Source organism: Macaca thibetana, chromosome 9, assembly GCF_024542745.1.
Source record: "Macaca thibetana thibetana isolate TM-01 chromosome 9, ASM2454274v1, whole genome shotgun sequence".
Lineage (NCBI taxonomy): Eukaryota > Metazoa > Chordata > Mammalia > Primates > Cercopithecidae > Macaca > Macaca thibetana.
Window position 1 is genome coordinate 72,565,180 of NC_065586.1, and position 288,358 is coordinate 72,853,537.

Sequence of the window (288,358 nt, forward strand, 5' to 3'; positions counted from 1 at the left end):
CCTTTCAGCTGAGCTGATGGTGAATAATTACATCCTGTCTATACTTCTGCTCAAATTAGATGGTTTTTAAAATATTATGCTGACAGTCAGGTTTCATAGCAATCATAATTCAATATTTTGATGAAGAATTTTGTCTGAACATCATGGCCACTGCACTGGCCTGTCTTTCTTATGTCGCATGGAATTGAAGGGAACTAATGTGGAAGTGAGTTTTTTGACCTACCAGGTGAGCATATAAAGAATACCTTTGCAGGGTCAATCATAAAAGTAAGGTGTTTCTTTTTTTTTTTTTTTCTTACCTTCCAGTTCTTAAATAAAGTGAGGGGCCTCTCAAAGAGGCAAATGGACTGAGACTGCCTGCTGTTTGGAGAATGAAGGCAAGGTAGTGAAAGAAGCTAGAGATCCTGTAGTCCTAGATCTTGATTTGAATCCTGACTCTATCATTGAACTAGCATTGATGTTCTTGGCAAAGTGACTTTTCTGGGCTTCTGTTTTCCGTCCTGCTTAACAAGTAAAGTTTTTTCTATTTCATAGGGTTTTGTGAAGAGTCTAAATCTAAACATATTTGAGTGTGGCTTTCATTGTCTCCAGAAGGTTTACCTGGGGATCACATGGCCAAGCCTGCAACATACATCATATGAAAACTGTGCCTATCAGTTCCAATATCAATGCTGAAATATGAAGAGATTGCTTTATAAATCATTCGTTTTTCTAAGCATTTGTTCACTTAATTTTTAAAATTCCATCTTATAATTCCTACAACTTGTAATGCTAAAATGTTCTTCCTTATTTTAAAAATAATATAGTGCATACAACCTGTGTAAAATACTCTATGCATATCTGAGGTCTCATAAGAAGAGACACTTCACAAAATCTACTTGTACCTTATAAAACTTCATTTGTGCAGGCAACTAACTACTGCTCTCTCTAGATTATGATCACTGGATTTGTTAAGTAATGCATCTGACAGAATAAGATTGTTCACTGGATATACAATGATTTATATTAATAAATAATATATAGCATTAATATGTAGTTAAAAATTATTAAGATATATTGGAAAGGCATATGTCATACTAAATACTTAGTAATACATGTAAAGTATCTAGTACAGTGCTGGCATAAAGTGAACACTTAGAAAATGATAGCTGACATCAATGAGTATCCTGTAGAAATTAATAGTCAAAACAAAGTGCTAGTCTGCTCACTTGGAACATGCTTTGCCTTTTGTAAATAGCAGCAGTCTACCTCCTGAAAGAAATGATCTTATCTTAATGTGAGAGTATTTAATTTTTAAACGGTTATTAGAGGATCCACTATATTCATTGTGCACATTTTGGGGTCCCTAATTATCTTTTTAGGGAACTTTGATGTTTCTCAGTATTTCAAAGTCCCAGTCAGTATATACTAGTGCATTTTCTTTGTCTTGTAATATATTAAAAATACCATAATCTGTTACTTTGTTATTTAAAACATCACTTTACCTCTGATCACCTATTTTTGCTATGCAACATACCTCATAATTGTCAGCTATTGCTTTTCTAAATGCATCAATTGAATAGAATTTGTGACTGTGAATGTCTAAATCACAATCCACCACCTTTCAAAAGCAACAAATCTCTTGTCACTCTCAATCAAAAGGTATATCCTCCTTCCTCTTCTAGGGTAATACTTGGTAGCCTGATGCTATATGAAACCTACGTATCTATTAACTCTTGTATGGTATGCGTCTTGCTAGGATATTGATAGCCTTTAATTCTTCTGAACTTACAGTCCAGAAAATTTCTTAGACAAAATTGTAGCAGGGGCTTATATCTCAATATGAGATCAGCGTTTATCTCCTCTCTCTTTTGGGACACCGTCATACTTGATACTAAAGGAACAGATAGATATAACCCCACAGCAACAAAGAGAATGAGAGTGGAATCATCTGTAATCAGGAAATTTCATAAAAATTTTATAAGACAGACAGATGAGTCTGAAGACTGTTGGAGAAAGGCGGAGAAGGCCATAACCAAGGATACTGATTAAGTGGATTGCAAGCTGTAAGAGAACAAATATGAAGGAGGACAGATTCAACGCATAGGCTTGAAAAGAGAAGGGTTAATTGGAAGCCTATAGATGAAATAGTCAACACTCTTTCTCTCATCTACCCATGCAGAGCACTCTAAAGTGAGATATACGTATCCTTTCCCCTGGGAGTTGGGAAAGGAGTGTCCTCTGGATATGTTGAATAAATTATCTGTGAAGAGGTAGGGCAGTCAGTGAAGGAATGATCACCACGGAGCAAATCTCTCATCATTCTGCTATTTAGGAGTCCCAGTGCGTAATCTCTGGTTTCCTATCATCTCTTCCATAATCGATTCCTTCCCCTTCAACAAGTCATATTCACATACACAGGGCTTATGGTCAGTTTTTTAATGCCACCGACGATGAGATTTGAGAAAAAGCTGAAACATGCACAATAAAGGTAATAGACAAAAGTGACTAAAGATAAAATAGAAGTAAAGAGGGGAGAGTGAGAATAAGAGAGAGAGAACAAAAGTACTTCTAATTGCTCTCCAAAGAGAAGATTGAGAAGATATTGCAACCATAAGCCAAAAAGAGGGTACCATGAAAAAAGTACAAAGACAAAAGAAGACTCTTAAAATCCAAAATCTCTCAAATTTTGAAAAATTAATAGACATAACAGTAAATTAAGCAAATCTCCCAAGTACAACAAAGACATTGAGATGGAAAATACTGTTATATCCTGTCTAAGTAATATAAATTATCCTTATTTTCAATTTTTAGAATCAACTTGTAGGCAAAGTACAAAGCACTTTACTGTAATTACTGAACAGAATGTACACATTTTCAACCTTACCAAGAATAGAATAGATGAAGGGAGGATGAATGTGGAAGAAGTGTAGGAACATGGATGCCATTATCTTCAGAGTAAGAAATCAATAGATACTGTCTATTATGATGGAACAAGAAATGATGACATAATATTGTTGAGTGGTGCAAAAATGACCTGTGAAGGAACTACGAGTACCTTTGGACAGAGGTGAGGATGAGAGACTATAAAGGTCAGTATTATTAAGCTAAATAAATCCTTATCTACTGTTAGTAGACAGAATAGTGATAAAGTAAAAAAAAAATAAATTTAGAAACAGCAATATGAAAATTTTTACATGAAGAAATGGAAAAAAACACATGAATAGACAAAAGCAGAGATAATGATAAGTAGTTATCTCTGAGAAGTGGAAATGGAGTAAGGAAATTACCAGAAGGCAAGAATTACTGCTTTTCCTTCTATGTGTTTCTATACTATTTGCTCTTTTAAACCACGAACATTAAATAAAATGTATACTTTTATTTAATTTTAATGCAAATGTTAAGAAACCAAATAGCCTCCATAGGCCTTGATCTCAAACCATTTGAGAGGCTATCTCTGTGCTTTTGTATTTTTTTGGTGGCTGTTCAATAGCCTCAGCATTTTAACATCATGGGAGTCACCTTTCAGCCATTCCAAATCTCCTTAGCAACCATCTTCTACCTATTTCACAGAGTGATATATTTCCAAATTAAAAATAAAGTGGTAGAGAGAAATGAGAGGAAATAATCTCATTTTACCTGCAGAATCAGATATGCTCAGGAAGTATGTTAGTACTTCGCCTTTGAAAATATGCTTAGTTTATTACAAATGAAGTAAACTCTTGACTACTTAGAATTCAGTGTTGTAGAACTCTTGTAAACTAACCAGAATTGTTGCTGCTGCTGCTGCTGCTGTTGTTGTTTTGTTGCATTTTACCCCTAAGAAGAAAGGAAATATGCATGTACACATCTCACTCCACTTCCAATCTAGTGGAAATACTAAGTTCCTGAGCATAGCAGTATCATTTCATTTCAACCTTCCTTGACTCACTGTGGTGTAAAAAGGTGACTCTGTAGAACTGAGGGACTTTTTTCTGCTTCTTTGTATCTTTTAATATTTTTCTGATTGTGTATAATATAGACATATTATCTTCAGCATATGAAAAGAAATAAAAGTTGTCAGGAAAAAAACCCAATGAAAACTTGGGAGATCTCAATTATGAAAGGAAGAGGGATGCATTTTAGTTATATAGAATGCATTTATAAGACAAGAAAGGAAGTGCCTACATTTTGAATTTGACTCACATGGTTGGACAGCTTTCCAAAAGAAGTTCTAATCAAGGAGCCCAACATCAACCTCACTCTTTGTGCTTGGAAACTGCAAAACACTCTCTCACCATAATTTTGTTCTTCATTTTCATGCAGTTCCTTGTCAGAAAATTTCTTTCTTCCTGTATTGTATGTATTGAGTTGGCTTCTTTACATATGACAAAAGTAATACATGCTCAATGCAGAAATACTGGAAAATACTGAAAAGTAAAAAGTGAAAATGACTCATTATTCTACTACCTGGAGACTACCATTTGTAAGTTTGGTGAATATCTTCCAAGTTCTTTTAATATGTATATAATTTTATACAAAAAAATGCATATATTGCACATGTAATTTGGTAGCCTGCTTAGCAAATTATTGTAAACACTCTAAATATATTTCTCCAATATATATTTTAAGACATGAGATCTCACTCTGTCACCAAGGTTGGAATGCAGTGGCACAATCACAGGTCACTGCAGTCTCAAACTCCTAGACTCAAGGAATCATCCCATCTCAGCCTCCAAAGTAACTGGGAATATAAGTATATGCCACAGAAGTCTGTTAACTTTTAAAATTTTTTGTGGAGGTAGTGTCTTGCTATTTTGCCCAGGCTGGTTCTCAAAAAATTTTTTATTTTTCACAAAATATTCCATCTGGTGTCTGTTTTACACTTTTCTCAACCAATCCTTTATTGTTGGATGTTTCAGATGTTTCTAGTTTCTGACCATGATCATGAATACATTCATAAATGTATTCATACATACATCATTGTACACATCTCTGAGAATTTCTTCTGTATTAATCATTAAATAAGAAATTGCAGGATCAAAGATGGTGCATATTTTTAAGTCTTTCTTAAAATATATTACTTACGGCCGGGTGCAGTGGCTCAAGCCTGTAATCCCAGCACTTTGGGAGGCCGAGACGGGTGGATCACGAGGTCAGGAGTTCAAGACCATCCTGGCTAACACGGTGAAACCCTGTCTCTACTAAAAAATACAAAAAACTAGCCGGGCGAGGTGGCGGGCGCCTGTAGTCCCGGCTACTCGGGAGGCTGAGGCAGGAGAATGGCGTAAAAACCCGGGAGGCAGAGCTTGCAGTGAGCTGAGATCCGGCCACTGCACTCCAGCCTGGGCGACACAGCAAGACTCCGTCTCAAAAAAAAAAAAAAAATATATATATATATATATATATATATATATATATAACTTACATTACACAATTGGACATAAAACACTCCTCAGCAAATGCAAAAGAATAGAAATTTACCAAACAAGCTCTCAGGCCACAGTGCAATAAAAATAGAAATCAAGACTAAAAAAGACTAAAAAAAAATCACTCAAAGCCATGTGTTTATATAGCTTTGGGGTAAATAATAAAATTAATGCAGAAACAAAAAAGTTCTTTGGAACTAATGAGAACAAGGATACAACATACCAGACTCTTTGGGTCACAGCTAAGGCAATGTTAAGGGGAAAATTTATAACAAATGCTTACATCAAAAAGTTAGAATGATCTCAAATTAGCAACCTAACATCACAACTAAAAAAATAGGGAAGCCAGAGCAAACCAACCCTGAAACTAGCAGAAAACAAGAAATAATAAAAATCACAGTTGAACTGAAAAAGATTGAGACATGAAAAGCTATTCAAAAGATCAATGTGTGGCTTTTTGAAAAAAAAAATAAGATCAATAGGTCACTAACTAGACTAATAAAGAAGAAAAGAAAGAAGATTGAGATAAACACAATTAAAAATGACAAAGGAAATGTTACCACTAACCCCACAAAAATACAAATACCCATCAGAGACTACTACAAACACCTTTAGGCACACAAACTAGAAAACATAGAAGAGATGGATAAATTCCTGGACACATACACTCTCCCAAGACTGAACCAGGAAGAAACTGAATCCCTGAATAGACCAATAACACACTCCAAAATTGAATCAGTAATGAAGAGTCTACTAACCAAAAAAAGCCCAGGACCAGATGGATTCATCATCGAATTCTACCAGATGTACAAAGAAGAGCTGGTACTATTCCTACAGAAACTATTCCAAAAAATTGGGGAGGAGGGACTTCTCAGCTCATTCTATGTGCAACATCATCTTGATACCAAAACATGGCAGAGACACAATGAAAAACAAAACTTAAGGCCAATATCCTTGATGAACATTATTGCAAAGCTCCTCAACAAAATATCTGCAAACGGAATCCAGCAGCACACCAAAAAGCTAATCCACCATGATCAAGTAGGCTTTATCCCTGGAATGCAAGGTTGGTTCAACATACACAAATCAATTAATGTGATTCATCACAGAAACAGAACTAAAGACAAAAATCACATGATTATTTCAATAGATGCAGAAAAGGCTTTCAATAAAATTCAACACCCTTTTATGTTAAAAGTTCTCAATAAACTAGGTATTGAAGAAACATATCTCAAAATAATAAGAGCCATCTATGACAAACCCACAGTCCACATGGTACTGAATGGGCAAAAGCTGGAAGCATTCCCCCTCAAAAACTGGTATAAGGCAAAGAAGCTCTCTCGCACCACTCCTATTTAACATAGTAGTGGAAGTTCTGGGCAGATAAATCAGGAAAAAGAAAGAAATAAATGGCATCCAAATGGGAAGGGAGAATGTCAAATTATCCCTGCTTGCAGATGACATGATTCTATAACTAGAAAACCCCATAGTGTTAGCCCAAAGCCTCCTTCAATTGATAAACAACTTCAGCAAAGTTTCAGGATACAAAATTAATGTACAAAAGTCACTAGCATTCCAATGCACCACCAACAGTCAAGCTGAGAGCCAAATCAGAAAAGCTCCCCATTCATAATTGCCACAAAGAGAATAAAATACCTCAGAATACGGCTAACCAGGGTGGTGAAAGGTCTCTACAATGAGAATTACAAAACACTGCTCAAAGAAATCAGAGATGACACAAACAAATGAAAAAAAAAATTCCATGCTCATTGACAGAAAGAATCAATATCATTAAAATGGCCGTATTGACCAAAGCAATTTACAGATTCAATGCTTTTCCTGTAAAACTACCAATGACATTCTTTACAGAACTGGAAAAAACTATTTTAAAATTCATATGGAATAGCTAAGGCAATCCTAAGCAAAAAGAACAAAGCTGGAGGCATCATACTACTTGACCTCAAGCTATATTACAGGGCTACAGTTACCAAAACAGCATGGTATGGTATAAAAGCAGACACATAGACCAATGGAAAAAACAGAGAGCCCAGAAATAGGACTGTACACCTACAACCATCTGATCTTTGATAAAGGTGACAAAAACAAGCAATGGGGGAAGTACTCTCTATTCAATAAATGGTACTGAGATAATTGGCTAGCCTTATGCAGAAGATTGAAGCTGGACCCCTTCCTTACACCATATACAAAAATCAACTCAAGATGGATTAAAGACTTAAATGTGAAGCCCCAAATTATAAAAACTCTGGAAGGCAACCTAGGCAATTCCCTTCTGGACATAGGAATTGGCAAAGATTTCATGACGAAGACATCAAAAGCAATCACAACAGAAGCAAAAATTGACAAGTGGGACCAAATTAAACTTAAGAGCTTCTGCACAGAAAAGGAAACTATCAACAGAATAATAAACAAAATGGGAGAAAGATTTGCAAAATATGCATCTGACAAAGGTCTAATATCCCACATCTCTAAGGAACTTAAACAAATTTACAAGAAAAAAAAATCTCATTAGGAAGTGGGAAAAGAACATGAACAAACACTTGTTAAAAGAAGACACATGTGTATCCAAAAAATGTATGAAAAAAGCTCAACATCACTAATCATTAGAGAAATGTAATCAAAATCACAATGAGATATCATATCTCACCAGTCAGAAGGGCTATTATTAAAAAGTCAAAAAATAACAAATGCTTGGCAAGGTTGCAGAGAAAAGGGAACACTTATACACTGTTGGTGGGAGTGTAAGCTTCAACCATGTAGAAAGAAGCATGGTGATTCCTCAAAGAGCTAAAGAAAAGAAATACCATTTGACCTAGCAATCCCATCAGTGGGTATATACCCTAAGGAATAAATATCATTCTACCATAAAGACACATGCACACACATGTTCATTGCAGCTCTATTCACAATAGCAAAGACATGGAATCAATCTAAATACTCATCAGTGGAAGGCAGGATTTAAAAAATGTGGTACCTATACACCATGGAATACTATGCAGCCATAAAAAAAAAGAGTAAGATTATATCTTTTTCCAGAACATGGATGGAGCTGGAGGCCATCACCCTTAGCAAACTAATGCAGGAACAGAAAACCAAATACTGCATATTCTCCCACTCATAAATGGCAGCTAAGTGATGAGAATACATGGACACAAAGAGGGGAACAACAGATACTGGGGCCTACTTCAGGGTAGAAGGTGGGAGGAGGGAGAGGATCAGAAAAAAATAATTATTGAGTACTGGGCTTAGTACCTGGATGACAAAATAATCTGTACAACTATCCACCACGACATGAGTTTACCTATGTAACAAACCTGTTCATGTACCCCTGAGCCTAAAATAAAAGTTAAAAAAAAAAAGAAAAGAAAATCTGTGGGGATAAGACTAAGTAAAGAAATAGAGGAATTGGTATTGAAGAAGTGGAGTAATATTTTGTCTTCTGAAATGAAAAGCAAAAAGATTAAACATTGCTATTGGGCAGATTTGTAGAGACAGGAAGTTGATGAGTTTTTTAATCAATAATCAACTAAAATTTTCCATTAAAATGTAAAGTAAAGTTTTTGTTGGAAGAAAATAAAAGATTTGCTCTTGTAGCATTTTGAGATCTGTAGAATAAAAGACTGGTAGTAAGTATATCAAAATATTTGCACTGGACTTTGGGTAATGAGATTACAAGAGATTTTGTTGTTTAGCCTTTGAAGAATTTCCCAGACTTTCATCAATAATCACATATTATTTCTTAACTTAAATTTGTCGACATTTAAAATAAAAAATATCAGCATTGTATGTAGAGTATATACAATGCCAGCCAGTCTATATCCACATTTAACTTTCCCTTTTGTCTTAATCTAACCTGCCAATGAATCTTTGATTACATTACATTCTGCCTCAACCTAACTCAGTCTCTGTCCAGCCATTGCTAGTTGGACCAGCAAACAGCTGTTTACCCAGGGGAACCAATTCATAGTCTTAGCTCAGCCAATCTAGTTCTCTAGAATGAGATATAGAGACTGCCATTCATAGTTGGTAGGTTCTGGAGCTAAAAAGTCATGTATGTGGAGCAGCATTACCTAGAAAAAGAGGAAGCCAGTCCGCAGGGAGAAATGGAGAGGTGTTTCTGGAAAGGCAGAAACATAGGACCATGTGGCTTCAGAAAGACACAGAGACAAATACTACAATTCCCAATTTCTGGTTCCCAGGCCTGTCCCCATGAGCTCTGGGGATAATTTCTTTCCAGTCATACATAATGTTTATGAGACAGCCAGTTGTATACTTACTTTCACCCCCCAAAATTTTATATATATATACACACACACACACACACACACACATATATACTACACTATATATGCTTGAATTTTTGTTCTTTGGGACCACAAACTACTACAATTCCCAATTTCTGGTTCCCAGTCCTGTCCCCATGAGCCCTGGGGATAATTTCTTTCCAGTCATACATAAGGTTTATGAGACAGCCAGTTGTATACTTACTTTCCCCCCCCAAAATTTTATATATACACACACACATACACACACACACACATATACATACACTATATATGCTTGAGTTTTTGTTCTTTGGGACCACAAACTGCCCACTTGAACAATATGTGACCATGGACTTCATAAGAAGTTTGGTGTAATACTGACATTCTAAACCCAAAAGTGCAAACCTCCATCATTTTCTGCTGGGCCATATCATGTTTTTATGAATCTGGACAAACATTTACATATGAGGAGATTTTACATAAGATCTGGATGTTCATCTTTTTTGAAAGTATTTCCTAGATGGAGCATCATTGAGCCCACATTTCTGCATGGCCTAAATCGGGCTCTTTCTGAGCAGTTGCTGACCCTTTGGGGTATAACCTGCCATCTGCAGTTCACATCCTGTACCACTCAGGTGGGACTTGCTTAGTTATTTTCCCTGCCCAGCTGTGTTCCTGTCCTTTACCTTTTAGGCCTCCATAGGAGTTATGTTCCCCACGCTCTCTTCCAAAAGATCTACTCTGAATTTTTTCCCTCTCCTTTGCATGCTTCTAAAGGTCAGATTCCTGGGTTCTTCATAAGAGATTACAGGCAATCTTGCTCCATCCCCTGCATTTTCGCCAGAGCATCATTTTTTTAACTGAAGTTAATTGCTTGTCATTAAAGGGTGATGTTGGTGCACCTGAGGAACAAGGCATTTCATCTGCCTCAGCAGTATATCCATGGCAAAAGATAAAAGCTAGAAAAATCAAACACTTCCTCATTTCTCCGGAAAAGCTTTCTTTTACTAAATTAAAAATACCTCCTTTGGAATATCTTTTATTTTTTCTGCACAGTGAATCTTTGTCACCACATTGTTATCCCAAATCCCAAACACAAGCCATGAGGTTGGAGGTTCTGATGAAGGATCTGATCTGAACATTAAAATTATTAAACCTCAATTATGAAATTGCGTGGCTTAAAGAACTAATGAGATATGCATTTTTTTTGACCCTGAGAACCTGTTTTGAAGAAGCAAACAATGTGTCATGATTTTCCCTGCATCAGATGGGAGCAGTGCATGCTGGCCTTGAGTATTAGCTGGCCCGAAGCCTTCTTCATGCTTTAACATCCTTGGAATAAACCAAGGGCAATATGGATTAATGAGGGGAACTCACAGGAGATCTTAATCTCCAACGTCTTGAAAATCTGAAGTCTTGGCATCTATTAAACCACAGAGGAAAATTTTTTGGTAAGAAAGGATACTTTTTGAAAACTATGTGTAAAGAAACAGATTATTTCTTTTACTCAAGTTTTTGAAAGCTTTTGATCTGAACCATTAACATCTACATAAGGAGCCCAATCCTTTGCCAACTAGCACATTTAGGAGGATAGTCTTTGCTCTTAATATCTGAGTGAACTTCAGCTTACCACTTGAGAGCAGGAGATCAAACTCAGAATTGAACAAAGTTTAGGCTAGTGAAGAATGTCCCACCTTCTGCCGGTTGCAGTAGCTCACGCCTGTAATCCCACCACTTTGGGAGGCCGAGGTGGGCGGATCACAAAGTCAGGAGATTAAGACCATCATGGCTGACACGGTGAAACTCCATCTCTACTAAAACTGCAAAAAAAAAAAAATTAGCCGGGCATGGTGGCATATGCCTGTGGTCCCAGCTACTCGGGAGGCTGAGGCAGGAGAATTGCTTGAACCTGGGAGGCAGAGGTTGCAGTGAGCCGAGATTGTACCACTGCACTGCAGCCTGGGCAACAGAGTGACACTCAATCTCAAAAAAAAAAAAGAAAGAAAAAAGAATGTCCCACCTTCTATCTATAAAGCCACACCTCTATGAGGCAGGAGGAAAAGGTGTCCACTATGCCACTGCCTTCCATTAGTCAAGGTAACGTATTTCTTGGCAGAAATATTCATAGTTGTGGATTTCAAACACAGTCAAAGTAGAGGTTCAGCCTAGGCTTACCTATAGTCAATATTACCCATCCTGTATTCAGGTTATTTTAATATTTTGTTAACAATAAAAAATAACATGGATTGTGTATATTTATCCAGTTCACCATTTTGAGTCTCAAGTGGACACAAGGAAAGATTGGTGAACTGATCCAGCAAAGTACAGTCATCCTCAACAAGGATATTAGATGTTAACATACCTGACTTGAAGCTATAATTAAATGTACATCTGAAGCCACTGCAGAAGAATCTGGAGGGAATCAGACCCTTTCATTCTTTACTGACACCTTAACATTCTACACTGAATATGGAATATCTCTGCTTGTATTCATCACTATCGAGATTTGCACAGAGCTTTAAATTATAACTTCATTTGCATAACCATAGGCTTGTTGCTAGGTATTTGTCTCATTTTTAGCAAAGTGAGGAATTAGGAACTCCAGCAGATAAAGAAGAAATAGCCAAGAGCCCCCTAGGATATAGCCCTGTGATTTCTGCCAGGTGACAACTATAGAAACCCAAGAATACTGGCTACAGCTTAGGTCTCCACTGAAGTTCAAACCCCAGAATTCCAGCTTCACCCCACAAAGAAAGAAGTTTCCATTTTTAGGGGAGGAACTTTTATAATGAAACGTGAAGCATGTTTTATTAGCAGTAAAGACCTCAGTGATAAGTAGTTGATTAAGCCAGTTTCTGATTTGCTGCTTTACTGGAAAACAATGTTAACGAACAAAATAGAAAAAAGGCATTTAAAAAATACACATGTACCACTGTTTCTTCCCTGGGCATACTCCTTCCTTCATGAAACATTGGATATCAGGGGAGATTAAATCATAAAATGCCATAATCTCTCACTTAACAGAAACAGAGAATAGTAAGTTATAGGTAAATGAATTTTCAAAATAACTGAAATTTACTGCATTAAGCATCAACTTCTTAAAAATACATCAAATAGAGAAAAAAAATTTAAATTATATGTAATACAAAAATATAAATTACAACTTTATAAGGTTAATACATATTATATAATTATATACATACAAATTACAAATATATGACTTATCTTTTGCCATTTAAAGCAGAAGGTATTGACCGTGGCTGCTTCTTGATAACACAGGCTCCCTCATCAGGAACATGTATCTCTGCGGCACTCTCAGTATCCTAATATTTTCATGCATTCATTTTGATTTGGCTTTTTATAGTTCTTTACTTTCCTTTTTATTTTCAGCTGTTCAGCATCATTTCAGTCTGATGGTTCTAAGACTCTTTCTCAGCCACCCCAAATGCTCTTGTTCTGAATCCTTAGTTTTGAATCTGTTCTGAATCCCTAGTTCTATCTAATCTGCTACGTACAAGTAGAGTAAATGTTAGGGAGTATGTGAGTGTGTGTGAGTGTGTGTGTGTGTGTGTGTGTGAGACAGGATTGTAAATCAGCCTTTAAGGACTCTTTCAAGAGTAAATGCAGGAGTTTTAGTGACTGGGCATGATAGCTACACTTTTAATGGCTCAGATTCCCTTTCCTTCCCCTGGCTCTTAGTTAAGCTACCAATAGTCGATGTGGCTGATTAAGTGGCATTCTGATAAATGAGGTATCAATGGGCTGTGATAGTATATAAATTCTTTTCATCTGAAGCTTTAAGTACACAACTCAACTTTCAAGACCAACTTATTTCCATCCCTACGTTGTGCAACCTTGATGTGCAATGTGAATAAAATATTATTGAGCATAAACATCATTTAACACATAAAGAGCAAAGTATTAATTTTGGGATCATAAATGTTTGGAAAGAGAAATAAAAGGCGGCATATTAGCAAACACTCTTCTGATGAATCCTCAAAGAATTGTGCCAGTCGCGTGCTTCAGAGTCCCAGGTGGAGCTTGCTGGCTTGTTCATGAGTGTCTCTGGGCCCCAGCTAGAGACTGCTTCTGAAGGTCAAGGAGAAGCAGTGCTTCCCTGAGTTTTTTAATTTTCACAGTTAATTCTGACTGTTGTAAACCACAAGACATGAACCCTCCACATTCTTACCCCTGGGTACTCCTCGTCTCTCTGTACGCTATTATTTTTCTCCTTTCTCTCCTCTTCATCTCCAACTCTGTTGTCCATTTCATCCCCTTTCTATTATATTTCTTGTTCCTTCTGCCCTTGCAGACAGCAGAGGCTCCCATGCTCTCTTCAAGAACTGTGAGATCTGGTTTACTAAGGCGCTGATCTATGTTCTAAATTTTCTTTGCTCAAAATTAATATATTCCAACATTCCTTGCTTTCCCCACTCACATTGCTCTTTAGTAATTATTTCCTCCTGCTTTTTGTTACAATGAATGATTTTTTTCCTGTCAATATCCCAGCTACATTAAAATTCATTGAGAACAAGCATTATTTCTTACTCACATTGATATCTTCCATAATACCTACTAAACAGTAGTCATTAGATCTATATACATATACATGTAAATATAAACTTATATGTTTAAATTGATGCTATTAATATATAGTAATAATAATTATATTAATATACTACATTCATGTGTTGTTTCCAAAGCACTTCAATATTCATTATCTTAATTTAAGTATATAGCAAGCCAATGGTTTTAATAGAACCAAGATGGGCATTTATTATTTTGCTTGCCCAGCATTCATTTACTTTTCTTCTGACACCAATACTCTGATTTTCTCTGAAAAATAATCTCTACCCTACTTTTATTCCAAGTTTTAGATGTGGCACTAACTCCTGCCCTGAATCTAGAAACAGTCAAGTGATGGATGTCTGACCTATCAGAGCACTGTATTCCCTGGACTGTAGTGATTGTTTCAGGGATGAACATCAGGTCCAAAAAAGAAACAAAGGGATTAAATTCTGAGACTTTTGTAATATTGTCAGTCACACACAATAGCTCATTTCTAATGGTGTTACTGTGATTTTTAGAATGTAAGCCAACTTGGCAATGTAAGGGAAGAACCAACAGGGAGAACAGCAGAACTGAGGGAAGGAGAAAATATAATTGACTCTTGATAACATCATTTGAACCCCATGATCCAGCCATACCTAAAGCCTACATAGAACATTCATTGTTCTATGAAAACCAATACATTTCCTTTCACCATGAAGCCTTTGAACAGGTTTTCTCCACTTAGAAAAGGACTCCTGACCAATCCAAAGACTAATATCCCTGAAGATTAAAATGGTGCCAAGATCCATCTAAAATCATGTGATTAGTCCTCTCAGGATCAGAATCAGCTCTTAACTAGTGTTTTTTCTAATACCCTTCTCTCACTCATGGACTTTAAACTACAAAAGGTTCTGAGGAACATGCTAGATTTTTCCTCTCCTCCAATGCACCCCATACTATTACTTCTCTTTGACATAGTGTTATAAAATACCAATGTCCCTTGGCAACATTCAAGGAGAGTCAGAAAACAACTTTCAAAATCGGTTGTCAGTGGAGTTTTTAAAAAGTCAATTTCTTTGTATATAACCAGACGTGAGACTGCTAGATTGTATGGTAGTTCTTTATCTGCATTCCCATGTTTATTGCAGGAATATTTATGATGGCCAAGAAACGGACTCAACCTATGTGTCCATCAACAGATGAATAAAGAAAATGTGTCATATATACACAATGAAATATTGTTCAACCATAAAAAAGAATGCAATCCTGTAATTCACAGCAACATAGGGGAGCCTGGGAACATTATGTTAAGTGAAATAAGCCAGACACAGAAAGATAAATACCATATGTTCTCACTCATATGTGAAAGCTAAAAAAGTTGATCTCATAGAAGTAGAGAATAGAATAGTGATTACTAGAGGCTGAGAAGGGTAGGAGGAAGTGAGCATAGGAAAGTGTTGGTTAACGGATACAGAATTACAGCTAGATAGGGGGAAGAAGTGCTAGGGTTCTATGGCACTACAGGGTGACTATAGTTAACAATAACTTAACTGTATGTTTTCATATAGCTAGAAGAGAGGATTTTGAATATTTCCAACACAAAGAAATGATAAATGTTTGAGACAATGGTGATGCTAATGATCTTGATCTGATCATTACACATTGTATACATGTATTGAAATACCACACTGTACCCCATAAATATGAAAAATTATTACGTGTCAATTAAAAATAAATTTTAGGCCAGATGAAGCAACTCATGCCTATAATCCCAGGACTTTGGGAGGCCAAGGCAGGAGGATCGCTTGAGGCCAGGAGTTCAAGACTAGCCTGGGCAACACAGTGAGACTGACTCCCCGCCCAACTATACAAAAAATAAAAAATAAAATAATAATTTTTTTAAAGTCCACTGTTGCCACAAATTTATTTTACACAGTTAAAATGAGTCTACCAAATATTGACAGCTTTCACAATTTACTTATCCATAGTATGGGTGAATATAATTAGCCATGTTTCTTTCTATAGTTTCCTCCTGATCCCACAAGTTAACACATGATTTGGTCTTTCCCCCCAGATCCAAGTAAGTCACTGTACCATGTGACAAGAATAGAAATTATTCAAGCAGAGTAGATTTTTTTAAATGTCATGAACTGGGACAAAGAAATGAAACTGATCAAACCCTGCCTATGTGGTATTACTAAATAATTCAACAGCAGATGGTTCTGGCAATTCAGGCAGCTCATAGTAGTTAGAGTTTAAGATCTCTGCCCCAGGCAGAAAGAAGCTTACTTCAGCTGTTTCAACAATGCCTACCTGATATCAGCCCAAAATATTGGTCACTGTGTACTCACCTGTCCTCTTTCATAAAACAGAACCCACTGAAACAGGGAGAAAGGAAAACAAACCTGGAGGTTCATGTGACATGTTGGCTGCCATAGCTGATAGGAATAGGATCTGTCCTTCCACTGGCAAAAGGTCAAGGTCAGGCTTGTCAGTTTTTATGCACCTGTGAAGCTGAAGAGGTAATCAATCTCGGGGGATTACCTTTGTTTGCTGTTTGCCCATAGTACACACACACACACACACACACACACACACACAGATACACACACAGAAAATCCTCATTATTGGTGGATTTACAGATTCTGTATTTGCAAATTTGCTGACTTGATAAAATTTGTCACTCCAAAATCAATACCTGTGATGTTTTCATACACATACTCAGAATGACAAAAAAATTGTAGTTGCCTATGCAGTCCCAACCGAGGTGAACAAGGCCACAATACTTTGCCTTCTTGTTTCAGCTCTCATACTGCTACCAAGCGTCCTTTCCACAGTCTATTCAGTGCCATGGTTTTCTCATTTTTTGTACTTTTTGGTGGTGATTTCACTGTTTAAAATGGCCCCCAACTGTAGTGCTGAAGTGTCTACTGTTCCTGAGTGCAAGGAGGCTGTGATGTTCCTGACACAGAAAACATGTGTGTTAGATAAACTTCCTTTAAACATGAGTTATAGTGCTGTTGGCTACGAGTTCAAGGCATATGAATCAAAATATATATGAAATAAATAACCACATAAAACAAGGTTATGTATTGAGCAGTTGATAAGAATGAATATCGTGAGCCCACAGGGAATCTAACTATATACCTTTCCTAGAAGTAATGGTTCAGTATTTGATACTGAGTCTTCACAGTGACCATACAGAATGTAACGACTTTGAATAAAGAGACTTGACTGTACAAACATGTATAATACATATATGTGAATGTACACATTATTTCTTTTCTTATATATTTATTTACTTGACAGATAAAAATGGTTTATAATTGGCTGCACACAGTAGCTCATGCTCATAATCCCAGCACTTTGGAAGGCCAAGGCAGGAGGATCCCTTGAGGCCAGTAGTTAGAGACCAACCTGGACAACATAGTGAGACACTCTCTCTACTGAAAAAAAAATTAGCCAGGCATGGTGGTGTGCGTTTGTAGTCCCAGGTACGCAGAAGGCTGAGGTGGGAGGACCACCTGAGCCCAGTAGGTCAAGGCTGCAGTGAGCCGTGATCATGTCACTGCTCTCCAGCTTGGGTGGCAGAGCAAGAGCCTGTCTCATAAAGTAAAAGAGAGATTTTGAAAAATTGTATGTAATTATCATGTAAAACTGTTGTTTTGAAATGTGCATACATTGTGGAATGGCTAAATTGAGCTAATTAACATATGCATTACCTCACACACCCATTATTTTATATGGTGAAAACACTTAAAATCTATCTTCAAGATTACAGTAAATTATTATTATCTATAGTCACCATATATACATAGATCTTTAATTGGCATCATGTACAGGCAGACTTTCATTCAAATTGCCATTTCTTAGGAGAAAAGCTACACTGTCCTTTCTGTATTTAACATGACATTCCAAAAATACAGCTGTGGTCAGAAAACTCAGCGTCTACTCCATCCAGTGCCAGCAGATAAGAGGTTATAAAATACTTAGTGTGGGACAATCTTGACGAGGTATGAAAAATGAAAGATCTGACTTTGAGCCAGTCAATCACTGCTTCTGTTATTTGTCCCAGTAACGATATTCACTGGGGAACCATGGAAACTGTTTACCTGAGAAATAACAAGAAGGTACAAGTACTACCATGCTCCCTTTCTCTGGACCTGATCCTAACCTCTGAATCTCCTTCACCACATGTGGCAATTACAGTGGGATCTTGTTGCCTGCTCCTTACCTCCGACGTTTAAGTGAGGCATTGATTTTTCTATCAAAATCTGAGATTATAGTCATATTGACCAGAGTTTTATTGTCAGCATCATAACCACAAACCCATACGGCACACCTGCTAGGGAAAGCGTGGTGCGAGGCAGTTTGAGGCAATACAGAGAAGTTCAACATAGAGTTAGTATTTTCCGAAATCATACAATGATCACAGGAAAAAAGCTGAGATAAAATTCCAATTTTAAACTTTTGAGGACCTTAATTAATTTGATGTTTATGTGAGCTAATTCAGAGTTTCCATTAAAATAATGGAAAGAGTAGTAGCAGGTCCAATGTCATGACTCAGGCAGAAAGTAGAGTCATGCGCTGATTAGCAATGTTTTGGTTAATGACAGACTGTGTATTCAATGACGGTTCCATAAGATTACAATGGAGCTGAAATATTCGTACTGTCTAGCGATATCATAGTCATCCTCATATCATCATAGAGCAACAAATTACTCATGCATTTGTGGTGCTGCTGGTGTGAATAAAACTGCAATGCCAGTCCTGTACAAGTCTACATACATACAATTATTTTTTATTTTATTCTACTTGAAGTTCTGGGATACAAGTGCAGCAAAACGTGTAGGTTTGTTACATAGGTATACGTGTGCCATGGTGGTTTTCTGCACCTATGAACTCATCATCTAGGTTTTAAGCCTAGATGTAGGTTTTAGTGCTCTCCCTCCCCTTGACTCCCACCCCTCAACAGGCCCCGGTGTGTGATGTTCCCCTCCCTGTGTCCATGTGTTGTCATTGTTCAGCTCCCACTTATGAGTGAGAACATGCAGTGTTCAGTTTTCTGTTCCTGTGTTAGTTTCGTACATACGATTATGTATAGTACATAATAATTGATAATGATAACAAACAACTATATTACTGGTTTATGTATTTGCTATACTTTTTAATCATTATCTTAGAGTGTCCTCCTTCTACTTAAAAAAAAAATGTTAACTGTAAACCAGCCTCAGGCAGGTCCTCGAGGAGATACTGCAGAAGAAGGCGTTGTTATCATAGGAGATGACAACTCCATGTGTGTTATTGTCCCTGAAGACCTTCCAGTGGGACAAGATGTGGAGGTGGAAGACAGTGATATGGATAATCCTGACCTGGGTAGCCCTAGGCTAACATGTGAATTTGTGTCTTAGTTTTTAACAAAAACGTTTAAAAAGTTAAAACATAAATAAATAATTTTTAAAATAGAGTAAAGCTCATAGCATGAGGACATAAAAAAAACTTTTTGTGCAGCTGTACAGTGTGTTTGTGGGGTTTTTGTTTTGTTTTGTTTTGATATGGAGTCTCGCGCTGTCGCCAGGTTGGAGTGCAGTGGTGCGATCTTGGCTCACTGCAATCTCCCAGGTGGGAGTGCAGGTGTGCACCACCATGCCCAGCTAATTTTTGTATTTTTAGTAGAGACAGGGTTTCACCACGTTGACCAGGATGGAATCGATCTCTTGACCTCATGATCCTCCTACCTTGGGCTCCCAAAGTGCTGAGATTACAGGTCAAAAAGTTTAACAAAATTTAAAAGCTTATAAAGTGAAAAAAGTTACAGTAACTAAGATTAACTTATGATTGAAGAAAGAAAAGATTTTATAAATTTAGTGTAGACTAAGTATGCAGTGGTTAGAAAGCCTACAGTAGTGAATAGTAATGTCCTAAGCCTTCATTTTCACTCACCAGTCACTCACTCACTGACCCAGAGCAACTTCCAGCCCTGCAAACTCCATTCTAGGTATGTATCCTGTGTAGGTGTACCTTTTTTTTTTTATTAATCTTTTGTATCATGTTTTTACCATACCTTTTCTTTGTTTTGATGTGTTCAGATACACAAATATTTACCACTGTGTTACAATTATCTGTAATATTCAGTACAGTAACATGCTGTATGGTGTTATAGTCTAGGATAAATAGGCTACACTATATAGCCTAGGTGAGTAGTAGACTACACCTCTCTAGGTTTGTGTAAGTACTCTCTATGATGTCCACATAATGGTGAAATTGCCTAAGGATGCATTTACCTGAATGTAATCTCATCATTAAGTGATACATGACTATATTAGCATGTAAGCCTTGTGAGACAGAGTGTACTATTTTATTTTTCATTTGTTTACTTTTCTTTCAGTGGTAATTATGTGGAATGCTAAGAACGGGAGCTCAATACATTGTTGTCGAATTAAATGGAGGGTACCTGATATTTGGTGATATCATCCTAACTGGCCTTAGACAAACCTTGACAGTTATAAATCAATTTTTTTTTTCTTTTTTTTTTTTTGAGACAGAGTCGCACTCCCTTTCCCAGGCTGGAGTGCAGTGGCGCAGTCTCGGCTCACTGCAACCTCTGCCTCCCAGATTCAAGCTGTTCTCCTGTCTCAGCCTCCTGAGTAGCTGGGTTTGCAGGCGCCCGTTGCCATGCCCAGCTAATTTTTTTTGTATTTTAGTAGAGTCGGGGTTTCACCATGTTCCCCAGGCTGGTCAAACTCCTGACCTCAGGCAATCCACCTGCCTCGGCCTCCCAAAGTGCTAGAATTACAGGCGTGAGCCACCACGCCCAGCCTTAAATCTAATTTTTTAAACTGTATTCCATACTGCTTTTTTCCAAATTGCTTGAAATGCTAAAGAAAAACAAATATACCGAACAAGTGTCCCCTGAACATGATATGAATATGGTAGAAGGAATGGCGCCGGGCGCGGTGGCTCAAGCCTGTAATCCCGGCACTTTGGGAGGCCGAGACGGGCGGATCACGAGGTCAGGAGATCGAGATCATCCTGGCTAACACGGTGAAACCCCGTCTCTACTAAAAAAATACAAAAAACTAGCCGGGCGAGGTGGCAGGCGCCTGTAGTCCCAGCTACTCGGGAGGCTGAGGCAGGAGAATGGCATGAACCCGGGAGGCGGAGCCTGCAGTGAGCTGAGATCCGGCCACTGCACTCCAGCCTGGGCGGCAGAGCGAGACTCCGTCTCAAAAAAAAAAAAAAAAAAAAAAAAAAAAAAAAAAAAAAAAAAAAAAAAAAAAGAAGGAATGAACACAGATAGATAAGGAAGGAGAGAGAGATAGGATGTTGGTAAAGGGAGGCAAGTTGGAAGAGAAGCACCAAAGCTTTATTAGGCTCTAGTAATGTTGCAGCTAGTTTAGAATATACCAGTCAGAACATCCAGCTAAACATTATGGATTGAACAAGTGCATTTCCTTTCATTTTTCTCCCCAAATCTATTACAAGGAATTATAGACACACGAACCTAGCAGTTCACAAGTTTTTCATCCTTGCTCATAAACTTTAAAACCTTTTTTTAGTTCCTCATTCCTTATCAGTAAGAGAAAAATTAGAATTACCAAGTAAATAAGAAAATTCTCTAACATAAAAAGAGGGTGGAAAATACATTAAAAATGACCGTCAAAGATGAAAAGATACAAAAATATGATCATAAGAAAACTTAGAAAATTATCATTATAGCATTAGAGATAAGAGTAGATATTGAAAATGAAAGAAAGGAAAGACCACAGGAAAAAAAACAGAGGGCAGAAAATTATCAAATTAATAATTTACACCAAATTCCTAGAATGGAAAGACAAAGGTTTCCAGATTTATTGGACTAACTTAGTACCCAGTATAATGAAAAAGACCGATTGAAGACCCATCACCAGTATACAAGCAATAAAAACTGCTAGAATGAAAAACTGTCATATAGAAGGAATCAGGAGACAAATTGGTATCAGACATCTTAATGCCAACACTAGAAGCTAAAACCCAAAGACACAATGTCTTCAAAATTCAGAGAGAGGAGTGATTTCCAAAATTTTGTACTGCTATAGTTTGGATATGATGTGTTTTCCTCCACTACGTCTCATGTTGAAATTTGATCCCCAATGTTGGAGATGGAGCCTAATGGGAGGTGTGTGGGGTCATGCAGGAGGATACCTCATGAATGTCCTGGTGCCACTCTTGCTGTAATGGGTGTGTTCTCACCCTATTAGTACCCAGGAGAGCTGCTTGTTAAAAAGAGCCTGGCATGTCCTCCATTCTTTTCCTTCCATTCTTGTCATGTGATCTCTGCACACACCTACCATGAGTGGAAGCAGCCTGAGTACCTCACTAGAAGCAGATGCTGGCACTGAACTTCTGTACAGTCTGCAGAACCATGAGCCAAATTAACTTCTTTTCTTTATAAATTACTCCACCTCAGGTATGCCTTTATAGCAACACAAATGGACTAAAACATTGCCATGGTTTTGCTGTGTCCCCACCCAAATCTCATCTTGAATTGCAGCTTCCATAATTCCCATGTGTCATGGGGGAGACCTGGTAATTGAATCACGGAGGTAGGTTTTTATCATGCTGTTCTTGTGATAGCGAATACATCTCATGAAATCTGATGGTTTTATAAAGGGGGGTTCCTTACACAAGCTCTCTCTTGCCTGCTAGTTTGTAACATGTGCCATTCGCCTTCCTCCATGATTGTGAGGCCTCCCCGGCCATGTGGAACTGTGAGTTAATTAAATCTCTTTTCTTTATAAATTACCCAGTCTTGGATTTGTCTTTATTAGCAGCATGAGGGCAGACTAATACAGACATATATCTAGTCGAGTTATCAATAAGTGTGGAGATAAAGACTTTTTAAACTTGGGAGACCTCAAAACCTTTATCATCTATGCCCCGATACACTAAAAGATGCAGGATAATGTGTTCTCCACCAAAAGGAATATATAAACCAAAAAAGAGAAAGACATAGAAACAAGGAAACTCAAGATCCCACATAAGAGAGAGGCAAAGCGAGTCCTAGGATGGTAATGAAGTCCCAGGGTGACCCCTGTGCCCAGTCTCAGAAAGCACGAATCCAGACTGGAGCATGAGCAAAGAAGGCTCCCCAGAAGTTCCCTCTCCAAAAAAATAAATTAAAACAGATATATCACCTCATATGTTCCAATGTATTCAGAGTTATTTAAATATGACAGAGACTGGAATACATTTTTTCGTCCATAAAATTAAGGATTGGACTAGCAGATCTCTAAGTCTTTTTCACCTCAAACAACCCATGATCTATAACCCGTGACCCTACATTCTTGCAAGATAAAAATTCATATTTTAGAGCCAAGGTCAAAGATGTATGGTTCATGCACTTACCCGGGAAAATAGCCAAACAATAATATTAAGAAACACATTTTATTTATATCAGGATTTTAAAAGTGAGCTATTTAGCCATATAAGCTCTGCTTCCTCCAGTCATACCACAGCCCATTTCCCCACCTTCTTTCATGCACAGATTCCTTTTCAAGCAGTTTTATCATGTGTACTAATCAGGGTTCCCAGAAAGAGGGCTGTAAATAGGCGACAAGAACTACCTTTGCTAATATTGGCATTTCCCATGGACAGACACACTGGTCTGCAGACTAAGAGAATTTAAGGATTAAGAAGCCACTTAAGTGTAAGACTCTCATTAGCCAATTTATCCTTGCACTTGCTAATGACCAAAAATAAAACTTTAAATATGTGTGAAGGGTTCTAAGTAACTGGAAATACAAGTCTGTTTCCTTAGAAATCATTTTTTTCTCTTCAGCCTCCATACAATCCCAGGTATGAAGATTGGTTCACCCATTTCATATCTAGTAGAAATGAATGCCTGGCCTTAGCAGTAAGTATACAAACAGACAAGAAAACTCTTCTTTCTTTTCACTTTCCACTCATTTCTAGCTTTACTTCCACTCTAGTTGTTGTCCTTAGCTGTACCTTTCCTGTAGCGCCCCTGGCCTGATCCTACTTGTCACACTTTCTCTAACCTCCCCACTATCTTTAGTCTGTCTTTGTCCTCAGATCCCTTCTCCTTCTGGGATGATCTCCAACCCTGATGCTCCTTATGCCAAACCACTGGGGAAGCACCATCAAAAAGTCTTAGTAACAAGGACATTGGTCAAGGGCAACCTGTTCAGATGTTTCAGGAAATCAGGACAAAAACCGAGTTAATTCTGGGGTTCTCTCCATACTTCAATACCGTCACCAAGAAAACACAATGCAAATTGCATGTAATCTGAAGAATCAGGAAACCCAGGAATGCGCAGGGCACTCAAAAGGTAAATGACCACATATGCCTTGGGTTTAGGAAGATATTGATCTGAAGATGTATTTGCAAGATGGCACGTCTACGTTAAAGCTGTAAATTCTTAAATCTGTAAATTCTTAAATCTGTCTAAACTGGGATTCTTAATGTGAGGGGGAGGCAACTTCTGCTTTGAGTGTTTGCAGTAGGTTAAGGTACAACACAACAGCCTGAAAGTGTTGATGCAGACAGCAGAAGGAACAACTCATTACACTGGAAGAACCTAATCCTTCTAGATAAATACATCTTTGTATACAAAACTTACATTTAAAAAAACAAAAAGTTACAGTCCATGAGAGGAACTGCAAATTCACCTGCTTATAGGTAATTTGTCAGAAGGTAACAGAAATGACTGGCTATGGGCACGTGTTATGGATGGGAATGGGGGAACCATAGGGTATCAGAGGGGAAAGATCCTATATAACAGCAGTTGCTGCTTAGCTCCAGCCATTTGCTGTCATGCAATAATATAAGCTAGTATCAACCTCTGTTTCACTCTTTAATTGTAAAATTTCCCAGATTTTAAAATGCTACAAAGGAAAAAAAAATCTGTAAGCTTACACCAATCTAACCTATTATATTATAGAGAGTCATGCAAATTTTCATATTTCCCAACCAAATGGCTCAACAAATGAGCGCCATCAGTAAGGTTTAGATAACCCTCTTGGCAACATTTTCAAATTTCAAATACTTCAAATGTGACCTCTGGCTCTTTACACATGCCCTTATTTCTCATCGACGTCAGCAGGAGTTAAGAATGTATCAGATCAATTATATGAAGATTTTCAAATGCCAGATCTTCTTTTCATCTACCCTATAGCAAACACATTTATTTCATAATCCTTTGAAATATGGGATTTCAGCCTAAACAAAGAACATTGAATTATTTCTATTTAAGACAATATTTGTATTAATCGGAGGCCAAAAGAGACTTATGTGAGTTGACAAAAGATCAGTTCTCTGTGAGTTGCATTAAAAACGTTCGACATCAAATTAGGTAAAAGTGTCAGGAAGTGTTCTTAAAGCTTGGCTGCTCAGGAAGGATTTAGGGATGTGAGTGTTCAGCTGAGCATTAGGACATTATTGGTGTTTTTCCCCAGCAAGTGTTTGGCAGATACTGTTTCCTCAGGATACGACTGTCCAATTCCTTCTTTAAAATTAAACTATATTTTTATTAGGGCACATGGATTAGAGAAGATCCATGTGCTGTAATAAAAAGAGAAATTGCTTGGCAAAAGATAAAATTCAAACACTAAGCAACATCTTAAATTGAATTGCCTTGAAATAACCTCACAACAAGGTTATAAAAGTTTAAAACATTTTAAGGGTCAAAAGCTCTGAATCCCACAGCATTTCTAATTAGCAAAATTCAGTTCATAGAGGGGAGCTAAGCTCTCAAAATTAAATCCAGCTGACACTCTCAATGCTCCTAACTAGTACACCTGACTGAGCCATGGTCTCCATTTTCTCTATAAGACATTTGACTGATGTTACAATGAACAATTACGGTTAGTAGGTTATTTTCTAGAATGTCTACACACAGGTTTTATGCTTACAATGAGTTGCTTACATTTTTCTCAAGTCAGTTTATGCCAGTTTACTTACTATTAGAATTACACAATTAAATACACACAAACTGAGGCAATATGAATTTGGAAAGAGAGATTTTGGTTTCTATTAAAAAACTGGTTGAGTACTTTAGAAAGAGTTCATAAAAGCAAGTTTGAAAGCAAATTAATAAGATGTGGGTGAGATATCCATGAAAGAGTAGGAAACATTTGTAAAAATTTAGACAGATTCTGCTTTCAGACAGCTTCAAAATGGTCTTTTAACTTCTAGCTCTGCTTTTAATAAATGGAAACTAGTAGAGACAGTAGACAATGTATTGTGGGTATAATTTATACAAGAAAGATGAGTGAGTATTCCAATCAGTGCACCTACACTCAAAGGAAAGACACTGGCTTTTCATCAAAAAAAAATTGACAACATAAATACTTAAAATATGTGTATATTATTTTCACGAATCTCTTTTCAATTTACTGACGAATTTATCCACCAATGGCAATCACGTTAGATAATATACCCGCTACTATGGACGTTTCAAATAAACCTTATGTTTAATCTAAACAAGGTAATATTTCTACAAAATGTATGACGTTTTAAACCCTTGTCAACATAGAAATTATCTCCTCCACATACAATCATGTCAACATACTATGAAGTTTACATTGCAGTGGACTAAAATCAAGGTAAAGCCTATGGAAAATTCATTGTGAGGTAGCATTTTACTCCATGATCTCATGAAAAGTTTTATGTTTATAACTAATATAAATTGATTAAATGACTTTATATTTCTAAAATAACTCCCGTTACAGAAATCTCTGAAATACTAATAATGAGGGCAAAATTTCAAGATGTGGTCGTCATTAGTAATATAATGTATCAGACACTTTGCTAAACACTATCCATGTTTGTACGTTTATTTTGCACAGCGCTTATTTTATACAGGAGAAAATTAAGTTCCAGAGAGAATAAACAGTTGTTCATGATCACTATGTGTGACGTATGGGGCGGAGGCAGAGCTTGGCCTCCAGTCTCTTGAGCTCTAAAGCTGCGCTTATTATCGTTATGATGTTATCAGGAGTTCCACAGAATAAGCCTCTTTGATGTTACTCAACTAACGGCCCCTAGATTCTTTAGACTATCCAGATTTTATCTTTAAAAGTTACCACATACAGTTTTGAAATCACTGGTTGTGATGTGTAGTTACATAATTTTAAAATACTAGATACTTCTTCACAAAATTTCTTCAGAACACAAAGGTATTCATACTCATTATTAATAAGAAGTACTTCCAAGGAAGGATATAAAGGCAATAATTCCGGGATTTTTTTTTTAACTCGTTTATCCACACGTGTACTCTGGGCCTTATGCTCAGCACCCAGAACACAAAGGTGTCTAAGACATTGTCACTGGATTTCAGAAACACATGGTCTGAGTGAGGAAGAGACAATGAAGTAGTTGTAACATAATCTGACAGCAGTTCTAACGGAGATTCCATAGTAAATGCGGTAGAAACAAGGAGATAGTGAATCTGCAGGAGGGTTACCTAGGCAGGGGTAGCTGACGCCTCCCACAGAGAGGAGTCTTTTGACATTGACATCCTTTCAATTGCTGGTACCTGATGCTAATAAGAAGCAGATGATTTTACTCAGTTTTGATAGTAACTTTCTACAGAGTGCATTTACTACTTGCAATGTCTACAGAATGCATTCACTACTGCCTGCACCCAGGTGGAGCATTCCCACCACCCTGCCCTCTCTATCCTAGTGCGCCACTGTGAATTTGAAGTAGGTCTTGCTAATAGCAAAAATGGGGACAGTCATTTTAGGCAAAGAGAGAAGTCCTATATTTGAACAGGCATGGTAGTATGAAAAAACAACTAGGTAGGGCAAGAAATTTGTTACACCTAAGCACAGGATACAAGGAACCAAATTACTATAAAGATGACCTAAAGTCAAGCCTGAATCTTAGTGGACTGGCTCAGGAATCTGGATTTGATCCTATAGGCAATGGGCAGACTGGGTGATCTGAGGTCTCTAGAGTCCTAAGTTCAGCTCTTGACTCTGCCATTTAGCTACCACATAATCTCAACCTGTGATCCTATTGAACCAAGGAAATGACGTAAGGCCTACCTCATAGTGTGGTTGTGTGGAGTAAAGGAGATGATGAATGCTGAATACCCTGTTTGGTACTTGGAAATGAGTGAACAACACACATAAGCTTATTGAAGGAGTTTAAACAAAAGAATGATGTAATTGGATCAGTGACTTCGGGAAAAAAGACACTCTGGCAAGAGCGTGGAGTCAGGAAGATAAATAAGAAATTTATTTTTGCAAAAATACAAGTAAGGAATAGGGAACGTCTGAATTCTAGGGAATATTAGTGGTACTTGAAGCAGGCAATAGGTTCTAGGGATATTTGGGACAGAAAGGGTGGACTAAATACGAGGGAGGGAAGAACTATTTTATTAGCAAACCAATTATCAAAATGATTCACATAACGTGTGTGTGTGTGTGTGTGTGTGTGTGTAAATGATTTATTCTACATTAAACTCATTTATTTTTACATCTGGATTGGGAATCAACTATACCAAATCCAGTTCCAATTCAGCCCTAGCTGGTTCTATGACCTGTGCCTCAATTTCTTCATTCATAAATATGAACAAAATGTTCATTCTACCCAGGCATAGGATTTTGAGAAGAATGAGAAATTGTATTAATAATAATATTGCAAGTTCTATAATAGGTATTGAATTAATAAGAGTGCAATTGTCCATGGTTATATACAATGTTTCAGAGGAAAAAGTTAATAGGACCTCTATACTATTTTTTGCAACTTTTCTTTAAGTCTGAGATTATTTTGAAATAAAAAGTTAAAACAATGATAAAGGTGTGAATATATCTGAAACCCATGTGTGAATCTTAATAGCTGTCATCAGACATGCGGTATGCGGAGAAATGGGCCCATTCAAGCTGAGTTTAAATGATGTTCCCCTGGTGGATTGAACGACTGCCCAGTGACACACTGACTCTTGGAAGCTCCCTTTTGGCAGCCTGCTGAAATTTGCTCTTGCCAAACATTTCTTTCTTTTCATGTAAGAATGACAGTAAACAGCCAATTCAAACAAGAACTGTTTGGCTTGTTTTAAAGAAGCCTTTGGAAAACTGCTTTGAGTTGCCATTTGTCATTGCCACCAAATCCTGGGGAAGTGGGGAGCGAAACTGCAGTGTCATTCCTCAGCCCATCTCCAGGAGCTTTTCTTATTTGTTCTTTCACACACATCAGAAGGTTCATGTGGAATCTGCTTGGAACCAAAATCACCGGCACAAGAAGGGCAGAGAAACATTTTTAATTGAAAAGTAATACTGGTTAGCAGCTTCCCTTTCCCTTTGAACAGAAGACTTTTTTGAAGTTTTGATTAATAGGGCACATTTGTTAGAAAATAAGATTTATGTGTGTGTTCTACCATGCCGAGGTCATAGGTATGAGCACAGAAAAAAATAAAAATAGTTGCTGCTTATTGCATATTTATAATATGCTACCGGGCTAAGGATTTTCCACATGCACTATTGCTTTGTTTCTTTCTAATAAACAAATAAGCAAACAAAAATACTTTACTAAAAAGTAAACAGGAGTTTAGAAACATGAAGCAACTTACTAAGAGTCTCTACTTTTAAACTCTTAGACTAAGTGGCCTCTATTTTATTTCATAACAGTCATTCTTATCTAACACAATATACGGCAACTAGTCAGGGGTAGAGCTGAGTTGTACTTAAAATAAGAAAATAAATACATACAAACAGCCTTCATCGAAGTCATCTGTCATTGCTGTGAAACTACTTCAGGTGAGCCCATCTTAAAGTCACCACCCACTCCGCCATCCAACGACAGGAAAAATATTTTAAAGCACCAGCACTGACTGAAGCAGAGCCTCTCCCAGAAATATAATCACTGGATTACAATTCTCCTCACACATATGTGCAAAGGAAGGTCTTTCGAATAGAGCAAATACTCCATTAAATACTCAATTAAAGCCATTTCCAGAATGTAAAAGAATGTGATTTAGGTCACACACATGATGTCAGAAGTATGGGTTGAATCTCATCAATGCAATGAAGCAGAAGAAAACAAGATTGAAACCAGTTGTTTGGCTTCATGTAGCTAAAACAACTGCCTGATTAACTAAATTTTTCTCTTTCAAACCCGTTGTCATGGTACTGTGCAGAGAGAATCTTAGACAGAGCCTGCAGAAAACAAAAAATTTGTGACATCCTGCCCTGACCCTTATTTTGCAATTATATTAGGGCTGTCATTCTGGGATGACGTAGAATCACTACGGTCTCTTTAAAAATCTCAGAAATTCAGGAGAAAATAATCAAGGCATCAGTTCAAGGCTATATTTTAAATTATCTTAAAGATGGCTTTATTATTTTCAAATATTGTGCACATTCGAAACTCAGATATATGTGAGTACTAAAAGTAAATCCAATTAAGAAAATGAAAAAATGACAAAAGGCCTCTATTACAAAGTAATATATCAAAAATATACAGTTATTTCAGTACCCAGACATCGATTGCTTTACTCTGCAATAAAGGAACTAAAGGTCAGGTGCAGTGGCTCACACCTCTAATACTAGTGCTTAGGGAGGCCAAGGTGGGAGGATTGTTTGAGCCCAGGATTTGGAGACCAGCTTGGGCAACATAGCAAGACTCTGTCTCTATGAAAAATTTAAAAGTTAGCCAGGTGTGGTGGCAGGTGCTTGTAGTCCTATTTACTCAGGAGGCTGAGGTCGGAGGATCACTTGAGCCGAGGAATTGGAGGTTACAGTGAACTATAATCACTCCACTGTGTTCCAGCCTAGGCCACAGAGTGAGACCCTGTCTCAAAAAAAAAAAAAAAAAAAAAAAAAAAGGACACTTTTACTCAAACAAAATTATAGTAATGATGATAGTCATTGATGTTTATTGGGCATTTAGAACATAACAGAAGTTGTACATGTATTTTCTCACTATGGCAATTTGAGATGGGGTCTAAAGTGATGGTATTTTACAAACAAAGAAACTGAGATTGAAGAGAGTAAGACTCCTGTCCAAGATCACGTAGCTATCAGCAGTGGGGCCCCTGTCCACTAGACGTCATGGCCTAAAGTCTTAACTCCACTCCGAACTGCCTCTGAATGAGCACACTCTAAATTGATGGGTGTCATGGACATAGAGAGGGGAATGATAGACAATGTAGACTAGGAAGGGTGAGGAGGTGGGGCGGTGGTGGATGATAAGACATTATTTAATGAGTACCCTGTGTGTTATTCGGGTGATGGATATTCTAAGTTGATCACTTAGAGTTGATCACTACACAATCTATGCATGTAACAAAATTGCTCTTGTATCCTGTAGATTTATATAAATAAAAATAAGTACACTGGTGGGTATCCAGAGCTGATTCCTCTCAGTTAAGTTTCTCATCCATCTTCAGCCCCTCTTCCCAATCTTACTAAAACTAGAGGGCTCTTATCAAATAAAGACTCAATGAATGATAATCAATTAATAAGTTTAAAATGTAAAAGCAAAACTTGAAATTTAAAGCAGCTAAGCTGAAATGCCAAACTCAAAATAAAGACATTTTAGTTCAACAAAAACATTCAGGATTTTAATTTGCTTTCTCCATTGTTAAGAGACACATTTTTTCCTTGTTTACTGAACTGCTAAAGTGAAGTATTTGAGCGATGGGCACACTAGAAGCCTAAACCTCACCATTACACAATATATCCATGCCAGAAACCTGCACATATACCCCCTGAATCTATAAAAATAAAAAAAATTCATAAAAATCTTGTTTAAAAGACAGGAAAAAAGAACACAGTTAATAATTTCTCTACACCTTGTTTTCTTATTTTGTAAAATGGTAACAAAACATAATTTTTTATTTAAAAAAAAGAAGTATTTAATTAATAGAATTCTTTTTATTGTTGTTGCTTTATACAGAAAATTTCTAGAAAACTTCACCTTTCTTTGTTCTCTCGGTTATATTATTATAGAGACCATAAGCATGCATTTATGAGGGTGACAATCTTTCTTGCAAAAGAATGGAGCAGCAGGCCTGTGGGAAATATTGGAAAATGTAACTACTTAAACTCAAAAAGAATAACAAAGAATAATTTTTCTCTAAGCCAAGAAAATTCTCATTCTTAGGATCCACATTCAACTTGATACTTTCTGTAATGTATTTTAGCAAGTGCCTTGGAGATGTGGGTAGTGACTGTGGAAGTCTCTCTTTAGTCTCCTTCCCCAGACCCTGCACAGCAAAGATGGCAGTAATCCCATGCCCTCCCATGCTCTGAAGATGCAAATAGACACCAAAAGAGAATTAAATCAGAACACGCACAGCAGCCCAGGAACTGTGTTGTTTGCCCCTAGAGGTTCAAAAGTGGAAGACTGACAAAATATGCACTGTGTTTCCGTTGGCAGAAGTGACAACTCATTATCTTAGCCCACAATTCCTAATGTTCATAACTTAACAATAAAAGAAACAGGCAATAATTCCTCATCTGTAGTGTGTTTGATAGACCATGGCTCTGATTTCCCCTCCCCACTGGATTATTAAGTAGAAAGTCAATATTAATATGCAACAGAGTTGTATCCTTATTTATTTATTTATTTATTTTTTGGCAAACTGGTCTTTGCTCCTAATTCCCAGCAGTATCAATTAACAATGAATAATTTTATAATAGAATGCTTGAAAGTACTGGGCTGGTGCTGTAAAAATTAATTGTCTTGAGCTGATTTCCTGTAGACACCATTAATCAATATTATGCCACCTCACAAGCAGCTGCTCGCCTTCTTCCCAGTGATTCAAGAGAGGAAGGAATGTGAATAAGGTGGTCACATGGTCTACAGGTGTGTGGGTGACATTTGAATTCTTAACATCTTGGAATATACAATGCTAGCAAGAAAGTGAATATTTTGGTTTTTAAAGCTTTTAGCTAAAGTTCTTAAGAAGTTCTCAGAGTGGGCGGGGCGCGGTGGCTCACGCCTGTAATCCCAGCACTTTGGGAGGCCGAGGTGGGTGGATCACGAGGTCGGGAGTTTGAGACCAGCCTGGCCAACATGCAGAAACTCTGTCTCTACTCTCTACTAAAAATACAAAATTAGCTGGGCGTGGTGGTGCATGCCTGTAATCTCAGCTACTCAGGAGGCTGAGGCAAGAGAATCACTTGAACGTCGGAGGTGGAGCTTGCGGTAAGCCGAGATCATGACGCCATTGCTCTATAGCCTGGGCAACAAGGGCAAAACTCCACCTCATAAAACAACAACGACAACAGCAACAACAAAAACAAGCTCTCAGAGTGATCTAGATTAAATGACTGAATTAAACAAGGTATGGAGAAAGACTTCTCATAACAATGGGAACTAAAATTCACTTATTTGTTTGATGCCAAACTCTGGACGTTATGCCCAAATATGTCAAGAAGTGCTGTACACAATCATTTGGTATATTCTGAAATAAAATGATGCAGTCTATATCACAGAGGATTTCTTTAAATCTCTGTATCAGCATGAGTATTTGAAAAGGGCATTCACTATAGAATGAGAAAACACGAATTCCAGGCATGGCCCTGCCACCTTCTATGGGGCCACCTACATTCCGTAAGACAATGTCGAAACTAATGTTGCCCCTTTCTGGATGAAGATTTTCTCATCTATATTGGGATGGAAGATGGGGATAATCTCTAAAGCTCTAATTCTTTGATTTGAAAACAAAGGGTTTAGAGTGATTCACACAAGCTGGGTCTCAACCAAATCTTTTCACACATATTCGGCCAGCAAATATGGAATACCTGGGCATGCTAGTTTCCCAGGCCTGTGCTGCCCAGTGCTGCAGCCATGACACACCTGTTACTATTGAGATACTGTGTCAAATACACATAAGATTGTGAACAGTCAATATTTTAAAAAAGAATGCACAATATCTCCATAATTTTATATTGATGACATGTGGATATGCTATTGAGATATATAAGATTAAAGAAAATGTGTCATCAAAATGCATTTTCCTTATTCTCTTTACTGTTCGTAATGATTCTTCTGCTATTGGACAGCCCTGATCTAGCCCCCTGCTGCTTAGCAGCAAGTGAAACAGACAAGCCCTCTCTCTGAAAGAGCTTGTACTCGAATGGAAGGAGAAAAGAATAAACAAGCAAGTAAATAATTAATTTTAGATAGCAGTGCTATGAACATTACAAAATATGAAATAGTGACAGAATACTTTTCTTTAGATAGAACAGTCAGGATAGATCTTTCGCCAGGTGACATTTAAGCTGAGACCTGAATGATGAGTCATGGCAGCTCTACAGAGATCTGGGAGAAGAGTGGCCCAGGAGGCAAGAAAAGTAAGTCCAGAAGCCTTGAGGTGGGAGCAGACTTAGGATGTTTGTTTTCACTGGGCCGTTAAATGCTTACGTTTGTAACACAACCTTTACCAGAAGAATTATTTAGACTCCATAAGGTATTTATGGGGAAGTAAGAATTATTTTAGAAACTCTCATATATATTACCTCTTCATGACTCTTTCTATATATAAAATTGTGGTGACCATCATACAGATGAAGAAACTAAAGCTCAGAGCCACTGAGGGACTTGTCTAAGGATGTCCAACATGGAAGAGAAGTGGGGATTGAAGCTCCCATCGTCACCCCTTGGATCCAGGGCTCTTTCCTTCTGGCTGCCCTCTCTTACCTTCACCCAAAGTACACAGAGTACATAAAAAAGACCTCCCAGCAAATGGGTGATATCTTTGCCATTCTTTTACCATCCTGCTTATTGCTAAGTGGCTCACAGAAGGAGAAGTGGGTTTGGAAAAATACAATCACCACCATCAAATACTTGACAAATTGGGGACGCGTATTTGCCCTCAGGTCGCACAATTATTACAACACTGTTCATTTGTAGAAACAAAGGAAGAAACTCTTAGTCCCTTTTCTCCTTCCTCTCCTCCTCTTAATTATTGAACATCAATCTTATCCATTACGCTTGTTAGATGCCATAGCAAGTTTTTTCATTTGTGGTTCAGGATGGCCTTATAGAGACAGCTGATAGGTGCAGATAAGAAAAAACAAAGAAACCTGGGTTTGAGTCTTCTCAGCACCACCACTTACAACTTGTATGATCTCAAACTACATAACCTTGACAATGTAAGTCTCTGTTTCTTCAGCTGTAAAAAGGCCATGAAAGTACCTGCCCGTAGGGTTGTTGTGAGGGTTAAATTAGAGGATCTGGAGAAAGTACCCAGCCCAGAAGCCCATGGCAACCCCTCAATAAATAAATGCTGCTCAATTCTAGGCATGAATATACTTCCAAGGCTGCTGTTTGGAAGCAAGTAGGTTGTCCTCAAGGCTGTACATGAGGTTCAAGGGAGCTTTAGTATCTCCTTCCCCGAGTTACCTCCTTGCCTTCTTCACTGATGTGTCAGAATGGAGGCGAGAAGGCAAATTTTCCAATTTCTTCTTCTGAAGTTCTGCAAACTCTTTTGGAAAACCCTTAAGCATCATCTTATCTCTAGTGCACAGATCTAAGATCCCAAACTTACAAAGGACTCCAAAAATCTAGTACAGCATCCTGTTATGGACAAGTATGTCCTTAAGACAGCCTTTTCTCATGGAGTCACAGAGATAGCAGGGAGTGTGCTGGAAGGCCCATTTGCTTCTCAGTGGATGTCTCTGAGGAGCATACGCAAACTCCAGTTTGCTTGGAATTTGGACCTTATATTTTAAGTAGGCTATCTAGTCTGAATTTGCAGTTTGCAACTTTGACATCAAAGACATGGAACTATCATTTCTTCTGAAGGCAGTTGCTCTTCTGGTTTATGTGTCCACTCTTTTCATTTCTTTTTCCCTGTAATGCCTCCACATAATTGGTCCCAAGACTAGTGGTATCATTGAGAGATCATTTAGCTAAAGCCTCTTGTCAAAGTTATTCCTTAAAAGGTGGAGTTCTGGAATACTTAAGAGGTGCTCAACAGGCCTGACTTAGACCATTAACCCTTCCAGTCTTCCTGCTAGCCAGCTAAGAGTTTTCTGCCATTTTCATCTTCATGTCCAAAAGGGGGCATGGATGGCGAAGAGAAGATAGGATGGAACTTAGAACAAGAAGGGATCTTAGGTTCATCTACTCCAACATCAGCACTTTTCTGTGAAGGAAGTGAGACCCAGACCGATGACAACTTGTCCAGTAACACTCCGCTCACAACTCAGTAACACACCCCAAATCCCGTGACTTCTAAGCTAATGTTCTTTTCCACTATCCAATTTACCAGCCCCAGGAATAGCTCAGACTCTTATCCTAAGACTATTCCCAGCTGTCCATGTCACAAAAATTTGGAAGCCTCAGCATTGTGAACTGAAAGAACCACTGCCCTTAGTGTGAGGAGATGGAGGGTCAAGTCGAGCTGTGTCATCCCAGGAAGTAACCAGCAACCTCTCTGAACTCCTATTTAACTATCAGTCAAATGGGGCTTATACCTGCCTTTGCTGCTTCTCTGAATTGTTATGAAAATCAAATGCTACAAGGAATGTGAACTTGCTGTGAGAAGTGTTAAGAGTACTTATTCTCAAATTCCACTGACCTAAAAGGCAGAGAGCTCTGGATGCCTGAGGGGAAGGGCTATAGCATCTGCCAAGAATGCCACCATCCTAACAGATATGGAGCTAAGGCAAATGGCAGTTTTGGGGAGGGAGAAAGACCAGGATGGGGAAGGAAGAAGGAAAAGGTCTATGATACATCGTGTTATTAGGGTGACTAACCATCCCAGTTATCCTGGTTTCAGCACTGAAAGCCCCATGTCTCAGGAAACTCCTCAGTCCCAAGCAAACTGGGATGGTTGGTCACCCTAAAATAAAATACTTTGTAAGACCCTACAGTTTTACTCACTTGGTCGTTATAATCGTTTACAGGACATTAAAAATATTTTAACTTAAGAATTATTCAATAGCTGTGAACTTTATATTACTCTGTCTTCTCTGAGTTCAAGAATGTGAGGTAAACCTAGGTTAAGGTTTTCAAAATACATTTTTCTGCCTCTGATGGCCACTGGTTTGTCTCTCACCTGATAGAACACTGTAAACAGCAGCAAAACAACAGCAAGGTAGAATGTGCAAGTAAAGAGCAGAAGAAGAAGATTAGAAAACATCAAAGAATACTATTGACAGTCATTCTGTTCTACCCAGCCAACTACCACCTTGCATCACAGTCATCTGTGTACAAAGGTTAAGAAGCTTTGTTAAAACTCAATATCCAACATGTTATTTAATCTTACATTCCCTTCCTTCCCTACTCTTCTAAAGCCTACCGAGATTCACAGTCACCGAGTCCCAAAAACACAGAGTATTTCTAACATCTATTGTTAAATGTGCACTTTCAAAATGAAAGGCAGTAAAGGGCATTGTTTCAACTCTGTTTATTCCAATTGGCTTTTCTGGTCAAGGCCCTTAGCGTATGATTTCTCTTGGCCAAGACTGGAAAGAGTGTCATATTCAATATTCTAAACTATTCATCCCAAGTTCTGAATTAGGAATGGGCAGTCTGCCTGAATATATACCAATTCTAAAATCTATTCCAAAGAGGTAATTTTGCAGTGGGAAGAATAACTGTTTTAGAACTGAGTGCAGAAAGCGTACCAAGAAAAACGAAGGGCTTTGGAAAACTTCTGGTGTGCAACCACATTTCTAATTTTCACCAAAATATTTATTCTGGTTCCTCTTCTCTCTAGAGCAGATTTTTGAACATATGGCTTGAGGACATTTTCTCTTATCTTTCTGTCTCCCTCACCACCTTGTATTTCAGTTTTGTAAGTACAGACATATATGAAAATGATGTGTGGTTTTTTTCCTTCAAAATATGGGAAAAATTAGAAAATAAAATATACTAACCAGTGGCATTCCTAAAGAACCTATATAAAATGCTTGCAATGAACGCTATTGTCATGCAAGCTATAGGGAGCATTTTAGATTTTGTCCAATGTTATTCTCACCATGATTTTTTTTAGATCATATACAATTATGCCCATGTGGAACTAAAAATAGGTTTAAATTCTGATGAGGCACAAAAGCAGGATAAAATGATAGGCATGGTACACTTACTAAAATAATCAATAGTACCCCATACTTCTGAACTTTCAAATGTCCTTGAGAAAAAAATGTTCTATATATATCAGAGTGAATTATTGGGGGGGATGAGGAAGGGGGTCAAAGAGGGCCCTATTTGCCTATATAAACATCTGATGAATTTGAAAGACCACAAAAAAGACATCATTTGTCTTTAAAAATAAATTCAGTAATTTATGCACTTCACATTCCATCATCAGGCGTTAGTTTGTGTTGTGCCTTGAAAAAAGATGTTCTACTATATTTTATCTTTTAATACCATATCTGTGACTGATTTCTCTGAAGTCCTATACACAGTCTGGGCTTGTGTGTCTCTCTGTCTCTCTCTTTGCAACCTCATATTAACAGCACTGGCTATGTAATGAGAGTACTTACTGTATAAAAAATATTAAGGACTCTGCAAATATTAACTTAATAAATTTAGCTAATGCTAAGAATAGTTGGTACTATTCTTATCCCCATTATACAGAAGAGGAAATCAAGCCCTGAGAAGTTAAGGGACTTGCCCAGGATCACAGCCTAAGTGCCAGAACCATGATTCAAACCCAGATAATTGCTGCTCATACTCCAGTTACCCTCTTGTCTTCCGGTCCTTTGATCCCTCAGAGGCTTTCGCCAGCCTGGTGACTTCGTACATGCTCTCTTTGCCTGCAGAATCCTTCCCTGCTGGTACCTTCTCATCTTTTCGCTCTGAGCCTAAATGCCACCTCCTTAGGAAGCATTCCTTTTACCCCATCTAAAGTTAGGCATCTCTTCCCTGTCATTCTCTCTCTGTGTTCCTTACTTGTACCTTTCACATAAAATACGTCATAACTTGTAATTATTTTTTACATTAGTCAGCTTGTTTGTTACTCTCAGGTACCTGCACTGGAATATTCTTTTTTTAAAAAAATTTTTTTTTGTTTTCTTGAGACACGGTCTTGCTCTGTTATCCAGGCTGGATGCAGTGGCGTGATCATGGCTCCCTGCAGCCTCAACCTGCCTGGCTCAAGCAATCCTCCCACCTCAGCCTCCTGAGTAGCTGAGACTTCAAATGCACACCACCACTTCTGGCTAATTTTTTTAAAACAATTTTTGTAGACACTGAGTCTCACTACGTTGCCTAGGCTGGTCTTAAATTCCTGGGCTCGAGCAATCCTCCCACCTTGGCTTCCTGAAGTGCTGGGATTACAGGTGTGAGCCACCACAGCTGGTAGAATATTCTTTCCACAGGTACATTGCCTGCCTTGCTCACTGCATTATCCCCAGCACTGAGCACAGTACCTGGTTCATAATAGAAGTCCACTTATATTGAATGAATGAATGAATGAATGAATGAATGAATGAATGAATGAATATTAAAGAACTCTGCATAGTCTGGACAGATCACCTACTTGAAGCAACTATCATACTAAACTGAAGCTGTGTTCAGATTTTGGTTCCGGAAATGAGGTTCTGGATCAGGGTTATTTAGAAAACATGCCTCCAGCATATTCCATGAAACTGGGTCCAATATCAAGATTTTTTAGATATCCATCTTCCTGCAAACAGCAATAGTCATGTTACAGTACTCTGCATCAAATGCCAAATGCTGCCTGGATGTGCACCAAGCAACTGGTAAATTCAAACCTAGAAGTAACAAGGCTGGGCTGGAAGGGAGCCAGTCTTGCAGCCCCTGTCTTCTTGTGATGCCTGCAGATATATGTTTCTACCTCCAATTCTAGTTTTTATACAAAGCTCACCTAAAAGTTTGGTAGTGTACAGGCAATTAGGTCCTCAGCTATTCCCCTCAACCTCGGAATGAAGGTAAGACTAAGAAGTCTTACTTTTGAAAGCATTATCGCATAATTATCTTATCTGTGCTTCCAAATGGAACAGCTGCTAGTCTGAAGAGTTATGTTGGGCAGATATTACTGCCCCTAATTATTGGCTATGTAGGCCTTGTCTAAGATCAGAAGTTCCTTTACCTGGCTTCCCATCCAGCATGAAGAGGAAAAGTGTCCTCAACTGAAAGATCTGTTTGCTCTCACAGCATCCTCCAAAGCCATGCCATCACTTTGCCCGGGCAAAAGCCAGTTGAATCTCAAAGCGACACTGATCAACCAGTGACTGTCTCAGCCAGGGGTCTGACAGGAAACAGACGGGACTCTCAAACTGGGTAATTTGTAGAGAAGTTAATAAAGGAATTGTTTATAAAATTGTGGGCAGAATCTAAGGAAACAAAAAAAAGAAATAGTGCAGCATTACAGGCCCAGCAATAATGGGAAGCTATTACCACCCCTAGAAATGAAAAGACAAGAGGAACCAGTGGTTACTAGAACCAGAATCCAGGGTAATTAGCTGTGGGAAGTAGCTGCACAAAGATGACCATCTACAAGGAGTTGTGGCCTTCAGAAAAGGGATGCAGACAGCTTCTGGCAGCAGTGGCAAGGAAGAAGCAGGAGAATAAACACGTTCACCTCTTCCTAATAATTCCACCCTTGATCCAGCTCATCTGGAATCCGAAGGGTAAGGGATCACTTTTTGGGAAACAGAACAGGGTAAAAAAGGTGAAGAGAGGATCTAGTGGGTAAAGAAGCAATAGGAAGTTATTCAGCACAGTGACCCCTCAAGATACTGGGTGAGCAGCCTAGTGGGGTGACCAACTAGTCCTGGTTTGCCCTAGATTCTACTGGTTTAGCATTGAAAACCTTATATACCAGAAACCTTCTCAGTCATGGGCAAAATGAGAAGACTCCTAATCGTAAGCATAGCTCAGGTGATTCCTCCAACATGGATTGGGAATGCCAGTGGCCAGCCCACTGTGGCTCCCCACTAGACCTGGAAGAAGCCAAGCTGCAGAAGAAGCTGTGTGAATGTAAGTCGCTGATGTGCATCACCCCACTACGAGAGGCCTCTGTAGGTCCGCTCTGCGTGCACAGAGTAAAGCAGTGAGAACCCTGGGCCAGAAATCAGGGGACAAGGCTCCCGAGGCTGCCTCTGCCATGTGTTGGTGTGCTACCTGAGCCTCTGCTCCTCTGCTGAGTCTTCAGCTACAAAATAAAAGGGTGCAACAGGATCAGCATTTACAAAAGTACCTGCTACAAAGCACAGAAATTGACAAAAGAATTCTGTGTTTAAATACCTATGAAGAAGCCTGCATACTGTCTCCTCTAGGAGACACTCAGAGGGCATTGACATCCAATGGTTTCTGAAAAGTCATGTAGTAAAGAAAAGTCATGTGGTTTAAGTTAGCTGAACCCCATGATGTGACCACAAATCCTTGCCCCGCAAAGTCACACCTCATAGCATCGCACAGAAGTGGTGTTCCACAGAATGGGCTTTGGAAAATGCTGAAGAATGTGACCCGTTTTCTCTTCCAGCTCTGGTGTTTTGTGACTCTGTGACCGATAGTAAGTTGGAAAGTGTAGGATATATGTGACGAAAAGACAAGTAATGGCATTGTCGTCTTGTGTTAACTGACACTACTTATACAATTACATCAAGACCCACAATTCATAATGGACTTTTTGGCTGCTGGATTAACAACCATAGAGAGAGGGGGAAAAGTCTTTTTGGATAAAATAGCTGAAATGCATCCAAATTTCTTTTTTAAATTAGGCTGGAGGTTACAGAGAACTCACGAGAACCTATTAATTGCCTTCCCAGAATCATGATTGTGACAAGAGGTTCATACCAGATGCTCCTAAATATAATGAGACTAATTTGTAAATGTTCCCATAACGCACTAATTCTGAAGGAGCTCGCTGTCAGGCAAGTTTCTCCTGACCTCAGTTAATGACCTCCTTACATCGTGAAGCATAAAGATTGATAGATCTTGTAATTTTATCCCTGTTAATTTCACTGCAGATGCTATTCTTGGGCAACTTGGTGATCACAAGATTTGAAATATTGATAAGAGTCTATAGGACAGCAGTAAAGAAATAGCGGTTTTTAACAGACTGTGAAGGAACGTACAGCTTGTTAAAGAAAACTGGCTGTAGCTCAAAAATGCATGGGAAACTGACAGAGTGGGAAGCATTTAAGATAGAGTCAAGGAAGTAAACCATAAAATTTATATTTATGAAGCCAGGAATGCCAAATGAGCAACAGGAACCGATGTGGCTGAGTGTGGAAGAGAAGACATAGACAGCAGCAGGGAAGCAAGGAATATTAGAAAAATAAAAATCACATGTTTACTGTAATATTTCACCACCTCCAAATGTGCAGTTCAGAATTGTTGACAATATTCCCGACTTGGAGGCAGCTCTGCCTGGGAGAGTGATAGACTACACAGCACCCAAGCCACCCAAGCACCTGGGAAGGGTATTTACTGGTGATCCCTACGTATCCCCTGGACCAGCTCCCCTCATTCTGCCACCACCCTGGCTCCCGGGACATCTGTATATTGGAACACCCAGCTGTCACATTAGGAAATTCAACTGCACAACCTTCTGAGCTGTGATAGATAAACAGCCTTTGTGAGAAGAAAGCCTCAGGGTACAAGGAGATGCACTTTCTCTGCAGAATATATTTCTTTTAGGTGTTGTCAGGTGATGTTGTTGTTTTCTTTAAGCTGTAACTTGCCCCCGAAATAGAGAGGGACTGCAGCTGACTGGCCAAGAAAGGAAATGGCTAACAATCACCAGTTCAACTATCTGCCCCTCTGCTGAGAGGTACAGTATTATCTCTGTCTCAGAGATGAGGAAACCAAAACAGACAGGCAAAGCCTGAGGACCAGGCAGCGAGCTATAGGGAGTCATCACTCTAGCCAAGAGGAAGAGAATTTGTAAGTTTGCATGACTTCTCTGAAGTCTTTATCCCTAGAACTTGAAAAAGAGAAGAAATAAATTAAAAAATGGTACATTGAGCTCTTCTTCCGTCTTACGTTACCTGTTTCTTGTGAATATGGGAAGGAAATGTGAAGGAAGAAAAGTGGAAGAAGAGTTATAAATAAATTTGGAGGAGAAGGGGAAGAGACAGTTGGTATAAAAATCAAATGGTCAAACTGGTGGAAGCATGGGTGCCGTGGAAAACCTTGTCATTGGAGCTCTTTAGAGAAAGGCAAGAAATTCTGATGTGTTGGAGATCTACTCAGAAGTGAAGACATAGAATGGTGTCTGCAATTAGGCACCATAACACCAAGGGGCAAAAATACTGGACTGAAAGTCCAGGGAGCCTGAATTCTAATCTCAATCCTGCTCCCCTCAAGAGCTGCGTGATCATGAGCATATCTCTGAGGTTGTTTGCCAAGGAATGGACGTTCTCTCCTTCTTCCATCTCTGACCTCAACCTCTGTTCATAGCTAAAATATACTTAAGCCAAATGGCCAAGCAGAACTGAGCTTCTCCAGTCTCCCTTCAGGCTGGACACAGTGGCTCATGCCTGTAATCCTAGCACTTTGGGAGGCTGAGGCAGATGGATCATTTGAGCCCAGGAGTTTGAAACCAGCCTGGGCAACATGGCCGAATCCTGTCTCTACTAAAAATACAAAAACTGAGGTGGGAGGATCATCTGAGACTGGGGAGGTCAAGGCTGCAGCGAGCCGTGATCATGCCACTGCACTCCAGCCTGGGCAACGTAGTGACACTCCTTCTCAAAAAACAAAAACAATAAAAGTCTCCCTTCAGACAGTTGGCAAATCAGCTTCCTATGGGTTCTGCTAGCCAGCAGCTATACTAAGCAGTATGATAAGCTCCCTGGATCTCAACCAATGTTTTTCATTTTCCCAGGTTCTCTGAAATAACTGAGCTCCTGCCTGTCTGCTGTGCCTTTGGGGGCACACGTTGCCTGAGAATGACCCAGGGTAAGAGTGCTCACACAGCTTGAAGAATCAAGACCAGGATGCTACAATATTCACCACTTCTATAATGAAGTCCAAACATCCACTCCATGTACCAGAACTCACAAATAAAGAAAATTGATAGACTGTTTTTGTCAATCTGTTTTCTTTGAGTTCTGAATGTCTTGGATTCAATATTAGAGGTTTCTTTTGTTCCTTTGTAAAAGACATTGCCTGACAAGCACAGAGAAAACTATAGCGACATGTTTTTATAGAACTTATCACCAAAGCCTTATTATGAAGCCTGAAGCATTAAGTTTTTGAATATATATTTTAAATAAATAGAAAAGTAATGATGGGCTCCCAACAATTGTAAAATTAGAGGTTCCAAATTATTCTAACAGATGGCATCCTGCTTTGTGCTATCGTGTTTGAGTTAGCAACAGCCTTCATTATACAGAGATATTCTTCATTGTATGATCTTCATAATAGGGATTAAGGAAAGGATATAAATGCAGTAATTTCGCAGATCTTATTGTTGGAAAGTGCTCATTTACTTCTAACTTGCAGCATGACTCTGTTGCTTAAAAAATGTTTTCCTGCTGTTTTTTAGCAGCAGGGAGAATACAACACATTGCTGTTAAGGTTGTTGATTCTAACCAGCTTTAATTAGGTATAAAAACCCATAAAGAATCAATAAATACTTTGTGTTTTTCTAAAGAGCATTCAAGGGTGGGTACTGTTAATGTGTTCATTGTGTCCAAACAGTATTAGCCCAAGAGAAATAATGAGGAAAAACATGAATGGAAAATGGAAAATACTCTATGTTAGTAACGCTTTCCATGCAATAAAGCATTTCAAGTCAATAAGTTGCTTACTACTTACAGGCTGGCACAATATTTTTAAAATTCCCTTACATAACTAGCCATCGATGTTTAATAAGATTTTCTGCACAAATATTATATAGTTCCTAATAGAACTATTAGCTGTTCATGGCAACTGTCCATCCTGATGCTATTCCTGTCAACTAGCCTTACCCACCCCACACCCATTCCCTCATTTAAAAAAAAGTGCTACCAGTCAGGCACAATGGCTTACACTGGTAATCTTAGCACTTTGGGAGGCCAAGGTGGGAGGATCACTTGAACTTGGGAGTTCAAGACTAGCCTGGGCAACATAGTGAGACCCATCTCTATTTAATTTTTTTTAATGTTATGGTTTCTTCAGCTGTATCTCAAGATCCCATATTGACACTACAGGGGCTAGTGAAATGCAATGACCATGTTAGGTGTTCAATAAATGCTTCTTGTATAGAAATAAATTATCTCATATAACTATAGTTCATTTTCTCAAAATTGTGTGTAGTGAAACTGGATTCTTAGAAATATTATCAGTGGATACTGGACCAAGGCAACAAATAATATTTTTAAATCCTTTTTATTAAATTTTTTGTAGAGACAGGTCCTCACTCTGTTGCCCAGGCTGGTCTTGAACTCCTGGCCTCCAGTGATCCTCCTGCCTTGGCCTCCCAAAGTACTAGGATTACAGGTGTGAGGCACTACGCTCAGCCCAAAATGACATTTTTAGTGTCACAGACTCTTTTGCAAATTTGATGAAAGTAATGAACTCTCTTCCCAGAAAAATCTACATGTACACATACACATTTGATATTACATCAATTTTAGATAATACATCTTTTAAAGTACTTAATTCCAGATTAAGAATTCCTGTATTTCCAAAGCAATAAAATGATCATGGAAATGCTGGTGATACACATGACATCAATTTTAGTGATGTATACTAGACTGGATCTGAGCAAACAATGACGAAATTCTTTACAGTGTTTGACAAAGATTCTCTGCTTGACCAAACTTCAGCCAGGTTTCTCTGAGCTCTCTTCTGAACTAGGCTTCAATCTTGGCCAATAAAGACTTGAACACACTCTAGTATCATTTCTAACAGCTCAAGGCCACATCCCTTAATGACCCTAGCCCTGCCTAAAGCGCCTGCCTGAGAAAACTCAAGACTGCCCAAAGCATTTACTGTTTTTTCCAGCCACCATGTAGATACAAGTCCTGTCTCCAAGTCTCTGTGGTGGAGAAGGAGGGAAAGGACTGTAACTTGGATAAGCTACAATTACCAAGCCCAAAGGGAATGAACATGGACCAACCTCATGCTGCTTTTGATAATTTTTCACTTCCCTCCCTGCTCCCTCATTCTCCCTTTAAAATCCCCAGTCACCTCTGTACAAATTGAAGTTGAGTTCAGTTCCGACTGGGTAGTTTTCCCTGTTATAGTAGCTATTGCTGATGAATATCTATACTTACCACTTTAAGTAGTTATCCAGCCTCGTTTATTTTTGACAGTTATATTATTCAATTTTTAACAACATTCAAAATATGTATATTACAGAGCATTTATATGTGGGGGCTGATTATTTGCTTCTCAAAAGACTTTTTCAGTCTACCAAAGACAGTAAACATCTTGAAGACAGGAGGTCAGTGTCTGAATCCACAGCCCCTGCCACATAGTTGGCACTCAGTGCTTGTTATGTTTGCTGGATGAATATATGGTTTTCTTGCAGTTTCTTCATTTAAGGGTTTGCTTTTAGGTCATTAAATGCTTGCACAGAAGTGCAAAAAGCCTTTGTCAATAGGAGATTACTCAGAAAAGAAGATAAAAAGTCTCTCAAGTAGTAATGTGAGTCAATGGGAAAAGTGATTTACTTTACAAAAATGAAATTTACACAAAACTAGAGCATAAATCAAGATCTCCTCTCTCTCATGAATAATTTGAGTCACCTAGTAAAATTTATAGCCTTTGTCATGAAACAAATTTAAAGCCCTACTCCAATTGAGTGTATATCCTCTGTTGAAGCTAGCACAAAGCCTGATGCAGAAAACTTGTTTGAATTGCAGAAAATTTTTTCTAGAGTAAGGGACACAAACTCTTCAAATATCAAGGATTTTTTGTTTTGCTTTGCTTTTTAGCTCTTCGCTGAGGCAAATTTTGATATTTGCTAGATCACTGTCACAAACAATTCTCTACGTGAAGGTCATACAGAGCTAATAGTCTTTCCAACTGAAAAAGCAAGTGGCATATTGAGGAGGGTTACTTCATTCTTCTGGAAATAGCAAATTCCAACCTTTTCTGATTAGGGAAAAATATCCATAAGGAAGAATTTTACTTACTCCAAGCAGGAACACCTTATTAGGGTACATTCCCTTTACTGACAAACCCGTCAGCTTTTAGGTGCCTAACTCATTATCCAGGAATTTAGCATATTCGTTTGTTAGCACTGCCATAACAAAATACCTCTGACTGGGTGGCTTAAACAATAGAAATTTATTTTTCACAGTTCTCGAAGCTGAACATCCAAGATCAAGGCATCAGTGGGTTTGGTTTCTCTTGTGGTCTCTTTTGGATTACAAGTGGCTTGGCTTGTGGATGGCTGCCCTCTTTCTGCCGCTTCACATAGTCACCCCTTTGTGCACCCACATCCCTGGTGTCTCTCTGTGCATCCTAATCTCCTGTTCTTAAAAGGACACCCAGCTGGGCGCAGTGGCTCATACCTATAATCCCAGCACTTTGGGAGGCCGAGGTATCACGAAGTCAGGAGTTCGAGACCAGCCTGGCCAAGATGGTGAAACTTCATCTCTACTAAAAATACAAAATTAGCCAGGTGCAGTGGTGGGCACCCATGATCCCAGTTACTCAGGAGGCTGAGGCAGGAGAATCGCTTGAACCTGGGAGGCAAAGTTTGCAGTGAGCTGAGATTATGCCACTGAACTCCAGCCTGGGCAACAGAGCAAGAATCCATCTCAAAAACAAAAAACAAAAAACCACCCATCTGGTTGTATTAGGTCCCCACCGTAATACTCTCATTTTAACTCAATGACCTCTTTAAGGACCTTATCTCCAAAATACAGTTACATTCTGAGTTACTGAGCATTGGAAGTTCAACATTATGAATTGTGGTTGAGGGCTGGGGCACAATTCGTTCCACAACACTTAGAAATTCAGGAATTTGAGTTTCTTTTCTCATGTTCCTGTCAGCACTGACACCTCTGGCTAAATCTGTTCTCCTAAGGTCAGGATTAGACTCCCATGACTTCTCTGTAGATTCTCTGATCCCATGCCCCATGGTGTCTCTGATGCCATTGTGAGAGACAGGACTAGCTGGATTTCCTGGACTGACTAAGAATTCCTAAGCCTAGCTGGGGAAGGTGACCATGCCCACCTTTAAAAACGGGGCTTCTAACTCAGCTCATACCCCACAATCAGGTAGTAAAGAGGGCTCACTAAAATACAAATTAAGCTAAAGCAGGAGGTAAAGAAATAGTCAAATCATATATCACCTGAGAGCACAAGGGGAGGGACACTGATCAGGATATAAACCCAGGCATTCGAGCAGGGAGTGGCAACCCCTTTTGGGTCCCCTCTCGTTTTATGGGAGCTCTGTTTTCACTCTATTAAATCTTGCAACTGCACAGTCTTCTGGTTCGTGTTTGTTAGGCTCAAGCTGAGCTTTCACTCACCATTCACCACTGCTGTTTGCTGCCATCGCAGACACACCACTGACTTCCACCCCTCTGGATCCAGTCTATGCTCCTGATCCAGCAAGGCACCCATTGCCACTCCCAATCGGGCTAAAGGCTCGCCATTGTTCCTGCATGGCTAAGTGCCTGGGTTCTCCTAATCGAGCTGAAAACACTAGTTGATGGGTTCCACGGTTCTCTTCCATGACCCACGGCTTCTAATAGAGCTATAACACTCACCACATGGCCCAAGGTTCCATTCCTTGGAATCCATGAGGCCAAGAACCCCAGGTCAGAGAACAAGAGGCTTGCCATCATCTTGGAAGCAGCCCACCACCATCTTGGAGCTCTAAGAACAAGGACCCTCCCAGTAACATTTTGGTGACCACGAGGGGACATCCAAAGTGGTAAGTAATATTGGACCACTTTCACTTGCTATTCTGTCCTATCCTTCCTTAGAATTGGAGGAAAATACCAGGCACCTGCTGGCTGGTGAAAAAAGATTAGTGCCACCAGACTTAAGACGCAGGTGTCAGGCTGTCTGGGAAAGGGCTTTCTAACAACCCCCAACCCTTCTGGGTTGGGAGTGTTGGACTGCCTACAACTAGCTTCCACTTTCAATTTTCCTGGGGAAGCCAAGGGCCAACTAGAGGTAGAAAGTTGTTGTCCTGAACTCCCAGCGTTAGCTGGTTGAGATCGTGGCTCAGTCAGAAGTCTCTACTCAACAGTCACCCATGTGTGTGCCACTACCTTTCCTTCTGATCTATACCTCCTGGGTCCCAACCACGACTTTCTTGAAAGTGTAGCCCTAAAATTCTCCTTACCTCTGAATCTACTTCTTCCGATCTCTGCCTCCTAAGTACCAATGGTTCAGACTTTCATTTCCTCTTGCAGGTGGTATCTCCAAAGGGATCTAAGGAAGCTCTACACTGTGTCCTTAGGCCCCTAGGCTATGAACCCAGAGAGTTTTGTCCCTGGTGTCCCTCCCAATTTAGGCATACAGCTCTCAACATGGGCAGTTGTGTGGGACCCGTTTCCCACCACCCTTACCAGGGCACCAAGTTTGTAAAGGGCTATGAGAAAAGAGAGAGAAAGAGACAGAGAGGAGAGAAAGAGAGAGAGACAAAGAGGTAGTCAAAGAGAAAGAGAAAGATAGAAGTAGTAAAGAAAAAACAGTGTGCCCTATTCCTTTAAAAGCCAGGGTAAATTTAAAACCTATAATTGATAATTGAAGGTCTTCTCTGTGACCCTACAACACTCCAATACTACCTTGTTGTCAGTGTGAACAAGGGTGTAGCCTGAAAACACTGAGACCACTGACAACTCGTAGCCTTCCTATCAAAAATCCTTAACCCAGTAACCCGCAGATGGCCCAAATGCATTCAATCTGTAGCAGCAACTGCTTTGCTAACAGAAGAAAGAAGAAAAATAACTTTTAGAGGAAACCTCATTGTGAGCACACCTCACCAGTTCAGAGCTATCCTAAGTCAAAAAAGCAAAAAGTAGCTTACTAACTCAAATCTTAAAGTTTGGGGCTATTCTGTTAGAAAAAGATAATTTAACATTAACCACTGAAAATTCCCTTAACCCAGCAGATTTCCTAACAGGGAATTTAAATCTTAATTACCATACAAAGTTCCAACCAGACCTCAGAGGAACTCCCTTCAGGACAGGATGATAGATGGTTCCTCCCAGGTGATTGAGAAAAAAAAAAAAAAAAAACACAATGGGTATTCAGTAATTGACAGGGAGACTCTTGTGGAAGCAGAATTAGGAGAATTGCCTAACAATTGGTCTGCTCAAACGTTGGAGCTGTTTGCACTCAGCCAAGCCTTAAAGTACTTACAGAATCAAAAATCTCTATCTGGATCCTGACTCAAAAGGTAACCTACGCCCTCTCTGAAACGAATTTGCATGACAACTGTTGTTTGTGGGAATGCATCTTGATGGGGCAACTGGGTTGTTACTAAATACTCAGAAACCCAGTCCAGCTCTAGGACTCACCCCTGAGCACAAAGGCAATGTTGGGCATGCTGGTAAAGGACCACGAGAATCCAGCAGCCCAGACCCCTTTCTTTGTGGTCAAGGAAGGCAGGAAAAGGGGTGCAGGACTGCTACGTTGGTGAGCGTAACTAATCCGATAAGCAGAGGTCCATGGGTGGTTACGCACCCCAGAAAGGAATAAGCATTAGGACCATAGAGGACACTCTAGGATGAATGCTCATCGGAAAATGACTAGGGGTGCTAGCATCCTGTGTTTTTTGTTTTGTTTTGTTTTGTCAGATGGGAAACATTCCCCCTAAGGCAAAAACACCCCTAAGATGTATTCTGGAGAATTCGGCCCAGAGTGTATGTACCTTTTTCCCTGTCAGACTTAAAGCAAATTAAAATAGGCCTAGGTAAATTCTCAAATAACCCTGATGGCTTATTTGATGTTTTACAAGGGTTAGGACAATCCTTTAATCTGACATGGAGAGATATAATGTTACTGCTAGATCAGACACTAACCCCAAATGAGAGAAGTGCCGCCATAACTGTAGCCTGAGAGTCTGGCGATCTCTGGTATCTCAGTCAGGTCAATGATAGGATGACAACAGAGGAAAGAGAACAATTCCCCACAGGCCAGCAGGCAGTTCCCAGTGTAAACCCTCATTGGAACACAGAATCAGAACATGGAGATTAGTGCGGCAGACATTTGCTAACTTGCATTCTAGAAGGACTAAGGGAAACTAGGAAGAAGCCTATGAATTATTCAATGATGTCCACTATAACATAAGGAGAAGAAGAAAATTCTACTGCTTTTCTGGACAAGGGAGGCGTTGAGGAAGCATCCCTCTCCGTCACCCGACTCTATTGAAGGCCAACTAATCTTAAAGGATAAGTTTATCACTCAGTCAGCTGCAGATACTAAAAAAAACTTCAAAAGTCCACCTTAGGCCCGGAGCAAAACTTTAAAACCCTGTTGAACTTGGCAACCTCGGGTTTTCATAATAGAGATCAAGAGGAGCAGGTGGAACGGGGCAAACGAGGTAAGAAAAAGGCCACCGCTTTAGTCACGGCCCTCAGGCAGGTGGACTTTGGAGGCTCTGGAATGTGGAAAGGCTGGGCAAATCGAAGTCTAATACAGCTTACTTCCAGTGTGGTCTACAAGGACACTTTAAAAAAGATTGTGCAAATAGAAATAAGCCACCCCCTTGCCCATGTCCCTTATGTCAGGGGAATCACTGAAAGGCCCACTGCCCCAGGGGATGAAGGTCCTCTGAGTCAGAAGCCACTAACCAGATGATCCAGCAGCAGGACTGAGGGTGGCCGGGGCAAGTGCCAGCCCATGCCATCACCCTCACAGAGCCCCGGGTATGCTTGACCATTGAGGGCCGGGAGGTTAACTGTCTCCCGGATATTGGCGTGGCCTTCTCAGTCTTACTCTCCTGTCCCGGACAACTGTCCTCCAGATCTGTCACTATCTGAGGGGTCCTAGGACAGCCAGTCACTAGATACTTCTCCCAGCCACTAAGTTGTGACTGGGGAGCTTTATTTTTTTCACATGCTTTTCTAATTATGCCTGAAAGCCCCACTCCCTTGTTAGGGAGAGACATCCTAGCAAAAGCAGGGGCCATTATACACCTGAACATAGAAGAAGGAGCACCCATTTGTTGTTCCCTGCTTGAGGAAGGAATCAATCCTGAAGTCTGGGCAACAGAAGGACAATATGGATGAGCAAAGAATGCCCATCCTGTTCAAGTTAAACTAAAGGATTCTGCCTCCTTTCCCTACCAACGGCAGTACCCCCTTAGACCTGAGGCCCAATAAGGACTCCAAAAGATTGTTAAGGACCTAAAAGCCCAAGGCCTAGTAAAACCATTCAATAGCCCCTGCAATACTCCAATATTAGGAGTACAGAAACCCAAAGGACAGGAGAGGTTAGTGCAAGATCTCAGGATTATCAATGAGGCCGTTGTCCCTCTCTACCAAGCTGTACCTAACCCTTATACTCTGCTTTCCCAAATACCAGAGGAAACAGAGTGGTTTACAGCCCTGGACCTTAAGGATGCCTTTTTCTGCATCCCTGTAACATCCTGACTCTCAATTCTTGCTTGCCTTTGAAGATCCTTTGAACCCAACATTTCAACTCACCTGGACTATTTTACCCCAAGGGTTCAGGGATAGCCCCCATTTATTTGACCAGGCATTAGCCCAAGACTTGAGCCAATTCTCATACCTGGATACTCTTGTCCTTCAGTATGTAGATGATTTACTTTTAGCCGCCCATTCAAAAACCTTGTGCCATCAAGTCACCCAAGCGCTCTTAAATTTCCTCGCTACCTGTGGCTACAAAGTTTCCAAACTAAAGGCTCAGCTCTGCTCACAGCAGCTTAAATACTTAAGGCTAAAATTATCCAAAGGCACCAAGGCCCTCTGTAAGGAACGTATCCAGCCTATACTGGCTTATCCTTATCCCAAAACCTTAAAGCAACTAAGAGTTTCCTTGGCACAACAGGCTTCTGCTGAATATGGATTCCCAGATACAGCGAAATAGCCAGGCCATTATATACACTAATTAAGGAGACTCAGAAAACCAATACCCATTTAGTAAGATGGACACCTGAAGCCAAAGCGATATTCCAGGCCCTAAAGAAGGCCCTAACCCAAGCCCCAGTGTTAAGCTTGCCAACAGGGCAAGACTTTTCTTTATATGTCACAGAAAAGAACAAGAATAGCTCCAGGAGTCCTTACACAGGTCCAAGAGACCAGATTGCAACTCATGGCATACCTAAGTAAGGAAATTGATGTAGTGGCAAAGGGTTGGCCTCATTGTTTACGGATAGAGGTGGCAGTAGCAGTCTTAGTATCTGAAGCAGTTAAAATAATACAGGGAAGAGATTTACTGTGTGGACATCTCATGATGTAAACGGCATACTCTCTGCTAAAGGAGACTTGTGGCTGTCAGGCAACCATTTCCTTAAATATCAGGCTCTATTACTTAAAGGGCCAGTGCTGTGACTGCTCACTTGTGCAACTCTTAACCCACCCACATTTCTTCCAAACAATAAAGAAAAAATAGAAGAGAACTGTCAACAGGTGATTGCTCAAACCTACGCCATTCGAGGGGATCTTCTAGAATTTCCCTTGACTGATCCCGACCTCAACTTGTATACTAATGGAAGTTTCTTTGTAGAAAAAGGACTTTGAAAAGCAGGGTATGCAGTGGTCAGTATAATGGAATACTTGAAAATAATCCCCTCACTCCAGGAACAGGTGCTCAGCTGGCAGAACTAATAGCCCTCACTTGGGCACTAGAATTAGAAGAAAAAAAGGGTAAATATATATAGACTCTAAGTATGCTTACTGAAAGGACAAATAAAAGGACACAAAAACACAAAGACATACCCACCCTCCTTGCTCCCTATTGCTACACCCTTTGTTCTGCTTTCTTATCTCTGCACGTACCAGAGGTTTTGAATTTTTGAAAGTTCTGTAAGTACCTGTTTTCCTTCCTGGGGCTAGGTCACAAGACATGTTTAAGTAAGATAAACTCATGCTGCCATAAACCAGTTGTGCAACCTGACACAATATAATTAACTGCCTTTGTGCAGAAACTGCTCTTCCATCTCAAGGGTTGAACTGAGATACCAGAAATGGCGGGAACCAATCATAGTTAGCCAAATCGCCTTGTTCAAACACCAGCCAATCATACATCTGATCTGTATAATGATTCTATGACCACTCTTCTTAGACTATATAACATTGTTTAATGCTCTGTGGGGGAACTCTCTCTCTGGACCCTCTCATTTCGAGAGTGAGTGAGAGTTCCAGGTTCGAACCTGTAATAAAGATCCTTGCTGCTTAGCTTCAACTCTGGACTCTGGTGGTCTTCTTCGGGGAATAAACGGACTGGGCATAACAATTGGGGGCTCATCCGGGATTTCCCCCCAAGTCCACCAGACCCCTGAGTGAGTGGGTCTATAGGTAAGCCGGTTTTGTCACTGTCTCTGTCTTTATCTCTGTCTGTCCCCCGAAATTTCGCGAAATCCGTAATCCGTAATCTGTATTGGTCTGTTCTGTAAGTGGCACGGTCTTGGCGGTCGCGCTAAAAGACAGCCACTTGGGACTGGTGGGAGACGTTCCCCAGTGCCCATCTGGGGGCCTCCATCCTTGGTTGCCCCGTCTGACTCAGGTTGGAAGGCCGACACGCGCTTGCGAAGGCTCATCGTTTGTCACTGTCTGTCCGTTATTGTTAAGTGTTGAGTGTAAGTCCAAAACGAAACATAAATCCTTTTCTTCCCCTTCCAGGACCGGACCTGTCGGATACTCGCCTCTGCTTCACACTCATTTTCGTCCCTCCTTCTCTTTGTAGGAACAGTCCAAAGATGGGCAGCAACCAGAGCACGCCGCTTTCACTCCTTGTTACCAATTTCAAAGATGTGAAGGCTCGGGGGCGTAACTTAAGTGTAGAACTAAAGAAAGGAAAGCTAGTTACTCTCTGCCGTTCGGAGTGGCCCTCTTTCGGCGTAGGGTGGCCCTCTAAAGGAACTTTCTGTCTCTCTATTATTACTAAGGTAAAAACTAAGATTTTCCTGCCAGGGCAGTCAGGACATCCTGATCAAATTCCTTATATTCTAGTGTGGCAGGATCTTGTGGAAAACCCACCACCCTGGATAACTCCATTAATCCCTGAGCCCTGCAAGGTCCTAGTAACGCGACCTACAAGACAAAGGACTCCCTCTGCTCCCTCAGCCCCTGTGCTGCTGGACAGCCAGGACCCCCTAACGTTAGAACCCACTCTTCCCCCACCATATCCGCAGGACCCAGTCCCCCAGGGTGGTGCTTCCGTAGAAGGGAACCGAGAAGCGGAAGCAGCCGAGAGCGAAAGCAACCTGGGGGGGCCGGCCGGCCGAACGCGAGGCCAAGTACAGCGGGACCAAGCTTCTCGACTCCCTGACTCCACTGTAGCCCTGCCTCTCAGAGAAATAGGATCGTTCGATGATACCGGGCTCTCCCGTCTCATGTATTGGCCTTTTTCCACTAGTGATTTATACAATTGGAAATCCCAAAATGCTCGGTTCTCAGATAATCCCAAAGATCTAACCTCGTTGTTAGACAGTGTCATGTTTACTCACCAGCCGACCTGGGATGACTGTCAACAGCTCCTCCGAATCCTGTTCACAACGGAGGAGCGGGAAAGAATCCAAGTTGAGGCCAGAAAGCTGGTTCCAGGAGATGACGGCCAGCCAACTGCAAATCCTGACCTCATTAATGCGGCTTTCCCTTTGACCCGGCCCAGATGGGACTACAACACGGCAGAAGGTAGGGGATGACTGCTCATTTATCGCCAGACTCTAATGGCGGGTCTCCGGGCTGCAGCTCGCAAGCCCACCAATTTGGCTAAAGTATATTCTGTGTTACAAGGTAAGACAGAAAGCCCCGCTGTATATTTAGAGAGATTAATGGAAGCCTTCAGACAGTTTACCCCTATGGACCCGGAAGCACCGGAAAATCAGGCAGCGGTAGTAATGTCTTTTGTAAACCAGGTAGCACCAGATATAAAGAGAAAACTCCAGAAATTAGAGGGTTTAGAAGGAAAGCAGATACAGGACCTCCTTCAGATGGCACAGCGAGTTTATAATAATAGAGATACTCCAGAAGAAAAACAGTTCAAGGCAACCAAAGAAATGACCAAAGTCTTAGTAGCAGCTTTCCCCCAGGCAGGAAATGGCCAAAACAGAAAGCAGAAAAAGCAAGGCCCTAGGCAAGGATTAGAAAAAGATCAGTGTGCTTATTGCAAGGAACGTGGCCACTGGATTAAAGACTGCCCAAAGAAACGGAGACCAGCTAACCCTACCTTTGTACTCGTCACCCAGGACTCTGACTAGGGAGGACGGGGTTTGGACCCCCTCCCCGAACCCAGGGTAACTTTGCAAGTGGAGGGGTCCCCAGTTCGCTTCTTGGTCAATACCGGGGCGGAACGCTCAGTCCTAACCAAGCCAATTGGAAAAATGTCTAAGAAAACATCCTGGGTGCACGGGGCCACAGGCATCAAAAAATACCCCTGGACAACCCAGAGGACTGTAGACTTAGGAAAGGGAAAAGTCTCCCATTCCTTCCTAGTCATCCCAGAGAGCCCCTGCCCTCTACTAGGGAGGGACTTGCTGACAAAAATGGGGGCCCAAATCCACTTTGAGCCAGAAGGACCCAAGATAACTGATTCCCAAAACAGGCCAATATCTATCCTGACTGTCACCTTAGAGATGAGTACAGACTCCATCAAAAGCAAAAGCACCCCGATCAGGAAATTGACTCTTGGCTCCAGCGTTTCCCTGAAGCGTGGGCAGAAACTGGGGGCTTAGGGCTAGCTAAACATCGACCTGCCATATTTGTGGAAGTTAAGCCAGGGACGGACCCGGTTTGCGTTTGGCAATATCCTATGCCCCTGGAGGCAAGAGAAGGAATCACGCCCCATATCCGCCGACTCCTAGACCAAGGAATCCTACGGGCTTTCACTCATCCTGGAATACTCCACTGTTACCTGTTCATAAACCCAACAGTACGGACTATAGGCCAGTACAGGATTTAAGAGAAGTTAATAAAAGGGTCATGGACATACATCCCACTGTGCCCAATCCATACACCCTTCTGAGTGCTTTACATCCTGAAAAACAGTGGTATACCGTTCTTGACCTAAAAGATGCTTTCTTCAGCCTTCCTCTGGCTCCCAAAAGTCAAGAACTCTTTGCATTTCAATGGACGGATCCTGAGAGGGGCATCAACGGTCAGCTAACATGGACCAGGCTGCCACAAGGGTTCAAGAACTCGCCAACCCTGTTCGATGAAGCCCTTCATGAAGATCTGGGTGAGTACCGGTGGCAACACCCTGAAATAACTCTTTTGCAATATGTTGATGATCTCTTAATAGCGGCCAGGTCCCCGGAAACTTGTGTTCAAGGGACTGAGGACCTCTTGAAGACTCTGGGGGAGCTAGGCTACCGAGCCTCAGCAACAAAGGCTCAGATCTGCAAGTCGGAGGTAACTTATCTAGGGTACCTATTAAAAGGGGGGCAACGCTGGCTAACCAAAGCCCGAAAGGAAACAGTCCTATGCATCCCTAGACCCCAGTCAACACGGCAAGTGAGGGAATTCCTGGGGTCGGCAGGGTTCTGTAGGTTAAGGATACCCGGATTTGCTGAGTTAGCCAAGCCCCTATACCAGGCAACAAAGGAACGGCAGCCCTTCAATTGGACGGAAGAGGCTGAGCTGGCCTTTCAACAGATCAAAACTGCCTTGTTGTCAGCCCCCGCGTTAGGGCTCCCTGATGTCTCCAAGCCCTTCCACTTATATGTAGATGAAAGTAAAGGTGTTGCAAAAGCTGTGTTAACGCAGTACCTAGGCCCCTGGCAGAGGCCAGTTGCCTATTTGTCAAAAAAATTAGATTCAGTGGCTGCCGGCTGGCCACCCTGCCTCCGGATAATCACGGCAACTGCCCTAATGGTCCAGGACGCTAATAAGCTTATCATGGGACAAGAGTTGCGCGTTATCACCCCGCATGCCATTGAGGGCGTCCTCCGGCAGCCGCCGGACCGATGGATAAGTAACGCCTGGCTCACCCACTATCAAGGACTGCTGTTAAACCCCCTCAGAATAACTTTTCTGACCCCTACTTCTCTAAACCCTGCTTCACTGCTGCCAAATCCAGACTTGGACGCCCCATTCCATGAGTGCACTGAGATACTGGCTCAGGTGCATGGGGTGCGAGAAGACCTGCAAGATCGTCCGCTCCCCGACACAGAACTCATCTGGTTCACTGATGGCAGCAGCTACGTCCACCAAGGCCAGCGGTATGCAGGAGCGGCTGTAACGTCAGAGACTGAGGTAATCTGGGCGGAACCCTTGCCTCCAGGGACATCGGCCCAAAGAGCCTAACTGATAGCACCCACACAGGCCCTCACCCTAGGGGCAAAGAAAAAACTAACAGTATACACGGATAGCCGCTATGCTTTCGCTACTGCACACATACATGGGGTCATCTACAGAGAGAGGGGACTATTAACAGCTGAAGGCAAAGAAATAAAAAACAAACAAGAGATCCTAGCTCTATTAACTGCTCTGTGGAAACCAAAGAAATTGGCTATCGTACATTGCCCTGGGCATCAGAAACCAACTACGCCAATTGCTCGGGGCAACTCCTTAGCTGACCAAACAGCAAGGAGCATAGCAAGAGCTCCCAGTCAGCTCCTCGCGCTCCAGCTCCCTGATCCTGGCCCAAGAAATTTGCCATGTTTTCCAGACTATACCAAACAGGATTGTGAATGGATGAACACGCTTCCCCTAAAACAGGTTCAAAATGGGTGGTGGACTGATATAAATAACCAAACCATCCTACCAGAAAAATTAGGACGGCAGGTGTTGGAACACATCCACCGGACAACCCACCTAGGTGCCCGGCGAATGATAGACTTAATCAGGCACGCCAAGTTCAGAATCAGGCGTATTACTGAATTGGCCAGCGATGTCACAACAAATTGCAAAGCCTGCTAACTGAACAACGCTTGCCCCCAACCCCAGACCGCCGCAGGAAATAGGTATAGAGGAACTAGGCCTGGCGTCTATTGGGAAATAGACTTTACTGAGATAAAGCCTGGAAAATATGGGTATCAGTACTTACTTGTTTTTGTAGATACTTTTTCAGGATGGACAGAAGCGTTCCCAACTAAGAGAGAAACTGCTCAGGTTGTAGCAAAGAAAATTTTGGAGGAAATCCTCCCCAGGTATGGCTTTCCCGTCCAGATAGGGTCAGACAATGGACCAGCCTTCGTTGCTAAGGTAAGTCAGGATTTGGCTTCCATTCTTGGGGCAAATTGGAAATTACATTGTGCTTATAGGCCCCAAAGCTCAGGACAGGTAGAAAGGATGAATCGGACTCTAAAAGAGACTTTAACTAAATTGACCATGGAGACTGGCGCTAATTGGGTAGTACTTCTCCCCTACGCTCTGTTTCGGGCCCGAAATACCCCTTACAGACTAGGCCTCACACCATATGAAATCATGTATGGCAGACCCCCACCCCTGATCCCCAGACTAAAAGATGACTTACTCAAACCTGAAACTGAAACTGAAAATGTCTCTGAGCTCTTGTTCTCCTTACAAGCCTTACAGAAAATTCACCAGGAAATTTGGCCCAGATTACGGGAACTGTACGAAGCAGGACCTCTGCCGCCGCCCCATCCGTTCCAGCCAGGAGACTGGGTCCTGGTCAAGCGCCACCGGCAAGAAACTCTCCAACCCAGGTGGAAAGGACCACTGCAAGTGCTCCTGACTACTCCCACCGCTCTCAAAGTAGAAGGCATCGCTTCGTGGATCCACTACACACACGTCAAACCGGTGGACCAATCATCCAACCTTCTCGAGCCATCTGGAGCACCGGTTACATGGACTGTAGACAAAGCTAAGAACAATCCCTTAAAGCTAACCCTGCGCTGTCATCCCCATGGCCGTAACCATGTTTAGCTCACCTATGCTTTTATGCCTTATGCATCTGACTCTCCTCACTGCTGCGCCGTCTAATCCCTATGTCTGGAGGTTCTGGCTCTATGAAAACAAAACTCATCCTGGGGAAACCCCCCAGGAGGGTAAACTGCTGGCTAGTGCAGACTGCCCCCCCTCAGGGTGTAATACTATAGTTTACCTCAATTTCACTAGGTTCCAGATTGCCCAACCAGCAATACCCATGATCTGTTTTGAATGTGATCAAACTGAATATAATTGTAAAAATTATTGGTGGCACCAGAGTGCAGGTTGCCCATATAGCTACTGTAAGACGCACTCTGTCCGATACTGGAGAGAACAAGGGTGGTATTTTTACCAAACTGAGTCTCCCGTCACTTACACTTGGATAATTAGAGACCCATGGGACTCTCAGTGGACAACCCCACAACATGGGGGAGTATATTACTCATCAACTAGTACCTGGCCCAGTAGCCATTTATATCTGTGGAGAAGTCTAGTCCAGATTCAACCCTTAATCCATACACAAATCCACAGGCAAGAAACCAAGCTATCACAAGACTTGCAGCCCTTCTCCTGGCTAACCCTACTACAGGAAGGGCTAGCATTCGCCAACCTCACCGGTTTAGGCGACCTGTCCTCTTGCTTTAGGTGTGCAACCCTAGGAAGACCACCATTAACGGCTGTTCCTCTATCCTCCCCTCCCACAAACTATACGGGTTTTAACTCGTCAATAGTCACGATACCCGATGTAGCCCTGTACCGTGACCCATACCAAGAGAAATACCCCTATTGTTATTCGGCATTTAGCAACAGCCTCTGTAACCAATCAGCTACATACCCTAATAGCCCCATATATGCTCCCCCTGGTGTGTTCTTCTGGTGTAATATGACTCTGTTAAAAATTCTGTCCAAAAGCATCTCTGACGGACAGTTGTGTATCCCTGTTACACTAGTTCCCCGACTGACCCTGCTAACCCTGGCAGAGTTCATAGGCTGGGCAGGGACAACCCCAACCCCAACTGAAACTACGCGACATAGACGGGCAGTTTTTTTACCACTAATTGCCGGTATATCCTTAACCACCTCTGTTGTCGCAGCGGGGCTAGCAGGAGGGGCGTTACAACACTCCATGATAGAAAGCGATAAGTTACTTCAACAGTTTTCCATGGCAATGGAAGCATCAGCTGAGTCACTTGCATCTCTCCAGAGGCAACTCACTTCCCTGGCCCAGGTAACTCTACAGAATAGAAGAGCCCTAGATCTGCTTACCGCAGAAAAAGGAGGAACCTGTATGTTCCTCAAAGAAGAATGTTGTTTCTATATAAATGAATCAGGGTTAGTTGAAGAGAGAGTCCAACGTCTGCATAAACTAAGCTTAGAAATGAAAAAGCAGCAATTTACTGCAGCTGCTAATAATTGGTGGAACTCATCAATGTTTTCCCTTTTGGCTCCTCTTTTAGGCCCCCTAATGTCTTTACTGCTTCTATTCACTATAGGCCCCTGTGTAATAAATAAGATTTTACAATTTGTCAGAGAAAGATTTGATACCATCCAACTGATGGTCCTCCGTAGCCATCACCAGCCCCTCCTGCACCCAGAGGGTGAGGCTGCGTTATAAAACTCTAAAAATCCAAGATTGGATGTCCAGTTACTTATGTGGGGGAAATGAAAGGACAAATAAAAGGACACAAAAACACAAAGACGTACCCACCCTCCTTGCTCCCTATTGCTACACCCTTTGTTCTGCTTTCTTATCTCTGCACGTACCAGAGGTTTTGAATTTTTGAAAGTTCTGTAAGTACCTGTTTTTCGTCCTGGGGCTAGGTCACAAGACATGTTTAAGTAAGATAAACTCATGCTGCCATAAACCAGTTGTGCAACCTGACGCAATATAATTAACTGCCTTTGTGCAGTAACTGCTCTTCCATCTCAAGGGTTGAACTGAGATACCAGAAATGGCGGGAACCAATCATAGTTAGCCAAATCGCCTTGTTCAAACACCAGCCAATCATATATCTGATCTGTATAATGATTCTATGACCACTCTTCTTAGACTATATAACATTGTTTAATGCTCTGTGGGGGAACTCTCTCTCTGGACCCTCTCATTTCGAGAGTGAGTGAGAGTTCCAGGTTCGAACCTGTAATAAAGATCCTTGCTGCTTAGCTTCGACTCTGGACTCTGGTGGTCTTCTTCGGGGAATAAACAAACGGACTGGGCATAACAATTACCTAGTACTCCATGACCGTGCAGCAATATGGAGAGAAAGGGAATTCCTAATTTCAGAGGGAACACTTATCAAACATCAGGAAGCCATTAGGAGATTATTCTTGACTCTATAGAAACCTAAAGAGATGACAGTCTTACACTGCTGGGGTCATCAGAAAGGAAAGGAAAGGGAAATAGAAGGGAACTGCCAAGAGGATATTGAAGCCAAAAGAGCCACAAGGCAGGACCCTCCATTAGAAATGGTTATAGAAGGACCCCTAGTATGGGGTAATCCCCTCCGGGAAACCAAGCACCAGTACTCAGCAGAGGAAATAGAATGAGGAACCTCACAAGGACATAGTTTCTTCCCTTCAGGATGGCTAGCCACCGAAGAAGGAAAAATAGTTTTGCCTGCAGCTAACCAAGGGAAATTACTTAAAACCCTTCACCAAATCTTTCACTGTCACTGCTCCTCTTCCATGCTGCTGTACTACCAGTAGTTCCCCTTACCAAGAGCTTCTATGGAGAATGTGGCTTCCCAGAAATATTGATGCCTTATTGTATAGGAGTTTTTCTAAAGGAAACCCCACTTTCACCACCCACACCCATATGCCCCTGCACTTCAGGCCATACATTTAAATCCCTGTATCTTTAACCTCCTTGTTAAGTTCATCTCTTCCAGAATCTAAGTTGTAAAATTACAGATCGTTCTTCGAATGGAGCCCCAGATGCAGTCCATGGCTAAGATCTACTGTGGACCCCTGAACCAGCCTGCTAGCTCATGCTCTGATATTAATGACATGGAAGGCATCCGTCCCGAGGAAATCTCAACTGCACAACCCCTACTACACCCCAATTCAGCAGGAAGCAGTTAGAACGGTCATTGGCCAACCTCCCCAACAGCACTTGGGTTTTCCTGTTGAGAGGGGGGACTGAGAGACAGGACTAGTTGGATTTCCTAGGCCAACTAAGAATTCCTAAGGCTATCTGGGAAAGGTGACCACACCCACCTTTAAACACGAGACTTGTAACTCAGCTCATACCTGAACAATCAGGTAGTAAAGAGGACTCACTAAAATACAAATTAGGCTAAAGCAGAAGGTAAAGAAATAGTCAAATCATATATCACCTGAGAGCACAAAGCGGGAACAGTGATCAGGATAAAAACCCACGCATTCAAGTAGGGAGCGGCAACCCCCTTTGGATCCCCTCCCATTTTATGGGAGCACTGTTTCACTCTATTAAATCTTGCAACTGCACACTCTTCTGGTTTGTGTTTGTTAGGCTCAAGCTGAACTTTCGCTCACTATCCACCACTGCTGTTTGCCACCATCACAGACCCACCACTGACTTCCACCTCTCTGGATCCAGCAGGGTGTCTGCTGAGTTCCCGATCCAGTGAGGTGCCCTTTACCACTCCCAATCGGGCTAAAGGCTTGCCATTGTTCCTGCATGGCTAAGTGCCCGGGTTCATCTTAATTGAGCTGAACACTAGTTGCTGGGTTCCATGGTTCTCTTCCATGACCCACAGCTTCTAATACAGCTTTAATACTCTCCACATGGCCCAAGGTTCCATTCCTTGGAATCCATAAGGCCAAGAACCCCAGGTCAGAGAACAAGAGGTTTGCTGCCATCTTGGGAGTGCCCACCACCATCTTCGGAGCTCTAAGAACAATTGTTGCCAGCCCCCCACTCCCGGTAACAATTGCATAGCTACTTCTGCCAAAGTCATCGAGATCCAAGAAAGGGTATTCTATGTAGAATTCTGAGTGACTTGCTTGTCCCTTGTGAGTGTGTGTGCACTCTTCTTGAACGGAAAACAAACCTTCAGTCCCTTGTTTGAATTTAAACATCAATAAATTAATGACAACAATTCCACTTACATTTGTGTAGAGCTCTACAGCTCTTTAAAGAGAACTATGGACGAAAGATGAGCAAAAGATACTAAGAAAGAACAGCCAGGCAGAAAGTAAGAGAATGCTAAGAGAATGGTGTCAAAAGAAAAATGAAGAAGGAGAATCAAATATTGCATAGATGACTTTAGGGATGTGGACAAATAAAAGGTTACAGAGTTTGGAAATTAAGAAAGCATTGATGATCTTAAGAACCACTTCAGTGGAGGGGAGTGAAACGTTGGGTGCCAAAAACAGTTGGTTGAGAATTTAATAAGTAGCTAATCAGAATAATGAGTATTAGACAATATCTTCAAGACATAACAAGATACAGAGAGAAATAAAATAGTAAATAGCTTGACGGGTGACCACTGGATCATAGAGTGGAAAGAAATTAGTTGAAAGGGTGGGTGAAAATTGAACGAGGTCATAGGACTGGGATGAGGAGGAAATACAAAGAAATTTACTGAGAATTAGATAATAAAGAGTATGAAAAATGAAGCAAAGTTTGGCAAGAAGAAAGGCCATTCAAGGGATAAAGTACATATAAGAAAATCCTGGAATTCGGTATTGAAGACAATAAGGAAGAAAGCCCACACCCTTTCTTAATAGGGCCTGTCAGGAAAGAATGATTGTCAGCATAGCTAAAAGGAAACATATCTAAGGCTCTCCCGGGGTGGATAACACCCGGCCGTTTTAGCAGTTCCCATCCAATGCCCATTTGAGATGATACATGACATGTTTCAGATGGCAGCTTGGAAAAGGAGGCCTTTTGGGAACTGAGCATGTTTTTAAAAATCATTTTGCTGAAAAATCAATTAAGCAAAGAGTCAATTCACCAAATTTATCAATTCATTAAAAATGTTTTTCTCTTAACTATTTACAAGTTTACAGCAATTAGTATTGAAAGAGATTCAGCTGATTTTTTTTAAGATTTGGGGGAAGTTTTGGTTGACTAATTATTTTTCGTTCTTCACACTACCATTTTAAGGAATATTTACTCTGCTAAAAACTAAGTATATTATGTCATGCTTTATGTATACTTCAATACCAGTAATCAAAATTTCAAAATTTCAGTGCTTCCTCTGGAGTTTATATTGTACTGAGTCAAATATACACTGAATAAAGCATATAATATCAGATTATACTGATTCAAATATACTTTATTTATTTTTTTGCCTTGCTCACCCTTTGCTATATTTAAGACTCTTTTGCCAATATATCAAGTAGAATAACCCAGTAATATTGTTATTATAGCAATTAGTGGCCAAGATTTAACTTATGGCATTTTTTTAATGTATTTGTACATTACTTAGCTGTGTCACTTGGGCTGTTTGTGACCGTGGAAGAGGTAAGTTTGAGATTTGCTGCAAGAGTACCTGGGGCAGCAGTCGCCATAAGGTCACTGGAGGACCCATAATTTCAAGGATAGAACGTGTAATCAGCTTCCCAGAAAACCAGGACACCAGGTTACTGAAGCCCAGAAAAAATTTGAGCTGGAGTGACTCCTGAAGCAATGTTAGCTAGCATATTATTTGATTTCTATGTCATAATTTTGTTTTTAGATGTAATATACTTCAAATTTAAAGTGCTAATCACATGATCCTTTATAATAATCCCACCTGAGCAGCCTCACTTTCTTTTTCCGTCTTTGAATGGCTTCAACCTTTCCTTTTTCTGCCACTGTCAACAAGTCTATACCTTTGGATGCTTTCTGTAGTAGCATAAACATCTTTTCCTGAAAGACTGATATCAGAATCAGTGAATGCCAACATCAATTTTATTTGGGCCAAAAATAAACCTCTTTAATGGGAGAATAACAAATTGGATTATATAAGCATATTTGTAGAGCCCTTTGGGGATAGGAAAGGGTACCTGCTGAACCATTCATTTTGAGCACTGGTCCCATGAGGAAGCTGGTGCATGGCCCTGAGTCATTTTGCTGTGTCACACTCACAAAGTCAGCCACAAAGTAAGTAGACAGGGCAGCTGTCCACAATGCTTGGAAAACTGGAGTTGGATTTCCCACGCTTAAGTTCTGGTCAGTAATAAGTTCAGATCACTTATTTGTTAATATTCGGCAAATGATTTAATCTCTCTCTGCCTTTTTTTCATTCATGAAACTAGGTGAGAATCCAGTGAGTTTACGTGTGTGTGTGTGTGTATGTATGTGTGTGTTTGTGTGTGTGTATATTTCATGCTTATGTGTGTGGCACATAATATGCACTGAATACATTTTAGTTGTTTTGTACATACTGGAAAACAGCTTAGACTCACACTTTACTTTGTAAGTTCTTTCCTATTTGCTTTGCATGAGGTAAGCCTAAAAAGTGAAAATTAAGTTAAATGCTATTATTTGTCTGATATAGGATTTATTTATTCGTTCAAGAAATATTTATTGAAGGCATATCATATGTCATGCTTTGTGTTGAATGCATAATAAAATAATAGAGGAAAATAATTATGGTGTCTACCCTTGAGGAGTTTAGAGTCTAGTAGGGAGGAGCTCAAACCATAAATAAAGTGCAATTAGAATGCATGAGGTGAATGATGTGAAGGAAAAGAACAGATGTAAAACACAAAGCTTCCATCAGTTTAAACCTGAGCTTATGATAGTGGCAACTGGAATTACTGCTGGCAAGAATACAGGTACCTTATTCTCGTCTTCACTAAAAAATATCCTAGTAGAAAATAAATCATGTCCAGAGTTAGTTTCTTATATAATACATTTGTATCTCTAGATGCTGAGGTTGTTATAGTAGGATTCACCTATATCACCAAAGAGTTAGCTATTAAGCAGTGAATCTTTCCTCAAAAGTAAAACACAGATTGAAAGAGAAGTGAGTAATATGTAGCATGAGAGAGGATGCACTATGAAAGAGGGAGAGAGGAAATTGAGGAGAGGGTGGAAAGTCTCCCTTGGACTCCTCTCCAGGATAAGCCTCCTCCATCCTGGAGCCAATTTTTTCTTTTTCAAGACAGTCTCACTCTGTTGCCCAGGCTGGAGTGCAGTGGCATTATTTCGGCTCACTGCAACCTCTGCCTCCCAGGTTCAACCAATTCTCCTGCCTCAGCCTCCCAAGTAGCTGGGACTACAGGCGTGCACTGCCACACCCAGCTAATTTTTGTAGTTTTAGTAGAGATGCAGTTTAACCATGTTGGCCAGGCTAGTCTCGAACTCCTGACCTCAGGTGATCCACCAGCCTCAGCCTCCCAAAGCTCTGGGATTACAGGCATGAGCCACTGTGCCCGGCCTGGAGCCATTTTTCTGTGCTATGTTTACGTCCTCATGGACACCAAAGAGGGCTGAAAAGTGTACTCCAGAGGGTCTTGGGTTCCTCCACACCACTGACTCCTTCCAGTTTGGGCTTCACAGAGATAACATGACAAGGGAGGCATCGTTCCCTTGGACATAGTGGTGGCAGGTTTCTCCATGCCCAAGGAGACCTAGATTTGCACCAGCAGCATTGGTGACCAGTTGTTTCAGTTTGCCTGGAACTGAGATGTTTCCTACAGTGTGAGACATTCAGTGCTAAAACTGCGATGATCCCAGGCTAATCAGGATAGTTAGCCACCCTAATGGCAGAGGAGTCTCATGAAAGCAGATGACCTGATCTGCTTTAAGCTCTGGAGCATCTCCATTTTGGGGCCCTTGATAATGGAGTGTGGTGGCTAAATATGGGGGATTTCGGGATCAGAAAACATGTATTCAAATCTGCCTTTCACCTACAAGCTGTGTAACTGTAAGCATTTTACTCTACCTTTTTGAGCCTCTATTTCCTCACTTGTAAAATCATGACATACTTCACAGGTTTTTGTAAGAATTAAATAAATAATGAGTGCAAAGTGTTCCACACACTGCCTGACACACTGTCAGCACATTCTGTGTGTTAGTCATTAATTTTACTACTTTTGTAGACCTTGAGCAAATATCTGTTACTTGACTCTATCATGTTTCTGGCAGTTACAAATGGGTTTTTCCTTGGAAGTTGGGGGTTAGGGAGTAATGAATATGACGCCCTCATTGCCTACTGCTATAGACTGAATGTATATGTTATGTTCCCCCCAAATTCGTATGTTTAAATGCTAACCCACAATAAGATGGTATTAAAAGGTGAAGCCTTTGGAAAGTGATTAAGTTATAACAGTGGAGCCTCCAACAATGGGATTAATGCCCTTATAAAAGAACTCCCCTGAGAGCTTCCTTGCTTCTTCTGCTATGCGATGACTTGGTGAGAAGATAGCCATCTATAAACCAGGAATCAAGTCCTCACTAGACACGGAATCTGCCAGCACCTTGATCTTGGACTTCTCATCCTCCAGAACTGAGAAAAATACATTTCTTTCATTTATAAGCCACCCATTCTATGGTATTTTGTTACAGCAGCCCAGATGGACTAAGACACCCATTGTCCCCATCCCAGACTACCTCACATCACAGCTATGATCATGCCTTCCTACATTCTTTGGAAACTCAGTCATATCCCTTTGGTGTCTCCGTATCTCACCAAGGAGTGTCTTGAGCAGAATACTTCATTGTCCCAACAACCGACAGAGTCACATTCTCTCCACCTCTCCTTCATCCTTGGACCACCTCCCCAGGAAGACAGGGCTACCTCATACTCATTACTATTGTTAGCATGGAAAATATTTGGCTGATTCAGCCAGAATTCAGGAGGTAAGCAGAAAGGAGAGGAGCACACTGTGCTCTTTCAAGGGTGTAGGGAAATGTACAACCAGAAGCCAGGTCACAATCTGTCAGAAGAGAGAGGTTGGGTTTCACTGGGCAGCAGGTTGGCTTTGAACCAAACCCAGAATAATCAATATGGCAAAGGGCTCACTGTGTAAATGAAACAGTCAACATATATTATATAAACAGCCCAACGAGGAAGCATTTTAGCTTCCAAAGTAAAAAGATTTCTGGACTCCTAAGAAAAAGCTTAGGGGGTATAGATGGAAAGACTTGGGAAAAGCACAGAAAATGCATTAATGCTACTATGATTTTAAAAGGTTAGGGGATTTCTCGGTGCATTTTAAAACTACACTCAGTAACCCCACCAAAATTCTGAGACACCCCTTTGAAATATCCCTTCCAACACACATACACATGTCCCATGAAAATCTCTAGAACTGTGATCTGTGATTATCCATGGAGTGTGTCTCATCCTCACATTCATGATGCCAGTGGGGAAGCAAGACTGCAACTCCATGGCTGATGAATAGAGTACTGGGCTAGGAGACCAGGGATCTTCATTTCAACCCAATCCATTTGTGACAGTGGCAAATCAACCACTTCTTTGTTCTTCAGCTGCTCCAGCAGTAAAAGCCATTTCTGTTCATTTCTCCTGCAAAGGGTACTTGTAAAAGGGAATAAGATCACATATGTGGAGACACTCTTCAGAAGATGAGAATGTGTGCATACCTTATATTATTAATAATAAAAATTGGATTCAAAAATTCTGCCTAGACACTGTTGTCAAAAGGCCAGGTGTGTGTAATTCCTCTGTAATGATACCAGTTCTTTGTACTACCTAGGCTTTGGAAATTCGAAGGTACTTTTTTAAGCAATGGGAGATCACTATATAATCACTTTATACTAAATATAGTAGATAGAATATAGTATATTCTCTCTATTATAGAAAGAATGTAAAATATTCTTTAGTATAGAAAGTAGTAAAGAATATACTACTTTCTACTATATATAGTAAAAGGCTATACTACTTTCTACTACATATATATACTATATTCTTTCTACTATAGATTGCCATATAAGCACTTCCCACTAAATATTTCCAGTATGATCTTTGTTCAAGCACGTTTTAACTTTTTTAAAATAACAAGTCAGAGCTTTATAATACATATTAAGGAAGTTTCATCCTATAGCATATGTTATATATTTATTCTTCCTTTATAAAACATTTAGTTCACACTGAGAGAAACAAGTGACTTCTGGTTATAAAACATATTGAAAAGCACAACCATCTTCAGATAGTATATGTTGGATAAATAACAATCACAGAAGTCACCAACTACTGTGGATATAAATATATTTTTTGAGTCATGCTGGCTATTAATCAGTGGTAACACCAACGAACAGAATGAAAAATTTTATCCTAAGCTGACTATTGAAGTGTTGCTCATAATACTGCCCATTCTTTCTCCACGTAATTAGTAACATTGCTAGTTTCAATAAGAGAACTTAGCTTCCCATATCTTTTCTGATTTATTGGGTATTGAACAGTGTTCTATGAAGGACAGAATCTGTTATCAATTCCCCTTGTGATTTGAAACTTTGCACACATCAAAATCACACTTGGAATAGGTGGAGCCATATTCTGAGTCTTTTATTCAGCTATCAATTCAGCTATATCAAGCAAATATTGCCATTAGTAAAAAGTACACACAGTTTTCTGAATCACTCTACCTGATGGCATTCTTTTGTAAGAATGTCAGCAGCCTAGGATCCATACCTTGACTTCTCAGAGCAAGAGTCCAACTTACCACCTGATTGTGCTACTTAGACTTAACTACCTACTTATGTCCATGTTTCTGAATGGTTTCCTCTTCTGAGTCTAAAACCAGACAGAATCAATGATCAATTAAAAATTAACAGAGCTCCATATTCACAAGCTGAGTACTAACTTTGGCTATGTGGATTTTGATTTGGCTCCTCTCTGAGATACAAGATACTGTTTCTAATTTCAAGAAAAGTACAACCTCCTGGGGAAGTCAACACAAATACTTGGAAAGTTAAATAACCATGCAAAATATAATAACAAGGTTGCAGTGCAGGAAATATCAAAGGACAGTAACTGCTTAAGTGTTAAGGGAACAATATTGAGATCAGTGTGCTCCAGGTAACCCCAAGTGTTGGGGTGGGAGTAGGGTAACTCTCAAAGCTGCCACAGAAAATAAGAGAAGTATCAAATACATTGCGTTTCAGCCCAATCCCACATCTTGGTTTCCACCTCCACCACAGTCACTCTTGGGTTTTTTTTATTGGTTTTTAAATTTTACTTTCTATAGTGGATCTTCACAGATACCATTTCGTATCAGAAAAGGACTTTGAATTTATTTTTTGAACCACACATATATTTTTAAATGCCATAGGTTTCAAAATTACATAGTATAATCACTATGATCTGTTGTGGAGTGAGGTTTCTTTGTGAAGGAGCAGAGAAGACTCCACAGATGTAGATGATTTGTGTAGTTAGAAAGGTTCCAGTTAAATGATTTCATAGAAATAATAACAATAAAATAAGAAGGGTGGTTTAAGAGGCATCATCTTGGAGAAAAGTCAAATCAAAATCCATACTGTCATCATTTTATAGGAGAAATCCATGTACAAATCCATGTATAAATATCTTTCTCTCGGAAAACTCAGCGGAGAAAGAGAAGTTTCCTAGTAAATGAGCAGAGACTTGACTTGCCCAACAAAGAGTCTGTGTGGGTGCAGTTCCTGGCTCTGCTAAGGCAAACATGACAGCTAGATCAGTTTCAGAAAGGAGGAGCAGGTGTCCTGGCTTGCCAGAAACCACTGGAATGGCAAAATAAGAAAACTGGGTCTTCTCTCAAAAACTCTTTCCTCTTGAATTGAGTAGGCACCCTCCAGATGGAAAGGTAAGCCAAGGACACTCTGGGAGACACCATTTCTCTCTTCAGCTGACATCAGGACCTAGGAACAAATAGCATATCAATTCTGCTGTCATTGACTACAGAGATACAATGGGAAGAAGTCAAAATCATTCCTCTCAGCATTTGCAGTTAATAACAATGGAATTCATGTGTATTATTTGAGCATAGGTAATGTGTTGTTCTGTTATACAAATAGAGCAAAATAATATACCAAGTTATTATAGGTATTTGTTATGGACCACATGATTGTGTTCCTCCAAAATTCATATGTTGATACCCATTCCCAATGCCATATTACTTGAAGGTGGGGCCTTAGGAAGGTGAATCCATCTTGCTGGGATTAGTATCCTCATAAGAAAAAGGACAGAACAGCTATTTACAAGCCAGGAAGAGGATCCTTACCAGAACCCAACCATCCTGGCACCCTGATCTCAGACTTCCATCCTCCAGAACTGTCAGAAATAAATGCTTACTGTCTAAGCCAGCCATTCTATGGTAACTTGTTACCGCAGTCCGAGTTGACAAAGACAGTGAGCACTCTTGGGCTGCAAGCACAAAACCGAAAATGCATAATTTAAGCCAAAAAAAGAAGAAAAATAGAAGAATGCGAGAGTTTCTTGTAGAGTTAAAGATGATGACCAACTAAACCTCAGAAAGGACAAGAATAGGGCTGAGATTTGGAGAATCTCAGCCACAGAAGCCTGACAATCTCCTCTCTAGCAAAAAATCTGGGCCATCAGCGATCATCCTTAGAGGGTATTGATCATGTGCCCTTGTGGATCATACTTATCTACTGAGAACTCTTAAGGCAAAAGAACATAGATTATAATGAACTCTTTGTGTAACTTCTTTTAAAAATTGCCCTTTCTAATTAATTGTTAGAATGTGAGCAAAGCCAAAGACCCCTAGTGGTCACAATAAAGGCCCACAGCGGTTGCAGCAAACAGTGCCTAGAGCCCAGAATAAATTTCCTCTGTCCGGGTATGGAAACACAAAGAAGGAATCTGGGTCAGGAGGCAGGCAGATCCTGATAGTCAAAGAAAAAGATGAGAATATTATTAAATATAGTGTGAATACATAAAATGTAACAACACTTGAAACCAAATAGCAACTCTCTCCTTGAAAAAAAATTATATTGCTTTCTTGGGAAGCATATATCTAAAATTATAATTCAGATTGCTTTAGGTTCCACTCAGAAACATTTTGTTAAAAGATTGCCTTACATCAGATTTGAAAAACATAAGCAGACTTTTACCAAATATAGACACAAGGATCATAAACTGAAAATAGAAACCATAAGACAGACTCTGGAAAGGAAGGGAATATTGACATTGTATTATACTTGGCAGTAAAGAAATAGAAATCCACAGTGATTTACAACCTTTACATAAGAATAAAGAATTAACTGAAAAAATATTCAAACTATCAGAAATAGTAAGACACTTTTTAGCAATAAGAAAGAAGATTTATTTAACTTTGGAGAGGGTTGGCAGAAAAGGACTAAAATGAGAAACAATAATATTACATATTAACTTTGTTCTTAAACATCCACATTTAATGTATCAACTTTGGCTGTTGTTATATGACTTGGCAATTCAATAAAGTTACTGAAATGGAAAATTGAAAAATTTTATTGTGATTTTTCCAATTTCTCCACTAGTGGAATAGTTTAATAATAAACCATTGCATATGCTTACAGCATTCTCATTAAAATGAGTGAGCTATCATTTTTCTTTCTATTCTTAGTTATCAGCAACTTTATTTACCAATGCGTATTAAGTAGAACACAAACCTCAGCTAACCATCTTTGGAGGTACCTTTTGAACAAGCAACTATTATCTACTGAGAAGACATTGAGTTTTTAAGCTGGAAGGAGCCCTAATAGTTTTATATTACATATGTCACATTATAAATGAGGAAACTGAGGCTCAGTGAAATGTAGTAACCGGTCCTAAGTCAATAGCTACTCGATGGCAGAGAAGATGTCATGCTTCCAGACTGTCTTATTACAATAACTATCCTAGAGTCCTAATATTTTTTCTCTATCAGCTGTTTAATATAGGCCTACAGATTCCTGTGTGGCAAAAGAAGAAAAAGGTAGACAAAGAAGACATCCTTAATTTATTAAAAGATTACTTTAGCCTTATCACAAGGAATTGTAGTTTGAAAAAAAAAAAATACCATTTGTATTCACCTCTGATTAGGCATGGAAATTTTCCTATTGGATTTATAAAACTGCCCCCAGCTTTTACATTTTTTAACATTCTATGAAATGTCTCTCTGCATTCTCATTAGAGTCATGCAGAATATTGATGACTCTGTAATTTGTAAGACAATATCTTCATAGAGTTGCATTAATTCCTTTGTTGGTCTTTGCAAAATAAATCTATTTCTAATCTGGCACCTGCTATTAAGCTGCTCATATCACTAATTTATTTTCCTTTAAAATAGCCATTTAGGCATGTTTTCTTTGGTTCAGACTCTACATAAAACATCTATGTTAGCTATTAACCCTCCTGAGGGAGTGGGCTTGATCAGAAGAGGAATGGACTGGAACTGAAAGAACCAAAGGTGGATCCAACTTTCAGTTCAGTTGCCAATAACCCATGTGACATTGAGCAAATCATTTATCTTCTCTGAACATTTTGTATTGTGTAAAATGAAGAAGGTCAATTTTATGACCCCTAAGATTTAAATCTCTGCATTTCTTTTTTCTTTCTTTTTTTTTTTTTTTTTTTTTTTTTTGGTTACAGAGTTTCACTCTTGTTGCCCAGGCTGAAGTGCGATGGTGCGATCTCGGCTCACTGCAACCTCTGCCTTCTGGGTTCAAGCAATTCTCCTGCCTCATCCTCCCTAGCAGCTGAGATTACAGGCATGCACTACCATGCCTGGCGAATTTTGTATTTTTTAAATAGAGACAGGGTTTCTCCATGTTGGTCAGGCTGGTCTTGAACACCCAATCTCAGGCAATCCACCTGCCTTGGCCTCCCAAAGTGCTGGGATTACAGGTGTGAGCCACCGCGCCCGGCAAATCTCTCTGTATTTCTAAATTGATCACTTTTAAGCCAAGTCTAACAACAATTATTCTGCTTGTACCCTAAACTTACATCCTATTTGCCCCTAAACACTTGGTTCATGTTTCAGTCCTAGCACTGAGACAAGGAAATAAAATACAATGAAGTGTGATGTCTCTCTTACTACACTATGAACCCCATGAAAGGTTAACTCATTCTTATAGGCTCAATGCCTGGCAGAGCAGATATTCTATAAATGTTTGATATATGGACGAATAAAGGAATGATTGCTACAACGAAATAGTAAGAAGAGCTTAAGTGTATGAGTTTACATTATCTCTGTAAATAGCCCAGAGATCATTATCCTGAATCTTATCAGAAGAACTAGCACTTACATATAATTTTGCCTGTTCACAGCATAATGGACTTCACAGTACATCTCTTAGAGTTTGATCTCTTCTTGCCTAATCACATACTCTTAACCTTCTTTCTTGACCATAAGCTTTTTGAGAACAAGATCTGTGTGCTTGATTCATCCTACAGTTGCATACCTATTCATAGCGCTTATGAAGTCTTCCACCAATTTTAACTGATTAAGTGAATTTAAAATAGTGGTCAAATAAAATAAATGATGTATTTGTAACAAAGTACTCTTTGTCAAGGAAAAAGGTTTGGAACAAGTTTTCAGTGATAATAAAATTCTGACTTGTTACTCTTTCACTCTATATTAATCTCAAATTTTCATCTCTGAAAAGAAATCACTTATTCCTGGTTACTTTATTTTTCCTTCATATATGGTCAGTTCATAATGAATGTATCCAGTGAGATCTCACAGAGCAGAGAAAGCATGAAGACCGTGAAATTTCAGTTGTGATCCCAAAAAACAGTCTTAATAGAATTGTATTTTCATGGTTTCATTTTATATAAAATGCAGTGTTGTGGCATAAGCATTTCTCCTGACTTGCATGCAAATTATCTCTGTGTTGCTTCAATAGAGTCTTTGTCAAATGTTAATAGTCCACTACTTTGCATGCTATGAAAGAATACCACAATATTGACTCCCAGTGGGATGTCTTGCCCTCTCTTGACTTACCATGTGATTTCGTTTTCTTAAAGAAAATGTCTTTTTATTTTCAGGCGTGTCTATTTCTCTGATCAAGAGTTGTTTTCCCTACATGCAATTCTTTTATCAGGCAGCATAAGTTCCTTCAGTACTATCTCCCAGCTTTCACACATTTGCAATTCCATATTGACATAAACAATCTATATTAACACATATATAATGTTAATATTTTCTAACTCACTTTTAAATAGTTACCACAATTCTAATTATGCCATTAATCCATTGTAATTAGACTCATTATTATAAATATGATTTGTTCATGGGGATCTTTATTATTGTAAGCAGTATTTCATATTACTGTTATAAATGCTACCAATAAACCACAATTGTTAGAAACATCCTTAATGTATTTAATATTTGTTTATCGGGTCCCTCATAATCAACATGGACATATTTATGTCTATATAAACTTCAAAAGAACCAAATGATCTTTTACTCCTAAAAAGTTACTGACATGTTAATAAAAATAATAGCTAAACTTTATTGAGTTCTTTCCATGTGTCATTTACTCTTCCAACACTCAATGCATTAAGGTAGATTATGTCACTAATTTTCACAAGGTTGCTAGGAGGTAGAAGTTTCAGTTACTCTCATTTTACAGAAAAGAAAACTGAGACTTAGACACGTGAAATAATTACACAAATATATAAACTAATAAGTGATAGAGGTAGAAATGAAACCCATACCATTTCATTCCATGTTACTGTGCTTTGAGGGTGAGGATGAATCTGCTTATTTTGGAAGTTATCTATCGTACTTCTTGCATCTGTGTAATTATTTCTCTAAACTCAAGTTTGCATATCATTTTAAAATTCTGTCATAAAATCAAAAGTATGTAAAGAGTGCAAATTGAAATCTTTGCAATAGAAATTACAGGCTATCAAAAATATAATGAATTATTATTACTGAGAAATTAGCAAATAGAGTAAATCAAATAGGAGCATAATATAAGTATTATATAATTATCAGCATAGTTTCCTAACTGTGAATTTTCTAGTGTTAACTGAATAATTTTAAAGTTAATAAGCTTATTCACTGTGTACCTTGGAAGCGTTTTCTCTTTAGTGTGTAAGGTTTAAAGTTTAATTTCTTTTCACAGAGATTAATCAAAGGTTTTCTTGCCACCAAAAGATAATAAAGGAAAAATGATTAAAAGTAAATTTAACCACAAAGGTTTTGATAGTACCACATTACATTCCATCAATTTTAGGAATTGATTTTTTGTAAAGAAGCAAATATATAAAATCTGATATTCATTGTTTCCTTTATTATTTTCCATTTGCTGTAGTCCAATTAGTATCATATTCATGAAGATTATGTGCATAAAATAGGTATGACACCATTTTCTCTCTGAAAGTTGAGAAACCTATGAGCCTTTTAGAAAATATGACTAACATGTTATCTTAATAAAGATAGCTTACAATTCAGGAATACTTCATGGTTCACTATCTGAAACCAAAACTATATGAAATTTAGCCAAAATATTCCTTGCTTTAATTTTGTTTTATGAAAATTAAAAAGTTTAAATATTTACACTGGGGAGCAAATTAAGTAACTTGAGAATATAAGGATTTCACCCAAATAGACTTTAGAGCAAAACAATGCATTATGGTCTATTTCAAAACCACTGTTGTAGTCACACATCAAAAACTTACTGAACGTTTATCATACTCAAGACCCGATGAGGGATACTGTATGGGATATGACTTCAAAGAGCTCATCTTTTAGACTATTTTGTTTATTTTGTTTGTTTTTATTATGAAAATAATAAAACAGACATCGCTTTCACAGCAGCTAGATTTAAGAAAGCTAAATATTTATTATCTTGTTTTTATTATGTAAAAATCCAGTAGACATATCAACAACTCAGTTTTTCACTTAGAATTCTGTACACCCAAGCCTTGTGAGACATACGGCACTATTACATTTCTGGTTTGCCAAACCATCTATTAAGACTTCCCTTCAATCGAAATAGAAATGATACTTATGTACAAGGGTGATTTTACAGGAGTACAGTTTTAAGAACTGTATTGCTGTTTTAAAGAAACGGAAGGTGAAGGAGAACAGGGATAACATGCTAAGTGGTTATGAACTAGTGGACTATAGGAGACATAGCTGGATCCAATGCTAGTTTTTCCCCCTACCAGATACATAGACTTAGATGTGTTTTTCTCATCCATAAATAGACATAATTGTACTTTTTCCCTAATAGAGTTTTTGGGAGAATTACATAATGTAATTGAAGCACTTAACACAATGCTAGGAACAAAGAACATGTTCAATAAATGGTAGTCATCTTCATAATTATTGGAAATGAAGTAACCTGGAGAGGAAGAGGTAAGATGTCATTTTTCAGGGATGCTGTAACAACAATTTTTTTTTTTGAGATGGAGTCTTGCTCTTGTCACCCAGGCTGGAGTGCAATGCCACGATCTCGGCTCACTGCAACCTCCGCCTCCAGGGTTCAAGTGGTTCTCCTGCCTCAGCCTCCCGAGTAGCTGGAATTACAGGTGCCGGCCACCATGCCTGGCTAATTTTTGTACTTTTTTAATAGAGATGGGGTTTCGCCATGTTGGCCAGGCTGGTCTCAAACTCCTGACCTCATTCATGATCCACACGCCTCGGCCTCCCAAAGTGACAACAATTTTTAAAACTGCAAAACAAGAATTTACATCACTATCTATACTTCCTTGGTATGTTATCGTAAAGCAACTAAGTTTGGGTTGGGCTGAAGAATGAAGTGCAATTCCTTCATGATTAGTGATTTTGAGAGCCTTTTCATGTGTCTGTTGGCCATTTATATGTAAATTAGTATAGCCATTAAGGAAAACAGTATCGAGGTTCCTCAAAAAATTAAAAACACAACTACCGTTTGATCCAGCAATCCTACTTTTGGGCATATATCCAGAGAAAATAAATTCAGTATCTCAAAGAGTTATCTGCATTCCCATGATCATTGCAGCATTATTCACAACAGCCAACATATGGAAACAACATAAGTATCCATTGACAGATGAAGGAAGAAAGAAAATGTGAAATATATATACAACACAATATCATTCAACCATTAAAAAAAAAAAGAAGGAAATTTTGCCATTTTTGACAACATAGATGAACCTAGGGGACATTATACTAAGTGAAATAGGCCAGACACGAAATGACAAATAATGTATGATCTCATTTATGTGTGGAATGTAAAGAAGTCAAATTTATGGAAGCAGAGAGTAGAATGATGGTTGCCCAGGTCCGGGAAGAGGGAGAAACAGGGAGATGTTGGTCAAAGGGTTCATATTTTCAGTTATAAGTTTTGGGAATCTAATATACAGCATGATGACTATAATTAATAATACCATATTGTATACTTGAAATTTGCTAAGACAGTAGATCTTAAGTGTTCTCAAAACTAAAGGTAACTATGAGGCAATAGATGTGTTAATTAGATTCATTGTGATAATTATTTAGTGATATATATGTATCAAATCACATTTTTCTTAAATATATAAAATTATTAATTGTCAATATATCTCAATAAACCTGGAAAAAAATAAACTTCATGCATATTTTATTACCATAAGCCATGTAGTTAAGAGACGTGAAATAAGTAGTTGACCTAAGGAAGAACCACATGTTCTAAAGAAACTGGGGATAATTAACTCGTTAAATAATTCACTAAAATTAACCATTAGTCATGTTGTGAACCTTTGGTCATGGTTGAAAAGGTTGTGTAAAACAGTGATGCTTACAATACAAAATTCTATGTACAAAATTCCTTACTTGAGATCAAAGATCCTATTAAAAGACCCAAATTAGAGTTACACCAATGCAAAAAGGTAAAATAAGGGAAATGGCAATATTCTAGTTATTGTTCTACTTAATATTAACTATAAAGATGAATCATATAAATTTGTTTTTTGTAATAAAAAATCATTAAATATCAATAATTTCATAAGGCAAACTAATAGTTTGGCTGGGTTTCTTCATGACATAGTCTCAGTTCAGAATAGCATTGCAAGTCTACATCACAGCAGGAATAACTTAAATCTCCTATTCTTGTAGAGGCCATTGCCCAAGTGAAGAGGTTAGACAAAATAGCCAAGAACCAATTTTCTGAAGGAAGCTGAAGAACATAAGTATAATAACATTATGAAAATGTACTTGGCTATGTCACATCTGCCATAAGAATGTATTTTCTTTAGAGCAGTCCTTGCATGATCCTTAGACTGTCTCAAGTGGCCAATAATCCAGTTCTACTGGTTATAAATTTGTATGCATGTCAAACCCCCTTTTTGAATAATTTTGAGCTCTGAGCTAAATGCTTTGCTTTTAAAAAATTAATTTGGGGAATGATAGACACAACTAACCTATATATTTCAGGTTCCTAGCTCCTTCCACAGCACATGGAAAACCTCACTTCCCAATGCACTTGCAGTTAGGCAGAACCACAGGGCCTAGTTCTGTCCAGTGAAATGTGAGCAGGGCTGAAAAACTGAAAAGGCCCGTATAGTCCCCTTTCTTCACTGTAACAATCAAGGAAGTCTTGAATTGAGATTTTGAGATAACAGAGCAACAAAATCAAAAGACCTTAAATTGCCAAGTCACCTTGTGGAAGACAACTGAAGAAGCACTCAAATCCCCTGGGTCTGCATGAGGAAGAAATTAACTTTTATTGTGTAAAGGCATTGAGAGATTGGAGTTGTTTGTTACCTCATAATAACCTAATCTATCCTGATTACAACTAACTTCAAAAACATACAGGGCCCAAACAACTGTTAATTTCTCAGATACTCTGCTTACTACTAGGCTATTAAAGAAATGCATATAAAAAGAATATTGAATGGAACTACTGTAAAATGACATCAGAGATTAGAATATAATCTTTTTAATTTTTTAATTCTTCAAATTTTCTCTACTTTGGAGAGTTGTTTAAAAAATTAAAACCAGAAAATTTAAACATCCCTCCCCACAGCATATGCTCCTTTTCCAGAAAAGACTTGGATGTGTAGGTATTTGGTTTTGTTTGTTTGTTTTCATTTAAGGAAGAGTTGCTTAGGGTTGGAGACTTAAAATTTGCAGCTGGGACCTGAGATTTGAGATCTAAAATCTTCAATCCTGTTTTATAAAAATGTGTCTAGAGAGGATTGAATTAAAGCCTTTGGAGGCCCAAGCCCTGGAGATATTTTGTTTGGCCCTGACCCCTCTATCTATATGTAATTCAATATGGCAAAGCAAAGTCATAAATATGTGTAAGGAATTCTAACCAAGTTTAGATGTTTTTTCTTATAACTACGCTGTTGTTCCTTGTTTCTCTTTCTTATTTTTTAAACCATCAAAGATTAAACTGTTTTCACAAGACATTTTTTTGTCCATTATTTTGCTATAGCCCTAAGCACTGTGCCTGTATAACTTAGAACAAACTACCATCAAGTGATCAAATAAGGTTTATGTAGCACTAAATTTCAGTATGAAATTGAGAAGAGTCATACGTATAAAAGAAGATAGTTTATCTTACAGAATAATCAAATTAGGCTCTTCTTAGATATTTAGAGCAAGATAGATATAATATCCAAAATAGTTTCAAAAATCAACAAACAAAGTAATGTAAGTTTTACTTATAGAGAATCAGTTTCTAGCCTTGCTTCTGGAGTTTTCAGCCAAATAGAGCTACTCATGTGCAATCCTGCCAGTAAAAATGGACTAAATCCCACTAGCAAACACTGTCTTCAGCGTTCTGCCTTTCCTTCATCCTTGCTTCTTGCTCTCACCTACTCTACCCAAATTCTGAACTTTGGATGTTGGCACTTTTGAACTTGATCGAAAAGAATTTGTTCTCTGGTTTTCAAGCCCTGGCATGCCTCAGGATTCTGAGTGTACATGGCCTGATGCCCATCCTGTTCTACTCCTGTTTTGAAGAAAAACTATTATAGCTACTATTTAGTGAACAATTGCTATATGCTGCTAGGCATGTGCTGAACACTTAATATGCATCACCTCAAAATAATATCCACCGCAGCCTGACTGATGAGTATTTTTACCATCTTATAGTGATTGGGGCAACGAAGGAACTTGAGAAAAATTAAATGGCAAGAGACCAGGATTTGATCACGGCAATTCTATACTTTTAACTACTACTTATATCATCCCTGCAACGATATTTTCATTAAAAATATGTATTTACCAAGCACCTACTATGTTCTAGGTTCTGTGCTAAATAATGAGTATACAGATGTGAACATGTAGACAGGGTCTTTAATTTCCTGGCAATTGCATTTTAATGAAGATTATGTCATAACATGTAAAATAAATAAATAATCCATTTTCAAAATTGGCCTTTAAAAATAGATTAAAGTGATGTGGAAGGACTGGAGGGGTATGTGGCCACATTCAATGGGTAGGGAGGAAAGGAACATTGAGAAGGAACCAGTCATTTGAAATTTTGGGCTCTGAACATTCCAGACAGAGGGAATTACAAGTTTACAGATGCAAGGTCAAAAGTGAGCGAACTATCTTCAAGAAATAAAAAGTCATCTAGTATCACCAACTTAGTGATAAGAGAGGTAGACAGAGTTAGAGTTGCTCCTACAGGGCCTTGCCACCTATGCTAAGAGAATTTAATTCTAGGTCCAATGGGAACCACATTTTAAGGAGGGACGTGGCATAATTGTAACCTAATTTTTTTAAGTATAGGTAATGCATCCTTTTTAATCACGGAGAGAGGTGCAAGAAAGATATAAAAGCATAAGGTAAAGAGACCAAAGCACAAAAAGCCTAAAAAAACAATAGATTTTTGTACCCTCAGCAATCTGTTCTATCCTAGGAAATAATGGAATATGTGGGAGATGAAGCATCAGATCTTAATTTACTAATATTTAATGATATTAACATCTCTGGCTGTCATCTCTTCAGGCTTGGATATCCTCTCAAGGTCAAATACTTGCTCTCATATTGGCACTCTAACATTATGGTTTCAGAATTCCAGGTAACCCCTGCAATAAATTCCAGGGTCTACAGTTTCTACTCACAAAGCAAGTTGTAGGTGGAAAATGAATACATTACAACCAAATTTATTAGGCACTGCATATTGAGAAAGCAAAACACACAGAATCCTTATAATCAAAGACTTATCTTCTTTTATGGAAGGAAAAAAGATGGTGCCCACATGTACAAAATCCATCTGGACAGACTTTATAGAGATGTCATTTTACTATTCAATGTTTTCTTTTGTAATAAAACTCAGAAGGCATAGTGCTGTAAAAATACGTACTTTTTAAACTCTGAGACTTTGTTCATAAGAAAATGAAATGAATCTTTTCACAATCCATAGGAATTTGGTTATAGAATTTACAAGTCACCTTTGTAGCAACTACAAATAAATTTCCAAATTCCTTTCAGACATACCCCACCCTACTGCAGCTTCCAAGGTTGAGAGAAAAAAAAAGTATCAAAGTTAAAAACATAAGACTACAACCAAATCTTAACAATTTTCTTCTTTAATCCATGGCATAAAATCTCATATTAACTAGTTTATGAGGAGTATCATGAGAAATAACTAACAAGCTTAAAATCTGGAGTCTGGAGCCAGAAATTCAAATATAGAGGGAAAACACAGGAACTAAGGTGACTTCCAGAATAAATATGAGTGTCCTAGAAGTAACAAAAAAAAATATTCAGTGTATTTTAACAACTAAACTGCAGGGTAACTTCATGCCCCTGGGAAAAAGAAAATCTTTATTTTTTCATAAAAGGATAAAGAACACACACATTTTGAGAACAATAAAAACTGTAACTATGGAAAGGCCATCTGGGCAACTAGATTATCTCTACAATACACTCTTCACTATTTTATTTAGTTGTATTTTAAGTACCTCAGTAAATTAAGTTTCCATTCACTCTCCTTAAAAATTTTCTACCAAACCATTAGTTATTATTGCTAATCAGTAACCGATAATCCCTACCAACTAGTTTAAAGTATGCCACATGCCTGTGTCTTACTGATATTCTTATTCCCATTTTTTTCACTAGGACCATCTTATCAAAATAACATTTTTTACAAAGGTTAAAGTTCTAATTGGGAAAATAGTAGCTGGCAGTGGCTTAGCGGTGAGTTAATCTCTAAGACTCAAGGAGAAAAATTAAATTACCTATAAGGTCTCCTCTCATTTTTTATTAGTTGTAAAGTAAATAAATATCCAGGAGAGATTCCTTTTCCTTCATGGGCACCATTTGGGGTTGGGGTATTTGGGGAACTGGAATTCCCTGGGCTGCCTGAGAGAGCCGAAGGCTTCCCACTTTCTCTAACTCATACCTGACAAGAAAAACAACGTTCTCATCAAGCTCACTCTGCAGCAGCATGTCGCAGTAGAAAATATGCAGAATGAGAAGTCAGAAGACTTATGTCTGGTCTCCGTTCTGCCAGGATCTAGTGGTTTGACCATGAGCAAGCCCCTTAGGCATCTTGAAACTCAGCATCTTCATTCACACAATGAACTGTAGCCAAGGATCCCTCCAACCTCAAAGTTTTATAATATGATGATACTCAGCTAAGAAACTAGAACTAGACAGTCCTAATTAAAATATTATACCAATAGTTATACAATACATGTGGCTGAATATGAAAATGTAAAAATTCATGCTGCCAATGAACATGTAAAATTTTAGAGTATGAAGAAGGGAGTTTTTGATAGCTTGAAAAAGTAGGACAAAACTTTCTTATATGTGAGACAGAACAGTGAGAAGAATTTGACCATGTTTCAATATTACTTCAAATCTCAAGTCTTATGGGTACTTTCCATTGTAAGAGAAAAATCAACAAATTTGAAGATGGGTGAATCTCAAGTCATATTATTATCATCTATAAGAAATCAAAACTGAAAAACCCATAATTAGATCTCAAACTTCTTTTATTTGGCAAATCAAATTTCCTCTTCAAATATCATGGTAAATTAACAAACTTTATTCTCTTCTCATTTTTCTTGAAATTGAGAAATGATTAAAAGGCATAGGAGAGAAGAAAGATATAGAAGGGTGCTGAATAATCCATACCCTTAGTAGATATTCTGTAATTAAAAAGTTAGATTTGGGCAGGGCACAGTGGCTCACGTCTGTAATCCCAGAACTTTGAGAGGCCGAGGTAGGCAGATCACTTGAGGCCAGGAGTTCGAGACCAGCCTGGCCAACATGATGAAACCATGTTTCTACTAAAAACACAAAAATTGGCTGTGCCTGTAGTTCCAGCTGCCCAGGATGCTGAGGCATGAGACTCTCTTGAACCTGGGAGGTAGAGGTTACAGTGAGCCATCACACCACTGCACTTTAGCCTGGTCAACAGAATGAGACTCTGTCTCACAAAAATAAGGAAAAATAAATAAAAAAAAGTTGGATTTATTTGTTCTTCTCCTTCAAGACCAAGGTTTTGTGTTCCAATAAATTATTTTATTCCTGTATATGTAAATCCGTGGTTTCCAAACTTTTTTGATAAAGCACTGCATCAATTAGAAATGTTCATTATATGTCCCCAATATTTATTTATTTGTTAACTTATTAATAAGATTGCTTATTTATTACACACACCATTGTACATTATAAAACATACATACAAGTTAATTTGAAAAATCATTTAATGATGAAACATATATTTATTAATATTTTGCTTGCCACAATGCTTCATATTATCATTGGCATTGGCCTACATCTCAAAATACAATAAATATATTCAAGGCAAGGTTCATCATTAATAAAAGTAAATGTAAGCCTATATCTCAATGGAAGGGAGGAGCTGATTTCTTGTAAGTCTGAATTAGATAGATCATCACTGTTGTTAACCTCTTCCATTAGGCTAAGAATACAGTAGGAAATGTGTCAACTCCATCAATTTCCTGTTGTTGCTTACACTTGTATTGCTAGTATTGTCTTCTCTGTAGAAATCCCTGTAAGCCACTTTTCCATTCTGATACTTCCACTTGGTTAAAATTGGATAACAGAATCTTCAGTGCCTGAAGAGAACACACATAAGCATCAACAAGAGGCAACACACTGGAAATGAAAGAAGTGTAAAGACCACACGATAGCCCCTCCATACTGTGACTCTCCCAGTGTTTCCTCAGGATATCTCTGAAAGGGAGGACAAGAGACCAGCTGACCTCTGGGCAAATAAGGGCGCCAATTTCTATCTGTTTATTGCACATTTGCAGAGGCTTAGTTTCTTTTTTAATTAAAAAAAATAAGTGGAAGCTCTAATATTTATTCCTCATGGCCTACTTTGGAGACCAAGAGTATAAACAGTTGTGGTAGGTAGCTGAAGCTGTTATTGGAAGCATTTGATATTTTGCTTGAATAGCAACAGGTCATGGCTATGCTCTAGGCACCCAGCTGCATGTGACTCCTACATTGTGATCAGTTGGGAACTTTCATAGAGCATTTTTTCCCATATTGTAACTAGATAATTATTTCTCCTGTGAGCTTCAACCATTCATGACTGTAAAAAAAATAACAGCAAAAAAAAGCAGTTAAAGGTATTCGTTCATCTTGAACTCTTATTGTACTCTCAGGTTAACATAAGAGTATTCTTGAAGCCTCGATTATTCTGAGAAGGGCTGCAAAGGGTTATTTACTGGTTAAAGGTCACACCATTACACCTTTCAATTGCAGGAGTGATCCTAAAATGATTCGTGACACTGTGTGAGTGTAGATTCTATCTAAACTCCTTGTTTCTTTCGTACTATATTCTGTGTAATTTGTCTTAGTCTGCTTGGGCTGCCATGACAAAACATCATACACCGGTTGCCTTACATGACAGAAATCTGTTTCTCACGGTTCTGGAGATTGGAAAGTCCAAAATCAAGGTGTCAGCTGATTCAGTTCGGGCTCCCTTCCTGGCTTGCAAGTGGCCACCTTCCCAGTATCGGCTGACACCACCTTTCCTCAGTGTATGCATACGAAGACAGGTAGTGAGTTATCAGATGTCTCTTCTCATAAGGACACTAATACCATCAGATCAGGGCCCAGTTACTTCCTTAAAGGCCCTATCCATCCCCAAATACAGTCATATTTGGCGATCAGGGTTTCAACACATGAATCTTGTGGGAACACAAAACTTCATTCTATAATATAATTGATATGGTTACTTTCAACAAATATTTATTGAATGCTTTCTATATTCCTGGCACTATAACCAAGTTGCTGTTCTCACTGTAGGGGGAAAAGAGCAGACAATGCACATACACATGTTAACTTGTGTATTAAAAGGAAAACTAAAGTAAATTAAGGAGACAAAGAATGAGGGGGTTGAGAAAGGGGGCTATTTGTAGAATGGGTGGTGAGGGACTGCCTCTCCAATAGCAGACATGGGAGTAGACATCTGATGTAACTGAGGAGCAAGACTCTAAATATTTACAGGAGGAGGTTTAGTTCAAAGGTCAAGAGACAGGAGAGTGAGGTTGAAAGAGCAAAAGAAAGCCAAAGAATCTGTGACAAGATGTAGGAGAGGACAGTGGTAGAGTAGGAGGTAAGAGAGGTGAGGTGGCAAGCAGGTAAGACCTTGACGGACAGGGTCATGTTGTATTATATTCTGATAGCAACAGAAAGCCATTGAGCGTTTTGTTGTTGTTGTTGTTGTTTGTTTGTTTGTTTTGAGCAGAGGAGTGACATGAATTATGATATACACTTTCAAAAAGTGTCACATTAAACGCTATCTGGATAACAGACTATAGGGGCAAGACTAAGAGTAGAAAGACAAGTTTAGAGGCTTTTTCGCAAATCCAAGTAAACAATGCTAGTTTGGAAGACAGTAGACCTGGGATCTGAAATACCTTCGGAAGATGGAGATATCAGGATTTCCTAATGGATTAGATATGGGATATGAAAGAAAGGGTAACAACATCAAAATCTTTGCTGGCTTGAAATAATTCTAGGGGCCAGGAGCAGTAGCTCACACCTGCAATCCCAACACTTTGGGAGGCCAAGTCTGGTGGATCACTTGAGGCCAGGAGTTAGAGATCAGCCTGGCCATCTTGAGGAAACTCCATCTCTACTAAAAATGTGAAAATTAGCTGGGCATGGTCATGCACCAGTGGCTGTAGTCCCAGCTATTCGGGAGGCACCTTGAACCCAGGAGGTGGCGGTTGCAGTGAGCTGAGGTTGTGCTACTGCATTCCAGCTGGGTGACATAGTAAGACCCTGTATCAGAAAAAAAAAAAAGAAAAGAAAAAGAAATAATTCTAGGGATCAAATCAAAAGAGGAATCTAAAATTAAAACCACTTAGAGGATGTGCTCTCCTACCACTCCATGCCTCCACACACAACTTTTCAAAGGTGCAATTAGTCATTTTTGCACTTGACTGTTTACCAGGTATTTCCTCCCTCATTATAATGTAAGCAAGCTCCTAAAAGGCAGGACTTGTATTTATCTATGTGGTTCCCACTTATATGACCTGCACCAAGCTCAATGCCAGCCAGTTGCTGAGCCCTCGTTGCATTCTTTAAAGAATGAATGGGACCAGTCAGGAGAGGTTTCTCATGCCTGTAATCCTAGTACTTTGGGAGGCCAAGGCAGGTGGATCACCTGAAGTCAGGAGTTTGAGACCAGTCTGGCCAACATGGTGAAACCCTGTCTCTACTAAAAATACAAAAAATGAGTGGGGCGCAGTGGCGCATGCCTGTAAATCCAGCTACTCAGGAGGCTGGGGCAGGAGAATTGCTTGAACTCAGGAGGCAGAGTTTGCAGTGAGCAGAGATGGTCACTGCACTCCAGTGTGGGCAACAGAGCTAGACTCCATCTCAAAAAAAAAAAGAATGAATGGGACCAGGTGTGGTGACTCATACATGTAATCCCAGCACTTTGGGGAGCCAAGTTGGAGGATGACGTGAGGGTGGAAGTTCAAGGTTATAGTGAGCTATGATAGTGTCACTGCAGTCTAGCCTGGGCCACAGAGTGAGACCTTGTCTCTAAAAAAGAAAAGAAAAAGGTCACTTCCAAGACGGCCGAATAGGAACAGCTCCAGTCTACAGCTCCCAGTGAGATCGATGCAGAAGATGGGTGATTTCTGCATTTCCAACTGAGGTACTTGGTTCATCTCATTGGGACTGATTGGACAGTGGGTGCAGCCCATGGAGGGCCAGCTGAAGCAGGGCAGGACATCGCCTCACCTGGGAAGTGCAAGGGGTCAGGGGATTTCCCTGTCCTAGCCAAGGGAAGCCATGAGTGACTGTACCTGGAGGAATTGCACACTTCTGCCCAAATACTGTATTTTTCCCATGGTCTTTGCAACTGGTAGACCAGTAGATTCCCTCCCATGCCTGGCTCGTTGGGTCCCATGCCCATGGAGCCTTGCTTGCAGCTAGTGCAGCAGTCTGAGATCAACCTGGGATGCTGGAGCTTGGCGGGGGGAGGGGCGTCTGTCACTGCTGAGGTTCTATGCTCACAGTGTAAACAAAGCAGCAGGGAAGCTCGAACTGGGCAGTGTCCACCACAGTTCAGTAAGGCCTACTGCCTCTCTAGATTCTAACTCTGGTGGCAGGGCGTATCTGAACAAAAGGTAGCAGACAGCTTCTGCAGACTTAAACGTCCCTGCCTGACAGCTCTGAAGAGAGCAGTGCTTCTCCCAGCACAGTGTTCAAGATCTGATAATGGACAGACTGCCTCCTCAAGTGGGTCCCTGACCCCCATGTAGCCTGACTGGGAGACACCTCCCAGTGGGGACCAATGGACACCTCATTCTGGTGGGCGCCCCTCTGGGATGAAGCTTTCAGAGGAAGGATCAGGCAGCAATATTTGCTATTCTGCAGCCTCTGCTGATGATACCTAGGAAAACAGGGTCTGGAGTGGACCTCCAGCAAACTCCAACAGACTTGCAGCTGAGGGGCCTGTTAGAAGGAAAACTAACAAACAGAAAGGAACAGCATCAACATCAACAAAAAGGACATCCACACCAAAACTCCATCTGTAGGTCACCAACATCAAAGACCAAAGATAGATAAAACCATAAAGATTGGGAGAAACCAGAGCAGAAAGGCTGAAAATTCCAAAAACCAGAATGCCTCTCCTCCTCCAAAGGAACACAACTCCTCACCAGCAAGGGAACAAAACTGGATGGAGAATGAGTTTGATGAGTTAACAGAAGTAGGCTTCAGAAGGTTGGTAATAACAAACTTCTTGGAGCTGAAGGAGCATGTTCTAACCATTCTAACCCATCACAAGGAAGCTAAAAACCTTGAAAAAAGGTTAGATGAATGGCTAACTATAATAACCAGTGTAAAGAAAAGCTTAAATGACCTGATGGAGCTGAAAACCACAGTACGAGAACTGTGTGAAGCATACATAAGCTTCAATAGACGATTCGATCAATCAGAAGAAAGGATATCAGTGATTGAAGATCAAATTAATGAAATAAAATGAGAAGACAAGATTAGAGAAAAAAGAGTGAAAAGAAATGAACAAAGCCTTCAAGAAATATGGGACTATGTGAAAAGACCAAATCTATGTTTGATTGGTATACCTAAAAGTGACGGGTAGAATGGAACCAAGTTAGAAAACACTCTCCAGGATATTATCCAGGAGAACTCCCCCAACCTAGCAAGGCAAGCCAAAATTCAAATTTTGGAAATACAGAGAACACCATAAAGATACCCCTCAAGAAGAGCAACCCCAAGACACATAACTGTCAGATTCACCAAGGTTGAAATGAAGGAAGGAATGTTGAGGGAAACCAGAGAAAAAGGTCGGGTTACTCACAAAGGGAAGCCCATCAGACTAACAGCAGATCTCTCAGCAGAAACCCTACAAGCCAGAAAAGAGTGGGGGCCAATATTCAACATTCTTATAGAAAAGAATTTTCCCATCCTGGCTAAAATGGTGAAACCCCGTCTCTACTAAAAAATACAAAAATCTAGCCGGGCGCGGTGGCGGGCGCCTGTAGTCCCAGCTACTCGGGAGGCTGAGGCAGGAGAATGGCATGAACCCGGGAGGCGGAGCTTGCAGTGAGCTGAGATCCGGCCACTGCACTCCAGCCTGGGCGACAGAGCGAGACTCCGTCTCAAAAAAAAAAAAAAAAAAAAAAAAAAAAAGAATTTTCAACCCAGATTTTCCAACCCAGCCAAACTAAACTTCATAAGAGAAGGAGAAATAAAATCCTTTACAGACAAGCAAATGCGGAGAGATTTGGTCCTGCCAAAATCTCTCCACCAGGCCTGCCTTACAGGAGCTCCTGAAGGAAGCACTAAACATGGAAGAGAACAAACGGTACCAGCCACTGCAAAAACATGCCAAATTGTAAAAACCATTGACGTTATGAAGAAACTGCATCAATTCACTGGCAAAGTAACCAGCTGGCATCATGATGGTGGGATCAAATTCACATATAACAATATTAACCTTAAATGTGAGTGGGCTAAATGCCCCAATTAAAATACACAGACTGGCAAAATTGGATGGAGAGTCAAGACCCATCGGTGTGCTGTAGTCAGGAGATCCATCTCATGTGCAAAGACACACATGGATCCAAGGTGAAGGGATGGGGGAAGATCTACTGAGCAAGTGGAAGGCAGAAGAAAGCAGGGGTTGCAATCCTGGTTTCTGATAGAACAGACTTTGAACAAATGAAGATCAAAAGAGACAGGGAAGGCCATTACATAATGGTAAAGGGATCAGAGCTAACTATCCTAAGTATCTATGCTCCAATACAGGAGCACCCATGTTCATGAAGCAAGTTCTTAGAGACCTACAAAGAGACTTAGACTCCCACGTAATAATGGGAAACTTTGGCACTCCACTGTCAGTATTGGACAGATCAACGAGATGGAGAATTTGGAGTTGGCGGGGATGTCCGGGACTTGAACTTAGCTCTGGACCAGGCCAACCTAATACACATCTACAGAACTCTCCACCCCAAATCAACAGAATATACATTCTTCTCAGCATCACATCGCACTTTTTCTAAAATTGACCACATGGTTGGAGGTAGAAAACTCCTCAGCAAATGTAAAAGAACAGAAATCACAACAAACTGTTTCTCAGACCACAGTGCAATCAAACTGGAACTCAAACCCACACAATCACATAGAAACTGAACAACCTGTTCCTGAATGACTACTAGGTAAATAACCAAAGGAAGGCAGAGGTGAAGATGCTCTTTGAGACCAATGAGAACAAACACACAACATACCAGAAGCTCTGGGACACATTTAAAGCAGTATGTAGAGGGAAATTTATAGCACTAAATGCCCACAAGAGAATGCAGAAGAGATCTAAAATCTACATTCTAACATCACAATTAAAAGAACTAGAGAAGCAAGAGCAAACAAATTCAAAAGCTAGCAGAAGGCAAGAAATAACTACAGTTCAGAGCAGAACTGAAGGAGACAGAGACACAAAAAACCCTTCAAAAAATCAATGAATCCAGGAGCTGGTTTTTTTAAAAGATCAACAAAATTGATAGACCACTAGCAAGACTAATAAAGAAGAAAAGAGAGAAGAATCAAACATACGCAATAAAAAATGATAAAGGGGATATCACCACCGATCCCACATAAATATAACTACCATCAGAGAATACTATAAACACCTCTATGCAAATAAACTAGAAAATCTAGAAGAAATGGATAAATTCCTGGACACATACACCCTCCCAAGACTAAACCAGGAAGAAGCTGAATCTCTGAGTAGACCAATAACAGGTTCTGAAATTGAGGCAATAATTAATAGCCTACCAACCAAAAAAGTCCAGGACCAGACAGATTCACAGCCAAATTCTACCAGAGGCACAATGAGGAGCTGGTACCATCCCTTCTGAAACTATTCCAATCAATAGAAAAGGAAGGAATCCTCCCTAACTTTTATGAGGCCAGCAACATCCTGATACCAAAGCCTGGCAGAGACTCAACAAAAAAAGAGAATTTTAGGCCAATATCCCTGATTGACATTGATGCGAAAATCTTCAATAAAATACTGGCAAACTGAATCCAGCAGCACATCAAAAAGCTTATCCACCAAGATCAAGTTGGCTTCATCCCTGAGATGCAAGGCTGGTTCAATATATGCAAATCAATAAACATAATCCATCACATAAACAGAACCAATGACAAAAACCACATGATTATCTCAATAGATACAGAAAAGGCCTTCGACAAAATTCAACAGCCTTCCATGTTAAAAACTCTCAATAAACTAGGTATTGATGGAACGTATCTCAAAATAATAAGAGATACTTATGACAGACCCACAGCCAATATCATACTGAATGGGCAAAAACTGGAAGCATTCCCTTTGATAACTGGTACAAGACAAGGATGACTTCTCTCACCACTCCTATTCAACAAAGTATTGGAAGTTCTGGCCAGGGCAATCAGTCAAGAGAAAGAAAGAAAGGGTATTCAATTAGGAAAAGAGAAAGTCAAATTGCCTCTGTTTGCAGATGACATGATTGTATATTTAGAAAACCCCATTGTCTCAGCACAAAATCTCCTTAAGCTGATAAGCAACTTCAGCAAAGTCTCAGGATACAAAATCATTGTGCAAAAATCACAAGCATTCCTATACACCAAGAACAGACAAACAGAGAGCCAAATGAGTGAAATCCCATTCACAATTGCTTCAAAGAGAATAAAATACCTAGGAATCCAACTTACAAGGGATGCGAAGGACCTCTTCAAGGAGAACTACAAACCACTGCTCAATGAAATAAAAGAGGACACAAACAAATGGAAGAACATTCCATGCTCATGGATAGGAAGAATCAATATCGTGAAAATGGTCATACTGCCCAAGGTAATTTATAGATTCAATACTAACCCCATCAAGCTACCACTGACTTTCTCTGCAGAATTGGAAAAAACTATTTTAAAGCTCATATGGAACCAAAAAACAGCCCGCATAGCCAAGACAATCCTATGCAAAAAGAACAAAGCCGGAGGCATCACGCTACCTGACTTCAAGCTATACTCCAAGGCTACAGTAACCAAAACAGCACGGTACTTGTACCAAAACAGATATATAGACCAATGAAACAGAACAGAGCCCTCAGAAATAATACCACACATCTACAGCCATCTGATCTTTGACAAATCTGACAAAAACAAGCAAAGGGGAAAGGATTCCCTATTTAATAAAGGGTACTGGGAAAACTGGCTAGCCATAAGCAGAAAGCTGAAACTGGATCCCTTCCTTACATCTTATATAAAAATTAACTCAAGATGGATTAAAGACTTAAATGTAAGACCTAAAAACCATAAAAACCCTAGAAGAAAATCTAGGCAATACCATTCAGGGCACACACATGGGCAAAGACTTCATGACTAAAACACCAAAAGCAATGGAAACAAGAGGCAAAATAGACAAATGGGATCTAATTAAACTAACGAGCTCCTGCACAGCAAAAGAAACTATCATCAGTGTGAACAGGCAACCTACAGAATGCAAGGAAATTTTTGCAATCTATCCATCTGACAAACTGCTAATATCCAGAATCTACAAAGAACTTAAACAAATTTACAAGAAGAAAAAAAAAAACCATGAAAAAGTGGGCAAAGGATATGAACAGACGCTTCACAAAAGAAGACATTTATACAGCCAACAGACACATGAAAAAATGCTCATCATCATTGGTCATCAGAGAAATGCAAATCAAAACCACAATGAGATACCATCTCATGTCAGTTAGAATGGCGATCATTAAAAAGTCAGGAAACAACAGATGCTGGAGAGGATGTGGAGAAATAGGAATGCTTTTACACTGTTGGTGGGAGTGTAAATTAGTTTAACCATTGTGGAAGACAGTGTGGCGGTTCCTCAAGGATCTAGAGCTAGAAATACCGTTTGACCCAGCAATCCCATTACTGGGTATATACCCAAAGGATTATAAATCATGCTACTATAAAGACACATGCACACGTATGTTTACTGTGGCACTATTCACAATAGCAGACTTGGAACCAACCCAAATGTCCATCAATAATAGTCTGGATAAAGAAAATGTGGCACATATACACCATGGAATACTATGCAGCCATAAAAAAAGGGATGAGTTCATGTCCTTTGCAGGGACATGGATGAAGCTGGAAACCATCATTCGCAGCAAAATTTCACAAGGACAGAAAACCAAACACCACATATTCTCACTCATAAGTGGGAGTTGAACAATGAGAACACATGGACACAGGGAGGGGAATATCACAGCCTGTTGGAGGTGGGGTCTAGGGGAGGGATAGCATTAGGAGAAATACCTAATGTAAATGACGAGTTGATGGGTGCAGCAAACCACCATGGCACGTGTTTTCCCAGTACTCTAGAACTTAAAGTATAATAATAATAATAAAAGAAAAGAAAAAATACAAAGAAGAAAAGGATGACTGGATGTCCAAAGCTTTGAGCAATCTTGAAATTACATCTTATTAGAAACAGTTGAAGGAAATAGAGATATTGAAAAGGAAATAATTCATTAAATGGTAACTAGGGCTATAAAAGTCCTGTTTTCTAGCATATCCATTTGTATAATTTAGACTCCAAGACAAAACCAATTTTACTACTCCAAAGAATTGTTGGATCTCCTATACTATCAGCTCGTTTCGTTCATTCTTCTGTCAATAGAGTTTTACCCTGATCTGACATCCTAGCTATATCATACTTTTAATCTATTTAATTCTTAGAAAAGCATTATTTCTGCTAAAAATAATAGCTACCTCTAGCCCTTCATTACGCAAGCTCATGCAAAAAAAATGGTAAAACTGCAGTTACGTGTACAGATAATTTTCTTATCTTATTTCCAATGACTGCAGACTGCCTCTCCCATAAAGTTTTACCCTAGTTGTTAAAAGCTCTTCAAACTGATCTTGTCGCAGCTTATTTTCACCTCTCCTTGACATCAAGGGAAAAATGAAAAATAAGAGTAAAAAGACCAAAAGGAAGTGCAGAATAGTGATTGGCCTAGATCATCTTGACCACTGGAAGGTCTGAACTATTCAAAGGTGACCACACTTAGAGCTTGGTACACAGCAAACGCATAAATATGCGGGTTTCTAATGTTGTTTACTTTAAAATTAAGTTCCTTACACCCTGTCGCTGAAATGTCACTAGCCTGGGGCCTCCAAAGGTGAACGCACAGAAGGCTGCAGTAAGGATGGAGAGTCTTTTTTTTTTTTTTTTTTTTTTTTTTTTTTTTTTTTTTTTTTTTTTTTTTTTTGAGACGGAGTCTCACTCTGTCGCCCAGGCTGGAGTGCAGTGGCCGGATCTCAGCTCACTGCAAGCTCCGCCTCCCGGGTTCATGCCATTCTCCTGCCTCAGCCTCCCGAGTAGCTGGGACTACAGGCGCCCGCCACCGCGCCCGGCTAGTTTTTTGTATTTTTTAGTAGAGACGGGGTTTCACCGTGTTAGCCAGGATGGTCTCGATCTCCTGACCTCGTGATCCGCCCGTCTCGGCCTCCCAAAGTGCTGGGATTACAGGCTTGAGCCACCGCGCCCGGCCGGAGAGTCTTTATGTAAACGACATGACAGGACACCAAGTCATGTGTGGTTTGTGATGTCAGCAGAACCCCCTGATGGAATCCTTGAGTTTCCATCACTTGGCTAGAGAACATCCCTATAAGAAAAGGCTGACCCTTGACATCGCCGGAAACTTTCCCCAGACTTGGCGTCCATTTGCAGGAGATGCTCCCGCTGGAGCCCCCTGCGAGCCCATGAGGTGGATGGGTCCTGGGGAGACTTCCAGAAGGGGCGGCCCCTCGGGCCCTGCGCAGAGAAGAGCAAGGCCGCAGGCACTGGGGCCACAAGGGCCGGGTCCAAAGACCGGGGTCCCAGCAGGGCCCCCACGCGCCAGCGGGTGACAGCCCCGGGGGGCGGGGGGCGGCGGCCCAGGGCTCCCGGGACCGCCTAGGCGTTGGGGTCCCGCCTGAGGACTGTCCGGCAGGCTACGAGGATGGGGAGGGACCCGTGGTTCCCGCCCAGCAGGGCGGCGGCAGCCAGGCCTGGAGCGAGGTGGCGGAGCGCAGACAGTGGCCCGGGATGCGGGCGGGGAAGGCAGCCGAGGTGGGAGAGGGCGGGGTCGGCGGGGCGGGGCGGGGTCGGCGTCTCCCCGCGGCTTTACAAAGCCCGCGCCAGCCTCGGCCGCCCGGCGGGACCCAGAGCCACCGCGGGAACCTCCAGCGTCCCCAGGTAGCGCGGGCGTCGCGGGGCGGGGCGGGAGCGCGCCCGGGAGGAGCCGCGCCAGGGTGGGCGGGATTATGGGGGGGGTCTCTCTGCCCACCCGCAGTCCCCACATCCGCAGACTCCTGAGGACGCGAGAGCTTGGAGCATCGCATCCCTCTGCACCCCTGAAAGGAGGGTGACCTGGTTACCTTTCGCTGACCTCCTGACTGCTAGCCCAGCTGCTCTGACAAAGCACAGGGCCGCAGAGGGTGCTTGCTTCCAGAATACTTTGGGTGTCTTGAGCACCCTCCTACCTAAGCGTCCCCCAGCGCACGCACGCACGCGCGCACACACACACACACACACACACACACACTGGCGGAGGCGGGTGGCCAGAGAGATTAGAGGGATAAAGTCACTGTCAGTCAGAAAAAATAAGAATCTGGGCTGGACGTGCCACACTGGGGTCTTCTGAAAGTAGGTGCAGCATCTGCAGCTCCTCATGCCCGGCCTTAAGGTGATGCGGGATTGATTTTTCTTGGTTTGTTAGCTGTGAAATCCCCGGGCTGTGAAAAGGTTTGGGTCAAGAACTAGACTTTGATTTATTGAGGCTTGCTTTGCCCTGCTATGCCACACCTTGTGGTGTCTGGGGTATTTTGGAGCACTCATACAAAGTTTGAATTGGTATTCAAGCGAGCTTGGTTTTTAATACTTGGGAATTAAAAAAAATGAAGATATGCATTCTCTTAGTTTAAATTGAGTTTTATTTTTCAATACACATGTATATATTTTAACAGAAGTAATCACTGGTGATGTCACTCAAAAGTAATCACTGGTGATGTCACTCAAATAGTGAGTCCACCAGGTGTGGCGTTGTTAGAATTTGAATTTGAAACTAAGTTTACCCTATAGTTTTAGAGAAATTGACTGCTTCTTTTTATGGGCTGTATTATTGGGAGGTATGTGTGCTGAGAATCCTGTCACATCATCTTGCTGTTGGTGAGAAGGTCTCCCCTGGTGTTGGCCACCTGACTTGGGACAAAACCCAAAATATATATTTTTTTATCACTAGTGTTTCAGTGTGTGCAACTGTGCTTCTTGGGCCACTAACCTTAGTCTCTGGTGAGAAGAAATAGGTATCAAAAATGTGCCCTAGGCACATTTGGGAGCAAGGAGGAAGGCTGTAGATTTCTTTTTCCCCATTAAAGTTTTCATGTATTGGCAATTTAAACCCCAAAGCATTGTTTACCACCTGTCAGATGCACTCAGAAGTGTAAAGATTAACTAATAAAAGATTTGTAAAATGCTTCCTGAATCTAAAATTCTATAAATATGCTAAATAGTAATAATCCACCCATAGTTAAATTTATGTAGCTGCTTCTGCCATGCATATAAGATGATTTAGATGCATGTTTCCTGTCAATTAAACAATGAGTTTGGAGCAAAATAATGAGTTCAATTCACATCCTATGAAACTTTGAAATAAAATTTCTCCCATAAAGCAGCAACAGCAGAGAATCATAAAATAAGCTGCATTTCAAAAAGCTGTATATGAAATGGCATTTACCTTATGGTTGGGTGAAGAGGGACCCAGTGAACTTCTGAAACTAAGAAATATTCAGCCCTGGTTCATGTGTGTCTGAACCATCAACATTCCCTAACAGGGAGGGCATACAGGTTTTGTGGAACAGCCTCATAGCTTTCCAGTCTAATCCAAGAAATATGCCTCTTCGTATTTTAAGGTTGAATTCAACCTGTGGTTTTGTTCATAGACAATGAAGAAAATCTGTATAGTTACTTGGATTAATTATTGATTCTTCCAATATCATGGGCTTGGTTTTGAGGCATCCTTAACACCAGCTATCATTTTAACATCCTGCAGATAACTGGTTTGTTCCCAGTTGATTTAGTGGCATATTAACATTTTTCTCTGAGCATGTTTTGAATAACAAAGTGTGTCATTCTTCTGTTTACTGACATCCTAGAGTAAAATCTGTTTCTTCCATGCTACTTTTAAGTATAAATACAGATACAGGTGATCTTTCTTTTGTTTTAGATAGACAACTCTAGATTTATCACTAGCAGGTTATGCTGTGACCTTAATGAAGTTGAGGATGTCTTTTTTTTTTGACACTTGTCCAATTTAGTGGACTTTTCTTTTCATTTCCTCCACTAGAATTTGGATGGGCAGTTGCTAAATAGACTCCATTCCCGTATTCCACAACCTTCCCTCTGCCGCCACTCCTCCTTTATCCGAGTAACTTAAACCTCTGCTCTACTTTGTCTTAACTTGACAACAAGTTGTTACGGGTGAAAGTGCACTAGGTGAAAAATAAAAGAGCTTGCATTTCCGGAGCAGCTGTGATATACTAGGCACTGTGCCACAATATCTCATTAAATTCTTGTAATAATCTGGTGAAGTAGATGTTGTCTGTGTTTCACAGAAAAGAAAACTGAGGCTCAAAGAAGCTCTCATGCCCAAGGATGAACAGTTTATGAATAGAAAAGCCAGGATTTGAATCAATACAGTCTGGTACTTCCTGCTGCGTTGCAATCTCTAAGAAGAGTTCACATTCTGAACTGAAGTGTGGAAGAGTTCTTCTGTTAATTAGCCATTTGACCTCAGAGAAGTCCTTTAACCCTCTGGGCCTCTGGTTTCCTTTCACTAGTTTTGGATTAAATTATCTCTCAGAGATAGAAGAGACAGTTCCAGGATTTTGGATGCCAAGCACATAAGCTATTTCTCCCACAGAATCCCAGAATATGCTCTCCCTTCCCCTTTCTCCACCCCCTTCCTTCCCATTTTTCTTCTTTTCTTCCTTTAGGTCTAAGTAAATTGCACTTCCTCCAGGAGGCTTTTCTGAACTCCCTTCTGTTCTTCTCCATCTCAGCCCTCAGTGAACCCTCATGGAGCTGATTACAAACTAAAGTCTCTTATTTTTATTTGTTTAATATGATTGTTGTTTTTATCTTCTTCCCCATCCCTCCCCACTTCCCCATCAGAATGTAGGCTGCATAGGCCAGAACTCTGTTTTCTGACTTTTTTCATTACTGTATTCCCAGGGCCTAGCACAGTGATGAATGGCACATATTTGTTAGTCTGTATGTTTGAATAAATAATTATCTCTTATAAAAGACATGTGTGAATGGCTAATATATTGTCCCTTCCTTGGGAAAGCCTAAATGAAGCATCATTGATCTTACAGTGTTAGAGAGGGTGAGCCTGAATTATGAACGGAGATCTGAGCGCCGTAATGGAGATGACAGGGCCGCCCTCAGACACACAGGACAAATGGACACACTGCACCTAGTACAACCCCATATTTTACGGCAGAGGAAACTGAAGCTCAGAATGATAATAGAAATTTAGGTCTAGACAATACTTTAGAGATCAGCGAATAGTCTAAGCCATTGTTTTATTGATGAGCAAACTGAAGCCCCCCAAAACAGAACATAAACTATAGAACCTAAGCCTTCTGACTTATAAACCAGCATTCTTTTCACTCTGAGATCAAAAATAGTGAGAACCACACAGTCAACAGGAGTAAGGAGCTTTGGACAATGATGCTTTCTTTCAAAAATTCAAAAGAGACTTATGTTGCCCAGACCAATCCTGAATAGCAGCATTAGAACATCTTAATATGTATAGTCTATTTTCAAAGTTCTTCTGGTCTCTATAAACTTCGGTGACACATTTACTATTTTAATAATCCATCAAGCAGCCTTTTAATGCCTATCATTAGTTTACCAATTCTATTTAAATGCTTAGACAGTCCAAATAGAAAATTTACAGTGCTGAGCATTTAACACTGGTGTGATAGATTAAAGATACATTTCAAACATGATTGCTAGTTTGAACCTCAAAATATTGGTGGCTTATCTTTAAGCACAAAAATGATAACTTTTCTTCTCTAACATAGACAGCAATCCTTGCTAAAGTATTACATTTTATAAACAAACAGTTCTTAAAGTTTAGAGGGCATAAAAATCATCTGAAAGGCTTTTTAAAATCACAGATTGCTTGGAGCCATTCTGCACAGTTCTGAATTAATAGGTTTGAGATTGCCCCCACACAACTGCATTTTAACAAATACCTTTGGTGATTTCTCAATCAAACAGTCTGAAGATCTCATTTTGAGATCCAATAACAATTTTGGTATGTTTTTAATTTCCCCAGCTTCTTCCTAAGAGGATATTTTAAAAGAAGATATTTGGGGAGGAACTCAGTGTGTTTGAATCCAGCTAATAGCAGAGATTATTAAAATTGTTTACTAGGTATGATGACATTTGTTTCCTTTGTAGCAAAAGTTGTGTGTGTGTGTGTGTGTGTGTGTGTGTAATCATGATGTGGCTACTAGACTTGATATTGGCCTCAAATCAAGCATGTTCAAAAATGTTTCTATTGGACCACAAAAATAAATTGATAAGTAGTAATAAGAGTAATAAGAGTTGAGTGTTAAGTTTCATGAGGAAATAGTGAAGTCCCTTGTTCTCTGGATGGTTACATTCTGTACAGTTGAGAGATAACATTAATATCCATGAAACATTCAGGATAAGTTTGCAAATCAAATACAGGATGCCTAGTTAAATCTGAATTTCAAATACACAACAAATCATGTTTTAATAAAATTGTGTCTCCCCTATAATATTTTTATTTGCTAAATCTGGCATTCCTGATCAGAGAACATTAGTGTTCAGTGTCATTAGTTTCTAGAAGTAAGGGTGCTGAGCGGTGGTTGTTAAGCTTAATGAAATTGATAAAAGCTCTGGACGTGCTCCTGAGAAAAATGCCCCCATGGCACATTCCAACAGGCCTCGCATTACCATCCCTTGGGTTCCAGGCTGCCGAAGCTCTCAGGGACATCAGGTCATCTATAATGGGGGACATCAGGTCATCTACAGTGGTAGACAGTGAGGCAAACTCCTCAGGCCATTTTCTCTGGGCTGGAAAGGTCTGGAAGGTGACTGTGAAAAGTATAGTTGAACTAGGCCTTAAGGAGCAGAATTTAGCTGGATTGTGGGTGGGAAGACATCTGAAGCTTTGAGAGGAGGCAGATTCCCTCAGGCCCTGAGGGTATTTAGTGCAGAATACTGAGAAATCAGCTTGGGCAGGTTAAAAAAAAACAAAAAACCAAAAAAACAAAACTGGATTGTGGACGTTCTTAAGTTTTAAAGGGTTTCGACTGCCCATGTTGGAAAATAAAGAGTCTTCATTGATATGTCAGTGGGGAGAACATGATCGAACAAAAGGAAAGAATAAGAAAATCATAGGAAGCCCAAGCTTCCTATGTCAGGCCTAAGCCCAAGTCAGTCAGCCTGGTACAAGCTCCTCATTTACGAGCTATGAGGTCTTCGACGTGTGAGCAACTTCTGTGAGTCCCCATCTCCTGAGCTGTGAATTGGGAATAATAATAGAAGCTACTAATGGGGTTGTTGTGCGAATAAAATGAAGTTGTTTGGTGCTTAGCACAGTGTGTGATACTGCATAAATATTCAATTAACGGTGCATAAGTACTATGACATGCTCCTGCTGCCCCAATATTGTTCAAGAAAGAGAAGTCTCAGCAACCTGCTTGAACCTGATTTTTTTTTTTATTTTGGGGAAGTAAAAAAAAGAGGAAAATGATTGATTACTGGATTTGAATATAGCTTTAAAATCTCCCTTTTCCAAGTTGAAATTGCATTAACAAAAAACAGTAAGGGCAGAAACAAGTGAGCAAAATGCCGTGTGTACTTCTGAGATTTTTAAAATAAGTACATTCAACCCTTTATTATTTCTCCTAAGAGGAAATATGATGGATAGTTCAAATAATTTACTCTGATCCAAATAAACATTTTAAAATTATATATGTTACTCTTAATAGCAGTTTGCCATCTTTTTTGGCCAATATTTAAATTAATCAGCATGTGATTGTTGTTCCCCAAAGCCTTTTAAACAGTGAGAGAAAATGAGGTTATCAGAGACAATTTACAAAGCAGCCAGGTTCCCCTCGAGTAGGTAATAAGGCTGGCCACTAATTTTGGAAATGATTTCTTAGGTGCTCTGGAGTCAGACTGCTTAGGTTCCAATCTCTGGTGGCTCCTCCCCCAGGTCAGTCATTTTGCTTCTCTAAACCTCAGTTTCTTCCTATAGGTAAAATAAAAGTAGTAACATTCCTTCCTCAAAGGGTATGTGCACTGAGTCCTCAGTAAGGTGCCTGGTACACAGTAAGCACTTGCCAGCATGTAAAAATTTCCCAGCATGAAATTTTATGATCAAAGCAACATAGTCATCTTACTGGTGTATTATTTTCTTTAATATACTCATAAAGAATTTAGTTCAGGAAAGCGTCTAATAATGTGGGAGCTATTTAAGATCTTTAGTCACAGCTTAATGTATTGATGTACCCAACCAGGGTTGTTTAGAGCATTTTCCAAGCCATAGAGTAACATTGTACTCCATGTACTCTAAGCCATAGAGTGCAATATTACTCTATGGCTTGGAAAATTTGAAAGAATTTTTAGCTGCAATTTTCGTTACGTGTTTCTTTTTTTTACTTGTCTATCTTCAACTGTAACAGGGCAATTGGTGCCTTTCTAAAGAGCTTTGGGTTTCTTACGCATTAAAGTGTCTGGGCCCTAGAATTTACTTGGCTCATAAACTTATGAGACAGAACAATACAAGACTGGTTTAAGGTACATTATAGTTGCATGTATGACAGTGAGTTTTTATTTGGTTTTGCTAGAGAGCATCTCCCACAGTGCCTTAAAGATAGTAGACTCAAATATTTATTGAATGAATTTAATGTATAATAAGATGCATTGCATTTTTTTTCCTGAGGATATCTTTATCTCACATTAGAAAATCTAACTTTAAAAAAAAAGAGAGAAGGAAAGATCATACAGATATTTCTAGACCGAAGTATTATTGAAAATGTGAACTTGGAGATCTACCATTTGTATTTTCTGAAAGTGCTATCATTTTCACAAGCCTGTTTCTCCCATAGGGTCTTTGCATTAGCTCTTCCGTTTCTCTGGAATATTCTTCCCTCAGATGGTGCTTGGCCCAGATAAGATATCACCTCTTCAGAGAAGTCCTCCCTGACCACCTAATCTCACTCACTTTCTATTACGTCTCTTTGTTTTATTTATTGTAGTATATTACTATGTGATTGTTTCATTTTTTTAATTGTTTATCCTCATCCTTACTGGACTAGAAGTACCCTGAGGTCAGAGGTCAAGCCTACATGTTTACTGTTATCTTCCCAGGATCTAGTATAGTGCTAGGCATTTCACAGATACTCAACAAATATTTTGTCAATTTGTTGAATTAATAAAGATCGAGATACGATTTTTTAGTGTTATCCTAACGCATAGCAGTAATTTCTAATCTTTTGAGTCACATTTACCTTAAAGAATTGGATTAAAATTTTGACACTCCTCCTTAATGAAAATTTACATACACGACTTTTTGCCTACAATTTAAGTTCATGGATCTCAGGCTAAGAACCTCAGCTCTAAAGGTGTATATACAAATATTAAGAAAATCAAATTGCACTATTGAGCTAAATGTCACCAAAAAATTAATTACTACAAATGAATTATAAATTTTAATGCTCATATTTTTACAGTAACCAATTACATGTTGCCTTTGGAGAATTTTGCAACCCTCCAGAGGAAAAAAAAGACTACCTATAAATGTTATATATTTTATTTATATGCTGGCAAGGATTTAGGGCCTATAGAAAAAGGCTAATAAAAATATATACCGTACAGCAATATAAAATGTATTTCAAGTAGGTAAGAAAAAATGAGTCAAAGGAAAAAAATAAGGGTAAGAACATAAGATAGGGTCATGAGAGAGATTCATACTCAAAATTTATGTCATGAAATTCAACACTCTTTCTAGAAGATAGTAACAAATTTTGTTCTCAGTATTTGAGCAGCCAATGCAAAGGAGAAAAAAATCAGTTATGCCTTGCAGAGCGTCATATTTTATGTATACTTATATATGAATATATGTATATGTATATAATAGAAACTGCCTCTTAAAAGAAGAAAGCTTGAGTATTGTAATAAGGAATAAAGAGATATATTTCTGGTGTTTTGTTTTTGGCATGTGCCCTTGTAGCTGAGCCTGAAATAACCCATTAAAAAATGCTTTAAAATGACTAGCACTTTGAATGTTTATAATTAAGGTTTTATGGCTTATTGTAATTTTTGTCAGCAGTAGACCTTTGGAAGGAGGCCTCATTACACCAGTAAGGAGAGATGGAGCTTGTGTAATGAAGACAATGGGTTTTCTCCGTTTTCTTACAGTCCCTCTTTTTACCTAACCAAGCAGAGAGACACTTCCCCTCCATCACTCCACCATTTCCATTGTTGCACACTATTTAGTAAAAAGCCAGAAGCTCTCATTCTCTCCTTAAGAGGCATGCACCTAGGACATTGACTAAAGCAAGTTATTCCTGCTAACCTTAGTTTCCTTGGATAGGAGTCTATCTGGGACTTCTATGCCTTCTTTATTTGAGAGAGCAAATACAATAACTAGCTTCTTAGAACATTATGTGGATTTGTGGCATTCTCTGAGGGGCTATAAATGGATCACATTGACAGCTTTATTTGTCATTCTTAAATGGAATGTGTTTTTTTTCCCCTTTGTGTTAGATCAAAATCAGATGACATTTCTTATTTCAATGTGGAATGTTTTTACTCTCATAATTGCAAAAATGCATTCATAACTGATACTATTCTAATTTACAAAATTTGTGTTTCATGATTTGGGGGCATGAGAAAAATGTGTCTGAGGGAAAACATCTTATGCAACATTTATGTTTCGCCTATTTATTGAGCTCCTGATACAGTTGCTAGAATTCTGTCACCATATGGAAGCAGAGACAATTATATTGCATTTGATGACATGAATTTTAGAAGCTAAGATATAAAAAGGCATATCCAGCAGAATATCTACAATCCAGAGACTTAGGCATTTTTGAAATCTCTTCTCTCCTTTGTGTCCCCAGCATGTCTGTGGACCTTGTCCTCCTTTCCTCCCCTTGCAATGACTTCTATTCAATATATACAGTAGCAAAAATGAAGATAATAGGACTGGAAAATACTACCTTCGTATCTTAGCACGCATCTTATATCATAAAACCAGTTGCATCTGCTCAGGTGAAATGTTTCATTCAGAAACCCCTATCATTCCCATTCACCCACTACTAAACCTGAATGAGAACGGAAATCTTCCTCCTTTCATTTCTTATATCCATTCAAAGCTCTCAGTGCTCTTGTGACTGACCCCAATTCTGTGCAAAATGTACTCCTAGCCTGGTGTTTAAAAATCCTGGGTTGGTACATGTTTCTCACTGAATTTATGTCTTTTCATACTGATTTCACACACTCACACTTTCAAAAAAGTTGTCTCTATTGATAATCTACTATGTGTTAGACACCGAATTGCATCAGATACTCCCTTCCTCCATTTGGCCTATGGACTAGGAAGGGAAGACAGACAGTAAAAGAATGACACACATGAATATGAAATCGAAATTGTTCTAAGTGCTACAAAAGAGAGATAGAAGGTTCTGTAAAATGAGATCCAAATGATGCACAGGCTTCAACTAGACCAGGCATATAGGCAGAAGGCATGCTACACAGGGAAGTCCTCTAGCAGGAGACAGAACAGGCAGCATGAAAGACTGAGGGAAGGTCGGGCACGGGGGCTCGTGCCTGTAATTCCAGCACTTTGGGAAGCTGAGGCGGGCGGATCACAAGGTCAGGAGTTTGAGACCAGCCTGGCCAAGATGGTGAAACTCTGTCTCTACTAAAAAAAACATTACAAAAATTAGCCGGGCATGGTGGCAAGCGCTTGTAATCCCAGCTGCTCGGGAGGCTGAGGCAGGAGAATTGCTTGAACCCAGGAGGCAGAGGTTCCAGTGAGCCGAGATTGCACCACTGCACTCCAGCCTGAGTGACAGAGGAAGGAACAAGACTTCATCTCCATCTCAAAAAAAAAAAAAAAAAATTACTGAGGGAAGGCCACAATGTCTGGAGTACAGAAGAGGAGTGAACTGCTTAAGTCTGGAGATGTTATCAGGTCCATCACCATGGGAGCCTTTTTAGCCATATCAAGAAATATGCCTTTATCCTAGGACCAGTGAGAAGATTGAGGATTTTGGTTGTTTTGTTTTTTTTGGTGGGGGGTAGGGAGTGCTGTAGTTAGTTACATCATCAATTTTACATTTTGAAAATATATTTCTGGCTACCATGTGGAATATGGGTTGGCAAGGGGGAAAGGTATGCAGATCAGTGAAATATTTCAGTAGAGAGATAGTGATACCCTGGCCTAAAGGAGAAGGATGAGGTGTTAGTGACTTCTGAAAGGTGAATGGATTCAAGAGATATATAGGAGGTAAAATTGACAGGCCACCTTCTGTGTTATCTATGTGCACCCCATGAGGAAGTGTCAGGGAACAATGGAGGAGGAACGTGTGTGTGAAAACAGATGCTAAGCTCAGTGTTGGACATGTTGAGTTTGAGATGTCTCCAGACATCACGGGAGACAGCAGACAGACAGTGGATTATGGGTGTGGGGCTTGTCAAAGATATAAACTTCTGACTCATCGTGACATTCATAGGTCTGGAGGCAGATATGATTGCTTAGAGAAAGATAATGAAGCAAGTGATAGAAGAAAACACTGAGACCAAAATGCCTGGAGGAAATTAAACCCATAATGGCCCAGTAGTGAAAGAGTCCACAGAGGATGAAAGACAGCAAAAGAAACAGAAGGAAACCCAGGGATTCCTGGGTCATGGTGGGCAGAGGAGCAAGCGTTCTAGGAAAGAAGCAGGGGTCAGCTGAGTTGAAAGAAGAAGACTGAGAAATGTGTGTTTTATTGAGCATGGAGGGAGAATACTGGTCAGGGGAGAATTATTTTTGAATTAAAGAGAAATTTCTAAGTGATATGTACGGGAAATGACAGTTGTAACTGGTTCTGTCTGTCATCCTGCCTATTTGAGAATATTTTACATGTTCACATCTTGCATCTGTCTCAAAAAGATTCTTGAGGAATAGGCAAGATAGAAAAATCATTGGCCTATTGGTGACCACTAGAAAGAGAGAGAAACTAGGATGGAGCATAGAACAGTCTGAGGTTCTGAGATCTGAATTGGAGAGAAAAGATTGAACCTGCACACCAAGAGTATTGTATGAGCACAGCCCCACCTGTTTGTCCCATCAGTGGTGCTCCTACGGCCAGGGTAAATAAGTGTCACGAAGCAATGCTGGCTTGCCTCTCCCACTTGCTTGCATTGCTATGTGGGGTGTAGGGTGGGGGTCGGGGGAGCCTGGGACATCACAGAGCACATGCTTGGGGACTTCCATGAACTGCAGCCTCAGTTTTCCTTCCTGCTTCTGCTCTAGCACCAAAGTTTGAACCCCACCCAGAGTAGGGGCAGAGTGGGCGTCACTGTCTCAGCACAGGGACAAGGTGATAAGGCAGAGGTTAGATTGCACAGCTGTGAGCTGTCACTGGGAGGTAAGAGAAGAAAGATGTGTCTATGATTATTTGCAGTAGTTTGCCTATGAAGAGGAAGTGAGAGATTAGGGGGCAACTGGAGAGAGAGAAGGCTGAGTAAACATTTATTCATTCAACAAATATCAACCTATCTTATATGTACTAGGCATTAGGACTAGGACAGGCACCAGGAAGACATTTTCCATTCCCCATGGAAAATCTACCATAAAATATACTTTTGCCATAAAATAAATTCATGTGATAATCTCAAATGCATTTTGTAATCTGATGTCTTAAAACAAATGCAACATTTTTCCTCAGATGTAACTACTTACTTGATTTTTATAAAATAGTCAAATTTGTGTTTTAAGAAAGAAAAATAACACATCAACTTCTACTTCTACTTTTTTCTCTCTCTCATTTTCTCTTTTCATTCTTTTTGTCTTTCAAATCAGACAGTCTTACTGTTGTCACTTATTGTTCAAAAATATTTTCTAAAATGGTGTCCTTAACCCTATGTTCAGAGCCTTTCACAGTGCTATTTGACTGAAAAAAAAAAAATGCTTTAATCTCCTATAATTTTTAGAGCATTCAGTATTACCCCATGGAAGTTAGAAATGTGATTAAAGCAAGGTTTCCCTAGCCAAATTATAAACTTCCTGATAGTAAAGGCACTGCTGGGTGTATAGCTATCCAGAATAAAGCCAGAGTACTATAAATGCAACTTTCATAGGAAGGGTACAATTAAGGATCCTTGGTTTGTAGAAGAGGAGGGTACAATGAATTCTTAACCAAGGATTCAGGAAGATCCCTGAAGGAGGTAGTATTTAAACTTGGTATTAATTCATGTGTTCATCGCATCACTATTCACAATAGCAAAGACATGGGATCAACCTAGGAGCCCATCAGTGGTGGATTGGATAAAGAAAACGTGGTGTACATACACCGTGGAATACTTCACAGCCATAAAAGTGACAAAATCATGTCCTTTGCAGCAACATGAATGCAGCTGGAGGCCATTATCCTAAGTGAATTATCACAGAAATGGTAAACCAAATACTGTATGTTCTCATTTATGAGTGGGAGCTAAATGTTGGGTGCACATGGACATAAAGAAGGGAACAACAGACACTAGGGACTACTAGAGGGGGAGGGAAGGAGGGGCAAGGGCTGAACAACTACCTAGTGGGTACTCTGCTCACTACCTGGGTAACAGGATAATTTGTACCCCAAACCTCAGCATCCACACATTGTATCTATGTAACAAACCTGCACATGTATCCCTTGAATATAAAATAAAAGTTGAAATTATATTGTTTTAAAAATAAAATCTTGGTTCCTTGAAATAAATAAATATAACTGTGTGTTAAAAGTTGAGTATTTCAGACAGCAGAAAGCTACTAACCAGGATCTCAGAGGCAGGAAACAACTTTTCGCAGGAGTTAGGGGGTGGGGAGGGTTTGATAGTGAGGGGAGATGGTTTAGAATGACTAGAGAGGTTATGTGGAAAGTGGTAAACGTATTGATCTCAGATCTTGGAAAGCTGTGCTTGGAAAGTTTATCCTGTACAGGTCTGTTGAAGAGCTGTTAGAAGTTTTCAAGCAAGGGGAGAAGCATGAGGTTTAAGAAAAAGACTAGAAGCACCTGGAAACCTGGGAAATGATGGGAGATTGAAAGCAGGAATACATTAGATGAGAGGTCATTGCCTACATGGGAGATGGAGGATGGTGGGTGAGTTTCTGAATTATGTCAGCGACCTTGGATATGTCAATGGGAAATAGGGCTTTTTGTATGCAAGGTGGCCATAATTTAATCATTGGATATGTGTATTGTGGGAAGTAAGAGAATGAAGATGATGCCAAGTGTCGAACCAGGGAGAGTGGCAGTGCCACTGATTTTAAGGAACAGGGAAAAAAGTCAAATTCAGGAGAGGATGGGAATGAAGATCTAGTTCACAAAAGCATCCAAAAAGATATAATTTAAGCTCTAAATGTGAATGAAATTGCTGCCAAGTGGAGAATCTTGTGGAAGGTCCACGTTTAAGGGAAGGCAGAAGAAGAAAAGCCAGAAGAAGAAAATTCAGGGGAGTTTCTTGAGATGGGAATTGAGGTTTCAGGAAAGACAAGAAAAAGATGTGGATTTCAAGGAAGAAGCCTCATGCTGTGATTTGTTTCACTGATATAATCACTAGGTTGTGCCTTTTCTGTTTCTCTTCCTTTCCCTGTGGAACGGCCCCATGAAATGGGCTGTGCAGCTATCCGTTCTGTCTCACATCTGGGTCCACGCTTCATTTTTGCAGCTCTGCCCTTACTCATTAATGAGCAGCAACTGGCCTGGAGCCACCAGCAATCAACAATTTCCTTCAGAAACTCCTCCTTACTGTTGAGAAAATGACTTAGTAAAGAAGCTGCTTGTGTCTTTGTTAGAGAGGCACAGAAGGGGAGGTGAGCTGGATGATTTGCCAATTGGGAGTTATTGGTTTTGTATTTAAGGTTTTCCTGATTCAAGCTTCAGGTTTGTTTCTAGGAATAACACAGTTTTTATGGCAATAATAACTACCTCCAAGCAAAACTACTGTTTTGCCCTTCAGTTTTTATATTAGGTAGTCAGTCCTACTCATAAAATAGTCCATTTTATCTCAATGCCTCTATTTCAGGTTTTACATGAAAAATTTCTCAATGAATTTTTTATTAGGAGGATAAAATATTTGGTTTCTTTGGAGGAAGTGATATGCTTTCTCCTAAGAATAGGACTTACAGGGTTTCTCCTACGAATAGGACTTTGTTTTCCTTTCACCTAAATTACCAAGGAATTCAAATCCAAATTATAATGTCAATCACTTCAACTGTGTTGACCAGTATATATGGCCTATATATATATTATATATATATATATCTTTTATTTATATTTCATTAATTTCTTGGAAAGCACCTCAAATCCTCAAGGTAAAAAGAAAGTCATAGCATAAATAAAAAGTGTTGCTGTTAAAGAAATTCCTTTCCAAACATTATCTCGTTTGACTGTCAAAACAGTCCTACTGAGTAACTGGTATTATTACTTCCACCTGGAAGATGAGGGCAGCATCACCAGGAAGTTAAGAACTTAAAGTTCACTCAGATGAAAACTATGAGTGAGATTTGACCCCAGATATTCTGTCTCCAAAGGCAGTAGTCATTTCAGCCTTCTTTGCTCTGACTTTTGTAAGCAGCTAGGAGATTTGTCAATGGCATGTAGTTGGTTGGCACACTTCTCATTCTCATGAGAAATAATCACTGACATAAGAAACTAATATTGTTTGAGTGGTTTTCTTCTTGAGAGTGAAACATTCCATGCTTGTATGTATCTCTTTCCTAGGTTTTATGATAATCAAGAAGCACATGAAAGAGTCCTCTTCATCAAGCATTCTTGACTAAGTTATGAAGATGGAATTGAAGTTGATTTTCCCCCTTCATCTGGTGAGTAACTACTAATTTAGGTAACAGAATTGGCTTTCCCCTTTCTCACAATATTTAACAAAGAAATGGAAAAGCATCTTGCGTAAAGATGGCATGACTTATGAATAATATCTAGATTGTCTTCATTATGTTTCACAAAAAATAGAAATATTACATTTCTTAGTTCAATTATGGGTTTTATAAATTCTAGTTGAATATGTTTTCTCTGGTTTACAATTTGAGTCATTTGGACCTACATATGAGTTTTGATTACTAAAATAACATAACTCTTCTACCCATTTTATACGCACTTAAAATTCTTTAGTGCGTAGCATTTTGTGCAGGAAATTGACATGTGGACTCTGAAAAGTCATGACCATATACAAGAAAGATTTAGAAATGACCAGATTGCTGTGCGTGGCATTTCTCTTTTTCCCAGATGCCTTAGCTTGGAGCATCCACCCTTTTTGGCCTGGGCACTGAATGTCTTTAATTAGAAAATCTTATTAGAACTAGAGTCATCCCAAGTGAGTAAAATCAGCTTTTGAAAAAAGGTCCACATTATTGAATTTTTTCCCCAGAGTATTGTGCCTAAAAAAAGTAGAATTATTTGAAAAGGACAGTATGGACAGTTTACTTTCCTTTGTCCACCCATAAAATTATTTGTTATTTTCACTCTTCATTATATTTTATTTTTCTTCATATGTTTATATGGTCTAATGCATATTTAAAAGGAAAACTCTCTGTGTGTAGCTGCAAATATTGTAACATTTCATTTATTCCAAAGAATTAAGATGGTGGGCATATATGAATTTGTGGGAAAGCTGAATTATACATAACTCTTAAACAAATGTGGCTTTTATTACCTTTAACTACATATACTAACTTCAACAAAACCTTATAAAGTAGAAGTCCTTAAGGAGACCTGTTATAATAAATCATATGAACATTTTGTTATTAGCATATAGATTGGATGTATGTAGGAACTTGTAAAGTGCCTGAGGTTCCTTGAAAATTGTTTATTCTGTGTCTAAAAAGTGTACATAAGACTGAAAATAAATGTTTAAAACACCATATATTATCCACCTATAAATAAAGTGTTTACAAAGCAAAAGTAAACGTCCACCCAGCTCATGAACAAATTACCAAAATATTTTAAATTTATTGAAGCCCCAAATTAATGAGATATTACCATGTGTGCATAAATAACTTAAAGAATAAAATTTGCTGATCCTTCTCTCATATGGGTATTTGTGCTAATGAACCAGGATCCTATTTACACTATTAGTCCCCAAAGTAATTGCTTATTTGAAGAAGTTCTGTCTTATGGGTTTTCAGTTAATTAAATCTATTTGCATTTTATGCACACATTTCAAATTCTCAAGCCCTATGTTTCATAAGCCAGATTCAAATATGTTCATGTAATAATATCTCTCATTAAGGCTGTAGTCTTTCATTTTTAAAGGAATGTTCAGAATAGCCATATGCATAAAACACTTATTAATAAAATCCTATCAATATTTTAGAAAAGTCAATCCATTCAATGTTATTTTTTTCGTTTAAATTTTCCTATTGGTAATGGTGATTACTATGCTGAACAGACTTCCAATCTGTAATGTTTCAGTTAACTTAATTTATTCAATGATTTTTTTCCTTTGATTTTGCGTGTCAGTTTTTAACTTCTAATACGGCTTTAGAGTTACAAGCACCCTTTACAAGCTACGTGCATATTAACCGATAGATGTTGCCTACCCAATTGGAGCAAAAATATGGAGCAAAACTTTTCTAATTTTAATACTGAGGAACAGAGTACAATAATTCAGAAAGTTAGAGAGATTTTAAATGGTTTAGTTTTCAGGTAGTTGTCAAATATTTGACCAAGAAGTTGGGAATTAAAGTACGTAAGTGATAAAAATTGTAAATGTCTTCATTAGATCCAAACTATGGAAATCTTTCATTGCTACCCTACCTTGGAAGCTGGAAAAAGTTACTGCAATTAGGAGGTAGAAGAAATAGAGGAACAGGCCAGAAGGAGGGCAGGGCCAGGAAGCTCTGCAGGGTCCATGCTATGTAGCAAGGCAAGGCCAGACATTGGGGAAGGTACCCAGGTGCACAATTTGGAAAGCAGGTTTGAAATCTAGTTTTGAAATCATGCCTTACTAAACTATCTTTAGGGGGTTATTACATGCTCACCTAGCTCAGTGTTTAGGTGTATTTGAGTGCATCTAGGTGTATTCCTCTTTGCAAAGACGTAAAATGCAAAATCTGGATACATTTAGATTCAAAAATTCCAGCCTAGTATTATATCTTAATCAATAAAGAGTAAAGTATCCAAGAGGAAAAAAGAAAGAAATGATATACTAAAATCAGGGTAAGCATGACACTTATTTTATTCTTTTACATAGAATAATATTGGACAATAATGTGCTTTTGTTCTCAGCGTGGGATTACACTGTAACTATAAGAAGAAAAACAATTTTTGATATCCTGAAAAACTCATTGTCTTATAATAAGCAAATTTCATTCAGTTAATTGTTAGTGATTCATTTAAGCAATGATCTATGTAAAGCATAATACCAATAGTCTCCTAAGAAGATATCATTTTCACTGGAATCGCCCTAAGGAAGCATTTCTTCTCATTTAGAGAAAGTAGGGATAAAGCACTTGTATTACCATTTGTATAAATTTTTAATACTGAATAAAATATTAGTATTTAGCTTAATATTGATTCCCAACATAATATTCCTCCATAATGGCATGCTAATTGGTTAGAATTAAATCAGACAGATTCAAGAACACTGAGAATAGACCATCTAGCACTTGTAATTTTTTTTCATTAGTTTCCAGAATTCCAGTTAAAATGGAATTAATCTGTCGATTAAAAGACCATGGAACAATAAAAGTTATGTGCCTTATGTCATGTGCACTGCCTTTCCCTCCCACTGTTCCATGCCCACCATAAGAAGGACAGGAAGAAGAGGAAAGAGGGCAAATGAAATGCACATGAAATTCACATGTGAATTTCAACCTCAATGTAACCGTGTTCAAGAGAGACAATTTATATGCATTCTAGCTCTGTAACTTACTATCTGTGAGACCTTAGGCATTTTATGTAAGTCTCTGGGAGCCACAATTTCCTCATCAGTAATATTAGTCTAACAGTATCAGCCTCCTAGACTCATAGAGGAAGTAAAACAGAGGTTCCCAATAGGAGGAAGTTTTGCCCGCCAGGAGAAATTTGGCTGTAACAATTGGAGGGACTGAGTGTGCTACTGGTATCTAGGGAGGCCAGGGATGCTTGCTAATTATCCTAGTTGCACAAGATGGCCCCCAACAACAAAGAGTCATCTGGCCAAAAATATCAATGGTATCAAGGTTGAGAAACCCTGGAGTAATGTGAAGTAATATATGCAATGAGCACAATGCCTGATACACAGTACACCCTCAAAAATATTAGTATAATTATGTTGTTATTGTTGTCATTTGAGAAGGAACTCCACATCACCCAAATGGTATCAGTACTAAGTACTATCAACAGTTCAGTAAGCCTATCCCAGTACAGTTAGTCATGCCTGTCTGCTAAGTTATCTACTTGAAGTGGCAAATATATAGGTGCCTTTAGGAGTAGAGTTACCCACTTAATACTTGACTAGTCTAGAAGGCACATAGATATGATTATAGCAAAGTTCATGGGCTGCCATTTCTCAGAAATTAGTCATTTAATCTTCTCAGAAATTGGAAGAAATAGAAAAAGACAAATAAAAAGTAACTTACAGGCCAGGCGCAGTGGCTCACACTTGTAATCCCAGCCCTTTGGGAGGCTGAGGCGAGTGGATCACCTGAGGTCAGGAGTTTGAGACCAGCCTGGCTAACAGGGTGAAACCCCATTTCCGCTAAAAATACAAAAAACTATCCAGGCATGGTGATGCACACCTGTAATCCCAGCTACTTGGGAGGCTGAAGCAGGAGAATCGCTTGAACCCAGGAGGTGGAGGTTGCAGTGAGCCGAGATCGCACCATTGCACTCCAGCTTGGGCAACAAGAGCGAAACTCCATGTAAACAAACAAAAAAAATTAACTTATAGTACCAAGTGACTGCTAACTTTTTAACTTGTGCTGTTAGTAATGCATCAGGAGTCTCCTGATGATCATGTTTTACTTTGTAAAATAAGCTAATATTTGGACAAGTGGCTCAGAAATATGGTCTGATTAATATAAGATCTTGATTCATTGCTTATGTGATACATGAATATTATCAATTTCAAAACCAGTTAAATACATCAAAATAGTTTTGACTTGATGCTAAACTATTTTAAGAGGGGGAAAAAATCTTGGTTAATGCAAGAGTTTTGAGGTCAGACGTGAGTTTGCATTTCAGCTTTACAATCTTCAAGCAGTGTGACCTTGGATAATTTACCCAATTTCTCTGCGCTCAGTTTCTTCATCTGTTTAATGGGCATAAATTTACCTCGTAGGGCTCTTGAGATAATTGAGACACAAAGCATTTGGCATATAAGTGAGTAAATGAAAACAGTTATTATTTTCATCATCTTTATTATTTTCACTCTAAAGTAATTCTGGGGACCTTGCATTGCCTTGGAGTTCTAATTATAGCCTTCTCTTCTTATTGTAAAGAATGATAGCTATGATGTTAAGTACTTTTTACTGACAGAGAAACATCAAATTACATTCATTACCTCAATAAACAGAAATCTTAGACTCACTTCAAAAAAATTTATTTCTGAAGAAAAAAGAAAGCTTATATATCAAACATGGAATTTCCCAGTAAGGATATTTTTAAGGAAATGGCAGATTTCCAAAATTAAAGAAAGAAAAATGTACACATCTTTCTAGCATATTTTAATATAGTTGATAATCCACTTTTTAATTAGCCACCTAATTATAAACCAGTAGAAATTTCCCCAGGTGAATGTAGTAACCTACTTCAGAGAGGGGAAGTGGCTCTTTGAATGGGCATTCCTACTGTGAAATTTGACAGTTTTTCAGTCCCAATCTGTTCTAAACTTAAACAGCTCAGGAGAGATGGGAAAGAGCTCTGTTTCTTAACCTAATCATTTCTACTGCCAGGAAGGTTGAGTAGAAGGCTGAATTCTAAATTCGCCTTTCATCAGTGTTTAGATTTTTCCTTTTTCTTTATTCCCCAGAGAAGACCCCACTTTTTATGTGTGTTCCCATCGTTCATATGTTCTAAGTTTGAAAATAAACACTTACCATGAATCCAAACTCTGGGTTCCTTCATCTTTCTTGGTGGTATGCTTTCTGCTTAACTGCTCATGTTTCCCCAACTTCCAACTCTCAATAAGCAAAGGACTGAAAGGTACCTGAGAAGAGCATCTCAGTGTCAAGATAGACACTTGTTTAATTCCACAACCCAGTCAATGTTAAGGAGCAACATTTTAAATCTATTCCTTAGCATTCGATGCTTGAAGTTCCCAAAGTTTAATCATTTTTTAAATCATATATTCACAACTTAGTCAAAAATGTGTTCAACTTACCAATTGGTCCAGTGGACATTTATTGATTTTTGTATTGAATTCTCTCTTCCAGCCAGTTTTAGCTTTGTGTAATTACAACTCTCATATGTTTGCATTTAATTTTAAACTATCCCCTATCATTAATGTCTTGCTCATATTCATTAAGCTAATGCAAAGAGGAGAGTTGAAGTATTAATTTTAATGAATTTAACTGATCACTTTGCTTCCACCCTTGCCTCCTACAGTCTTTTTTTCAATAAAGTATAAATCATATCATTTTGCTCCTTGACTCAGAATCCTCCATTGGCTGCCTGTTTCACGCAGAGTCAGCCAGCAATGACCTGCCTGACCTCACTTCCTTCCGGTTCCTCCCTCTTCCGTTCTTCTCTACTCCAGCCACTCTGCCAGAACACATAGTATGTTTCTGCCTCAGGACCTTTTCACTTGCTATTTCCTCTGTCTGGAACACTTTTCTTTAGTCACACATCCACCACTTGCTCTCTCACCTCCTTGAAGTCTTTGTTCAAATCTCACCTTCTCAATAAGATCTTCACTAACTACCCTTCTAGAAATGTAATCTCTTCCCACACTTTCCAGTTCCCTTTTCTGATTTATTTCTCTCTGTGATACTTGCCAACTTCTGATAAATGATGTAATTCACTCATTGTTACAGTCTTTCTCCCTCATCTAAAACATAAACTGCAAGCAGGCAATAATTGTTGTTGACTTTCACTGCTGTATCCCAACCATGTACTCCAGTGCCTGGTATTGGTTAAATTGAATTGAAGTTGAATTGTACCCATATTCACCTCATTTCTTTTCCTTCAGAGCCTTAATTTGCCATTCTGCAATATAGTGATTGTGTATTCTGGTGTTCTGCCTTTATTAGAGTTTGTTTAGGAAAACTTTGATCCTGTTACCCACAGCTGGATTTATGAGATGGAGGGCATGGTTTCATTGTATTTTCTTTTTGACCATTGATAAACTTTAACTAGGTAAGTTTGCATTTTAGCCATATTCCTTTCCTTATTATTTTTCCTATTGGGCAAGACACTGTTATCACCAAAATGGTAAATTTACTGGGATAAATTAGAATCCTGATCAGAATACTCCTGGGTAAATCCTGAGGCAAAAAGAGGTAGATACAGATGAAAATAACAAGCTCCATAAGCAATGAAATGAAAAAAACAAATGAGGATTAGTTTCCTTTGAACCTAGGCACACTTGTCCTAGCACACATGTTCCTAGCATAAATATTAGAGCCTTGAACCTGGTTCGAGAAAATACCTACCTACTGATGACAAGGAAGCCATAAATATAATTCATGACCAAAGATTAGTCACTGTTTATTATTGCTGGTGACACATGATACATTGGGGGAGATTTGGCAGTGTTTAAGACATCTCCGGCCAGCCATTTATCATTTTATAGAAGAAGAGGAGATATTTCTATATTAATGGCCTCTATAAAAGGAAGTGAGTGGAGGAACGTCTGATATGTTTTGTCATTGAGAATCAAAGGGACATTGACAATGTTAAAAATGTGCTGAGTGTATTACGGATTTTGTACAAGTAAGTCTTCAAAATAACAATACTCTATTAAAAAAAGAAAAAGAAGAAGAAGTAGAAGAAGAAAGGAACTATGTTCTATGTTGCTTAACTCTCTCTTGTGCCCTTGAATGACATTTCTGGATGCGAGCTGAGAAACAAAAGCTTGATTTATCTCTAGAGCCAGCAACATTTTGAGCAGCTTGATAGCCTTGAGACCCTGCTGACTCATAGCCATGCTGCTGTCCCAGCAGGGGTTTACAGTGCAGATCATTTTGATACAATATGCAGAGACCCAACATACCCACTCTCACTCCCAACTTAGCATTAATTCTCTATCTCCGTCTATAATGTAGAATAAAACAAAGCCCAAAGCATGTTAATAACTTCCACTTGATTGAGAAATTCAAACCCATGTTCCTTTTGTAACTGCTGTGTCTATGCAAGTGGAGACATAAGGCCCTTTGGGAGAAGACTTTAAATATGGGGTTGGAGATGTGAACAGCCAGGAACTTTGTCTCAGAAATGGTGGGAATAAGCCACTGAAATGTTGTTTTCACATGGCCAATAACTTCTGTGATGCTTTGCAGAATTCTGAAGACACCATTAAAAATTAAATAAAAAGCCTCAGCTCAGTTTTGTGTATGCTCCAATAGGCAAAAATATATATTTAATGCAGAGGGTGTTGAATCTGAATTAGTACAAATATTATTAATTTAATGTTCATACTGCATTTTATGGTTTATAAACGGCTTAGCAATAATTTTATACATTTTTTCCTCACAGCAGCACTGTAAAATATATCAGCATTTTATTTTCCCATTTTATAGATGAGGCAACCTTTAATAAGTGATCTATTTCTTTCCTGTGCATATTGGCTAACGGGTAAATGATTAATTTATGTCTACATGAATTTCATCATGCGGAGTATTTATTTTAGTGTGAGTTGGTATTTATTTTACCCGCAAAGCATTACAGTATCCAATTATATATGCATGTTTTAAAGGCAGTAAAGCAGCCACCAGTAGTTAATGCAACATTAAGTCAGAGATTTTTAAATCCACATAAATTCTGAGTTAGGATATTTAAATCAGTCATCCCTTTTTCACCCCCTAGGTTCATGTGGGTGAGAAATGGTCCTTCTATAAAATGACCATGTGGCATCTGGGGAGTGGGACAGGAAAGATGTATTGAGATTTACAGAATTTACAATATTAACAGTAAAACAAAGAACCAAGTGGTTTATAATTACATTTGGTGAGAACAAAGTAAACAAATCTTATCATTTGCCTCTGCCTGTGGAATGGCTTGTGATTGTGAGGCATCTTTTTTGGTCTCTTTCTTCTTTCACTTTCTGCCTTCATTTCTTACTTTTGTTTTCTTTATTAATTTTTGCATCAGTAAAATGGTTGTCTTAGCTGCTTGTATGGAGGAGCATAACCAGCCACACATAAGTGACATGTTAAGGTTTCATAAATAGGGCAACACCCCTTGAAGCTGTCGTTGACATTATTTCTCCATATTGTATTATATTATATTGAGCTATAAGTAAAATTGCTTCTTTCAAAGTGTGTGGTGCTTAAAGGCCAAGGATCTCAAAATGCTCCCTAAGCACTGACTCAGCTAATACAATTCTAATATCATCCTACTACTCTAGTCCTACAATTTAGACAGGAAAAGCACCAAAAGTTTCAGTCATTTTATTCTAAGTCAAAATTCATTTAATTAGAAATGTACCTTCTTTCCATGATAATTTATAATATATAATTCCTCCTTCATTTCCAGATCTCAAGACTCTTAAATTTAGCCAATGAAGCTAAGATTTTAAAAAATTTATTGCAAGGAGTCCCTGCCCTAATTCCACATGCAAAAGTTTCTGGTAAAGTCTAAAGATTGGCTTGTTAGCTGAGCTGTCAAAGGCAGATGATTTAAAACACATTTTTGTGTGTTAAATATTAAACTCTTTCTGAATCCAGAAATTCTCTTTCAAATTTAAAATGTATTTTTGAAACCAAAAAGTACTTACCAATCCAGAAAGTGCTCTGATCTGAATTTGAAGGAAATATTTTTATTATTAAAAATGTTGTACATAGTGAAATATAAAACCCTTTACATTAGATCTACCAATAAGACAACGTATTATGAGGTAATATTTTTAAATGTGTGATTTCCTATCAAGTCTATTGGACAATATCCACTTAATTGGGGCACATAAGTTTTTAAAACTGAATCTTTAAAACAAACAAGGGGCATTACTACAGAGGAATGTCACTGAAATATTCGTTTCAGACTTCTTGCATAGAGACTGGCTGTAAAAGGAACAAGAGTGGGCTGTACTTCAGTATACAGTTTCCTAACTCAGAGTTAAATACACTTGACCTGTGAGTGGGCTTTGTAGATTATTTTTATATAATGAAGGCTTTTACTATATGTATATAAATAGGGAGATTTCGGCGATCTTACTCTCTGTGATAAAAATAGAAATGAATATATATATATACACACACACACACATAGTCAAAAGAAGCATTTTAAATATTTGAGTACAAATTAACTATATGAAGTACATAAATTTTCTCCTTTAAAAAATCCTTCCAGCTAATAAAATATCCTAATGAAATGCTGTTACTGCTTTCCTTATGTGCCACTGTTGCAATATCTAGTACCCCTGGGCTTTTCCTAGTCTAGGACTTTTTCGATGGCATTTATTATTCCCATTTACATTTATTTGACCCATATTGCAGCTTCTAAATTGGATATATCATTTTCCCCTGAGAATTTCATGTCCTTACCTAGCCTTACAGGAGAACTGTGAATTTATATCACTTTCTAGTGCAACAATGAACTGACTGGGCAGAGAACCAGATAAGACTCCTCCCTTCCACTTCCTCATTTTTCCACCATCCCCTTATAGACCATGAGGTGCAAGTGACATCCCATTATTGTAAATGTTGAACTGGGCTTGATTCCCAGGTTCTCAGTTTTGTAATCTCAGAACCCATTATTATAGCGTTTCTGTTTTCATTGATTGTCATCTTTGTATATATTATTCTGTTAGCTTTTGCCAAAATGTAACATTTTGAAGAGAGACACTATGGAAAAACTGAAAAATCATTTTGTTCATGCTAAGTAAAAACACTGTATTCCCTTTCAAAGAGAATTTATATATAATCAGGTATTCATGATTTTTCAGAACAGCACGTGGAGAATGTTACTGAAACTCCATCTTGCTTCCATATAAAGTCAGCACAGCACTTAGTCAATTATTACCTAGTATTTCCATGCAAGCGAGTAAGTAGCATTTTAGCTTAAAATTTCAGCATTTAGCCTACACATCACTTAAACACTCTTATGAGTAAACATGCTTATCCATCAGAAATTGTTTTTATTTGACAGCGCAAGTACAGAAAAAGGAGATTCAAAAGGGCAAATGCAGGCAGTATCTTTCCAGCAATTGATAGGATGTGGAGATTCTGGGACAGGAACACAAGTCTCTGGACCATGTAGCAAATGTGTCCCTGGTGACAGAAAAATGCATTAGGTTGTCATGGCCTAAATACACCAGCCATTTACACCTTCCAGTGAATTCCCCTGGTTCTGAACCCAGACTAACTTGGAACCAGTTCATTGATTATGATTCTCCTTCCCATATACTTGGATTTATATCTATATCTATACCTTTAGGGAAAAATACAGCAATCAGTCAATATAGCTCATTAGCTTGATGGATATATTTTTATTATAAATTAGTATATTGGCATGCTGCTATTTGGAAGCATTTTAATTAATGTGAATGTTACCAATGAGGTCATTTTAAGATCATACAGGTATCAGCCACACATACAGAGGTAGAAGTTCCATTTCTAGAACAAGAGACGAGAGAGTCATTTCTTACCCACATTTGCTTATAAAAAATATAGTCATCCCCATACATGCCATCATGATGCCTTCTCTAATCCACAGAAAAGAGAACTAATGTTTATAAGAAATTACGGTCAGTTTACCACTATCCTCAGAGAAATAAAGTTTCTTCTGCAGGTTCATGCAACCAGTAGGTAATTAGAGGTGACATTAAAACTCAGTTCTGACAGATGTCCTTTCAATGAAGCTTGTGTCTCTGCCTAGAATCAACTACTAGCAACATGCCCTGACTAGGAGAAACAGATGAGAGTTCTTTGGCTGCTAGAGAATAAACGCTGATCCTGTTGGTTACTTCTTCTAAACAAGTCTAAACTCAAATCCCATGCTGGAGAAATGGGTGTTCTCTACCGGCCCCCGATCTCGATGGATGTGTGGGAAAACCTTGTCTAATCATTGAGCTATGTATATTTTTTGGAGTCTGATTGTAAAATGAATGGCAACACAAAGGCATTTTGTTCATGGTAAACTTAGGTATTCATTGTATTCTCCTTATCTTGGAATTTGAAAAACAAAGAGAAACTATAGTTATTTTATCAAGCAGTTTGATAGTTGTCTTTCATGTCTATTTATATCTCTTGATTTAGTCAGAGTATGTCATTAGTCATGAACCCAGTTTCCATTATTATGTTTTGTCAATTGAAATATTGTTTTGTTTCCAAGTATACATTTATATTATTTACCTATAACTAATTTGAAAATGGTTTTAAATATATGTATTTGAAACCTTTGGAAAGAGGGGTGATGACACTCTTAACTGATTATAGACTTAGTGATACACAGGTGAAATATTTTAGGTTTGCACCACACACATTAGGTATTAGGAGTATTATATTTCGTGTTATGGAGATAGAAAATTCTGATGATTATTTTTTATCCTAAAGAATAACAGACACCAAATGGCGTTTATTCAGTCATTTTGATTTAATTTAATAAGGTCATACTTCCATCTTCAGGTAAACTATTTTGCCTAAACTAGTTCAAACATTAGCACCTTTACTTTGAGAAAAGATCATCATCAAAGATAAAATTGTATCACCTATACCAGGAGCTCATTTCAGTGTTTAGTGTCCTTCCTCACTTTGAAGAAATTCTTCCTAACATATAACTCAAGTCAGTCCCCAAATGGCCCATATGTTCTCTTCTGCAAGTAATGTAATACTTAATTATTTTGCTTATTCTTGATTTTTCATCCTTTAAAGCTCAGTTTGAATCTATGTTCTTTTCCCATTATCCCAGGCCACCAGGTAGTAGTATAGTATAGCTTAGTATAGCTCCTAGTATAGCTCCTATACTATAGTATAGTATAGTATAGCTCCTAGTCTAGTATAGCTTCATGGGCCTTCTGTGTTACTGATGGCATTATCTCAGTTGTTGGTGTTGTTTCTTTTGAATATGAAACTCAACAAGTGTTGCCCTCCTCATTTAGTTCTGATATTTCTATGATGTAATCCCTAAGTTACTTTTTTCAGAATTCCTTCAGAAATGAAGTGCTAGTTAAAAACAACAACAAAAAAGAAGGCTGTTAAGAAGGCTCAAATACAGTTTATGCTAAAAATTTTAAAGAAGAGGATGTACAATTTTCTCTCTTGGGTGCTGTTTTGAATGTAGACAGAAAGGTAAACTCAGTGGCCCCCTGATGATCTCCTAGCTCTGTGATTCTGTAATAATCTTAGCTTGTAACCTCTCATTTTCTACAACCACTAAAATCTTATCTGCCCTGAGATATGTGAGTGTTTAACAGATGAGAACCTTTTAATCGAGTAAAGACTCTGCTTGTTTTCTCGGAAGTAATTTTCTTAATAATGCTTACCTTTATATTTGAAGCAGCCCATATTGAATCCTTAAATCCAGAGAAAATCATAAACAAAAAATTAACAGACATACTATATAATGATATGCAATCAGTCCTTGACTTTTGCTTTTGTTGCCCGGCATTAGAAATATTTACTTCTATAGTCATGGTTGAAGGATTCATGAACCCCATTTTTTCAAACTAAAATCATTTTCGCTTTCAACACTGCACTTGTTTCTATTTAAATGGAGAATTTTGTTAACATCAGTGGATATTTTGCCTCCAAGTGAGGCTACCTTCCGAGCAGGGTTGCCATAGAGCAAATTGCATTTGACAAGGCTGTCTGGGGAAGATTAAGAAGTAGTTAGATTAAGCTTGAGTTTGCCATTTAATCCACCACTACTGGTATTGTGTACTAAGCCGATGATCATACTTAGAAGCACAGCAATTAGGTTATTAGTTTTCTTTCTTTCTTTTTTATTTTTTTAATTATACTTTAAGTTCTGGGATACATGTGCAGAACGTACAGGTTTGTTACATAGGTATACACATGCCATGGTGGTTTGCTGCACCCATCAACCTGTCATCTACATTAGGTATTTCTCCTAATGCTATCCATCTCCTAGCCCCCCATGCCCTGACAGGCCCCAGTGTGTGATGTTCCCCTCCCTGTGTCCAGGTGTTCTCATTGTTCAACTCCTACTTATGAGTGAGAACATGAGGTGTTTGGTTTTCTGTTCCTGTGTGCGTTTGCTGAGAATGATGGTTTCCAGCTTCATCCATGTCCCTGCAAAGGACATGAACTCATCCTTTTTATGGCTGCATAGTATTCCACGGTGTATATGTGCCACATTTTCTTTATCCAGTCTATCATTGATGGATTGGTTCCAAGTCTTTGCTATTGTGAATAGTGCCACAATAAACATACATGTACATGTGTCTTTATAGTAGAATGATTTATAATCCTTTGGGTATAAACTCAGTAATAGGATTGCTGGGTCAAATGGTATTTCTTTTAGATCCTTGAGGAATCATCACACTGTCTTCCACAATGGTTAAACTAATTTACACTCCCACCAACAGTGTAAAAGCATTCCTATTTCTCCACATCCTCTCCAGCATCTGTTGTTTCCTGACTTTTTAATGATCGCCATTCTAACTGGTGTGAGATGGTATTTCATTATGGTTTTGATTTGCATTTCTCTAATGACCAATGATGATGAGCATTTTCTCATGTGTCTGTTGGCTGCATAAATGTCTTCTTTTGAGAAGTGTCTGTTCATATCCTTTGCCCACTTTTTGATGGGGTTGCTTTATTCTTGTAAATTTGTTTAAGTTCTTTGTAGATTCTGGATATTAGCAGTTTGTTAGATGGATAGATTGCAAAATTTTTTTCCCATCCTGTAGGTTGCCTGTTCACCCTGATGATAGTTTATTTTGCTGTGCAGAAGCTCTTTAGTTTAATTAGATCCCATTTGTCAATTTTGGCTTTTGTTGCCATTGCTTTTGATGTTTTAGTCATGAAGTCTTTGCCCATGCCTATGTCCTGAATGGTATTGCCTAGGTTTTCTTCTAGGGTTTGTATGGTTTTAGGTCTTATGTTTAAGTCTCTAATCCATCTTGAGTCAATTGTTGTATAAGGTGTAAGGAATGGGTTCAGTTTCAGTTTTCCGCATATGGCTAGCCAGTTTTCCCAACAGCATTTATTAAATAGGGAATCCTTTCCCCATTGCTTGTTTTTATCAGGTTTGTCAAAGATCAGATTGTTGTAGATGTGTGGCATTATTTCTGAGGCCTCTGTTCTGTTCCATTGGTCTATATATCTGTTTTGGTGCCAGTACCATGCTGTTTTAGTTACTGTAGCCTTGTAGTAGAGTTTGAAGTCAGGTAGCGTGATGCCTCCAGCTTTGTTCTTTTTGTTTAGGATTGTCTTGGCTATACACGCTCTTTTTCAGCTATTTTGGAACCAGTAGAAAATTTTAGGAATAATTTCTACAAATATAAAGTGAAAAAAATAGACCTCTCATGTATCAGATGGATAATTTACTTAAATTCAGGTGCTAATGTTATTATTATTAATTACATCAATAATGATAATGATGATGGTAAGCATGTCCCATAAAAACTAGCTACCTTGAGCTAATCTGTGGCAAAGCTTTATATGTATGATTTTCATTGAATCATCACAAAAGTTCTCTGAAGTTTTACCAAAATAAAAATGGTGAGTTATGCATATATTCTGGGACATTTTTTCTGATACTGACTTTGACTCTCCATGCATATTTTTACAAGGAGTTGTTTAGCATTTAGTTGATTATTTTTTGTTATTTGGTCCAACTGCAGTTTAGATGATATAGAATGAACATAGAAAACCATAGCATTAATCTTGCACTGTAGGAACGCTATTTGTATTGTGACAAAAATATAAATGTAAAGCAAGCAGAAGAAAAAATGCTATGTAAGCTCTTTTCTGACCGTGGTACTATTAAAAAGTATTGGACTTATGTTGTTTGGTAACGTTTCTATTGTGCTTACTATAAATGCAAAAATAATTATGCTACTGTCCAGAATGATTCTGAAGTTTCATAGTGAACTATTTTTATCAAAAATTTATTAGTTCCTCAGGTAAATGTGAAGCATTGAACTTGATACAATCACCAAGATCCATGAAATACAGAATTAATATTCAATACAGATCTGAATTATATGGATCAGTAAAGGAAAATGCATGTTATTATTAATATTCCTGTCTCTTGAATAAATACATGACTTCTGGATGGAATCATGAGTTTATATACCTGAAGAGAGTAGGATTTAGTTATGCTGATATAATATAAGCTGTGACTGCTACTCAAATCACCTAAGCCCCACTGTACTCAAAATGAGGAAGCATTTTTAATATAATAAGCAAAATTGGAATAGACTTGTAACCATCAATAACCTGTTTTTTTTTATTATAGCATTGACAGAAAGGTTGCTATTTACTATTACAGACAAACAATCGGTGATCACTATGACATTTTGCTAAATGAAAGCAAGCTTCATCCATGGCATTGGATGATGCCCTGGCCAGATACAATTGGAGAGTACACTGGAAATCCAGTCTTTAAGTAATGATTTTACCCAGTTGGCCTTCTATGTGTCAATCAAACAGTTGGCCCAGTTTGCCATTTCTCTCCTTGCTGACACCATAACTGAAATGGGTTGATGTTTGAAGTCCTGTAGTCTTCTCTTAGGTGTCCACCTGAGAATAGGGGAAGGGATTATAAGCCTTATATTCCATTATCATCCAAGGTATTATTATTCTATTTCTTTAAATACTAAAAGCATAGCCTAAAAGTGATCCAAAAAGCTAAGTCATATTATGATGCAATAAATGCCTAGTAAACAACTCTGGAACTGAAGACTCTCAAGATTGAAGGGGACCTTAAAGGTCATAGATGATGATCCTAAACTCTTCTGACAACTGAAGTGATGCTAAAACACAGACAATAGGACTCTCTTGACCTTCCAAATTCAGGCTGTTCTGATTGATAGAGAATCCTAATTGAGCCATAATGTGTCTCTCTATAAATTTCCCTTACTCATCCCAGATGTAACCTTTGGGGCTAATGAACTGTTGACTTCCTCTTTGATGCCCTGACAAGCTCCTTTCCAACACTTCACTATTTCTTCTGTTTTCCTTCCTTCAACACCCTACTTACTTTCCCCTGAACATACTCTGATTTTTTAATGTTTCACAAACCCAGGGTATTGCAAAAACAGGATAAAACACAATTAGCAACAGCTCATTCTAAGCACTGTCTTTCTCTTAACACCTAAGTTGCTTTCGTGGCTGCTATATCAGAGTGACACCTGAAATTCCTAAGTGCTTCTCAAATATCTAAGCCAAGTCATATGTGCCCCACCCTGTATCTGCACAGTTGGGTTTGGGTTTTTTGTTTGTTTAGGGCCTCCATAGGAGACCTCACATTTATTTCCATTAATGTTATCACATTAAATTTGTTCCATCTCAACTTCAATTTTATTTTCATTTGGAATGTAGAGTGTATTCTAATTTTGTCGTCTCACTTATTCACTAAGTGAAATCCTAACTTTGCACCATCTGTAAATTTACCTAGCATACTTATACTTTCTATTTATTCAAATACCTGATTTTTAAAAAATATTGACAATAACAAGAACAGGGGCATCAGCATTAAAAATGTCCTTCTAGACTGCCATCCATTGCCATCTCTAGCTGTGACCATTCAACAAACTGCCAACACCCCTGATGTCCTGCTCATATTTTTTCATCTTAGCCCCAAGTATGCCATGTGATGCCTTGGCAAATATCCTGTAGAAATTGAGATACACTAATAACCACCATTGGTTAACCTAGTAACTCTTTCAGGGAAAAGAAATGATGTTTATGTACAAGATCTGTTCCTCAGTGAATCATCTAGTGCCCAGCTGTCAATCTCACCATGTTTTATTTGAGGCTCACTGATATGTAGGTTTTAAGAAACTATCTCCCTCCCCACTTTGAAAATCAGATCCACCTTCAACAATCCTTTGCTTGTGTACACCTCTCATGCTTTCTGCAGCTCCTCAAAGATGGTCAGCAAGGACTCGGTAGGTTTCATTGATAACAGGGACTTCCTAGCATCCCGCTCTGTCTCTGCAACATAAGAGACACCCTGCTATTTTTAAGAATCAAAACACTCAAAACTTGTTATTTTGGTGCTCATACTCCTGTTTTAAAACATTGAACTAGGAATTACATATGTCTGGAAACAAAATTCATTTACACACTACATTTGAATTTTGAATTGAACAAAGGAACACTCCTACACCTGACCACATGCCACACCCACTTACCACCCTTCCAATTCATCTTCCTGTGGTTTTAAATGACATTCTCTGGGTTTCCAGAAAGATAATTTACGTTTCTCTGGAGACACATTGAGCACCAGTTTTCCTGTAGAGGTGCAGACGGAGCTACATTTGAATTGGTTGGTGGACAGGTAGGAGAGAAAAGCATGGGGCACTGAAGAAAATAAGAGGAAGGCAGAGCAGGGTTCAGAGAAGTGGGGTTGGGGAGAGGTTTCCAATTCAGTCCCTCTGTCTTTCTAGGACCGCATTCCCTCAGCTCCCCTCTTTCCCTCAAGGGCTAAATTCTCCTAGGATGAGACCACTTCTCCAAGAGCATAATGGAACTTCTCCCTTCCTCAGTCTCCTTAAGTAAATTTAAGCCAGGACAGGGACATTTTGAGTGGAACAACTTCTGAACACAAGTAAAAGGGTAATGATGACCAAATCTCACATTTCAATAAAATTCTGGTAATTTATTTGGATTAATCAAAATAACTGTAGAAACACCAGCATTGTCTCTTTGCCCTGGGGTTGCAGTCATTTCTAGGGAATAAAGAAATAGATATACAGGGACACAGCTCTCACCCTTGAAGGCATTTAGAATGCAAAGTGTCCCCTTACACTCTCTTTATTCATCTTCTCTTCCCTTTCTGCAATAGGAGTCTATCGTTTCCCTTCCAAACATCGTTCTCTCCTTGACATAAACAACAAAAGAAAAAAAATCTTATAGTTCTGTTATTTTTCTTATCCATCAGTATTGCCATCCTCTCTCAGCTGCAGGTCTGTCTTTTGAGGGAACAGTGTGTTCCTTGAAGCTAAAAAGCAAACAAAGACTGGACACAGTGGCTTATACCTGTAATCGCAGCTACTTTGGGGGCTGGGGTGCAAGAATCGCTTGAACCCAGGAGGTGGAGATTGCGGTGAGCCAAGACAGGATCTTTGCACTCCAGCCTGGGCAACAGAGTGAGACTCTGTCAAAAAAAAAAAAAAAAAAAAAAAAAAAAAACAAAAAAAACCAGGCAAACAAAGAAAAACTTAAATGTATTCCTATATATATATATATATATATATATATATATATTTCTAATTAGTCTTAGCTCATTTGAGAATTTTCCTTTTTACTTGCTATTCCCTTGCCTGGACTACTACTCTTTACCTGGATTTTCACAAGGCCAATGCGTACCATTCAGGCCTCCGACCTAGAGTCAGTGCCTCCTCAAACCCTGACCACGGTGTCCGAAACAACCATACTGCATCGTTCCCTCACCCCCACCCTGCTTTATTTTCCCAAAAAGCACCATTGTTAACTGGAATTAAAGACACACCTTATTTATTTATAATATTTCTCCCCAAGAACTTTGTCTTGCTGACACTTGTGTCCCCAGTGCCTGGCGCAGTGCTGCTGTAAGAAGTTTCTCAGTAAACATGTGCCCTATGAACGAAGCAAAATAGATGGTTTAAAGATTATGTAAAGCAGAGATACATAGAAACTAGAAAGAAGATCACATAATAACCACTGCAGTGGTTTCTTCATTATAGTTTCCAACTTTTTTTTTTTAAATTAGAGATAAGGTCTGGCTCTGTTGCCCAAGCTTATCTCAAACTCTTGGTCTCAAGCGATCCTCCTACCTCAACCTCCCAAACACTGGGATTACAGGGGTGAGCTACCATGCCTGGCCTCCAACTGTCTTTCACTTCAGAATTATGTGCAACTACATGGTAGAACTTGCTATTTTAAAGTAACTTTTGTTTTATTTTTTAGAATATAATCAGAATTGCTTTGATCACCGGAAAAGTCACTTTGTAGACAACTAAAAATATAGACAGATAAACTTGAAAAGAAATTACTCATAATCCTAACATCAGAGAAAACTAATATTAAAAGTTTTTTTGGTATGTTTAGAATTTTTGCAAACATCTCAATCTTTTCAAGACATTATTCCTTTCAAATTCTTATGCTATAGAATTCTTCTAGTCTGTTCTTTGAACTTCAAAAAAAATCTGTTCTCATAAATTTGCCATATTTGTCTATTTTTTTTCAGACCTATCCCCATCACAGTTTTAAAAACTGTGTATTTATTGTCTGTAAGATTCCTGTTACTTCCACATGGCCAACCACTTCCCCCAATGAGTTAGAATTTGATTTTTTTTTTGAAATGTCAGTTCCTCCCTTTATTTCCTCAAAATTTTGAACAATGAAATTGCCAACAAGGCAAGACAATGGCCTATCAGATGTCCTGAGGTTACCAGAAAATGAATTCCAGGATGGATGGTTAGAGGTTACCATCATAAAAACACTTATCTCATTTAGTCTTATGACTTTATTCCCCAACTATGGATATACCATGAGAATGAAGGTAATGGAAAAATCCTGAAGAATTGCCAAGAAACCTGAATTCATTCATTCATTTATTAATTACTGAAGACCTATTTTGTGTCAAACATGGAGGCACTTGAAATACCATCTTAGAATCAAAGAGCACATTACTTATGAAAGGCATACCAATTAATTATCTTACAAATATTTATTGAACACCTCCTACATGCCAGGCACCATGCTAGGCACACAAGTAAGGAAGAATCATGATGCCAACAATACAAACACACTCGAGTTTAAATCTACTACGCTCTAGCTTATAAATTGCTGAAGCATTTTTTTCCATCTATAAACTGAGGACTTAATAATAGTCCACTTAAAGGACTATTATGACACTTTAAAAAACTAAGCCATCCAAGATTCTAGTGATACAGAGATGAGCAAAATAAATTCTGTACTCTCAAGGTACTTGGAGTTCAGTATATGATATACATAAAACCTAAGCATTTCAATAATACTGAATACAATTAAATGTAATACATGACAAAATATGCTGCTATAATATGTATCTTCTCCACTGAATGGTAAGTTTCTTTGTATATGTACAACCCCTAATGTAGTATCTGATAAGTAATGGCATACTCAACGAATGTTAAATGGTTGAACAAATAGATGCCTTATAAGAAACTCACTCTTCCACAGTATCACCCTAAAGTTGTGAAATTCTCTCCCAAAGGCAGAGGATTTATTTCCAGAGACTTCATTTTAGTATTACTAATTTAAATTCTTCCTTAAGACTTTAGGAATGAAAGAGCAGATTAATTTCTGCCTATGAAGTAGGATAACGTTAGATATTATCCCTAATTTTTATAAAGAAGGTTGAAGTTTAATCCACCCGGTAAAAACCACAAGTTGATCTTTGCTCTCCACTTGAAATTACTGAAGCTTCTCTTCCCAGAAATAAGTAACAATTTGGAAATGTTGGCATATTTTTCTCTGTACAAACTAACTTCATTAAGAAAGACTAAAAGAGCTGGAGTTTCTGGTTTCTGGGGCGTTGAAAATGAAAAGCTGAAAGTCTAAACAATGACTAACACATTAGTCATAGTAAGCAGCTGTTTTCTAATAGAACAAGAAATGACATGTTTAAAATGGTGCAGGAAAATTAGGATAGACATAATAAAGAAATTTTTATCTGGCAATAGTGACTCCAAAGCAGGTGGCCCTCGAAAAGCATGCAGTGTAAAGTTTTTTAAGGGTTATATAGCTATCCTTGAAGTAATTTTAGTTACTTTTAAAATTGTCTTCCTTAATACAAGTTGAATGGACGAGATGATTTCCCAAGGTCTCAAATTCTCAGCTTGAGAAAGTTTGCTTATTTTCCATGTGTCCCCTAGAGGGCAGTGGTGGCCCAAAACCCAGGAGAGGGTTTATAATCAGTTGTATCCTCTCTGGCGCCAACCTTCTCTCCAGCCTCTTTGCTATTTCACCTCACAAATCTGTCTTCTGTGAGCAAATTGGCAGTAACGTGTTTATTCCTAAGTACCTAACTAGCAAAACCACTACATATTAGAAAAGAACGTTGCATGCATTATATTTTTACAAAGATGGAAAAGAAAAATCTCCTTGTGTGAAGATTATATTTTATGTTTGCATGTATTGCCTGCCTTAACACATGCACCAAGCTTAGTAGGTCTTTTTTGTGCATTTTTCATGAATTTGGGGATAGAGAATGTTGTGAGACAGTGGGGAAAGGTGACAAGATGTGTCAAGGCAAACAAATCAAGGTTTTTTTCCCTTTGGTTTGAAATTCATTTTGAAACAATCCTTAAGTATTACTGAATGACTACTCATCTAATCATTTATTCACTGAGGAATTGCCTAATAGTCTAAGACCATTATTAGATGCTATCGTTGGTAATGTGTGGAACAAAGAAAATATTTCAGGGAACTTATAATTTGGAAAGTGATACTAAATTACTTGATACAGGTATAAGGAAGGATGACACAGGAAGGTATCCTACTTGTGAATTTTAGTAGCAACATAACACAAAAACCATTGCTTCCTTTACAAATGCTTTGGATATCTTTTGGAGGACCACAGATCTGAAATATTTTTCCTGTTCCAATGGAACACATGACCTCATGTTTCAAAGGTGATGACTAACCACAGAAAGCTTCCTAGATAGACAAAGGAGAGCCTGAATATGTGTTTTTTTCTAAAGCAGAGGCTTTCTGTTGTAATGTTGCTGTCTAAATATTTTATTCTTCTGAGAGACAGTTTTATGTAAAGGGTGCAACTTTCAAAGGAGCCTTTTTGCAGGGTTTGCCCTAAAAGCCTCTTATAATACCTGAGAATTTATCTTTCAGGATCTCTTTTATTGTAATCAGAATATTTGCTGATTAAATTCACTTTCATCATCTGAAATTAGGAGCAAGATACAAACCTCAAGTATGCAAAGAAAAAGATTGATGACATCAAAATTATAATTCAGTCAATATTTGCTGAGCCATTCGGGTTTCCGTATGGAGCGGAGAGCAATGAAAACTGCCTACCCATACAGCAATGTGTGGCTTTCAGAACATTCCTGCCATAACTGTTGGTCAAACCAAATGGTGTGGATTGTTTATTGGTCACTTGTTTATGCAGATTGCTTTGGTTGCAAATTATACATATTTGCAGTACTTCTTGGGAGAATTCTGCCATCTCATCTGTAGCCATGGTCTGTATTACAATCAAGACTATTTAGATGTTAGGAAATAGATTTTCAGTCCTAACAACATGGCTGGGGATTATGATATTCTAACTCTAGATTAGGAATGACATACATTGAAACTGGTAGATATTTTAAGTGGCATTGCTTTGAAGAGTTAAAGTAGTCGAATCACAGTATTGTCAGTGTACAGGTTATGCTTGGGAAACCGGGACTGACTCAGAAAGAAGACAAAATTGTTACAATGGGACCAGAAATCATAACACTTTAAAAAACTATTTCTACTTCCCCAAAATTGACTGGGCCAGCCGTTTTTTTCCAAGGCCATGGTAAATTGTTTTAAGACTTTACCAAAGGGCAGAAGTTTAAATACTTCTTAAATGGAAAACTTCTTTAGAGGAAAACAAAATTATGATAAAGACCTAGAAAATTATCTTATACAGAAAAAAATACTATATAATTTGCTTCTTCCTGAGGTATGGAAATTTCCCTAAAAAGCAAAAAATATTGTTTTGTATAAAGAGCATACTTTATACATAAGATCCAATTTGAACTTTATAAGTACTCTTGACTTTTTGCAATTTGAGACAAACCTGTAAATGGATACAGTTAAATGATCATTCTTCCTCCCCTATCATGTCTGTGCATTTGTATTTAAAAGGAAAACTTAGTCATTGGGCATATTTTGATATATTATCTATTGTAGGTAAGTATCTCTTTTTCTGTTGTGAAGAGTTATATTGGTGGTCACAGACAACCAGATTATTTTAATTTTAGTTCCAACAAAGAATTACAGACTGCTAACTGCATATAAACTTTATAATGAGTAGATATTTTCTAATTTGTGGCTCATTATGAAAATCTCTACTTACAATGGTCCTATCATTGGATCTCAGGTACAAGAAAAATGTGTATATATATATTATATATTTTATATATATATTATATATTTTAATATATATTATATATTTTAATATATATATTATATATTTTATATATATTATATATTTTATATATTTTATATATTATATATTTTATATATATAATATATATTTTATATATATTATATATTTTATATATATATTATATATTTTATATATATATATATGCCAGGCGCGATGGCTCACACCTGTAATCCCAACACTTTAGAAGGCCGAGGGAGGCGGATCAATTAAGGTCAGGAGTTTGAGACCAGCCTGGCCAAGATGGTGAAACCCCATATCTACTAAAAATACAAAAATTATCCAGGCGTGGTGGTGCATGCCTATAATCCCAGCTACTCAGGAGGCTGGAGCAGGAGAATCATTTGAACTCAGGAGGCAGAGGTTGCAGTGAGCCAAAATCACCCCATTGCACTCCAGCCTGGGTGACAGAGGGAAACTGTGTCTTAAAAAAAAAAAAAAAAAAATTATAAATGACCACTGCATTAGTAACATTGCAATAACATATTCATAGAAAAATAACTTATCTTCCTTAGAATGTATAGCTTGTAAAAGCACTTTCATATATACAGCAATATATTTGAACTTCACGATGATCCTAGGTGGGTATGGTTAAGTCCATTTCAGATGTCTCTAAGAATCTGAGAGGTTGGGGGAGTTTCTCAAGGTCACATAGTTTGAAAATTGCTAAGGTGGTTCTCAGACAAGCTTTCACCTGAATCTAGATCCATGTGACATTCTTATGAGGCTGTATTTACTACATCATTGTATTCATTTTATTGTACAAGGCAGCCTACTTATATGTTGATGTAAAATATTCACAATGGTGCTATTATTGTGTGAGAGGCATTATACTTAATGCACCGGTATTATTTGCCCCCTTTTAGAGAGGAGAAAGCAGAGCTTCTGCAAGGTCACATAATACATCCAGAATTGTACCGCTAGTAAGCAGTGAAGCCAGGGTTCTAATCCAAGTATGTCCAACTCTAGGCACACTGTGTCTCATAGTATGTTCTTACTGACTATAAGGTTTCCTATGTGTTCACAAGGACATTGATGTGAGCTCTGTTTTGAGTGTAATGTGCATGGCATGCCACAGTGCCTCTTGAGCATCAACAGAAGACCAGCTGAAGTCACCTGGGAAGCCCCAGGGTCCTTTGAGAATGACAGCCCCACACCCCTTTCCTTTGGTTGGCTGAAGGGCTAGAAGGAAAAGGGGCTGGGTAAAGCACAGTTGACTCTCTGAGTACAGGACAGATAGAGTTGGTGAATCCCCATACTTAGCACCCTCCACCCCCATGAACCCCAAGTCAATTAAAAGATAAAGAAGAGCTTTAGAAGGGAAGAGTTTGACAATGACCACAATCCTGCTGTCAGCCCTGTGGACATGATGGTGACAAAACATCTTCCTGAAGTAGTAATAACAAGCTCATGGATATTAGCAGTGGTAAGCAATGGGGTAGCTGCCAAGAGGCAGCACCCACTGACATCCATGGTGCAGGCCAGTAGGGGTAGCTGCCAGGGTAGCCCAAGAGGCCACAGAAAATGAAATCTAATTGTAATTATTTCAAGTTCTTTACGACTTGGATTATGATCGTCCATAAAAACAAAGCATCAGATGTATGTATGGTGGGGACATGATCCAAGAGGAATATAACTTAAACCCCACTCATGAATATTTCCAGTATTAATATTCCATGCAACCAAATAGTTCAAACTCTCATACAGATACTATGAATATGACTTTCAGATAAAACAGTCATTTATTTGGTACAATATGTTATGTTACAAATACAGATTATTAAATTTCTAGTTCTCTAAGGGCATATTTTGTTCGTGTGAGTAGTTTATTTACAACTGGCAAGAACCACATGTCTGACTAGACGTCAGACAGTTGTATTACTTACGTAAACATACTATTTGATTAAATTCACCAGCATAATCAATAGGGGGTTCTGGTTGTCACATTAATTACATTCTATGGAAATTCTATGGAAGCATCATTTAATTAGATTTTTCACTTAGTACTTACCAGAGTATAAGAAATGTCATCATAGTTTTTTGCACATGGTAATGAAATCATTGGTACATTACCAAGATTAAATCATACAAGAATGTCTACCCTTCTGTTTTCCTCTCTGCTAAAATTATAAAGCTTCTTAAGTACCACCTGTGATGATAGGCAGGATACACAGAATTTCAAAGCTTTCTACAACACCTACCAATCTCCATGTCAGAACAAATTAGTATTTCCAGCCTACTGTTTATTATTATGGCATTTTAGAGCTTAATAGCTCAATCTTAACATTAATACATCTGCCTTTATTGTGTGTTTAATATGTGCAGTGAATATGTTAAGTGCTCCATTTACATAATTGTCTTTAATCTTCAAAGAAACACTTCGAGGTTTCCTTCCCATTATACAAAGGAAGAAACTGAGGCACAGATCACTTAGTAAAGAAGAGAACCAGGATTGACTGCCAGTTCTGATTCATTCCAAGTCCCATCTAGTTATTTTTTAGTTGCAGAAACAGGCCCAGAGAGATAAAGTGTCTTTCCAACGTACACATAACTGGAAAGTGGCAGAGACAAAATGCACTCAGGTTTTCTGACTCCTGCCTGTTATTTTTATTGCCAGAGCCCTCACTATAGGACTGAGAAGTTCAGCTACTTGTTTGTTTGTTTGTTTCATTTTTGTTTCAGCCAATAGCAGCCAGGCTCGGAGACATGTGAGCAATATCCATTAGCACTGCTGCCTGTGATGTGTAGAGCAATCACATTTTTAATGGACTGTGTGTCTGAGTCCTTTCTTGTCCACGTAGCTTTTAAAGTGATCTGGAGTAAATCTATTGCTCACTTGGCAATCAATATTTGGCGTTGTTCCTCAAATGGTGGAGTTAGGTATCTGGATTTTGCTTTCTCCCACATCCCTAGAAACTCTTCCCAGAGAGTGCCATACTGTAGGACCCTTTTTCAAGGGCAAGAACTGTGACTGTTTCATAACGAACCTTTCAGTCTAAACAGCAAGTATGTGGTCATGCCTTTCCCTTGCTTTAAACCTTCAGATAAGAGTTTGTTTTGTATTTTTTAATCACAGACGGGTGTTACATTTTACCAGTTGCTTATTTGTATCTGTTGAAATGAACATATGGTTTTCCGTTTTACTAATGTGGTGATTTATGACTGATTTTTGAATGTTGAGGCAACTTTGCATTCCCGACCACTTAGTCCTGATGTACTATCCTTTGTATATACTGGGAGGCAGGGCTAATTGGAGGCCACCAAAGTAACAGTTTACCAAAATGAAGATGCCACTATATTAATTACAAAATGAAGTCTTTTTATTTAAATATCCTACCCTGGGCCAGGCACGGTGCCTCACACCTGTAATCACAGCACTTTGGGAGTCCTAGGCAGGAGGATCACTTACGCCGGGGAGTTAGAGACCAGCCTGCACAACGTGGCGAAACCTCTTCGCTACTAAAAATACAAAAATTTACTGGGCATGGTGGTGCACGCCGGTAGTCCCAGCTACTCAGGAGACTGAGGTAGGAGGATCACCTCATCCCAGGCAGTCAAGGCAGTGAACCGTGATTGTGCCTCTGTACTCCAGCGTGGGCGACAGAGTGAGACCCCTTTTTGAACAAACAAACAAAACAACAACATAAACCCAAAAAGCTTCTACTCTTGTCTTCTGTGTTGAAGATGTGGTTGGTGGTTGATATTTTGTGAGATTTTCCTGAAAAAAAATATTTTGAAAATCCATATCTATAGAGTGTTTCAATTCCAAGTTTTGCTCTATAGATCCATGTATTCCTACTCTTCAAATAAAAAAGAAAAATTTTAACTTCTCTCACCTGTGCAATATTAAGGTCCCAAACCTCTTAAAAACTAAAAATCTGTTGAGTTCCTTTTGCAAGACGGCTGGCTCAGAAGTTTGGGTTTCTAAAGAAATGAGAGTTTAACATTTTTATATTGGACGTATTTTCAGAAAATTTAGAATCCCATTAGTGTTCTTTATAACATGCTGTGCTCAAAACTAAATTTTTTCAGGCTTCAACCTTATGCATATAAAAATGGGTTCAATTCAAGTTCCTTATGATTTATTTCCTTTAGAGGTGCTTGACTTTTCTGCCTGCTTTAGTTTGGCACTGGGTGTTTTGTGTACGGAGTCTTTTCACTACATGTCCCGAGGACCCAATTACTGACTTATTAATGAGATTAACTGTGGGGTCTGTGTCTGTTCCGGCAGGCACTCACAAGTGGTGTCTGCTCACAGTAAGTCATTCCACTTTTCAGTAATACTGTACTATGGTTGTGAATTTGAGTTTCATTTAGACTCCCAGTTTTAATCCTTGAACTCCCCTTTCTAGGGATGTGGTATTGCACAAGTGACTTAACCTCACCATCCCTCAGCTTTCCTGTCTGTACAGTGGGAATGGTAAATGAGATACAGCAGGAAAAGCACCGAACAGTGTGTCATCTATGGAGTGAGCATTCAATAAATATCATTACCATTGGACAAGCAATTATGAATCTTTCAGTTATTCAGAAGCATGTTATCAAATTTCCAGGTTATCAAATTTCCAGGTTATCCAAAAACCTTTTTTTTTCTTTTACCTCTACTTACTCACTTGGATCTGCCTTTTAGCACTTTCAATATCATTTTAGCATTTGATTCAGTTTGGTTGGTTTCAAGGGTGGGAGAAGAGGGGAATTTGTGTTGACCCAAAGGCTTAGTGGTGGTTGCACCACTGCACCAATTTGGGAACCATTTAAGTCCCTCAGAAGACTACAGTCCTGCACCACATAATGACGTATCACATACGACAGCGGTCCCATAATATTATAATGGAGCTGAAAAATTCTTATTGCCTAGTCACATTACAGCCATCTGAACACTACGCATTACTCACATTCTATGATGCTGCTGCTGTAAACAAATGTATGATGCTGACAGTCATATAAAAGTATAGAACATATTAATACAATTATGTACAGCACATAGTATTTGGTAATGATAACAAGGGACTCTATTACTGGTTTATGTGTTACTATACTTTTTGTCGTTACTTTAGAGTGTGCTCCTGTTTATACATATTTTAAGTTAACTGTCAAACAGCCTTAGGCTGGTCTTTTAGGAGGTATTCCAGAAGAAGGCATTGTTATCATAGGAGAGGACAGCTCCATGTATGTTATTGCCCCAGAAGACAAAATTGTTCTAAATATAACAAAATGTTTAAATGAAAAATACTTCATCAACCATAATAGCACATTCTTAGTGTTCAAGAGAGTGATAATGTTCTTTTTTCAAGCTGTAAACAAGTTTGATGCACATATGGGTTCCTGTTTCCCTTGCATTCAAACTCTGGACCCTTCTGAGTATCTGTAACTGACACATTGTAGACCACAAATGTAGACTAAGGGAATGCTTTCTAATACTGAGTCAGCTGCCTCTCTGCTACCCTAATTACTCTGTTTTATAATCACATTTTCCAGTGGGACAAAATGTGGAGGTGAAAGACAGTGATACTGATGATCCTGACCCTGTGTAAGCCTAGGCTAATGTGTGTGTTTGTGTTCTAGATTTTAACAAAAAAAAGTCTAAAAAATAACAAAATGAAAATAAAACACCAAAAAAATGGAAACAGGTTATAAAATAAGGATATAAAGAAGATATTTTTGTACAGCTCTACGATGTATTTGTATTTTAAGCCAAATGTTATTATAAAATAGCCAAGAGTTTTTTAAAAAATTACGTTTGCAAAATAAAAAAGTTATAGTAACCTAAGATTAATTTATTAATGAAGAAAGAAAAATATTATCTTATAAATATAGTGTAGCCTAAGAGTACAGTGTTTATAAAGTCTACAGGAATGTATAGTGATGTCCTAGGCCTTCACATTCACCCACTATTTACTCACTGACTCACCCAGAACAACTTCCAGTCCTGCATGTTCCATTCCTAGTAAGTGCCCTATACGGGTGTACCATTTTTTTAACCTTTTATTCATATTTTTACTGTACCTTGTCTATGTTTAAATACACAAATACCGATCATTGTGTTGCAGTTGCCTACAGGATTCAATCCAGTCACACGTTGTATAGGTTTGTAGCCTAGAAACAATGGGCTCTACCCTATAGCCTAGGTGTGTAGTAGACTATGCTATCTAGGTTTCTGTAAGCACACTGTATGATGTTTGCACAATGATGAAATTGCCTAAGGACATGTTTCTCAGAATCTATCCCTGTTGTTAAGGGATGCATGACTATATTACCAGACTATTAACAAATGAGGCCCACTGTAATACTTTTGCAGAATACCACATGATAGTAGTTCAATGTGTTTAGTAAGAAAATTAATGACCAAAAATTGTTATAAATGTAACAAAATGTTTAAATGAAAAATACTTCATCAATCAGGATAGTACATCCTTAGTGTTCAAGATAGTGATTATGTTCTTTTTTCTTTTTTTTTTTTTTTTTTTTTTTTTTTTTTGAGACGGAGTCTCGCTCTGTTTCCCAGGCTGGGGGGCAGTGGCCGGATCTCAGCTCACTGCAAGCTCCGCCTCCCGGGTTCACGCCATTCTCCTGCCTCAGCCTCCCGAATAGCTGCGACTACAGGCGCCCGCCACCTCGCCCGGCTAGTTTTTTCTATTTTTTAGTAGAGACGGGGTTTCACCGTGTTAGCCAGGATGGTCTCGATATGTTCTTTTTTCAAGCTGTAAACAAATTTGGTGCACATATGGGTTCCTGTTTCCCTTTCATTCAAACTCTGAACCTTTTTGAGTATCTGTAACTGACACATTGTAGACTACAAATTTAGACTAAGGGAAAGCTTTCTTAACACTGAGTCAGCTGCCTCTCTGCTACCCTAATTGCTCTGTTTTCTAATCAGCGTTGCTGGTACACAGTAGTCTGGCAGTTTAAATGGAAGTATTTGTGCTGTGTATTGATAGCTGGCAACTCTCTGTGGTTTGGGATAGCTCAGGACAGATACTCCTTGAATAATTACCCTGCTCAATCAGAAGGAAGCATTCTTGTTATGTTCCTGTGCATGATTGATCCGTGTCTGTACAGCGTTTTTTTGTTATTTACTATGATGTTCACAAAGTGTTACGAAGTGTTCACAAAGTGTTCTGTTAACATGTGAATTGATTTGCAGTATTTTAAAACCATAAAGAAGGTTCCCTTGTTGGCCGGGTGTGGTGGCTCACGCCTGTAATCACAGCACTTTGGGACGCCGAGGCAGGTGGATCACGAGGTCAGGAGTTCAAGATCAGCCTGGCCAACATGGTGAAACCCGTCCCTACTAAAAATACAAAAATTATCCGGGAGTGGTGGCACACGCCTATAATCCCAGCTACTCAGGAGGCTGAGGCAGGAGAATCGCTCGAACCCAGGAAGCAGAGGTTGCTGTGAGCAGAGATGGCGCCACTGCACTCCAGCCTGGGCAACAGAACGAGACTACATCGAAAAAAAGGAAAGGAAAGGAAAAAGGAAAGGAAGAGGTTCCCCTTGTCAAATAAGTATGGGCAGCTCAAGGTGGACTATTTCCGTCTTATAAATGCATAATTTACTTTCACATATAAATGCCCTGAGAACTCTTATTAAAAATTATAATTTTCTTTAAGAAGACGACAGGCCGGGCGCGGTGGCTCACTCCTGTAATCCCAGCACTTTGGGTAGCTGAGGCGGGCGGACCACGAGGTCAGGAGATCAAGACCATCCTGGCTAACATGGTGAAACCCCGTCCTTACTAAAAAAACACAAAAAATTAGCCGGGCATGGTGGCGGGCGCCTGTAGTCCCAGCTACTCGGGAGGCAGAGGCAGGAGAATGGCGTGAACCCGGGAGGTGGAGCTTGCAGTGAGCCAATATTGCGCCACTGCACTCCAGCCTGGGCGACAGAGTGAGACTGTTTCAAAAAAAAAAAAAAAAAAGAAGGGGATGAAATGTGAACTATTTCCGAAACTTGACCATTTATGTTAAAAACTAAAAGACTATTTCCATTTTTTTAATAGTTTCACTCAGGGCTGGTACAACGGCACACACTTTGGGAATACTACTTGACCAACTTATCTCCTTTTGTTTATTAAATTCACTATTAGGATAATTTCAAAAATGATTTTGTCACCTTTCCTTCCATCTAATTTTTCTCCTCTCTCTCATCCCTTTTTTCAAGTAGATTTCCAGCTTTAACAAATAAGAATACACGACACCACTGACGTTTGAATTTTAAACAAACTGAAAAATCTCTTGGTACAAGTATGTCCCAAATATTGCATGGGATATTTGAATGTAACTGGGTGTCCTCTATTTTATCTGGCAACCCTAAACCCAACGCAAATGATAGCCATCAGTGAGTAAATAATGAAACTGTCAGTTTAATTTAATAAGAAGAACATAGAAAGAATTCATTCAGTGCTCATTGAACATGTTTTTAAATATTTCCAAATTAAAAGTGTAAAGCCTTTTTGAGACTGCTATGTCTTCTGTATTTTTATAATAATTTCAACATGAGGAGTGTAATAACCCTGGTACTCTGGTCTGCCATAATCTCTTTTACTCCACTCAGAGCACTTTCATTTTACAGAGGAGGAAACTGGACTCAGAGAAGTGACTTGACTTGCCCAAGGAAATTCTCCCAAAGGAGCTGATAGCTGCCAGGCTTGAGGCGTTTTCTACTTTCAAACCAATGGTCTGGATTCTCACCAGGCTAATGTTCATTGTATTTGTAGAGCCAAATAAATAAATAATAAATAAAACTACACACACACACACACACACACACACACACACACACACACACTTTTAAAAAAGGTAATGGTTATAATTAGCCAAGTTTACCACTTTAATTGATTACACCACAATAACATAGAATAGAGTTAAAATAAATTTAAAGCTTAAAATTATACTGGATATAACTTAATGTTTCTTTTAACAGGGCATTTTACTATCTCTCAATATCTCAGTCCCTCATTAATGTGTAAGGGGAAAGAGTATAAACTGATAGTGAATTTCAAAGGGTTTTTCATGTCTCTGTGTTTCTATTTATAAACGATTGTTCAGGATATATATGCTTTTTTTTCATCATTAGCCACCTCAACTGTTTTATTGAGAAGAAACATCAAGCCCAGAAATATTACAGTATAAACAAGATACTGTTATTACTCTAGACTATACTGTTATCACTGTAATAACAGTATACTGTACACTGTAATTACAGTATAAACAATAATGCTTATAAGAGCAACAGGTGTGATAGATTTCTTTCTATAGAAAGCAGAACTCCTTATCTTCACAGTACATGGCATATCACCTCTGTTATTAAAAAGAGGAATTGTTTGGATTGAGGTATTGAAAACTGTTAAGACCAAAGTCGTTTAGGTACTACTTTTTATTTCCTAGGAGTGTCTCATTTGGTATTCATCCCACACAAATGCCACTGTTTCTTCAGGTGCCATGTAACTTCAGAGAAAGACATGAGAGAAGCAGGGCCTTCAGCAAAGATATGGGACTGGCCAAGAATTAAGAAGGAAGGAGCCTCACTTTAGAACTAATGGGGTCTTGTGTGTATGGCTTATTCCCCCACTGGATAGATATGGATATTTAAACATAGAGAAATCTTTATTCTCTACTGAATAGTTGAGAATAAACGATACACTCACGAGGAGGCTAGCCTTACCCACGTTGTCCATATATTTAAATCAAATGTTATAATAACTCCATCTGTTGAAATGGGCTGTGTGTTTTTCCGCATGACTCTCCCATTTTATCTCATCAACCCGACCTTGCTGGCACAAGATACAATCACTGTAGTATCCTGCTTGTTTCATCAGGAAGTGGAGCAATAGTTTAATTTGTTAAGGAAATAGCAAGAAGCGAACTAAAGATTGCATTTTGTATTTTTCTACAAATTGTGTTTTCTTTGAATTCGTGCGTATGAGGGCATATCACTCATCGACACCTGATCCACAAGTATCAGCTGCTTGTCAAGGACCCCGAGACTCCTGAAGTTGTCACCTCATAGAGATCAGTTCTCTTCAACTCTACTCAACCTTTAATCTACATGAAACTTTGGATATATAAAATACTAAGGTAGTTTACCTGAGTTTGATATCAGAATTTAAGATGAGCTGTAGCCCATTAGTCTTTCAAGTACACAGGGTAATGTCATGCATTGTAATCAGCAGTACTTTGAATGAATAAGGAAGGGTAAATATAACATGCTAATTATATGAAGGTAGAATCTTTCTCTGTCAGTAGTACCCACTTTAAGATGAATAATAACTTTCTAAGTATTTGACCTGTGGCAAGTGACTTGCTCTTTTTGATCCTCGGCTTCCTCATCTGTAAAATGGGGATAATAGTGGTGCCTTCTTCATTAAGTCATTGTGAGGAGTTAATGAAAGTGAGTGTAAAAGCACTTGGCTCCACCCCCAACACATAGTGGGTACTTACTAAGTGCTAATTAGTATTATTACAGCTTAAAAAGACAGGTGGTGATCTTGGTGTTTAATGTTATCATGCACACTAGTCCCATACTTGTTTATGACACTGTAATCTTTGTGAAACATTTTTTATGATCTCAAAGTGCCTTTTCATGGGTGATCAGTGTTGACAGTGATCACAGTAGAACAGATAACACTATAAAAGACAGTTTTAAAATTCCAGCTTTAAAATTCCAGCTTTGTCATAAATCATACAGATAGCCTTTATATATGAGTGATTAGAAGAAATTATAACTAAGGTGTCTTATAAAAGTTTTATCATTTACCATTCTTTTTGGGGGGGCGGGGGTGGTGACAGAGTCTCCCTCTGTTGCCCAGGCTGGAGTGCAGTGACATGATCTCAGCTCACTGCAACCTCCGCCTCCTGGGTTCAAGCGATTCTCCTGCCTCAGCCTCCTGAGTAACTGGGATTACAGGCACCTACCACCAGGCCCAGCTAATTTTTTGTATTTTTAGTAGAGACGGGGTTTCACCATGTTGACTAGGCTGGTCTCGAACTCCTGATCTCAGGCAATCTGCCTGCCTCGGCCTCCCAAATCATTTACCATTATTAACAACCATTGACTATGCACTTTCCTGCCCAAAGTGCCATTCAAAGCACCACGGGGATGGAGAAGCAACGAAGCTTCCATGCCTCTCACCAAATCTTCAAGCTCCTCTAAGATTGATACCATGACAGGATGTGAGCCTTAGCCCCTGATCCCTGGAGTCATCGGCTTATGTTTACAAGCTAAGTGATTGTGCACCTTCGATGCTGATCCTTAAGTGTTTAATGGCTTAGGTCACCCACATGTGATACTGTTAGCTACTTGACCATAAAGGGGGAGTTTACCAAATGATAAATTTTGGTCATATGAAATATTAAAGTAGGCATAAATATTTACAGAGCTAAGGAGACTCTGAAATTGTGTGCAGAGACAAGGATATTATTGAGTCCAGCGTAAGAAGTGAGGTCATCTTTGCTTTTAGATTAGGAACCATTATGAAAGGAGGAATGGTGCCAATTCAGGAAAGCCTCACAATTCAGCTTCTTTCCAGGAACTGATGGGTAGGTCTCCTTCCAGGACACTGGTGTTTCTAAAGCACTTGTATTCCTTTTGAAGTGGTATCTATATACAAGTTAGTGTACTACACACTAAATTACTTCAAAAGCTTTACATCCACATAGTCAGAAGATCAGGGTTAGAATTTTGTATTGTTCAGAATTCTGGGTCCCCCTCTGCTAACAGAGAGCCAGTCACTTATCCTCTGGGAAATGTCTTTTCCCCGTCTCCCCCATTTGGAATAATTCTTGAGGTTGTCATAAAGATTAAATGACATGTATATTACAGATGCTTGGTAGGCAGGAAAATGTAATATGAACATAGGGGAAATTATTTGTCTGAAATAGGGTGTTTGTGTATGTATCTGTAGTCCACTTATTTTCCTTGTTTCTGCATGTAGTTAGCTAACTTGTACAGATGGGAGAACACACAGCAGTTGCAAGTCAATGGCAGAGCAAAATATTCAAACCTCAAATACTAAACTTTCTACCTCATACAATTTGGTGGAAGCTTTTATGTATAATACTTACAGTCAGCATTTGGGGAGGGAGGAGTTAGGGGAATGATACAGTTGCTATATTATTAACTTTTGGCACTCCCAAATCAAATGATACCCTATGCTGCACAGCATTGTTTAAGGGGCCTCATAATAAGCCCATTTTTACACTTATGAGTAGGTGTAGAGCTTTACATCTTACAAAACATTTTCCACAAACATTATTTCATTTAGCCCTCTTAACGACTTTTTGGAAAGTTATTATTCTTGTCCCCACTTGATATATGGAACTTTGCGGTGCAGTGGGTTAAGGAAATAGCACAGAATTATATCCCAGTTAGTGAGATGGCCAAAATACAATTCCGTTTTCTTTCTCTTTGTGCTACCCTCTGATCCCTTTAATCTGTGTTTCATTTTTGGTTTTTTAAACTTGTTTCATAAAAAGAAACAGTTATATGAAACAGGTGGTCAGGCAAGATAGCCTTAAACATGCTATGACACATAAATGTAATTTATTTTTAATTAGGTAAAGTTGAAATCTAGCATTAGCACCTTTTGTAATATTAAGAATGTAGTTCATGAAATAAATTTCTCTCTCAAATGTAGATTTTTTCCAGTACAAAATCATAGTTTTGCTTATTAAAAAGTCAAAGATACACATTATACATTAAACTGTTGTCTTTTTCTTTTCTGGAGTTGTGACATACACGTTTTTCAATCTGCTAAGCCATGCCTAAACAAAGTCAGACAGATGACCATAAAAACTGTTTGCTACCTCCTCCTATGCATGTTAAGTTAGACCAGTGGAACAGCATCTTGATAGGATAAATTTTGACAGAAAGACTGTAGTTAGAGTTGCAGAATTTGCAAAATCACACTTTTACCAAAATCACCCTACCCCAACAGAAAACCTGATGAATGAATCCACACAGAAAGGACTTTAGGCAAACCCACACAAATAATTTAACATGCTATAAGAAAAGGATACCTTTTGGTCTATTTTCAGTACATAGCCTGCATTTCATTGGTGCCCAGTAAAATAGAAACTGCAGTGGAAAAGACACTTTGTCTTCATAGAACTAACAATGAAAAGTGCACAGTATCTAATGCTTCTGTCTTTAAACAGGTAATGGTAGGAAATGTCAAGAATAGATCCATTAGGTTAACCTGAGTATTCATCTATAAATCTGTTTCCAAAATTATGCTTTTTTTAAAAAAAAAAAAAAAAAAAAAAAGGAAGCTTCTCCTGGAAACCACGTCAATATCAACAGTCATAACTGGACTACAAACCTAAGAGTTAATGTCCACCTATAGCTTGTAGGGAAAAGACATCACTTTTTAGTTGATTCCCGCAACCAAAACTTGCTCTGACTTCCCCCACAACAGTGGGAAGACAATAGGAGCTTTAGAGATCTGAAGAGTTGGTCTGAGTAATACCTGAAATAATTCCCAAGTAGTCAAAATCCTGCAGAGCTGGGCCACTCAGACTGAAGGGTTTTTCACTTTTACCCCAAACTATGCAAAACTATGCACATATGCAAAAACTATGAACACACAGATTCGTTCAAAGACAGCCTGTGGTATTTGGGATAGAAAGGGTTAGTGATGGTAGGTTACGCCATGATGTTGACATATCCATGACATGAAAGCTGGGGAAGGGACCCTAGATGGAAGGCTGGACATCATCTTGTTGGAGACTAGTCTGACTCAGAAGCACCTTGGAGAAGTATATACTTTAGCAGGAATACCAGAGTGACTGAACGCAATAAGGTATTTTAGGAGAAACAGGTCCCAGGAGGTCAAGTCGTTTTCCTTATGACCCGTCAATACTTAGCATCAATGAAGAGCCTCAGAACAGTCAGTCTTTCCTGTTTGTCCTCACTAGCTGGAGCCCGACAGCCTATTAGGCCCGTGCTGTCCAGACCGACCTCACTGCTAGAAGCTAACATGTAAAATGATTTGTACAAGGCAGTTGCCACTAAACCACTGCTAAAGGCCGGTGCCCAGCCTTCTTATTCTCCTCCGTAGTCCAGAAGCATTTCCTTAAAAGTCAGAAAATCCATAAGCACTAGCAGCATAAATATGTCACCAGCAGAGCAGACATAAATATGTCTTCCTCTTTAGGGTGCCAAAAAGTTGTCGGGTGTTATTAAAGCCACTGGCTTAACTGCAAAAATCTACTCCAACAACTGTTTCTCAATATACCTTTCTACCAAACACTTATTCTTTAAAATGGGCCCATACATGAGCTTATTCTCTTTTGTGCTTCAAACCCCTATTAGTACTAGTCCCCAAAATTTCTCTGTAACACCTGGAACTCATCATCCAGGATAATTTCTTGTAAATAGCCAATGACAGCATCACATGCTGCATCCAGAGCAGAGAGATGGACAGCATGAATCTCTCTTCTTAGGTTAGCTCTGATTGAACAAAGCCACTGCTGTGTCTAGCTGCTTTGGTCCCAGGAGGCATCTGCACCTGTCACAAGGCTCAGCTTCGGCTACATGTGGCTAAGGTCTCCCTGTGTCTTACCAACCATTGAAATGCAGTCTTATAAAATAATCCTGAAAAGACCCTTTCTATAGGAGTTTTATGTAAGTACTTCTCTTACCTAAGAATGTTCTTGATAAAATTGATGGCAATAGAAATGTTGAACAATACATTTGAGTTGAAAATAGAGTTCCCTTGGGATGGTAGTACTTAATTTGCAATTTGAAAATTCTACCACCCCAGAATGTATTTTTTAAAACTCTTAAAAACTCAACAGCAAAAAGACAGACAATCCAATTATAAAATAGGCAAAAGACTTGAGCAGATATTTCAGCGAAGAGGAGATAAGAATGGCAAAAAAGGCCAATGAAAATATATTCAACATTATTATTCATTGGGGGAATGCAAATTAAAACTTACAATGAGTTGTCTCTGCACAACTATTATAACAAGTGAAACTTTTTAAAAAATGATGACAATACAAATGTTACTGAGGATGTGGAGATCTCTCATACATTACTGGTGGAAATCTGAACGGTGCAGCCATTTTGGAAAATGGTTCAGCAGTTTGTTATTTAGCATGCGACCTAGCGATTGCATTATTCAGTATTCATCCCGCAGAAATAAAAACTTATGCTCACACAAAACCTATACACAAATGTTTATGGAAGTGTTTTTCATAATATTAATAGCAAAATACTGGGAACTACTCAAATATCCTTCAGTGGGTGAATGGATAAACAAACTCTGGTACATCCATGCAATAAAATTTTTTTTTTTTTTTTTTTTTTTTGAGACGGAGTCTCGCTCTGTCGCCCAGGCTGGAGTGCAGTGGCCGGATCTCAGCTCACTGCAAGCTCCGCCTCCCGGGTTCGGGCCATTCTCCTGTCTCAGCCTCCCGAGTAGCTGGGACTACAGGCGCCCGCCACCTCGCCCGGCTAGTTTTTTTGTATTTTTTAGTAGAGACGGGGTTTCACCGTGTTAGCCAGGATGGTCTTGATCTCCTGACCTAGTGATCCGCCCGTCTCGGCCTCCCAAAGTGCTGGGATTACAGGCTTGAGCCACCGCGCCCGGCCAATAAAAATTTATTCAGATAATAATAAGGAATGAACTACTGATATGTTCAACACCGTGGATGAAACTCAAGAGCATTATGCTTAGGAAAAAAAAAGTAAATCTCAAAACATTACATACTTAACGTTCCCATTAATATAACAATCTCACAATAATAAAAGAGCTCTAGAGATGGACAACAGATTTATGGTTGGGGGTGCAAATATAAAGAGGTAGTATGAGAGGATTCTTTTGTGATGGTGGAACAATTCTATGTCTAGATTGTGGGATTTTTTTTCTTTTTTTTTTCTTGAGACGGAGTCTCGCTCTGTCGCCCAGGCTGGAGTGCAGTGGCCGGATTTCGGCTCACTGCAAGCTCTGCCTTTCGGGTTTACACCATTCTCCTGCCTCAGCCTCCCCAGTAGCTGGGACTACAGGCGCCCGCCACCACGCCCGGCTAGTTTTTTGTATTTTTTAGTAGAGACGGTGTTTCACCATGTTAGCCAGGATGGTCTCAATCTCCTGACCTCGTGATCCACCCGTCTCGGCCTCCCAAAGTGCTGGGATTACAGGCTTGAGCTACCGCTCCCGGCCTGTGGGATTTTTTTTAATCCTATGACTTTGATAAAATGGCTGCCATAAAAGCTAATCTAAAGTTTTTAAGTCACCTTTGTGCCATAGAAACATGAAAGTGTTTAAATACACGATGTTGCTTTAATTCCACTTAGGTACCATTTTTTATGTTTACTTAAAGGGAATGGTACTGATTCTATCAGCAAGCAATGATTTTAGTATACAAAAATTGATCGTTTCATGGAAATAACAAGAGCAGGGATACACTCATGGCAGTGATTAGAGGCGTTATTTGCTATGATTCCCTTTCTCTCTTCTCCTATTGGCAAAATACAGTCTGTACTACTTGCTGCATTTTCTTCAGCTTTTCCAGTCTGAGGTTTTATACGTGAAGTTTGGGGCTGCATAGTACCATGTGGCAACGTCTTTCTCTGATCACTGCCCTCGTTTGGAAGGACTTCCTAGAACAATGACTTACTCTGCTGTATCTGAATTACTGTTGATACCAACTTATTTTCTTGAAAGTGCTTCCAGTTTCCCTCAGATTTAGGCACTCAACTAGGTAATTCCAAGATGGCTGACTTTCTTTATCCCCTTTAGAAGAAACATCTTTTGGAAGCCTGTGAGCCTTGGTGTGCCCTGGGGGTGGAGGTCAAGAGCTGAAGGGTACCCTGCCAGGTGGGGTCTTTGTGTGTCTTTCTGGTATAGGCGCCTGCCTATTATGTAAGAGAAGTATGACACTGAACTCTTTTTAGTTTAGAACTGAGAAAATGGAAGAAACTGAGGAAAAGCAGGCTGTTAAAAAGCAGGTCAGTGATAAAATAAGACTTTGGCACAGACCACCCCAGGTGCAAATGCAACTGTCAAGACATCGGAAAACTAACTTCTCCATGCCTGTTACCTCGTCTGTAAAATAATTAGGATAATAATAGCATCTGCCTTGTCAGTTGTTGTGGGGATTACATGAGAAAATGTGTTTTAAGCCACCCAGCCCTGTGCCCGCCACATATGGGGGCCGCAGTACACGTTGATTCCCATTTCTTTTGAGTTTCTACCCTATTTTTTAGCTGCCAGGGCAGTTTGAAGAGAAATGGCTTGCAATGAAGAGGACTGATTGCTAGGAGTGAACAGGGTTAATTAACTTTTCCCAAGAAATTTGTACCTGAAAAAGAATGTATTTTGATTAAGCCTTTGTAAGATAGAGTCATTTTGCAAAATACTAAGGGAAGTCAGTTTTTTTTTTTTTTTTTTTTTTTTTTTTTTTTTTTCTGAGACTAAGTCTTGCTCTGTCACCCAGGCTGGCGTGCAGTGGCGCAATCTCGGCTCACTGCAACCTCTGCCTCCCAGGTTCAAGCGATTCTTCTGCCTCAGTCTCCTAAGTAGCTGAGACTACAGGCGTGTACCACCACGCCCAGCTAATTTTTGTATTTTTAATAGAGACGGGGTTTCACCATATTGGCCAGGCTGGTCTCGAACTCCTGACCTTGTGATTCGCCCGCCTCAGCCTCCCAAAGCGCTGGGATTACAGGCGTGAGCCACCGCGCCAGGATGGGAAGTCAGTTTTATGCCAAGTAAATGATCACCCACCTCTTGGATGTGTTCTTGGAGTAGACACCTGTGCTTGACTTTTCACTACCCTCTCTGGTATCAAAGACTAGGACCTTGGTAACTCCATTTTCAAATATACTGCCATGGGAATGGCTTAAACAAAGGAGGTTACCGGTGATACCTTTCCTCGTAAAAACATTGGATTCCATTATTTTCTGGGGTCTCTGGGGGATTCAGAGAGCACCAGGCAAGCCTTTGACTTCAAGAGAATATAAGCAAGCAAGGAAGAATAGAAATATCCACTGGACTGGAATTCACCTGGGAATCTTGGCCGTAGGGTAATTCATCAGGAAACTGAAGACGGTTTCCTGGAAGAAACTGAGGGACGGAGAAGTGTGTTTGCTTTCAGATTTTTTTCACGCATCCTGTTTTTGGAGGGATAAGCCAAAGAAGTAGCCCTTATAATAGGATGGACTCTCTTTTTCCCAGGCCTTCAGTATCTCAGGAACACATTACCTGAGAACTGGTGAGGCCAAGAATGACATTGTTTCCATCTTTGTATCCCCCGCTCTCTGCATACAGCCTACTCAATAAAGCTATATTAAATTAATATATTCATTCCTCTGGGTAGCTGAACACAGTCGTGTCTTTATTCCCCAGTGGTCTCTTTGCAGGCTGGGAGTGATGGGTTTTGTGAGGCATACTAATTTTAGCAGGCTGACTGAAAGCTCCCTGAGGGCAGGAACCCAGTTGGTTGCTTTCATGTCACCTCTTTAGAGCTTGGCAAGACACCTGGCATCTTGTCATTCTATAAGCATTTAAGTGAATGCATGAAAACTACCCCTGGTTCTGTCCTCAGAACTCACCGTCAGCCTGGGGGAGAGAGCAGTTTCTGTGGGGAGGCATGGGCTGTCTGTGGAAGGCCACAGTCAATTTCACCTCCTCACTCAGCCGTTTGCAGGAGGTTGTAAATCACCTCTGTACCCGGGTCGGGGTCAGCGGTGCGTCCCTACGCCCCCTGCGGGGACCCCTCCGGCCAAGTCGCAGAGGAAGGTAACCCAGAATGGAAGAGCCAGCCAACACGTGCAGCCGCCCAGGGAGGAGGAGGCTGGGCTAACGCAGCCCTTAGTCAGCAGCTGGGCTCGGTTTTGAAACAAAAGCCAATGTCCTCCCTCGGAGTCCGCGGCCGGTCAGCTCCTAGGGGGAAGAAAGCCATGCTGCCCAGCCGGTTAGTGGCCCAACTTACTTTTCCAAAGCCTGGGACAAAGGGCCAGCAAAGGCACGGGAGTGGATGGGATATTGGGGATGGGGTACGGGGACACAGATGGCCCAGACTCCCCCCTCCTGGCAGCGCGGGGAAAGGGCGGGGGTCTCCCATGCTCTGTGTCGGTTTGTCCCGGGCGATCCGCCTCCGTGCCCGGGCCCGTCGGGTCTGCGTAGAGCCAAGGCACCTTTGCCACCCGTGTCCCAGAGCACAGACACACCAGGCCCCGGTTTCATGAATGAAATCCAATCGTGTGGATATAAATAGCCGCGAAGGCTGCTAACGTCACAGTGCGAGCGGCGGCCGCCACGGCGGCGGAGCGAGGTGCCGGGTGCTCCGTTCCGCCCGGCTGCCCCGCCTGGGAGCGGGGTGGGGGCAGGCGAAGGGGAGGGCTGCGGGTGGAAAGGGGCGAGCCCCTCTCGCCCGGGACTGGGAAGAGCGGCCGCGGCGCCGGGCGAGGCGGCAGGGCGAGGCAGTGCCATGCTGCCTTTGTGCAAAGTTGGGCAGCGGGCGGCGCGCCGCGCGCAGGGGCCCCGCACACCCGCGACCGCGCGCAGCCGTGGCTGCTGCTGAGTGGCGGGGGCCCCCCCGCTCCCCCCGGCCCTTGAAGGCGGAGAGAGCTCGCGTCTCGCTCGGCTTCAGGGTAGGTTCTGTGTCGTGAGTGCTCTATGCTATGAAACTTCTCCGAGCAGCCGCTGCGGAGCCCCCACCGCCCCGGCCCCAGCGGGTGGCAAGTGCGGGCCCCGGGCCGTGCCACGCGGCCAGCAGCGCCCCGAGAGAGAGTTGTGGGACCGAGCCGCTAGGGGGGCCGCCCTCGCCTCTCCGAGAGGCCAGGAACCCTCCCATCAGAGGCGAGCACAAGAGATTTCTAGGAGCGCCCGCACAGCCGCACCCCTAACTTGGAGCTGAGAAAATGTACAACAGGCACCCTTATCAGGCTGGCTGCGCCAGGGAGGGGGTGGTGCCGCGCCGACGAGAAGGCGCTTCCCCTTCGAAGGCCAGTGTGGGGAAGGCAGGGCGGGTACCGGAGGACCCGAACAGGGGAATAAGCTAGCCCCTTTGGCGCTTGCACCCTCTTGAGAGTTGACTGGCCAGCCCACAGTTTGGCGTTCCCCTCCCCTCCCCCGCAACCCCCTGTCTATGGAGTCTGTTGTGAGTTGCTGTGACAACAGGAGAAGCTGCCATGAGGGGCTTGCAGAACACCTTACCTTGTCTGTGTGTGCTCGGCTTTGGGGAAAACAACCAAGGGGAGATGTGCAGGCAAGAGAATCCAGCCCTCTGCCCCCCGAAAGGAAGTGGAAGGCAGGCACAACTATGTACAAATATATCATTAGATCCTACTGTTAGCTGCACCGTTTCCATCCCCAGCAGTATCAAACATCTCAACTGAGGAGCAATGTCAATATTTAGACTTGGACAAGCCAAAAAGTTAGAAGGGAGCGCCAAGCACAGGGTTTTGACTTGGCTTTGCACGTTAGCACACAAGCTGTGCCTTTGGAGCTGACTGTACACATTTGCTGGGGGCAAAAATGCATGAAGGTTAATATATACACAGAGGCACCCAGATCTAGGAAAATCTAGGAAGTTAAGACCAAAAGAGTCGCCCTGACTTTGAACTTCCCCATCCTGTGCTGTTCACTGAGCCTTGTTGAACTCCAGCCAAACGCTCAGCTTGAGATTTCACTGGTTTGGGGCTCCCCCACCCCCAACCGAGGCTGTGGTGTACGTTCTACACTAACATACTCTAAACCGAAAAAATAAAATACCGTTATCGGTGGTTGCATCTTTGTATAAGTCCTCTGACGAGCAGCAGATAGTAAATAGTCAATAGGCTGTGTTTGTTTGGTCTTAGCAAGCCTTAGACCTTTTTAAACATACTCTGGTAAGTTTGTTTACAAACGCTATTTAGAAATTCGGAACTATGTTTCATTTCCAGTAACCTTGTAGATGCCTAAGAGAGTCACTGGTTGCTAGAAAATAAACACAAGCTCTTTTCAGTATAAATAATGTCTGCATTCTGCTCCACAGGTGGAGTGGGCAGTAAATTATTATATTAAACATGGTTTCCTCTGAGATTCCTGGATCATATTTGGACATACTAATGGGAAAAAGCTTTAACCAGTTGATCCTAGTACAGAAGGCTTTGGAAAATCATTAGGAAGCAAGAATATCATAGTCAATATACTAATTTTGCCCATTATGGCTTTCCCAGAGTTTGAAGATAGTGTAAGATTTTTTAAGTGCATAACGCAAGCTGTGTGATCACACAGGTGGAAACAGAAACACATGTAACAGTTTGATGTTATTGGCTCAATAATACAAATGATAAGTTATACAAATACAACGGGAAAAAACAAAATTGTTTGGTCTTTTAATTATGATTATGTTGTTAAAAATGCTATTTTGAATAGGCTGACCACATCTATGACTTCTGTATTGTAAAATGCCTCTAAGATTTTCATTGTTATCTATCGGTTTGCGGCCAAATGTTTTTTGGGTTTTTTTTTTTTTTTTTTTTTTTTTTTTTGGTATCGTCCCAAGTGCTCAAAATATTTTCACAAATCCTGCAAAATGTTAACCTAGCTATTTCAGGATGTATTTGACCCTAAGAAATGCCACATTAACACTGGCACTTAGCAAAAGTAAAGCAGATTCTTCCCTTTCTCGGGGGAAAAAAAAGAAAACAACGTATGTTGAAAATTTTAGTGGCTCCCCATGTACTCCTGGCAGGCAGTAGAATTTATAAAGTATTTCTCTCTTTTATGTAGGTAAGTCCAGCTGTGAGCCGAGTGTTCTGTTCTTCACTTCCAGCAAGCCAGGTCAGTGTCTTTGTGCAAACCCATGACTATAGATTGGTAACATTCTGTATCTAATTTTGAGCATGCATTTCAGAACAGGTTTCTTAATCATTTGTCTTTTAAAAATTTTGTCTTTGACCTTTTTATGGACTCAGTTATGAATGTCATGAGTTCAATGATTATTAAAATTATTGCTTACTCTGTGAGTACCATGGTACAAATATGGGCCTCAAACCAGTTTGTCCTTCATACGACGTTTTATTTTTCACTTTAGGCATCAGAATGGTGCCCACGCTTGAGAATACTGGGGATCTGGGTGCTTGATAATTGAGGGTTTACTTCTATGCTAATCTTAGCACTCTGGGGTGGAAGAAACTTGATATAATAATAATTGACTTATTGAGCATGAATCACGGTTCAGGTAATGTGCTGCATTCTTTATATTAATAGTCTTATTCTGCTTCAAAAAGAAAAAAAAATATCTCGGGGAGGTGAAACCACTACCTTGAGTTCCAAACTACAGGTGAGGAGTTGGAAGTTTATAGACATTAAATAATATGTTCAATTCTTACTTCTATTAAATGGCACAAATAGGATTTTTTTTTTAAAGTTTTTGTCTTACCCTAAGACCTAAACTCTCTAGTTGAAAAATTGTTTTCCACTAGGGAAACTGAAGACAAAGAAGGTTAAGTGACTTGTTTAAGATAACTTGGTAATTACTAGCACATATAATAACAATGGCCCAGCTGTTGCAAAATAATCAATTCTATTCTCTTAAGTAAATTAGTGAAATTGTAAGTATTCATGTGTACTTTCTGGCATGACGCTGTCAAAGATATAAGAAAGTTTTTATTGTGGGGTCTCTGGCCTTGAAGATTTTACGGAAGATTTAAAAGGCAAGATGTTAAACATTCAGGTATGAAACAATAGAGAATAAATCAAGATTATACTTGCCAGAAGGCTGAATTGGGGATCAGTGGTACATTTATGAGAAGTTCAGCATTTTCCACTCTGTGGAATTACTTTGCAATTCCATATATGCATGAAAAAAAATTTCCAAGCACATTTTTTTTGTCTGGGTAGATGATTAATCGGTGAGAGTTTGGGAAAGGGTAGAATGTAGAATTTCAACCCAACAGGGAGAGATTATGTAGTCATCCAGAACCGCTAAATTGCAATATCTCAAACTCAAAGATGTTATTGCTTCACAAGCATAGTAACCTAAAATTGTGAGCTATTTGAATCTGCATGGCATCTTTGAGAAAGCATAATAATTTGGCATGATGTTTAAAAGTACTGGATTTTTCCTGGAACCTCAGTTTGTCTGAAAGGCACCACGTAGATGGATTCGGATATGTAATAGATAAATCCTAACCAAAGTCCTGATAACAACCAAATATTAAGCAGACCTTTTTCAGGTTTTGCCTGAATTGACAGGCTTCTCTCTCTTCTGTTCCCCTAGTTCCTTTCTCCCCTCTTTCTTTTCATAAAGTAATTTGTAACAGTTGTGAATCCTTCTTAGCTAGTTTTATATAAAGGGGTACTAAAAAATGAAATGGGAAACAAATTATGAAAGCAAACCTTAGGATATCATCTTTTTTAATGTACTGATAACCCCCACTCAAGCTAATAGCTCTAAAATCTTAATTAGTGAAGATATTTTTTAAGCATTTAAAGGGATGTTATAAGCTGTCCTATAACACCTCTGTCCTGTAAAAGTTGTTGTGTAGTGGATCATTACAAAATAGGTCACATTCTATAACAGCACTATTATTATTGGGAAGATCCCATTATAGGCCAACACCTCATCAACAGGGTTAGTTGTGATAATGGTATATAACAAAAATATCAATATAGTAACCATAAACCTATAATTTTAAGTACTAAAATTATACTTTGAATCATATAACATTATGAACAAAAGAGATCTAGGAATTAGCATGGTATCTCTAATAATAATCATTTAGCAATCATTTGTTTTCTCTTTTGAATTTCATAAGGCTTTGGTTAGTATGCATGACTTACCTCTTTTAAAATGGCTGGAAACATTTGAAATTCTGCCATTTTTTGCTCAAGAAATATACCTGTAGAAAACAGAGAAATGTTTAAAACTTTCTCTTGGTCTTCCTTTTAGAAAATAGGCCATTCAAGTTTCCCTCTGGCTTCATGTTTTAGGGTTTAAAGAGCATAGGTGATTTGAATGCTTCTCTTCTCCACCAGGCTTCCCACCAACATCACAAGACCAAAACAAAACTTGGAGAGGGAGGGAAAAATGAGTTCCAAAAAGTGTGTGTAGACGAGGGCAGGAGATGGGTGAGTGTGTGGGCAGCAGGGAAGAGGAAAAGGAAAGGGAAAGCTTTTGGGGGAAGGATCAAGAAGCAGTCACTCCAATGGATGGGATATTTACAGATTAGTTATTTGTTAGCATCAGAATTTTTTTATTTTTAGTTTGTAAACAAATAGAACCCACTTCCTCCTTTTCCTGGCACCTTTTGTTCCTTGTGCCCATAGGACAGATATTGGAAAACTGGCAAAAGATGCCAAAAACGATGGACATGTGATTATGACTGTCACTTTTTCCAGATGTCCCAGGACACTCCTGTCTTCAGAAACTTCCTTGAGCTCTGTCATCAAATACATCAGCATGCCTCTGATCAGGCTTTATCCACTAAAGAACGAATTAGCAAGTTTTACAAAGAAAGCGATGCCAATAGGTCTAGAAGAAAGCAATTACATGTCTCCACTGTGCACCTGAGTTTATTTATTGCATAGACACAGGTTAATGGCAAGTTCCCAGTGTTAATAAGGTTATGATCTTAGGTTCTATCTCTCTGTGGAGAAATTTCCTTTGAATTGTTACCCAACCATAGACCAAACCCTTAATGACTGCTGTGATAACAATAAACCAGCATTTATGCCCCTACTAGATGCCAGACACGTTAACTAAATTGCAGCTAATATTCATGATCAATTCCAACTTTACAGAGGCAAGAAATGGAACTCAGAGATGTTAAAGAACTACTAGGAAACAGAGCTTGGATTTGCACCCAATGCTGTCTAAGAACTTGAATATATATTTGCTCTAAATAACACCTCCCCGCACCCACCACCAAAAGCAACACTTTAAACCATTTCATTCCAGGTTACTCTTGCAGATGTTGGAGCATAGAAGTTATTCTTCTGGGTTTGTTTCTACTTTCCAAATTTTGTATTTAAATTTGAACTACATAACATTTTTGCCTAGATAAATTGGCTAACTGTTTAGGTCATTTTAAATGTATTTTGATGGAAGATGTCACAATCTTAAACAGTTGGGTCAGAGAGAGTTGAATCATGGAGCCAGGAATGTCCTTATTAAGGATACCTAGCCCAACCTTATGTGGATGGAAAACACTGGCACCCAGAGAGGCAACGTAACTTGACTACTCTCATAGTTAATAAGTGACACCGTCTGAACTGAACCCAGGCTTCCAAGTCCCAGCCAAAGCCCAGTGCCGTTACATAACACTGCCTGAAAAGTGCCAAGTCTTCTAAATCTTCCAACATAGCCTGAAATACAACTAGCAAGTATGATATACATGTGAAACCCAAGGTACATCCAGAAATGCTGATAAGAGAATTCTAGTCGTGTAAAGATATGGTGGGTAGTAGGAGAAACCTCACTTATCTTCAGTGGTGTGGGAGATAAAATAGTCTTTTTCTCTTATTCAAAACATAACACCCTTCTAAGCTGTCTTTGTTACAATAACCCTTCCAAGCTGTCTTTGTTATGTGATCCATTTGGCGCTTTTTCATTTTGACCAAACTCTGGCTTTTCATTAACTATGCAACTTAGGTGAAATATGACCTTACTTTCCTCAACTGTAAAATGGGAACAGTATCCCCTCCCCCATCAGAGGGTTATGAGGATGTTATAAAAGCCTCATGCATGTAAAGCACATAGTAGGTGCTCAATAAGGGTTAGCTCTCTTCTTAGCCTTCCTAGAGTATGTCAAAAGAAAATGTTTTAACATATTAGGGCAGTTGTATCATTTTGTCTCTAAATTTACTGGAGTCATTTGAATTCTGATTTGCAAGGAATGGTTATAGGAACCTTTTTTTTCTTGAACACAACAGGCCCAGTGGTGTCTCTGGGTTCCAGTGGCCCAGTCTCCATTACATTTGTTTTCTTCACACTCTAGGGTTGCCAAAGTTTACTTGCATTGAATTATTTTATTGCCTTAGTTTCTGCTGCAAACTAATACCAAGCTTCTTTTGCAGATTTGTGGCTCTCGTTTTCTTCCAGACACTGTTCCTAAGTAGCTAATGTGTGTTCTACATGGAACTTTGTATCTCAAAGCCACTATTTCCAGCCAGATAACTAAGAAATATTTCCGGAGAATATTATTTCCAGTAGAAAATTTTTGCTTTCAATTTTGAAATGTGAGACTTTCCTACCTTCATTTCAATTCACTGTAGTATTGAGTATTTGAGGTATGCTGCTCCTGCCTTTTCTTTTTGTCACGTGTTGCTGACTGATATATTGATAGGAAAAGCATAAACACCACAATTTCCCCATTTCACCGGCGGCACTTGATAAGTACCCTGGCCTAAATTACATCGCTGGGATGTGTTTTCTGCACTCCTCTCCCCAGCTGCCACATTCCGTCATGTGGCACTTGCTGCCCTGCTTTGGACTTTCGGAACCGAGTCCTTGCCAACACCTCCAATTCATCACATATGTGGAGGAAAGCTACTGCTTTGATGTATTTTTTTAAATACTTGTACCTGTTTTTCCTTTTTTAGTAATAATCCAAGTGGCCTAGAATAGGCTTTATTATCCTGGTGGTGCAATTTCACTTTTAGTATTTGGTAAATGCATGTTGCAAGATGGATGTCCTTTTCTTCAAATTTAAAAGTAGCAAGTATATGTCTTTCCCAGTGCTATGAAGTGGCTGAACTGGGGCTAGGTGCTGAGAACTCACCAGTTGCTATATTGTCCTTAACCTTCTACTAATCTCAAACTGATTATATGTAAGTTTTTATTCTTACCAAGGAATTAATTGCTTTTAAAGCTGTGCACAAGCTTTCACGTGTGTACAACAAGAATGGGCATCTTGTTAAAGTGCAGATTCTGATTCAGTAATTCTGGGATGGGGCCTGAGATCATGCATTTCTAACAAGCTCCCCATTGATGCCAGTGCTGCTGGTCTGTGGACCACACTTTGAGTCATGAGGTCCTAAAGAATAGTGGTTACTATATCTTATGCTGAAATTCATGCTTCATAGGCCATAACCAGACCTTATTTTATTTACTTGTTTCTTGAATCATAATAGAGAGCCATGGAATCTTAAACATAGGAGGGATGTAGGTGGTGACGACCTGGTAAATCAACCAGCTCTCCTGGAAAAAAGTAAAATGCGTGTATGTGCATACACAAATTGACATAAATTTTAGTGACATAAAGAATGTGTAGTACACTGTTTACAAATAATAATAAACTCTGTAATACCTGTTATTGTAAATTCAGTATAGCCGGTTAGGTCTCACAGTATGCTTTTGTTGTTTTTTGCAGAACTCTTCTATCCATAGGCCAACCTATGTTGCAGTTGATTAAGGGGTGCAGCTCCCATATAAATGCTGGCAGGTATTTTCTTTTATGTTAATCAGTAAGACAAAAGTGAAACATCAAAGACGTATGTCAGAACTCTACTCATTCATCCATGATGTGAATCACTTCCTTGTTGAACCGGATGATAATTTTTAGTACTGAAAGAATATTTTTCAAACGTACTATTCATAGTGCCACACCTCCACATACAGCACACTTTTAAGTTTAATCTCCATTATTAACAGTTTTAAATTATTTTCTTAGATCTAGAACAATAAAGCAAGCACTGATTGGTAGTGGCTGCTGATTTCTGTGGTGTAAATATTCCCACCACGTCCAATTTCAAGCTGCTGATGTGGCTGAGCACAGAATTGGAAAGAGATGACGCGGTGTCACACCATTGTATTGTACTTTCACCATATAGATAAAATTGGCGTGAATAGCCTCCAAATATAGATAATAGTAAACAGAAATAGCTAGAAAGTGATGCGTTTTGAGTACTTATTATCTTTGTTTTTAGTATAATTTATGTAATTGTAAACTGATGTAATTTAATTTTTAATACTGGCACTAATGGGCCTGCAAAATTCCTAAAAATTTAACAGCTAGTTCTTGTGGGCTAGTAGGGGCTGGCTTCTGCACACCTATGGATATAGATCATCTGGTGTAGTGATTCCCAACCTTGCTTTACACTGAATGCCTCAAAGAAGTTAGAGCCTACAGTTTTAGTAGATCCATGTTAGAGCCCAGGAATATGAACTAAAACTGTTTTATGAAGTATATCTTATATTTCAAAAACAAATTATAAGTATATTAAAAATTTTCCTAAATTGAATACACTCACATAACCAGCACCTAAATATAGAAACAGAACATTACCAGCACCCAGAGGCCCTTCTCATGCCCCTATCCAGCCACTACCCAATCAATGTAACCCTTATCTTGATTTCTAATACCATAAATTAGTTTTGCCTGCTTTTGGACTTTATATAAATGAAATCATATCCTATGTATTCTTTTGTGCCTGGCTTCAATATTATGTTTCTGAGATTGATCCATAATGTGTGTAGCAGTAGTTCATTCATTTTTAGTGGTGTATAATATTCCATTGTATAAATAGGCCTCAATTTATTATTTTTTATCCATTCTACTGTTGATGGGTTGTTTCCAGTTGTTGGCTATTTTGGATAGTGCTGCCAAGAACATTCTTGTACAGAGAGTAGTATGCAAAACAAAACAAATCCCCCAGTGAGTCCAATGAGCAGCCAATCTTGACTGCCTTCTCTGTATCTTCCCCTCCTCTCTATGTCTCATATAGCACGCCCACGGCCATTGATCCTTTCATGTGAACGTACTTTTAAAACATAAGCCATGAGGCCCATGTGCTTCCATTCATTAGAGTATGTTCTCCTGGCTCTTTACAATACAGGTTCACCAGCTCTCCATTTCATCAAGATATCTGCATTTGTTCTCTCTAAATAGGGATGAGATTTGGCCTCACTTCAGTAAGCATGGGAGAATAATCGACACAGTGGACATGGAGCCAAAGGCTAAATTTGGCAGCTGATCATTAAGGCTCCTGGAAAGAGGCTTCAAGTAAAGGAACTTGTTTCCCTTTGTGTGTATCAAACAAAAGTCAACAATGAACCCTTAGATCAGATTCTAATATTCTTTAAACTCTATTTATTTGAAGTAGACCAGGGACTCTCTTCTGACATGACTACTGAAGTCTCTCGAAGTCTCATGACTTGATCTGGAAAGATTAGAGAATGTTTTCCCATGGCCTTGTTCCTACACCTAGCATGCAACAGGTATATCCTTGTTGCATTGTTCTAGGCTGAGGGGCTATGTAGTTTTTGTGGTTGGGCCTATTGAGGTATTAGTTCCTTTGATAGAAGTAAAGGGAGCTGAATAACCAGGAACTCCAAGATGATATACTGATGAGTGGGACATCTGCTCAGGATTGAAAAGAAGGGTCCAGGAGTAGCAAGGCTGTTCCCTACCATATAAAAGACATTTCACACAAAGTTCTTAAGGTACACAGAGACAAGGTCAAGAGTAGATGTTAATTTCACATAATGAAGGAAGAATGTTTTCTCACACATGAAGGTATTTTATTTCATTGTTTTCCTACCTCCATGCCCTCTTTTTTGTAAAATTTCTTTGTTTCACAAAGAACATATGTTCACTACAGAAGAGATGGAATACATAGATGAGAAAAATAAAAAAATTAAAATGAATTATAATCCTATCCTATAAAAGATGTTGGCATTAGTATTTTAGTATATCTCTATCTCAATCTTTTTGTGTGTATTTAGGCACATAATTTTTAAGGAGTAGTGTTATTCAGTAAATTTTTAAATCTTTTTTAATTTAAAGATTTATCATGAACATCTTAATATAACAATAAGTGTACTCCTATAGCACATTTTTGATGGACATATATTCATTTTTCTTTAACCCATCTCCCGTGTTTGGACTTCTAAAGTTATTTTTGTTTCCACAAATAGTGATATGATGATGAACATTCTTTTTTTTTTTTTTTTTTTGACGGAGTCTCACTCTGTCACCCAGGCTGGAGTGCAATGGCGTCGTGGTCTAGGCTCGCTACAACCTCCGCCTCCTGCCTCAGCCTCCCAAGTAACTTGGACTACAGGCGTGTGCCACCACACCCAACTAATTTTTGTATTTTTAGTAGAGACGAGGTTTCACTATGTTGGCCAGGCTGGTCTCGAACTCCTGACCTCGTGATCTGCCTGCCTCGACCTCCTAAAGTGCTGGGATTACAGGTTTGAGCCACCATACCCAGCTGATGAACATTCTTTAAATGAAATATTTTTCTATACATTTATTATTTTTCCAGGAATAAAACCTTACAATTGGATGAAAGTTATGACATTTTAAAGTCTTTTGACTTAAAATTTCTAGTCACACTCCAGACTGGTATCATTTTCCACTTCCACAAACAGTGCTTCATCCTGCTTTTTAAAATCGTACAATCTTTCATGTAATAATTTCTACCTAAAGTTGGAAGGTATAGGAACATGCCCTGAAAAATACTAGCTGGAAACTATTCGTTGTTATTAGCCAATGACTTCAAATAAAGTAAGAGATCTTAGGAAGTCTGGTTAATTTTCCACCAGCACTTTTGCGTTTATGGTCTAACGTTGCTGTGAAAACCTGACAAAACGTTTCTTCCTTTGCCTGAATCAAAGCACAGCCTAGTCCTAACGAGCATATGATAGTCTCATGAATGTTTACATACAATTGCTTGATTGTCATTGTATCAGAAGACCACAGCAGGTGGTCACCCTGCTGCTCCAGAAGCTAACCTGGTAACATCTTTAGAGAATGCTTTCAATGAGTAACTTACTACAGAAGGCTGTGGAGACTTTTCTCCATGAGTATGGGTTTTTAAACACCCACAGTCTACAGCCTTGGTATTAGCTTTCTTAAATGAGCACTTACAACTTTGCCATCTCTAAAGACTTGACCAATATTTTGATCATTAATTCTTGACAAAACTTCCCCATTCAGCTCTTAGCTAAGCCCCACCCCCATGAGGATGATAGGGCCTCCAAAATCAATGTGTAGAGTTTCTTGTTTCTTTCTTTCTTTCTTTTTTTTTAACTTTAAGAAAGTATTGAAGTATAACACATAGAGAAATGTATGCAGATCGCAAAGTACATCTTGATGACTTTTTGCAAACTGAACATACCTATGTAACTGGCACCTAGATCAAGAACCAGTACACCACCAGTGCCCTACTTCTGGTCACCACCCGACTCCACCCTCAGTGTGTTTGAAACACCTCACATTTTATGTCCAGGGTAAGTCCTTCATTTACAGAATTCTGTTTGCCTGAACCATTACTTTATATGAGCTAGCTACTGTTAGCTTCCATCAGGATATCTCCCTTGTCACTGAAAATGTGTAGAAGTCTGCCTTTCCAAGTAAAGATTGCAACGTTAAATTTGGGCACTGAGTGTGCATCAATATTTATGTGTTTGTAATTTCCAGGTACACAAATACATACATGGCATGCATACCAACAAATCTAGAACTACTTTCTTCTTAATGAATGTAAAGCTGAATTATGCTATATTGATCTGAGCTTAGACTATCTTTAACTACAATTGATTGCCACAGAATATTTCATGTGCCCTGTTTCCAGTTTTTTAAAATTGCTCATTTCAGTTACCGTAAGTATTCCCTTTGAATGCTCAAGATTTAAAAGCCAAGAATTTTTCATCTTCTGTTTGAGATAGAATTGTATGTGTTTGTCCTGAATATCCACAGCTGTCTTTTTATATGGTTCAATTTCTGTGTTTGATATTCAGAAAAACATCATTTTGATTCCTGTGGGGTTTTTTTAATGTGAGAGCTCGAGTCAGAGAAAGAAACAGGTTTAGCAGACTCTCTATGCTTTTTATGTACATATGGTTTTGAAAAACAATTTATGTGTTATCAAAAATCATGTATTATGATTGGGTTGTACTCTTAGTAGAAGTGACAATCAAGGGTTATACTTAATCTATCCATTAGTTTTTAAAAAGCTAAAACGTCTTTCTCATTATAGAAATAATATGTCTAAGAATATTATTCAGCCATAAAAAGTAATGGAGTACTGAAAGGTGCTACAATATGGAAGAAACTGCAAATACTATGCTAAGTGAAAGAAGACAGACACAATAGGCCACATATTGCATGATTCCGTTCACATGAAGTGTCCAGAATAGGAAAATCTGTAGAGACAGAAAGTAGATTTGTGGTTGCCAGAGCTGGGGTGAATGAGAATAGAGAATGACTGCTAGTGGATACGTGGATACAAGGTTTCTTTGGGGGATAATGGAAATATTCTGGAATTAAATAGCAGGAATGGTTGCACCACCCTGTGAATATCATAAACACCAATGAATTGTATACTTTAAAAGAATAAGTTGTGTAGCATGTGGATTTTATCTCACATTTTTTTAAAAAGCAAGACGTGCATTGTAGAAAATTTGAAATCAAAAGTAAAGTAGAAAATGGCAGGAACAAGTTATAGCCTCATTGTCCAGAAACAATTAGTGTTGCTTTCTAGTGTATTTCCTTCCAGTTTGTTTTGTTTTTCATGTATTGTTGTTGCAGAGGGAAAATGTCAATGTTGCTTCCTGTTACATGACAGAGATACAGTTACTGAATTTTAAATAGTCACATATTAAAACCAACCCAACCCCCTTAAAAAAGGGTAAGTCCCAAGAAAGATTTGTTTATTTGTCAGAGGGAAGTAATGGATGGGAATGCAAGTAAGACAAGCAGAGAATGATGGCTAACCCTGTAAGAAGGGATGAAGAAGGACCTGAAAGGAAGAGATCCCAGGTCCTGAGAGGCAGAAAGACAGATTTGAGCAGTTGTCATGAAAGGTGAGACTCCAGAGGGCAACATTTCAAAGAGACTTTTTTAGGAGGTTCACTGTAAGATGTGTAACAGGTGAGGTAAGCCACACCTCTCTATTCATAAGCAGCTACATGGTTCACAGCTTTCTAAGAATCAGTTTGTGTTTCTTTTGCTTTGCCACTGTGCTAAGACAGTGCTTCAGGTGAGTGCGTGAGGCACAATTTTATTTGGGTTACACATACTTATTTACTGTTGTTTCAGTCGAATATATTTCACATTACTATTCCACACTTTTCCTCAATAATATCAGCATTTCTCTGGATTATTGCAAACTCATCATAAGCATAACTTCGATGACAACCTTATTAGATAAGACGTACTGATGTTCTCTTGATACTAAGCACAGAAGTTGAAATATTTCACAAGCATTATCTAATATAATCTTCACAACAACCCATGGAAGGAGATAATTATCCCCAGTTTACAGATAAGAAAATACAGTCTCCGACAGATTAATTTGTCTAACATCACTTAGTAAGTATCTTAATCATTCCCTCACTTGTCATAGGTTGTTTTCATTTTTTTTAAAGATATGGTAAATATATTTGCTTTTAAAACATTTCCCATTTATAAAATTATTACCTTAGATGGATATATTAGAAAGTATTTTTTAAATTTACAAGGGTTGAGATTTTTTGTTCATGTTATAGAGCTTTTCCTTTCAATTGTTTCATTTACTTCTTTGTGGGCAGAGAATTTGGTTGACAACAATTTACACTTTGGGGGATTTGGGGCCTTATGGCCCAGTATGTGGTCAGCTTTTTAAATGTGCCAAGAACACTTGAAAGAAAGCTATCTTTCTATAGGTTTAAAAATGTGGGATATTTATTAATTTAGCCTTAGTATTTGTTATTCAGATCACCCATGTGTTGTTTATTTTCACTTTCTTAACCTGACATTGCTTTATTCTGATTTTTTGTCCCATATATTTGTTATTGTTGTGAGTTTCTCCTTATACTTAAAAAGTTTTCTTCATTTTATTCTATGTCTTTTGGTCTATGAAGGTTCATGTGACTTCTATTATGAATTGGCCTTTTGTAACCTTCTAGATTATCTCTGGCAGATACTTTTTCTATACCATTTTGTAACCAAATTCAAAATAACTACATAGGATGATCTTACGTTTTTATTGGCTTTGGTTTCCATAGTTCTTTAAAGCCTTGATGCCTTTGTTTGTTTTTAGTATTTAATTTTCAGTTATCTCTAGGTGTTTTGGCTAGTATCTTTGAGCAGTTTCCTTAAGGGAACTTGGGTTTTTTGACCTGAGTCTTTGATATCTAAGAACAGCTTTATGTTGCTTTCATATAAATATCAATTTGACCCAAGTCAGAAATTTATTATTATGTCCTTTTTCTTTCAAGAATCTGTTTTTTTAATTTTTCATTTTCAATTATTATGGATGCATGTTAGTTGTACATATTTATGGGGTACATGTGATATTTTGCTACAAACATAAAATGTATAATAATCAAATCATGGTAACTGGGTGATATGGTTTAGTTCTGTGTCCCCGCCCAAATCTCATATCCAATTATAATCCCCACATGTTGAAGGAGGGGCCTGGTTGGAGGTGATTGAATCATGGGGGCAAACTTCCCCCTTGCTGTTCTCATATTGGAGTTCTCAGGAGATCTGGTTGTTTAAAAGTGTGTAGCACTTACCCCTTTGCTCTCTCTCTCCTGCTGCCAAGTGAAGACACGCTTGCTTCTCCTTCGCCCTCCACCATGATTGTAAGTTTCCTGAGGCCTCCCAAGCCATGCTTCCTATACTGCCTGTAGAACTGTGAGTCAGCTACACCTCTTTTCTTTATAAATTACCCATTCTCAATTCTTTATAGCAATATGCGAACAGACTAATACATTGGGGTGTCCATAACTTCAAGCGTTTATCATTTTTTTGTGTTAGAAACATTCCAATTCCACTCTTAGTTATTTTAAAATATGCAATAAATTATTGTTAATATATTATAGTTGCCCCATTGTGCTACCAAACTCTAAATCTTACTCCTTCTGTGTAACTGTATTTTTTACCCACTAGCCATCCCCTTTCTGTCCCCCTTTCCACTACCCTTCCCAGCCTCTGCTAACCACCATTCTATTCTATTCTCTACCTCCATGAGCTCAAATTTTTTTTTAGCTCCGATATATGAGTGAGAACATGAAATATTTGTCTTTTTGTGCCTGGTTTATTTTATTTAACATAATATCCTTCAGTTCCATCCATGTTGTTTGAAACAACAGGATTTCTTATCCATTCATCTGCTGATGGACACAGGTTTATTCCATATCTTAGTATTTTAAGTAGTACTGCAACAAACATGGGAATACAGATATCGCTTTGATATACTAATTTTCCTTTTTTTGTTGTTTTGGATATATACCCAGCAGTGGGATTGCTGGATCATAAAAGAGTTTGATTTTTAGTTTTTTGAGGAACATCCATATTGTTTTCCAAAATGGCTGTGCTAATTTGCATTCTCACCAGCAGCTTGCAAGGGTTCCCCTTTCTCTATATCCTCACCAGCAATCATTATTACCTGTCTTTTTCATAAAAACCATTTTAACTGGGGTGAGATTATATCTTATTGTAGTTTTCACTTGTGTTTCTCCGATGACTAATGATGTTGAGCATTTTTTCATATATGCGTTAGCTATTTGTACATCCTTTTCTAAGAAATATCTATGCAGTTCTTTTTTTTTTTTTTTTTTTTTTTTTTTTTTTTTTTTTTTTTTTTTTTTGGAGACGTAGTCTTGCTCTGTCACCCAGGCTGGAGTGCAGTGGCCGGATCTCAGCTCACTGCAAGCTCCGCCTCCCGGGTTCACGCCATTCTCCTGCCTCAGCCTCCCGAGTAGCTGGGACTACAGGCGCCCGCCACCGCGCCCGGCTAGTTTTTTGTATTTTTAGTAGAGACGGGGTTTCACCGTGTTAGCCAGGATGGTCTCGATCTCCTGACCTCGTGATCCGCCCGCCTCGGCCTCCCAAAGTGCTGGGATTACAGGCTTGAGCCACCGCGCCCGGCCCACCTATGCAGTTCTTTTACCCTTTTTAAATTGGATTTTTTTTCTGTTGAGTTATTTGAACTCCTTATATGTTCTGGTTATTAATCCCTTGTCAGATGGGTAATTTGCAAATATTTTCTCCCATTCTGTGGATTGTCTCTTTACTTTATTGTTTCCTTTGCTATGCTTGATGTAATCCTGTTTGTCCATTTTTGCTGTGTGATCTCAGGAAATCTTTGCCCAGCCCAATGTCCTGGAGTGTTTCGTCAATATTTTCTTATAATAGTTTCATAGTCTGAGGTCTTAGATATAAGTATTTAATCTATTTTGATTTAAGTTTTGTGTGTGGCATGAGACAGGGGTCTAGTTTCATTCTTCTGCTTATGGATCTCCAGTTTTCCCAACACCATTTATTGAAGAGACTGCCTTTTCCCCAGTGTATGTTCTCAGCACCTTTGTCAAAAATAAGTTGGCTGTAGATGTGGGAATTTATTTCTGGGTTCTCTGTTCTCTTCCATTGGTCAGTGTGTCTGTTTTTATGCCAGTCCCATGCTTTTTTGGTTACTATAGCTTTGTAGTATAATTTGAAGTCAGATAATGTGATGCCTCCAGCTCTATTCTTTTTGCTTAGGATAGCAGTGATGATTAATACTGAGTGTCAACTTGACTGGATTGAAGGATGCAAAGTACTGATCCTGGGTATGTCTGTAAGGGTGTTGCCAAAGGAGACTAACACTTGAGTCAACTGAATCTGTAGATTGCCTTGGGTAGTATAGGCATTGTAACAATATTGATTCTTCCCATCTATGAACATGGAGTAACTTTCCATTTTTTGTGTCCTCAATGTCTCATAGTTTTCATTTTAGATAACTTTCACTTCTTCTAGGCATTTTGTTTTATTTGTAGCTATGATAAATTGGATTACTTTCTTGATTTCTTTTTCAGATTGTTCATTGTTGGCATATAGAAATGCTACTTATTTTTGTGTATTGATTTCATATCCTGAAACTTTACTGTTTATCGGTTCTGATCATTTTCTGTGGGATATTTAGTTTCTTCTAAATATAAGATTGTATCATCTGCAAACAAGGATAATTTGACTTCTCTCATTACAATTTGAATGCCCTTTATTTCTTTCTCATGTCCAGTTGCTCTCACTAGAATTTCTAGTATTATGTTGAATAAAAGTGGTGACAGTGGGCATGCTAGTCTTGTTCCAGATCTTAAAGAAAAGGCTTTCACTTTTTCCTCATTCAGTATGATACATTCAGTCTGTTATATATGGCTTTTATTGTGTTGAGATATGTTCCTTCCATACCCAGGTTTTTGGGAAATTTTATCATGAAGGAATGTTGAATTTTACTGAATGCTTCTTTGGCATCTATTGAAATGATCATGTTGTTTTTTTCCTTCATTCTGTTCAGATGATGTGTCACATTTATTGATTTACATATGTTGAACCATCCTTACATCCCTGGGGTGAATGTCACTTGATCATGATGAATAATCTTTTTAGTGTGTTGTTGAATTTGATTTGCTAGTATTATGTTGAGGAATTTTGCATCTATGTGTATTAGATATATTGGCCTGTAGCTCTCTTTCTTTGTTGTGTCTTTGTCTGTTTGTGATATCAGGATAACACTGGAGTCGTAGAGTAAGTTTGGAAGTATTCCTTCCTTCTTAATTCTTTGGAATAGCTTGAGTAGGATTGCTACTAATTCTTAAGTGTTTGAGAGTTTAGCAGTGAAGCCATCAGTTCCTGTCCTTATTTGTTTGTTTGTTTGTTTGTTTGTTTGTTTATTTTGGACAGAGTCTTGCTCTGTTGCCCTGGCTGGAGTGCAGTGGTGCAATCTCAGCTTACTGCAACCCCTGCCTTCCCAGTTCAAGTGATTCTCCTGCCTCGGCCTCCCAAGTAGCTGGGATTACAGGCGTGCACCACCACACCTAGCTAATTTTTGTATTTTTAGTAGAGACGGGGGATGAGGTTTCCCCATGTTGGTCCAGCTGGTCTTGAGCTCCTGACCTCAAGTGATCTGCCCGCCTCAGCCCTGCAAAGTGCTGGGATTACAGGTGTGAGCCACCACGCCCAACCATGTCCTGGCTATTTATTTGATGGGAGACTTTTTTATTACTGCTTCAATCTTGTTACTTGTTATTGGTCTATTCAGATTTTGTGTTTCTTCATGGCTCAATCTTAGTAAGTTGCATGTGTCTAGGAATTTGTCCATTTCTTCTAGGTTTTCCAGTTTATTGACAGATAGTTATACATAATGGTCCCTAATGATTCTTTGAATTTCAGCAGTATCAGTTGTAACATCTCTTTTTTTATATCTGATTTTATTTATTTGGGTCTTCTTTTTTTTTTCTTAGTCTGGCTAAAGATTTGTCCATTTTACTTATCTTGTCAAAAAAATTCATTTTGTTGATTTTTTCTGTTTTTATCTCAATTTCATTTCTTTCTGCTCTGATCTTTATTAATTATTTTCTTCTACTAATTTTGGATTTAGTTTGCTCTTGCTTTTCTAGTTCTTTAAGATATATTATAAGGTTGTTTATTTGAGGTTTTTCTACCTTTTTTATATAGGCATTTATTGCAATAAACTTTCCTCTGAGTACCATTTGTGCAGTATTCCATAGGTTTTGGAATGTTGTGTTTGCATTTTCATTTATTTCAATATATTTCTAAGGTTTCTTTTTAATTTCTTCAATGACTCAATGTTCATTCAGGAGCATATTAGTCTTTTCTTGCATTGCTATAAAGAAATACCTGAGACTGAATAAATGATGAAGAAAAGAGATTAAATTGGCTCATGGTTTTGCAGTCTTTACATAAAGCATGGTACTGTCATCTCCTCAGCTTCTGGGGAGGCCTCAGGAAGCTTATAATCATGGTGGAAGGTGAGAGGAGAGCAGCAGTGTCACATGGCCAGAGCAGAAGCAAGAGAGAGAGAGTGAGTGGGGTGGGGGAGGAGCCACACACTTTTAAATGACCAGATCTTGTGTGAACTGAGAGCAAGAGTTCACTTATCACCAAGAGGATGACTCAAGCCGTTCATAAGTGATCTACCCCCATAATCTAAACATTTCCCACCAAGCCCGAACTCCCAACATTGGTGATTACAATTTAACATGAGATTGGGTCAGGGACAAATACCCAAACTATATCTAAGAGCATATTGTTTGATTTCCATGTATTCATATAGTTTCCAAATTTCCTCTTGTTATTGATTTCCAGTTTTATTCCATTGTGGTCAGAAAAGATACTGGATATGATTTTTTAAAAAATTTTTGAGACTTGTTTTGTGGTCTGACATATGGTCTATCCTTGGGAATGTTTCATGTGCTGAGGAGAAGAATATGTATTCTACAACTGTTGGATGAAATGTTCTGTAAATGTCTGTTAGGTCCATTTGGTCTATAGCGATTTTTTTTCTTGATTTTCTGTCTAGATGATCTTTCCAATGCTGAAAGTGGGGTATTGAAGTCCCTGGCTGTTACTATATCAGGGTCTCTCTCTCTCTTTAGCTCTAATAATATTTGCCTTATATATCTGGGTGCTGCAGTGTTGATTGCTATATCATCTTGCTTAATTGACCCCTTTGTCATTATATAATGACTTTCTTTGTCTTTTTTTACAGTTTTTGTCTTGAAATCTGTTTTATCTGATATAGAGATACCTAATTCTGCTCTTTTTGGGGGGATTTTATTTGCATGGAATACCTTTTTCCATCCTTAAGACTCTCTTATGTGTTTTTTAAAATCATCTTCAAATAGTGTCTTAGTGAAATTTATAGTCATTCATATCATTATTTCTTTATGGAGAAGATTTGTGTCCATTAGTTTTAGAAGATGATAAGATACAATGAGATTCTTATATAATTTGTCATTGATATGTAAACATCTTACTGAAAAAAATGCATAGATTTGGAGCCTTCCATTGTTTTTCTCCTCCTCCTTCTCCTCCTTGCTTTTCCCTGCTCCTTCCTGTTTTTTGTAGTGGGAACATTTTGTTCTATTAAATCACACTATGCTCCTTAGTTCTTCAGGAACACATACCATATTAATCCATTTTCACATGGCTGATAAAGACATATCCAAGACTGAGTAGTTTGTAGAGAAAAAGAGGTTTAATGGACTCACGTTCCATGGGGCTGAGGAGGCCACACTATCATGGTAGAAAGTGAAAGGCAGACAAGGAAAAAAATGAGATCAAAGTGAAAGCAGAAACTCTTTACAAAAACATCAGATCTTGATCAACTCACTATCCCAAGAACAGTATGGGGTAAACCACCCCTCATGATTCAGTTATTTCCCACTGGGTCCCTCCCACAACATGTGGGAATTAGGGGATCTACAATTCAAGATGAGATTTGGATGAAGATTTAGATGCAACCATATCACATACTATTCAAGAGATCGCATTTTGACAGTCAGTCTCTTTTTTGTCTTTGGTCAGTCATCAGTAAAGACAAAGAAAGATTGTCTTTACGTCTGTATTTAGAGAGAGCTTCTTATGCTTGACCTGTACCTCACTAATTAATTTTACAACATTTTCAAGTCTACTGTGTACTGTTGCCAGCATGGCTTTCAATTTGGTGACCTTATGTTTCATTTGTACGTGGTCTTTCTTTATCTCGTCCCATTACCTACTTATAATTTCATCTACTATTAGTTTATAAATGTATATTATCTTCTTTTACATGATTAAGTTCATGAATCTGATTTTTGAAGTTTTTATTCTGCTGTTTTATATAGCACATTTATCTAAGTGGAAGACCTTTCTTCTGTGCCTTTAGGTAATTGCTTGTACACGTCTATGCTTCAGGGTTTTTAATAGGTCATGTGTTGAATGGTCTCTGTTTACACTATCCATACACAAAAGGATTCACAAAGGCCAAGGATTGAAGCATATTCCAAATGCTTGAATAACCATAGGCTCTGTCAAAGATCAAGGTAGGGCTCTCTCATAGCATTCCAGGAAATCACCCAGTTCCAGAGCAGACAAGCAAAGGTACTCAATGTAATGTGAGCTGAGAGAACCTTTGAGGATGAATGAATTAAGGACAACAGTGAGGAATGTGACCATGGAAGTTACACTAATGTTCAGTCTTAAGAGGCAGCACCCCCTCACCTGACTCCCTCTTGCATTAACCCCACAAGACCAGTCAGTTCTGTCATAGGGTCAAAACTGAAAGGGTCTGGTTGAGTGGGCTGGAGGAAGCAAAAGCAGAATAGAGAGCATCTTTTTCCATACTTTGTTCTCTCTACCTGGTCCATCCTCAGCAAGGGACAGTCAGCAAGGTTACTCCATGCTGATAGCAGCAGGCTGGTTTCCTACTGGAGCCACTAGGAAACCTTCTTCCTCCACCCTTCTTTCTTCACCGTTGTCCCAAGTCAGTGTGGCTCTCATTACTCCAGATAATGGGCATCTGTGGTGAAAAATGTTTGCCTACTTCCTGGGCCAGTTCTTTTCCTTGTGGACATGGCAGTCTGCTGGTCATCAGTGACGTTCTCACTTGGCTCCATGGAAGTGAATTTGGCAGAAATCCTTCAAGTTTCTGGTACGTGGTTACTTTTTACCATTAATTTCTGGTACTGTTGTAGAGGCTGCTATCTGTACAGACTAAGGCTACTTGCAGTGAGATGATGGTAGAGGAGGGTTCAAGGCATCAGTGCCTTCATTGCCATCTTGTCTTTTTTTTTTTTTTTTTTTTTTGAGACAGAGTCTGGCTCTGCCGCCCAGGCTGGAGTGCAGTGGCCGGATCTCAGCTCACTGCAAGCTCCGCCTCCCGGGTTCACGCCATTCTCCTGCCTCAGCCTCCCGAGTAGCTGGGACTACAGGCGCCCGCCACCTCGCCCGGCTAGTTTTTTGTATTTCTTAGTAGAGATGGGGTTTCACCGGGTTAGCCAGGATGGTCTCGATCTCCTGACCTTGTGATCCGCCCGTCTCGGCCTCCCAAAGTGCTGGGATTACAGGCTTGAGCCACCGCGCCCGGCTGCCATCTTGTCTTGAAGTACAGCTAATTGCATTTTGTGATGTGGTTCTTTGGGGCTTAGTCTGAACGCCTTTATTCAAGACTCACTTTCATGTTAGTGATAAATCATTATCCATATGTAATGGGTACATGTGCCTCTCTTTTTCCTTTCTTTTCCAGCCAAGTAGTGACTCACCAAAAAAAGTTGAGAATCCCTTGAATTAGGATATTTAAGTCTAAAAGTGGATGAGAACTTTATGAGACTCTTATATGTAAATATTATTAAGATTTATAAATCGACTCTAGAAACTAGAACAAAATAAACAAGCACTCATTTGTTTTTCTAAATCCAGTCCAATCCTAAGGCCCCTCCTGTCTGCACATATTGGGACTCTCCTCCCCACCACCACCTTCCCATTTGGTGAAAGGGTGTGGTCCTTGGTCTCTGGTGGTTCCCATGGTTACTGATGCACTTCCTGTCAGGAAGCAATGGTTGGTGCAATGCCATCTGTCAAACACTGCTCTTGTGATGGGCCACACAGATGTCCCTCGAGGTGTTCCTCTCACCAACTGCAGGCTTAGCCACACACTGCTGCTTTCGAGGCCACAGAACTTAATGATCAGTCACCAGAGATAGCTGTGTGCAAGTTCTCTGCCAGCCCCAGGTGGAAGGTTTTCTAAGAAAGGTGGAGTGGCTGTATTTTTATATTCAATTCAACAAACGTTTATTGAAAGCTGCCTATAGGCCAGGCACTGTGACAAGATTTGAGGATTTAAAGATGAATCACAATTTCTGTTGCCAAAAATGTATAATCTCAGTGGGGTAGAAGTGGAATGCATATAAACATAATAATCAGTATTACAAATCAGAATTTGATAAACCCCCTTAGAGACTGTGCAAAGGAAGGATGTTTGCAGTGTGTCTTCTTCCAGAATGTAACTTGAATCTGTACTTGGCTGCATCTCTGCTGATTCTGCTCTGTCAGAGGCACCATCCTTTCTCTCCTGGAGAACTTAGGGTTTCCTCACCATTCCTCTGCCATTGCACCCCTGCCGACATGGCATGTTCTCTGTACATACAGCAGTCTCAGTGATATTGGTGATTCCTTTAAAAAGCAAATCAGGGTTGGGTATGGTGGCTCATGCCAGTAATCCCAGCACTTTGGGAAGCCAAGGAGGGAGGATCACCTGAGATCAAGAGTTCAAGACCAGCCTGGCCAACATAGTGAAACTCCATCTCCACAAAAATACAAAAATTAGCCAGGCGTGATGGTGAGTGTCAGTAATCGCAGCTACTCAGGAGGCTGAGGCAGCGAATCACTTGAACCCAGGAGGCAGAGGTTGTAGTGAGCTATCACGCGATTGCACTCCAGCTTGGGCAACAAAGCGAGACACTGGCTCATAAAAAACAAAAAAAAGCAAATCAGGCCTGTAATCCCAGCACTTTGGGAGGCCAAGGTGAGAGGATAGCTTGAGCTCAGAAGTTCAAGACCACCCTGGATAGCATAGTGAGACCCCCATCCCTACCAAAAATACAAAAAATTAGCCGGGCATGGTAGCACATGCCTGTAGTCCCAGCTACTCAAGAGGCTGAGGTGAGAGGACGGCCTGAGCCCGGGAGGTAGAGGTGGGGGTTGCAGTGAGCTGAGATTGTGCCACTATATGCTAGCCTGGGTGACAGAGCAAGCCTCAACTCAAAACAAAACAAAACAAAACTTTAAAAAAAAAAAAAAAAGCAAATCAGAACCTACCACACTTCTGCTTAAACACTGCAGTGGCTTCTCACTGCATTTAGAATAAGATTCAAACTCCTGACTATGGCCTGAAAGGCTGAGTATGATCTATCCCCACCTACCTTTCTAACCTTCCCACTTCCCCACTTCCTCTCCCTCAGGCTCTCCAGGCCTGTTTCCTCTCCCATCTCTTGACTGGGCCCTTCTCATTCTCCAGATGGCCCGAATGAGGCCTCTTCAGAGAGGTCACCCAGTCTGCCCCTTCAGGCTTCCCATCCATTATTTTTTCTCAACATCCTTTGGTTTTTTTCAAGGAACCCCTCAAATTTGTGATGATGTATTTATCTGTTTAGTTGTTTCTTTCCACCTGACTGCGAACCACCCCCGGCTTGCTTTTCACTGTACACCTATAGGCCTGGCACTCATTCAGTGCTTAGCATATAATTTTTAAATTAAGACTGCCTTAGTCCCACAGCGGGAGAATGATTTCAGCAGGTGAGTTAAGGGCACGAGGAAAGGGCCTTTGAGCAGAAGTAATGACATAGGCAAATTGTCAAAGGAGAGGCTCCCTGGTGTATTTGTAGAAGAAAGTAGACCCGTGTGTCTGAACCCAGCACAGTTCACTTATGATGGTTTTGAAATCCGCCCTGGAATTTTCATGCATCTTTAAAATTTTTGGTTTAGTTTTTCAAAAAATAAATGAAGTCTTTTCTTTATTTTTTCAATGAGGGCAATGTTTATTAAGAACAGCACATAAGGTAGAGAAGAAGGTTGGTTTCTAATCTTGGTTCATCTCCCCAACTGACCTTGAGTTTTAAAAACAGAGAGAGCACGCTCTTGTGTGGGTCTCCACTGTCATAGAGCCCTGGTGAGAATCATGAGCAGATGTAGTAAAAAGTACTTCTTTCATATCAGCAGGTGGTTCTGTAGTATTTGCATCCATAGACTTCTATGCAGCATCCTTTCTGTTACTTACTCTTTTCTTTTTTAATCAAAACAGTCCATTGAAAAAATAATATTGATTACAACAATGAAATCTGTTGATTTAAATGGTGGAACACAATGTTATCCTGGAGATATAATTCTGTGAAGTTTTGATTCAGGGAAAGTCCAACCCAGCCCTTGCATCTCTTTCCCAGCTCTGGATCCATTCTTTATTCCCGCTGAGATGTTTATTTTATGTATGAAACAGCTCCCATCTACCTACAACTGCTGATTAAAAGCTCAGAATAATGAAATCTGCTCCGTCGAAACTTGACTGTTGGCTATAGTTAGTATGCAACTCTTAACATTTTTCTTTTGTTCCTGTCAATAAAATAAAATTCTCAGTTTTTTATTTCAGAGCTAACTCTTCAAATACACTAAAATTTGTTGCACTCGTATTTTCTAATGGCTGAGCTGAATTACTTCTTAAAGTTAAGATTATATGCTTTTGGGAGGAATAAGAAAATGTAGTGTCTGTGCAATAGCATCATTCAGACTGTCTGTGAACAGCTAAATGGAGATAAGAGTACAAAGGTCACTCCATGGGCCTTCAATTTTTGTTTTTAAGCAGACTGCTCACCATACCTTGATAGAAATAGCAAATATAGGGCCAGGCGTGGTGGCTCACGCCTGTAATCCCAGCACTTTGGGAGGCCGAGGCGGGCGAATCACCTGAGGTCAGGGAGTTTAAGTCCTGACCAACATGGAGAAACTCCATCTCTACTAAAAATAAAAAATTAGCCAGGCGTGGTGGCAGATGCCTGTAATCCCAGCTACTCGGGAGGCTGAGGCAGAATTGCTTGAATCTGGGAGGCAGAGGTTTCTGGTGAGCTGAGATTGTGCCATTGCACTCCAGTCTGACAACAAGAGTGAAACTCTATCTCCAAAAAAAAAAGGAAAGAAAGAAAAAGAAAAGAAATAGCAAATATAACAAGAGACATAGCGTAAATGATAAGATGCAGCATATCCCAATGCCTGGATGATTCGCAGCAATTAGGAGACCCCTAGTGGGGTTTCTTAGTCAAATGATAACTCTTTTCCTACCCACTCATCTTGATTTCTGAGTTTCTCATGTTAGAGGAGTCTTGCACGCTTGCCTGAAATCAGTTAGTGGCCCTACGCTGAAGGGCGCCTATCTGAGCAAACAAGTACATCAGCCACAGTGCCCTGAGTTATTGAGTTATGGGGGCAGAACTCTAGAGGTCTTCTAGGTGTCTTGTAAATGAGGGAGTGGGCATGCACCGAACTTCCTGGGAGTCTGTTTCATAAGAGAGGGACAGAACATCATGAAGGTCATCAAGGCAAAGACTGAAGGTTGGGTTGAGGTACCACCAAAGGGAGGTGATGTGAAGAGAAGACCAGAACAACTAAGGTCACATTTGGCTCTGTCCCTATTTTTCCAATGGGTGGCCCTCAGAGAGAGTCACCATTAAATTAGGGGACCTTTGGACCAGAGGGGTAGTCAAGAAAGGCTTTGCAGTAAAAGGGTGTTGTATAAGCATATGTTCCAAGCACTTTAGCAAATAGCTGTACCCCACAAACACTTGATGATTTGTTAAGTGTATGAAAGGGGCATTTTGAAGGTATAACCAACACACACACATGCACCCAAATTCACAAGCTACCATTCCATGATTTGTTAATACAGGAAAAATATGTGTGTATGGATGCGTGTACATTTGTTTTTGTTTGTCGTTGCTTCTCCTAGAACTCTTTATTGATACAGAGAAAAAAATAAATTAGTTTATGAGGCAGAGGATTGTTAGGAAACCTTTCCAGAGGAGGTGATCTCTGAGTAAGGTTTTAAGGAATGACTAGAATTTGCAAGACAGACAAGGAATGGAAGAGGGTTGGCAAGAGGGAGTAGTGTGTCTGTAGGCACTGAGATAGTGCTACAGGGTGAATGTTCGTATCCTCCCACAATTCCTATGTTGAAGCCCTAACCCCCAATGTGATTGTATTAAGAGGTGGGGTGTTGGAGAGGTAATTAGGTTTGGATAAAGCCATGAGGGTGGAGCCCCATGATGAGATTAGTGTCCTTTTAGGAAGAGGAAGAGACACCAGAGCTTTCTGTCTCTGCCTGTCATGTGAGGACATCACAAGAAGACAGCTGCCTACAAGCCAGGAAGAGAACCCTCACCAGAACCTAGCCACACCAGCACCCTGCTCTCAGACTTCCGGCCTCCAGAACTGTGAGAAATGAGTTTCTGTTGGCTAAGCCACCTAGTCTTTGGTATTTTGTTACGGCAGCTGAAGCTGACTAAGGGGGTAGTTAGAAAAGCTTTTTAGAGGGTATTAGGAAGGCTTTTGTGACAGAGCTGCCACAGTAGGATATCTGAATAAGGTTTTAAAGAATGAATAGAATTTGCCAGGCATACAAGGAATGGAGGAGAGTTGGCAAGAAGGAAAGGTGTATATAAAGGTAACAAAAAACATTTAGAATTTGAGAAAGTCATTTTGTGTGGCTGAAGTGTGCTACGTTAGTTTCTTATTGCTGCTGTAACAAACTATCAAAACTTAGGAGCATAAAACAAAATGTATTTTCTTATAGCTCTGAAAATCAAAGGTCTGTCATGGGTCTCACTGAGCTTGAAGTGTTGGCAGGCTGTGTTACTTTGGGGGGCCTAGGGGAGAATCTGTTGCCTTACCTTTTCTAGCTTCTATGGATCACATACATTACCTGGCTTGCAACCCCTTCCTTCATCTTCAAAGCCAGCAGTATAGCATCTTCATGTTTCTCTCTGACTCTGACTTCCTGCCTACCTCTTCCACATTTAAAGGACCACTGTGATTGTGTTGCACCCACATAGATAGTCCAGGATAATCTGCTTATATTAAGGTCAGCTGACTAGCAACCTTAATTTCATCTGCAACCCTATTCCCTCATGCCATGCAATGGAACATATTCACAGGTTTCACGGATTCCATGGACATATTCAGGGAGGCCATTATTCTGCATACCACATATACAATGCAAGACATTGAGGGTGACCGTAAAGAGTAAAGATGGCATGACCCATCAACCCTAGGTGGAAAAGATCATCCATTCAAAAGGGACCATCATCTGACATTTAAAAATAAATAGAGGAGTGAAGGTACTGGAGATTTTCATAAGGTATAATGGGTGTGTTTCTGTTGACTATTGGTTCATAAACCCAAAACTTGGTGGCTTAAAACAGTAATGATTTATGATTTCTCAAGATTCTGAGGGTTGGCTGGTGATTCCACTGCTGGTTTCAACTGGGCTCATTCATAAACTACATTCAGCTGTAGGGTTGGCCGAGCTGGAAGGTCCAAGATGACTTTGCATTATCTGGCACATAGTGACAGCCATTGGCAGGGCTGCCTCAGTGGTTTTCAATGTGAATTCTCATCCCCTGCTGGGCTAGGCCAGTTTCCTTACATGGTGGGCTTGTGGCAGCATTCCAACAGCAAGAAGGTAGAACTGCAGGGCCTCTGGAGACCTAGACTCTAGACCTCATGCAGCATCACCTCCACTGCATTCTTTTGGGCCAAGCAGTCAGAAGCTTAGCATTAATTCAAGAGGAAGGGAAATAGATTTCACCTCCTGATGGGAGTTGCTGCCGTGGCCTTATTTCATCCAGCACAGGCTGTACAGGTAGGAGTTTTTGTTCTGAGAGTGGAATTTTGAAATTTGGGATTTCAGAGGTAAAATCTTTCTGGATGACAACAATATCCAGCACGTGTCCAAAAGGAGATGGATGGCTCAAGTAGAATGTGGTAAAGATCACTGGCACTGAAGGAGAGAAGAAATGGTGAGGCTAGGATATGGGCTGCACCATCCTGTGGGCCCAAGAACACTGTGTGGGCAGGGAGTGTGGAGGAGTGGCATGAAATCCAGGAGATGACAGCAATAATAGCAGGCAGGTATGAGATGATCAGACCAGATGGGGTGATTCTGTAGACCATGAAGAGCATGATCACGCTTTTCTAGGTCACCCTTGTGAGTGGTGGGGACCAGAACTACTCCACCATGCCTTTAACTTCCCCACCTGCACGGTCTTGTTTATTTAACAGTTTTTCAAATAAACTTGTCCCTTCTAATTTCTGAATACTGTGCAAGTGGATTCATCAGGTATTGGTGAAAATATGAAATAACGTTCAAGTCAGTTTTGAGTAAGATGACGGAACTGCCATGGTAGCAGATTACCAGTGTCCATTCTTTCAAGCTTTTCTTTTTTTTCCTACCTTCCTTGTCTCCTCAGGTATGTATCTAAGTATGAGAGGGTCTCCACATCGATCAGCAGGATTTATAGTGGTGACATTTATTAATAGTGTTAAATGAATAATACTTATTACTCTCATTCTAGGTAAATAAAAATCAGAAACCAGACAGTCATTATCCAGATGGTCCTAAGAGTACACTCAACCACCAGAATGCTAGATATGAATAAATTAGAGCCTGTAACAAGTGGAGAAGGATAAAATTGCATATTTTTATAATTACTACCATAATATAATGTTTCTGTGTTTATGTGTAACAAATGAACAAATGATTTACAACAATGCAACTGTAGCATGAGTTTCCATCCTTAGCTGTGACTTCACATTCTTAAAATGCTTTTTAGAATACCACAAGAGACATTTCTGTTCCAAATAAAAGATTTTCAGTATTTGGAAATTCAGTGAATGCTTCCTGGAAATTCCATATCTGCAGCAAGTGATCTGGGCCATGAATATTTAACTCTGCCCGGCCTTTTATTTTCCCTTACATATTATCCATTTCGCACAAGGGTCAACACCTTTGGCAGTCACTTTGGTCTCGAGCAGACTGTTAGGGATTAGAGGACCCACGGATGTTATTCTCACCTTTGACACAGAAATTCTTCTTAGGACTACTCATGAAATGTGTCTAAAAATAAGTGAAGTAATGATAGTTTTTGTAATCATAGCCTTAATATGAAACTAGAAGGGCTTCTGTTAACTCTCGAAGTCATCTTCAGTGAAAGCGACATAGTCATTTCATCAGTGCTGCTATGATTCAACTTATTTGGGGGATTCCTTCTTGGGGGCTGCTAGCAGGGCTAGTTTGCAAGCCTACCAGAAAATCAATTCTGTATTATTAGTGTCCTATTCTCCGTTTTTACCAAGTCTAAACATTCTCCCAAATTTTAGGGATTGGCTCTATATGACATTTATCTATCAAAAAATAAATAAATAAATAAAATTCACCCTTAAAAGAGTAAGGTTTCCCACCACTGAGGACATTTAAAGTAATGAACCTCCATTTCCAAAGTTGTGAGACTCCAACTAGAATCTGTTTTTCTGATTCCAGCTACTACCCCATGCTAATGTAACCAGAAACTTCTCAAAGGGTGTTAAGTATTACCATTTTTATTCTGGAATTTAGAAATGCCTCAGGCAAGCATTTTTAACACAGCTTTCCGACTCTATTATCTTTTCATTAACTGTGACCTCTTCCCCGCCCTCTCCACACCCAAAACTTTTTCTGTCTTCTTTGCTTAAGATCAGCTACACCACATCTTGTTTCTGTGTTCTTTCATTTTCAGTGAGTTACTGTTTGGTTAATTCTTCCAAGTTGTATCCTTTTTATAGAACTTTGTCATTATTAGGTTTATGAGTTTGCATCTAATTGTGGCCTTCCACCTGACTCAATTTTGTCATCTGAATGCATTTGTCTTCAGTATCATGATTATAATTTTTGAAACCATCAGCATGTCAGATACTGCACTGAGGACTTAATTCATCAGTTTACATAATCCTCACAACAACCTTAGGAGATGAGTATCATCATGATTCCCACTTAACAGATGAGGAGACTGAGGTTCAGAAAGTACAAACAACTTGCCCAAAGTCCAATGACTGGAAAAAGGGGGAGCTAGGATTCAAACTCACATCCTTCTAAGGCAAGGTTTCACAACCGCAGCCCTGTAACGTTTGGGGCTGGGTAATTCTTTGTTGTGGGACATTGTCCTGTGCACTGCAAAATGTTTAGCAGCAGCATCTCTGATCTTCTACCCACTAGAAGCAGAACTCCCTCCACTAACTGACAACCAGACACGTCTCCAGATACTGCAGAGTGTTCCCTGGGATTTGTTTAGGACCCGCCAATCTAACACCAAATTCATGCTTTTGCTATGTTACACTATTAGACGGGTAACTAAGAAAACCATAGAAGTTTAAAACTAAATTTGCAAGAAATCAATTTTAGGAGTCACCATGCCTGGTTGATCATCAGAATTGGAGATTTTTAAAGACTCCTTTTCCCCACCCAGGATGTTCAGGATAAGTATTTGTCAGGCGGACAGGTATCTGACTGTTTTAAGCCTCTCCACGGTGTAGGAATTACAGATCCAATCCTAACCTAAGCACACATCTGTTCCTTGAATCACTCTACTCCATTCCTGCCAAATCGTTCTCCAGCCTCAGCTTTAACACGTCTTGTGATGGCGTTACAGTCGACAGTTCCATACCCTTCACTTTCTGAGACAGCCCATGTTCCAATAGTCGTAACTGTGAAAAATAATTCTTCTTAATATTCTTTCTCTATATCCCTGTCAATGCCCTTAATCTCATGTTATCCAAGTTATTGTTTTTCTCAAATCAGATGAATTAAACAAACACTTGAGTCCCAATTATGTATTAGGCTTTACTCTGAACAGTTTCTTTACCATAGCCATTAAAATCTTTACTGACTCCTTAAAAATGACTGTCCACCCACTTTTTTCAGTTTAACAATGGACTTCCATTGCTTGTCAGCCTTTTGACTAAGATCAAGTGTAGTATCTGTTCTTATTACAATAGACTCCCTCGAAAAGGCAATTATAATTAATTAAAATATTAAACTCATACATGGCTGGCCTCCTACCCAGCCGCTACTGGTAAGCAGTCTGCACCCCTGTTTGTGAAGGGTCCTGTCCCTGGGGAGACCAAGCTGGCAGGTGCTTTTTTTCTTCCTCTTGGCCTCTCATCAGCAACCCTGTTTAAACCTTCTTGGATGATTTCAGGAAGATTCCAAAGTAACTCTCCTGGTAAAATTATTCTTTGCCATATGTTCCAGATTTCTTGATGAAAACACGGAAGATAATGTTTTTGAATCTTATTATGGGCCCTCTTAAGAATATCTTTTTTTGTGGCTGGGCACGGTGGCTCACGCCTGTAATCCCAGCATTTTGGGAGGCCAAGGTGGGGAGATCACTTGAGATAAGGAGTTTGAGACCAGCTTGGTCAACATGGCAAAACCCCATCTCTACTAAAAATATAAAAAGTAGCCGGGCATGGCGGTGGGCACCTGTGATCCCAGCTACTCAGGAGGCTGAGGTAGGCGAATCGCTTGAACCCAAGAGGCAGAGGTTGCAGTGAGTGGAGATTGCACCACTGTGCTGTAGCCTGGGCGACAGACTGACATTCCATCTCTCTCTCTCTCTCTCTCTGTCTCTGTCTGTCTCTGTCTCTCTCTCTTTCTCTCTCTCTCTCTATATATATTTTTTAATGAATTTTGAATTTGATTTAATACAAATAAATATGTTAATTTGATTAAATTTAGACTTACAGTTTACTCTTCTTTGACGTCAGGTAGTCTTTCAGCCTGCACTTTTGATTATTCTCTAAGTCCCCATAATAGTTTTGAACCTATAGAAAACTGCTTTTCAACAACAGATATTGGCTAATGGGCAATATTGTGATGAAGCAGATGCTAGCATTGCCAAGGCTGCCTATTGCCCCAGTGTTGATGTTTAGCCCTACAGGTGACCGGACTTGCTAGCAGGCCAACGTGAGTAGCCAGTAGGCTATAAATGTGTGCCAGCTGTCCCGACAGTGGCTGAATGGAGTTCCAGTAGGCAGGCTGTGTTTAGAGAAAACCAAGAAGAAAATAACATGTTAACGGGAATAAACCGTTTGGGGTCAAAATAACAGTCCCATGTTTTTGTACTTGTGTGAGATATAAAAAGAAAACTTGAGTGTCAATTAGGCTTAGTATGAACTTCCAAACATTCTTGCCCGTGCTTGTGCACCTCCAAGGAAGTGGCTGGATGAAGGCAAAACTCCCCGAACATCTCACGTCTTCGATTGCTCTGGAAAGCCTTGGTGTCCTTACTGCGGTGTTCGCTCTCTCCTTCCAGAGTTTTATAAATGGACGCTGACATGGACTACGAAAGACCCAACGTTGAAACCATCAAGTGTGTGGTCGTGGGTGACAATGCCGTGGGAAAGACGCGCTTGATCTGTGCCAGGGCGTGCAATACCACGCTCACGCAGTATCAGCTGCTGGCCACCCACGTGCCAACCGTGTGGGCGATTGACCAGTACCGCGTGTGCCAGGAGGTAAGATGCACAGAGTGTCTTTAGCATCCCTAGGGCACATCATTGCTGGTTACCAGTCTGATTTTTTCAAGGAGGAGCGTGGGTAAATTGCACATTCAAAACTAAACTAACCTTTTTAGTGCCACAAAAGAAAACAAAAGTAAAATGCAAACCGGAGACTATGGCTCTGGGTATCCTGAATGAGGGTTGAGACAGGTGGTTCCAAAAAGGGAATTAAGACTTAGCTTAAATCCCATTAGATAGAATAAGGAAACTTAATGCAAGTGAATTGAGGGGCACTGAGGGTGCTGACTTGAACATGCTTCTCCTAGGGAACTTCTTAGTGACACTGAGCACAGATGCTGTCTCTCTCTCTCCTGCAGGTCTTGGAGCGTTCTCGGGATGTTGTTGATGAAGTGAGTGTTTCCCTCAGGCTTTGGGATACTTTTGGTGATCATCACAAAGACAGACGCTTTGCATATGGCAGGTAAACCAAGACTAGTACAGTGCGGTTGAGCTTGAGTGCAATTTCCTTTTCAAAACCAGCAGCTGGTTCACAAATCAACAAAAACCACATCATATGGCCTTGAAATGTGTTGGGTTCTGCACTGTGTCTAAGAAAAGAAAAAAGAAAAAAAAAAAAGAATGGTATTGTTTCCTGAAGTCAAGAAAAGCAGCATGCCCTGCCAATGAGGAAGTACTGTGTTGAAAACAAGCAGTGGTCAAGCTGGAAGGTTTGCTAGATGAGGATTCTGTAACACCCTCCAACTGCAGGCTGCTTTGATTGCTGGTTCTCTGAGTAACACTTCACTTGCCTTCTTTTAGAATGTTTTATGTTATTTTGGCACTCAGTCACCCTACTTCAGAAGGACTCTTTGGTCTTTTCATGACCATATTGGCAGAGTCTAATGTTATTTGCTTTGGGTTTTGTGTTATCTGAAAAGTCTGTTATTTTTATTAGAAGGTCATTTTTAAAAAGAAAGAAAAACATCCCTGAAGTCCTTTGCAAGACATATTTCCAAAATGAACGGAAACACTAATGTTTATTTTTTATTTTTAAAAAAAGGAGAAAAAAATCTAGTAATGGGAAAACTCCTCTAAAAGGACATTAATATGGGTAGGAACATGGTCAAAGTGCCTTAAAATATTTAGCAACCTCTGCTTGCCACCATAACTTAACGTCTCTCTCAATGAAAGGGTTATAGGTATTAAAATCTGGATTAGTGGAGACTTTTTTTTTGCCACTTAATTATAAATGAACACATTTCATTTTAAGTGTAGAATGTAGATATCATGGCCTTGTTGTCTCTTCTTAACATTAAACATCATGTTACCTTACAGGATTTTATTAGTTAGGAGCTCCAAGCACATGAATTACTCCTTGGTATCGAGATAAGCATTTCTGAAGATTCTTCTATTTCTCCAAGCCAGTAGCTCTCTGAACAGACTTTTATTGTCATTTATCTAAGTGGCCTAAAATAATGAATAAACTGCTGAAAGAGTTTGCCCTATTCCTAGGAATTATTTCACACACTGAAAGAATCTGTGACTTAGACCACTTTTTTCAAGGGGACTCAGAAAGAGAGATATGGAAGCAAAACACGGTTTTAATGTCCGCTTGGTAACAAGGACTTTTGAACTTAATATCCGACATCATAGATAGTTTTCTTTTCCTTGAATTTCCTGGATTTTTTTTTCTTCCTGTAATGTTCTTGATTGTTATCTTAGTTGCCGTTTTGCTTTTTTCTTTTGGCCAATTGTTCTACATGTAAAAATAACAATTATAAATGAACCTGCTTGTAACTGCTGGGCAGTCAGGTTTGTAACCCCTGTGGTTTTGAGGAAGCTTGATTTGATGACTTTAGGCAGTGTGAGGATAAATACAATAGATTTCAAAGGACTTTTTTATATCCCCACTTCTAAAACGGTGTTGTGAAAATGATGAGCCTGATGATGAGTTAATGGAAATATTTGGGTTTAGACTCTAGAAACTATTTCAACAGCTCAGTGATTTGTTGCCACTAGAAATGTATGCATTTGTCAATACCTGTGAAAAAAAAAATACCACAGAAAAAAAGAGAAAACAACAATGAAATGTATTCATTTCAAACAATGAATTTTAACATGACCCCTCAGCGTAAAGCTGGTGCGGTGGTAATAAAAGGGCTGCTTCATTATTTTGTGAGATTCCTGCATAGCATTTATTTAATGGCACAATGGCCTTCGTAGATCCACACTGGGCCCTGTCCAGCTCCCTGACATAGCTGGAGTCATTTTACAATACAACATGCCATACCTGCGTGTGTGTTCCCTCCCAACAAAAATAAGCTGCTCTTTCCTGTGACTCCATCAGTTCAAAGTGCTTTGTTCTGCTCCCTTGTCTGTAACATTTGGTTCTGTCAACTGTAACCCATTATCCCTTTGGTAGAAACAGGAAGTGCTCCCCCAAGCCAACTTTGATTCTCTGAGGAACATAGAGGGGCTTCAGGAACACTCCCGTGTTTCTGGCCACGTTCTCCTTGGGGCCTCACTTTGTGTGCATGTTTGTACCTGGTATTTCCTCTGTCTTTTCCAATTCCTCACAGCCTCCAGGTGTCTTGACACAGACCCCACCTCTAGTTAAAGAACAAAAACCAGAGCTGCTCTTTCTTGCACTCCAGCATCTTTCTGTAAATGCTAAATATGTAAGATCACATTGACGTAATGCCAAAAAAAATTACATTTTTATGGAAAAACCTGAGAGAAGTAGTTCTTTTATTCACTCTAGGTCCCTGACCAGTACATTTCCCTGCTCTGAGAGAGCTGTTTAATTTCTTAATGACTTCAAGTTTTACCTTTATATCATTCGTGAAGGCGAGGAATCATAATTATAGCTTCTGACAATGTTTGTTTTGCAAACCTGTTTTGTGACTGACATTTTTACTATACTTAGTGAGAATTACAATTCAGTGGGATGTACTCAGACATAAACTTTGAGGCATGTGAAATACGTTCCCTATACTTGGAAATGTATTTGAGACCTTTTTAGAATAATTAATTTGATTCTTGTGGTGACAGTGAGAGAAGCCAGATTTAAACCAACATGTCTTAGACCTTGCCTTCGGTTTCCTCTGCTTCATAGCAAAAGATAGTTAATAAGTTGCCCCTCAAACATTCTTTGGCATGGACAAGCTGTAGTTTGCAGAGAGGATTCTGTGGGATGAGGAGTTGTCAGTGGTAGGCAGTTGGCCAACTTGAATTTGCAATGTTCCTGATGTGGTATAACCACAGTGTTATTGCTCTCTTATGATTTAAATGGAACTATTCTACCCATTTTTTGCCAATTAGAATAAAATCTTCAATTTATCAAAAACCTGCTGTGTGCCAGTCAACACATTAGGTGTTTTGCCAACATTAGTTAATCCTTTCAGGAACTATAGGAGGCAGAGATGATCTTGGTGCTACCATTGAGTAAAGGGTTGAGTTCTTTTACTACCATAAATTTTCCCAACAACTGAGTCTCAGAGGCAGATTCAAAGTCACTCTGCCTGACTCCTGGCTCTCACTCTTTCCACTGTGCCAAGCTACCTCAACCTACTGGGACCCTACATTGGTGAGCTGGATTTCTATTTGCTCTTTTGGATTTGTGCAAAGATTGGAACTAGAAGAGATTTCAAAAGGTCATCTGGTTGACCCCATGTCTTCAGGAAGGGAAATCATCCATCTATCCAAAAAGAAGTATTGATAGGAGCCCTTCTATTCCATGGAGATGAAGGAAACAGAGTAGCATGAGCATTGTAATGCTCTGCACTTTGAAAACTGTCGACCCTCTCTTCTCTGGAGTGAGTAACTCCAGCTCTCTTATGGCCTTTTTCCCACCACCTACTTTATATCCACTTTTGGATGAACTTTTAAAGCTCTTTTCTGGATCTTTTAAAATGTCAGGAACAAAACCGTACATAGTAACCGTGACTTTGATCAGCTGCTCGTTTTTGGCAAGGAAAGCTCCTCTTCTTAAAGGGATGTCGCTCAACTCAAGAGTTGTCTCCTGGAGCTCTTATGAGAATGAAATGTCCACATTTAGGGACTTAGCACTGAAAATATAGACAAACGGGATGGGCTCTGCCTTTATCAGGAATCTGGCCCTTCAGTCCCTGTATTAGTCAGTTCTCACACTGGTAATAAAGATGTATTTGAGACTAGGTAATTTATAAAGAAAAAGAGGTTTAATGGACTCACAGGTCCATGTGGCTGGGGAGGCCTCACAATCATGGCAGAAGGCAAAGGAGGAGCAAAGTCACATCTTACATGGTGGCAGGCAAGAGAGAGAGCATGTGCAGGGGAACTGCCCTTTATGAAACCATCAGATCTCATGATACTTATTCACTATCATGAGAATAGCATGAGAAAGACCTGCCCTCATGATTCAGTTACCTCCCACTGGGTCCCTCCCATGACATGTGAGAATTATGGGAGCTACAGTTCAAGATTTGGGTGGGGACACAGCCAAACCATATCAGTCCCTTTTGTCTAGTCACGCACAGGTAAATAATTACAGATTCTATTGGTTTTTTTTTCCCCCTATAAAATTTCCTTTATTGATCTGCCTGCAGGTCAGAGAACCTCCAGACACTGAATAAAGCCTATGTTGCTGACAGTGATAACAACAAGTACAGTTTAATCAGGGCGCCCCATGCGCCAGCCCTGTGCTACGTGCTGCACGTGTCCTGTCCTGCTTCATTCTTGTGGCGAGCCTGCAAAATAGGCTCATTTCACAGTTGGAGAAACAGGCACAAAAAAGGGCCAAGGTCAGACAGCCTGGACAGAGTGGAGCTGGACTTTCCTCTTGAGTCTGTCTGACTCCAAAGCCCACATCTTCCCCATCCACCATGCTGTTGTAGCTGGTGATGATGATGGATGACAAAATTACTTGAAATTTCCTCCTGGTACAGTCTGAATCTTACACAGTCCCATGTGGACCCTGAAGGCCAGCACTCACATTCTATTACCAGCTCTGAAATTCCAGTGTTCCTCTTAAATTCTTTATTCCACAGCAAAGAACTTAATTCTTTATATGCATCCATAACTAGCTGAGCATGAGTCCTTTTGTTTTCAGTAAAAATGATACATCCAAGCAAACTTTCTGAGAGTGAATGGGAATCTTGGCATGTTTTCCCCAAATCATTTAACTAAAACATTCAGAACCACTGTACTTCCCCTTATCCCCAGCAATTTCTGGGCATATTTTCAGTCCAATTGGAACCCATTTATTATATAGCTTATTCTTACACACTGATTTTTCTCAAACGTTGTTAGTTCCTATGAGAAGTAAAGTACATGTTTTAAATCAGAACTATGGTTTCTGGGTGTCTAGTTTCATGTTGAAGGTACCTGTAATCAGACACGAATGAACACACCCCATTCTCAATGCACTGTTGAGGCCCTTTAAAAAATTCAGGACTGTAGTGACTGGTGTTTGTATCTTTGCCTGGGATTGGTTGTGCTTGTGTTTTATGGCAAGGGAAAAAGTAAGGATCAGTGTATCTGTCTAGATAGAGCATTTTGAGTTAGCTCTTAATGTTCATAGCACATTCTAAAGGCTGGGCCAGAAGTAACATTGTAATGATGATGTTAGGATGGCAAATAGCCTGTTACACAGTGAAACGTCAGGTGGATCAGGATGTGGACCAGGGCCAGGACTAGGGCATACTGAGGGAGTCACTTGTCTTGGGTGTAAAATGTAAATAATAATAATCTTAAAAAGACAGGATCACCATTGCTGTTTTTTTTTTTTTCTCCTTCTGCCTCAGACACAATATGGCATTGTTACTGATGCTGACTATATTTAAAATTTTGATACTTTGTCCACCATGGATTTTTTGCCTTAATTTTTTTTTTTTTTTTTTTTTTTTTTTTTTTGAGAAGGAGTCTTGCACTGTTGCCTGGGCTGGTGTGCAGTGGCGTGATCTTGGCTTGCTGCAACCTCTGCCTCCCAGGTTCAAGCGATTCTTCTGCCTCAGCCTCCTGAGTAGTTAGGATTACAGGCACCCACCACCACACCCGGTTAATTTTTTGTATTTTTAGTAGAGATGGGGTTTCACTATGTTGGCTATGCTGGTCTTGAACTCCTGACCTTGTGATCTGCCCGCCTTGGCCTCCCAAAGTGCTGGGATTACAGGTGTGATCTACTGTGCCCAGCCTGAATTTTTTGTTTGTTTGTTTTTTTTAAGTATTGTCTGGATCACTGGGGTTTTTTTGGTACCCTCATATATTTTGCACTTGAAGCAAGTGCTTCGTTTTCTTCATTCAAGTCCTGGCCCTAATGGCAGACTTTATAAATAGATAGCAAAGTAACTAAGGGAAGAAAGTTAGTAATGCATGTGCTTTTTATGGAAAAGTAATCCAAACCACACTTTTAAATATATGGTACCAAGAGGTCTTGGAAAATTATCACTGGTTGTGTCTTAAAGACATTCAGTTCAGTGTGCCGCTGTAACAAAAAGAACTAAAAATTGCTCAGGTTACAGAAAAAAAGTAGAAAGACATGAGAGAAAAGCAGCAAGTTGAACCAAGAGATAGAAATAGTTGTTCCCTAAGAGGTTAGGTTAAAACTGTTAGCTCTGCTATTTGAACAGAGCAGTCATTCGGATGTAAGAGTTCTGGAAGAGGTGAATCAGCCCATTTTAGCCAGTACCTAGATGACTCTGAGGCAGATGGTCCTCTGGCCCCACTCTGGTAAACACTGTCCTGGAATTTTCTGATGCTCGTTACCAAACCTCAGTCAGAAGGGAAGAATCTTTGATGATGAGAGACAGAGCTTTTGAGTAAGGGATGCCAAGCAAAAAAGAGCACATACTGTGTGATTCCATTTCTGTAACGTCCTAGAAAATGCAATCTAATCTATAGTGACAGAAAGTAGATCTCTGGTTTCCTAGAGAAGAGGATGGTGGGGAGGGATGGATCACAAAGGAACATAAGGATATTTTAGGGGTGATGGAAATGTTTGTCATTTTGATCATGATGATGGCTCAGGGGAATACGTATGTCAAAATTAATCAAATTAAACAACAAATATGCAAATGTGGTGTATTTCCATTATATCTCAATAAAAATTCTTTAAGAAGAGAAATAGGCCGGGTGTAATGGCTCACGCCTATAATCCCAGCACTCTGAGAGGCTGAGGCAAGTGGATCACTTGAGGCCAGGAGTTCGAGATCAGCCTAGCCAACATGGTGTAACCCCATCTCCACTAAAAATACAAAAAAATTAGCCAGGTATGGTGGCACACACCTGTAATCCAGGCTACTCTGAAAGTTGAGGTGGAAGAATCACCTGAGTGTGGGAGGTAGAGGCTGCAGTGAGCTAGGATTGTGCAACTGAACTATAGCCTGGGCAATAGAGCAACACTCTGTCTCAAAAAAAAAAAAAAAAAAAAAAAGAAAGAAAGAAAAGAAAAGAAATATCTTGATGGACAAAGTAGTCTATGATATGTGAAGAAAGGTTTGCATGTTAGACTATATTTTTTTTAATTATTTATGGAACTTTAAGTTAGTTCTCATTGAAAACATAAATCACTATGTGAACTTAAAAAAAATGGAACGAGATCCTTAATAGCTGAATATAACCCTGAAACTAAGGATGGGACAGTGTCATACTGTCACACAAAATCATGCTGGTTTCCTTTTCTCAGAGATAGAACCCCCATTCAGTGGCTCATAATCTGACCCAGGGGCCTGTATCTCAGCCTGTGGTTATGTTTATGTCTTTTTCTAACAAGAAACGTTTCACCAGATACCCTGTGATAGCCAAACAGAGAACACCAAGTTCTGTGAAAGTTTTCCGTTTCTTCATCAAATAGTAACAATTTTGTCTTTTGTAGCTGGTTGGTTCTGAAACTGCTGAACATGGTGGTAATCTCTGGGAGCATGCATGTGACTCCATTTTGTACCCAGTCACTCTGACTGGAAACTGGGTGCTGAGTTGAGTGATCAAGTGTGTCCTGTCACTGGGGTTGGTTACTAGACTCATGGGCATGAGACTCCATTCTTATTTGTTTCTCTGGATTGAATCCCAGCCTGCCTTCCCAGCCTCCTGTCTTGGTCCAGACATAACAAAGTATTTGCAGTTCCGTGTCCTTTGTACCCTCCAGGCCCACAAACATGCATTATGTTAGAATTTAGACCTCTATCCCACCTATTCTCAAGCTAGCTAATCACTACTCATATTCTAAGAATTAGAACAAGTGTCACGTACTCCTAGAATTCCTCTCTACACTCTTCCTACTCTCTGTCACTTTTGGAATCTAGGTGAGGTGTCTCTCCTTATGTTCCCGTAGGACACCTTTGCAAATTCCTGTTGTAGCAATAACTGTATTGTGGGAAAACTGGCTCCTTAATTTTCTCCCATTCCCCTTATCCTATTATCATAGTATATTTAGGACAGAGATGGTTTCTTTCTATTCTCTATCCCCTGTACCTGGGCCTGGTGTCCTGTAGGAGCTTGGTCAATGTTAGTTGAATGAGTCGACAGATCTCTCAGGTGTTCCAGGATCTTCTAAGGCATAGACAAGGAAATAGTCTTATAATAAATGCCAAATTATTTTCCTAAGTTGAATTCTATATGTGCACTTTTATAATAAGAATAACAAGTGATGGATCAACCTGCAGGTGATGAAGATGGAAAATACCGGTGCTTAGCCTCTCCTTAGTGAATTAGCAAACAGAAAGATCAGCTGCAAAACCAGGAGAAAAAGGAGAGAGTTGCACTCAGCCATACCCTCAAATCCTCCCTTGTTTTCCCCAAGTTCTTGGACTTGTAAATTGTTTTGGTAATGCCTTTCATGAATGAATATTCTTAAACAGCGAATTACTTGTATGAATAATAATGCTTTTCCAATTATAGGTTGTTTCTCCTCTGGGTATCATTTTCAAGATCTTTATAAGAATAATTTTTAAGAATAATTATATAGAGAGACATTTTTTAATCCATTTGCCTAAAGATGAGAGCATTAACTAGAACAATTAAAGGTGGATTATTGCTGTTATGTGATCATCCAAAACAAACAGATACACGTTAGACTACATGCATACAAATAACTCAAAAAATTAAATCTGTGGTGGAAGTTTAGGGATTCTGTACTAAAGAACTCAAGCATAGGATTGCAGTGAAGCTGAATCATCTGGCGCACAGTAAATACATGTACCATTCTCTGTGCCACCCTCGGCCTGCTGTCCCACACTGTCCTTCCCGCTCTGAACTGGTACATCCTGTATTCTACCCAGAAGAAAAAACAGAAGAGCTGGGATTCCTATGCCTGACCCAGGCTTGTCCCCAGGATGAAATTGTCCTTGGAAAGCAGAGTGCCAAATGAGATAGCAACAGGGCTTGATTGATGCCTGGGGCTCACCCATGTGCCAGGGCCAGGAAGGATTTTGGCTGCTGCCCAAGCACTGGTCACATGGCTGGGTTCTTTGTGGCTCAGCCCAGAAAAGCACTGATGGGCCCAAGAGAGTCCACAGGAGTGCAATTAATGAGGCCACTGCGATGGGCAAAGAGAATAAGGAATATATGCATCGTTCAGTACATTAACGTCTTGTGTTCTGCGTTCCTTTTACTTTTTTTCTATTACTGCTTAATAACAGGAAGCTTGACAAGTTGGGTCAAATACAACTAAGTGTGTTGACTTTTCACGATGAAAGAAGAAAAAAAAACATCAGTTTGTGATGTGTTTATACTGGAACTTTCTGATGAAGAAATATATTCCAGCCCATACAGTTTTTCCTTTTAAAGTAGGTGGTGAAAACAAAGAGACTGTTAAATAATTCTGCATATCTTCAGTGGATAATTGTTACCTATCTTTCAGCTATTCCATATCAATAAAGGACACAGCTGGTAATCCAAAAGGAAAGGATCTCTTGATGAAAGTGGTCTGCCATTCTTATTAAAGTCAACATACAAGATACATTCTTGGTGATTTTTGAACCCATAATTATATTTGTCTGACAATAATTGGCACTTAACGGTTTATAGAACACTTTCACTGAGATTTGCCTTAGTGAATCTTAACAACAATTCTACCAGTAATTTCTAATATTGGCCATGATCCGACTTTCAAAATTAGTCCACCACTTTATTCTCCCCCAAAAATGCCTCTGCCCCCAGCCTAGAGAGGATGAGTCAAAAGGAGGAAGTTCTGAATTGCAGACACAGAAAGCACATTAGTGAATTCTTTTTCCAGTTTATCATCTTGACTATCCTTTTAGTGATTTGTTTGTTTGTTTCATGTGTTTTTTAAAAAGCAAGATGGTCTGTGTAATAGAGGGCTTTCTTAAGCCTTAATTCTGTTGTAACTTACCTGGAATTAATCCTGAAAGTAACCTGTCCATTTCTTTACATTTCCTTTGCTTCTGGAGATAATCTAATTCCTGGAAGAAATTGTTAATGCATTATTATTCTGGTGTTATGAAATTATCCAATTACATGGGGTAAAGAGATTTTTTTAGAGAAATTCAAATAATTAAAATATATAGAGATTAACCGGTTAACCTCTGCTGTATACCAGAGGTATTACATGGCAGTCTTTCAGCAATAATACTCTGAAGAACTGTAATGGCTCACATTATATTTTCATTCTTTATTAAAGTTCCAAGTGATTCTCTGACTTACGTTAAGCCTAAATTAATCTCTTTTAGACTTTGAGTCTGCAGACACATTTGTATATGCAGGTTTTACTTTCTGATATCCATAAGGCCTTTTAATTTAATAAAAATTAATTGAGGGCCCATTTTCTTACACTGTGTGTGCACAATAAGAGAGAAACTAATAGGAACAGGACAAAAATCCCTGAAAATGACCTGACAGTATGGTGGAAAAGACAGCTACATAAACCATTACAGTTCAGTGTTAACAATGCTGAACTAAAGGTGTCAGTTCCCGGAACAAGGAAGCAAAAATAAATAGCTCAGGAAAAAGCTTAGCATTATTCTGAACTCTTTTGATTCACATCACACATCTGGTCCTCAGGCTATACCTTCAGCGTGTGTATACGGAATGCTGCCACTTCCACCTGTAGGGGACCCCTCCCAGGCTCGGCAGAGTCACCATCCTCTCTTTCGGGATTCTTACCTCTTAACTGGTCCTCTGCTTCTTCCTGCCTTTCCCTCCCTATCCCCTGACCCTCCCCATCCTCTCCCACTCCTACCTTGCCACCAGTTTAGTCCATTCTCATTAAAGCAATGGACTGACACTGTTCAAACAAATTATATCACGACGTTCTGCTCAAAGACTTCAGTTTCCCCTCACGACTGTGCTCCAGCAGAATGGCATGGTCCCTTCCCCCAGGGCGGGCACTGCAGGCAAGCTCCTACCTCAGGCTTTTGCTCTAACTATTTCCTCTTCTGCTAGGTTCTTCCCCCACACACTGGCATATTGACTCCTTCCCTTTCTCCAGGGCTTCTGGAAATGTCACCTTCTCAGCGAGGCCCTCCCTAGCTACCTCATTTTCAACAGCAATTTTTGCTGCCCAATATGTCTGTCCCCTTTCCCTGCTTTATTTTCTAATTAGCACTTAGCACTACCTGTTTTAAATATTTTTTCTTCTCTATTGTCTGTCTTCACTAGAATGTAGACATAATGAGGACAAGCGCGACAAGGACAGCAGTTTGTGTCTTTTACTAATCACTCTATCCCCAATGTCTAGAAGAGTACCTGGTACACAGTAGGTTCTCAGTTACTATTTCTGCAAGAAACGATTAGATGGTTGATGAATAATACTGGATAAGTGACTTGACCATTCCTGATACCTTTACTGATTCAAAGAGAGTTGCCAAGGACGCTGGGTAGAGTCCCTTTGTCATCGTGATCAAATGATCGTGCTGGTTTACCCAGTTTGGTCTCAGAAGAGTCGGGGAGGTTAATCCCAGAAACCTCCCATATAGCATTGTAGCTGACACTGAAGTTTTCTTATATGTGCAACTTGCCCTCAGGAGAAAACATGAAAAGTTTAGGAAGAAAGTTCCTCAGTCATTTAGCTTCAGGGAATGCCAAAGAGGAATGTGAACTCCAGATGGAGTCGAAAGGGAATTTATTACCACAGTTTCACTTTCTTCTGTTTAACAAGCCTTCTTTACTTCAGTGCCTCCTGCATTCGTTGACCAGGAGTTAAATGAGACTGTTTAAGCTGTTTCTTTGTGCTTCACGCAATTTCACATGCATTCAACTTCTGATGATTACGTGAGGTGTAAGAATATACTAAAGGGAGTATGGTTTGCCAAGTATAGAAAATGAGATTTTGGGTGGAAAATGGCCTGATTTCATTGAATGATAACCCACAACCTTCTTTGGCAAGGCCATTGCCCCCTGTGATATTTGTACTATGATGGTAGAACCAACCATTTCTAAGACTCAAGTATTAGGTTGGTGCAAACGTAATTGCGGGTTTTGCCATTGCTTTCAATGCAATTACGTTTGCACCAACCTAATAGTATCTATCTTAGGGTTTGGTGGCATTGCTGGGATGTTGATGTGACTTCCCTGCACTTAAGAGCATGCATTGCTTTGGCCCCACTTTCAGAGGGTGGTGGAAGACTGGTTTAAAATATTGCTTCCTACTAAACATGCAGATACGGGCTTGGAAAAAAATAGTTGCACATGCTAATCACTCCCAAATCTGGATATATTTCAGGATGTTTTGACAGTTTTCCCCACATAACATCTGTACTTAAGAAGCCTCACGCTATTGGTAAAGTATTGACTTGATTTCTCTGCTCACATCCAGGGCGCTGCATGGTTTGCCCTGCTCTCCCCAGATCCCCCGCCAGGCGCTCCCCTACAGGCCTCTCCATCCTCCATGAGTATGAGCTTACACGGCCATTCATCTCCTGGTGGTTATGTGCACCATCACTGACAACTCCCTCTGCATCTCATACACACTGGGCTGCTCCCCTACTAAAATTTTCCAAAGCCACGTGTTACACATTCCTTTTCTCTGCCATGCTCCCAGCTGTTTTGTGCTGTTTTGATCTGTCTGTTTGCATAGCCCTGTCAGACTATATGCATGAAAGATATGTTGTCAACATGAATGGTTTTGAAAATGTTTCTGTAAAGAACCTACCTCAGTTACCAGCAGGGAAAAAGAAGCTTGAAGCCCCAAGGAAGGAGGTCAGACACTCCTACTTGAATCTTTGCCAGAGGGGGACTCATGCACAGTGACAAAGAAAAGAAGCCCATTAAAATGTGACCATAATGTCTGCCCATATGCTGGATATGTGGAGTCTCTCCCAAAAAAAATAAGTAATAATAGTCAATGATGACATATAAAGAGGTGGGATCCTACCACAGAACGAAAGAATTTGTACAAATGTACATTAAAAGGAAATACTTCAAGCAGAACTTGGGTAAATATAATTATTAGCAACCAGGCGCAGTGGCTCACACCTGTAATCCCAGCGCTTTGCGAAGCCGAGGTGAGAGGATCACAAGGTCAGGAGTTCAAGACCAACCTGGCCAACATGGTGAAACCCCATCTCTACTAAACATACAAAAAATTAGCCAGGCGTGGTCATGCACCTGTAATCCAAGCTACTTAGGAGGCTGAGGCAGGAGAGTTGCTTGAACCCAGGCAGTAGAGGTTACAGTAAGCCAAGATTGAGCCACTTAACTCCAGCCTGGGCAACAGAGCAAGACTCCATCTCAAAAAAAATTATATATATATATACACATATATATATACACAATTATTAGCTTATTCTTGGTCACCAAGTGTTAATGTATCAAGAGACCCAACCAGACTCAGACACACTGGAGAAGGGCGTTTGGCTGTCCCACTCACAGCTTTCTGGAGAACTCGGTGGAGTCCACCGTCCTCATTGCCTGTAAAAATGACCTGATCTGAAGTTTCTAGATAAAAAGATAATGTCAGAATTATTCTTTCACTTAACCAGGTAAGAAAACCCAAGGCCCACAGCTCCTCAGCTGGATGATAGTGGCAAAATAGACGGGACCGGAAAAGGAAAGTCAAACTAAGAAAACAGAGTACTTTTGTGACGGGAAAGAACTTAGAAGAAAATTCATTTAACAATAAAAGTTTGTTACTGATTGTCAACCCTTTTCTGACCACGTCTTCAAAGGATGAATTTGGTATTTCAGATTGGAAAAAAAGTTTAGCTTCTGGTTGCTTCTCCGATCTTTTCCCACTGACTCTGCTATATTTGACTGTAGACATTATAAAGACAGTCTCTGAGAACATGTGTGGTATTTTGCTGTTCAAAGTCTAGGTAGGGCCAAGATATGTGGGTAAGATGCACTTTTTTTGGATTTTTTTTTCTTTAATCCTCCAACAAAGATTGGTCCCAACTTTGCATGTACTCCTTATGTTATTCAAATATCCTTGCCAATCTTTCACATGCTATCTTTGGCCAGTGTTCCCCTCGAAAGATAACCGGAAAAAAAAAAATGTGCTTTTTTGGTTTGTTTAATATCTGAAGTAAAACTGATGCAGCTGAGCTTGGCTTTATCAGCTCAGGCATTTTTGGATGACTTGGTCTCTCTGATTCACTCTATGAAACAAGATGCCCAATTGTTTCAACATTTCAATTTATTTCAGATTGTTTTTGACTTGACTAGTCAAAACACTATTTCATGGACATTATTTGATGTGTTAGTACCCAGTGAAATTTTTATACTGATATTTTCTCCTTAGAAAGAAGAAGTCATTTTTCCCTAAGATATAAACATTCCGTGGGCAAGCAGCTAAGACCATATACCCTGAAGTCCTTTGTAATTCTGGCTTTCTCTAATAAAACTGTTTAGCCCAGTGAAACTTTAAATATGTAATAAAAGTAAATACAGTAAACATTCCAAACTCCTTCCTACCCCTTCTCAGTATTCAGGTTCTGGAGTTTACAATCTCATGTACCCTGTACTCTGCCTCTGCATTCTCGAATTCTTATGCTTTCTACCCCAAATAGCTGCAGGACTCCATTTAAATCCTATTTGATTCTTTTTACAGCTGAAACAGGACCCCTGAGGTCATTTCTAGACTAACCCTATGCCTGATATGTGAGAATGTCCTCATCACACTCACCACTCCCAATTATTTTTAAACTGACTCTTCAAAGTTAAAAAATGTAACAGAGCCATAGAAATAGAAATGCTAGAACTTGCCTGTTTCTTTTTATCTTTCAGAGGAATGGTATTTTTTAAACACAAGCTTATGTCAGACATTGAACAGTCTCCACATGGGAATGTATGTTTTGATTAAAAGTTATTTAATAGCTCTAGTTCCTTGGCATTATGCCTAAAGCTGGAGATATTCTTAGCTGCAGGTCTTGTGCCTTCTTTGACTAGATTTAAAAAAAAAAATGGCTCAAAATCTAGAGAGAATAAATGGCATTCTGAAAATAGTTACTTGATTGTATATGTGTTTATATCACAGAGGATACTGGTGTGTTGAGAATTAGGAATTAGAAAAGAATGTTGGTAAGGAGAAATGCATCAAAGCAACATCTTTCTATAGCTCTGTCACTGTGTCCATTGATTCCCAATGCTCAGCCTTTTGGTTAAACTTGGTTTTAGGGAGTTACATTCATATGGCAGACCTTAAGAATAGAATTTTATGTAATCTTTATATAAAGTTTTCTTAACTTACATTTGTATTTAGATCAACAAGGTTAACCAAAAGACATTTAAGCATTGTGGTACTTAAAATATGATCTTGGGCCGGGTGTGGTGGCTCACGCCTGTAATCCCAGCACTTTGGGAGGCCGAGGTGAGTGGATCACCTGAGGTCGGGAGTTCGAGACCAGCCTGATCAACATGGAGAAACCCCTTGTCTACTAAAAATACAAAATTAGCTGGGCATGGTGGCACATGCCTGTAATCCCAGCTGCTCAGGAGACTGAATTAGGAGAATTGCTTGAACCTGGGAGGCAGAGGTTGCGGTGAGCTGAGATCATGCCATTGCACTCCAGCCTGGGCAACAAGAGCAAAACTCTGTCTCAAAAAAAAAAAAAAAAGAATTATCTTATTTTTTAACTGCTTTCAGTGTAAAATAATGAGCACAGATTCTTATAGCACCTAAATGTGAATATGAAAAAAAGACCTTTATTCTGATATACAAATAGAATTTTGACTCAATAAGTTATTTTATCTTCAGAGTTAGTATTGCTCTCAGCACAACCTCTTTTCTTTATCATTATTTTAAGGCAAAATATTTATAGGACATTGAATTATCTTTCCAGCTTTCCAATGGCATTTCATGCATTTAAATATTGATGTGACATAGTTAGAAGTTGGGCCCTCAGGACCTGTATTGTGTGATGGCATTGTGCTGCTATCATCACAAGATTCCTTTTTTTCCAACCCCCAAGGTCCTGTCTGTACTTGTTTACAGGTCATATGGATAGCAGCTAGTATGTGTTCAATACCATGAGTGTTATCATGGTAACCTTGACAACCAAGCTAGCTCTGATTTCAAAACCTCACATGCTGTATCATAAAATTAGAGAACAGAATTGACATTTAGCTACATGTCTGTCATATAAATTAAGCTCTGAGAACGATTCCCCTTAAAGCCATGTGCCTTAATAGGGAAATAGAAGGCACCAATTAGAACTATTTTATACGTATTATAACACATTTAGGTGCTGGATATATTTCCTCAATTCTTTTTGTATAATTTTGAACCTCAGATATTCTCATTCTATTCTCACTGTGCCAAAATTCTTGGTGGCTTTATTTTATGATCAGAATGAAGCTTATAGCAGAGTCTCATCAGATACCTGATATAAATAGGATTATGAATAATAGAAAACTCAGCCCATAAAAAATGTAAAATTCAAAGCATTCTTGGCTTTACTGGATACTGTTATTTATGCTGATTGTAAGTAAGACTGAGCACAGAATATTTCACTAAGTAAATCAGAATCCCAAAGACAAGACGTTTCCTTTTCATTTATATATTTATGCATATTTTCACTCATATTATCCCAGCATCCAAGAATCTTGGTATCTTTATTCAAGATGATTCTGAACATTCAGATTAATACATTCATCTGCTTTAAGTCCTAGGTCCTCTTTTATAATTTGGAAATATTTTAATCTCAGGATTTTCTCCTCTATTTGTTGTGGTCTGGTGCAGCTTTTCTTGGATATAAATTTAAAGACACAGCTTGTGAATTACATTTAATGTAAGCACCCTACAGTTTTCTGCATTGCAAATGATTATTTTTAGAAATTTTATGGTTGCCTGCATATATTTGTTTGTCTTCATTGATATGTAGGGGGGAAAGCTCATTAATGATTTAAAAGGAAGGTGTTTTGATTCATCGACTTGATTCTTCTCATTACATAAACAATAAAGGCAATAAATTAACATCAAATGAAACTATAAGAGTTTATTTCTGAATTTAGCCACAAGATAGTCTTGAATCCTTGGGCGTAACTTTTCTTACTCTTTATATCCTTTTGCCTCAGTGTTTTGAAAGTCATCATTCAGCACATTTTAACCTAGAATGATGGTTTGTAATTCCTGTGAAGGATACCTTTTAGCAGATATTTATCAAACACCATAATTGGACAACTGTTTTGTAAAATAGTTCTTTGACTTCTAGAATGGTAAGTTATGATGTAAAAATGGAAGACCCTCATGTCAAAATTTACTATAAAGCAGTTTTTCTTTTCCCCATATACCTGCTTTGTATCTCATGTAACATTTGAGAAATCTGCTTCCAATATTTTCTCATCTTGTTAGCCATCAATCTAATTCTTGCCTAGTTACATGTTAAATATTACCTTCTTGCCTTACTTAGTAAAGAGTCAAAATTCCTGCAAATTCAGGATTTTTCTTTTCGGAAACAGATAAGTGGCTATGCTGTCTACATGTGTGCATAAGTGGGAAGAAGGGCAGAAATCCTTCTGTGTATTTGCTGACCCTGTACAGCAAATACTTGTTACATTTTCAGTAATGTTTAAACTGTTTGCTTTATCTCATTGGGATGAGTCATCATCACCTTTATGTTGTTTAAACTGGTGAAAGGTAGTTTGTATTATTTTCTTTTCTCTTGAAACTATTTCTTGTGATGAAGAGAAATAGTTCAGCATGTTGTGGTTCCAGGACTGAGAAAAATTTGGGTTATCATCTCTACCATAAAAAAACTTCATCGGAAACGTCAGTGCATCAGCATTCTGCAGTGCAATATGGACATGAACTGTTAGGCTGTGTTGGTGCTGGAATGTGGGGGCTTATCAGGCTGTTTGCATGACTCCAAGATGTGTTTTAATATCTGGTCTTTTCTTTTTTTTTAACTGTGACATGAGATGGCATTAGAAGGATGGGGTTTGGGAGGAACCATAATGGTAAAAGGAAAAGAAATGTTAAAAGGCAATACAAGCTTCTTTTGTGATTTCCTTTTAGGTCCGATGTTGTGGTCCTCTGTTTTTCAATCGCTAATCCCAATTCCCTAAATCATGTGAAAAGCATGTGGTATCCAGAAATCAAGCACTTTTGCCCTCGAACACCTGTTGTCCTTGTTGGGTGCCAGCTCGATCTCCGCTACGCCGACCTGGAAGCTGTTAATCGAGCCAGGCGCCCATTAGCAAGGTAAGCCAAGGGAGTCAGTGTTTCCCTGTCCTGGCCAAGTTAAAATTTACAGGCAGCAGGTGTCTCTGTAGCCTGGTGTTCTGCTCTTCAACACTCCTGGATCCCATCAATCAGCCATGGGCTTTAAGTCAGCCCATGAATCATGAGGGGTGTGCCCTGAGCCCTTCTAACAGGCACCATCATCTCTGGTGTCAGAACTCATTTTTGTCAAATGATTGGACAGCACTTGAAGTAAATTCTCTAATTATGAAAGGATGTGAATAAAAGCACTTTGAAAAGCATAAAGTATTAGACAAAATGTTGGTTACTCATAATAACGTCATCCTTGAAATTATAATTATTACAATAAAATTAATTAACACTTAGAGGTATCTGGACTCCAGAGAACATCAGATTCATACAAACACACATATTGAAGTGTTTTTCATCTTCCTTGTATTCCTCAGTCCAACCTGTTACAGTATTTCATTCTCAAGATGACACTGTCCACTTTTTGAAAATAATTTGGACCTATAGTTGCAAAACAAACAAATACTGCTTTTTAAATCTCTCTAGTGGTTATATTTTTAAGTATCACAAATGTAAAATACAACTTGAAGGAGAATTTGTTTCAGTATATATAAAATGTAGATATAGATTTTGGTGGGGTATATTAGTCCATTCTCATGCTGCTAATAAAGAGATAGTTGAGACTGAGTGATTTATAAAAGAAAGAGGTTTAATTGACTCACAGGTTAGCATGACTGCGGAGGCCTCAGGAAATTTACAATCATGCAGAGGGGAAGAAAACACATTCTTCTTTGCATGGCGGTAGGAGAGAGAAGAATGAGAACCGAGCAAAGGGGGATGCCCTTTATAAAAACCATCAGATCTCGTGAGAACTTACTCACTATTATGAGAATAGCATGGGGGAAGCCGCCCCCATGATTCAGTTACCTTTCACGGGGTCCCTCCCATCACACATGGGTATTATCGGAACTACAATTCAAGATGAGATTTGAGTGGCGACATAGCCAAACCATATGGAGGGAAATACATTTCTTAAAATGTGAGCTCCCTCAAATCCCCTTTATAAAATAAACAACTTTTTATGTTTTTATTTTTATGTTGAACTTTTTGGCTGGAGAGCATTCCTTTTCAAAAACTTTTGATATTAATACCTTCCTCTAGGCTGGGCACAGTGGCTCACGCCTGTTAACCCAACATTTCAGGAGGCCAAGGTGGGAGGATCACTTGACGCCAGGAGTTTGAAACCAGCCTGGGCAACATAGTGAGACCACGTCACTAGAAAAATAAAAGTAAAAAAAAGATCAACCAGGACTAGTGGTGCACTCAGCTACTTGAGAGGCTGAGGTGGGAGGATCACCTGAACCTGGGAGGACAAGGCTGCAGCGGGCCATGGTTGCACCACTGCACACCAGCCTGGGTGACAGAACGAGACCCTGTCTCAAAAAAAAAAAAAAAAAAAAAAAAAAAGCAAACAGCAACAAAAACAAACCAAATCTTATTTTGACATTTACCTAATAGGCTTATTACAAAATTTTATATTGACACAACTTTTTATTCTCTCCAAGCAAAAGTAAATGGTGCTTTCTTTAGACAATTTCTGATGTTCTAGGTATGTTTTGCATTACATTTCTAAAAACACTTTATATTCAGTTTCCACAATCCTTCTGTTCTTCAATGCATGGACTAGGAATTGAATATTAGGAGCCACATAGAGGTTAGGAAGACCACAGTAAATGAGAGACTGTCCTGGCCTCGGCAACTTTCTGTATAAAAAGAGTAGGTTATGATAATCAGGCCTCACAGTCATGGACTGGAGGAGAGTTGCAGAGCTGTAGAGAACAATGGAGAGGACAGTCCCTTCTACGGAGCAATTCTAAGATTTTGTGAAGGAGTTTGTATCTGAGCTAAGCCTTGAAGAGTTTCATCAGTTGGTAAATTTCAAGTCAGGCTTAAGAACAAGGAACACAATGCTCACAGGAGCAAACTTTTAAGTTAAACCTTCTTCCCTGCACGTCCCTTCCACCTTTGTCCACACCCTATAATTTCCCCTCCTTTCCATCTAAGTCGTCAACTCCAAATTCTATCCAGTATCATCTTTTTCCTCCTAAGACCAGTGTCTGTCCTATATATTACCTTTGGTGTTGAAGGCCAAATATTTATATAAGAAGATAAGTTCCTAAGGGTATGTGTTAGAATCAAGCAAGTGTTTGTAATGAGTGTCACAACAAAGTACTTCCTGCCTGTGTTCTGGAACCCACCTATGCCTTTACCATGGTTATGCCATAACCCCAGCACTGTCCTGAGTCTACTGTTTCCAAAGATTTGTCCTCTCAGGGTTTGATTAGATTGTAAATTGGACTTGTGTGCCAACCTAAAGGGTATGGACTTTATTCCAGGGGCTTTGTGAAATCAGAGGAAGTTAAAACAGAACTGCCGCCAAGTCATAGCTGTTTTATGTAAGGACTTTTCTTGCAACAGTGAGGACTTTGGACCAAAATGTGGGGAGTGGGTGTGAAGAAAGATTAGTTAAGGGGCTGATACACCAGTCTAAGCAAAAGATGATGACGGCTTGAAGAAGGGATTGGAGGAAAAAAGAACAGGAGGGTTTGAAAGAGAATTCACAAAATGCAGCAGAGATTAGGAGTGGGAAAGTCTTGACTCTAATTGCCTAATAGAGGTCTCTCAGCAGCCTGCAAATGTGACCTCAGACAAACCCTTTAACCTTTCTGCCTCAGTTTCCTCAGAATGTAGAGCAGAAATAATACCTCACAGGGCTATTGTGAGGCTCAAATGAAAAATGTATATGAATGCATTTTAAAGTTATAAAGTAAAATTCAAGCATAAGATGTTGTTGATAAAGATGAAGGTGATGAAGAGAATAGTGATAATGATGATAACAGCTAACATTTATCAGGCACTTACGGTGGACCAGATACTATGCTTAGCATAGTCATGCTAATAATGTAAACCTTTCAATAGTTCTTCAAGATATGATTACTCATTATTATTATTATTCCTGTTTTACAGTTGGAAAAATTTATGTTTAATGAGGTTAAGTAACTTACCCAAGATTAAATAGCTAGTAAAGGGATGATACTTCAGTTACTGTGGTTACTGCTGAGAGCATTTGTTTTTTAAAGAAGTAAAACTCTCCCTATTTAGGCATATGGTCATGTAAATGAAAAGTTCTAAGGAATCTACAAAAAAAGCTATCAGAATTAACATGTTAATTTAGCAAAATAACAGGATAAAAGGTCAATACACAAAAATCATTTGTATTTGTATAAACTAAGAAATGAACAATTGGAAAATAAAGTTTAAAAACAATGCCATTTATAATAACATAAAAACATGGAATATTTATGGATAAGCTTCACAAATTATGTGCATTGAAACTCTGAAATATTTGAAAGCATTATTTTTTCCTGCAATCATAACTCCTGCAATCATAGCTCCAGTTGAAAGACTTGAGATGGTGGCAGATTTTTCCAGAGACTAAAAGCCTGACTAGAGTTTTCAGTGTATAGTTCCATTAGGTGCTTAGATAGGCCCTGGTTACTATTTTTTTCCTAAAATAAGGCTGATTATAATTTTTAAAATGTTCTATTTCAGGCCCATAAAGAGAGGGGATATTTTGCCCCCAGAAAAAGGCCGAGAGGTAGCAAAGGAACTTGGCATACCATACTATGAAACAAGCGTGTTTGACCAGTTTGGGATCAAGGATGTGTTTGACAATGCAATCCGAGCAGCGCTGATTTCCCGCAGGCACCTGCAATTCTGGAAATCCCACTTAAAGAAAGTCCAGAAACCTTTACTTCAGGCACCCTTCCTACCTCCAAAAGCCCCTCCACCGGTCATCAAAATTCCAGAGTGTCCTTCCATGGGGACAAGTGAAGCTGCCTGTTTACTGGACAATCCTCTGTGTGCCGATGTTCTGTTCATCCTTCAGGACGAGGAACACATCTTTGCACATCGAATTTACCTTGCTACCTCTTCTTCCAAATTTTATGATCTGTTTTTAATGGAATGTGAAGAATCCCCAAATTGGAGTGAAGGAGCTTGTGAGAAAGAGAAGCAGAGCAGAGATTTCCAGGAGCAGATATTGAGTGTCGACTCAGAGGAGGAAAGGGAGGAGGGCCCGCCTAGGACACCTCAGGCCGAGCAGTGGAAGTCCTCAAACAAGAGCCTAGTGGAGGCTCTGGGGCTGGAAGCCGAGGGTGCAGTCCCTGAGACACAGACGTTGGCCGACTGGAGTAAGGGGTTCATTGGCATGCACAGGGAAATGCAAGTCAACCCCATTTCAAAGCGGGTGGGCCCTGTGACTGTAGTCAGGATGGACGCCTCAGTCCAGCCAGGCCCTTTTCGGACCCTGCTCCAGTTTCTTTATACAGGACAACTGGATGAAAAGGAAAAGGATTTGGTGGGCCTGGCTCAGATCGCAGAGGTCCTAGAGATGTTCGATTTGAGGATGATGGTGGAAAACATCATGAACAAGGAAGCCTTCATGAACCAGGAGATTACGAAAGCCTTTCACGTCAGGAAAGCCAATCGGATAAAAGAGTGTCTCAGCAAGGGGACGTTCTCAGGTGAGTGGGCTGCAGGGCAGAGCCATTAATACCTTTGATTGTATTTCACTGGACATGAGCCAGACATGAGCAGGAGAAAGAAGAACCATAGCTAACATTTATAAGTACTTATTTTTTCCCATGTACCTTTCTAAGCTACAGTCATTAACTTCTTTCATCCTCCTCAGACTTAAAGGTTAAATGTGATTGTCTCCATTTTGTAGATGGGGAAACCCAGGGACAGAGAGGTTAGCTAATCTGTCCATGGTCACACCAGCAATAAATGGTAGAGCCAGGATTAGAACCTATGCTTTTGTGGGTATCAAAACCTGTTCCATAAACCACCGTGGTACCATGCTGCTCCTCAAGAGTGGATCAGGGACCCCGAGTCTATCTCCAGTGGGCTTGTTGCATACAATTCCCCTTCAGTATCTATTCTCTGACCAATTCTATTCTCCATTGACCCTTCAGCACTGACCCTTGACAAAAATCAGTGAGCTCAAGTTCTGAGGCCACTAAAGTCCTTGAGGCAATTTTGGTGGCCCTCCACCTTCCTACAAGGGGTGCCTCATCTGTTTCCATCCCCTCTCCTTTTCTGTCCTCATGCTCCTTGGCCCTGCACTTCTGTAGTTTTCTTGCACCTCCTATGCCTTCGATAACTGTGCCATATGCTGCCCGCAGCACCCTTTCATAGTTGCTAAGCCCGCTGGTGGCCCGCATCCAATATGGGTTATTGACCCGTGTTTGCACTGTCTTACACTTGGACTATTTTTGTTCTGAAATTGTCCTCTGGGCGGGTGTGTGGGTGTGTGTAATTTCATTGTAAAATGTTGACTTCCTGACTTCTATTTCTATGGATACCTCTACCTTTGTCCTTATCTTTTATAATCCCTGCCAGGGCACTACACATTTAGTAAGTGGTTCCTGAAGACTCAGTTCATTCATTTTAAAGCTTATGAGTAGTATTTACTTCAAACACTGGCCATTGTGGTACAGAAGTAGTCTTGAAAATCAATGAAAAGAATATGTTACAAACCTACAGTAACTTAAAAGTGAGCCTTAGGTAGAGCTGATTAAATCACCCCTCCTTACTGGAGAGGCATAATAATCAAATACAATGTGGGAGTCTCAGTTGGATTCTGTTATATTTTTTTATTAAAAAAAAAAAGCTATGAAATACAATTTAGAGATAATTGGAGAAATTTGAATATGAACTATATAGTGGATGATAGTAGGGAATTATTTTTAATTTTCTTAGGTGTAATCATGGTATGGTTATTTAGGAGACTGTTGTTATTTTGGGAAAACTTGTGATAAGGTAGTTAGGAGTGAAGTGCCATGCTATCTGTTACAAAAAAAAAAAAAAGGCTATACACATATATAGAATTATACAAAAATACACATATAGCCGGGCATGGTGACTAATTTGCCCATAGTCCCAGCTACTTCAGAGACTGAGACAGAAGGATTACTGGAACCCGGCAGTTTAAATCTAGCCTCGGCATCATAACCAGACCCACCGACATCTCTTAAGAAAACAGTAATTCGGTTACGTTTCAGTATAGCATACAAGTAGAGCATATTGTAAATGTAAGGTTTAATTGAGTATTAATAAGTAAAATGGTGTAAATTAAAAATATACCTAAAACAAACATGCCAAAATGTTAACAAGGGATAAATGAGTGGTCATCATAGTTTGTTCCACTGTTTTATATGCTTGAAGTTTTGCATAGTAAGGAGGAAAAAATATTCCCTCCTTTCTGTTACTTTCTGGTTCAGAGAGTTTGTGCCGTGACTTTATGTGTGATGATGTTAAATGCAGCATGCTCCCTTAGGTGGGAGCTGGGTGTGCCAAAGCCCAAAGATGGGGATTGACATAAAATCAGCAAGTAAAGACATGCGAGAGAGTGAGAGAGACGCAGGTCAGTGGATATTGGAGCAGAAACCTTGGTTGAAGCTCTCAGCAAAGTTGGCTCATGGTTGTGTTTCCTCAATTCCTTGGCAGACGTGACATTTAAATTGGACGATGGAGCCATCAGTGCCCACAAGCCACTGCTGATCTGTAGCTGTGAGTGGATGGCAGCTATGTTCGGCGGGTCATTTGTGGAAAGTGCCAACAGTGAGGTACGTGCCTTCCTAAAGCATAGTGGCGTCTTTATGAATATGCGTGTGCCTGTGTATTTACATAAAGTGGGTAAATAGCCAGATGACTTTCAACCTTAAACTGGCTCCATGAAATAGCTCCTTAGCAGTGCTTGAGTGTTTGGTCACCTTTCTCTTAGCTCTGCAGTTTTGAGGAGTTATTGTTTATCGGTCACTTGTGTGGGGGCACCTGGGTGCTTTACATGCCTTATATCTTTTCATCCTCAGAACCGTCCTCATCCATGAAGACAAGATCAGCTGTACCTCTTGCAAATGTCACCAGGCATGGTACTATCAAAACCAAGTACAAGAGGAGCATGTCTCCCAGTAGTTCAGAAAGTGAAAAGAGTTGGTCAGCCACCTAAGTCCTGGGCTTAGCTGTGCCCCTAACCAGACAGGGGACCTTAAGAAGCCACATTCTTGTGCCTCAACCTCCTCATCTGCAAGCTGAGGGATGCTCTAGATTGTCCTTCAGGTTACCATGAGCTACAATACTATCTAAGGCTCTGCCCTGACTTTGCCTGTGTTGAGGGGGTGTGAGGGTTTGTTAAGTTTAGGGCAACAGTAATGGAGCGAACGTTTACTCCCCTGAACACACCTCTCAAGGTACTTAGGTCTAGTGAAATTAGCTGCATCACTTGTCAGCCACTGGCTCTATCTCTAGAAGAGGGATATGCTTAGAGCAGAGCAAACAACATCTTGGAGACCCTATGTCTTTGTCTTTCTTGTTGTTTTACTTTTAACTGACAAATAATAATTGTACGTAGTTATGGGGTACCCGATGTTTCAATATACATATATTGTGGAATGATCAAATCGGGCTAATTAGCCTATCCATCACCTCAGATGTTTACCATTTCTTTGTGATGAGAACATTTAAAATCCTCTTTTAGCTCTTTTGAAATATAGCCAGTACCTTATTGTTCACCATAGTCACCATACTGTGCAATAGAACACCACAAAAAAATTATAGGTGCATTAGACTATATGCAACTGTGGTCCTAGGTCCTTGGGAGACTGAAGTGAGAAGAACACTTGAGCCCAGGAGTTCAAAGCTACAGTGAGCTATGATTGTGCCACTGTACTCCACCCCAGGAGACAGAGTGAGACCCTGTCTCTAAAAAAACAAAAGACAAAAAAAAAAATACACCAGAACTTATTCCTCCTTTCTAACTGAAACTTCGTATATTTGACAGATGGCTTTCCTTTCCCCATCTACCTGCTAATCCCAGCCTCTGGTTATCACTATTCTACTCTCTACTTTGAAGTTCAACATTTTTAGATTCCACATATAAGTGAGATGCTGTGATATTTGTCTCTCTAAACCTGGCTTATTTCACATAACATAATGTCCTTTAGGTTCACCCATGTTGTCTTGAATGACAGAATTGTCCTTTTTTAGGGCTGTATAGTATCCCATTGTGTATATGTACCACATTTTCTTATCCAACCATCCACTGATGGACACAGGCAGACTCTGTATCTTGGCTATTGTGAATAGTGCTACAATTAACATGGGAGTACGTCCTCTTTGTCTTTTTAAAAACTGTTGGAAAAGAAAAAAATTCAATTCAAGCACTTCTAACTTTAGGAGTGAGCAAGCATTTTTGTGGAGTTTTGCAAGTATTTTTAACATCTTTTTTTAAAAAGTAAAAATAAAAACATGGGTACACCCATGTAGTTTATTGTCCTAAGAGGCTTGTTTTGCTTGTCTCAGCGTCTTTCCAGATTTTTCAAAGAAATGCAGAAAACAATAGCTAACTTTTCAAATGAGGCAGTAGCACAAGAAATTCGAGCACTCCCATTGTGACCCAGGAGTCTGCATTTGCATCCCCAAGCAGGGAAACAGAATCCTAGAATCACAAGCCTTGGATAGCAGGGGCTAAGATTACTAGGCCACTCTCGTGCATCCAGAACAAACTGCAGCTGCTCCTAAACCAACCGCCCCCCACCCCGCCCCTAGCAAAGGGCTATCTGCTTTTCAGGGAGAAAATGTTAGAGTTATCCTGACGGCCTCTTACAGTGTCTAATAACCTTTCTAAACCAGGAGACTCTCGCCTGTGACTAATGAAAATGTCTCCTGAGCTTGGGTCAAAGGTGTTTTGGAGCATCATTACTAAGACAACTGCAGTACATGGAATCTGCACAGTTACAGGACTGTGGGATTCAAATTGCAACTCCTCCACTTACAAGTGACTTGGGCAAGTGACTTAACCTTTCTTGGCTCTAGACTTCCCATCTGGAAAACAGTTATAACCCATACTGTGGTTGTGGGGTGTAAGAGTCATTACTTGCAAAGCACTTCAGAAGCATTAAATAAATGGTAGCTGCCGCTGGACTTATTCTGATGTTGTTGGTAGTGATGATATTCTTTCCCTCTTGTGTCCAGGAAAAAGTTAGGGTAGCCACCAATTTGTAAAACCTCATCCAGTTGGTATTTCACTGACTTCAGCAATCTCTGGAGATAAAGAGCTGGGAGGCTTGCTCCCCTTCTTTGTCCAGCTCACTGAAGTGCATGCTGATTGTGCAGCCGAGGACCTGCTATTCACAGAGCAGGGAGAAGTTGATCGAGGTCAGGAACGCAGGCACAAAGGGACACTGTCAGAGCTGACCTCACGAATGCTAATCTCCTTTATCCCTTCCAAGAATGGACTGTAATCGTCTCCAGATTAAAATGTGCAGTAGAGGTGACCAAAACAAAAACTTGGCAGCAAATGTGAATACACATGTATATGGTTGTTTGATAGCCTCTCCTGGAGGAGGCCACCTGTTTAGCACACCCTGCTGGAGACACGAGGTCCCTCACCGCTTAGAACTGGAGTTAAGGCTAATAGGTTTGTATAGATTCAAACCAGCTCAAAAGACAAAGACCATGGAACCAAGCCACTGAAGACCTGTGCCACAATTCCTTTAGCCAGTATATTGAAAATGCAATGAGCTGTTGACATTCTCACTCCTTCCTGTCCCTTCACTTTATTTCCTGTGCAAACTATAATATAGTCTTAGCCTGACCTTGGGCAGGTGGCTCACTCTAAACCTGTTTCTTCATCTGTAAAATGGGGATAACAAGAGAACCTTCGTCAAAGGGCAGAGAAGGCACGAGAGGACATGTGTAAAGCATTGAATTTGATGCCTAGAACATAAAAATGTTCAATAAATGTTAGCGACTATTAAGCTAGAGTTTTCCTGTTAAATTCTTTCCATATGGGGTTAAAGGTATTTGCCCTGGAAAGCTCTAAGTTAAAAAGCCGCCAGTCCCCTTTCTCAAGTAGGAAAGTACAATTCAGGTGGTTATAGTTGTAGGGGAAAGGCACTCAATTAATGCTTCATAATTAACATAGGTCCATGTTCACACTTGGGATTTGGCCTTTGTAGGCCACCTTTTAACTTTCTGTTATCTTGAGAAAATCTGGAAATCTGATGCCCACCACCCTCCTGCCCCCCACCATGAGACTCAGCCTTTTTTGGAGAATTAATAGAATTAATGTGCATATCCAGAAAAGAATGAAATATGCCTATGTCCATTGATTTTAATTTAACTTTTTTGTCATTTAATATTCAGGAAAACATTGTATCTTACTTATATTTTTTCTCATTACTTTTAATGTAGCAGTAAGCATAATTCTCTCCCCAGAGGTACTCAGCAAGTGGTTCATTAAAAATGCATGCCTGGGTTGTAGTAAGCAATGCTTTGGATCTAGGATACTTTCTCATTCTATGAGACTGTCTCTAATTATAAGCCTAATAGTCTCAGCTAATCTTCACAATTAAAATTTTAAACCGACTAAACTGCAAGATAGAACATTGTTTAGGGTAGCATTATATTCTCTTGGATAACTCTTTTTTTTTTTTTTAAGAAAAAAAAAAAAAAAAACTATATCCAGCAGGTAGGATGCAAATTTTTTTTATTCCATTATTTATGAAGCTTTGCTTATACTATTTTTAAAGTGCTATAAATAAAGGTCTTTCTGTTGTCATGCAGTTAATTATAAATGTTGAAATCACAGAAACAGGCTTTTTTAAAAATCAGCCATGAGGGGGAAAAAATGAATGCTCCAAAAGTGTTCTGAGTTTATTCTAATTTGATTTTTTTTTCTAAGGGTCTCTAACGTTATTTGCCAAATAGACCCATCACTTCAAAAAATGTTAACATTATATTCAGCTAAAAGAAGATAGCAGGTCATAGGTGATTACAAACATCGGAACACTTCGAGGGCATTGAGGGTATTTGGGCAAGGTTGCTTACTCCAGTCTGTCATCTGCTGCAGCCAGAAATAGTTTCTTTTTATTTAGGATGTTCATTTTGCTATTTCTTCTTTAAGCCATGACTTAGAACACACTCTTGCCAAAAAATGCTAAGGTAATCTGAAGATCTTCAAAACCCAGAGTTTCCGTGAAGAAAAAACTTTTAACAGCATCTATTCCAAATTCCTCCCATGTAACAGATGACGAGACTGAGGGTGAGAGAGGGTGAGTGATTTATCAAAGGTCACGCAGCACTTTAGTGATATATCCCTGGGCCTGCCCCAGGCTCTTGCACTATCACTAGAGGCATTGTTTTCAGAAGCACCAGACATCCCCATCTCTGAGAGAGCAGGTGTTAACAGGAAGCTCTGGCACTTTGTATATTAACAATTACTAACATCTTAGAGCACTTAGCACTTTGTAAAATGTGAGTACTTTCACTATTAAAATGATTCAAATTTTAAAGTTTCACAACTCAACCTTCAACTGTCTAAAAAACTATACTAATTGTATTAGTCCATCTTCACACTACTGATAAAGACATACTAGAGACAGGGTGATTTATAAAGAAAAAGGTTTTTTTGTTTGTTTGTTTGTTTGTTTTTTTTGAGACGGAGTCTCAGGCTGTTGCCCAGGCTGGAGTGCAGTGGCGCGATCTCGGCTCACTGCAAGCTCCGCCTCCCGGGTTCCCGCCATTCTCCTGCCTCAGCCTCCTGAGTAGCTGGGACTACAGGCGCCCGCCACCGCGCCCGGCTAATTTTTTTTGTATTTTTAGTAGAGACGGGGTTTCACTGTGGTCTCGATCTCCTGACCTTGTGATCCGCCCGCCTCGGCCTCCCAAAGTGCTGGGATTACAGGCTTGAGCCACCGCGCCCGGCCAAAGAAAAAGGTTTAATGGACTCACAGTTCCACGTGGCTGGGGAGGCCTCACAATCATGGTGGAAGACAAAAGGCACATCTTACATGGCAGCAGGCAAGAGAGACAGTGAGAACCAAGTGAAAGGGGAAACCCCTTATAAAACCATCAGATCTCGTGAGACTTATTCCCTACCACTAGAACAGTCTGGGGAACCGCCTCCATGATTCAATTATCTCCCATCAGGTCCCTCCCACAACACGTGGGAATTATGGGAGCCATAATTCAAGATGAGATTTGAGTGGGGACACAGCCAAACCATATCGCTAATCCAAACATTATTTCATCAAAGAAATGAAATGTTACGTGTTCCTACACACAGAAACAAATTTGTTTGAATATCTGTAAATAAATCCATTATTTGTGTAAGATAAATGCACGTGTATGTAAACATATATGTATGCGAGCATACACATGGTGTAACTGGTGCTAGATTTAGTTGAATAATTATTCATATGTGGATACAGCTGGTTAAAGGGAAGAATAACATTCCAACATCTGTATATTGCAGATGATCTAGCAAGCCCAACAGCTACTTTATTTTAAAAAAATCCCAGTAATAGTTTCAACTCATTGAGTTCTATTTGTTGTAGAGGTTGTGCTGGAAACCTGAAATGATCATGCTTATCAAATCATTTATGGTAATGACTTATGTAACTCATTTATGGAATCATAATTGTTGTTTTCACCAACCATGTCTGAAAGTGGGGGATAAATTCCTTAATATTTCTAGGAACTTTTCTAAACCTTCCCTGTGATATGTTAAGGGACAGGTCTACCTATCTGAAAGGATATTCCCTCTCTGAGGTGGCTAATGTCTGCATAGGATAATAACAAAGAAGGTTTCTATAGCTTAGAACAGTTCTGGAGCCACACTGCCAGAATGCATAAGCCATAAGCACCCTGTAGAATGTGGAGCCATTATACATACATACATAACACACTCTTTCTCTCTCTCACTGTTTCTCTCTCTCTCTTTCTCTGTCTCACACACACACACAGACACACACACACACACACACACACACACACACAGTCATCCCTCAGTATCTGTGAGGGATTGGTTCCAGGACCATCCCCCGACCCGCCCACTCAGACACCAAAATCCATGAATGCTCAAGTTCCTCATATAAAATGGCAATGTATTTGCATAGATCTGTGCACATCCTCCTTTATACTTTAAATTATCTGTAGAGTGTTTCTAATACCTAATACAATGCACATGCTGTGTAAGTAGTTGTTATACTGTATTGTTTAGGAAATAATGACAAGAAAAAAGTCTGTACATGTTCAGAACAGAGGCCGTCATGCCTTTTTTTCAAATATTTTTGATCTACAGTTGGTTGAATCCACAGATGTGGAACCCACAGGTATAGAGGTCTGGCTCTGTGCCTGTGTGTGCCTGAGTGTGTGTGTGTGTCTGAGTGTGTGTGCCTGACTGTGTGTATATGCCTGAGAGTGTGTGTGTGTGCGCCTGTGTGTGTGTGTGCCTGAGTGTGTGGGTGTGCCTGACTGTGTGTGTGTGTGCCTGAGTATGTGTGTGTGCCTGTGTGTGTGTGTGCACGTGCATGTGTATGGAGAGGTGCGATCATATAAAATATATAGATGTAACCATGTTATAAAGATGTAATCATATATAATATATAGATATATATCTTTACATGTTGTATAGAGGTTTATTAAGTATGAGAATTAAGAAGTTCATAACTGGCCAGACACAGTGGCTCATGCCTGTAATCCCAGCACTCTGGGAAGCCAAGGCAGGAAGATAACTTGAGGCCAGGAGTTTGAGACCAGCCTGGGCAACATAGCAAGCCCGCCATCTCTACAAAAAAAGAATTACTAAAATAAATTAGCCGGGCATGGTGGTACTGCCTGTAGTCCCAGCTACTAGGGAGGTGGAGGTAGGAGGATAGCTTGAGCCCAGGCCCAGGCTATCATCAAGCCACTGCTGTCCAGCCTGGGCAACAGAGTTAGACCCTGTCTCAAAAAATGAATAAAATAAAAAAGAAAGAAAAAGAAGTTCATAATTGTTCATCCTTTTGAAGTAGAATTCTTACAAACCATTAGTAAATTATGATGCTTTATTGTTGTAACTCAAACCTGTGCTTCTGTGGCATTAAACGTTTCCAGCACCGCACAGCAATTCTGAACATAAACTTTCGCGTCATACTCCCTGGGTTTAAATCCCAGTCACCACTTCCTAGCTCTGTGACCTTGGACACAAGATTTAAATGAACCTCCTTGAACTTCCATTTCCTTTTCTGTAGAATGGCAAAAGTAAGTCTCTACTCTCTAGGGCAGATATAAGCGTCCAATTAAAGAATGTGTGTGGAAAGCTTAGCGCAGTGCCTGGTTCATAGGATGCCTTCAATTACGATTAATATTTGTAATTGTCGGTATTCCAATAATCCAAGTGGTACAGTTCTGAACGACACCAGGGCCTGTCTCATGGAGTTAGAGACCTAAAATAAAGACTAGCTGCTACACAGTGTACATCTCCATTAATCCATGCCTACCTCTCCAGCTCTCCACCTCCCAGGCAGTGCCTGGCTCTCTAGCACGCTCTAGCATGCATTTATATGGACAACTACAGGCACTCATGAAAGAGACTGTGGGAAGCCTACAGGGGACAGTTCACCTGTACCCAGTCATACTCCCCTGGAAGTCCTAAGCAAAGACTCCTTTGGATTCTCTGAATCTACTGATAACTGATAATGTTCCAGTAGTTCTGAATCCATGTGGTTGTAGGAAAAAATAATGAAGTGTATACGTTATGTAGTACATTGCAATATATTGTGCATATACTGACAGAATGTCGAAATCAAGCTGGTCACTGTGGCAGCTAGGGTGGTTGCTCACCCTCATCCTCTGTTTTGACGTCTTGGAGAGCTAGGCTCCATCATGTCAGCAACAGTGTGGTTTGCAGCTCCCCCCAACACCTGTCGTGTTGCTAGGAGATTTCTTTCCCCACAATAGAGTATTACAAGGTGCTTGGCATGAGGGCCCCTAATGTTATCATACATTTCCAGCCCATTTGTCTGATTTATAAGTCCAAATAGTCGTTTAAAAATTCCACATCAGGCTGTGTCAGGCAGCTCCACTCTTTTGTCATCTACAAATCAAACCATTATGTTTAAAGTCATAAATACAGAAGGATTCCTATGCACAGCCTCAAAGCAGGTGTCCAACACTCGCCAATATCAAGTCACACAGGATATTTACAAGCAGCATAGCCTGAAAATGTGCCCACTCCCTGCTTTCTGCAGCAGAATTTAGCTTTTTGTATAACATTTCAGGTGTATCTCCCGAACATAAACAAGATATCAATGCAAGCAGTATTGGATTATCTCTATACCAAGCAGTTGTCTCCTAACTTGGATCTGGACCCGCTGGAATTAATTGCCTTGGCAAACAGATTTTGCCTGCCACACTTGGTTGCACTTGCAGGTAAGGCTGATGACTCAGGGCCATGCACTGTCTGTCATATTTATCCAAAATCACATTTAAATAAAAATATGTTTACAGAGAATAAAAGTTGATTTTTTATCACGCAAAATAGGACTGTCTTGTGTAGAATGATATGAACTAATCAAATTGCATCAGACAGCCCAATTCAATTCAACAAATACTCCTTAAGCACCCACTCTGTGGTGGACCCTGTTAGGTGATACAGCTATGAAGGTGAGTAATGCATGCCCCCTGCCCTTGAGGCACACGCTCTATGCATGCTGAGTCATTTGTGCACCCCAGAGTTTGAAATAATACTATTTTGTCAACATTATCTCCATAATAACTGCACAGACACAGTCTTTAAGAAGGCGGTAGATGCACTGTTTAGGAAAACAGATGACAGAGCCAGATTGCCTAAGATCAAACCCTGACTCCACCATTTCCAGACGAGGTGACTTTGTCCTGTAACCTTCGCTCTGTGTCTCAGCTTTCTCGCTCTTTAAAATGGGGCTAATATTATTCAGCCATAGAGCTGTTTTGAAGATTAAATGAGTTAAAATATAAAGTCCTTAGAACAGCGTCTGGCACATAGTAAGCATTATGTAAGTGGTTTTCTTAAAGCTATTTTAGAAAATGTTCTGACATTGTCAAGTTCATTTTGGGAGAAAGAGAAAAAAGGGAAACTTGGCTTAACTTCACAAAATCTTATGTATCATTTCTAGATTTGTTCAGTTGGGAAGCTGAAGCAGGTCTGTATAGGATATATGCACTTAAATGGCTGTCGCTGGAATTCAGATCTTCAGCCTCATTCACTTTACACCAGAGGTGTTAAGTCACAAGCTGGGTGTTTATCACTGTTTAGTTGATTCCTATTAACCATCAAAGCAGAAATAAACAGTGCCTGTCTTGTTCACTGGCCTTTCTTCTGAGTGCCTGAGCATATTAGCTTTCGATAAATATTTGTTGAACAATTGAATGAAGATGAGTGTATGAACAAACCAACCGGTCCTATCTGCACTTGATTTTCTGGCAATGTCTTTAGAAAAAATAAAGGATAGGCCGGGCACGGTGGCTCACACCTGTATCCCAGCACTTTGGGAGGCCGAGGCGGGCGGATCACCTGAGGTCGGGAGTTCGAGACCAGCCTGACCAACATGGAGAAACCCCGTCTCAAAAAATACAAAATTAGCCACGCGTGGTGGCACATGCCTGTAATCCCAGCTACTCGGGAGGCTGAGGCAGGAGAATCGCTTGAAACCAGGAGGCAGAGGTTGCGGTGAGCCAAGATTGCGCCATTGCACTCCAGCCTGGGCAAGGAGAGCGAAACTCCGTCTCAAAAAAGAAAAAAAAAAAAGATTATTTTCTCTGTCCTCTGGGCTTCCACTACACACAACCACCTGGAGAACAAAGTCCTCTCTTTGTCCTACTTCCTCCCCAGTTGGATAGAAAAAGCGAGTTGAGGCATCAATATTAGATTTTTTTTTTTTTTTTTTGAGACGGAGTCTCACGCTGTTGCCCAGGCTGGAGTGCAGTGGCGCGATCTCGGCTCACTGCAAACTCCGCCTCCCTGGTTCCCGCCATTCTCCTGCCTCAGCCTCCTGAGTAGCTGGGACTACAGGCGCCCGCCACCGCGCCCGGCTAATTTTTTGTATTTTTAGTAGAGACGGGGTTTCACTGTGGTCTCGATCTCCTGACCTTGTGATCCGCCCGCCTCGGCCTCCCAAAGTGCTGGGATTACAGGCTTGAGCCACCGCGCCCAGCCTAGATTTATTTTTAAAAACTGTTTTTAACCAATATACCTAATAGATCCAAAAGAGGGCGCTAGTTTTTTTAAATACTGACGCTGGGAGGCTTCAGTGGGCAATTACTTTCTTAATGAAACATGGGTTCCAAGCTATCTAACTATCCACAGGTTTTATGACATTAGTCCTGAGGATAAATTTTTATTTTATTTTTGAAATTGTCAAAAGTAATTTGGAGCCAAATCTGCCCAACAAGGTTTGTGATCAATCTCAGACTAGTACCATTTTTGCTTAAATGTTAAGTCTGGCAATGAAAACATGGGATTGATTTCTCCATAAAAGTTTTTTTTTTTTAACTGACCCAAATAAAGCTTTTTGTGTGAACTCTAGACTTCTATGAACAATTAGTTTAGTTATTAAATGCTGTTGTTACTGTTACGATTATTTAATATACAGCTTCCCAAGATGATTCCTTTAATCCTTTATAGTATTTGCTTTGTACTGTCTAGTGTAGAGTGTTTAGAAAATCAGTTTCTAAATGGTGTTTAAATAGTGTTTAAAAATCAGTTTCTAGTGACGATGCTTTGTGAGCCCGTGTTAAATAAATGTCAGGAAATGTTGCAGTTACTTAAAACGACAAAGCCCAGATGACTTCTCTGGGCAGTTTAGTTCCAAATAGTTCAATCCAGGTGAGGAGGTTTGTGCCAAAGAAATCATTCCATTCCCGATACTATATTGACCAGATATAGGCATACTGACCAGTAAGCATGCAGAGCTGGAGCAGAAAGTAAGCGTGATTTAGACAATGTGCTGGATTAGAAAAACAAATGCAATGCTACGGATGACATCAATGTCAAGGACCTAGAAATGCTGAGCCAAGGCTGTACCCTCACACGTCAGTCTCAGAGGCAGGCAACAGCCTTTACAAAGGCAAGAGATGTCTTAGCTTCAGGCCACAATGTAAATTCAGCTTGGAAGCCTTGGACTCAAGCTCCCAAGCAGAAATGGCTCTCCCTACTGCATTTTTGTTACTTCGGACTGCGGGTCTCCCCAGTCTTTAGAATCCAAGAGGCTGAACAATACGTCACCATCTGTAGCTGTTGAGACAGACGTACGCAATCACATTTTTAATTCCTCAAATAGACTCATTCCTATGTCATTCAACCTCTTCACTGTCAGGGGTATTAAGGATTGTGGTGATGTGAGTGGGGAAACTGTCAAACAGGAGCGTGTCTAAAGTCTAGAGGACTCTAGGAAGGTGCTAGAGTGTTTAGAGCCACTCCATCCAGTAGAACCTTCTGCAGTGATGGAAACATTTCATATCTGGATGGTCCAAACAGTGGCCACATGTGGCTGTTGAGCACTTACTGTGGCTAGTGTGAATGAGGAGCTGAACTTTTAATCTCATTTCATTTTAAATAATTTAAGTTTAAATAGTCTCGTGTGGCCAGGAGTTACCATCCTGCACAGAACATTGCAGGTCTGGAGGATTCTGACTATTTTAGAGCCATGAATAAGAGTCCCCAGAGGTGTGGGTGAAGTGGCTGGCACCAGAACCCCAAGTAGTGAAAGACCACACATCAGAGCAGCTTCTGGATTTAATTCAGATGGCTGCCCAGAGCTGTGTCCCACATTTCCTCCCTTCTTAAGTGCTCCCAGACCAACCCTCCAGGCAAGCTACCTGGCTTGCAGGGTGTGGTTTAACATTCTCCGGCCCCCTTTTTCTTCCCCAGAACAGCATGCCGTTCAGGAGTTGACCAAGGCTGCAATGAGTGGCGTGGGCATTGACGGAGAAGTGCTCTCTTACTTGGAATTGGCTCAGGTTTGTATCAGTTTGCTCTTCACCTTTTAAGTGTGTTCAATCAGTTCATGTAATGCTGATGAAACATTCCATTGTTGCATCTGTCTAAATAAAGATGTCACCACTGAGTCACAGAGGCCCCCTGTGAACACTAAGAAGATCTGAGAGTTTTACCTTTCATGTACCATTCAGCCTGCTGGGCTTCATTTGAATAAACAACACGGTCCCCACACCAGTCCCATTGTCGCCTAAGGCACCAGCTTCGCATGTGGGAGAACCACTTGGGGGAGGTTTTGTCTCTCCTCCTTCTTTGAATTCTTGGCCATGTATTTGGCCAAGCACAGACAGTTTCTAGAGTTCCGTGAAGCCCTGTAATGACCCTCTGTTAATGAACATCTCACTACAGCTGTCCTGGAGTTTTCTAAAGCCAGTAGTTGCTAATATTCAGATTGTAATAACATAATCCCAATACAGACTTGCCCTCTTCTTCCAGAGAAGGTCCAAGATTCAGCTCCAGCTTCACCATGGAGTAACTTCCTCAAAGCACAAGCTAAACTCTGCCTCACTTTCCTCATCCACAGGAAATGGGATGACAGTTTGCATCCTACCAACCTTACAGATTATTTTGAGAATCAAGTGGGAGAGAATGTTCAAGAGCGAGCACTGAAGAGTGTAAGCCCTCTTAGAATGCCAGGCACATCTGCAGAATTTTCTAGTCCCTGGCATAGGCTGATTAACAATGAATTTACACTCTGAGGGAACTAAGAATAAATGCCTCCGTCTTTTCTTCAGCCTGTTGGGTTTGGCTTCCTGTGCTCCCTCTTTCCGTTAAGACAATGGCTTACTAAGTCTTAGGTCAGTCCATTTAAATCAATATTTCTCAATCAAGGGAAAGGAGGTGGTTTTAGGGGGAGGAGGTGGCATCTAGCAGGTGCTGCTCAGGCCCTTCCTACTGTGGCCAAAGGAGATGACTCAGGTGCAAAAGGGGGAAAAGGCGGAATTGAACTTTACAGCGACCGATTCATTTTGACTTAGCATTCAGCAAATATTTGTTGTTTTTCTCCCCAAATACCAGGCACTGCCCTAGGCAAAGGATGTGTACATATAAATGGTAGATCCTCTGCCCCAGGGCAATCATAGGCAAGTAAAGGAAACAGACACAAATACAAATTATTAAAATCCAATTAGGGATTACAGTGAAACTGAGAGTAGACATCTAATGCAGTCGAATCAGCAAGTCCCCATCAGAACTGGTTGTCCACACTTGGAATTTAGGGTCTTTTGAAACAGTTCTGGGGGATGGTTTATAACTTGTACTCGCTCCAGCAAGTATTCCTCCTAGAGAAAAATGTAATGATCCGGAATTTCATATCGGGACCACTCACTTGAGGGAATGATTTGCAGTTGTGTCTGTGTCTGTTTGTTGCACTGTGTTCCCACCTTACCCCCACACATACCCACTACAAGGAAATAATATGATTATTGCTAAGCCCTGACAAGCCTTGGCAGGACGAGCTTAGGATGGATTCTCTCATGTCTTAGCTCGTCCATTAGACCCTAACCCAGTGATGTGCTGGTAAGTGTTTAACAGTCAGCTTGGGGGCAAGTGGGACCCTAATCTGTTACATTTGCCAATTTCTATTATATAAATACTCCCATCATGGCTGATTATAACATATGAAGTCACTAAACTCAAAGTAGGGAAGAAATGCACACAATTGGCTCTTTCAAGCTGGGACAAGCCCACCCGGCGGAACACTGCCCTAGTCTTGTTTTCAGAGAGAAATCTAACAGCAAGAGAAGTTGGAAGCACCAGCTAAAACTGTCTCTGATGTTTGGGTTGTGATTTTCAGTGAGTCTCTCGAGTGGGTTTCTGAGATCTCTGGCTTTTGGCCTCACAGTGGAGATACAGGGCCGCAGAGGAAGCGTGCTGTAGGTTCTAAGGTTCCACCCGACCAAAGAAACATCAAGAGCGACAGACAACAGAAGGGGTGTCAGAGAAGGGCACAAACGGAAAGAGCGAGGGATCACGGCAGGCCCGCCAGGTCTGGAGAGGGAATGGGGGAGTTGACAGTTGATTTTTGAGCATCTCATATTTTTCAATCATAGCTACCTCGCTGCCACGTTCCTGAGCATTGCTTAGAAAGGAAGGGTGAAGTATCTGGATCTCTCCACCCTGCCCATACTGCCTGCTCTTCTTATGTAACCAAAGGACAGGTATAGGACAGTCACACATTCTGCAGTCTCCTCTTTCGGATCTTGGCCCCAGCAAGCTGAGCCCTGACATGCGACACGAAGTATTCCATTGCCGAGGCTTCCTTAAACAGAGATGACATCGCTGCTTTCTGCCGTGGGCTGGTGTCTTCCAGAGGCCACGGTTGCTTAGCACTAGAGGGCCAGGTGGCAGGGGACGGTGAGAGGGCGAGGCATACTTTAAGCTCGTGATTTGATACAGCAATTATTTTTGGTGCACCTAGGACAGTGGGAAAGGGAGGGGTGTGCCCAGCACTACACTGGCTGGCATCAGAGCCATGGCCAAAGTCAAAACATTGAGGTCAAAACAAGAGGTTTACCAAATTAGTTATATAAGCCCTTCATTTATTTTCACCCTTACGATGGCTTCCCCAATTTCTTTGTAGCCCCTTTTTAGAAAATAGAGTCTTACCCTCCTTTTGCTCACTTTTCTGCAGTTTCACAATGCCCACCAGTTGGCCGCCTGGTGTTTGCACCACATCTGCACCAACTACAACAGTGTATGCTCCAAGTTCCGCAAGGAAATCAAATCAAAATCTGCAGGTGAGACTGTGCGAAGCCCCCATTCATCCAGCTCTCCTCACCTCTCATGGAAGCTTTTACCTTCTATGTCCCTGGAAAGGAACACAGTCAGCAGGCAGCTCACGGATAATTCCTTGAGACTAGCTGGTGGTCACGTATTCATGTGAGATGACATAAAGAATAGAAGGCTGGGAATTCTCTTTGAAGAACTTGATGCTGAGGGGAGTTGGCTGGGCTGGAGTCCATGGTGCCCTGTTGCAGAGAGCGCAGAGGTGGCGGGCTTCCCCTTGTTTAGGGAGGCAAGCTTAGGAGCAGGCTTAGACTCTCAAATCAGGTGGTCCTGGGTTCAGGTTCTCTGTGCCCAGCCGCATGACTACAGGCAAGAGATTCTTCCTCTCAAAACAGTGTCACTTTTTGCAAATGACCCTAATCACAGTCCCTGCCACATCACGTTTTTGAGAGAATATTCGAGAAGCTTTAAGCTCAAGGCCTAGCACGTAAAAAGCGTCAATGAGCTGCAGGTCTTATGGTCTGATTCTTTCCTTCACCAGACAACCAGGAATACTTCGAGCGGCACCGCTGGCCCCCCGTGTGGTACCTGAAGGAAGAAGATCACTACCAGCGTGTGAAAAGGGAACGAGAGAAGGAAGATATTGCACTAAATAAGCATCACTCGAGACGAAAGTGGTGCTTCTGGAATTCATCTCCAGCAGTGGCCTGAAGAGGAAGAGGAAAAAAAATCGGTAATCTGATCCACCACTTTTCAAAGCACTACTGTAAAATTCGTCTTATTAGAGATACGACATAGTTCAGGTTTCAGACACTGACCTTCCTCCACTTTTGTGCATTTATCTTTGTTAGGATCAAAGCACAAGCTCACCATCAATGAGCCTGGACAAAAAGGGAAGCTGACTCTCACTGCATTCCTTAAACTGATATGTATATTTTTTTTTGTTAGGAGGCTTAATAAACTTTAGTCTGTTATTTTGTTTCTTTTTATACAAAGAAAAAAAATCCAGCTTTCATGTTTCTGATTCCAAATTGGAAAATATTTTTATATGGTCTCTTGTATTTTGTTGAAATGAAAATACTGTGTATTACTTTATTTTACAGGCCACAATTGACTATGAAGTCACCCTGTGATTCTCTTTGCCCACATGACCACCGAGCATTATTACGTAATTAGAGGGTTATCCTATTGTTGTGAAGGGAAGGAGGGGACTGAAATCCCCCAAAGTGCAAATTAGAGAGTGTTTAATCTTTTTTCTGTTGAATAACATCGGTGTAATTACAAAGTCAACTCCAAGAATGTGTATTTACAATATTTGCCGTGTTAAGTGCTGGTAATTATATGGTTATATGTGCCATGTAAAATATAGTGATATCAAATATTCTGTTGTTTCCAATGTCTAGTTGCAAGAGGATAATCTTTATAATCATTAGAAGGGCTTATTAAATCCCAGCATTATCCAGGGCAAACTCACTGGTGGACCTGAATACGTAAGATACCATTAGTGCGCTGGTGTTCCGATTGCTGTATTAGGGTTTACGTCTCTCAGTATTCCTTGAACTTGCCATGCTTCTGCATGCAGATTCTTCACTGACTTGAATTGAGATGGGCAAGGGAAAAGGTCCCTGGACTCCCTCCTGCCATCTACAGGCTTGTCACATCTCACCACCAGAAACAGGCTTCCTCAGGCTTCTCACCTGTGGCCAACTTCACTTTCTAAGACCCATATTTTTAACTCTTCCCAGGGAAGATTCATGTTTCTGCAGAAGTAGGCTAAGGCAGACCACCCACTTCTGCTGAAATGCATTGGGAGCCTGTGAAAGCACACAGCTGGAGGCTGGGCGCCTGCGTTCTCCTACACGGAAAGGAATCTCATTCCAAGAGTCTAGGAAATGGTGCTATTGTGAGTTAGTTCTGACTCTTTCTCATTCTGAGTTTTCAGTGTTAAACTAGAAAGTGTGAGAGCAGGGGAGCTTTTGTGAGGCAGTCAGTCATTGCTTCTCTGCAAAGTAAAATGTTACAGCACACATACACACACAGAGAGCATTTCGAGGCCACAGCTCCACACCTGCCATGGGATGTTATGTGGCAGGGGATGGGGCTCATTCTGTTGGGAGGTCAAGTTACCAATGCCAAGGGCTGTTGATTTTGTTTTTATTTTTATTTTTTCTTCTAGCTTTTCAGAAGATGGAAATGAGACAGTTAAGTCCAAACCCCAATGTTGACAGCCATATGCATTTGCAAATCTATCTAGATTACAGATGGGCATTTATTACTGGCAGTGGAAACATACCAGATAGAAGATCTTGGGAGAGGCCCAGAGATGCAGCACCTTGTCATGACAAAAGAGGAGGCAGCAGAGGAAGGATAGTTACAAATGCATCCACCTTAATTTTTTTCAATAGGCTTGTACATCTTATTAATGGAAGGAGAAAGGAGACAGGAGAGGATAAATGTCAAGATGCAGAAGAATTGACATGTATCCCATCATAAAATGGTAGAAGTTGAGTTTTCAATGAGTAGTCATAGTTGAATTTTTACAACCAAAGCTCCCATTTGATTGTAATCTTGCCAAAATGTAATGGACGTATAAATGAACTTGGGGTATAAGCAATAATATCCACTAGTGTTGTTATCAGCTGCTGTAACCAAGTGGCTGGTTCATTTGGTTGATGCTGATTATGGCCTTTAACCATGGTGGTTTCTTGTGTGTTTTTTATTTCACAAAAAGCCAATAAAATTGTTTAGCTATAAAATGCCTCCAGTTTTGTTTTAAGGACAGACGTCATATTGTGTGTGTAATTTAACAGCTTTTTTTAAACTATCAATCAAAACATTGAGGGTGCTGGGTCATGGGAGCTTGTGCATGCTCCAGTAACAAAGCAGCTTGAATGACTTGTCATTTTTGTATTCGGTGGTGTCAGCAGAGATTCCAGTGTCATAATGTAAATGAAGTGCCTGGCGCTTTGTTCTTGGCTAACACAGTATGTCACTAGACATAGTGCCTGGGGCCGGGTAGGGGGCAGGGGGAGAAACTACAACTATCCTAAAGGACTTAGTATAATCTGGGTTTAGATAGTTTCCGCCAGCAGTTAAGTGATAGGTCTGAGTTGCTGAGTTCAGGAAAAGTTTCTTGAAAAGCAGGTCTGAGAAAGCCTTTGTGAAAATGTCTGGACAATTTCTGGACTTCTAGGTAATAATTTACCCAAGCTCAGAGGGAAGAAAGTCTCCAGTGAGATTTCACTGCGGGGCTTTTCTGAGTGACAGGCTACCTATAACTCTATGGGAAGGTGCTGACCACTGTAAGAAATAGCTGTGAAAAGAAGACAATGAGATTCCCAACACCTTTCTACCTTTCAGAGGTGGGTGGTCCCAGTCATGGCACTTATTACATAAAGCATACCAGTTTCTTCTTCCCTGTAGAAAGTCTTGGTCTAAGTTTCTGGGAGTAATGTCTGGCAAATCATCAGGGATGTCAGCACATTGTGTTGGCATTCTTTTTCTTTTATGTAACTTCAGCAAAGTTTCCTATACTGGCATTTTGAGAACCACAGACACTGCTGGTCTAGATGGAACTCCAATATTTTCATTATGGACACTCAGAAGCAAAAAGTCCAATGTTTCTAAGAGGTTTTTTCATGCTTGCTTCCAATGTATGGTATATTAGTTGTCAAAATTCCGTTTTTCATCACTATGACACTGGCTAGGCAGAAGAAATACTACTAGTCAGAGGAAAAAAACAAAGTGAATCTTGAGTTTGGAAACAGTTTTATGAGTTCAACACTTCTGAATGAATGCTTATCTGCAAGCTGAAGATTTGCCAGCCCTTTTCATGAATTGGATTTTTTTTTAATTGGCACAGAGATAGATAGATAGATAGATGATAGACAGACAGAGATCTCCTAGTTGGATTCTGGTGGGCAAATAGCAATAATTTCTCTTTTCTAGAAGAATGTGACTGTTGCATAAAAGTCATAAAGGTAAAAGTTAGCCAGGGAGAATGCATTTGTGTTGTACGTGTATGTGTGTGTAACCAGAAGCAGCATAATGAAGAAAAGGACAATTTTTAAAAAAAAAAAAAAAGAAGGAAGGGAGGGAGGGAAAGGACCACTGAGGAAAGACACAGAATTGAATTCAACACTGTGAGTCACGGATATATTATTTATTTCAAAGTGCTAAATTAAGTCGAGAGATTACTGCATATCCCTCGACGTAATTTATTTTATGATGAAGACTGCTTTCTTGAATTTCCAATTAGGAAGCAGGTGATATATGCATCATGAAAGGTTTAGACTTAGAAGTGAAGACACTGGGGTGGCAATACTAGTGACCTTCTTTAAAAGCTACATTTCTGTAGAAGTAATGCTATACCCCTTGACTGCATTAGAAAATTCTTCCCTGTGCTGACAGTGCTTCTAAATTGGATATTTTTACTTGAGCCATTTATATGCATAGTTTCTTACTGGGCTGATATACAGGTGCTCATCAGTTAGATATTTACAGACTGTAGCCTATGAAATATGAAAGTAATTTATGAACAGGTAACTCTTGGGTGGAAACCAAGCAATCATGCAGTTGATATCCACAGACATGAAAGCATTATCAACAACAGTAGCAAACGTGAAGCGACCTGCCTCTTCTGTCATTCAGTTTCCACAGTGACATGGATTTCCAACAGAACATAGATGAAATGGGTGTTACCTAAATGTGGCCCCATGCTTCGAAGGAGTATTTAAGTTCTTTGAATATGTTCTCAATCCCAAATACAAGAATGGTTAGATGTTACAGGCAATCAGTGAGGACAGAATTGATTCATTTCTTTCCACTTGGATGCCAACCAAAGTCTGACTATTCTTAAAATTCCCTTCCAATATGGTAAAAAAAAAAATATATATATATATCCTTTGATTTGATGATTCATGGTAGTCCCAATTGGGGTGATACTCCCCTGGAAGGTTAAGTTCAACTGTCATGTGAAAAGATACACAACTTCTCTAAGCTTTAGTCATCTAGAGAATGGGAACAGATATCACTGAGTTTTCAGTACAAGTTAAATGAGATGATTTAGGTAAGGCACCCATATGCCAAATATCTTGGACATAGTAAGTACTTAGTGAATGGAAGCGAAAAACAGATGAAATGGAACCTGCGTGCTCAGCATTTTTGACCTTGGTTTTCAAGGAAAACCAAGGTCAAAAATCCAAGACAATCATGCATGTTGCAGAACAAAAGACAATCTCTCTTCAAGAAATGCTGACAATCATGCATGTTCATGCAGAACAATTAGAGCAGTGTGGTAAATAATAATTTTTTGTTTTTTTTTTTTTCTTTTCCTCTGCCAGTCAGTGGCTTCAACCTCCCGGGTTTGACGTTGCTGCTTAGTGCTTCATGACAGTGGTTTAATTTTTTTTATTAGAGAAATAAGAGCCCGCCTCGGCCTGTGATAAGGAGCCAAATAATAATTATTATTAATAATAATGGGCTGGACAGAAAGGTGAGTGGTGGGAGAAAAGAAGAAAGGGTGACCCTTTCTAAGAGAACATTTGCCCTCACTAGGGCCTCCACGTTCTCTATTAAGTAAAGCCAGCCCACCTCAGGGCTGAGCTTGGCTGAACCACTGATTGACTCAGGAGCAATTCGTCTTCACTCTCCCAATCATTTTTTTCCTTCTTTTCTTGAGGGTTGGATGCAAAAAGTCTAGTTAGCCATGCTTCTCAGTGCTTGTCACATTGTCATCCTCAGTCAACACAAGGCCCTCTCTTTTTATATTTTCTCTTTCTTCCAGAATACCCACTCTCATCTTCTGTTCAATGTATGTCTTTAAACATGTGGGTTTCTTTATACACAGTGTTGTTTCATGTGCATAATTGTTACACAAATGGTGTTACATCGCAAATTTCCTTCTATCTACTTTTCTGACTCCACACTGTTCTGGAAATCTAGCCATTTTACAATGTGTGCATCTAGTCCGTGGCTCCCCGGGGCTGCCTAGCCTCCCATAGGCGGCATCTATCCCATGTGATTCCTCCATTCAACTGGTGATAGAACCACTAGCCAATTCCCATTCCTTGGCCCTACAGTGAGCCTTCTTGTACATGCCCTGGGGTCCAGATCTAAAAATGAATTCCAGGCTGGGCATGGTGGCTCACTCCCACAATCCCAGCACTTTGGGAGACCAAGGCAGTCAGATCACTTGAGGTTAGGAGTTTGAGACCAGCCTGGCCAACATGGTGAAACCCTGTCTCTACTAAAACTACAAAAATTAACCAGGTGTGGTGGTGCACACCTGTAATCCCAGCTACTCAGGAGGCTGACGCAGGAAAATTGCTTGAACCCGGGAGGCAGAGGTGCAGTAAGCCAAGATAGCACCACTGCACTCCAGCCTGGGTGACAGAGAGAGACTATGTCTCAGAAAAAATAAAAATGAATTCCAGGTCCCACTCCAGATGTACTGAATCAAAGCCTCCCAAGGTGACAGGCATCTGTGGGAAGGGAACACTGAACTCAGTGACCAAAGCACTAAGCACTACCTTAGCACTAAGACAACATGCAAACAATCTGAAAGGCTATGAGCCAGCCCGGAGACTGGTTCCTCTGACCAGCAAGAAGAGAAACTAGGTTTAGCTTCCTGCCACCTGAGAGGCTTCAAGAGGCTTCCCTGATTGTGAAAGTTATTACCTATTACAACGAGTTATTCCATCCCAAATGGCCTTGGCCTTTTGTATCATCTGACCCTCGTGAAAGGCAAGAGGCCAAGATGACTTCTTAAGAGCTCCCTAAATACTAAGATGCCTGTTTTTCTGCGCTTAAAAAACTTCCCTAGCTTGATTTAATCATGTCACAGTGTATTCAGATAGCAAAGCATCACGTTACACACTATAAATATGTACAATTTTATTTGTCAATTATACCTTAATAAAGCCGGAGGGAAAATTCCCTAGTGAGCTTGTGCATGTGTTGAAGGATGTCTTCTAATTTCATTTCACATGTGAAATCTGAAGAAAAGTAAGCTTCCAGTACAAATTTTGGAGATTGTTGAAACTGCCTCGGAAGTCCTGGATAAATTATTTCTTGGACATAAAACTTCCCTATCTCCTAGTTTCCTGTCCCCCCTCCACAGAGCACACCACCTAATTAGATGGAGAGTGCTGAAATCACTGTGTTTTCTCTCTCAGCCCCTCTCCCATTATCAGGTTTGGACCCCTTTACCACTGTCCCCAGGATACCACTTCACTTTATATACCTGAGATTTCTTTTTAAATGAGTAGTCAAGCCGGGCACAGTGGCTGAAGCCTGTAATCCCAGCACTTTGGGAGGCCGAGGCAGGCAGATCACTTGAGGCCAGGAGTTCAAGACCAGCTTGGCCAACATGGCGAAAACCCACGTCTACCAAAAATACAAAAATTAGCCAGGCATGGTGGCAGGCACCTGTAATCCTACTCAGGAGGCTGAGGCAGGAGAATCACTTGAACCTCGGAGGTGGAGGTTGCAGTGAGCCGAGATCGCACTACAGCACTCCAGCCTGGGCAACAGAGTGAGACCTCTGTCTCAATAAATAAATAAATAAATAAATAATAAAATAAGTAGTCATCTGAAATTTTTAACTCTTAGAGAAATGGGCTTAACAATCTAAAAAAAAAAAGAAAAGAAAAATTAATGTGAACTGTCTTTTCAGCCAATGCTGTTCTGCTGGTTGCTTTTGCTCTTTTCTGCTTATGTTTGCATAGTTACCCCAGTGGTACGGTCTCGGGCCTGTTAGGATGCACTTTTATATGCTCTTTCAGTTTTATTCAAATGTTTCCGTTTTATTCAAATATTTCCATGGCCAACCAGATGGATCAAAGGTGTAAGTCTTGGCACCACTCTACTAGAGTCCAAAAAAGTGATGTGAGACTCATCATCAAAGTAATAACATTTCTGAGTCTATGTTATGGCCGTGCGTTGTGATGAGTGCCTTGTTTGCATTTGTCTCATTTAGTTCCCACAACCACACCTTATGGAGAGGATAGTGAGGTCCCCAGAAGCAGAGCCTGAGGTGAAGATTCCCAGGCAAGTGGTTTACTTAGGAAATGCCCTTCCATGAGACCAGTAAGGAAGGTGGAGACTGGAAAGGGTGAAAAGCCAAGCCAGGAAGCCCCATTCAATCTGGTCTCAAGGGGTGCTCGGGAGTATAGACTACACCACAGAAGGGGCTTTTATATTCCCGCACTAGTGGTCGAAGGCTAAGTGCTCAGGCAGCGGAGGGGGAGCGGATAATGGAAACTCCCGCATTTCAGGCCGGAGGCAGGGAAAGTAGCTGCAGCAGTGTAGGAGGAGTCCTGCAATGGGAGTCTCCAATATGGACTCTGAAACGCAAACCGAAGAACACAGAAGCTGGGGAGGGGCACCCAGACAAGTTAAAAAGGATGCAAGGGGCCAGCCAGTAGATCACGCCTGTAGTCCCAGCACTTTGGGAGGCCGAGGTGGGCGGATGACCTGAGGTCAGGAGTTCGAGACCAGCCTAGACAACATTGTGAAACTCCATCTCTACCAAAATTACAAAAATTAGTCAGGCATGGTGGCAGGCACCTATAGTCCCAGCTACTCGGGAGGCTGAGGCAGGAGAATCACTTGAACCCGGCAGGCAAAGGTTGCAGTGAGCCGAGATTATGTCACTGCACTCTAGCCTGGGCGACAGGGCGAGACTCCATCCCAGGAAAAAAAAAAAAAGGGATGTGAGGACACCGCGGAAGAGCTCAGATTGATCTGTGCACTACCCACTATTTTGAAAGTCTGAGAACAACCTAGGCTATTTGATGGGACACACTGATGGAAGTTTTGTGCACTATCAGCACACAAAAAATAAATATGGATGAAAAAAAATGCATCCTCTGTTGCCGCTGTGTAAAAAACAACAACAAAAAAATCAATTTAAAGATCAAAAAATAAATTCATTGTAATTAATGTCTCAGAGTTATAGAACCTAAAACATAATCATTTGTACTGCCCCCAAATATACATAACGCTTATTTGAAAGGGCCTCATTAAATTTTCTCTAAATTGTGCAAAACAAATTTCATGATTTACTTGAACCTAAACGAATTTCTGCAACACAGCATTTTATAGATCTACAGCAAGTTCTTTCTAAAAAAGGCCAGGATGGCAATTCTAGTTCTCCACCACCCCCATCATCACCCTACACATGCACAGAATCAGTCCATGAGAAATGAATCAAAAACTAAAAATGGGAGGCAGACTTTTAAAACTTGTATTTAAATACCAACAGCCTGATTTCCATGGGTTTTTCTGCCTGATTTTTATTTCACCTACCATATGACAAAAGAAGAAAGAAAAAAAGAAAGAGGGAGGGAGAGAGGAAGGAAGGAAGGAAGGAAGGAAGGAAGGAAGGAAGGAAGGAAGGAAGGAAGGAAGGAAGGAAGGAAGGAAAGGAGGGAGGGAAAGAAGGGACGGAGGGAGGGAGGAAGGAAGGAAAGGAGGGAACGAAGGAAGGACGGAAGGAAAAGAAGAAAGGAAGGAAGGGAAGGAAGGAAAGGAAGGAAGGAAAAGAAGGAAGAGAGGAGAGGAGAGAAGGAAGGAAGGAGAAGGAGAGAGAAATAGGAAAGAAAGAAAAGAAAGAAAAAAGAAAGAAGGAAAGAGAAAATAAGGGAGAAAGAGGAAAGAAAAAAAAGAAAGAAAAGAGAAAGAAAAGGAGAGAGAGAGAGCCCTTTCTGTCTAAAAGGCTGAGTGCGGTGGCTCACACCTATAATCCCAGCACTTTGGAAGGCTAAAGTAGATGGATCACCTGAGGTCAGAAGTTTGAGACCAGCCTGGCCAACATGGTGAAACCCCATCTCTACTAAAAATACAAAAATTTGCTGGGCATAGTGTCAGGCACCTGTAGTCTCAGCTACTAGGGAGGCTGATGTGGGAGAATCACTTGTACCCAGGGGGTGAAGGTTGCAGTGAGCCAAGATCATGTCACTGCAGTCCAGCCTGGGTGAGAGGGTGAGACTCCATCTCGAAAAAAGAAAAGAGAAGAAAGAAAAAGAGAGAGAGAGAGAAGAAAGAAAGAAAGAAAGAGAGAGAGAGAGAAAGAAAGAAAGAGAAAGAAAGAAAAAGAAAGAAAGAAAAAGAGAAAGAAGAAAGAGAAAGAAAGAAAGAAAAAGAAAGAAAGAAAGAAAGAAAGAAAGAAAGAAAGAAAGAAAGAAAGAAAGAAAGAAAGAAAGAAAGAAAGAAAGAAAGAAAGAAAGAAAGAAAAAGACAGAAGAGAGGAAGGAGGGAAGGAAGGAAGGAAGGAAGGAAGGAATTGTGAGAAGAAAGAGAGGAAGGAAGGAAGAAAGGAAAGGAAAGGAAGGAAGGAAGGAAGGAAGGAAGGAAGGAAGGAAGGAAGGAAGGAAGGAAGGAAGGAAGGAAGGAAGGAAGGAAGTCATTGCTTAGAGCCCAGGTACTAGAATCCAGACCTGACTCCTCATTTTAATAAACTAACAAAGCTTTTCCCCAGCTCCAACTGCCCAAATTCTAAGCAACCCTGTCAGCTGCAGCAAGGAAAGGCAACATCTTTCCTTGGATCATGTTTCTGGTCTTATTCATGCAATTATGTTGGGAATAAAATGTTTTTATTGACCATTAGATCTTGGCAACTTGCTGGGGGAGGGGAGGGAAAGTAAACATTTGAACTCATTTTAGTGGGTATCTACGTTCTTTCACAGTTTGGGTGAGTGATGGATACATTGTTAATACAGGTGAATGATGTTTCTATAGGTAATAGTAATCTTTGTTTAAACTAGCTCTTTCCAAAAATGGCATTTCTCTCTCAGTTTCAATAGGGATGTTCTTCTCGACTAGGCATGTTCCAAAGGAGAAATGATTGCAATCGCAACCAATTAGGATCTCTCTCCTGTCTTAAAAACACCCAGCATGAGCAAGGCCTTCAGATGACAGCCATGAAAATATTAAGAGGTAGATTCCATTGAAATCTAACCAGGAAGTGAAAGCCTGCCAGGTTAAAGATAATTTCAGATCTCATTTCTCCTAAAACAAACCACCTAATAACACAGGCTCATTGATCTTCAAGTCTGGAGAATACATTACAGCTGTCACTTTCCCCTCCCCACCCTCTCCCTCACCCCAAGCATCTGGACCTGGCCCTGGAGAAATTCCATTTGACCAATATCACAACATACGCAAACAGATGATGCAAATGAAGTTCTAGACGTTTTGTGGTAGGATAAACAGAAAACAATTTCCAAATCTTACTAAGGTTCAAATTGAACATCCTATAACCTAAAATCTCTGCCTTCCCAACTGATTTTCTCATCTCCACCCTATTTTTTAGGGAGGTAACTTCGGTTCCGTCAGTTCTGGAAACTGCTTCCACCAGTGTGGTGCCAATTATCCACCTCTTATCTTGGGAAGCCTGGTGATCATATCTTCATTCAGCCTTCCTCCTGCCTTGCCAAAGGCTTGATCTGAAAATTATCACAAATCATTTCAATTCATCTAGGACTTTTTGAACTTCTATATGCCAAATATAGTATGAGACTCTGTTTTTGGCCCCAGAGAGCAACTAGTATCTGATTGCACACATCCAAATAACAATAAAACAATAAATGAACATACCAAAATTAATGCTATAGACCAGGTATGGAAAATTGATTTCATCTCATCTACTGACCCAGATCAGTAATGCATGATTGTGTTGTGAGGGATTCTGAGGCACAATCCGAGGCCAAGTTTAAGGGCAAAGACGGTGGAGATTGTACAATAGCATCTGATATGACTCTAGGAAAAGGAACTAGTGGCATAATTATCAAGTGTTTATTCATTCACAGATATTTATTGCACTGATACCTGTCTAATCTGTGTTGGGCACTTTTCCAGGCACCAATGTCCCTATCATTACGGAGTTTACATTCCTTTGTGGGAGGCATGCAACAAAAACTAACAAACAAGTATGTATTTTTATCAGGTAAGTGCTAGAAAGGGAAAAAAAGAAGAGGATAGAAGATGATTAAGAATATCATTTTTGAACAAAGGTAATCAGAGATATTCTCTCCAAGGAGGTATTATTTGAGTATAGACCTGAATTAAGAGAATTCAGAGAAGACACACTGGCTATAGTTGGTCTGTGCTCCACAATATTTGTAGCCTCAGCTCAGACTTGAAGGCCAGGGTGACTCAGCAGCTGAGGGACAGAATCATCTGGAAGTGTCTACATTCACATATTCGGTGGTTAAATGCTGGCTCTTGGCTGAGACTTCAGCAGGGCTGTTGACTAGAACACCTGCATAAGTCTCGCCACATGAATTAAGTGAAGAAGTGAGTCCAGCAAGCAACTAGGAAAATGGCATCTGGAGGCCAAGGGAAGAGTAGGTGCAAAGACCAGAGGATGAGACCTGACTTAGTATATTAAAGGCTGGTCAAGAAGACCTGTGGCCTGGAGATAAATATGAGCAAGAGGAAGAATGGCAGTTATATTTAAGAAGGTAGTCAGGACAAATCATATCAGACAGTTAGTTGTTCTCAATCTCAATGTGCAACAGAATTACACAGGATGTGTTAAGTCTATGGACATCCTGGCACCATCCCTTCTGAATTTTTTGTTGGCTTTAGGGTCCCCGGTTCCTTTACTGAATATAATATTGTTGCTGCTGCTGTTGTTGTTGATTACAAGGAAATATTCTTTTTTTTTTTTGAGACAGAGTCCCACCCTGTTGGCCAGGCTGGAGTGCGGTGGCACGATCTCGGCTCACTGCAACCTCCGCCTCTGGGTTCAAGTGTTTCCGCTGTCTCAGCCTCCCGAGTAGCTGGGATTACAGGCATGTGCCCCCATGCCTGGCTAATTTTTGTATTTTTATAGAGATAGGGTTTCACCATGTTGGCCAGGCTGGTCTCGAACTCCTGACCTTAGGTAATCCACCCGCCTTGACCTCCCGAAGTGCTGGTATTACTGGCATGAGCCACCGCGCCTGGCCAGGAATATTCATTTTTTGAACTTTTACTGAACCAAGGACCACTATCTCAAGAAGTAAAGTCCCTCTCTGGAGAGTTTATATGAGGATAATAAGAGAACATGGCCTTTAGAGTGGTTGTTTCCCACCTGGGAGATATTATAGAAAAACAGCTGGGTTGGTTAGGGCCAATAATCTTCAAATTGTTGAAGCTGCTAAATCAGGAGGGTGCTCCACCTGGAGAGGTGACCATCTTAATGATTAAAACCTTGGGTGAGGAGGGCAAAGTTTCTTCTGATTAAGTGGGCATAGGTTAATGCAAGAACCAGGAAAGGAAGACCAGGCAGCAGCTCTGGCAGTCACATTTCAGGTGAAAGAAGATGTCAAATAAAAAAGCATGCAGTGGCAGAGTTCTTTCTTGTTGTGAGCCCTGACACCACCCTGGGGACTCTTCTTCTCCCTTAAGACATAGAGTATCCTTCATCACCTCTCCATCTCCTTTTCATCCTTTCTCCAGTAAAAAGCAAGCTCTGGAAAACCATCAGACTTTTTCACTGTAAGGTGTTTTGGCAGGTGGTGGCAACAATATCTCCCATTGCACATGTTCTTCTTACTAGGTGACCTTGACACTCCTCCCTTTGAGTTACAGAGTCTGTGGCCCTTCCTTTTGAACCTGGGTGGATCTTTTTTACTAACTCAAGCAATAGAATATGGTAAAAGTGACATCACATGACTCCCAAGGCTAGATCAAAGCTATGTCATGTGCTTCCACTTTCTTCTCCAGGGACCCACTCTCAGAATATAGCTGCCATTCTCCAGGAAAGCCCAAATGAGCCCAGGCGGAGAGACCACACAGAAAGATCCAGTGTCAGTGTTCTTCTAGTCAATAGTCTCACTGAAGTCTCAGCCAAAAGCCAGCATCAGTCACCAAATATGTGAGTATGGGCACCTGCAAACATTATGAAGTAGAAACAAGCTGGTACTGCTATGTCTTCTCCAAATTTCTGACTAACAGAATCCATGAGAATAATAAAATGATTGTTTCATGCCACTAAATGTTGGAGTGTTGTGTTATCCAGTGCTATAGTTTGGATTATTGTCTCTTCAAACTTCATATTCAAATTTGATCCCAGTGTTGGAGGTGCAGACCTAACAGGAGGTGTTTGGATCATGGGGGTGATGATCCCCCATGAAAAGAATGAATAGAATAATACCCTCCCTGGGGGTAGGAGGGTACAAGTGAGTTCTCACTATTAGTTCCTTCAAGAACTGGTTGTTAAAAAGAGCCTGACTTGGCCGGGTGCAGTGGCTCACGCCTGTAATCCCAGCACTTTGGGAGGCCGAGGCGGGCGACTCACTAGGTCAGGACGTTGAGACCATCCTGGCTAACACGGTGAAACCCTGTCTCTACTAAAAATACAAAAAAAAAAAAATTAGCTGGGCATGGTGGTGGGTGCCTATAGTCCCAGCTACTCAGGAGGCTGAGGCAGGAGAATGGCGTGAACCCAGGAGGTGGAGGTTGCAGTGAGTTGAGATCGCGCCACTGCACTCCAGCCTGGGCAACGGTGCAAGACTCCATCTCAAGAGAAAAAAAAAAAGAGCCTGACTCCTCCCCCACCTCTCTCTTGCTCCCTCTCCTGCCATGTGATTTCTGCACACATTGGCTCCCCTTTACTTTCTGCTATGAGTGGGAGCAGTCTCAGGACCTCACCAGATACAGCTGCTGGTGCTATGCTTGCTATATTTCTTGTGCAGCCTGCAGAACCATGAGCCAAATAAACATCTCTTCTTTATAAATTACCCAGCCTCAGGTTTTCTTTTACAGCAACACAAAATAGACTAAGACATCTAGCAATCGTAACTAGAAAAAGTATTAATGACTAATGAGATTGAAAGTGTCTTCCCTTTCTCATTGAATAATAATAGGAAGCAATGCGGTTGGTGTAGAAACTCTTGGAGTCAGGTTTGGGGTCAAATCCTGGCTCAGGCCACTTACTAGCAGTGTAAGTGCTGGGGCAGGTGATGATCTCTTGAACCTCTGTTTCTTTACCTGTAAAATGGTATTGGAGGCTAAAGTGAGGGAGGAATATATAAATGAATATGTAAAATAAGCCCTCAATCTCCCCCTTCCTCTGTGCTCCTCTCCCATCCCCACCAGAAGCATGAGAGGGTTCATGGGTTAGTCCACGGCCCTATACCAGGGCCATAAAGCTTTGAGTAGTAGCTTCCTCCTCCTTGGATGTCCCACCACAAGGATCCCTTTGAGTTTCTGTCCACTTATATAACCATCTTCTTGGGGGCCCAAAGGACTGGTGCACAACTAGAAGCAGCCACCTCAGCTTACAGTGGAAAATAATTCAGCCTTGAAGTTCTACAATTACACACATCACTGCCTGCTTGTCTATTTCACCATCAAAGCAAAGAAGCAGCAACTTGGTCTCCCACATGTCTCCTTCTCTGAAAATTGTCTCTCAATGGTTTCTGGGTAATCTCATTGTTCTGCCTTTGAACCAGTCCTCTGGCCTGGCTGCAGCCCCAGCCACAATCTGGTGGCTTCTCTTCCCTAATTGTAAGGAGGCTGGATGAGTATGCAGAGGATGCAGGATGTGAAGACACGGCCAGCAGGGACACCAATTAGGAAGCCTCAAAGCAGTGATGGGGGCCAGAGGAAGGGAGTATTGAAGGAAAAAAAAAAGTCCCCCTTTCTCAGGTTTCTCTTGTTTAACCTTTCCAAAAACAGGCATCCTGTTTCTTACTATCAAAATCATATATATTCTTCAGCATCTGGCACTATAAAGCTTCAGATGTTCTGCCCTTGGCTTTTACAGATCCCAACAGGAACTGATATTCAGATCATTCAAAGTGAATGAGAACAGGACAGATTATGCCGACGACAGGTGTTAGATGGGATACTCTTCTAATAGAATTCCTAGAGCTATCCAGTTGTCTGACTCGGAAATATCTTGAGCCCAATATCTTCGCCATAGTATAACTGATATTTTCATCACCACAGGCACAGCCATTTTAGGAGGAACTCTCAGCCACCTGTCCCAGCTTTAGCAGAGAAGATTTTTCACACCTGTCTTAGTCAGCGCAGGCCGCTCTAACAAATTACCACAGACTGGGTGGCTCAGACAACAAACATTTATTTCCCAGGGTTCCGGCAGTTGATAGCCCGAGATCAGGGAGCCAGTGTGGTCAGGTTCTGGTGAGGGCTGTCTTCCTAGCTTGTAGAAAGCCATCTTCTCCTGATATCCTCAGCCAGGAGAGAGAAAGAGAAAGCAAACTCTCCTCTCTCTTCTTATAACGGGACTAATCCCCTCATGAAGACTCTACCCTCATGAGCTAATTAACTCCCAAAGGCTCCATCTCCAGGTACCATTCCCATTGGAGATGAATCAGGGGTAGAGGGAGCCACAAACATGCAGGCCATAACAACACTCTCTCCACAATGGTGGATTACTAAAACCCCAATTCCAGAGCCCCTCCATATACACTAAGCTTGCCCAACCCACAACCCATGCACTACATAAGGCCCAGGACGGCTTTTAATGCAGCCAACACGAATTCATAAACTTTCTTAAAACATTATGAGATTTCTTTTTGCAATTTTTTAAAACTTATCAGCTATCGTTAGTGTTAGTATATTTTACGTGTGACCCAAGACAATTCTTCTTCCAGCGTGGGCCAAGGAAGCCAAAAATCGGACACCCCTGATTTACACCTACTCCTCCCTGTGGAGCAGCGGCCAACCTGGTTGGTGTCAGCAGGATACTCACTGGACCAGGTTGCTCAGTTTCTCTCTCCCTTGCCTTGAGGAGGTGCAGAAAGGGCGAGGACTCTCTGGATTGGGACTTCAAGAGGTAACCCGCAGGCTGCCATTCTCTCACAGGCCCTTCTCTCTGTACCAGCAATGGATGTGTGAGCCAGCCCCAGCCCTCCCTGAAGCCAGCCAGGTAGGGATGATGGGAGCCCACTGTGCCCCAATACCCCGGAGGCAAGGAGGGGCTAAGGCCTGGGTTTGAGAGGCAGCAGGAGGCTGTCACTTGGCCCAGGGCCCCAGGCCCAGGTTTCTAATTCGCCTTGATCAGAGAGTCCTGAAATGCAGGATTCCAGGGCAGTATCACTAGTATCGCTGAAACAGTGATCACGTTTTGGCTGCTTGTATTTTTTATCCTCCAGTTAGAACCTGAAAGCAGGAAGAGATAACTAGGTGACTTCCCGAGCCCAACCATCTTTTTCTTTTCCACTTACTATGACCCTGACACTGTCTTACAAGATCCTCATGCTAACGCTGCTTTGAGTGGGGAGAGGGAGGCTCTAGGAGGATACGTCATTTACCCAAGGTTACAAAGTTAGTAAAGCGGCCCAGACGTCTGTCTGAATGTTAGATCCACTCTCCAGTGCTCTGCTATCTAGCTTCTCTTTTGTCTAACAACCGACAAAACAGACCCAGAGAGACTAAACTACTTACTAGCACCAGAGCAGGGATTTGAACTTGCTTCAGTACTCTTTCACTCTTTCCTTTGCACCCCACACTTAGGTATAAGGATCCGGAGGGCTGGAGAATGTAAGTGACTTGCCCCAGGTCACATAGAGTTCATGTGGGGCTACTGAGTCCAAGGTCAGTTTCCTTGGCCACCAACTCTTAGGAATTTCTGCTGTCTGCCCTAATTCTCATTACTGACAAACCCTCCTGTTCTCTACTTGAGTCTGTACCGGCAAACTGTGTCTCACACCCACAAATTCCTCTTAATCACTATGTGCACAGAGGTTGGGTTTTAGGTTCTGAGATCCTTTTAATGAAATGTGCATCTCACTTTCCCTTGGCTAGTTGACTAAAGTTGAACCTGTGATGGGATTCTGGAGTGTCCAAAGTTCACCAGCGTTGTAATCTGCACTTACAGGTAGTGAGCAGACGAGCCCTGAGTCTGGCACCCGTGGGCTCTGAGGCTGCATCTTTGTTCTCCGGGGAGGCAAGAGGCCAGCTGGATGTAGGTGTTTCTTTGATAATCCCAGTTTAGAAGATAGATCATTAGGAGAGATAATGACATAGAGAACCTATTCCCCGCCCTCAAGTGTCTTGGCAGCAGATGCAGAAATTAGAAGGATACAAGGCACCTTTGAGCTCATGTAAAGGCACCCTCATCTTTCAGGAGGCATCAAAGTGAGCAGAGTTGGAGATCCTAGGTAATCAATGAGAGCATGTATGGAACAGAACACACTGGGAGTTCAGGGAAGGGCAGATTAGAGACAAAGAGACTGAGGCTGGAGAAAGCGTGTCACCCAGGCTCCCCTCAGTGTTTGCCGTCCCCATTCCCAGCCCTAAGCCTCTTCCTGTACACAGTATTGCTACCCCGAACCTCGTTTCTCACGGCAGGGTCTATATCCTGGGTTGGCACTTTGAGACTGCCCCTTCATCCTCGTCTAGGCAAGCATGACCTCGGGCACTGTGGGATTGGAGAATTTGGGAATATCGTAGTCAGCATCATAATACTTGGATGATGAGTTAACACTGGGGGTATCTAGTAATTTAGTCAAGTTCCTCAGGGTCACAGGGCAGAAATGCACTTAGAGCCTACAGATCCCAGCAAGCAGTGAGAGTTTCCTTGCAAGGATCCTTAGCACACCATATAGGAGGAGAATGGATGCAGTCATCCCAAATCTCACTTTCAGTTCTGGATGCCTGTGGTTCACAGCACTAGGGAGGGGCACAGCAGCACCAGAGACTGACCTCCAAGCTGAGATGCCCTCTTATTTTCCACTCCACATTTATCTTTCCCAAATAAAATACAGTGGAGTTAGTTTAATGTCACCTGGTACAAAGCACCTCTCTTGGGCAGAGCCAGTCTCCCTTACCCCAAGGCCATTTGCTTTTCATTTCGTATGACAGTCTCCAATTCCAGCCACAATGGCCAAGAGAACAACTGATTTCATTGCCACAGCAAAGCATTCTACATGAATTATGGATACCAAGGCAGGAAAGCAAAGCAAAACAAAACCGATGTGTTGGCCGGGCACAGTGGCTGACGCCTGTAATCCCAGCACTTTGGGAGGCCGAGGCAGGCGGATCACAAGGTCAAGAGATCGAGACCATCCTGGCTAACACGGTGAAACCCCGTCTCTACTAAAAATACAAAAAAAAAAAAATTAGACAGGAGTGGTGGCGGGCGCCTGTGGTCCCAGCTACTCGGGAGGCTGAGGCAGGAGAATGGCGTGAACCTGGGAGGCGGAGCTTGCAGTGAGCCGAGATTGCGCCACCGCACTAAGGCCTGGGCGACAGAGCAGACTCCGTCTTAAAAAAAAAAAAAAAAAAAAAAAAAAAGGAATCCACTTATGTCAAAAGTTGACAGTATGTGTCAGTGAGGTGGCATGAACCTCTCCTGTCTTCCCACTGCAGCCACCTTAGATTTTTGCTTGTCTCTCAGGTTATTTTCTCTTGGGCCAGGCTCAGAAGGAAATGCCTCTTCCCTTTGGAGAAACCTAGTATCCAAGGCCTGACTCTGAGCAGCAAACTTTGCAACCAGGATCCAAGGTATAGAAGACGACTTGAGGAGAAAGAACAGGGTAGAAGGGCAGGGTTAGCAGAGGCAAGGGCTAATCCAGCCACAGCCCTTTGGCACTGGGTGTTACATGGCCCAGAGTCGCTAATTTAGGCAGTTGCCACACTCGGACTTGGCAGCTGTCTTAGGACTCTCATATGTTGACCACTGGCTTCCTAAGCCTGCCCTGCTGCAGGGAGAAAGACGATAGGGACATATCCCTTGGATTCGCTGCTTCTCTCCTTAGGACATCGCCCCCATTGGGAAGCAGATAATGGTAGGAGTTGATGGCTTTGACTCTTCTGGAAGGGCCATTTAAGGTTATCCTCTCTAACCTCTTTCTGAAAGTAGCAAGGTGTGGTGACTCCCCAAAATGTTTCCATATTAGAATCACCCAAGGAACATTTGAAAATTACAGATTTTCCAAATCAGATTCACTGCAGGAAGAGGCAGCCCAGGATTCTACATTTGTGAAAGCTCTCCATGAAATTCTGATGATCAACCACTGTGGGGAACTAGCTGAACTTAAAGTGAGATTGGAGGGAGGCTCTGGAGGCTCTACCAGGTATCTGTTTGCCCAAGTGATATACACGCGGGAAGGTTTCTCCTGAAATGGTAAGTTTACGGTCAGACGCTCAGAGGCAGGAAGCACTTCCCCAGCCTGCCCCCAAGAACTTTGGTGTGGGCCCCTAAGGAAAAGAATGCTATGTGCAGAAACCAAGGGGCTGCTTTCATAATGGACTCTGGAACACACCATAGGGTTACTGATTGTCAAATAGGCACAAAGTGAAAACTTAGCTTCAGTGGTGTGCTGGTGGTCTTCTGCACCAAGTTAAGAGAATAAACTGTGAAATTGTCAGGAATTTTGCAAAAGCCACTTGACATCAAGTTGGTAGTTTGAAATCAGCCATGATGAGAGCATTTGCACTATAGAGTTTGGAAAACACTACGAATCACAACCTTTATTCTTTTTTCTGGAGAACTAGTGAATCTTACTACTTTCTTCCCATTCTTTGGGAATACAGTGCATTTGGCACATAGAGTGTGTGGCAATCAGCCACATAATCACGGAGTCACTAGCAGCAGTGATGGGCTTGAAGTGTCTTCCTCAAGTAACTTGGAGGTGGGTGACATCAACAAGCAGGGTGATTCCAAAGAACAAAAGAGGACTGATGTGAGTATATGCGAAGCACTGTCCCCTGACGGTACAAGAGCACCTCCACCATCATCACCTCTGGGACTTCTGCCCTGCTCATAATCCCATCTGGGAGGGTCTTTGCCTAGGTCTGTTTGTTTTCGTAAATGTTCCACTTCCAAGGGCTATGGTGACAAAAGATACTTTTACCAAACCATGTTTCTCTCTCTCCTGCCATTTAGTGTGATCTCCATTATTCATGAACTCTTCTAATTTTCTTAATGCCAAAAGCTTTGCTGCCAGAGGTGTAGAATCGATTTTGTAGAGTGGTTTGCTCACTTTGAGATGCTCTCATTTACTTATCTGAAAGGATTCTGCCCTGGGCTGGACATCAAACTGGGCCACATAGTGGAGGGCATTGGGTTTCTGGGCCACATTACCTTGGAAACCATGGGGCTCTGAGATGAGGCCCAGGAGGGCAAACTGAGACCTCCTCCCCAGGGTGCTCCCACAGCCCTCTCTTGCCCTAGTTAAATGAGACTCCAAAGGCTACTGACAAATTCTGCTCTGGCCAGCTCCCAGCTGCAGAAATATTCAAACATTATTTGTAAAAATTGATTATATAGAGGACATTAAGCCTTCTAACAGTCATGCCCCACTGGGCTCTATTTACTCTAAATGAAATGCATGTTGTGTGTGGAAAGGATTGGCTTTGCAACCAAGTACACTTGAGTTCAAATACCAGCCTTACTGCGGGAGTAGCAGCCTCATCTCTCTTAGCTTCTGTTTCCTCATTTGTAAAGTGGGCTTCTATGCAAATTAAATGGTAAAAAATAATGGGAGGTACCTACAGTAGGGCTCAGCACAGATAAATGTCAGACATTTATCCAAGAGCTTCTTACCAATCTCTTTTGAGCATTAACAAAGGCAAAGTAAACTGCTACTGAGTCTCCTTGGCCCTTGTAGTAGGCAGAATAATGCCCCTCTCTACAAAATGTTCACATCCTAATCTCCAGAATCTTTGGGTGTTAACTTACATAGCCAAAGAGATTTTGCAGGTGTGATTAAATTAAGGATGTGAGATAGGCAGATGATCCTGGATTAGCCAGGTGGGCCTACTGTCATCACCAGGGTTTTTATGAGTGAAAGAAAGAGGCAGGAGAATGAAAGTCAGGAGACGAGAGGTTAAGACCAAAGCAGACACTGGATGATGGAACATAAATTTGTAGATGGTAGGCTGCTGGCTTTGAAGCTTGAGGAAGGGGCCATGAGCCAAGGAATACAGGCAGCTTCTAGAAGATGGAAAAGATAAAGAAATGGATTCTCCCCTAGAGCCTCCAAAAGAAATTCAATCCTGCCAATACCTCGATTTGAGTCTAATGAAACCCATCTCAGACTTCTGACCTCCAAAAATGTAACACTGTAAATTGATATTGTTTTAAGTGGCCAAGTAGTGATAATTTGTTACACCAGTAGTAGGAAAGGAAAGCAGCCTTTAATTCCTCTTCACCCTTGGAGAGTTGTCAACTCCCTCTTCAATTCTGGGGACATCCCTGGAATCCCCAGCTTAGTTCTGGGCCTCCTGAATAGCACGGCCATCCAGCCCTACCTGGATGAAGGGGATGTGAACTCTGACTTACGACAGAACCACAACAATAGGTAACATTGAGTGTGTCTAGGTATGTTACACATATTAATTCATTTAATCCTCACCACACATCTATAAAGGAAGTACTTTAATATGTCCCTTTTACAGATGGGAAAACTAAAGTACAGAGATGTTAAGTAATTTATCCATGGTCCATACAACTGGCAAGTGACAGACACAGGTTTGAACCCAGGAAGGCTTTCTCCAGAGTCCAAAATCTAAACCATGGCCTGATGTAGGCCAAAAGTCCACACTCTGAGAGTGGGCTTATTTCAGAAATCTCGGATCAAGCCAATGGGGTGAGTCTCTGGCATGGAAAACCTGAGCAGGCGGTTTTCCATGCCAGAGACTCACCCCATTGGCCTGATCCGATTTTTCCAACAGCTATCCTTCCCCTCCCTCTAGAATCCGAAGAATGGCTAGAGAGAAAGAGAGGATGAAAGCCAATCTACCAACGCATTTCTGGAATGCAATCACTATCAGAACCCAGAAAGCTTTCCAAGATGCTTAGAAAGGATGATTCCACAAAGACAGCCCCTCACATGCAAATCTCCCCCATAGGCTGTGCTTTTTGCTGAGCCCTAGAAAGAGTCTGAAGTTATGTCCCAGCTGGCCAGGTGGGTGCCAGGGTTCTATGTGACAGGACCCTACTGCCCTCCTGGACACTGCAGTGTGGCTTCAGGCAAGAGAAGAGTGCAATGATGTGGGTGATGGTTGACTACATGAGTTAATATTTGAAAGGTGCTTAGAACATTGCCTGGTCCACAGTAAGGCTATATAAGCACTTGTTTAATTTATTAATTAAGTTTCTTTCCCTGACCTGAAATGTGCAGATGGAAGAGGTACGTAAGGTAGTACTTCTCCAACTTTAATGGGCATGCACGTCACTTTGGAATCTTCTTAAAATGCAGATTTGATTTAGAAGCTCTGAGATGATGTCAAAGATTCTGAGTTTCTAACAAGGTGATACAGACATGGCTGGTCTGCAGACCAGAGTTTGAGTATCAAGGGTGTGAGATGCTGATAACACAGAACAGAAAGCCAACCTCATTATTGGAAGGGGCCCTGAGCCCAGCGTGTACCCTGACTGTGGCTAGAGGTCTGGCTTTGCAAACCTTTCTCCCTTTCTAGGCAAGTGGCTCTGGCCAGGAAGTGTCCCTCAACTGGGCCAGGAGGGTGGCAATGGACCATTTCCACTGAAGTTTCCAGCTATGTCTGAAGCACGCATGAGGCCTTTAGCCAACAGTCTAAGGAAAGCGTTGACCAGGAGAAGCTTAAACCCTTCAAAGCCTCCTGTCTGCTACAAGATAAACACCAAGCTCTTTTGGATTCACACTCATGTCAACGTGACTCAAAATCCTGATATCTATTCCACCACACCACAGGGCTTCCCAAATATTACTGACTGAAAACAGATGGCTTCCCTCCCAACCTGATCAAATGATTTTTGCTATCACTAGGAAATCCTTCCCCAACCGGCCTTGTGTGCTCAGACAACAAGGTAAACTGCCCTCCTCTCAGCCCCTCAAAGCCCCTTTTGTGTCCCCTCCCAGCTCCTAAGCCCTGACTTCTCAAAGTGTGGTCCATGGACCAGCCATATCAGCAACACATGGGAGCGTGCTAGAGATGCAGCTTCTCAGGCCCCACTCGGACCTGCTGAACCAGAAGTTGCATTTAAGATTCCAGGTGATTGTGTACATGTGCAAATCTGAGAAGCACTGGCCTAGGCCACATTTATTTATGCATTGACCTCCCAGTTCTCACTCAACCCTCCTCTCAACCTCCCTTTCCCAAGCAGGTCAGCATGACCTAGATGCTGAGTACAAATTTAGCCGCCGCTCCTGCTCTCCTAGGTCACCTCGGCTTTCAAATGCTCCCAGTCCATTCCTCATCTTCCTCTACAGGGGCAATTTTGCAACCCCACCCCTTTTTAAGTTAGCCTCAACATGGTTCACTAGCCCTCATTTAAGAATCTTTGCAATAATGTTTTCTTTTCTATAATAAATGAGAAACTTTTGCTTGAAAGGCTTTTGAACTGTGACCAGACAGACTGCTCTGCACAACACATGGTTGTGTTATATTTTCGGCCCTGCCGTGAGGTTGCCACACCTCAGGAGAAGGAATCTGCCTTGGTGGGACAAAGAGAGGAGGCTGCCCCTTGAGGACACCTCTGGGTAGAGTTCTTGTCTTTGCAGCACCTTGACTTGTAACAGGGAGAGCACAGCAAAAATTGTAAACAGCTGCTGTCCCTCATGAGGCAAGAGCCAGACTGACCCAGGTCATCCTGGAGAAGGTGGCATGATTCCAAGGAGTCATTTTCAGAAAGGAGCCAGCAGAAGGTTCCTTTAAAGCCTGGAGATCCTGAGGATCTTGAGGACAAATTTCTAACTTAATCTTGAATAAATGATCTCGTCCCTCTTTTTACCCTTCCCCACCCCATGAGAACAGCCTTAGCAATGCTTCACTAGGCTTTCTTAGCTTGTATTTTATTTTTTAAATCCCATCTCTCAATTTCTCTCAGAACATAAAAATGCATGCATACTTCTCTACACAAATCCACAGAGGAAAAAAATACATGCAGAAAATTTGTAAGATAAAATACCGCAAAGAAAATAAAAACTAGTTTACCAAGCAGAGATGATCACCAGTAACACTGTTTTTCTTCCTTAGACCCATACATCTAATATATACACACATTTATGTTTCATATACTAACGTATGGGATGACACCACAGAGTTTTATACGCTGCTTTTCAACTTAATAGATTAGTATTATCTTGTGTCATTAAATATTTCTGAAAACATTATTATTCAAATCATGAAATTCTGTCACATAGTTCTTGGCATGATTTACTTAGCCACCCCTCAATGTTGATGATTTTTTTTGGTTTCCATTTTTTGCTATTTTTAATTTTTGATATCTTCATATGGTTTAATAAAAAATTAGTTACATAAATATTTTATTTATTTTACAAACATTTATTGAGCACCTACTAAGTCCCAGGCACTGTGTCAGGTGATAAGCTGTAAAAATAAGTCCTTGAGGGCCTTGCCACAGCCCTTTGAAGGGTCAGGTAAGTAAACAAATGCACAGAGTGTAGTAGAGCCTGTAATAAATGATATACAGAGTAGGAAAAGAGAAGTAGGAAAAATGGTATATGGAAGTAGGAAAAGCAGGATTCCCAGTGAATCCTTAGCATGGATAATAATTGCAGAGAGAGCTGAGTAATATATCTCCTCTAACATAAAAATAATTGTCACTTACATATCTGTCTTGCTTTATGCACTTCTGTGTTTATGATGGCAATGTATTTTCATGACATTTTTCCATATCTATCAACACACACATTTTTAATATCAGTACACAACTTCCCAAATCTCTTGAGGCACCAACCACCCTCTGCAGTTCCCCACCTCACTTACCACCTTTTTTGCCAGTAAGTTTGAAACTTAGCACTGAGACAGCAAAGATAGGATTTATTATCCTGGAGAGCTAGGCTGGAGTAGCCTGGGTGGCTGGGGTGAGTTCTAGCTACGTGGGCAGGGCCCTGGATAGGACTCCAGTTCCAACATGGAACTAGCATGCAAGTCAAAAGCTGCAGCCCAATGCTATGAACTGGACAAATGGGATATGAGTAAGGGGGAAAGTCTACAGCTTACCCAGGTGCTTTGAGTTACCCAGGGTCTCCCTGTGCATCTGCAGACCAACTCAGACTCCACTACTGCAGCTATAAGGAAGAAATGCCCTGCCACTGTACCTCTTATGCTGATTATAGACACATGACCTTATACATTCTAATATGGTGTCTTGTTGCCGCTTTGGGGTAAGTCCATACCAAACTGAAAGAGGAGTAAAGAGAAGGTTTAACTTGTCCAATGGCAAGAGTTTGTATTTGAAATCAAATGTGTAATTCCTATTTTAAGTCTCCTAGAATGAGGTAGCTCCTTAGACAGAAAACTGGAATTTAGACATTGAACCTTAGATGGGCAGCAAAATAATCATGTTAGCAATAACAAGATTGATTGAGAGACTGCTATGTGCCAAGCACTATCATAAGTGCTTTAAAGGTAGGAACTCATTTAAAGCTCACAAATTTAGAAAACGGCTTTTATTACTTTTATAGGTGAAGAGACTGAGACTCACAGAGGTTAAACCCACAGTGAGCCAGCTAGACAGTGGCAGAATCCATTGCTCAGGCTCCCAATCATTACACCACACTGCCACCCTGGGGATTCTCAGGTCTTTCTAAGACTTGGAGTCTACAATCTAGACCTCTAGGAGTCCCAACATGAATGAGAAAACCCCTAGATGGAGTGGGACAGATGGCTTCTGTCACTAGGAGGAGCTGAACAGGAAGTGGATGATAAGCAAGCTATATTCCTGTTTCCTGAATTGCATATTTCTGTGCCCAATCCCAAGCATGCTGAATCAGAATTTCCATGGATGGGGTCTGAAATCAATATATTTATTCCCCCCAGTGATTGTGTTGCACCCAACTCATGAAGTAGCATTTAGGGACCATATTATCGGATTGCTCTTCTGTATATCTGCTTCCCTTCTGGTTTGCTTTTGTTTATTTTTTGTATGTGGTCTCCCTGTGTTGCTTAGGCTGGTCTCAAAACTTCTGCCCTCAAGCAATTCTCCTGTCTTGGCCTTCCAAAGTGTGGGGATTACAGGCGTGAGCCTTGTGTTTTCAAGTATATCATGAAATCTTCTCAGAAAAATTGGGGACAATCTAGAGGACAACATAGAGGAAGTAGAAGGAGTTAATATGAACCCCCTAGGGGGTAGGTAAATCTCAAAAAATAAGACTTAGAACTGTAAGAACTAGTTGCCTGGAGCAGAGAGGATTGGAGTCATCTGGACTAACAGAATCAGATGGGAAATGTGCCTTTTCAAAATGTTCAGAATCCATGAACGATACCGTGCAGGAGTGGCGAGCTCAGGCACAACTCAGACACCACCAAATAGAATTACAAACTATTGCATGGTGCCTGTCAAAATCACATCAATATTCACTCTTTATCTACATGGAACTGCATATATAAATGTAATCACATATTACAAAATGATTCCCATAAAGAAGGCAGATTAAGTCTAAAATATAAAATATTGTAGCATAAAATCATTGTACATCATGGTGGCATTTGTCAAACCATCCTTCCATCTGCCAGCATATTCTAACCATCTGTTATGGGTTGAATTGTGTCCCACAAAAAGATGGTGAAGCCTTAATCCCCAGAACCTGTGAAGATGATCTTCTTTGGAAATAGGGTGCTTGCAGATGATCAAACTAAGATGAGGTTATGAGGGTGGGCCTTAGTTCAATATGACTGATGTTCTTCTAAAAAGGGAAAATTTGGACAGATGTAGGGAGAAAAACATATGAAAGTGAAAGCAGAGATTGGGGTGATGCATCTACAAGTCAAAGAATGCAAAAGATGGCCAGCAAACCACCAGAAACTAGATGAGGGCTAGGATAAGATTCTCTCTCACACAGCCCACAGAAAGAAGCAACCCTGCTGGCATCTTCCTCTCTGGCTCTAGCCACCAGAACTATAAGACAATAAATTTCTGTTGTTTAGGCCGCCCAATCTGTGGCACTTTGTTATAGGAGTCCTGGCAAATATACCATTAAATGACCCCAAGTTGATATCAATTAACCAGACAATTCACATAATAATGAACCTCTTAGCTAGACCAGTTATTTTTTGTTTTCCTTCTCATTATAGAAATCTGGTTAATGATTTAGTAATGTGTACACTCTGGGTTTTGTGGGTTTTTTTGTTTGTTTGTTTGTTTTTAGCTATACCAATTCTGAAGTGCACCCAGCTTTGAGAATCATAGATTTTAGAATCAAGCATCATTGTGCATATCTTTAACATGGAAAGACATGGAAAAAAAAAAAAAGATGGACAGGAAACAGGGTTCTTAACAAGTTATTAGCTGCCGCCATAGACTGGAGATGCAAGAAAACTCCAAGTAAAAACATGCTCTAAATCCAAATGTTCTTGCCTGATGAGCTACATTGATTACACATGAGTTTCTAGAACTTCTTTTGTCCTTCTGGCTCAAGTCCTTAAAATTTGGGAAGGAAGGGATCCTGGTTTATTATTATATGCTCTATACGAGTGCCTAGTATATTTGACGCTCATTGTTTGCTGAATGAATATTTTTAAAATAAATATCCTCTTTATTTTCTTTTAAGCCCACAACCTATTCTTTCCTATCTTAGATCACTAGTATCAAATTTGAACATGTCTCCTTAATATATGTTTACTTATTATAAACATATACTACTCCACAATAGAAATTGAAACATCCAAAAAATAAGATGGAAAATAAAAATAGTTAGAGGTTCTATTAGATTTGTCTAAAGATCCCATGGATTTTTATTATGTACTTCCTAAGCATCCTCAGCCTTAACCACTGCTATAGATCTTACAATTTAATGACAAAAAAGGCAAAACGCTATGAACCCAAGGCAATGAAGTCTTCTCCCTGAGGCCCAGATCAGCACCCCCTGTTCCCACACCTCCCTTGCTACTCATTTGGCTTTCTAGGGTAGGAAGGAGCAGAGTCAAAGGAGCAAGTCTTCCTCTTTTCAAAGCAAAAAGCATCCATATCTCTCATGACCACGCCCATGAAGAATGTAAACTGTATGATCAAGTGATTTGTTAAACAGATTTATTTAGCTAATGGGCTTTATAAGTTCCAAGAAGAGGCTGAAGTCAGGTCCCTGGAACAGAATTTGGGAAATCACACAAACTGGGCATACTGGATTATATGATTCAATTTGTCTAGGCACTTTTAGTGTCACAAAGAGGAAATGTCCTTCTTTTTGCCCACTATTCCCTTGAGTGTTATATCACAAATTATGTCATCACAGAACTCTTTTTTGTGAATCCTTATTTTTAAATGTTTTTATTCTCTTTTTTTAATGACCCCACAACATCCAGACTTATTAACATTTTGAAGGAATTTAGTTTGGATTGAGGTAACCAGAGAAAATCATTATCTGAAAGTATTAACTAACCCTCATTAGAAATATTAATTTCTTTTTCTTTTCTTTTCTTTTTTTTTTTTTTTTTTTTTTTTTTTTTTTTTTGACAGAGTCTTGCTCTGTCACCAGGCTGGAGTGCAGTGGCGCAATCTTGGCTCACTGCAACCTCCACCTCCCGAGTTCAAGCGATTCTCCTGCCTCAGCCTCCCAAGTAGCTGGGACTACATGTGCCTGCCACCAGGCCAGGCTAATTGTTGTCTTTTTAGTAGAGACAGGGTTTCACCATGTTAGCCAGGATGGTCTGTATCTCCTGACCTCGTGATCCGCCCACTTTGGTCTCCCAAAGTGCTGGGATTACAGGCGTGAGCCATCGTGCCCGGCCAGAAATATTAATTTCCGATTCATATATAACTAAGAGTTTCTTTTCATTCACTTGAGTTGGGCATGTAATTACTTTCATCTAACAAATTTTCAGGAACTTTTAATGAACTTGTCATCAATTGAATTTAGGTCCATGTTTGAGAGATTACCCTTTAGATCCTGAATACACAATTCATAAAAGACCTAAGAAGAAATAAACATAAGCAAAAACGCTTAACTCTCTTCACAGATGAACAGAAAAGAGAGCTGTATTAAATTAGAGACAGAGTGAGAAAAGGAAGGAAGGAAGGAAGGAAAGACGGAAGGAAGGAAGGGAGGGAGGGAGGGAGGAAGGAAGGAAGGAAGGAAGGAAGGAAGGAAGGAAGGAAGGAAGGAAGGAAAGGAAAGGAAAGGAAGGGAGGGAGGGAAAGACAAAATGCTAGCGAGTACAATGATGAATGTGCTGGTCTGAAACATTGTAACATTTTATTTCATTGTCACTACCCTTTAGTAAAAAAAAAAAAAAAAAAAAAATTAACAATTCATATCCAGAGCCAAAAAAATGTCCTATCCCCATTTTTACCCACTAATCTTACTTCATAGAAATAATTCAAAACTTGGAGCCAGGACAAGAGATGAAAGGAGGGCATTTCCCATGTGAGTACATTCATTGCATTTTTATTTTAATAGCAAAAATTGAAAACAATCTAAATGTTTTATCCTAGAGACTGCCATTAAGTTAATTTTGGCACAGTTCCTAAAAGGAATACCATGCAGCCATTAAAATTTTAAATTAAAATATAGGGTATGTAAAAGCATAAGAAAATGCTTATTTTATAATAAGGGAAAAAAGAGCATGATACAAAATTGCATAACCATATGGAAACCATATGCCCACAAAGGATTATAAAAAGAAAAGATGAGTTCTTGTAGTAGGCTGGTAAGATTATACATTACTTTTTTCTATTTTTCTAAAACTTTGTAATGTTGTTATATTACTTTTAGCATTTAAAAATATTTTTAAGAACATAAAAACAGTTTTCTGCCAATATACCATTAAAGAAACATCCATATACATTTTAAAACTCAAATGTATTCCTGACAGGGTACAGAACACATTTTTCAAACATTGTTTCCACTCATCTGTAGATGCACTGAAATTCTACTAAATTTTCAATGATACAAATTACCTTTCAACTTGAAAGGTGTGCTAAGGCCTTAAGATAAATATAACTATTGCTGGTGCCCAACACAATTATTTTAAGTAATTTTACAAAATCTATTCTGCTTTTGCTGCACCTGGTAATTAAGTTCGAACATCCTGAAGAAGGCCGCCTCATCTCCCTAAGGCCCAGAAAGAATTTCAATTGCCATTTTAAGCTTCCAATTAGTTCACAACATAAAATTACAATTTACTTTTGATATATTTTCCTCTGGGCCTAATTTTTTTTTTTACCATTCTTCTAACCCATATTGTAATTACGCTGCTCAGTCTTATGCAAAACATTCTCTCTTTTCATGCTAGGCTCACCAAAATATAACCTGGCTACTTCAGCTACTGTCCTATTTAACAATACCTGTTTCATCGAGACAACTGTCTCTCTATGCTTCTGAAATAAATTCTAGGACTGAAAATCTCCAGGTCTTGGCCCCGCCCCTGCCCCCTGCTCCTTGTCAGCAGGCCCTTAATGAAGCTGTGTTAGTCTCAGTTAGGACTTTGGGGTCTTCTCTCTAATATTTGTTCTCATTTCTCTAGCTGATTTCCAGAATGATTGGCCCCCTTTGAGACACAGGGGATGAAAGAAACAACTAAAGCTTATTTTCCCACCACTTGGAAAGCAAGTCGCCATTGTCACTGTGGCAGGATAATTTATTGATATATTAATTTGTTTGTTTTTCCTGAATTCTTCTCTTTTCCTATTTTATTTTATTATATTCTATTTATTTTTAAGATGGGAGTCTCTGTCGCCCAGGCTGGAGTGCAGTGGTGCGTTCTCGGCTCACTGCAACCTCCACCTCCCGGGTTCGAACGATTCTCCTGCCTCAGCCTCCCGAGTAGCTGAGACTATAGGCCCACAATCACACCGGCCTAATTTTTGTATTTTTAGAAGGGATGAGGTTTCCCCATGTTGACCAGGCTGGTCTCAAACTCCTGATCTCAAGTGATCTGCCCAAAGTGTTGGGATCACAGGCGTGAGCCACCGCACCTGGCCTCTCTTCCTTTTTTTTTTTTTCTGGAGTGCAGTGGCCAGATCTCGGCTCACTGCAAGCTCCGCCTCCCGGGTTTACGCCATTCTCCTGCCTCAGCCTCCGGAGTAGCTGGGACTACAGGCGCCCGCCACCACGCCCGGCTAATTTTGTTTTTGTATTTTTAGTAGAGACGGGGTTTCACCGTGTTAGCCAGGATCCTCTTCATGTCTTGACCTTGTGATCCGCCCGTCTCCGCCTCCCAAAGTGCTGGGATTACAGGCGTGAGCCACTGCGCCTGGCCCTCTCTTCCTGTTTTAAGCAGATTGCCAAACCTTCATAATTCCTTGACTCGGGGATTCTTACCCCCTACTAGGGGCAGAACTCTGAAGCTAATTAGAGTCAAAGTCTTTCTTAAATACTTGTTATGAAAGAGATTAGACAAATAGTGAGAGAGAGACGAAAATCGCTCAAGAAGCAGCCTGGGTGAGGGGTAGGATCACCTTCCCCCTCCCCTCAATGGAGAGAAGTCACCTAGGAGACCGAGCCCTGGGAATTCTGGGTAGCAACGGAATGCTCCTGCAGGGTATTATTTCTTCACTGGGCCTCCTGGTTTTAGACTCCACTTGTTATAGACACACACAAAACTATATACTGTGTATATATTCGTTAGAGAGTGTCTTAAACATCCATTCTTGTCAATCACAACTTTTAGACCCCCGGGAAATGCTTCTCCCCATCTCTTGTTCTGGTTCCTTAAATTAACTTGTATCTGAATACCATGAAATCTTGTGAGTTATCCTGCTGACGATGTCACAGATGGACACTGATTACAAGTGTGAGGGGATTTGAGAGGAGGAAGAGTTTAGGTACAAAAAAAGACAAACTAATTCATTTGTCAAGTCCTTTCTATCAATTAGCATGAATGCAGTAGAATCTTGCAAATGAAATATTAATTCCCAGTAGTGGCAAGTACCCTTTTCTTGTGTGTTTCTTCATGTCCCAACTTATGGCTACAGAGCAAGCCAACAATTAGAGAAATATTTCTAATATTTGTACATTATAGCTGAGAGACATTTTATAATACTAAAGAATTCATATCAACCTTACATTTTTTACACATGGGTCTAGATTGCTTTGTGCACAAGATGTGATCCTGATATAATACCATGGCAACTAGAAGAATATTGAACACTGGAAATGTGAATCTTTTTTATTTAATAAGATTGAATTTAAATTTCAAAATTATTTTGAAATTTAAGCTATATTCATAAACCTTTCATTTACACTTTTATATTATCTGTAATATGCATTTTACATTTTATTTTAATAGACCTAGCTTAGAAGCAAAACAACTGAAAACACAAAAATATTGCTAATTCTTTAGAATGCATTTACCTTAATTCTGTATCTTTTGATGAAAATATATTCAAATTTTAAAAATCCATTGGATCATTACTGTCAATAGAACAAATTACGTAAAATCTTGAGTATAAAATAGTTATTTTTGCTGTTATAAATTTTGAAAATACATGTTATGAAATAATTACATAATAATTTGGGATATATGTGTGTGCCCATGTATGTTTATTATCCCTCTAATCATTGCCAGCATACTAACAGAATGCCCAATCATGTTCACAAAATTTTAATTCATTTGTCTTTGACTATTTGATAATTTTCAATCATATAAAAATCATGAACTTAAATATATATTTTGATTGTGTCCTTATGAAGGTATACTAGTCACATTAGAAAGATTATATATTGATTACCAATTTGGTATCTTGATCATTTTTAGACACATGGTACAAAGCCTCCACCTGTGCCCTGCACATTTAGGGAAGGGTCTGCCTCCCAACCAACTGGCTTTCTGGCACAAGCCAGAGAACTGAGTCTCTGGCTCTGATCATGTCATGTGTCCATTCCTGAACCGTTCTCTCAAACCGACTGATTTCAGTGCTCCGTTGGCCAGCTTGGAAAGACTCGCCCTTCCAGAGCCTGGGATGGAATCAGCCCCACTCGGACCCCACCATGGGAGATGGCAAGGGCCATTCCCAGAGGCAGATCAAGTTTTGTGAGTTCTAATGCTTTTTCAGTTGGCAGAGCCCTTTTTAAGAAAAAGAATAGAAAACAACAAATATAAAACTAGATATTGCAGGCAAATATTTCAAACAAGAAAAGAAATAACAAATCACAGATCCAAAAAAGCTGAGAAATACCACAATCATCACCAAATCCTCCCTGGCCTATGTCCATAATGACTTTTTTTCTCCCCGCTACGTTTTTTGGCTGAATACTCTTCAATTACTTCTTCATACAACAATAACTTCAAAGCATGATTTTTTTAAGGAAAATAGATAATTCAGTCCTTCCTCTACCATGTTGGTCAGAATTTGTTGGGGTCTTTTGTTTGAGGTTTTATTGGTTACTGATGGCTTTTAAATGTTCTTTCAGCTTCACAACTTGTTATTGATACTTTTCTGTCTATTTTTATCGTTGCTGCCAAGTTTGGAATCTCTCAAATTTCTTCTCCAATAAGCTGGAAGATTTCCAGACATGTCAAGTTTTCTTGTCCAGGGACTGATATTAAATATTCTTAGAATAGATGATGCTCATTAACCAGTTTGCTGTCGGTGTCCGCTCATCACAACAGCAAGGCAGTCATCACAGGGTAACAGGGGTATCTCTGGAAGTCAGGAATTACATTAGGATGCCAGCACTAACTGAACTGTCACAGAAGTGACTGTGAATCACATAAATATATCCATTAAACTGAAGCTAAATGTATGATTCCCAACTCAACTTCCCTCAATTGGATTCAAAAATAGGCCAACAGCCCTTCTAAATATCTCAAACACAATGGAAGTGTGAATGAGGAAATGTCAGAACAAAAAGAGACAGTGGTCTTAACCAGTAGAGGTTAAAGTATCTCACTTTGCCCGTTTTACAACACAAGGACTTTGAAGACTCAGCTGCAGCCCTTTCCCAGTATATCCACCTCTTCACCTCTAGGGGTTCCCCAAGGAAATTCTGATGCTGCTACCTGAAGAAGGGGGAAAAACAGTAGCCATGCACTGCAATCATTTTGGCTTCTTTCCTTTCCATCCAGAAGGCAATTTTTTCCCCTGGGAACAAATATAACTTTTACAAACTATTTTTGCAGCTCTCAATTATAACACTTTGTTTTTTGCTTTTGCTCTTTTATGCTTTGTACCCCAGTTTTATTTGATCAAGTCACTTCCCTCTTACAATGCCCAGCTCAACTGCTGTCTTCTTTATCTCTAACCTCCCTGTCCTAGGGTTTTCAAGATCTGTTCCTTAGAACACTAGCCTTTGAGACACCATATATTTTTTTAAGTGTTTGAAATAAATTGCATGATTTCTCTCTCTCTCTCTCACTTTTCAGTTCAGAATGCATATTAGCACTTTGGGTTCTGAGAAGTCCCACATTCAAAGAATACTTTTTTTGTTATTTTAAAGAGTCAGGGTCCCACTTTTTCACCCAGTCTGGAGTGCAGTGACATGAACATGGCTCCCTGCAGCCTTGACCTCCCAGGCTCCAGCGTTTCTCCTGCCTCAGCTTCCTACCAAGTAGCTGGGACTATGGATGCTCAACACAATGCAAAAACACAATTTTTGTTTTTGTTTGTTTGTTTGTTGTAGAGACGGGATTTTGCCATGTTGGCCAGGCTGGTCTAGAACTCCTGAGCCCAGGCAATCTGCCTGCCTCAGCCTCCCAAAGTGCTGGATTACAGGCATGAGCCACCACACCTGGCCAGAATACTCATTATTGATGGCATACTCTATAGCAAGCTCTTCTAAATGCTTTACATGTCTCATATAATCCTTTCTACTACCTATGGAATAGATTGTTTTCATAGATGAGGAAATTCTAGGGTTAAATAACATGACCAAAATCTCACGATGGGTAATTAAAAGATATCAGGATTTAGGCTGGGTGAAGTGGCTCACGCCTGTAATCCCAGCACTTTGGGAGGCTGAGGCAAGTGGATCATGAGGTTAAGAGATTGAGACCATGCTGGCCAACATGGTGAAACCTCGTCTCTACTAAAAATACAAAAATTAGCTGGGCGTGGTGGCACGTGCTTGTAGTCTCAGCGACTTGGGAGGCTGAGGCAGGAGAATCGCTGGAACCAGGGAGGCAGAGGTTGCAGTGAGCCGAGGTCGTGCCATTGTACTCCAGCCTGGGAGACAGAGAGAGACTCTGTCTCAAAAAAAAAAAGAAAAAGAAAAAGAAAAAGAAAGATAACAGAATTTGAACCCAGAACCTCTTAGCCACTCCCCGTTTGATTTTGTTTAAATCAGTGCTTCCTGGCTGGGCACGGTGGCTCACGCCTGTAATCCCAGCACTTTGAGAGGCCAAGGCAGGCAGATCACCTGAGATCAGGAATTCAAGATCAGCCTAGCCAACATGGCAAAACCCCGTCTCTACTAAAACTACAAAAATTAGCTGGGTGTGGTGCCATGCACCTGTAATCCCAGCTACTTGGGAGGCTGAGGCAGGAAAATTGCTTGAGCTCGAGAGGCAGAGGATGCAGTGAGCCACGATCATGCCGCTGTACTCCAGCCTGGGTGACAGAGCAAGACTCCATCTAAAAACATAGTAATAATAAAAATAAAAATAAAGCAATGCTTCCTAACATGTTCAGTCACAGACTCCTTTTCTGCACGACCCTTAAAAAATCACCCAAAACAATACAGTCATGCACCACATAACAATGTGTGTAACGATGGACAGCATATACAGTGATGGTCCTGCGAAATTATAATGGAGCTGAAAAATTCCAGCGGCCTAATGACATCTTGATGATATTGACCTTGTGTAGGCCTGGGCTAATGTGTGTGTTTTTCTCTTAGTTTTTAACAAAAAAAAGTTTAAAAACTGAAAAATAAATAAAATGTTTCAAAAATAGAAAAAAGCATATAGAATAAGAATATAAGATAGAAAATATTTTTGTACAGCTGTACGATGTGTTTGTTTTAAGATAAGTGTTATTTCAAAAGAGCCAAAAGTTGTTTAAAAATTTAAAAGTTTATACAGTAAAAGTTACAATAAGCTAAGGTTAGTTTCTTATTTAAAAAGATTTTTTTTTTTTTTTTTTTTGAGATGGAGTTTTGCTCTTGTTACCTAGGCTGGAGTGCAATGGCACGATCTTGGCTCACTGCAACCTCCACCCCCTGGATTCAAGCGATTCTCCCTCCTCAGCCTCCCGAGTCGCTAGCATTACAGGCGCCCGCCACCACACCCAGCTAATTTTTGTTATGGGGTTTCACCATGTTGGCCAGGCTGGTCTCGAACTCCTGACCTCAGGTGATCCACCCGCCTCGGCCTCCCAAAGTGCAGGGATTACAGGCATGAGCCACAGCGCCTGGCCAAAAATTTTTTATACATTTAGTGTAGCCTAAGTGTACAGCATTTATAAGATCTACAGTAGTATACAGTAATGTCCTAGGCCTTCACATTCACTCATCACTCACTCACTGACTCACCCAGAGCAACTTTCAGTCCTGCAAGCTCCATTCCTGCTAAGTGCCCTATACAGGTGTACAGTGTTTTTATCTTTCATAGTATATTTTTACTGTACCTTTTCTATGTTTAGACACATAAATATTGACATTGTGTTACAATTGCCTGTAGTATTTAGTACAGTAAGATGCTGTACAGGTTTGTAGCCTAGGAATAACAGGCTTTACCATATAGCTGAGGTGTCTAGTTGGTTATGCCATCCGGGTTTACATATGATGTTTGCAAAATGATGAAATCGCCTGAGGTTGGATTCCTCAGAATATAACCCCGTCATTTAGCGGCACATGAAAGTAGTCCCAAAGGACTGCTGTCGCTGTTACATCTCTATGCACTGCAATTGTGCCACTCCCAGACCTTGCCTTACTGTCGCACAGCAGTCATTTGTATATGTTTCTCATCTCCTCCGGCAGGTTGTAAACCCTGTTAAATGGGCCTTTATCGTCATCATCTTGACCCCCATGCCTCCCATACTATCTGACACTATGTCATAGTATACTGATACCCCTGTGGTATCTGATACACACAAATCAATAAATATTTGTGGACCGAATGTATGTTGATAGCATTTTAAACTTTCCCAACTTCTACTTCATTTCAAAAGGAAGGAAGCAAATTCAATAAATTAAATGCTAGAAAATAGAAGGTTTTATACAACTTTTCCAAATGCTTTTGTACTGCTCCACTTCTGATGTTTACCAAGTGAGTTAGGAAATTAAAAAGCAACTACAAGCTGTTTTGATAGTAAGACAAATTCAATTTGAAATCAGCATAGAGAAATATGATTTTTGAAGGCCCATAACTGAAACAGACTGGAAAACATATGAAATAAAACTCAGAAGAGAGTCATAGCCAATATTTGCAGCTTTGAGAGAGGAAATACACAACATTCTTAATAGTATCTAACAGTTCTTATACCATAGGGACACAAAAACTATTCATTCTGGATGACAGCTTCTCAATTCAGGTTCTTGTCCTTCAACCGAGAATAAACAAGGAGTACCCTCAGAATATTCTGTTGCAAGAGCTGCCAATGCAGAAGGAATTTTAATTTCAGAAAACTCAGGTTCAAGTCATGAGTCATCTTCTCCATTTCAATCACCATTCTGGTAGACTTTTTATTGGTTAAAATGAATATTTCTTACTGCAAAAAGTAAAAATAAAAAAGAATCTAAGCAATTGGCACACTCATTTTCAAAAAATCCATTTAAACACATTTTTGTACCAACGTAAATAAAACTTGCTCAATTTTGCAATATCTTTTTAGAAAACAAAATGGTTTAGCTTAAAACTCCCTTGCCTATGTTATAAATACATCACATATCATAAATCCATATTACAGTATTTTGATTACAAGCAGCCAGTCCAAATATTTAAGGTGGAGCGCTCTGAAGAGTAAAATTATCTGTGGGTAGCAAAATGTTGACCAAAGCTGCCTGCCAGGAAGAATCCCAGCTGTGGAACAAAACCCACCCTCTGCATGGTTTCCAGATTGGTCTGGTCTTGCCTTTCTTGAAAGCATTCAATGGCTCCCTAGTACCTTCAAAAGAAAGTATAGGCCAAGAAGCTCCTCCATGGCTTGAACTCTGCTTTCTTCTTTAGCTTTATTTCTCACCACTTTCTCCATACAGAACCACTATGAGTTTCCTGCATATGCCTTCTTTTAGACCTCCATGGTTTTGCTCAAAATAGAAAACATCCTCCCAATTCTAACCCATCTTTTCTCCCTCCTCTGACTTTCCCTGCCTCTTCAGCTTAAAAACTCCTATTTATTATTCAAAACAATGCTTAGCCCAGCAATCCCACTCCTAGGCACATACCCAAGAGAAATGAAAATATCCACACAAAAATTTGTACATGAATGTTCACAGCAGCATTATTCCTAAGAGGCAAAATGTGCAAGCAACCCAGTTGGTCATCAGCTAATAAACAGATCGATAAAATGTAGTATATTCATATAATAGGATACTATTTGGCAATCTAAAGGAATGAAATACTGACACACGCTACATGGATGACTCTTGAAAACATTATGCTAAGTAAGAGAAGCCAGTCACGAAGGACCATATATTGTATGATTTCATTTGAATTAAGTGTGCAAACAGAAAGTAGATTTGTGGTTGACTGGGGCTAGAAGGATTGGGGGAAATGGGAGGTGACTGCTAATGGGTACGAGGTTACTTTTTGGGGTGATAAAAGTGTTTGAGAATTTTTTGTGGTTATGTTTGCACAATTGTGTGAATATACTAAAGCTATTGAATTGTACAATTTAATGAGTGAATTGTGTGATATATTAATTATCTCTCAGTAAAGCTGTTACAAAAAACAGTGCTCAGATATCACCACTTTCGGTGAACTTTCTCTGATTTCTCCCTGAACAGTCTATAACTCCATCATCTGATGCCTTCTATCCTTGACACATGAATTTTATCGCCAATTTATAATAACTAACAGCAATCATTTTGTCAAATACTTTATGCCCAATATCTTAATATTGTTAATAAACCTGTGAGCTAAGTATTACTATACTGATTTACAACTGGACACATTTTCATTGCTTTGTCATCCAACAAGACAGTTTCCCAAAGACAGAAGTTGCACAAATGTGGCCCACAGTTCTTTAATTTTTTATTTTTATTTTAGGTTCAGGGATACATGTGTAGGTTTGTTATATAGGTAAGTAGCATATTATGGGGGTTTGGTGTACAGATTATTTTTTATCAACCAGGTAATCAGCATAGCACCTGATAGGTAGTTTTTTAATTCCCTTCCTTCTTCTATCCTCCACCCTCAAGTAAGCTCAGTGTCTGTTGTTCCCTTCTTTGTGTCTATGTGTTCTCAATGTTTAGCTCCCACTTATAAGTCCGAACATGCAGTATTTGGTTTTCTGCACAGGTGCATGTGTCTTTATGGTAGAACGATTTATATTCCTTTGAGTATATGCCCAATAATGGGATTGCTGGTTTGAATGGTAATTCTATTTTAAGTTCTTTGACAAATCGCCACATTGCTCTCCACAATGGCTGAACTAATTTACAATCCCACCGGAAGTGTATGAGTAATCCCTTTTCTCCACAACCTTGCCAGCACCTGTTATTTTTTACTTTTTAATAATAGCCGTTCTGACTGGCGTGAGATGGTATCTCATTGTGGTTTTGATTTGCATTTCTCTAATGATTAGTGATGTTGAACATTTTTTCATATGCTTGTTGACAGCATGTATGTCTTCTTTTGAAAAATGTCTGTTCATGTCCTTTGCCCACTTTTTAATGGGGTTGCTTTTTGCTTATAAATTCGAGTTCCTTATAGAATCTGGATATTAGACCTTTGTCGGATGCATAGTTGGCAAATATTTCCTCCCATTCTGTAGGCTGTTTGCTCTGTTGATAGTTTCTTTTCTAGTGCAGAAACTCTTTAGTTTAATTAGGTCCTATTTGTCAAGTTTTGTTTTTGTTACAATTGCTTTTGGCATTTTGTCATGAAATCTTTGCCAAGGCCTGTGTCCGGAATGGCATTCCCTAGGTTATCGTCTCGGGTTTTTATAGTTTTCGGTTTTACATTTAAGCCCTTAATCTACCTCGAGTTGATTTTTGTATATGGTGCAAGGGAAGGGTCCAGTTTCAGTCTTCAGCATATGGCTAGTCAGTTATCCAAGCACCATTTATTGAATAAGGAATCCTTTTCCCATTGCTTGTTTTTGTCAACTTTGTCAAAGGTCAGATGGTTGTAGATGTGCGACATTATATCTGGGCTTTCTATTCTATTCCATTGTTCTATAGGTCTTTTTTTGTACCAGCACCATGCTGTTTTGGTTGCCATACTCTTGTGTTACAGTTTGAAGTTAGATAACGTAATGACTCCAGCTTTGTTCTTTTTGCCTTGGCTATCCAGTAACCCAGAGTTCTAATGCAGCCTAATGAAATTCTTTTTTGATCCAAAATCACGGTATTTTTTAAAACTTTAAATTAGTCAACAGCATTTTAAAAACAGGAAATTTAATGAAAAAATTCATTTTTTAGCATGTCTTGAAAGTTCGAGGACCCAGTGTTAAGATTTGAACAAAGCTTTTAAATCTGGAAAACTCTCTCCTGCTTGTCATAGCTTCACTGTGCCCTACTGTGTCATATTCAGCCCACTTAACTAAATTATGCTACTTGCTTAAGGCAGCATGGACTGGAACCATGTCTATTCACCTTTGCATCCCTAGCACCTGGACAGCACCTGATAAATAGCATGGGTACAATAAATATCCCTGAACTGTTACCTCTGCCCTATTATAGAAGAGCTGTGTTTTGGAGCATGTTTCCGATTTTTTTTTTTTTTTTTTTGATAATTTACCAGCCAATAAATCCCCAAAGTACAGCCCTTGCATTGGGCCCGTGGTTAAAAATAGTTCAACAAGTGTCTATCAAACCCTGGCCTTCCAGAGAAACAAAAAGAGGTAGGATCTCATTTACTCACAAAGCCATTAGCAAATTATACTAAACTGCTAAGGTTTTAATGTTTGTCCCCTCCAAAATCCATCTTGAAACTTAATCCCCAATGTGGCAGTATCAAGAGGAGGCACCTTTAAGAAATAATTGCACCATGAAGGCTCTGCCCTGATGAATGGATTAATCCATGAATGGATTAACGGATTAATGGGTTAATGAATTAATGGATTAATGGGTTATCATGGGACTGGGACTGGTGGCTTTATAAGATGAGGAAGAGAGACATGAGCTGGCATGTTTAACCCCCTTACCATGTGATGCCCTACGTCACCTTCAGAGAGCCCTCATCAGCAAGAATACCCTCACCAGATGTGGCCACTTGAACTTGGACTTTTCAGCCTTCATAACTGTCAGAAATAAATTCCTTTCCTTTATAAATTACCCAGTTTCAGATACCCTGTTATAAGCAACAGAAAACAAACTAATACACAAACATAACTAGCAAAATTTAAATTAGGTGTACAGATTATAAAGTTGGGTCCCCGTAGCTACCCTAAGAAAAAATTCAAGTTTAGTAAGCAAGTTTTAAATAAAAATACATGTATATGAATAATAAAACCTTACTAATTTTTAATTATCCAATTGGAATCAATCTGGTCCAGTCTGAAACTGACCTGGGAGTTTTCTATGAGGGTATATTTTGTCAAGCAAAGTAACAACATAAGTGGAATTTGCAGGAGTTTGACATACTTAGCAAAGGAGAAAATTCTTAGGGCTTTATTGAATCTGTTATTGCTTATATGAAACTTGTGCTACTTAAAATGAATCTTTAATTATTTAAAATACTTCTAACAGGACCCCTTGAAGTATTTTATGGACTCCTGGTACTGACTTCAGTGATTATATATACCGAGCTCCAAGTCAACCTTTCACTAATTCACTAGTGGTTCAGAAAATTAACCCATTTTTTTCACACCTAGTTACATTAATCACATACATACATTGAAATACAATTAATCATGTATATATTGTACATACATGTAAAGTCCTTAATCTACTAATGTTTTTAGATAAATATATCTTTAATTTTTAAAAATGTATACTCATTATAAAAATTAGAAGAAAAAAATACTAAATTTCTCACAATTCCAACCACCCAAAGACTAACATTTAACATTTTAGTAGCGTTCATTAGAGTTTTCTAAGCATATTTTTTGCATAATTTAAATTATAAAGCAGATACATGAGTCCCTATTTTAAATTATAACTTAAAGTTTTTTTTTTCTTTTTCAAACAGGGTCTTCTCTGTCACCCATCTGGAGTGCAGTGGTGATCATAGCTCACTGAAGCCTCAAACTCCTAGGCTTAAGTGATCCTCCCACCTCAGCCTCCTGAGTGGTTGGGACTATAGGTGCACACCACCATGCCAGGCTAATTTTTTAAATTTTGTAGAAAGGGGGTCTCACTCACCAGGCTGGTTCAAGAACTCCTGACCTCAAGCAATCCTCACTCCTTGGCCTCCCAAATTTATGGGATTACAGGTGTGAGCCACCATGCCTGGCCAACTTAAATTCTTAATGGCTGCATAATGTTGTATGATGTGTATATATCCTAATTTATATAGCTATTTCCCTGTTATTAAACATTTAAATTATGTCTTAATTTTTAGATTCATTAATAATGTTGCAATTATTTTGGTAAACAACTTTTTTCATATTTCAAAATATGTCCTCAAGGTAAATTCCCAAGAATAAAATTGCGTTGTTGGAATCTTCATCTGTATTAGCAAACTGCCATCCGGGTTGGATTGATTTTAACTCCTATCAGCAGTGGAGGCTCAATTTATTCTTTTCTCTTCCTCTGTATGTAAACTTTTTAAATTGACACATAATAACGATACATATTTCTGGGGTACAGAATGATGTTTCAATACATGTATACAGTGTGTAATGATCAAATCAGGGTAATTAACTTCTCCAACACCTCAAACATTTATCATTTCTTTGTGTTGGGAACATTCAAAATCCTGTCTTCTAGCTATTTGAAAATATACAATAAAGTGTTGTTAATTATAATCACCCTACAGTGCTGTAGCACACTAGAACTTATTTCTCCTATCTAGCTATACTTTTGTATGTGTTAACCAACCTCTTCCTATCTCACCCCTACTCTTCCTCGCCTCTAGTAACCACTAATATACCACATTTTCTTTATCCATTCATCCCTTAATGGACATGGAGTTTGGATTCATAGCTTGGCTATTGTGAATAGTGCTGCAATAAGCATAGGAGTGTGCATATCTCTTCAACGTACTGATTTCCTTTCCTTTGTGTATATACCCAGCAGTGGGATTGCTGGATCATATGGCAGTTCTATTTTTGGCCTTTTGAGGAACCTACATAATGTTTTCCATCATGGCTGTACTAATTTACATTTCAGGCAACAGTGTATGTGAGTTCCCTTTTCTCTACATCCTTGCCAGCATTTATTTTGTGTTTTTGATAAATAGCCATTCTGAGTGGGGTGAGATGATATCTAGTTGTGGTTTTGATTTGCATTTCCCTGATGATTAGTGATACTGAACATTTTTTCATATACTTATTGGCCATCTGTATACCCTGTACCCTCACTTGAGCCCCTGTAGAGGCTGCTGCCCATGGGAAAAGCTGGGTCCTGCTTATTCCCTTTGATGAGCTCCCAGAAACCTGCACTCAACTAGGTCACCAGAATTAGAACCAGAAAGGCAATTTTATCCCACATAAGCTCAGAGGGCTTTTAGCCTTGCAGACGTCCAGTTCTTCCCCTTTGTCAGAAGATAACACATTTCCTGTCTGTGTTTGGAATTCAGTGGTATTTCCTGGAATTCAACTGCCTTCCTTTCTCTACAAGCGAAGAGGACAGTTTAGAAACCCAGGCTCCCCAGAATGAGGACTGAGTCATTGGCATAAAAGTCTTGATACAATTTCCCTTGAGTGTAATTATAAAGTACCTTCTGTTTTGCTTCTGGTTTCTCATACTTCTGGCCAGACATTTGACTCAAGGTCAAGTTTCTGACCTTTTCTTACATAACTTAGTTTTCATTGGATTTATACAGCTTTCCCACTAATTTGTCCTTGGGAGACAGTATGGTGCAGTGGTGAAGAGCATGAGTCTTATGACAGAGCACTCTGGAAGTGTGGCCACGGTGAAATAGGCACTGTGCTCTATAGCTGGTGGAGATGGTAAAGGGTACAAGTCCTTTGAAATGCAACTTGGCACAATCTGTCAAAATTACAAATGCACATGGCCTATGATTCAATAATTCTACTTCCGGATATTTATTTCACAGATAAACTGCACAGGCAAGAAATAAACATGCACTGGATATTTATTGCATTTATGCTATGACATTATTTTATTCTAATTATAAATTACATTTTAATTATGTTATATATAAGTACTATAACTATCTTCTATGTTATTATCATTGTTATTATAGCAAAGGGTTTGGAAACAACCAAAATGTTCATCAATAGGAGACTGGTGAGATAAATTACACGACACTGAGTACTATACAGAGTTCAAACAGAGTACTATACAGATATTTAAACAGATGTTTAAAACAGAGTACTATACAGATGTTTAAACAGATGTTTAAAAAGTGAGACAGCCCTCCATATACCGACAAGGTAGGCATTTAACATTCCATACAGAAGGTATATAATTCACATACTATAAGAGACAATTGATTTTTTAATACGTTATCTGCATTGTATATTCATGATATATTTTCTTTATGTGTAATATGTAATATATAATATCAGAAAGGCAGCTTAGAGTAGAGGATAAGAACACAGGCTCTGGAGCCAGACTGCCCAAGTCTGAAACCTGGTTCTTACTAGCTGTGTGATCTCGGACAAGTCACTTAACCTCTCTGTGTCTCAATATAATCATTTATAAAGTGGAGATAATAACACTACTTACCTCGCAGTATTGATGAGAGCAGTAAATGAATTAATACGCATGAAGCACTCAGAACTAGGTGTGGTGCACAACAGAGAAGTTACTGTTATATACCATAAAGTGAAAAGAGCAAAGTGTGAAGGTGTATAATAACATACAACTTCTGCAAGCCTAAGATTCTTCTCTCCTTATAAATTGTGCCCACTAGTAATTGAGATGTCCCAATAACATGTTTAGTGTGGTGCTGGCCCATGGTATGTGCCCAGGAAGTGTTGTGGTACAAAGTACTGCTTGCTCTTCACTTTCATTTTACTCCAGGTATCCCCAAAACACCGATTCCTCAAGCTGCCTGCATTCCAGAATCTGAGACCAGATTACTTGTGGATGGAAGAGTAAGGCCAGACTTTGGGGTGAGTGACACAGAGCAGCATTCAAATCCCAGACAAATCCATTACCACTAACAGTATGGACTTGGGCAAATGGCATCAACTCTTTGAGCTTTAGTTCCCTTGTTCGTAAAACAGTGATGATGACAATATTAATAACCACCATCTTGTAGGGTTGTTATAAGGACGAGAAATAACATTTGTAAAGTGCCTGGCACTGAGGAGGCACTGAGTCCATGGCCATTATCATGAGGAGGAAGAAAGGAGGGGCTGGAAGACAAGCAGAATAGCTTTTAGTCCCAGCTCCTCCTCTTCCAGTGTAATCACACAGTGGATTCTTCCTGTCTGCTGCATAGACAAAACCAATACACTGAGACCATGGTATTCAAGTAAAGAAAGAGTTTAAGTAACATGTCTTGGGCCAGGCAGAAGATAGTTGTCACTGAAATCAGTATCCCCAAGGCTCATGGGCTAGAGATTTTTAAGGATAGTTTTGTGGGCAGGGGACTAAGGGTACTACTAATTGGTTGAGGATGCAATCATAGGGGTCTGGAAAATGGTCCTTGTGCACTGAGTCCCCCGCTGGTGGGAGCCACAGGGCTGGCTGAGTCGTGAGCCAAAGGTCCAGGTGGGGTCAGTCGGTTGCCAGTATGCAAAAATCTGAACAACATCTCCAAAAAGCAATCTTAGGCTCTTAGGCTCTACAATAGCGATCTTATCTGTAGGAGCAATTGAGGAAGTCACAGTTCTTGTGACCTCTGGCCACATGACTCCTGAGCAGCCAGGGATTATGGGAATTATGCCTACATTTTAGCAGAATTTAGTCTTCTCCCATAATCCTAATATCGTGGCCTTTCATTCGTTTTACAAAGGTGATCTTTCGTCCCTGAACAAGGAGGGGGCTAGTTTTAGGGAAAGACAATCATCATTCTTGCTTCAAAGCTAAACTACAAATTAGATCTTCACATGGTCAGCTTTGCCTATGGCCAAGAATGGGTGAGAACAACCAGCCTCTGAGGCGAGAAGCAAGATGGAGTCAGCCATGCTAGATTCCTCTCACTGTCATAATCTTTACGAAGCGGTTTCATAGTGTTGGGGATGGGTTAACTGCTGAAGACCAGTTAGTGAGTCATGTCCTCATTTAGCCTTCTGGGGAAAAGAGAGCATCTGGGTTAAGTAGACGCATTATCATTCTCAATTATGCCAAATAGAACAATTTTGGCATAGGTCACCAGTCAGGAACTACACCGCGCAGTACGCTAAACAAGTACGACATTTTTTGAGCGCCTACTGTGTGTCAAAGGTTGTTCCCAGTCCTAAGGATACAGCCACCAACAGGGCAGGTGAAGCCCCTGCTCTCATAGCACCTACATCCCAGCAGAAGTGAGGCAAATCTAAGCAAGCACAGAGAATGAGGACCGTGTTTGCAGGGTGCTGCCTGAGTGAGGTGGTCTTGAAAGTAAATTGTGGAGCTCAGGAAGTTAGTTTGGGGTTTGGGTATGCTTTTTTCACACTGAGGATGTTCTAGTCTCTAGTTTTCGAAAGATTGAGGACTTCAGACATGTTTGTCATCCAAGAAGAAGAGGAGAGGTCAAGTTAAAGATCCAGACACGAGTTTAAATCCTAGCTCTGACATTTACTCGGGACTGTTCTCATTATTGACAGGGTAGCAAACGGGCTGGAAAACTGCTCATCATCAATGTCCTCTCCAATTCCGACCCTCTGGGATCCCCCTGCTCAGTTAGGCATCAACCATAACATCCATGTGAGGTCACCGCAAAATTAACTTAATATCATTTGTATGCCTTTGCAGACTTTTATTTTTTCACTTTCCCTCTTGCTGAGAGTCATGTGCAGCTCTCTGCATTAGGGAGTCAAGTTGTTACTATTCTGGAGCAAAAGGTTGAATTTTTGGCAAGATGCAGATAAGCAAAACCCTGTGTGTGCCTGTAAAACTAAATAGTAATTGCAAAGTATCTCTTACTATGAGCCCAACATGTTTCCCAGATTTTTAAATATCCAGTTTTAAATTCATGATTCTTCAGAGAAATGCAGGAAAGTAAAATAAATCTTCTCTTTTATATATAAGTGCCTCAGGGAAAACAGAACTTTATGTAAATAGCTGTAGGTGGTGATGTAATAGTATCACAACAAGCCCCTATAAATTTTGGAGTTCTCCAAGTGGGCTATGGAGCAATGGCTAAAACTTTGCAAATTCTGTTCCTTCTCCCTGGAGTACTCTCCTCCTATCTCCCCTCTTGCTCCTAATCCACCTGAAGAATTTCTAATTTTCTGGCTGGGCGTGGTGGCTCACAACTGAAATCCTAGCGCTTTGGGAGGCTGAGGTGGGCAGATCACTTCAGGTCAGGAGTTCGAGACCAGCCTGGCCAGCATGGTGAAACCCCATCTGTACAATAAATACAAAATTATCTGGGCGTGGTGATTCACACCTGTAGTCCCAGCTACTTGGGAAGCTGAGGCAGAAGAATCCATTGAACTGGGAGGTGGAGTTTGCAGTGAGCCGAGATCGTGCTACTGCACTCCAGCTTGGGTGACAGAGTGAGACTCCGTCTCAAAAAAAACAAAAAAAAGAATTTCTGATTTTCCTTCAGTTGCAACTGACACATCTCTTTCTTTCAGAAGCCTCTGTGACCTCTCAAGACTGGGTAGGTGCCCTCCTCTGTGTTCCCTTAGCAATCTCTATCTTTATCAAATGATTTAAATAAGCTTTACCACACTATTTAAGTAAAATTCTTTTTCACCCTTGACCTCAGATGCATGAAATCAGTTGAAAAATAATCCTTGGTTTGTAATGAATGCACTATTATCACTGCTATGCTTGGCCTTGTTTTATAATCAGTATTTGATTTCATCTGTGTATTTATTTACAGTACTGCCCAAGAGAAATATAATACAAGCCACTGCCCAACAGAAATATAATGCAAACCACATTTGTAACTTTAAAATTGCTAATAGCTCCATTTTAAAATGTAAAAGTAGCAGACAAATTAATTTAAATGTTTTATGTAACCTAATATATCCAAAAGGTTATCCCTTCAACATTAATCAATTATAAAAATTATAAATGAGTTATTTACATTCTTTTTTGCATATAAAAACTTCAATATCTGGTATATATTTTACCTTTAGAGCATATCTCAGTTAGATCTAGTCACACTTCAAGTGAATGAACTAAACATCCATATTACACAGCACAGGTTTATAGTACAACTAACTCCGTTGAACTCACAACCCAAAACAAGAAGTGAAATATTATCAATAACTTATATATACATCTGGATTCTTCCTTCAAACAGCTTTTGGTCAGCTGGTCTGCCTCTTAACTAGGTTTTGAGTTCCTGGAGGACAGAACTTGTATAATATATAGATGTTAGTGTCTCTTTGTCTCCTCAAGGTTTGGTCCCTAGACCCCAGGTGTCCCTGAGACACTTTTAGGTCAAAAAGATTTTTACAGTGGTATTAAGACATTATTTGCCTTTTTCACTGTGTTGATATTTACACATATTTCAAAAGCAACAGCGTGTAAAACTGCTGACACCTTAATCAAGGTAGTGATAACCAAACTTTACTAGTAGCCATTGTCATCTTCAGTGCTATGCACTTTGGGCTTAAAAAGAGAAAGTTAAGCTTTACTTTAAAATGTCCCTGAGGAAGCAGTAAAAATGTATTAATTGTATTAAACCTTGACCCTTGGCTGCTCAACTTTTTAAATAGTCTGCGTGATAAATGGGGAAAATGCATACAGCACTTGTGCTGAATACGGAAGCACAATGCGTGTCCAGGAAAAGCGTTTGTGCAATTGAGTTGTGAGCTGAACTCATCACTTTCTTCATGTAACATCATTTTTACTTGAAAGAACAACTGACTGACAAGCATTGGTTATTCAGACTTGGGAATTTAGAGGACATTTTCTCAAAATAAACAAAGGAAACCTGTGACTTCAAAGAATACAACTAACAATGTTTATTGCCAATAATAAAACTTAACCTTAAAGTGAAAACTCAAATTTTGGAAATTTGTTTGTATTCCTGTAAATTTCACAGCTTCCCAATACCTAAGTGCTTTCTGAAGAGATCAGTGGTGATATTAAAAAATATGATTTATTTTCAGTGATTGTATAAAGAAGTGGCAACATTTGGATGATATGTGCAACTCAGGGAGTCAATATTTTCCAAATGACCAATGTATGATGTTACAAAAGTCATGCGTAGGTAAAAGAAGTAAACAATAAACCAGTGGATTTTAATGTTAACAGCTAACAGCATGTTCATTGATATGGTTTCATATTTTACATTGTAACTAACCTTTAAGATACCACTACTTAATTGAGTTTTGAAATAGTATCAAAAAACGTTATTCACAATCCCCGGGCTACTAAAATATTCCTTCCTTTTCCAATTGCAGATGTATGTTTTCTTCTTCATATATTTCAACTGAAAAATATATTGCACTAGATTGAATCCAGAAGTAAACATGAGAATCTAGCTACTTTTTATTAAGCCAGACATTAAAGAAGCTTGCAAAAATGCAAAACAATGGCAATCTCTTCACTAATATTTTTTGCTTTGGAAAATATAGTTATTTTTATGAAACACGTATTGTTCATGTTTCTATGCAATAGGTATATTACTGTTACTTTCAAACAAGTTAATCAATACTTTTTTAATTTCTCAGTTTTAATTTCTAATATAATACAGTAAATATTGATAGCTATAACTAACAACAATATAAGCTCTTTGAGAGCCTCAATACTTTTTAAGAATATAAAGTATTTCTAAGATGAAAAGATTAAGAACCATTAGCCTAGGATATTTCCTAATACATAGTGAGTTTTCATATGTTTATACCACCTTAACAAGTGATCCAAGTTAATATCGCCAGTGATTGGGCAAATCAATAATATTCCTGATGCCAGGCAATAAGAAGACACAACATTATTTCCATGGTATTCCTAACAAAATGCACATCCTGAATCTAATCATGAAGAAGCGTTAGACAAACCCGAATGGAGAGACATTCTACCAAATATTTTGCTTGTACTTTTCAAAAGTGTCAGTATCAAGAAAGACAAAGCAAAAGCAGTTTACAGGAGACTAAAGAGACATGACAACTGAGTGCCGCATATTATCCAGGAACTTCTTTTACTAGATTTAAAAAATTAAATTTTATACACACACACAGCAATTGGAAAAAAATCAGAATAAAGTCTATAGATTACCAAATGTTGTTTTAATATTTATGGCAATTGGAAAAATCAGAATAAAGTTTGTAGACTGGACAGTATGTTGTTTTAATATTAATTTCTTGATTTTAATCATTGTACAGCAGTTATGGAAGACAGTGTTCCTGCTTTTAGGAAATATACACTCAGTGGGAGAAAGGGTGTAACTTTTGCAGTTCACTCTCAGATGGTTCAGAAAGCAATATGAGAGAGTGAGAAGAGAGGTGACCAAACATAAAATGTTTATATTTGGAATCTGGGAGAAGGGTATTCAGGAATTTTTTGTATTATTTGTAAAACTTTTCTGTTGGACATTATGTTAAAATAGGTTTTTTTTTTTTTAAGTTTACTAAATGAATACATTTCTAGAAACCCCACCTTCTTCAGTTTTTGGATTTAGGGATTAGAGGGTGTTAGAAGGATGAAGTGAAGGAAAAAGAAAATTCTCTTAATGGTTATTATTATATTCTTATATTGCATTAACCATTTGTACTAAAAATGCCTCCAGAATTTACCTCCTTTCTTGTGATTTTTCTTAAAAGGGCCTTTAGATCCCTGAAATTGAGGTTTTCATTACATGAACTCCAAATTATTTTTTTTCCACTTTGATGTAGGGGAAAGAGGATGTTTCACCAGCTTCTAACACTGAACCTAGAGGGAAAAGATAAATTATAAAATTACTCTTGGAAGAATTGATAGACCCTTGAGTCATATCTTAGCTCTTTAATCATCAGGAGTTGGGGCAGTTCACAAGGAATGTTAACAGAAGCTGCTTCTCAATTTGAGTAGGCCCTTGATGCCAGGGTCAGGGGCGAGACACTGTATCTGTGATTCTTCATTCCTCTCCTCTGGTCTGAAAGCTCATCGCTTGTGGCTTGTGGCTTGACTGTTTTGAGACTGAAAAAGGGGCCTGGGCCTTCTAGGGTTGGCTGAACATGTGTGTGGTTTAGAGTCTAGCCCTGTATCTAATTAGAAGCAGACCGTAAAAGTGAGTGAGAGCTTTTTTTAACAACACGCCTTCAGTCTTAACATTTCAATTCTGCAAAGGTAGCCTCACTGGCCTCCCTCTAGTGGTCCTGAGTAAGATCGTCTTGGCCAGTGGAGCCATTGTGTTTCTGATTAATGTCTTCCTGTTCCGGAAGGGTTTACGAGCGCTGGTTTCTTATTTGAAGAGCAAGAACCTTATAACTTATAGTTACTTGAACCCCAGCTAAGGACATTAAAATCTAGAGAGGTCAAGGAAATCTCCCAAGGTCACAGAGTGACTTAAGGGCTAAATCAGGACAGGAACATCAGTCAGCCCCCAGGACATCTCGAGGGCGAACCTACTGGCTTCTCAAGCATACTGAAAACTCTCAAAGACATACTTAGAATACAATACTAACCCTTTACTCCCTTCATAGTGCACCTGCTGCAGAGCCCTTCATAGCCTGCAACTCATTTTCTACCATTCCCCTGACTGCTCCCAGGCTCCCTGGGCCTCAGCCACCTGCTTTATTTTTAGTATACAGAGTGCAGAATCTTCTGACAGACGATTGTGCATCTATCTATTTATTTATTGTCTATCTTCCACATGAGAATATGAATGCCATGAAAGTAACATTTACATGTCCAGGGATTAACCTACCACAGTGACCAAGACATAATGGCTGAATAAATGAATTATCCCACATACCCAATTGATTTCAAAATATTTGAAAACTTGTTTTGGATTATGCTAATAATAGCACAGAGAAATGTATTGATGAATGCATGTAAGCCCTCAGCTCCCTACTTGGAAGTAGCTGCTCCTGAAAAGCTCTTGCTTTCTTTGTTCAGACAAAATAAGTTTGAGAAACACTGAAAACTGCAACCAATCCAATCCCAATATCTTACTATACAGCTGTTTAATGTGCGGGAGACATGTGTAGGTATACCATTTACCATTTTGCTGAGTTCTTGTTTGAATAATAGGCTTAATAAGGGCAGAAAGCATCTTTCTCCACTCCCCTTTTAAAAATTCACCATTCCCATTTCAAGCAATCACCTAGAAAGGCCCTTTGACCAACATTCCTTGAGCATGAACAGGAAGAAGATCATAGCTTGGACAGGAAGGGGGGTCATAGCTTGGAGAGTCACTGGCACCAGCCCTACAAGTGGACACTTGCCTTCACTCTTCTACAAAAGTTCCAGGTGAGACTAACTTGACCCCTTCACTCTTGGCTGACTTACAATGGGAACATGGGATGCAGAAGGAACATTTAGGGGCGACAAATCTGAGAAACAAGTGTGTGTTGAGCATTTACTATTTGACTGGCTCTTTGCAAGGAGCTTTTTGTTAATATTTCACTTGATCCCTACAACATTCCCATAAAGTAGATTTTCTCTTTTCTGCAAATCAGGAATTGAGGTCTGGAAAGATAAAGCAATTGCCCATGGTCAGATAGGTAGCCAGTCATAAAGGCAGGGTTTGAACCCAGGCAGCCTGACTCCAGGGTCTTCTACCACCCTACAAAGGAGTCTGATGGGCAACTGTGCTTTTGTGGTTCATGCTTGTAGATGAGCAGTTAACTCTCCTTCACTGACTAAGTCCTATTCAGGACACTGCAGGGATACAAAGAGATCAAGGGTTGACCCCAGTCCTCCAGGATGTATCTGTTTAGTTGGGGAAAAAAGGCTTAAAGGTAGTGGTTATCTTTTGGGAGTTGGGATGGGGGTGGGGATGACTGAAAGAGACACAGGGGGCTTCTGAGAGCTAGGAATATTGTTTCTTGACCTGGTGCTGGTTGCAGCAAGCGTGTGAAACACTTTGTGTGAAACTCCACCTCTTTGTGTATATTATATATTGCAAAAGGCATAAAATTGGGGCATTGAGTCAGGACTCTGCGAAATGTAGGAGCTTCAAAAGAAGCAACGAGGCAGTCTTTCCCACAGCATTGATGTCTGGGCCATTCTCCAGATCTTCTGACTAATCGCCTCTCTAATTAAGGGCTAGTCGGGTGAGAGATTGAGATTTTGCAGGGTCTTTAGTATCAAAATTCCCAAAGTGGACCCACCTCAAACTCAGTTTGGTTGTAAAGCAGAGTTAAACAAACATCTTAAGTAACATTCTAAAATGTTGTAAATAAGGAGTAACCCCCCAAAATAAATCTGTTATCACATATGCTTGTAAAATCCCAGGTTAAGCAACTTTAGATTCCTTTTGTAACCACACGACTTGTCAGAGCCTTTAATATATTGACATGAATTGTGAGTCTCCAGAAGGGAGTTATATTTTGCAATTTTTCTCAAACTTATTTTACTATAGAATCCTTTTTTTTTTTTTCTGAACATTTTCAGAATTAATGTTCTAGTGAACACATTTCAGGAACTGCTATTGTAAAGTTCGGATTTACAGATACAGTTCAACCAAAGATCATGGATGCTGAAAGTCATCTTTCAAAGCATTCCTTGAAGATTTTCTGGATTACCCCCACTGTCCCTCAACAAGCCAGGAGAGCTGGTTCAAAGCACCAAATAAAATACCCCATAACCTAAATGCCTGGATAAATGATAGGGGGAGAGGAGAGTTGGAGAGCAGAGGAGAGTTGAGGTGCAAAGAGGAAAACTTGCAGTTTATCTTGAAAGGTCTCCTCATAAATTAAGACTCTTTAGGTTGCAACTAATTGCAACCACCAGAGTCATTTGGTTGAACAAATGATTATTTACGATGAGGGCTTTCTCTTGGAATCCAAGAGTGGCTGACTCTGGGTGTAAAGGACAAATTGGAACCAGACACCTGGATGTGATCAAGGCTTCCTCAGTGCCCCCTCATTCTTACCTCTGTTTTTGTTTTGTTTTGTTTTCTGCATCTTGGTCCACAAGATGGAAAATAGGGTGACCAGCAGTTGCAGAGCATGTCCTGTCATCTAGAGAGTGACTCAAGTGACACAATTGCAAATTCCTGAGGAAGAGATTTTGGCCAGGCTACTGGCCATCCAGGAGGTCAGTGGATAGGCCACGTCGTATGCCAGTCACACCAAGACCATGTGGATGGAGGGATGCATTATGGACATTCACATAAAGGTGGTGAGCCGGGAGACCATCCAATAGGTGGCCGTTCAAATCCCAGGATTTATTTTATGTGTGTCTGCTTTTTTACAAGTACTTCTTTGCCTTCCATGTAAATAAAGAAATGGTGTTTTTGATGACCAGGGAACTTTCAGTTCCTCAGAATCATTATTGAGAACATCAACTCTCCTTTATTGACCTACAGATGTGTCACATGGAGGGGCACTGCTGACTGTGCTGGTCATCTCTGAAAATCATTTTCCCCAAGTAACACGAGAGGAGTTTGCCCTTTTTAAAATGATTTGTTTCTTTCTCCTAAAATTTGAGTGTGAAGGGAAATGTGGTCAATTAACAATACACATTTTTGGAAACTGGTTATTTGAAGCTCCACTGTGCCAGATTTCAGTTGTTTTCAGCTCTTACATCCTCCATATTTAATGCTATCGTTTTTGAAAACGGATTGACTTCAGAAGTATTTTTCTCTTGCTTTGGAGATTTTGCACATTGGCCCAAACAGGTTTTTATTTTCCATTTTAATTTATACAGTATAAATACGATGTTGGACTTCTTTGGAGTTGACAGTTTCACTGTGCAGATGTTTCTTGAAAGCCTTTTCAATTCATAGTGTTGGTTTAAAAAAAAATTTTTTTTTTTATTAGCCTGGCTGCCTGCCAGAAAAAAAAAAAAAAAAAAAAAGTACTATTCCGTTTTGCATAGAACTGTAAGATTTCCTTTCTTCTTGTTCTTTCCCCACCCCCAGCTAGCTACATGACTATTAGGATTAAAGATGCCACAGTGACATCTTGTGGTCAACCACCAGAGACACAGCAAAACACGTCAGTGGGATGAGAGGAGTGACCTAGTTCATTCTCCCACAAGCATTTCTTGATTTACTTTACTTGCTTTTTATTTACCATTTGGCTCAAATTGCTCTGGATTTCCACGTTGGTTTGCTTTATGGAAAATGTTCAACTTTGCCCCCATAGAAAGGATAAACACTCTGTGTTCTGGAAACGAAAGGAGCAATATAACTCTTGCTTTTGGCTTTTGTTAGACTCCTCATAAAAAGTGTTGTTCAAGTCACTCAGTAATGACCAAAAAATATTGAAATATTTTTCCTAAAAAAAGTGACAGGAAACAATGACTCTAAATGGGCTTTCATTCATTATTCTAATTCTAAGCTTTCAGAAATGAATTGGTTTCTTTATATCACTTGTATAATATTTAAACAGAAATGTATAGATAATAACACCACACTCTTTATCTATTGTGGAGTTATTATTTAACTATCTAGTGTCAGTGCAGATCAAATCTGCTTGCATCATTTTTGACTTTTAAAAGAAAAATACACAAAATATTATACAGTAATCAAAAATTGTGTTTACCAGAAATGTGGCATAACATGAAATATATGATATAATGTTAAAAATGCAAGACACCAAATTATGTATCATGTACGATCCTATATACAGATCAATGTGAATAGCTACATGGATGTGAATACCTACACAAGTGTGAATGTCAACATCAATATCAAGGTTCATGTGGACAGTGTAGACATAGAAATAAGCCCAGAAAGAAATACACACACTGATATTTTCTGTTTCGTGTTTTCATTTATTTCCTTATTTTCATTAATTTTCTTGTTTTTCTCTATTTTTTTCATTGCTTCTTAACTGAGCATATGTTAAAATCATAATCAGGAAAAATACTCAGCAGTTTTTAAAGGATCAAATTTTTCTTTGTTTATATATAGAATATCTCCCTTTTGGGATGACACAAACATAAAAAAAAAATTCCTGCAAGTGGAATGCATAGAAATGCATTGAGATGCGAGAACCTAAGTGAATCATGGGAGGGACAACAGCAAATGCTTGACAGCATTGAAATGCCTAGAATCCCAGAAATATAAAGACGTGATCAGTCTCCTAGGTGCCTTCTCCATGGAGCTGATGGGTAGGAGAAGGTCTCTCTGGGGTCTATGAGGAGGGACACTCTCTGCAGCAGAGGTTTGCCAACGCCTTCCAGAGACTATAAAGTAATTCAAGTTTGTCTGTGGTGCAAAATGTACACCTGATTATTCAGTAGCTAACATATGCCATGTGCTGTGCTAGAATTTTTACAAATTAATTATAATCCTGACAATTCCACAATGAATTTATAAAGGTGAGAAAAATGAGACTTGGAGAAGTTAAGTGCCCCAAATCATACAACTAACAGAGCTGGATTTAAACTCAGTTCTATTGGGCCCATGTTCTTTGTACTATACCTCCCTCTCACTGTCCTTTTCAGCAGGTGGAATTCTCTACACACACTTCTAATGACCCACATCTTCAGAATCATAAGACCAAATTCCTTTAAGAGCCGTAGAAATATATCCTGAAGAAGAATCCCCATTAGGTGCTCTTCAAGGTCCACTGTCAAGGTGAGCATTTTTTGTCCATTGGTTGCTCATGTTTCCATGGAAGAGAGGTTTCCTGCGCTACTTCCCAGGATGCAGTGGCACGGGTAAACCTCAGCTTGCCCATCTTCCCCCTCCCTCACTTGGCCTGTTAGGCAGAATAGTGGTATATTTGATTGGTGTTCTTGGATCACACTAACCAAGGGGCAGGACCACTGCACTGTGAAGGTAACACCTATAAAGCTATCAGGCCCCTTCTTGCTAATCAATAAGTGTACTACAGTACTGATAAAATGTTAACGATTTAAGCTGAATTAGTTGATTTTAAAGTTCCAATGGAAAAATAAACAAGAGTGAGCAAGAAAACCCTGAAAAAGAATAATTATGAGATTTTTTTCAAACAAGAAATTAAAGTATGTTGTAAAGCTATAGTAATTAAAAATGTGTAATGCTGATGGGTGAATAGACAGAGATCAATGGAAAAGAATAGAAAGTCCAAAAATAGACACAAGAGCATATGGAAATTTCATATATCACAGAGGTTTGATGTATATTAAGGAATAGAATCTCAAATCAATGAAGAAAAGATAGATTATTTCAATTAAAGGTTTTAGAGTGTCTGGAAGGCTATTTATTTATTTATTTATTGAGACAGAGTCTTGCTCTGTTGCCCAGGCTGGAGTGCAAGGGCACAATCTTGGCTTAGTGCAACCTCTGCCTCCTGGGTTCAAGTGATTCTCCTGCCTCAGCCTCCCAAGCAGCTGGGATTACAAGCGCCCGCCACCACACCTAATTTTTGTATTTTTAGTAGAGATGGGATTTCACCATGTTGTTCAGGCTGGTCTCAAACTCCTGACCTCAGGTGATCCACCCACCTTGGCCTCCCAAAGTGCTGGGATTACAGGGGTGAGCCACTGCACCCAGCCTTTCATTTTATTTTATTTTATTTTATTTTATTTTATTTTATTTTATTTTATTTTATTTTATTTTATTTTTTGAGATGGAGTTTTACTCTGTCACGCAGGTTGAAGGGCAGTGGCGCCATCTCGGCTCACTGCTACCTCCACCTCTTGGGTTCAGGCGATTCTCCTGCCTCAGCCTCCCAAGTAGCTGGGATTACAGGTGCACACCACCACCTCCAGCTAATTTTTGTATTTTTAGTAGAGACAGGGTTTTGCTATGTTGGCCTGCCTGGTCTCCAACTCCTGACCTCAGATGATCCACCCACCTCAGCCTCCCAGAGTGCTGGGATTACAGATGTGAGCCACTGTGCCCAGCCTGGATGGCCATTTAAAAATAAAGTTGGGGCCAGGTGTGGTGGCTCACTCCTGTAATCCTAGCACTTTTGGAGGCCAAGGCAGGTGGATCACTTGAGGTCAGGAGTTCAAGATCAGCCTGACCAACCTGGTGAAACCCTGTCTCTACTGAAAAAAAAAAAAAAAACAATTAGCCAGGTGTGGTGGTGTGCACCTGTAATCCCAGTTACTTGGGAAGCTGAGGCAGGAGAATCACTTGATCCCAGGAGGCAGAGTTTTCAGTGAGCTGAGATTGCACCACTGCAATGCAACCTGAGTGACAGAGTGAGACTCTATCTCAGAATAATTAATTAACTAATTTAAAAAAATAAAGTTGAAATCCAAACATCACACCTTATACCAGGACAAATTCCAAATGGTGCAACAATTTTAATATAAAAAATAGCATATTACAAGTGATATAAGAAACCGTGAAAGAATTATTTAATAATTTCTTCTGGCTAAACTGACCCAAAAATTTTTAACTTATTTTAAAAATTAAAAATTTTTGGCCGGGCGCGGTGGCTCACGCCTGTAATCCCAGCACTTTGGGAGGCCGAGACGGGTAGATTACCTGAGGTCAGGAGATCGAGACCATCCTGGCTAACACGGTGAAACCTCGTCTCTACTAAAAATACAAAAAATTAGCCGGGCGTGGTGGCGGGCGCCTGTAGTCCCAGCTACTCCGG

The 288,358-nt window shown here is 39.8% G+C and overlaps 2 protein-coding genes, 1 long non-coding RNA gene and 1 pseudogene across 15 annotated transcripts; 3 read left to right on the forward strand and 1 right to left on the reverse strand.

The window, feature by feature from the left end:
- The first annotated feature begins 55,119 nt into the window (after positions 1–55,119).
- LOC126962165 (uncharacterized) lies at positions 55,120–60,409 on the forward strand. Its single transcript, XM_050803086.1, has 2 exons — positions 55,120–55,882; positions 59,718–60,409. The coding sequence occupies exons 1-2, from the start codon at positions 55,582–55,584 to the stop codon at positions 60,074–60,076; spliced, it is 660 nt and encodes a 219-aa protein (XP_050659043.1). The 5' UTR covers positions 55,120–55,581; the 3' UTR covers positions 60,077–60,409.
- Positions 60,410–97,012: 36,603 nt separating this feature from the next.
- On the forward strand, positions 97,013–231,344 carry RHOBTB1 (Rho related BTB domain containing 1). Of its 13 annotated transcripts, none has more exons than XM_050803033.1 (14): positions 97,025–97,082; positions 111,908–112,008; positions 157,317–157,367; positions 162,902–162,973; positions 166,575–166,767; positions 188,173–188,374; positions 188,737–188,840; positions 206,745–206,930; positions 210,552–211,525; positions 213,510–213,628; positions 222,107–222,257; positions 225,736–225,824; positions 228,494–228,599; positions 229,130–231,344. In XM_050803033.1, the coding sequence occupies exons 6-14, from the start codon at positions 188,183–188,185 to the stop codon at positions 229,297–229,299; spliced, it is 2,091 nt and encodes a 696-aa protein (XP_050658990.1). In that variant the 5' UTR covers positions 97,025–97,082; positions 111,908–112,008; positions 157,317–157,367; positions 162,902–162,973; positions 166,575–166,767; positions 188,173–188,182; the 3' UTR covers positions 229,300–231,344. The 13 variants fall into 13 exon arrangements, with proteins under 13 accessions (XP_050658989.1, XP_050658990.1, XP_050658991.1 ...); XM_050803034.1 differs by having other exon boundaries at positions 166,675–166,767; XM_050803031.1 differs by lacking the exon at positions 166,575–166,767.
- LOC126962184 (uncharacterized) lies at positions 170,998–171,484 on the reverse strand. The gene is made up of 2 exons (XR_007728615.1): positions 171,400–171,484; positions 170,998–171,055 (listed from the first exon to the last, which is right to left on the reverse strand). It is a non-coding gene; the product is annotated as an uncharacterized LOC126962184 (long non-coding RNA).
- LOC126963522 (uncharacterized) lies at positions 186,797–186,950 on the forward strand (annotated as a pseudogene).
- Positions 231,345–288,358: the final 57,014 nt, after the last annotated feature.

Coding starts and splice junctions, on each gene's coding strand:
- RHOBTB1 (XM_050803032.1), top strand. CDS start 188,183: ATGGACGCTGACATGGACTACGAAAGACCCAACGTTGAAACCATCAAG. Junction 206,931..210,551: donor GCCAGGCGCCCATTAGCAAG/GTAAGCCAAGGG, acceptor GTTCTATTTCAG/GCCCATAAAGAGAGGGGATA. Junction 228,600..229,129: donor AATCAAATCAAAATCTGCAG/GTGAGACTGTGC, acceptor TTCCTTCACCAG/ACAACCAGGAATACTTCGAG.
- LOC126962165 (XM_050803086.1), top strand. CDS start 55,582: ATGTATTGGCCTTTTTCCACTAGTGATTTATACAATTGGAAATCCCAA. Junction 55,883..59,717: donor GGACTACAACACGGCAGAAG/GTAGGGGATGAC, acceptor TCTCCTTACAAG/CCTTACAGAAAATTCACCAG.